The 224,285-nt window shown below is 47.1% G+C and overlaps 1 protein-coding gene across 1 annotated transcript; it reads left to right on the forward strand.

Annotated features, from left to right (window-relative positions):
* The first annotated feature begins 41,828 nt into the window (after window positions 1-41,828).
* LOC138265059 (cytochrome P450 2J5-like) lies at window positions 41,829-223,702 on the forward strand. The gene is made up of 9 exons (XM_069212607.1): window positions 41,829-42,036; window positions 43,043-43,489; window positions 50,292-50,441; window positions 63,445-63,605; window positions 121,876-122,052; window positions 124,041-124,182; window positions 171,900-172,087; window positions 181,706-181,847; window positions 223,524-223,702. The coding sequence occupies exons 1-9, from the start codon at window positions 41,829-41,831 to the stop codon at window positions 223,700-223,702; spliced, it is 1,794 nt and encodes a 597-aa protein (XP_069068708.1).
* Window positions 223,703-224,285: the final 583 nt, after the last annotated feature.

Here is a 224,285-nt window from a genome sequence, read left to right on the forward strand (position 1 = left end):
AGAAACGCAATTCAAAACTTCATGCTGCGCGTATCGGCGTGTACAATTCAAAGACATGCCCAGGAGACCTTCATTGTCTAATTTGGTGGTACCTGATTTACTCGCTGAGGCAACCCCTTATGTAATTGTATTGTGTAATGTTCTCCCGCGTAAAGTTGTGCACTGGCTGTGCCCTTAGACTGCCTTGGGGGACTGTGCCGGAGGCTGTATTACCATGGTTTGATGAGTTGGCTGGTTGGAGAAAGGAGAGAAAACTCTGGAGGGGGACTGTGTGGTTAATTATTTGAATAAACCTCATGTGCAGGTAATGGGTTTAGAATCCTTCAGGGCTGTTCCCTCTTTTGGCTGTGCTCCATTCATCAGGGCGTTTAACCAGGGCTTTTTTAATAATCCTCCTAAGTGTACACCCATACTTAACTCCAGGCAGTTTCCAAGGCGGCAGGTACAGATGAGCATAGTCCGGCCTGCGATTTCATCACAGTTGAACCTCTCTAATCCAGTGGTTCCCAACCTGTGGGCCAGGGACACCTGGGGGTCCGCGAAGCCCCCTCAGGGGGTCCGCGACTGCTTAAAAAATATAATAATATTAGGTCCCAGCTATCAGAAATGACTCAGTGGGGGTCCTCGGGTTCCAATAATGATTCAGTGGGGGTACCCGGGCTCCAGTACTCATAAAATGGGGGTCCACAGAAGTCACTGCTCTAATCGATTCATCCCCTGGTCCATCTTAGATGCATGTGACTGATGGTTGTCGATCTCAGCACCCCGCTGAGCGGCGAGGTGTCCGATTCACTGATGGTTTCTCCTTCACCGCAAACAGTGGGCCCGACTGACTGTCTCCTTGGGAACGCATGCAAATGTATTAGTTGGAATGTGTCAGGCATCGCAGAGAAGTTTGATGATCCAGTTTGCTTGGGATTTATCAGTAGGTTTGAGATAATTTGTCTCCAAGAGACTTGGGCAACAGAGAACAATTATTTTTTACAGGGGTCTAAAACTTTCTTTCTACCGACATCAGAATCAAGGGCTGTGCACACAAAAAGGGGGCTGATTATTTTTGTCTCTCTAGCAATCAAGGGAAGGTGTGAGTTTATATTCACTAGTAGAACCTCCCTGCAGGCCCTGCTGTTTTCCTCTGGCTCCAAAGCTATTATTGATTAATTTCTATAATGCTAAATTATCCCGGCAGGAGAGCTGCAGTGTTCAAACTTTTTGCTGATTTGTAAATAACACCTTTGGAATTAAGTTAGCTTTAGCTTTCATTATAGTGGCAGGGGACTTTAATGCTCACCTGTGTGGGAATCCGAGGGGTAACGGGGCTCCAGGTATTTATCATTGCTGCCCTCTTACGACTGGAGCTCATTTTGAGCATAATCAACAGGGCGCTAGTCTAAATACTTCCTTGAGCCAGTTTAATCTTGTTCTCCTTGTAGAATGTATGTTCCTGATCCCACTTTCACAGAAAGAGGATGTACATCTGCAATTGATTTTATTTTTGTTTCCACCACTTTGCTGCCATATATTTTCAAATCCTGGATCCTGGTAACTCCACTTAGTCACCACAACCCAGTATGTTTCTCCTTTTCTTGGGTTCCCTTACCTACCCGTCCAAGGATGGGAGCCATAGGGGTTAGTAAGGTTATAAGCCAGGGGAGGATGCTTACGTGGACCCAGACTTCACCGGAGGTTCCATTACAAGGTACCCATGCAATATTTTGCAGGCCCTTTCAGAAATTTCTAATGTGGCGTCTGATCTCTTAGAACCACCTGTGACAGGAAACTGCAATAGACTGCGTAGATGGTTTGACTTGGAATGCTCAAAGGCCTTGGGGGAGCTTAAGCATACCACGTTTCAGAAGCCTAGGGACTCCGTTATGGTTAAGAGGTGTTGTTGGGTGTACAAAAGGAAACAGGCCAGAAGCAAGCATAACTTAAAAGAAGAGACCTGGGTAGATTTAATCGATGCTAGTACTTTGAAGAATAGTTCTAAATTTTAGGGACCTTATTAACGGTTCTCTATTTGTTCCAGAGCTGGCTGAATCTCTTGAGGCCCACATTACTGAAGATTCTTGGGTGGCTCATTTTGAAGCATTTTATAGCTTGAATTCACTAGAATCAGGGGAGAGGGACCACAGGCTGTGGTGGAAGTAAAAAGGAAATATGGGATTGTTTTCTAATAAGGCCCCTGGCCCCAATGACTTCCCACCTGACACCTGTGTTAATGATGTGGGTGTTTGGGTACTGATTCTCCCTGGAGTTATTAACGCGGAGATTCCGGTGGGCTCCCGCAAGTAATGGGCTATGTCTATTATTGTGCCAAACTTCAACAAGCATTTGCAATGCAACTGGTCTCGCTTTTGCTCATGTTAGAGCTGATCACGTTGTAAACTCCTAACCCGACTTTTCATCTATCGGCAAAAGTGCTTTTATGTACATAACCCGAAAAAGTGAAATTAACTGTGTAAAGCGCTTGACTTCTGCCAAGCGAAATCGCGCTAGGAAAATAGAGAAAAAGTAGTCCACGATCCGACAGAAAACAGCGAGCTTCGCATGTTTTCTGTACTTGGTCGCGGCGCTCGAGGAGGGCTAACCACCGGAAAAGGCAGGACGTGTGCATGCCTTCCAATAATGAAAGCAAGCAGATTTTACTAGGCAAGCCCACGAACCAATGAAACACACTGACGTGACGTCGACAGGGCTCCGAGCCCTTTTCTAATAACTTAAGTGTCTCACTGCGATACGCATGCGCGAGCGCATGCAATGCAGGCTCGACCCTAAAAAGGGGGAGAGGGATAGCTTTTCATGTTATAGACCCATCTCCCTTCTTGATTCAGCAGTCAAGGTGGTTGGCTGAATACTTCTGGAGAGGCTATTGGTGTGGGTGGAGAACTATAATGTATTATTGGAAACCCAGTACAGGTTTCATGTGGGCAGGTCGACCGTGGACCAGTGTTTGAATCTATACCTGGTACTAGGTAAATACACCATTGCCGACTCTGGCTCCATCCATTTGGGATGTATGGATCTCACTTCTGCTTTTGATCAGATTCACTGATCAAAATTATGGCAGATTATGCTGTCTATGGGTGTAGAATGGGATATTGTTTTGTTTTTAAGAGATCTTCACAGGGACACTAAGGATTCAGTTCACTATTCAAAGACTTACAGTACTCTTGGAGTTTTTGTATTAATAGAGGAGTGCAACAGGGATTTATTTTGGCCCTTTTTTGTTTAATTTGTCATCAATCGTTTAGGTCAGGTCCCGGTGGATATGAAAACTGATTGTCCGTCAATAGGCTCACATAGTTTACCTGTCTTATTATACACAGATGATGCAGTATTAATGGCTAAAAGTGCCAGAGGCTTGCAGGTCCTGCTGCTCTCTTTTGTCAAGTTTATGGAAGATCTGGACCTATTGATTAACAAGAAAAAGTATTTTGTGATCATAATTGGTCCCTGCAATACTAAATCCTCAAGGTTTACTTTAGGTTCCTGTGCCCTCCCCAAGACCAGTGAAGTTTCCTATTTGGGTGTACTGTTTGACTCCGCCTTAAGCAGTGTTCTATAATAAATAGGAGAAAGGAGGATTTTTAGGCACCAATGCTGCAGTTTTTAGTTTTGCTTCCAGGCTGGATGCAGACCAGTGAGGGGACTCCTGCAGATCTACAGTGCAAAATGTTTGGCTAAAGTTGCATACGGGAGTGAAATATGGGGAAATGTTATTCATATAGAGCTGCAAGTGGTAGAAAATACGGTGGTTGTTATGTCTTTCACAAAGCCCTCCCACTTTATCGGTGCATGAGGAGCTAGGTATAGGTTATAACTCAGATCGTGTAGCCTTCTACCCTCTTGCACCTGTGGCTGAATATTTGGACTTGGCTGGGAATTAAATTAAGCAAGGAAATCTTGAAAGATTGTTTTTCCCTTGACCACGCTCTTTATATTCTATGGCGGAGGAGTGTTGTCCCCGTCACCTGCAGCAGCTGCAAAACCTAAAAATAATACAATTATTTTTCTACGGTGAAGGTCCATGGGAGAGGACAGGCATGAGGGGGAGTAGTGTGCACTGTTGTCAGTGTACATGTGAGTTTGTCCAGCCATCCCAGGACGGCCAAATCGACATGCGCACTGAGCTGTCTCTAACCTGAGCTGCATTTCCGGGTTGGAGACAGCAAACACAGGATCCCAGTCTGTCTGGGAGTGCAAATTGAGGGTGCTCAGGCCAATCCTGATACTGCTGTCACGCTCCCAGCAGCATGAAATCAGCATTAGGATTGGTCACAGTGCAGTCTGGGAGGCTGTGCCTGCAGTGGAGCCAGAATGGCAGCGATGCAGCGGTCATTGAGGTATGTGTTTTTTTGTTGTGTTTGTGTTTTTGTTTTGTAAACCCAGTCTACATTCTGTCCATCAAGTGTTCTTTTTGCATTTGTCGCCCCAAGTGGGAAGGGTATGCCCAGACGTGGGTCCCGTGCTCACTATGCCACCAGATTCAAGCTAGCCTGGCTGAAGAGGGGTGATACCCCGAAACTGGTCCCAGGATGCTTGTTTCTGGTCCAGGGAGGACCTGGCCTGACAGTTTGGGCTGAACTGTTCCCATGGGAGCAGGATCAAGACGGATTTGCATATGGCTGGGTGCAAACTGGAAGGGCATGGTGAGCAAACAAACTGATGGATTAAACCCGGATCTGTGACTGGGGGTGAATGTTTGATTTGGTCTACATTCCGTCCATCAAGTGTTCTTTTTGCATTTGTCACCCCAAGTGGGAAGGGTATGCCCAGACGTGGGTCCTGTGCTCACTATGCCACCAGATTCAAGCTAGCCTGGCTGAAGAGGGGTGATACCCTAAAACTGGTCCCATGATGCTTGTTTCTAGTCCAGGGAGGACCTGGTCTGGCAGTCCGGGCTGGACTGTTCCCATGGGGAGCAGGTTCAAGACTTATTTGCATATGGCTTGGTCCAAACTGGAATGGCATGGTGAGCAAAAAAACTGATGGATTAAACCCAGATCTGTGACTTGGGGTGAATGTTTGATTTGGTCTACACTCTGTCCGTCAACTGTTCTTTTTGCAGTTCCCGCAGGGCTGATCAGCGGGAACAGTGCTACTGTAGTGGCCTTGGCTCCCTTAATACGGTAGCACACCAGCACCCTAGGAATGCGCATTGTCTGCAAAGCAGACTGTGCTCATTCCAACGATGCAGGGCAGGGGGGTAAGTGGGTTGTGATCAGCATGGCGGCGCTGAGTTCAGTGCCACCATGGCTGAACACAACCCTGACTGCTGTCAGTCCATCAGGAACCATATTCCCAGTGGTGACGGTGGTCCCCTGGTGGTCCAACTGCCAGGGTCGTAATGTGGCAGTCGGATCGCCTGGAATGTGGTGGTCTGACAGTCACTGCAAGTAGACACATAATAAACCCCAAATTATTAACTACTCACCAAATGCTGATTTCGCCCATGAATTAAAAAAAAAAGTCTAGTCATATGTCCCAGTAACTGAAGTAGCAAAACACTAAAATCTACTAATAGAATCACCCTACTACCAAAAACATGAAGACAAATAAGCCCCCTAGGAGACTACTTTGAAGATACCTGGGTTGGCAGACTAAACTGTTCTGGTCTTTGACGCCAACCCAAGTATCACAGAACCATAGCAAAACATGCAAAAATGAATAACACAGAGTGAGGGTGGCACAGCTCTTTTCCAAGGGACATAAGGACAAAGCAAGCCTACACCAATTTCTACAATTATAAAAATAGGAACAATGCTACCAGTAGCTAAGATTAATGCAATCAATAATGAAACTAAAACCTAAAATATCATAAACAACCAAAGAAATACACAACATAATAAAGTGCAAAGTCCTACTAGTTCCATATAATCCAGACCTAACGTACTCAGGGCCTGATTACGACTTTGGCGGTCTGACCGTCGGCCTGCCAAACATGTGGGTAGGCCGTCAAGCTGGCGGTCTCTCCCCCCATCGTGTTACAATGTTTCCCCTTGGCTGACTGGTGAAAATGTTGTATTACGTTTCCTCCTGGCAGCCGGAGGAAATAGTGTGACGGCATTGGCCTCGGCTCTCTCAGACATAGCAGACAGTGCGCATTATGAGGGTGCTGGCAGGCGGCAGGGAAGACTATTTTATGTGCAGTCCCTTTCCGGACTCCAGCACTACCTTTCTGCCAGCCTTTTCATGGCGGGGACCCCGCAATGAAAAGGCGGACGGAAAGCAAAGTTGCAATCAGCATGGCTGTGCCGTCAGGATCCCTGATCCTGGTGGTGGTGGCGGTATAACCGCTAGGATCGTATTCTGGCAGCCTGTCCCCTGGGAGAGTGATGGTCTGGTCACCACCGCGAGTATGGCAGTCTCAAAACCGCCAATCTAGTAATCAAGCCCTTAGACTCTATAGCCAGGACATTATTCTAAAAACCCAAAGTAAACAAACTAAATACAAAAAATAACCCTGAACAACAAAATTGTGTTATAAAATACACTTATTTATAAATATTACCAAAAAAGAAAATAGCTAAAAAAAGAAAAGGTAAAAAGAAGGACATTAAAAAATAATATTGGTAATTATATAACCAAGCTTGTTTCCCTTAACAAAAAGTACCTAAAAAGAGGGAAAAATCAAGAACCCAAATGTAACACCTGTTTAGAAAAAAACACAAAATCCTGACTCGTAGAACAGAAGTAGCCCACAAACATCACAAATCAAATGATAACTTAAAAACCAAAATCTATAGCGGAGCTCTGAACTCCTTAAGTTTCAGACACTTTTTGGGCTCAAACTACTGAAAATAGATCAACTCAAGATATTAAGTTATCACTGGAGGAGACTGGGGCATTCCAGAAACCTTGCTGGCCCTGTGCTGATGAGAAGGCTGGGAAGCCAGCAAAAGTGCTTTTAGAGCAAGGACTGACAGCGGGAAGCGCACAGGGACACTCCTGGGTGTAGACCAGGCCAAAAGCAGGCCTGTCTTCATCGAAGAGGCTGTGCCACCCCCTTTTGCCTGGACCTACCTACCCATGTTAGCGCATCTGGCCCTATTTGGTTATTAGTTTATAAGGGGACGCTTTAGAGGTTCAGGGGACCTTTTCACTGTGCTTAGAGTAGTTCCCACCATAAACTCAGTTCCGGTACAAATCAATAGCAATATTAATCAATAAAATCAATAATCTTAGGAGTAAGTAATTTCCACTCACCATGACCCCTTGGCCATGAATAACCACACCTTTATGTAAAAGTTAGAATGCTTATTTCCCTATATTAACAATGCTAATATCATGTAATCGTAGTCTCAAATTCAAATGATAAGCATGCAGAAACAAGTTGACCGAATCTTCTAAATAATCTAAATTTAATCAAAGCTTTTATCACTACACATTCTAGAGTTACTTTACAAATTAACAGCAAGAATAACCACACAAAAGAAATGGCATACATTTAGATTCAGCAAAAAAAATACATCAACTGTTGTTAATCTGTAGCAGGCATCAAGCAGTGAGTATCCTTACTAACCTTCAGATTAGAATGGCCTGTTTTGGCTTCATGCAAAACTATTTAGTCAACACAAATTTGAAAAAACATCTAACTAAGGCTCTACCAAAATTAGCAGTTGGTACCTATGGACAAAAGGAAACAGACATGGCAATCAGTAACATCGTCTTATACGTTGCCTCAGTATGGTTCAGCAAGCTGCGACGGTCTTTGTCAACTGGACATCTGTTTGGTCAGCAAAGCATCGGAATTCAGCAATAGAGTTCAAGATAGGAAATGTCTCTTCGTGCAGTTCAGAAAGAATAATACATATCCTCTCAGGATGGTAAGGAAAGTATGGGGAGAATAGCCTAATAGCTGCTCTCTTCTCAGTGCAGTCTGCCGAAGTTAGATTCCCCAAAACTACTTCCCACATTGCTATTGGTCAAAGAAACGTACGTTTCCATTTAGTTCAATAAAAGTAGAACCCCAAATCTAAGAATTTACTAAACCATTGTTCATGTGTCGATGATTGGCTCCTCTTCTCCTGTTCCCATCGTTGGGATCATCAGGTAACAAATTTGTAACAGCTTATACTCCAGTCAGTACATCCTTTGTCTGCTCCTGAGAATGTCACCTTTACACACAATAAATTATACAAAGTATCCTTAGCTAGTACAACATATTCTAGCAAGCAGTTCTCATGGGAAAGAATTCTAGCTACTAACATTCGATCAAAGCAATTGAAAATCACAATTTAAATCTCTAAGAAGCCATTTTATAATTCTTCTAAGCAATGCAATTTGACATGAGGCCGTGCAACTAGACCCAAGACCTAGCTAAATTAAGGCCTATGATTAATAAAGGAAATACATTATACATAAACATTAATATAATATACTACTATATTAATACAAATATAAACTCAACATTTTACATTAATAAGCTGTTAATAAGTACACTTCGTGATTGTTGGAGGTCACTCAAGTAGGCACATTTTCAAATGTGTGTATTATTTTTCTACGTTAACTCATTTTCTATGCAGATTTAATATTCAGTATACATGAATATTCATTAGTAAAATTTCAGCGTTAATACCCACCAGCTACTTATATTTAAGAGAGGTACTGTCAGTACACTTTTTGCCTAGACTGGTAAAATGGGGAAGTGCCTCTTCCATTCAAACAGACACTGAAATGGGCAGCACAACCACTGATATTACTCTGGGAACATGCCCCTTCAGTCCTTTTTCCAGTACTCTTTCTTTAATGCCCATAGGTGCCTTTGAAGCTACATTTTAAATTGACAAGTTTCACAGCCAATGGCCAGTCAGCAAAAAGAAAGTTTATTGAAGTGTTTGCCAAATCCAAGTGTTCATGCTTAACCCTAAATAGCTCTAGTTGGGATTGTGTCGGCCATAATGAAGACAGCTTTGTGGATGCAATGGGGGTTTTGTGCTATAAAGTCATTTATGTAATGGAAGTTAAACTAAAGGCAAACTATCAGCAGTTGATATACTTTAGGCCGATCTATGTAAAATACACTTGGTCTTAAAATGACAACCTCAAAACCTGTATTCACCTGTTACTTATGGCCCTGTGGAAATCATTTTCACCAACCCTTCCATTATCAGGGATTGCAACAGTAACTTCATACATATTTATTTACCGGCAGGGTGGCAAAACAACAATCCCGGGTGGTTAATACAGGATCCTTAGGAAATGAATTGGTCTGTTCAGATGGGGGGAAATAGTGAAGAAGCAACAGGAGCCGAGGGTTCATATATCTACCTACGAATCCAACTCCACCTCAATTAAGCACCCCGAGACTTGTCACTATATGGTGTACTATCAAATGTGCTGTTCTTGACATCCAATAATATTGATTCTCTTGCCCAGCTACAAAACAAGGTCCTCCACTGGTTACATACTAGTACCCACTTCACATACTCACACACACACCCGATATCTTGATGGTTTGAATGGTGGGATGGGAGGGACCCTCTGCAAAATGTTCCTTGGGCAATTGTGTAATTGTTCATTTCAGGTCTCCTGCCAGTGCTCAGATGTTACTGGGCAGTTGCCACTCCCTTAGTAAACCCTACTCTGAAATCTCTTCTTCCATTGTTTTTTTTTTGACCGCCATCTGAAGCAATTGTCTGTGCCCCTGCCCCACTTTATTAGATCACTGATCCCAAGCAGCGACAGAGTTACCCATCACTCAGCCCCTTCAATCCTGAGGTTAAATGACTGCACATAAAACATTGTTTTTTAGCTATCTTGTCCCTTTATGTCCATGGAGCTGGTATTTGGGTACCAGAGCCTCCAAAATCAGCTGCGCCTAATTCTCTTACTCATCCCTTTAGACCTCGACCATTGATAGCTTCTGATCATGTTCTCAAATCCATAGGTGATAATGTATGACTACCAACTGTTGTTGCCCAGCCGTCTGTTGGGGACAAGGCCTAACCTATGATTATTTTCCAGCAGCTACTGGTGTTTACCTGAAATTGTACTTCCTCTTGTAGTTTGGGCCCAATTCCATAGCTGTTGTTAGTTAGAACTTGCTGGGATTAAGCCAAAGCTTGATGAGCCTTCATGGAGCCAATTTATTGACAACTATGTGATCTGTCTCTTCCAGGAAACATGGGCAACTGAGCATGTACAAAGAAGCAGTGTCAAGAGTTTGTGTCCCTACAATTAGGTCCTAAGCAGGGTGCCTATCAGCTGGGTTTGTGGTCTGGGTAAAAATCACGCTTTCCTGTTCTGCAGGAAAAATTCATACAGGAGAGTCAGATATCAAAGAGCTAATTTTCTCCTTCTCTAAAGCCACTTCTCTTTTGTTAATTAACATATATGATAAGTATTTTGGTAATCTGCAAGAATTGGCTTTGCTCTGCCTTTTGGATGAGATTTTGGTCCGCCATTCAGAGTCCCGTTATCTTATTGTGGCAGGTGACTTAAATCTCACACATGAACCCAATGTATAACTCAGAACTTGTGCATAAGGAGGGCTTAGGGCCTGATTTAGAGGGGGGTGGGAGGAGTTACTTCATCACAAACGTGACGGGTATTCTGTATGCCGTATTGCAATTCTATTATAGCTATAGAACATGTAGTATGGCGATATGTGATATCCATCACGTTTGTGACGGACTTAACCGCTCTGCCAAACTCGAAATCAGGCCCTTAATGTGGTGAATCCCTGAACTAACTTCTTCAGTGAAGAAAAACCTTAGAAGGGCTGCTCTCCAAATGGTAGACCTCACTTTACCCCATGGGGTTTGAGTCTGCAATGTTCACTCACCTTCTCATGCTATCCTTGTTCCCACATTTAGAAGAGGGCTATATGTGAGCTTCATTGATTATATTATTTAAGATATTAAAGAATGGAGGATAATGGATGATATGAAAGTGTTTGAGAAAGAGAAGAGCAACCATAATCCCCTAGTATTAACTATGAAGGAGTTGATCTCCCAAGTTTCAACCCTTTTTTTCAGCCGCACAATCAACAATTGGAAGTCATTAAAAATCGTAGTAATGTGAAGTGGAAGGCCGTGAGTTCTTCTCCCAAGGTACATTTGAATTTGTACTCAGCTATTGTTTGGCACATGGCGTTTATGTCAGACAACTAGGTAAACAAAGCGATTGCAGCTGAGCAATCAAACTTTTTTGATGGGCTTAAAGATTTTTTTCTCAAAGAGTTCAGGAGGGCTCCTGTAATGGGTGGTTTTCATAGCGTTACAGAGGGTCTGAGATAAATCTCCTAAAAGAAATTAATAAAGGAGCTAGTCAGAAGATAAAGGCATGTAGAGCACAAAGTAAGGTAAGCCAAAGTGGCAAATAAGTGTTATGAATGGTCTGACTTTTTAGACACCTCTAGTAATAACAACCTAAAGAAATGTTGGCAATTAGTAAGTCTAAGCGGTGGGCCTTTAGGGAAGCCAGCTGAGATGTCCATTTTGCCCTACATGTGGGTCACCTATTTTGAAGAACTTTACTCCTGTCCACATGAAACTGATTTGGCCTCCCCAATACAGATAAAGCTCCTATACTTAAATCACCTCCTACTCCCTCAGTTTTCGCCATAGCGGAGACTGCTCATGCAATAGCATCGCTGGAACGAGGGGAGGCTCCTGGACTATATAAGATCCCAGCTGACATTTTTTGTTTAAAAATCTGACCCTAATAAATATGTCACCTACATTAATACTGTCACAAACATAATTGCAGCAAATGGCAGCAATGTCCACTACTTTGAAAGGGGCAGAGATTGTCCCCCTCTTCAACAAGGGAAGCCCAAACACCCCAACTAACTACAGCCCAATTAGCCTTTTGGATAACTTGAAAAAGATTTTCTGCAAAGAAGGCCTAGAAAGACATTTGGATTGAATCAACAAAAACCATATCCTGTCTGATCTCCTGGCAGGATTTAGATCTAAGACCAGTTCGATTGACCTGGTCTTCCGCTTCCTTTTGGGTAAGTGGAAGACTTTAGATATTGGAGGAGGAGAACCTTTAGTAGCATTTATTGATTTTTGTGCTTCTTTCTACTTGGTACTTAGGAAGAAATTATGGGAGGCCTATCTGGGGTGGGAATTCCCTGTAATTTGCTTATCGTTATTATGTGCATCCACAAGGACGATTTTGCTAGAGCCCGACGTGGCACAAAGAAGAACTAACCCAGCATTCTTTTGTTGACAAGGGTGTGCGTCAGGGCTGTGTTTTGGCTCCTACTCTCTTCCTCGTTTATATCAATAATTATGTCATGCTTCTGACTAATTGTGTTAATGATCACTCCACTGATTACCCTACTGTTGAAGGACAGAGGCCCTCATTCTGACTTTGACGGACGGCGGTCGCCGCCCGCCAAAATCTGGCCGCCGAATGACCGCTCCGCGGTCAAAAGACCGCGGCGGCCATTCCAACTTTCCCGCTGGGCTGGCAGGCGCCCTCCCAAATGAGCGCCCGCCGGCCCAGCGGGAAAGCCCCTGCAACATTGAAGCCGGCTCCGAATGGAGCTGGCGGTGTTGCAGGGGTGCGACGGGTGCAGTTGCACCCGTTGCGATTTTCACTGTCTGCAAAGCAGACAGTGAAAATCCTGCTGGGGCCCTGTTAGGGGGCCGCTGCACTGCCCATGCCAGTGGCATGGGCAGTGCAGGGGCCCCCAGGGGCCCCACGACACCCGTTTCCGCCATCCTGTTCTGGCGGTGAAAACCGCCAGAACAGGCTGGCGGGAAGGGGGTCGGAATCCCCATGGCGGTGCTGCAAGCAGCGCCGCCATGGAGGATTCCCCCAGCCGGGGGAAATCCGGCGGGAAACCGCTGGACCCGGCTGGGCGACCGCGGCTGCAGCCTGTTGGCGGTGCTTCCGTGGTCGTTGACCCTGGCGGTCGATGACCGCCAGGGTCAGAATGACCCCCAGAATGTTTTGACTCTTTTCTGTGTAGATAGTAATCTTTCATTTGCTAAAACTAGGGTGGGTTTACGAAATCTTATGGACAAATTTAATCTGTTTTGTTCTGAGCATGGTCTTGAAATGAATGCTACCAAAACAAAGCAGATAAATTATTCTAGGAAGAAAAGGATAAAGGGCATTGTAACTCTGAAAGGGAAGAACTAGAAAGGGTCAGGGACTTTGACTACTTTGGCATCCGTCTGGTGGATTCTGGCTCTTGGGCCCCACAAATCCTCAAAAGCTCAGCTCATATCTGTTCAATCATATAGCAGACATAGGGGGTTATTACAACTTTGGAGGAGGTGTTAATCTGTCCCAAATGTGACTGATATACCACCAGCCGTATTACGAGTTCCATAGGATATAATGGACTCGTAATATGGCTCGTGGTATATCCGTCACTTTACCGCCACTTTTGGGACGGATTAACACCTCCTCCAAAGTTTTAATAACCCCCATAATCCTCAGGTTTGCTAAAAACGCCTCAAGGTTCCCAATTCTTCCTGCAATGGAGATCTACAAGACTCAAGAAAGGTGTGTGGCACTCTATGGTGCTGAATTATGGGGATATTGCCATATGGATACTTTGGGTACTAGTAAAAACAACTTTATCAGAGCTCTCACTGGGAGGGGGACATCTCTGGTGTCTTCAACACTGGACTTTGATCTTCACCCCATCTCTGAGCTGGTTGCCCTAAGGAAAACAAACAGGGCCGCTCACATCAGTTGTCTTTCAATTCCAACCTCTGAGTGATACACTTGCTTCCCCCCTCATTATAATAATATTTCGGCCACTGAAGAACTACGCCCCTATAGAGAAGGCCTTATTTATATAATTAAAATAAAACTTTCCAAAGCGATCAAGTGGCTGGCTTATGTAAAAAAAACATTTTGTGAGTTGGCCATAGCAAGTTTCTGGGAAGGACCGTCACGGCCGCTGCGGGTACAGTGGTTAAATCTAGATATTGGGAGCGAATTGCTGCTCAGCTTAATTGTCTAGCTACACAGAGAGCCTTACAAGACATTTTTTATAGCACAAGTCCGTGTCTAAGGCAGAAGAATTTTTAAATTACATCCAAACTGTGTACACTCGGTCATTGTTCTTGCAGTTCAAGTATGGGACTCAATTGCTGCTTACACTTCAATGTGGGACTCTGTACAGTCATGGTCCACTTGGTGTCTATTATGTAGGCTTCTGAATGAAATTGAGGAACATTTATTGTGTTTTTGTCCAAAATACACCAAACCAAGAGCCATGTTGATTTTCCCCCATATCGGTTTTTAGGCCTAACTAATCAAATAAAAGCCCTTAGGACCTGCAAAAGAGACTCTTCCACTGTGATTGCGGTGGCTGTATCCAAATTCCTCTATGAAGGGAGGCTTATTAGGCACAAAATGTTCGCTCGACTTTGAACCTTTTATGTGCACTGTGTCCACTTGTTTAGGTCTTTGGGAAACTTTTAGGCCCTCATTACAACTCTGGTGGTCGGTGTTAAAGCGGCAGTAATACCGCCAACAGGCCTGCAGAAAAAATGGGATTACGACCAAGGCGGAAAACGTCAACATAGACAGCCACTTTAACACTCCGACAGCCACGGTGGTACAGACAAACAGCATGGCGGTCACCACCAACAGTCAAGCGGAAGACAATGTACCGCCCACACTATTATGACAGGCCAATCCGCCACCTTTTCTGGGGCAGATTCAACGTGAACAAAAACACGGCGGAAACAGGACTTGGAAGGGGAAACACTCACCTCTACACAACCCACGAGGAACCAGGACGCCATGGAGCCTGAACTCCGAATTCTCCCTGCGATTGTCTTCCTGCTCCTCTACCAGGAGCACGACCGACGGCGGCGACGACAGCGGTGAGTACTGCACCTACAACACAGGGGAGGGGAGAGGGAAAAGACGGTGACACACACACGCAACTCGCAACACCCTCACCCACAACAATACACACACCGATACATGCTGAAAGATTACATTTACACCCCCAACCCCTCCTGGAAGAACGCAATGACAAAAGGAAAAGAGTTGAACGCTTGTAATCATGTAAAATCCATTAGTCAAAATTTTATATACACTATAAACAAATATGTACACCAAGAATTCAAGTCCAGGTACTGCACCAATATAGTCCGTGCACCACTGGGCCCAAAATACATGGGCGAGGCCCACACAAGATACCCAATCGAAACGGAGAGAACACTGCAGGGGCATCAGATCGAAAAAAACAGGTACCTCAGGGGGAAGGGGGGCACCTCAGCCGGATGAGTGCACGACGCCAGCACCAGGAGGGGGCTCCATGCCCATTGATGTATCCTGGGGACTGCAAAGCCACAGTCTCTCACGTCTCTCAAGTGGGTGGTTTGCCCACTGCTTTATCCTGGGGAGTGCAAAGCCACAGTCTCTCACGTCTCTCAAGTGGGTGGTTTGCACACTGCTTTATCCTGGGGAGTGCAAAGCCACAGTCTCTCAAGTCTCTCAAGTGGGTGGTGTGCCCACTGCTTTTTCCTGGGGAGTCAAAGCCACAGTCTCTCAAGTCTCTAAGTAGGTGGTGTGCCCACTGCTGTACCCTGGGGAGTGCAAAGCCACAGTCTCTCAAGTCTCTCAAGTGGGTGGTGTGCCTACTGCTTTATCCTGGGGAGAGCAAAGCCACAGTCTCTCAAGTCTCTCAAGTGGGTGGTTTGCCCACTGCTTTATCATGGGGAGTGCAAAGCCACAGTCTCTCAAGTGGGTGGTTTGGCCAATGCTTTATCATGGGGAGTGCAAAGCCACAGTCTCTCAAGTGGATGCCTTTCTCCACTGGTTTTGGAGGGGGCTTTGTGCCCAGAGTGCTTCATCCTGCCAAGGACTGAGGTAGCGGATGCCTTTCTCCACTGGTTCTGGAGGGGGCTTTGTGCCCAGAGTGCTTCATTCTGCCAAGGACTGAGGTAGTGGATGCCTTTCTCCACTGCTTCTGGAGGGGGCTTTGTGCCCAGAGTGCTTCATCCTGCCAAGGACTGAGGTAGTGGATGTGACAGTCCACTGACAGTGGGGCAACATGGAAGCTGCCCAGGCCCCTTGAACTGACCACCAGCCTCGTACGAAGGACCACTAGGGATGGCAGCCATGTCTGCGGTGGTGCCACTGGCTCAGGATGTGGCGTGGCTGCTGGCGGTGCTGGCGGCAGGCTCAGTAGCGGTGGGGCTTGCGTCGGTCATTGGGCAGCGGTGCTGGTGGGGGGCTCACTGACCTTGGTGCTGGCGGCGGTACTGGTGGGGAGCTCACTGACCTCGGTGCTGACAGTGGTGTCATGTACACCAAAAGAGGGGCAGTCCCTGTAACCCGACTGGATAGGGGACAAAAGTAAAACAAGAAAACAAAGTATCCAGCAAGGATAGATATGTATTAATTATCTAAGCAAAAACCTTAATTTTTTACTGAGAAATAATTTCTTTGTTCCAAATAAATAGATTAGATCCTAAAGTCCAAATATCACCTGTACATAACCATAACACATATAAAAACAAATACAAGAACAAAAACAAGAGCACCGTGATACATAAAAAGAAAAAGAAAAACTGCTAAACCATCTAGTGGTAAGCAGTCATATTTCCAGGTGGTGATTGTTGTGTGAAGGAAATTTCCTATATAGTGAAGACAATTATTGACTGAGATGAAAGATCAATCCATTCCCCAAATTATTCAGTCTTATTCAAAATTCCAAGAGCCACTCCTTCGTTTGATATAGTCGATGCGTTTCGGCCTTATCAAATACGGCCTCCTCAGGACAAAAAGCAACAGTGCCTTAGTTAGAACAGCGAAGTAATAACAGGATGGGATTGTGGTTGAATCACTACATTAAAGCCCGATTTTGGACTCGCCGGCTTCGTCGCGGCTAGAATAGCGTAGAGAGAGATGCAGAAGTGGTGTCATGAGCTGCAGTGCTGGTGGCAGGCTCACTGACCTTGGTGATGGCGGCGGTGTCATGAGCGGCGGTGCTGGTGGTGGGCTCCCTGACTGCGGGGCTGCTGAAGGGCACAGTGTCTGCGGTGCTGGTGAAGGGCTCAGTATCTTGGGTGCTGGCGGCGGTGCCCGTGGCGGCGGTGCATGTGGCGGTGACGGTGGCAGTCTTGTCCGCCGTGCAGGTTGGCGGCGACGTTGACTTGTCTTTCTTTTTCAGGCCCTTCCCCACCTCTGGTGGTGGCGCAGCTGTCTTGCCACTCCCAACTGTTGTCTTGGCTGAGCCCTTGGTGGCAGCTGTTTTGGCCTTCTCCCTCCGGGATGTGGGCAACTTCTTCTGTTTTGGAGGTGGGGGAATGTCCTTGGCCTCACTCCTTGGGACACTGGCAGCCCTGCTGCTTGGCGCACTCCAGAATAAGGTTACTGCTGGCACCAGTGTGCCGATGATGTGGTGGCTGAGGTGCTGGGTTGGGACCTGGAAAGGTTGGCCCTAGGGGATGGAAGGGGTGGGGGAGGTGATGGGAAGAGGTCAAGGTTTGACAGGAAAAGTTTTTTAGACACACTGGGACGGGTAGATGGAGGGGGTTTGGGAGTGGAGGAGGAGGTAGTGGTTGTAGGAGGTGTTTGTTTGCTGACTTTGGGTGAAGGTGAATGGGCTGGAGTCTGTCGTGAGGTGGATGGCTGTTGGGTGGGTGTGTGTGAGCGTTTGTGTACTTTGGGAGGAGGGCTCACAGACACACTGGGAGAGGACACAGGGGATGTGTGAATGGTAGTGGGGGCGGTGATTGCACGTGAGCGGTGTGTGGTGATGGGCATGCTGGTGATGGAGGTAGTGGCTGAGGATGTAGTGCATGCAGGTGTGAGTGGAGATGTGACAGGGAGGGAGGAGGGAGACGTGGCAGAGGGGGACACAGTGGAGGCAGTGGATGCTGGTATGTGTGCATGGGTATGATGCTTGTGTGAGTGCCTGTGGAATGTGTGGTGCTTATGTTTGCCAGAGCTACCCTTGTGTGTTGATGTGTGTGCATGCTGGTCTGATGGTGTGCTTGGGATAGGCTGAGGTACAGGGGATTGGGTCTGGGTGGAGGAAGTTGGAGGGGGGAGGTTGGACACAGGGACAATGGCTGCCATCAGTACTGAGGCCTGAGTCTGAAATGCTCGCTGTTGGGCTGCCTGGCCAGAATGAATGCCCTCCAGGTATGCATTTGTCTGTTGCAACTGCCTCTCTACACCCTGGATGGCATTCAGAATGGTAGACTGCCCAACAGTGAGGGATCTCAGGAGGTCAATGGCCTCCTCACTGAGGGCAGCAGGGCTGACTGGGGCAAGGCTTGGGGTGCCTGGGGCAAAGGAGGTGCCCAGCCTCCTGGGTGAGCGGCCACGGGGCACACGCTGAGGGGCTGCTGGGAGGGCGGTGCTGGTAGGGGAGGTGGCGGCTGTACCTGTAGATACGGGGGGCACACAGGGGCCCGCCACCGCAAGGGAGCTCCCATCAGAGGAGGAGTCAGTGTCCCTGGTCTCTGCTCCAGTTCCCACCATGGAGCTCCCCTCGCCCTCCGTCCCACTGGTGAATTCTGACTCCGTAGTCTCGCCTTCCAGGGCCATGTGGGATGCAGCTCCCTCCTGCTCCGGTGGCACCGCTCCTCCGCCTGATGATGCTAATGCACACAAGAACAGGGAGACCACAAAAATGGGGGAGAAAGAAAGTAGAAAGACATGTTCAGTACATGCAATAACGCTACCGTTGGCGGACACTACAGACACAGCAGCCCTCTGCACTAGCCATGCACTTAGAGTTCCCTAATTCATCACAGGTACATGGGTTACATGGCCTATGCCCGATTGCTGCACACATGGAAGTCACAGGAGCCTGACTAGGTGTAGATGGCTCTTACTACTGGTGGGGTTGGGGTGCCACTTAGCCTGCCTCACAAAGGGTCCTTGCCTACAAGGCTTGCCCTAGCCTAGGGGAACCCACAGCCCACCTCCCCCACCCAGACAACTCCAATGCGCGCAAAGTCAGATGGATGCGACTGTACTCAACCCCTTGTGGCTGCTGTGATGCCCTCAAGCGCCCATCCAACTCCGGATACGCCACCGCCAGGATCTGGAACATCAGGGGGGTCATGGTGCGACGGGCATCCCTCCCACGTTGGGAGGCCATCCCCAGCTGGGCCTCCGCCGTCTTCTTGCTCCAGCTGCGAATGTCCTCCCATCTTTTACAGCAGTGGGTGCGCCGTCTGTGGTGGACCCCCAGTGTCCAGACGTCCTTGGCGATGGCACGCCAAATATCCTTCTTCTGGTGGGTGCTGACCTACAGGAATAGTACAGGGAAAAAGGAAAAACATTAACCGTCCAGACCGTCACAGTCATTGGCCCACGTTCCCACCCTTGCCCTGACGCACATACACTCACCGTCGGATCATGAACGCCTCACCCCCCCCCAATCTCCCATCCACACCACTCCTAACAGGCATTGCCCATACAGCATGCTCACAGTGTACTCACCTGTTTGTCTGGAGGACCGTAGAGTAGCGTGTACTGGGGGAGGACCCCATCCACTAGTTTATCCAACTCCTCCGATGTGAAGGCAGGGGCCCTTTCCCCAGACACATGAGCCATCGTTGCTTCCAGACTGAGGTCACAGCAGCACTTGCAGTGTAGGTCCTCTCCTGTCAAAGATCAAGTATCAAGTGAGTGAACAGAGAGAAAATGGTGGTCACGTCACCACCGGCGTACATCGTCATTGGCTCCTGGGACCCATAGGGTCCAATGTTAACCAATGCAGGATTGCGCTGCGGTCTTCGACCACCTACCGCGACGGTGTACAACGCCAGCGCAGTTACCTCATATCCCCTTGTTCCACATTACAGGTCAGGCAGCTGCCATTTCAGGGGGCCACATGGCATTAATTTTAAATGCGTCACACATATGTAGGCCTTGCATACACACTAAGACAGGCACATAGCGGATTGACAAATGTGTGCAATAAAGTTGTTTTTTTTAGTACCTCAGTGTTGGCTGACCCTCTGATCGCTGTTCTCATCCATAGAGCACGTCCGCTGGGGCAGGTGAGGAGATGGCGGCATCCTCTGGTGTACAGACCGCTGGTGGACCTGTCCACATGTAATTGTCACCTACAGACTTGATTGTGCCACAATCCAGGAACTGTGTGCCCAGTTGGAGCCAGACCTGTTGTCAGCTATCCGCCATCCCACAGGAATCCCCTCTCTAGTGCAGGTCCTGTCAGAACTCCATTTCCTGGCAAGTGGGTCTTTTCAAACAACAGTGGCCATAGCATCAGGGATGTCCCAGCCTATGTTCTCAAACGTGTTGTCTGCCCTGTTGAAACACATGCGCAGCTACATCATTTTCCCTCAGGTGGAGGATTTGCCTACAGTGAAAGGTGACTTCTATGCCCTGGGACATATCCCCAACATCATAGGTGCCATTGATGGGACACATGGGCCTTGGTACCCCCCGCAGGAGTGAACAGGTGTACAGAAACCGGAAGAGCTAGCATTTTATGAATGTGCAGATGGTGTGTGGTGTGACCAGTATATCTCCCATGTGAACACTGAGTTTACTGGCTCAGTGCATGACGCTTACATTCTGAGAAATAGCAGCATCCCTTATGTGATAGGGCAACTCCAGAGGCACCGTGTGTGGCTAATAGGTGAGGACAAGGACGTGTGAATAGTTGTCTGGGGTTGTCCCTAAGGGTTTGTGTGTGTCTAACACTTGTCCCTAGACATTTTTAGGTGACTCTGGGTACCCCAACCTGTATGGCTACTGACCACAGTGAGGAATCCCAGGACAAGGGCAGAGGAATGCTAAAATGAGGCACATGGACGAACTAGGAGGATTATAGAGAGGACCTTCGGCCTCCTGAAGGCCAGGTTCCGGTGCCTCCATATGACAGGTGGTTCCCTATACTACTCACCAAAGAAGGTGTGCCAGATCATTGTGGCCTGCTGTATGCTGCACAACTTGGCTTTGCGACGACAGGTGCCTTTTCTGCAGAAGTATGGCACAGAAGGAGGTCTTGTGGCAGATGTGGAGCCTGTGGACAGTGAAGAAGAGGAGGCAGAAGAAGAGGACATAGACAACAGAAGCACCATGATCCAGCAATACTTCCGGAGGCACAGATAAGAAGACATCGCTGCCTCCTACATCTGATAAAATTGTTCGACCTATCATCTGTCTGTCACTTTCACTCAGTGTATGGACCCTGATTTGTCACTTTGCCTTTCATTTTCACAGATGTGGGTCCCACTGTGTGACCTCTGCTATGTTACCTCATGGACTAGAGCTGTGTGACATAGGTGTGTTGACAATACAATGGACATTGCTATTTTCCTCAGTCATTGCAAATACACATTTGTGAAAGCACAGACTGACTCCAGCTTGTTTTGTGATTCAACGATGTTTATTTAAGTGCTAAATAGTGGAGGGGGTTGTAAAATGGTCAGGGGTGGTGGTGGAGGAATGTGCATGGCAGAGTCCAGTCTATTTGTTTCACAGGTGCATTGTCCAAAGGGGCATAGGAAGTGGAGCTAGGGCAGTTTAAGGATGGGCAGGGTGACAAAGTGGGACAGAAGGATGACATTCAGGGGGGTCTCATTTCCTGGCGGGGGTTTTGGCATTGTTCTCTGTCTTTGTCCTGGATCTCAGGGACCGCTTGCGGGGTGGTTCTCCATCTGCAGGGAGTTGGGTGCTGGTGTTGTGTTCCTGTGGTGGTGCCTCCTGTCCACTAGCGCCGGCGGAGGTTGTGGGCAGTTCATCGTCCAGGCTAGTGTCTGGGACCTCTTGTTGTGCCACAGTGTCCCTCCTGGTGTTCACAAGGTCCTTCAGCACCCCTACAATGGTGCCCATGGTGGTGTTGATGGACTTCAGTTCCTCCCTGAACCCCAAATACTGTTCCTCCTGCGGCCGCTGGGTCTCCTGAAACGTGGCCAGTACCATTGCCATCGTCTCCTGGGAATGATGGTACGCTCCCATGATGCTGGAGAGGGCCTCGTGGAGAGTGGGTTCCCTGGACCTGTCCTCCCCCTGTCGCACAGCAGACCTCCCTGTTCCCCGGTTTTCCTGGGCCTCTGTCCCCTGAACCGTATGTCCACTGCCCCCATGTCCCTGCTGTTCTTGGGGTGGTGGGTTTGCCTGGGTTCCCTGTAGTGGTGGACACACTGTTGCTTGAGGTGTCCTGGAGAAAGAGGTATGGGCCCGCTGGGTGGGTGCTGTGCTAGTGTTTCCTGAGGGGGAGGCTCTATGGTGGCCTGTGACTGTGTCAGGGGAACCGACTTTCACGAGGTCCCAGATGGGACAGGCTGGTCATCTAGATCCAGTTGGACAGAGCTGCTGTTATCACTGTGTGCCTCTTCTGGGGGGGGGGAGTGGACATGTCTGGAACCTCCTGTCTGGTGACGTTGAGCCAGGGTCCTGCAGGGGTGTAAAGGCATTATTATTGCATCTGTGTGTGCCATGGTGTGCTATGGGTGGGTGACCCTGTACCCCAGTGTTTACATTCTTGTGTCGGACCTTGTGTGATCATTGTTTAGGGGTCTGTGTGGGTATCTGTAGTGGACATGCATTGGTGATAGGTATCCATGCTTTGTTGTTGCATGCAGAGCTTGGTGTTGGAATTTGTGGTTTGTGATAGTGGGACATATGAGAGGAGTTGGAGTGATGGGGGTGAGGGCGAGGGTGGGGGTATGTGATAGCATGCAGGTAGGGTGGGGGATGAAGTAGTTAAAGATTTGACTTATCAGAGTCCATTCCTCCAGCTACTCCTGCAAGGCCCTCAGGATTCAGTATAGCCAAGACCTGCTCCTCCCATGTTGTTAGTTGTGGGGGAAGAGGTGGGGGTCCGCCGCCAGTCCTCTGAACCGCAATGTGGTGTCTTGAGACCACGAAACGCACCTTCCCCCGTAGGTCGTACCACCTCTTCCTGATGTCATCCCGTGTTCTTGGGTGCTGTCCTACTGCGTTGACCCTGTCCACGATTCTGCACCATAGCTCCAGCTTCCTAGCTATGGGGGTGTGCTGCACCTGTGATCCGAATAGCTGTGGCTCTACCCGGATGATTTCCTCCACCATGACCCTGAGCTCCTCCTCAGAAATCCTGGGGTGTCTTTGCGGTGCCATGGGGTGGTGTGGGTGATGTGTGAGGTGGTGTGTGTTGTGATGTGTGGGGTGATGTTTAGGGGTGTGTGGTGTTTTGTGCGTGGATGTGTATGTGTGATGGTGTTGTGTGCCTCTGTATGCTGGTGTTGTCTTTGCTTTGCTGTCTCTCTGCTTCTTCCTAATTGTTTGTTGTATGGGTTTGTGGGTAATGTGGGTGTGTGTATTATATTGTATTGGGTGTGTGGGAGTGGTGTGTGTATGTGTATCAGGTGTGTGTATTTGTAATTGTCCAATGTGGTAGTGTTTTGTAAATATGTGTGTATTTTGAGCGCGGCGGTGTGTACCGCCAATGGAATATCGCGGTTGAAAGACTGCTGCGTGGATTCGTTGGTCATGATAGTGTGGGCGTATTCCTGTTGGCGTGACGGTGGAGGTTCTGTTTTCACCAGTTTATCACTGACCTCTGGTGTGGCGGACTTGTGTGAGTGTCTAGATTTTGGCGGATTCCGAGCTGTGGGTCGTAATAGCTGTGGCGGAATTCGGCGGCCGCGGTGGTATGTTGGCGGTCTTCTGCACGGCGGTAAGCGGGATTTACCGCCAATGTTGTAATGAGGGCCTTGGTGTTTTAATCATATGATGTTACAATTATTGGGTTTTATTTTTTTATTTTGATTAATTGTCATTGATTTTAATGATGTATTCTTGCTGCTTGTTGTATTTTTTTATGATGAAATGCATACTTTATTTATTATCTGTCAATAAACTTATGAACTTTAATAGTAACTAAATACACATACTTATAATACATTTAATTCAAACATTATATTAAAACATACAAAATGCAAAGAGGCCCACTGCATTCACCTGCCACTCCTAACACAGCAACCTAATTTAAGTGCTAAACAATCTCCAAACACTAACTTATACCAACTAAACTAAACATAAACACCTCACCCAAATACTAAAGCCCGTAAAATGAACTTAAAATTGCTCTTACCTGACACGGAGAGCAGACACATGAAGCCACAACCACATAGAAGCTGGAACAACCCAAAATGAGGTAGTTAGACTAAAAAATGGAAGAAAGTGTTATAGAAACTACCACTAAACTGACATAAAAGACTCAGTAACACTCTAAAGAAAGCAATAAAAATGATAACTTATTGTTTATATTTACTTTTGTTTCAGCTAAAAAAAGTTGAAAAAATGTATGAAATCATATGCATGGAAAATTGACTTTTCTCATTAAAGAAGACATATATTAAAATACTATAAAAAGTAACCTTAATCATTTGTGGCACCTATTATTAAATGAGAATTAAATATGTATTTGAAAAAACAATAACAAAAATATTTGTTAAAAATATGTGGTTTTGAAAAACAGATGTTGGAAATTGCCTTCTCTTCAGGGTCACCCCCAAACCTTTTGCCTTCCTCCTCCTATTTTTTGCTGGATTTTTGGTTGTTGGCTTTAGAACTCCATACACTGTACCATTGCTAACCAGTGCTAAAGTGCCTGTGCTCTCTCCCTAAAACATGGTTTGAATGGCATAGACCTGATTGGCATATTTAATGTACATGTAAGTCCCTTGTAGAGTGGTATACCATATACCCAGGGCCTGTAAATGAAAAACTGCCAGTGGGCCACACACTTAAGTATCACCTTAAAACTTGCCCCAGGCCTGCCATTGCTGCCTGAAGGCAGTGCCACACTGTCATGTCGACTTGGCATTTAAAACCCGTTGTCAAGCCTTAAACTCCCCTTTTATTACATATGTAGACCCTAGGTAGCCCATAGGGCAGGGTGCGGTGTAATTAAAAGGTAGGACATGTACTTTTTATTTTAGCATGTCCTAGTAATGATAAACTCCCAAATTAATTTTTCAGTACTGTGAGGCCTACTCAACCCTTAGGATAACAGTGGGGATTCCTTATTATATTCAATGAGCTGTAATTCCTAAATCAGAGGTGATGGATATATAATTTTGGTGTCTATAAACCTGTAATGATAAACCTTCTTTAACGGTAAAGTCAAATTTATAATTGCAAGTATGAAAATGGCACTTTTTGAAAGTTGGCATTTTCCTGCTCTTAGCCTTCTGTGCCTGCAGCCTGCGTTAATCATATGACTGGATGTAACTGACAGTTGAGACTTTGTGATTTCACCCCAGACAATCACACAATATTGGGATCAGCAGACCCATAATGAGCCATTACCTGACTTGATGGGGGGTCAAAGCTAAGCACAGCCCCATGTGCACCTGAGTAGGCTCGGCTCTGCCACACATAATAGGCTTAAAGACCTTGTATTTCCAGTGCAGCCAGGTAGGAGCCTGGCAGGGGAGGCAGGAAACTTCTGGAACGTCAAAGAACCCTTCTGGAAATGTCCAACTTCTAGGAGCAGGGCACCAGGGTATATAAACAGGGCTCTCAGACCCACTCTTCATTTGACTACTGGACCTGAAGAATGACTCTCAGGTGACTGCCTGCTACTGTAAACTGCTGTGCACTCTGACAGACTGCTGCTGTACATGGAAGGACTGCTTTGCTGCCTGGAGCCTGCCATGAACCTTCAGAGGCTAGCCCTGCTGTGGAGCCCTTCAGCTTCACCTGCACCCGGGACTTCCAGAAGTGACTCAAGGGCTAGTTTTGCTGGCCTCCTGTTCAGAGCCACAAGGATATAACAGGCTCCCACCATCTTGAACCCACACCTGGACCCAGCCTGAGTGAGTCTTGAACGCTCCTGGGTCCTTGATTTTGGTGCTAAAAGTGCTCAGATAGCCACTTTCCAAAACTGAGGACTTGCTATTTTCAACCTTAAACTTTAAGAATTTATTACTCTGGTTCTACTAATTGGATTTCAATGGTTTTGGTGTCAAATCATTTATTAACATTTTCTCTATTCTTCTAAATTGGTTTGGGATTTTTATTGTGTTGTTTTTTCACTGTATTGGTGTTTGCTGGCTGCATAAATCCGTAACACATTGCCTCTAAGTTTAGGCTGACTGCTTTTTGGCCCATATTTATACTTTTTTAGCGCCGCATTTGCATAATTTTTTGACGCAAAAGCGGCGCAAACTTGCAAAATACAATTGTATTTTGTAAGTTTGCCCAGTTTTTGTATCAAAAAGCAGCACAATTGTGGAGCTAAAAAAGTATAAATATGGGCCTTTGTGCCAAGCTACCCAGAGTTAAGCACAGGTTAAATTAGCAACTTTTTTTTAGTTCACCCTGCAGTTGATTGAGGCTGTTGCTTGACTAGGTTTCACACCCCAGTCGACCAACAACCTGATTTCCCTCAACAATTGTGTTGGAAAGTGGAATATTGGTATGGGCAGGTAAGTACCTACACTTAGCAATAGGCTACTAACCTCCTTTTAGGTCCAGTTAGGTCTCAATAAATTAAACCCAGCTCAACCCTTGGTAGCTTGGCACTGAGCGACAAGGCTTAACTTAGGAGACAAATGTGTAAAGCATTTAAAAATCACAAAACTGTAAATAAGTAAAACACAAAACACAATAAAAATCCAACACCAATTTATAAAAATAGGTTATATTTTTTTCTTTAAAATGACACCAAAATGAATAACATTGGTTAAGGAGAACCAGAGGTATGAATTTTTAAAGAATTAAGCCCTCATTACGACCCTGGCGGTTGGTGACAAAGTCGCGGTAATACCGCCAAAAGGCTGGTGGTAATTACCGCCAAATTATGACCATGGCGGTGTTATCTCCGATAGACAGCCAATATACCACACTGACTGCCAGGGAGGAAACAACAGTCACCACCGCAGTAGCTGCCTACAGTCAGGCGGAAGACGAAGTTCTACCCACCATATTATGACACAACAATGACACAACAATCCTCCACCTTTTCCGGGGCAGTACCAACGCCATCAAAAGCCTTGCGGAAATACTGCACATAAGTGAAAGGACCATTGGAGACACAGGGAAGACCCACGCCACCATGGAACCTGAACTGTAAGTGTTCCTGATGATCTTCTACGTTATGCTTCACCTGGAACACTAGCGCCAGTGAAGATCATGACGGTGAGTACAGCCGCCTAGCACACAAGGGAGGGAGGGAGGAAAAAGAGAGTGACACACACACGTACCACACACACCCGACATACACATGTCATACACACAACCAGCTGATTTACAAAAACAATCTGACCACGAAAATCTGCTGAATAATACAAGGACAACAGGAATTGAGGAAAATGATTGTGATCAGTCCAACAATAAAGTGATAATTCCACTTTGGCCATGATACAGATCTGTACACGTGTATAACAAAGGGATACTGCCCAGTTCATAGTGCAAAGGGCCCACATGGCCACAGGGCACAGTCCAAGGCCCCACTGTGTACCAATCCAGATAGAACACTGCAGGGGCAACAGTTATCAAATAGGCAGGCACCTTAGGGGGAGGGGGAGCACCCCAGCCGGATGTGGGAATAAGCCTACTGGTTCTTGAGGGGGCAACATGCCCTGTGCTTTGTCCTGGGGAGTGCAAGGCCACAGTCTCTCGAGTGGGTGTCTTGGTCACTGGCTCTGGAGGGGGCAACATGCCCTGTGCTTTGTCCTGGGGAGTGCAAGGCAACAGTCTCTCGAGTGGGAGTCTTCACCACTGGTTCTGGAGGGGGCAACATGCCCATTGCTTTGTCCTGGGGAGTGGAAGGCCACTGTCTCTCAAGTGGGTGTCTTGCTCACTGCTTCAGGTGGGGGCAGGCCGCACAGCAGCCCATGGAGGCTGGACTAGATGGCGTTCGCAGGCGGTGACAGCTGCACTGTGGTGGTGGTTGTGGGAGGCTCCTGTTAAGCCTCTGTACCCTCCGATGGCTGCACTGTGGTGGTGGTTGTGGGAGGCTCCTGCTCAGCCCCTGCACCCTCCGATGGCTGCACTGTGGTGGTGGTTGTGGGAGGCTCCTGCTCAGCCCCTGCACATTCTGATCGCTGCACAACTACGGCTGGCGGTGGCGGCCCTGTGATAGCTGGTGGTGGTGGCGATGTTTGGCTGGCAGCTTCCGCTGGCATAGAGTGCCTCCTCTCCTCCTGCTCATGGGTTGGGGATCCCTTACCTTCTTGGCACTGGTGGATTGACTCTTCCCCCCTCTTCTTGCTGGTGCAGGCCCCTTCCCCTTTTTAGCAGCTGCTGCAGGCTTCTTCCCCTTTTCAGCAGCTGCTGCAGACTCCTTCCCCTTCTTAGCAGCTGCTGCAGGCTACTTCCACTTGAGTTTTGTTGGCCTGGAATCCTTTCCACCACGAGTAGGTGGTGCAACCACTATGCCCGTGGACTGTTTGGCTGAGGTGCTTGGCTGGGTCCTTGCTAACCTGCCCCTGTGTGAAGGATGTGGAGGGGTAGGGAAGAGGTCAATCGTGGTAAGGAAAAGCTTTTTAGGGACGGTGGGGCTGGAAGAGGGAGGAGTAATGGGAATGGAGGATGAGGGAGTGCATGCTGTTTTGAGGTGGATGGCTGTTGGGTGTCTGGGTGCTTGCTTTTGTGTACTTTAGGAAGGGGGGACAGACACAGTGGGAGAGGACACAGGGGAAGCGTGCATGGATGTTGTGGAGGTGTCTGCCAGTGAGGTGTGTGTGTTCTGCTTGGTGTGGTGATGATGGTGGTAGTGGATATTGATTTAGTGCATGCAGGTGTGAGTGTAGATGCAACTGGGTGAGAGGTGGAGGAGGAGGGGGAGACAGTGGAGATAGTGGATGTTGTCGTATCTGCAACTGAATGGTGTTTGTGTGAGTGCCTGTGGGATGAAGTGTGGTGTGTGTTTGCCTGTGACACTCTTGGTGCTGTCCTGTGTGCATGCTCGTCTGCCTGTGTACTTGGGATGGGGTTGAGGAGATTGGGACTGAGAAGTGGAGGTTGGGGGGAGACGGTTGAAACAGGTACAATGGCTGCCATCAGAGAGGAGGCCAGAGCCTGGATTGGTCTCTGTTGGGCCGCCAATCCACAGTGAATGTCCTCCAGGAATGCATTAGATTGCTGCATCTGGGCTGCCAACCCCTGGATGGCATTCACAATGGTTGTTTGCCTTACAGAGATGAATCTGAGGAGGTCAATAGCCTCCTCACTCAGGCAGCAGGGCTCACTGGGGCAGGGCCTGAGGTGACTGGGTCGAAGGAGATGCCCACCCTTCTGGGTGAGCAGGCACGGCAACTCTCTGAGGGGCTACTGGGAGGGTGGTGCTGGTACGGGGTGTGGCTGCTGTACTTGCAGCTGGGGTGGTTACAGAGGTGTCCTCCACCACCAGGGAGCTCCCATCGGAGGAGGTATCTGAGTCTATATTGTCCCCTCCAGTCTCCGTCATGGTGCTCCCCTCGCCCTCCATCCCACTGGTGTCCTCAGCGTCAGTGGCCTCCAGGGTCTTGTGGGATGCAGCTCCCTCTGTCGCCGGTACCTCTGCTCCTCCGCCAGATGATGCTAATGCACATAAGGACAGGATGACAAAACAAGAAAGGGAGGGAGAGAGACAAAGAATACACAGGGTCAATGACTGCACCAACACCACCATTGGAGTACACAGCACCCTCACACACAGGGAACAGGCCTACACACTATGCATTGCACTACCAGTGAAATGGCTAGTCACTAAGGAATGAGGAGGGGCCCACAGCGCCAACTGCAGTACACCTGGGACCCACACAGCCCTGCCCAGGAGTGAATTCTAACAAGCTAGGTAAGCAGTATTTCCCAACCAGACTGTTAGCCACTAGAGGACCTATGCTGCTATGTCTGGCCTGGCCAAGGGGCACCCAAGGACACACAACCACCACCCGGATACCACCTCGCCAGCTGTAAATTGTGATGATAGCCACTGTACTCACCCCCTTGTGGCTGCTGTGATGCCCTCAAGCGCCCATCCAGCTCAGAGTAGGCCACCACCAGTATGCGGGCCATCAGGGGGTCCTTGTTGGGAGGCCATCCCCAGCTGGCCCTCTGCGGTCTTCCGTGCCCAGCGTCTCAGGTCCTCCCACCGTTTCCGACAGTGGTTGGTCTGCATGCCAAAGACCCCCAGGGTCCACACCTCCTTGGCAATGGCACGCCATATTCCTTTCTTTTGATGGGCGCTGACCTGCAGAGGCAATACAGACAGGAGAACAACATTGGGCAAACAGTCCAGGCTGTCACACAAATGGCCCGCCATACCCGTTTCCATCACCATTGGCACACACATAGCCCAGCCCACAACAGGTACACCGCCAAGAGGACACCCACCCTCCCCCTCACACGAGGTCTTCACACACAACTCCAAGCATTCATGCCACATGCATTGTGCAGAAGGTGTATTCACCTGTTGGTCCCGAGGCCCATAGAGCAGTCCATACTGGGGTAGGACCCCATCCACCAGTCTCTCCAACTCCTCAGAAATGAAGGCTGAGGCCCTTTCCCCGGTGACACGGGTCACGGTAGGTTCCAGACACAGGTCACAGCAGCACATGCAGTGTAGGTCCTCTCCTATGGAAGGTCAGGAAACAAGTGAGCAATCAGATAGAAAATGGCAGTGACGTCCGCAGTGGTGCATACCATCACCGCTGGCGTAGATCCCCATTGGCCACTGTACCCCATACGGCCCAATATTAACCAATGAGGAATTGCACAGCGGTTCACGACCACCTACCGCCACGGCACAATCACTTCCACCTGTCCCTCCACACAGGACATGCGGTCGCCATTTCAGAGGAGGTGGACAGGCCCATCGATTATTGCTGCGTCACAGGATCAATAGGCACATACTTAATTAATTACACTGTCCCATTACATGTTTCCACATTGTGGAGTGTTGTTGTGGCTCCCTTGTTCAGTTTGTGACAGCCTACTCACTCTTGTGTCCCATAGATACCTACCGCTGCTGATGAATAGGAGATGGAGACATACCCCGTGCACAGACCCCTGGTGGACCTGGCTACACTGGAGGACAGGCACATAATACTCACCTATAGACTGGACAGGGCCACAATCACAGAGCTATGTGCCCAATTGGAGCCTGGCCTGATATCTGCTATCCGTCACCCCACTGGGATCCCCCTTCTTATGCAAGTGCTGTCATTTCCTGGCAACTGGTTCTTTACAAGTAACAGTGGGCTTGGCAGCAGGAATGTCACAGCCAATGTTCTCAAACGTGCTAATCAGAGTGTTGTCTGCCCTAATAAAACACATGTGCAGCTATATTGCATTTCCCCAGGTTGAGGATTTGGCCACTGTGAAGGCCGGACTCTATGCAATGGGACATATCCCCAACATAATTGGTGCGATTTACAGAACACATATTGCATTTGTACCACCCCCCGCCAGAATGAACAGGTGTTCAGGAATCGTAAAAGTGTCCACTCCATGAATGTCTAGATGGTGTGCTTGGCGGACCAGTACATCTCCCAAGTCACTGCTAAGTATCCTGGGTCGGTGCATGATGCCTTTGTCCTGAGGAATGTCCCAACTACAGAGGCACAGGGTGTGGCTGATAGGTGAGCCCTGGTTTCCACCCAGTATATTTTGGTTTATTCCAATGGTGTTGGCCATATAGGATAGTGTGTGGCTAAATGTTGTCCCTCAATTTTTGCAGGTGACTCTGGTTACCCAAACCTATCATGGCTGCTGACCCCTGTGAGGAATGTCAGGACAAGGGCAAATGGATGTTATAATGAGGCACATGGGTGAACCAGAAGGATCATTGAAAGGACCTTTGGCTTCCTGAAGGCCAGGTTTAGGTGCCTCCATCTGACAGGTGGATCCCTGTGCTACTCACACAAGAAGGTCTTCCAGACAATAGTGGCATGCTGCATTTTGCACAACCTGACTCTCAGACGCCATGTACCTTTTCTGCAAGAGGAGGAGACTAGAGATGCCCCTGTGGCAGCATGGGACCCTGAGGACAGTGAGGATGAGGAGGCAGAGGATAAGGATGTGGACAACAGAACATCTGTGATATGTCAGTACTTCCACTGACACACAGGTGAGACAGTGCAACTTTACATTTCTATGACTATTGGTGTATTCTGTGTGGCATTGCCTTGCTGGCATTACCCACTTATTTGCCCTACTTACTGTTATCTCTGGATATTGACTTTGTAGATGTTGGTGATATGACACATTCTCCTTGTGTGATCACAACAGCCAGCTACAGGTCATTATTTCTATGCTCATTCTATGTATAGTTAATTTGCAATGGTTGTAGCTATTTCAATCAATACAAATTTGCAATGCATGAATTGCTAGTAGTCAATGTTTATCCAAGGGTGTTTATTGTAGTGCTAATAGCTAGAGGGGAAAGTGCAATGGGATGAGGTGATGATTGAGGAAAGTCCAGGGTATTGTTCCTGTCTGTTTGTAGCACAGGTGCATTGTCCATGGGGACATAGGAAGGGGAGCAATTGCAGTTCAACGTGGACAAGGTGACTGAGTGGGACACAAGGGGGACAATTAGGAGAGTCTCATTTCCTGGAGGTGGTCTTGGCAAGTGTCTCTGGCTTTTGTCTGGTTCACAGGGAACATTTGCGGGGTGGTTCACCTTCTCCAGGGGCAGGGTGCTGGTAGCCTTTTGGTCCTGTGGCGTGGCCTCCTGGCCACTAGCAGCCGCGGAAGTGGACGGTTGTTCAGATGACTGGCTAGTGATAGGGGCCCACTGGTGTGACACTGCCTTCTTCATAATGTTGGCCATGTCCCCCTGCTATGGAGATCAGGGTGTTGTTGATGGCCTGCAAGCCCTCCCTGATCCCCTGATACTGTCCCTCCTGCAGCTGCTTGTTCTCCTGCACGTTGTCTAGGATCTGGCCCATCGTGTCCTGGGAATGTTGGTAGGCTCCCAGGATCTTGGAGAGTGTCTCCTGGAGAGTCGGTTCCCTGGTCTCGTCCTCCCCCTGGCCCACAGCAGTCCTCCCAGTTTCCCTGTTGGCCTGTGCCTCTGTCCCCTGAACGGTATGCCCACTTCCACTGACCCCAGGTCCCTGATTGTCTTGGGTATGAGGTGTGGCCTGGGGTTCCTATACAGGTGGGCACACTGCTGATTGACGTGTCCTGGGGACAGAGGTGTGGGTACGCTGGGTGGGTGCTGTGGTGTTGGTTCCTGATGGGGAAGGCTCTGGGGTGGTCTGTGACTGGCTTGGGTGACTGACTTTCCAGTAGTCCCTGATGGGCCAGGTAGATCGTCCAGATCCTGAAGTCCAGAGTTACTGTCATCACTGTGGGCCTCTTTTGTTGGGGGATTGGATAGTGGTGGCACGTCCTCTCCAGTGACATTGGCTGGGGTACCTGTGGGAATGTAAATGATGTATCAAGCTTCAGGTGTCTGACATTTGTACTTCTGCAGCTTGTCCTCTATGGTTGTTGTTCCCCTGACAGCTTTTGCTCGTGTATGTTGCTGTATAGTGGTATGTTAGTTTCCCTATGCTGTGATTGCTTTGGTGATGAGTGTCCATGCAGGGCTAGGGGGGGTGTCCATGCATTGGTACAGCATGCAGGGCTTGGCATTGGGATCAGTGTGATGTGATGGTGGAGTGTGTGGGAAGGAGTGGAGTGATGGGAGTGAGGGTGAGGGGGTGTGATGGCATGCAGGTATGGGGGGTGATAATTGTTAAAAGTTGACTTACCAGTGTCCAGTCCTCCTCCAACTCTGGCCAGGCCCTCAGGATGTAGAATTGCTAGCACCTGCTCCTCCCATGCTGTGAGTTGTGGGGGAGGAGGTGGGGGTCCACCACCCGTCCTCTGGATAGCGAGCTGGTGTCTTGCTGCTATGGAACGTACCTTCCCCTGTAGGTCACGTCACCTCTTCCTGATGTGTTCCCTTGTTCTTAGGTGCTGTCCCACAGCGTTGACCCTGTCCACGATTCTCCGCATTAGCTCCATCTTCCTTGCTATTAATATCTGCTGCACCTGTGCTCCAAATGGCTGTGGCTCTACCCTTACAATTTCCTCCCCATGACCCTTAACTCCTCCTCAGTGAAACAGGGTGCCTTTGTGGTGCCATGGGTGTTATGTGATGTGTGTTGGTAAGGGTGTGTTGGGGTGTGTGACGTGGAGTGTGTGAGGGGTGTATGGGTGTGAGTGGTGTGTGTGTGTCTAGTTGTGGCAGTGTTCTTGGTGTCTGTCTGGTGGCAATGATTTGTATTCATAAGGGGTTGTGGGTAATGTGGGTGTGTGTTTTATAGTGGTGTGGGTGTGTGAGTGTGGTCTGTGTATTGGTGTCAGGTGTTTGTTGTTTGAATTGTCCAATGTAGTGTTTTGTATGTGCGGTATGTACCACAAATGGTTTACCGCCTTTGAATGTCCGGCGTGGTGATTTGTGGGTCATAATGTAATGGGAGTTGTTCTGTTGTCATAACGGTGTAGGTTTTGGGACCACCACTTTATCACTGACCTTTGGGCTGGCGGATTTGTGTAGGTGGCCGTATTCTGTTGGATTGGTGTGTGTGTGTCACAGTATGGTGGACGGATATTCGCCAGCGCGGCGGTAAGTTGGCGGCCGGCAGCACGGCGGTAAGCACCAGTTACCACTAATGGCATAATGAGGGCTTCTGTGTTTTTCAGTGCCTAGAAACAAAAATCGCCAATCTGGTCGTGCCTCGACCTGGGCAATGTCAAAGTCTGAGGCCGACGATGATGGAGCCTTGCTTGGCTACAGCAAGCGAGAGGCCTCGGTCAAAGTTTACCTTCGGACTTAGTCATTCTCTGAAGATTTTCTTCACTGGGACGAAGTCACCAGTCTGATCTGACCTTCCTGGAGCCCTTCCACAGGTACGCGTTGTGGGGGACCTCAGTGAAGATTCCTACGTTCAGATGTAAAAAAGAATTTGGGACGAAAATCTTCGTCCGGGCCAAAGCTGAATCTTCATCAGACATACCTGGAGCCCTCCTCAGATACTCTGCACGGGAAGTCATGGTCAACTTTTTACCTTCGGACTTAGTCAATTTTTTGGAGCTTTTTGTCTCCGACATCAGTGGGCTCTGGAGCTTTTCAGCGGGATGAACCAGCAAGTCAGGCCAGGTTGCGGTTGAAGTAAGCCAGCTTGACTTTCGACGGCGGGTTGGTCCCTTTATGAAGCTTTTTTCCAAAAGTTCTCCAATCTTCTCCATTCCGTATCTTCTTCTAGAAGTTCTTTTAAGGTTCTTTTGAGGTCCACAACTCACACAAGGTTCCAGAAGCTCTGAGTTGCTCCTTGAGGGTGTGGACTACAACTCCCAGAATGCCTTGGTTCAAACTCCAAAACATCTAATGGACAAGGGTCAGCAGGTCAGTTTTATCAGGATCTGAGGCAGGGGACTCTGGTTAGCAATTTTTCACATGTAGCAAACAGGGAGACCCTCCTTGAACCAGTTGAAGCCAGACAAAGTCCTTCTTTTGGTGGAGCACAAGTATGCAGCTAGTGCAGTCCTTTAGAGTACAGTGGGCGGGTGCAGATCAGGGGTCCAGCAGGGCAGTCCTTCTTCTTCTGAGGTTCTTCCTTGCAGGAATCTGGTAAGAACTTAGTAGGGAACTGAGGTGTGGGGTCCAGCTCTGCCAGTTTCAACCTTGCTCCTGGGTGAAAAACAAGGGGGTCCTGGTTCTCCAATCAGACGCAGGGTCCTTCCTCCTGTAATGACCACTTCCTGGGAAGTGTGACAAACATCAATCCTAGGGAGCACCATTCTTCGAAAATCCTTCATGGCTGAAACTGATTTTTTGAGGTTACATCTGGCTGAGCCACCTACTGGTGTGGCTAAAAATACTACACATACCCCTCTTCTTCCCTCTCCTAATCTAATCAAGAAGGCACCTAATTGTCTGGGTTTGCAGGATGTGAGTGAGATGCTGGGCTACTCCAAATGTCCTTTCCTGCTTTTGAAGACCAGTTTGGCAGCCCTTCCCCCTTCTTGCTTCCCCATCTGCTGAGGAGAGTTCTCCTCCCCCAGGCTCATCTCTTTGTGTTCAGCCCAGGCCACTTCACAACTCATCAAGGCAGCCTGGCCAGGCTGCCAGAGGCTAGCCAATCAGAGAAGGGAACTACAAGGCTGAAGTTGGCAACTTTTCAGGTAGAGTTTAAAAATATTTATCTGAACTAGTTATATTAAGTCCAGCAATTGTAAGATGGGAGATTTATTATAACAATTACTTTGATACCAAACATGAGGTATCTGACACTTATGGGAACTTTGTTAATTAAAATAACATCTCCCAATGTTAGCCTATGGAGGCCAGGAGGGAAAAATGAATTTGGCTGTTTTTCCTCATCAGGGCTTATAAAACCATTATTATAAGGTCCCTGCTTAGTTACAAGGCACCCAGCCTTGAGGGCACATAGGGCACCTCTTAGGTGTGACATATGTAAACATAAGGTAGTTTAAGACTTTGGAACTACGTTAAATTCCAAAGTCAAATTTGCATGTAACTTTAATTTAAAAGCAGCCAGCAAGGCAGGCCTGCCATTACAATGACACTGGGCACGTCAGCAGTGCACATATGGGTGCACAACCTAGGCTGGGGTCCCTAAACCTACATGCTCTACCATATACTAGCAACTTATGGGTAGGTTGACTTAGCCAACTATAATTAGCCTAATGTGCATACTCATTTTATACGGACCACAGGCCCTGGGAATGGTTAGTAGTACCCAGGGCACTATCAGAGTCAGGAAAACACAAGCAAAAAGTGGAGAATGGGGCAAAAAGTTAGGGTCCTCTGCAATCAGCCCTGTTTTCTCACAAATTGTATACAATTGTTTCCAAAATATTATAATATGTGAAAAATGTAAACATTTTGAAGAATTGACAATTTATATAAAATATGAAACTGTTTCAAACATGCAACATAATATGTAGAAAATGTTTGTCGGCAACAATGCATGATTTTGAAAAATCTGCTACTATTAAAAATAAAACTACTGTTATCAACCCAATGTCTCATTATTTAAAATAGAAATTAGTTACACATTTATTAGTCCCACTTCAACCTAAACTACATTAGAGAAAGTGTTGTACATTTAGGGGACTATATTTATTATTTAGACTCCAAGCTAATCAAAACTGGGAAACTATTGGACTTTGTGGAGGTTAGCTTCACTTCTCCCTCTCCAAGCTTAAGCACATTAGGAAACTGTTGAACTTTGTAGCTCTAGATTTACTAATATCACTCCAATGTAAGCAAATTGGGGAAAGTGTGGGATTTTGAGTAGGGTAAAAAGGCAAAAAAACAAATTACAAACACAAAAGTTAAGGAAATAAAAAATGTAAAAGTATTAATACTGAGATCTATGTTAGTGCTACTCTACCAATAATTGAAAGTGGCAGAGTGTTCCATTTGGAAAACAAAGATTTAATCCTGTCAAATAAAGGTTTGCAATTCAAATCAAATAAATCCCCAACAGCAGCTTTTTTTCAACTTTGTTAATTGTATAACCCCCTAGCTCTTGAAACTCTAAAACAAATTCAAAAACTCTTTGCTTCACACCCAACTCTGGTCTTAAAAAAAAGCATAATCTCATTAATGTAGATTTTGATTTTGGACACTTTGTTAATAGGGGCTTGATTCAGTTATCCTTTTGAATAGCATTTGCTAATTGTTAAATTAAAAAGTGATTTTCCATTAGATAAAGATTTAATATTCCACTTCCACTTCTTATAGTGAAACTGTATTCAGTAAGAACTCCCCAGCTTGTCGACCTAAAGCTAGAATTGAAAGATTTTCTAAAAAGACCTGCAATTTGATGTAATCCAAAGATTGTTGCTGCTGATACATACAGATATAATACTGAAGCACTCTGTCTTTGGTCCTTTAGATGTTTGTGACCCGGATAATGGTCTCTGTGCCCAGGAGTGATTTAATTACATTTTAGATGCTTTTTTGTGCACCTCTCCTGCTAGAAATTGAATACAAATATTCACTGTCTTCATAGACCTTCTGCATGTAGGCTGTGTTGCTTTGATTAACCTCTTTACAGTAGTACTCACTCGTCTCCTTGTTTTCTTTGTCAAGATGATGATGATTGGAGGCGTATTGAAAATGAAAATATTTCTCCTGGGCTTGTTTTAATTGGCTTGCTAAATGTTCCCTCTGTCGTTTGGAGTTTCTCTTCCTTATAATATCTTTAGTAGTTGTGATCACCCTTATAGTTGCCTTAAATTCATTCCACATTACATCTAAGCCAGCTAAATATGTTCCTTTTCAGTTTATACAACCCAGAGCTCTTAACTTAGATATGATCTATTCAAGAGCCATATGTTGAGGGCTGGGGTGTCGGATTGCTGCAGTATTCATTGCTAGCATGGAATGATCTGAGAAACAACTCGGTGCTAAATATATTGTATAAGGACAATATTCACAGAAACTGAGTAAAATTCTACCCTCTCTCAGTCTTAAATCTAGTCTGAGAAGTATGAATATTTGTTTTGGTTGGGAAATGTTGTTATCCAGGGGTCGTCCAGATTCAAAAATGTAAGACATTGTGTCAATACCTTAGCAGTTCTGCCTTTGTTTTGTCTGTAATTGAGTGTGGACAAATCTAGACTAGGATCTGAAGAAAATTTAAATGTCCTTCCAGGAAAAACCAATGGACAACTGAAACTCGACCAGCGGTTTAGAATAATCTTCTATTGGAGCGTAGATTGTAGCAAATGTAAAATGTGAGCCAACTATTAAACCATTAACCCATGCCCATTGATAACGGGTCCCTTACTAGATAATTTAATTAATCTGGGACTCGTTTTAGGCCAATTAATCTTTTGAACCTGATTGAAGACACCTTAGGACGAGACAATTAATCAGCATAGCAATCAACAGATCAATAACATCATCAATATTCACCATAACAAATCGATTCAATTTAGATAATGACATTAATAAGAATCAGAACACACCATGATCTCTCAGTCATGAATAACCACACGAAATTTGAGTAAGATTTATAATATTTATTCCCTATTGAGTACAATCTACTAGCAAGTTTATTAGTCTCAAAACCATAAAACACATCAATACTGTTATAATATGGCAACTCGAATAAGATTTCAGCAAACCAAAGATCATAAACATTAGAACAAAACACGACGTCAATATGGGTTAACTTTGGCAGAATATGATTAGCGCATTATTCAAGAAAGCATCGATTCAGTCATTTGTCTATTTGCATTCGTTTTAATGAACTCCTTAACTAACCTCGAATTAGCATTAGCATGTTGGGCTTCATGAAAAACAATTTAGCAACACAAATTTAGAAAACATCTAACTAAGGTCTCTATCAAAAGAGCAGTTGGTACCTAGAAAGGAAAGGCAAACAGACAATTACAATTCCATTATCATATAGTTATGGGTCAGCATACAGAGTCAGTCTTTGTCCTCAGGACATCAGTTGATTCGCCATCATCCAGGAAACACAGCAAAGTTCAGCCAGACCGGGCAATAAGGAATACCTCCCTCATAAGTAGGAAAAGTATAGAACGGGCAAGGCAAGGGTGAGGATGGTTTGAAGAGTCACACAGCAAAGTCTTTAAGCAGAGTAACAAAGTGGCTGGGTGATAGCAAAAGGCACGTAATGGCCAGGGCAAAAAGGTGGCTTGGAATGGCATATAATGGCTGATTTCTCCTTGTCAAAAGGTTATATCATTCTCGTCGTACAGTCCCCTAAAATTCCAATTGGGCAAGATTGGTGCATCATTATCTCCATCCAATAATCATATAGTCACCTCATTAGGTTTGTCACTTTAGAACAGTTCTCACGTAGTTTATTGGCTCCTGTAATTGACGTCTCCAATGGGTAGAATGTCAGGTACAAGTTTTTACTCTCCCAGGCTCAGTCAGTAGTTCCATTGTCTTTACCAGTTCAGGCGACCTTGTACCTGTTGCAAGTTTACACTGTTGCATTTGGCAAGAATGTCTCCTTGAGCAAGTTGAGTCTCATGAGAAAGAATTTACTACGGCTACACACATCTCCTAGCTTCTGGAAAAGTACGGCTACATGGCCTTTAGCTAGTCATCACCTTGCACGTTAGAGAAATACATTTAATATGAAACCGGGCAGCTAAGCCCCGACTCATGCTAACTAAGGCCTAGTAAATAATTTCAGCAAAACCCTTAACATATAATTGTAAATGCTAATACAAAATCATACATTAGTACATTAATAATTCATTATTAGTCAATTTCATCATCATCGTATACATTGGGGGCCACTCCCTGTGGGCACATTTCACACACACGTTTAGTAAAAACACAGCAACACATTTTCTATGCAGCACATTATACATTAATTTGCGAGCATTTCATTTTAATTTTGATTGTAAAAGCTGCACTCCAACACCATCTATCCTCTTTATCGACCCGGGAGGCTATGACCTCCATCTGCAGATAATTGTTAATATAAATAGCCACACCTCTATAATTTGCAGCCTCTATAATTTGCATCTGGAGATGAAACAATTTCAAACCCTGACCAATTCTGAAACATTTAAAGTGTTACGCCATTTGATTTTTTTACATGGGTTTCTTTAATAAATATTATGTCAGGGTTATGCCCTAGTTTCTATTCTTCTACCGCTTGCCTTTTACGTTTATTATTTACACCGTAAGCATTAAACGAAAACACCTTCAAATCATCCTTCCCTATTCTCATTCAATAATGTCTGTCTTGCGTAGTGAGGTTACAAACCCCATATAACTGAGCATAATGGCTACCTTTCCAGACATATATCCCAGTCGCCCATAGCCAAAACCAAACAGAGCTATTAACATATGAGGAAAGTGCCTGTGCTATAAAGTGAATGCAAGATCATGAAAATAATTCATCTACCTGTGGATGTCTTGTAAATAAAATAATTCTCTATAAACTAAGATTTCTCCTTTTTTTTCAACTGCAATTATCCAACCACCATACCTTTTCGACCCGCCCTGCTATCCCAATCCACCTCCACTTGCTCTATCCTCCAACTCCCCTGAGGGGTGATTCTTGCCTTTTCCCCAGGGAGTAAGGGACAAATCCTTTTACAATGGGTGCATGGTACTGCACCCCAGGCACTCACCAGGGTTGGGGTGTTCCTATCAACCGAAAGCGAGAATCAAACAAATTTAAATACAGTAGTTAAAGGTCGATTAACCCAGTGTTTTTCAACCTTTTTTGGGCAAAGGCACACTTGTTTCATGAAAAAAAATCACGAGGCACACCACCATTAGAAAATGTTACAAAATTTAACTCTGTGCTTATATTGACTATATATAAAGTAATTCTCTTGAATAGGAATCAAATAAACGCAAAGAAAGTATTTTATAATTACTTTATTATGAAATAGTAAGTAAACAGAAATATGAAAAATTATAAAATACTTTATTCAGTGCGCAACCTGGGCCTGTTTGGCTGAACGGGTAATGGTGAGGGGTCTCTAATTTAGTGCATCGTGCTCCCAAGTGGACAGGAAAACAAGACTGTCCTCGGTTGCTGTTATTGTGCCCCTACCCTTTCTCCTCTCCCAGCTCCCCTATTTCCTTCCCCAGTGCCCTTTTCCCTCTAGGTTCCCGCGTCCCCAGGAGGGACCTTACCTTTGCAAGCCACGACCCTCCTGGGTCGTGGCTGGCTCCTCGGCTGTTCTGCTCCGGCTCTTCTCCGTGGTAGACCTCCTTCTCCTTGTCTCTCGTTACTGCCGCTCTCTCGTCCTCCTCGTCCCGCTCCTCGACTCCAGTTCTTCCTGACTTGACCTCCTTCACTCCTTCGTCTCGTCCTGACCTCGTCGCGCTCTCCCTCTCCGCGTCTTTCGGCTCCGGCCCCTTTTCACCGTTGCTGCCCCGGAAGTCCTCAAGCGTTTCCCTGGAAACAGGGAAACGCGTCATCGACGCCCGGAGCGTTCCCATGGAGACATGGGAACGCGGAACTGACTCATCGGGCTTTCCTGGCGAGAAGCTGGTTGGCGCTGGCGTGGACGTGGTCGTAACGACCCGTTCACAATGTCCTACTGTGATAGGTCCAGGCTGGAGTCTGGACCAATCACAGCCCGGACATCAGAAAAGTGGAGGGTGTCCCCCTGAGGAGCGCCAATCGGCGCCCCTGCTGGCCGAGGGTGGGGTCAAAAACCCCACCCCCCCCCCCCATACCCAGGACACAGTCCGGCGCCCACCTAGTGGGCGAAAATGTGACATTTTTTTTTTTTTTTTATCTTTCGAATTTTTCAATTTTTCCCACGGCACACCAGGCAACATCTCGCGGCACACTAGTGTGCCGCGGAACAGTGGTTGAAAAACACTGGATTAACCATATGGGCAAAAATATGCTCTGAGTCAATCTACAGAAAATATAGCATATGAGGTTCTATACTTCTCTTAACCAACTGAGGAGTTCTGTAATGACTTCAAAAAGACCTATGCTTACCCGATAGAGGTAAAGACCCGAAAATGACCCTCATACAAAACTCTAATCTAGGACTACTGAACTAATGATCCCTGTTCGCCTACAGTTCTAAAAGGGCCCAATAAATTCTCAAAGCCTTTCTGTCTCTTACTCACTGTTGAGGGTCATATTTGAGAACACCTTGAAGGAAAACTCTTCTGGAGAACCAAAAGACTTCTTTTGCATTGCCTTGCTCAATATCTTGCTCAGGTGGTTCTTGGTGACCCCAGGCTTGTCACCCCGGGGGGCCTCTAGGTGCTATGGTGGTGTTGCGGGTCATGCCGGGCGGGAGATGGCAGTCGAAAAGCCAGGTCTTGAGCTGCTTTCTGAAGTTTTTCAGCGAGGGGGATGTGCATAGCTGAAGGAGGAGATCATTCCAGGACTTGCCAGTGGGGAAGGAGAAGCATCAACCTCTGTGTTGTTCGCAGCAAATGCGGGGGACATGGCCCAGGGCGAGGGTGGATGATCGGAGTTCTCTGTTAGGTTGGTTGAAGGTAAGGCAGTTGTTGAGATAGGTAGGGTCCGGCATTGTGGAGGGCCTTGTAGGCATGGATCAGGAGCTTGATGAGACATCTGTGCTGTACGAGGAGGGCTACCATGAGTCTTCCCAGGAGGATTGCTTGTTTCTGAATATGAGGATCTCTGTTTTGTCCAACTTGAGTCAGTTGGTCTTTATCCAGGTGGCGATGTTGGTCATGGTATTTTGGAAGTTGGTGCATGTGGAGGTGGTGTCATCAGTGAGAGTGAGGACGAACTGGGTTTCCTCGACATACGAGATGATGTTGAGTCCGAGGGAGGAGCCCTGGGGGATGCCACAGTTGATGTATTTGTGGGCAGAGACGTAGGGAGGGAGGCAGATCTTCTGTGTTCACCCAGCGAAGATGGAGGAGATCCAGTTGAAAACACCTTCTTGGATGCCGATGCTATGGAGTCTGGTGATGAGGGTGTGGTGGGATACAGTGTCGAAGGCCACAGAGAGGTCGAGGAAGATGAAGGCTGCTGTTCCACTGAGGTCTGGGAGGTGCCTGATGTCATCAGTTGCTGCGATCAGGGTGGTCTCAGTGCTGTGGTTTGGTCAGAAGCCAGATTGGGATGGGTCGAGGAGGTAGTTGTGTTCGAGGTAGTCTGTGAGTTGGCGGTTGGTGGCCTTCTCTAGGACTTTGGTGGTAATAAGGAGGAGTGAGATGGGGCGGTAGTTCCTGAGTTCGTTTGGGTCTGCCGAGGGTTTCTTCAGAAGAGGATTGACCACAGCGTGTTTCCAGGCATTGGCGAGGGTGGCTGTGGTGAGGGAGGTTTTCAGGATTTCAGGGAGGGGGCTCCTGTTATTTCCTTTCCTAGGTTGTAACCACGGTATGAACAGGGCTCCATACGGGGTCCAGAGTGGATCGCTGTCATGATGGTGATGGTGTCTTCGGAGAAGAGCTGCTTCTATTAGTGATTCAGTGTGGGAAAGGGGTTGGGGGAGGTGGAGTGCAGTGGGCTGGGGATCAAAGTTGCTGTAGATGCCGTGTGTTTTGTGGTGGAAGTAGTTTGATAGCTTGTCGCAGAGGGCTTGGGTGGGGTGGATCATGTTTTCAGTGGCAGAGGGGCAAGAGAATTCTCTGATTATGCTGCAGAGCTCTCTGGTGTCTCTGGCGCTTTCCTCAATGTGGGTGTAGAGTGCTTCTTTCTTGGTTTCTCTGAGTCAGTGGTGATAAGTCTTTAGGGCAGACCTGAAGGAGTAGAGGTTGGAGGGTGATTTGTTGGCGCATCAATGTCTTTCTAAATTCCTGCAATTACATTTAGGGTCCATAGTTCTGGGGGTGAACCAGGTGGTCTTTTTGAAGAGTTGCTAGTGGTGCTTTTTAAGGGGGCAACTGTTTCCTCTGCGGCTGAGAGTCAGTTGGAGAGGTTTTGGACGTTGCATTCAAGGGTGTTTTCTGGGCTGACTCTGGTGTCATTGAGGGCGGTGATCCAGAGAGTTTTGGGGACCTTGTCCCAGTTGCAGCATAGTAGGCTAGAAGGTCTGGTTGAGGCATTGTGGTGGTTCTCTATGGTGAAGTATAGGTTGTGGTGGACAGTCCATGTCACTTCAGTGGTGTTGGAGACTTTGGTGAAGTCGCTGGTAGATAATAATGGATCCAGGGTGTGTCCTGTGGGTGATGTAGATTGGAGTCAATGGCTACGGGGGCGATGAAGTTCTTGATGCAGTTGCAGATGTTAGGGCAATGTCCAGGGCGTCTGTTGTTGATGGTTCCTCTGGTCGTGGTGTTAGGGTAGGGTTTGATCTGGAAATTGAAGTGTTCCATGATTGTGTTGTGTCATTGTCGAGGAGATGTAATGAGGGAGTCCTTGTGGATAATGGTGATGCCTCCGCTGCGCCTGTTGGGACGGTCTCAGTAGATCATCTTGTATCCTGGGGAGTGGTTGCGGTGGTGATGTGTTGTGAAGATGTCGGGTAAAAATGCAGGGGTGAGCCATGTTTCAGTGATAAACATTATGGTGGTCATTATGACCCTGGCGGTCTTCTGACCGCCAGGTAAAGTGGCGGTAGCACTGCCAACAGGCTGATGGTGCATACCGCCACATAATGACCGTGGCGGGTTTGGCAGTGGCAACCCGCCCCAACACCACTTCATCTCCGAACCGGCAGCCCCCAGAGTACCGCCGGCAGTATTGTGACCCAACCTACCACCACAAAAATCATGGCGGTATGGCTACCGGTAACAGGGAATTCCTTCCCTGTCACTGGTAGGTGGGTCCCTCACCTCCCCCAGCAAGCACCTGACCCTCCCACACCCCCCAATACAAACACGAGCCCCCCCACCCCCAATCCATACACCAACCCTACACCCCCTCATACGCGCACACACCCGCAGGCAAACACACACTCACACGACACCCATTCATGCACCCACATAAAGGCACACACCACACAACTGCCCCGCAACCATACATGCATTCACTCATACATCCCAACATGCATTCATACAAGCATCAATACAGACATCCAAACACGAACTGAGGCACGCACACACAAAACCCTAAACCCCCCTCTCCCCTGTCGGTCGATCACCTTACCTGGTGGTTGCGGTGGTCATCCGGGAGAGAACAGGGTCCATGCGCTTCCTCCACCGCAAGCACCTGTCACCACAATACCGCCATGCCTATTACTAAGTCGTAATAGGTGTGCCAGTGTTGTGTTGACGTAGCGGTGTCAGCGAAGCAGCCTCCATTGCACCACCAACCGCCAATATGGCTGCTGGAGGCTTTCCAACCAATTTATGGAGGAGAGCTGCCAGCAGTCATAATATGGCGGACTGTAGACCGCCATCAGTGGTGGTCTTGTGGCTGGCGGAACTTCGGCGGTCTACGTTGTTTCAACAGTTCCTAAGAATCTACAGTCTGCTAGAGATCAACAGAATCTTTAAATGTAGCAGGCAAAGAGCTTGTTGAAACAGTTTGAGAAGTCGGATGAACTAAATTTGGAAGAGGCAACTCTTCGCTTGGAACATTAACCCCTGAAGACAGAAGAACAGCAGTAATAAAAGAGTCCTGTACTGTTCCAAAACCCTTCTTCTTATCCTTGTTTCGGAGTTACATGCAAGGAAGCTTTTCAAAAAGAGTATATTCTCTTCTTTTCTCTGGCATTTACACTTGAGTATCCTGCAGCCCCTGACCTAGCCCTAGACCACTCTCCTCAGAAGTTTTTGCATTCGGCTGAGAGTTATCCTGGTCTAAGAGTACCTCATGGTCATTAGAATTTAAAGTGGGATTCATGGCCAAGCTTGAACTTGTAAAGCTTTCCTGGATAGCTGACTCTGTGAATTGTGACAGAAAATCTTTGGAGAGGTACTTTGAACTCATAGACTTAGTTATAAAGTCCAAACAGATTTCTAAAGTCCCAGGTAGGACAGATATTTTTTCCTTTCAGTATAACTCACACGCTGCTTCTTTTTTTTTAGGAGAATTGCTCCTGGTATGTGGTTTCATAACTTGCAGCGTTATACCAAAGTCGTGTAAAATGATAATCTGAATGACAAACTTGGAAACCCCTTATATACTTATACTTTAATCCTTATAGTGCAGCTGTGGTACCAATATCACAACGCAATCCTTAACAATAGAGTTTCCTTTCATGTTTTATTATATGTGTGTAGTCAGTATGAAAATAGCATCCCTACCATAGGGATAAATACAAGTCTAAAGTCCCCTAGCATCAATCCCAGACCATGTTGAGGGAAACAAATCCCCATGTATCATTCTCAGTGTCTCCTCCTGAGCCGTTCAGCTGCTCCCCCCAGTCCTCCATACCTCAAACCATTGAGCAAAACTGCAAACAACCTCATTCTGATATCTCATCTCTTCAGCACTGCCTGCAATGGGGATCCCTCATCGGGAAGTCATTGCATTGCTGCCACACCTGACCATTAGCCCTTCCTCTCTGCGGGCCGGCAAGTAGGGAAGCCCAACCCACTGGCTTCAGCTGGCATTAGTCTGACATAGATGCCACCAGATAACTGGTGTCTTGTCGTGAGGGAGAAAATGAGTTGTGCATCATCTCTGTAGGAGAGGATTTTAATGTTCTAAAGTGGATGATGAAGGCTACAGGGATCATGCATGGAAGAGGGTCAGTCTCAGAGAAGATCCTTGTGGAACCCCGTGGATGAGGTTGTGGGCATATGATGTGTATAGTGCCAGGTTGACTGACTGGGTCCTTCCAGTCATGAAGGATCAGTTTCATCGGAGTGTGTCTCCTTGGATCCTGGTGACTTTTAGGCATTCGATGAGACTGGTGTGAGAGACCCTATCAGACAATGTGGAGAGGTATTGGAGGATAAGGGCCACCATGTCTCTTCTGTACAGAATCCGGTGGATATCATCCATGGCAGGGATGAGGGAAGTTTTCATATGGGGTTGGGTCTGAAATCGGGCTGAATGGTGTGGAAGAGTTGGTGGTCATTTAGGTATTCAGTGAGGTGCCTATTGATGGTTTTCTCTAAGACCATTGCCAAGAATGGTCGCATGTGTATCTACATGTAGTTGGCGAGCGTTAAAGGGTTCTCAAAGGGTTTCTTCAGCAGTGGGAGTACAGATGCATGCTTCCAAGTGTTTGGCAAGGTCACAGAAGAGGTGGAGGCATTCAGAATGGGAGCGAGGATGGCTCTGATGGGTTGCAGTCCTGTGGAGTAGGCGTGGTGGGGCAGGTATCGGATGGGGCCCCTGAGTGGATGGACTTCATTGTGGCAGCTGTTTCTTCTGGGGGATGACAAGCCATGTGGTTAACACTGGTTCTTTGGATAAGATCGGGAAGCATTTGGCTAGGTCTGTCACTTCCGGTTGTAAAGTTGCTGTAAATGGCAGTGATTTTGTTGCTGAAGAATTGAGAGATTGTTGAAGAGGTCCTGCAAGGGGGTGATCTAACTGGAGGTAGACTGTGGTGAGGTGGAATCCTTAACAATGGTGCACGTTTTTTTTTTCTTCTGTTGGTGCTGGCATTGATGTTGTCTGCCAGAGAGGAGTGTTTGGTGTTCTTGATCATTTGATGGTAGCATTTCAGGGTTAATTTGAATGTTCTACTGCCTGTACTGTCCTGGCTCATTCTCCATTCCAGTTGTTTGTATACTGGGACAGAAAGTTGTAAAGCCCATTTACTCAGCTACTGTGTTCCATATCTGCAGTGTTGTGTTTATGCAAGCTCACTCATGAATCTGTTGGCCTCTCTTTTAAATGTCAACAAATCAGGTCCTATAATGATCTGCCACAATTGTATGATCTATCAATGCCTGTGTTAGAACTGTCTCTATTTTAGATAATTCTGAAATATACCTTAATTGGCTATCTGTATAGTACAGATCAAGCAAGCCTATGCCTCCTCTCAATTTTGTTTGTTGCAAGAGGCACGCTCAGTCTAGTGAAGCCCTAAGGAAATTCAGACACCAATTTTTGTATCTGTGCGATAAATTGTAATCTACCTTAATCGGGAGACCATATAAATTCAGACTTTGCATGAAATATACAGAATTGCCCACCTAGTTAAAGCTTTCTAAATTCTTCTAGTAAGGGAGGAAAGTTGACCCTGAATAGGCCGCTAGGTGTGCACTACTTGTAATGTCCAGGTATTAATATGTGAAAAGACCCAGCAAAATGGGAACTTGTTGTCCATGTTTTACAACTTGTGTGAAAGCAGATTAAGGTTCAAATCCTCAGATTTTTTTCACATTAATCTTGTAAGCAGATACTTCTTCAAGTGCCTGTAGTTGCTGCATGACTTCAGAGAGTGATGTTTCATGGCTACAAGAGTTAGAAGAATGTGATCTGAATAAAGGGCAGTTTTATATATGCATTTGAATGAAATGTAAGTCCATATGTAGCCCTGGAGTGTTGTATACCTGAGACAAATGATTCTACACAAAGAGCGAAGTTTAACAGGGAAAGTGGACATCTCTGATGGGTGCCTGTGAATAGTACGAAAGTTCATGAATGGCAAACTTTGTTGTTATTCTTATGATGGTCTGATGATAAATTGCCATAACTATCTGACTATATTGTGCATGAGGCCCATCTATATCTATATCATCTATATCAAGACAGAAAGGTCTAGTTCAAACTATCAAAGACTTTTTCAATGTTGAGTGCAACCAGGATCATTAGTATATCTCTTTTTGAACTTCTTCATCCTGGTACACTATACATCTTATCTTACAATGTGTTTGTCCAATGGCAATCCTGTCTGGACACCTCCCATTTTGAGGGCAAATTGCAGAGAGCTCAGTATACCAGTGATCTACATTTTTTGCAAATAAACTCAAGACGTTCCTTCAGCTTCACAGTGGAGATTTACCTGGGTAAATGTTCTGTTGGCACCTTGACCTTCATGTCTGCTTTTTGCTTTTGCCCTTACCTCTGAATTCCAGGCTGCTTGCTCTAATCCACAGGCAAATTAGACACATAAATAAACATTCCTTCCTATGCCAGGAATATTTAATATTTTATGTTCCTGCAAACAGTGCTTCTAGTACAGTTGATAAAATGTCACCCCTACTCTCTTTTGTAGCCTTTACTCTCAGCTGTTTCCTACCAACATCTCAAACTATGTGTAAAAGAGGAGACGATCAGCGTTTGGGATTCTCTTGTTCGTAGACCATGTTCATCTGTGCATTCTTTAGACTTCGAACTGGGAACGCTTAAGGCCATCACCAAGACTTCTTTCAGGGCTGGTATCAGGAATTTAATGTTTTCTGCCTTTCATTCAGCCAAACGTTTGGTGCCGCAATTTCTTCAGAGTGAATTTGTTGTAGGCTTATCACTGGCCACACCCTGGTGAGTGTGCAACTCACCATACCTTCAGACAGCCATGCAGGGGAGTAGTATCCATGAAACCTCGAGACGTAGGTTATTCTGCTATTTTACCTTGCTTCGCCCTATATTTCATTCCATTTTTGTTGCTGGTGGAATTGTCCAATGAGTCCTCCCTTTTTAACAAATGGAGATGGTAGGCGTGCCATTTTTAAATCTTAAAAATGAAAAAGACCAAATTAGGACATTTTTAGAGCTTCCCACATAACATCTGCCCTTGGATGGTGGATACCTTCTCACTGATATAAATACTGAGGTAAGGAAGGGAGATTGAATGTAATGAAGATTAGTGGTAAGTAATCCAAACACTCACAGATCTCATATGCAAGACAGCTCTTCGGTGCCTTGTGCAATAGATTTATTCGTAATTGTATTGATCACACATTATCTTTACATTCTCACTTTTGATTTCATAATGATTGACTATTATGCCAATATAAGTGAGTAGCAGCATATCTTTTGAAATACTATAATGTGTGCTTTCGATAACAAAAGCTTTATATCACTGTACAATGCATTATAGTGTTATGTCAGTAGAATCATATGAAAAAGGCACTTTAAAGAAACATTAACCTGAGTTATTCCTCTCAGGTGTTGTTTTTTCATCTGGAGAGAATTGGAAGCAGCAAAGACGCTTGAGCCTCATGATTTTGCGGAACCTGGGTCTCGGGAAGAAAAGTCTTGAGGGACAGATAGCTGAAGTGGCGCAAAATCTGGTGGAGAGTTTTGCTTCAAATAAAGGTAAATATTTTTGTTAAGAGACTAACTTTTCAATTTTTACTGATTTCTTCATATAAAGGATGTAAACCAACCAGTGTCCCTTTCTGTATTCACTTTAAAAAATGCTAACATACAGAAATGTGATCTTTTAAGTGCCTATCCATGCTATAAGAATTGAAGAGTGTTAGAAATGGGGCCTTTGGTTGGCAGTCAGGTTACCTCCTGTCCAATCAAGGACCCTCACTCTAGTCAGGGCAAAGGAGAAACACACCTAGTTAACCCCCACTCTCCCACTTGGTAGCTTGGCACAAGCTTGCAGGTTTAACTCAGAAGCAATGTGTAAAGTATTTGTACCAACACACACAGTAATACAGTGAAACCACTACAAAATGGACACTACGGCAGTTAAAAAAAAAATAGGCAATATTGGAGTTACAATAGGTATCTCTGGATGAACTCTCAGCATGTCAACCTGCGGCATAGGTGTCTGAACTATAGAAGTGGTAGGAAGATTGTGGCTAACCTGTACTTGCCTTCGTGTAGTTTCAATATGCACTGGAGCTGTAGGATATGCACTAGTACTCTGACCTGTCTAATGTGCTGCATATGGTGGGGGACGACTTCTGAGTAGCTGCAAAATAAACTCATCATCGTATGATTCCTCATCATAGGTCAAAGATTTTCTAGATTATTTTAAATCTGCTCCCTTTCCTCAGAAGGATACAAATCCATCTTTTTGGTACTCATTCTGGCGTGGTTTTCATTATCTTGTGTAATTGCAGGAAATTTCTTCATTCCCTGTAAAGTCTCAGTTCTCCAACATTTTTGCTCACTATCCCTTCTTGCTTCAGCTAAAGATGTCTCAGCTTTTCTCATTCTTCTCTCAAATTTCTGTTGCTGTTGCTGTCTGGCCACTAATTCCCAAATAGCTAAAGCTTCAAATTGTGCAGGTCGCGGAGGAGGTGTTGAATCATAAAGTACTCTGCTCAGATTCTCTAAGATTCTCAAATTAAATGTTCCATGGGCAGGAAATGCTAAACTCCCTTCTTTCTCTGTCTCTTTGCACCATTGTTTTAACCAAAGACATGGCGAGGCACCTTGTTCTTCGAATACAATGCATGTGGGTGTACCTTCTGGGGGTGCAACTTCTCCTACTTTAACTGGAATTAACACATCTCCCCTTAGAGCACTCTTTAAAGCTATGAAGAATTTAATTTCTGTATCTGATGCTACTCTTCAATCGAATCAGGAAGTAAATTTCTATCTCAAAATCCTTTTTGTCTGTCTCCTCATCCAATGATGCTTCGCGGTGGTCCACCAATCCGGTTGCGGCCTTTCTGACCAACCAACCTATCCCAGTGTGTCTCTAGTGACGTCACACTCACACGTATAGTGGCTGGCAAAGCCCTTCAGCTTGTCTTCCTCAATTCAGATCTGTGCAAAAGTAAATGCAAATATTACGAGCACTAAATAAAATCAAGGTAGGTAACACAATCCCTTCAGAAACCTACTGAATTTTCAACTGCGGCATTTAGCTCTAACAGATACTCCTTCTATCTTAGATTCCCTGACTCACAAGCAAAATACGACTAGCAAATTTTACTCTCAACTGATCTTTGGGTCCTCCTGGTGCACTTAGGATTCACCAAATCTCCATCGAAAACTAACACTCCCCTCAACATGCACTCTGAGTTTGTCAACCACGCCCGATTGACTTATTAAACAGACAAATTACAAGATCCACCCAAGTATCATCTATACTTATACGATACCCAATACTCCGGAGTCTTAGAACACGCAGGGTCCGTATATCAACGATTACATGGGCAATTTTTTAGCACAAAGTGCCACACACATGTGAAGTTTGACAACTTCCCTACACACACTCTTTGGAGTACACAAATGCCCTAAAAAACTTCACTGGCGTATGCAAACTCCCTATTCACTCTCTAACATCATAATTTACCTGCGATTTGCTTAAGCCGTGCAAGCGCAAAACCTACTCCATTCACACACTCACTAGTAACATTGAGAACATCTTCAAATGAGCATTGGCCAACATCCAAAGTTCTGGGAAAGTCATGGTACGTTCTTAGGGCGACATAATCTTTTGTTTCCACTACAGAGGTCTGGAATATTATGGCCCTAATTATGACTTTGGAGGTAAGTACCGCCTACCACCGCGGCAATGGTCACCAAAAGACCGTCGCCGTGGCTAACATCCGTCTGCCAAATTTTGACCACAGCCCGATTTCCGCCACAAGAAAGGCGGAAATCCGTCTGTGGCCATGCTGGCGGACGGCGTTAAGGTGGCACTGCTACCACCAGCAGCACCACGCCAGAAGACCACCACCAGCCATATTATGACAAATAATATGGCCTGGCAGTGTTCTGCTGGTGGGCACTGCTGGCGGTAGCAGCGCCTCGTCCCGTTCCCTGCCGGAAGACCCCCTGGATCCAGGTAAGTTGGGTTTCTGACAGGGGAGGAGGGTGTTGGGTGTTGTGTGTGTGTGGGGGGGGGATTCATGAATGTGTGAGTGTGTGCGTGAATGCAAATGCATGCGTAGTGTTGTGGGCGTGCATGTATGCATGTGTGAAAATGCGTCTATGAATGGATATGTGAATGCGTGTCTGCGTGTCAGTGTGAATGTGTGCATGAATGAATCGATGCATGCGTGTATGAATGCGTGTATGCCTGTGTGAGTGGGTGTGTGTATGCGTGGTGTGTGTCTGCGTGTGTGTATGTGTAGGGGGTAGGGGATTGGAAGGGGGAGTGGAATGGGGGTTTGGAGGGCATCTGCAGAGTTGTTAGGGGGAGAGGGCCTCCTATCAGTGAGAGGAAAGGAATTCCCTGTCACTGATAGGGCATACCGCCATGGTTTTCGTGGTGTTATGAATGCCACGAAAACCATGGTGGTAGGCAGGGTCAAAATGCCTGAGCCGTACAATAGCAGCCATCGGGCTGGAGATTCTTATTGCCAGCCCGGCGGCTGCTACCTCCATGGGGGTCGGAGTGGTACATTGGTGGGTTGGCTTCAGCCAACCCGCCAATGTCATTATGTGGTGGTATGTACCGCTAGTCTGTTGGAGGTACCACTTTCCACATTACCACCGACCGCCGGGGTGAAAATGACCCCCTATGGCTGTGATATCTGGGAAATCATAATGATCTCTTAAGAAGACACACCACTCCATTACTGCTACCACTATCTAATAAATTTATGGTAACCTCTTAAGGAGACGTACCATCCGACCCTTTTCTCAACAACTGGAAAGTTATGGTGGCCTCTTAAGGAGACTAACCATCTGACTCTGCTACCAAAATCTGTGAGCGTGTCTGGCCCTATTTGGTCATCAGTAATTTATTTATAGGGGGACCCATTAGGGGTTCAATGGACCTTTTGACTATGCTTAGAGTGATTCCACCATAGATCATAATTTCAATGAGCAATACAGCTAAATTTTCTTTTTAACATCATTATAATTTTGGAGTCAATAAAATTTACGCACCATGACCCATGTGGCCATGAATAACCACATCTTAAAGTAAAATTAGGAGATTTATTTCCCTGTATTAACAATGCTAATATCATGTAGATTAGTCTCAAAACCAAATGATAAGCATGTACAAGCAACACAGGATGACCAAAACATTGAAAAAATCTCAATTTAACTAATGAATTGATGATTAAACTTTCAAGAGTTACAACAAACTAGTAGCATCAATAACTGCAACTCAGAGATAGAATACATCTAGGCACAACAGGTGAACAAAATCAATTCTTAGTTAATGACATTTGTAAGCACCTTGAATGGCATGTTTGTACTCTATAATAATTTGGTCAAAAATTAATTCAGAAAACATCTAACTAGGGCAGTAGCAAAATAGCAGTTGGTACCTAAAAAGAAGAAAAACAATCTTTAACAGAAGCAATAGCATTTTATTATACCCCTCCTGAATAGATCAGCAAGCTGCGATTTCTCATTTTCAGTTGGACATCCTTCTGGTCAGCATCAGCAACGGGACAGTTAGAGGAAATGGCTCAGCCATGGTTGGACTCTAAGTTAGCTGAACCAACTTAAAGGTCATGAAACTAAGAATCAGCATTGACACAATTACTCTAAAAGGGTGGTGTTAGAAATGGTGTCTTTGGTTGGCAGTCAGGTTATCCCCTGTCCCAGCAAGGACCCTCACTCTAGTCAGGGTAAAAGAGAATCACCCTCACCTAACCATTGCTTACCCACTTGGTAGCTTGGCACGAGAAGTAGGCTTAACTTCAGAGTGCTAGGTGTAAAGTATTTATATCAACACACACAGTAACTTAATGAAACCACTACAAAATGACCAACACATGTTTAGAAAAATAGGAAACATTTATCTAAACAAAACAAGACCAAAATGACAAAAATCCACAATACACAAGTTGTCGTAGTTGGACTCTTGCTCTGGGCATGACTGCACGATTAAGGATGACAGTACTTATGTTTGTAGGTGACTATGCCTATCCTTCAACAAGTTGCAACTGTGATCCCAACCCTTCTGGCTCACTAGCAGTGCCTCACCAACAACCCAGACAGTCAAAGGTGATTTGCGGCAGCCTTTACGCATGGACTCAGAAGTATGACATCTCAGGGAATGTCGTGGTTAAACAAAAATTACCCCTTTCTCACAGATACATCATGTCTCAATCAAACACAGGCAATGACGAAGATGCAGTAAGGTTTTAATAGTTTTTATTTAACACAACTGCAATCTGCGATAAGTTATATGGGCTTCAATGATTAGTATAATGAACAGTGCAAGGAACAGAATGGTAAAGACAAGAGTCATTATTATAAAGACCCCCACCATCTTGCAATAATACAAAAAGACATGAAGTGTGTAAAACGTCCTAATACCCTATCATGATATGCCTAACCTTCTACCTAAAGGAGAGCTTGGTATGTTAAACCTAATCTGCCAATGCCATGTCCCGGGAAGGGGTCCCCAACCCTGGTTACCTTGAATGAGGTCTTGAGCTCAAACTTCGGAAGAACACGAAGTCCCGGTCAGCGTCAAGGGGACGTGCGGCATCGATACCAGCGATGGTATCTGGTCGGAATCCCTCTGATTATCTGTCTAAAGTGTGATGTATTTATACAGATCTAATTGGACCCCTGATGTAGGTTGTTCCAAAACAATAGATAACACTGCATGCTTGGGACAGTAATTTCTAATGTGAGCATCTACAGTTTGCTTGTCTTTGTTGTGTAAGTTGACGCCTTAGCGCGGTGACACTGATAACATAACTCTAAACAAAAAGTTCAAGGTATCAATTGAAAAGCAAAAGGAGTCTTCATGTGGTTTTAAACACACACTAACACTGTTAGCGTGAAAATGTACCTTGGGCACGTCAAAAATAACCCTGCACGGGCGAGTGTGCATCAAAAAGGGCTTGCGATGCGTCGATTTCACTTACGATGAAACCTTGCGTCGTTTCTCCTTTCGTCGGGTTGGGGCATGTTGTTTCTTCTCTCTGCAGGAGAGCGATGCGTTGATCCGGTCAGCACTCTTGGGTCCAGGCAGGCCTTTGTATTATTTTTACACGCCCAGCGGTGTTTGCTTCGGAAATCCAGCCGCGCGATGATCCAAAACCATGCAGCGCAGGTTGCGATCTCACCAGCCTCCGCTAGCGATGCTGCATGTCGGTTCTTCACCTCCGTGCGTTGATCTTCAGGTCGCGTTGCAGGCGAGCGTCGATTTTCAGCCGCAAAGCCGGTGGCGCGCTGATTTTTCAGCCGCAGATTGGAGTTGTGTCGATCTTTTCCCCAAACGGCGTTCTTTGCATGGATTTCTTCCTCTTAGGCTGCCAGCTTCTCCTTTCAGTGTCCCAAGAACTGGATGGGCACCACTTGGCAGAGTAGGAGTCTCTCCAGAGATTCCAGGTGCTGGCAGAGAGAAGTCTTTGCTGTCCCTGAGACTTCAAACAACAGGAGGCAAACTCTAACTCAAGCCCTTGGAGATCTTCACAAGAAGGAAGGCAACACAAAGGACGTCTTTGTCCTCTTACTCTGGCAGAAGCATCAACTGCAGGATAGCTCCACAAGGCATAGTCACAGGCAGGGCAGCTTTTCTTCTTCATCTCTTCAGCTTGTCTCCAGGTACAGGTTCCTCTTGGTTTCCAGAAGTATTCTAAAGTCTGTGGTTTTGGGTGACCTTCTTATACCCAATTTCTCCTTTGAAGTAGGCCTACTTCAAAGCAAAGACTCTCTTGATTGTGAAATCCTGCCTTGCCCAGGCCAGGCCCCAGGCACTCACCAGGGGGTTGGAGACTGCATTGTGTGAGGACAGGCACATCCCTTTCAGGTGTGAGTGACCACTCCTCCCCTTCCTTCTAGCACAGATGGCTCATCAGGAAATGCATCCTACACCACAGGTCCCTTTGTGTCACTGTCTAGTGTGAGGTACAACCAGCCCAACTGTCAAACTGACCCAGACAGGGAATCCACAAACAGGCAGAGTCACAGAAATGGTATAAGCAAGAAAATGCTCACTTTCTAAAAGTGGCATTTTCAAACACACAATCTTAAAATTTACTAAAGATCTATGTTTAAATTGTGAGCTCATAGACCCCAAACTCCACATGTCTATCTGCTCCCAAAGGGAATCTACACTTTCATCAGATTTAAAGGTGGCCCCCATGTTAACCTATGAGAGGGGGAGGCCTTGCAAAAGTGAAAAATGACTTTAGCAATATTTCACTGTTAGGACATACAAAACACCTTACTATATGTCCTACCTTCACCATACACTGCACCCTGCCCTTTGAGTTACCTAGGGTCAACCTTAGGGGTGTCTTACATGTAAGGAAAGGGAAGGTTTAGTCTTGGGAAGTGGGTACACTTGCCAAGTCAAATTTACAGTTAAAACTGCACACACAGACACTGCAGTGGCAGGTCTGAGACATGATCACAGAACTACTGATGTGGGTGGCACAACCAGTGCTGCAGGCCCTCTAGCAGCATTTGATTTACAGGCCCTGGGCACCTCTAGTGCACTGTACTAGGGACTTACTAGTAAACCAAATATGCCAATCATGGATAAACCAATTAACCATACAATTTACACAGAGAGCATATGTACTTTAGCAACTGGTTAGCAGTGGTAAAGTGCTCAGAGTTCAAAAGCCAACAGCAACAGGTCAGAAAAAACAGGAGGCAGGAGGCCAAAAGACTGGGGATGACCCTGCATAAACTTTAAAGTCTAACAGGAGGTTATGAGGGAAAGTGACATCAGGAACTGCTCAGCTCCTGAACTGACTGACAAAGGACAGGGACTGAATCTGAACAGGACTAGAATAAAAAAGCAACTCGAAAGGACAAGCAACGGCGGGGGAAAGCGACTGACTCCCTTCTTCCAATTTGTTAGACCTGAAAGCCTTAGGGTGGTCATCCCCCAACTTTTTGCCTGCCTCCCTCCACTTTTGCTACACAGTTTTTGCTGGTTTTATGACTCTGCGCACTTTACCACTGCTAACCAGTGCTAAAGTGCATATGCTCTGTCCTTTAAACATGGTACCAATGGTTCATTCCCAACTGGCATATTTGATTTACTTGTAAGTTCCTAGTAAAATGCACTACATGTGCCCAGGGCCTGTAAATGGAATGCTACTAGTGGGCCTGCAGCACTGGTTGTGCCACCCACATAAGTAGCCCCTTAGTCAGGTCTCAGGCCTGCCTTTGCAAGGCCTGTGTATGCACTTTCACTGCCACTTCGACTTGGCATTTAAAGGTACTTGCCAAGCCTTAAACCCCCATTTTTCTACATATAAGTCACCCCTAAGGTAGACCCTAGGTAACCCATTGGGCAGGGTGCTATGTAGGTAAAAGGCAGAACATGTACGTGTGTGGTTTATATGTCCCGGTAGTGTAAAACTCCTAAATTCGTTTTCCAGTACGGTGAGGCATGCTCCTTTCACAGACTAGCATTAGGGCTCCCCTCATATACTGTTTGAGTGGGTCATTCTGATCAGAAAGGGGTAACCAGGTCATATTTAGTATGGCCAGAATAGTAATAGAAAATCCTGCTTTTTGATGAGTTTGGATTTTATGTTACCATTGTAGAAATGCCACTTTTAAAAAGTGAGCATTTATTTGCACTTAAAATCCATCTGTGCCTTACAGCCTGTGTCCAATCAATGTCTGGTCTGGGCTTGTTGACAGCTCCCTTGTGCATTTCACCCACAAACACAGGATACTCCATCACACCTGCACTCATCTTCATACTGAATGAGTATTCCGCGGCTGGAAGGGTGGAGGGCCTGACACTTACATTTCAAAGGCTAGCGGCCTGCCCTCACACAATGGACTGCCAAACCCCCTACTGGGACCCTGGCAGACAGACCTGTACTGAAAGGGGACCTCATGCACTTCAAAACCACTCTTTGAAGTCTTCCCCACTTCAAAGGCACTTTTGGGGTATATAAACTGGGTCTCTGACCCCACCAACTCAGATAACTTCTGGACCTGAACCTGCAACCTGTCAAGAGGAACTGTCTGGCTGCCCGAAGGACTCACCTGGACTGCTTTGCTGAAAAGGACTGCTGCCCTGCTGTTGCCCTCTGACTTTGCTGAGAAGTGCTCTCCAAGGGCTTGGATTGAGCTTGCCTGCTGTTTTCTGAGGTCTCAGGGTCAAAAATAATTAATCTGTTTAGGAAACTCCTTGTGCACCGAAAATCGATGCACAGCCTGCTGGAGACGACGCACATCCGTTTTGGCTACAGAGAAATCGCCACACAGCTGAGCCGGAATGACGCAGCCTAACTTCCCGAGTGAAGAATCGATGCAGTGCCTGCCTTGTAGCCGGAAATTCGACACACAGCCTACCGTATCGACGCACAGCTGAACCAAAACGATGCAGCCCGACTTCTCTAGTGAAGAATCGACGCAGCGCCTGCTGTGAGACAGAAAATTAAATGCATCACCTACCAGATCGATGCAGATCGATGCAACACATGCCCACGATTTTCCCTGCATCGTCCCTGAGTGTCAAAAAGATCGCCTCATCGCAGCGAGTAACCAAGACTTTGCGCTGGAAATTGATGCAAAGCCCCTTGCAGCGTGAAGAGAAATGATGCATCGTCTGTGCGGTGCCGAAAAATCTGACGTACACCCTATTTTTCCACGCATCTCTTCCTCTGTGGTCTTTATGCGTGTTATTGTTTGACGCAAACCAGATACTTTGTGCAAACAAGAGACAACGGTTGATTTTTAAGATTTAAGACTCTTTTTTTAATCTTGCAAAAGTGATATCTCAACTTGTGCTTATTGACTCTTTATCGTTTTGACCTTAATTTAACCAGATAAATATCATATATTTTTCTAAACCTGTGTGGTGTATTTTTGTGGTGTTTTCACTGTGTTACTGTATGATTTGTTGCACAAATACTTTACACATTGCCTTATAAGTTAAGCCTGACTGATCAGTGCCAAGCTATCAGAAGGTGGGCAAAGGATAATTTGGATTGTGGGTGACTTACCCTGACTAGGATTGTGGTCCCTACTTGGACAAGGTTGTATACCTCTGCCAACGAGTGACCCCATTTCTAACACAAGTGTAGTCTGGATATACTAAAGTCCATAAAGCATTTTCTCGCACTGTTATTGGTCAGGAAATCGTACGTTCACAATAAGACCAATAGTCTCTAATTTCAAAATCTATATTATAGCTAGACAGTCTTTCACACGTTGATGACTGGCTCCTCTTCTCCCGTTCCTGACACCAGTTTCCTCAGGTAACTTTTGTTGCACATCACAGGTGAAGTAGTGTGGCCATTATCAGCTCCTGAGAACCTTTGCTTCTAACATATCAAAATTACAATGTATCAACATCTAGTAACAGAAAATTACAGCAAGCAGTTCTCATGAGAAAGTTTAAGACATTTACAAATCGCTTGGTCAGCGCTGTGTGAACAATGAACAACATTAATTCTCTGCTTTCACAAAACATTTACAACATTTATTTATGCCATGAAACTTAACATGTGGCTTAGTCGACTTAGACCCAAACCTCTATAGGTAATAAATACTCATATATTCTTAGACAAATACATAATATTAATACGTTATTGTGATCCACTAATAAATTTTATTCTACATGTGCACATTATTTAAACCTTAAGTACGAATTCTTTATTAGCTGCCATACGCGTAATAGTGGCTACTCAAGTGTGCACATTATCCAAAACACGCCAGTTTCTATGTTAGCCTAATTCTTGTAACCCTCAAACATTAATCAATCCGAATTTCAGTAGTAATTAATTCAGCTTTCACAGTGTCCGGCCACTGCTTTATCTCACTATAATAAAATGTAGAACCTGCTTAACAAAGATCAAGTGCATGAAGTAAGAGCTCCCCCAAGAAAAAAGAATGTGGCGAAAAACTACGGCCCAGATTTAAGAATCACTAGTGTCACATTAGCATAATTTTTTTACGCTAATGTGGCATTAGGTTTCAAAAATCGCTGTGCCATATTTATGAAGTGCCACAATGCATGCATTGCACCTCTTTGGAAGCCTTTGCACCCCAATATGCATGCACCATGCATAATGTATGCAAAGGGGTGGTCCCCTGTCTAAGAGATTCCACTGTGTCATTTTTTTGTGGCTACTTTTAACGCCTGCTTGGATCAGTCGTTAAAAGGGAGCACACCATTGGTTTCAAGGGGCCCCTATGTACTGTTCATGGTTAGCGCAAAAATGTTGCCCCCTACCCGGCGGCATGATGCGCTGTATTTTAAATACAGCACACACGTGGTGGCAGGGGGCACTAAGTGGCGGAAGAAAAGGGCTGCTGCACTGGGAGCAGCACCACATTTCTTAAATCTGCCCCAGCATTTCAAAGCATAATTGTCACATAATTTTGCTAGAATGGCATAGTCTCTTACAGCGTAGTCACTAAATATTCAAATCTGTTCATTTCATGCAAACCAATGAAACTTGACATTTCCCATGAGTTTTTGCAAAATGTGCTTTGGGTGCCCCCATATGAAATACATTACTTCCATTGTGCCAGGGCCATTGTCATGGGTGATGGCACATGCCATGGGTACCCCTTAAATAAAAATGACATAAAATATGCTAGTGCCAGAACTTTGCTGTGTATGCTGCCCATACACCATACCTGTATGTCAAAAATTACCTCAGCATGTCAGGGCAAGCAATTTGTTATTATTGCCACATTTCCATATGCCAGGTTGACCACCTTTAGGATAAGAATTACTACCTCTTGTGTGATAACAGCAGCATTTTGCCTTGAGTGCCCACATGCATATAATTTCCACAAGCATGTCAATATTTTTACACGGGTGCCCCACAGCCATTACTTAGCTCTTGTATGCCAGTGCCAGCATTTTACAATTGGCACCTTTAAGTCAATAGTACCCTGCAGTGTGCTAGAGGAAGGTGTTTGTCACAGGTGTCTCTCATGCTGAGAATTGCATCAAGTATGCCAGTGACAATATTATACCCTGATTGTCTGTAGAAGACAAAAATTACAATCAAAATGCCAGGATCAACAACAAACTCACATTCATTGAATCACATTCTCACACTCACATTCACTTACACTCATTCTCTCATTCACACTCTCGTACGTTCATTCTCACTCACACCCTCTCAGCCACACTCTTACATTTAAACTAATTCTTATTTATTCTCACCCATTCACTATTAATCTCACTCAGTCATACTTACTGATACTTAATTTCACACAATTTCACTCATTACGTGTCAAGGACTCTCTCTCACTTTCACTCACACACCCGTGCTTACATATACGGACACACATGCTCACATATACACATGCTCTCTTTCACATAAACACACTCTCTCCTAGAAGCACACACAATATACATACATTAAAAACCATTTTTACTTACTATAGCTGCCACCAAAGGCTGTGTACCAACTAAGGGGGTCATTCTGACCCCGGCGGTCTAAGACCGCCGGGGCCAGGGTCGGCGGGAGCACCGCCGACAGGCCGGCGGTGCCCTGCAGGGCATTCTGACCGCGGTGGTTCAGCCGCGGTCAGAAGAGGCAAACCGGCGGTCTCCCGCCGGTTTACCACTGCCCTTAGAAGCTGCGCCGCCATGGGGGATTCTGACACCCCCTACCGCCATCCTGTTCCGGGCGGTTTGCCCGCCAGGAACAGGATGGCGGTAGGGGGTGCCGCGGGGCCCCTGGGGGCCACTGCCGTGCCCATGCCAATGGCATGGGCACGGCAGGGGCCCCCGTAATAGGGCCCCGCAAAGTATTTCAGTGTCTGCTAAGCAGACACTGAAATACGCGACGGGTGCAAACTGCACCCGTCGCACCCCTGCAACTACGCCGGCTCAATTCTGAGCTGGCGTCCTCGTTGCAGGGGCATTTCCTCTGGGCCGGCGGGCGCTCTTTTGGAGAGCGCCCGCCGGCCCAGAGGAAATGTCTAAATGGCCGCCGCGGTCTTTTGACCGCGGTGCGGTCATTCAGTGGCGGTACCTTGGCGGACGGCCTCCGCCGTCCGCCAGGGTCAAAATCAGGCCCTAAATGTGCTCCATATTTTAATATACCAGTGGAAAATAATAACATATTTTTACTATTGGTGCAATGAAAAATCGGAGAACAATGAGGAATGAAGAGCCTCTCCAGTGTTCTTGGCTCAGTTTTTGCCACTTTTGAGGCCATGGGTCTCAAGGGTAGTTCCAAGGGTTAGAAGGGGTTGCGACACTAGGCAAACCCTAAATAATGCAGATGCATGTAAATACTCGAGGAAAATAGTGTCAGTCACAGATTCCAAGCAGTTGTTATTTCTGGAATTCTTTTAGAGTTCCATAAAAGTCATATATTCTCTCACAATGTAGGCATTAGATCACATGAGCGAATTTCTGACCTTAAGCCCAGATCTTTTGTGAATTATGTCCTACTTTATGTCTAAACCTCTATCCCTACTACACATATAATAAGTAGCCTTATTCAGTAAACCCTGACACTTCCTCCTGTGTTCTCAGGGATAGCTTTGGATCCTGAACCCATCCTCGTCCAATCAGTTGCCAATGTGACCTCTGCTGTTGTTTTTGGGCACCACTTCTCTAAAGATGACAAAGGCTTCCACCAGTTCATAGAAGGAAGTAATACCACTGCAAGATTTCTAGGTTCTGTGTGGGCCAGGGTGAGTACCCCTTACGTATAATAAATGTTTTAGACTTCACTGTATTGGCTGCACCTATATCATCTGCTGTAAACTATGACACAAAGGAGTGAAGTAGCAGGTCAACTGGATAACAAAAAAGTGATATCTTTTTTCTCCCTTTGCTGCCCTTTTTTTGTTTTGTGGCAGAGGCTTAGCAAGTGAGTCATGGGCGTTAATGCCTGCAAGGTAAATCACCACCAGTGGGGTGCACTGTACTTCACATACCCTTAGGCCCCGGTGTCACTGAATCTGTTGCACTAACAGCTGCAATGCTTCCCACCCCCTCCAACACCATCTGGAGCTCCTCTGTGAACTTCATCTCCAAGGGAGCGCAAGCTAATTCTGTGTCAGGATTAGAGGCTTGGATTGTGCTTTCTCTTTTCTTTATTTTCTACTCAGCAGCCTTAATCAACAACAAAGACTACAACTCTCAAGAGTCATTGTATGTAAACTCGTACAACCTTAGAGAGTGTCCCATATATAGGCAGTGTCAATGAAAAGCTCAGCAGCCAGATGAGTGCTTTTCCTTGATACTTCTATGAACTTGTTTGCTTGTGTGATGGTATTTTTTCCTTTTATATTTATATGTAGGTGATTGCTGGGTACTGGTGTTTTTTTCCTCACTGTACTTCCTAGATAGTTGATAGCAAGGATTGTTCAGCCCGTGCAGGTAGCGTTCAGTCAGGCTTCTCACGGCCGCATGTTCTGTACCTCAGATTTGCTGAATTCACATCAGAACCACTAGATGGTGGTCTCCCGCTGCAGCGGATTCATTTACACCCCACGCTCACATCTAAGCGATGCCCAGTGTCAGGCCGCGTCCCCTAGAGGCCACGAGAGTCACACTTCTCCTGTCAGTGATGAGCGCATTCCTCTCATTCTTAGCATTCCTCAGCTGCTGGTCAGGGGTCTCAGTGAACGGATTTCCTGTACTCAGAGCGGTCACACTGAGGACTCAGTTTCCCACTTCAGTCATTACAAATTCTTTATTACCTCCATTGAGTTCATTTTTACTGCAGAGCTTGGTTTTATGATATGTATCATAGACGACCTGTAAGATTCCCTGTAGCCAACAAGAATTGGCAACTTCAACCTAATGCTTCACTGTTTTGTGTAGTTATTAAGATTCAGTTACCATTTCCTAGGGATTCATCAACCTTTGGATCATGGCCATTCTTCAGTTTCACTGTTTTCCCTAACCTACCTTCAGGGTAGTGACCTGTGTAGTCATGGGTTGGGCCTCTGATGAGAAATGGGAAGCCATGGAAGAGGATCACGCGCTTCTCTCCATGCCTGGAGATTTGGTAGAGGTCATTAATGCCTCTTTGGAAAGGACAGTCACAGCCACTCTAGCGCCTTCAAGCAACAAATTCATGTAGCGGATGTCACAGCATTCTGCATTGCCCCTAGTGTGGCAGGAGATGAGGACTGCTAATAGGGACTCACAGACAGCCTCAAAAGGCAAAGGTAAAGCCCAGGCGCCAGCTAAGACTGGAACTAGCTCCCTACCTTTTGAACAATTGCTCAAAACCTTTCTGAAATGGCGCCTCGAGGCCCTTGCGGACCATGATGATTCTCAACCTGGGCATAGACCTGAAGAAGATTCCTGTTTCCAACAGGTTTCAGATGATAATGCCTGGGAAGACTCAGATATTCCTGATAGGGATTTGGGTGACGACCCAGGCCCAAGCAGACCGTGACAACAGACGTGCATCGGCAAGAGGAACAGGTTGGAAGATGGGGGTGATCAAGCCGTGATGGGGGTTCTGGTCTGCTTAACCCGGACGACATCTATCACTCTTGTTCGTCAGACTGGGTCCCGGCAGATAGAGTGGTGCAATATATGGCCAGCCACATTTGCAAAACCATGGATCAGTAGGTACAGGAGTGTCTCAGGGCGGAGTGTTCTAGACAGACATGGGCCTGAAAATGTCTACTTTTATTGCAATATTCATCAAAGAACCTAAGAATAGTCTGGACTGGTCATTGCAAGCTTGCCAGGACAAGGTTCTTGACGTTCTGGGTCCTCTGAAAAAAATTCTTGATATGGCCAAAGACGCAAAAGGTTCCAGCCATGTGATTGATCCTACTACACTGGCTGGGTGGGCCCAAAGGTCCTTATGTTTTCTTGGTAATGCCAATTTTGCATTACCTACAGAACAACAGCACTCACTCCAAATGAAAATTGAGCCCAGACTTGGTGAGGTTGCCACCACGGAAGCAGGGGCCATGGCTAAAGGTGGTATTCTCGGCGATTCTTTCATTAAAGAGTTCTCATGCCTTGTTAACACCGTTTCGTCATTAGACAAGGCACAACAATCTATCTGAAAAATGTTTAACCAACAGTTTGTTGGTGGGGCTGAGAAAGGTAGGGGGGCTTCTCCGGCTAATCAAACTCTTCCAACCCCCACAAGCTGCAAACAAAAAGGTCCATCCAGTGGCAGGACCACAAAAGGTTTGAAGGGTTCTATCCCCTCCTATGGCAGAGGCAGAGGTCCAGGAGGCAAAGGCGGCTTTTCTGGAGCCAGTAACACACCAGGTGGCACTTCTGGTAAGGAATACCCTTTCCTCCCTACTCAGGGTGTGTGGGCAGGTTGCAATGGTGCAAACAGACAGAAGTTGGACACTATTAAAAGGGATGCATGGCTCCTTCAGACCGTGACAGGTTTTCACATACAACTTTATGGCATTCCCACAAAAAATACATGTCCACACCTCTTCTTTTCTCTCTAGAACAATCTCAGGTGGTAGCCCAGGAGGTTGGAGAGCTCCTCGCAAAGTAGCCATCGTTCCCTCCAGCCTTCACCCCAAGGGTTTCTTAAGCAACATCTTCCTTGTGGAGAAGAAAGAGAAGGTGTTTCATCCGGTAATCAATCTCATAGATTTCAACCAGTGGGTGATATATCACCACTTCAAAATGGATGGCATTCATCTATTGCAGGACATCCTTTAAATCAAATCAAATCATAAATATTCATAAAGCGCGCTACTCACCCGTGCGGGTCTCAAGGCGCTAGGGGAGGGGGTTACTGCTGCTCGAAGAGCCAGGTCTTGAGTAGTCTCCGGAAGGCGGAGTGGTCCTGGGTGGTCCTGAGGATGGTGGGGAGGGAGTTCCATGTCTTGGCCGCCAGGTAGGAGAAGGACCTCCCACCCGCCGTGGTGCAGTGGATGCGAGGGACGGCGGCGAGAGCGAGGTTGGCGGAGCGAAGAGGACGGGTGGGTGTGTAGAAGCTGAGGCGGCGGTTGAGGTATTCGGGTCCCTTGTTGTGGAGGGCTTTGTGTGCGTGGGTGAGGAGTCGGAAGGTGATCCTTTTGTTGACGGGAAGCCAGTGCAGGTGTCTCAGGTGGGCGGAGATGTGGCTGTTGCGGGGTATGTTGAGGATGAGGCGGGCAGAGGCGTTTTGAATTCGTTGCAGACGTTTCTGGAGTTTAGCGGTGGTTCCTGCGTATAGGGTGTTGCCGTAGTCCAGGCAGCTCGTGACGAGGGCGCGGGTCACGGTCTTTCTGGTGTCGGCGGGGATCCAACGGAAGATCTTTCGGAGCATGCGGAGGGTGAGGAAGCAGGAGGATGATACGGCGTTGACTTGTTTGGTCATGGTGAGAAGTGGGTCCAAGATGAAGCCGAGGTTGCATGCGTGGTCTGAGGGGGTCGGTGCGGTGCCAAGGGCCGTGGGCCACCAGGAGTCGTCCCAGGCGGTCGGGGTGTTTCCGAGGATGAGGACTTCCGTTTTGTCTGAGTTAAGTTTCAGACGGCTGAGTTTCATCCAATCTGCGACGTCTTTCATTCCATCTTGCGGATTGGTCTTGGCGCTGGTGGGGTCCTTGGTGAGGGAAAGTATCAGTTGAGTGTCGTCGGCGTAGGAAGTGATGATGATGCTGTGTTTGCGTACGATGTCGGCGAGGGGGCTCATGTAGACATTGAAGAGTGTCGGGCTGAGCGAGGAGCCTTGTGGGACGCCGCAGATGATCTCGGTGGGGTCTGAGCGAAAAGGTGGGAGGTAGACTCTTTGGGAACGGTTGGAGAGGAAGGAGGTGATCCAGTCCAGGGCCTGTCCTTGGATCCCGGTGGAGCGGAGGCGGGCTATTAGGGTGCGGTGACAGACGGTGTCGAAGGCAGTTGAGAGGTCGAGGAGGATGAGGGTGACTGTTTCTCCGTTGTCCATCAGGGTTCTGATGTCGTCTGTGACTGAGATGAGGGCGGTTTCTGTACTGTGGTTGGCTCGGAATCCGGACTGAGAGGGTTCGAGTAGGCTGTTGTTTTCAAGGAAGTTGGTAAGTTGCTTGTTGACGGTCTTCTCTATGACTTTGGCAGGGAATGGGAGGAGCGAGATGGGGCGGAAGTTCTTCAGGTCGCTTGGGTCCGCCGTAGGTTTTTTCAGTAGGGCGTTGACTTCAGCGGGTTTCCAGCTCTCGGGGAAGGTAGCAGACGAAAACGAGCTGTTGATGATGGCCTGGAGGTGCGGGGCGATGATGTTGTCTGCTTTGTTGAAGATGAAGTGTGGGCAGGGGTTCGAGGGGGCACCGGAGTGGATGGAGTTCATGGTGGCTTTGGTCTCTTCCGTGTTGATGTGAGTCCAGGCGTTGAGGGTGATGGCTGGGGTTGTAGGTTCTGTGGTGGTTGGCTGGGTCTGGTGTCCGAAGCTGTCGTGTAGGTCGGTGATCTTACGATGGAAGAAGGTGGCGAGGGAGTTGCAGAGGTCTTGTGAGGGCGTGATGGCGTTGGCGTTAGGGTTGGAGAGCTCTTTGACGATGTTGAAGAGTTCTCTGCTGCTATGGCTGTTTTTGTCCAGTCTGTCTGTGAAGAAATTTCTTTTGGCGGCGCGGATCAGTTGGTGGTGTTCACGGGTAGCGTTCTTGAGGGCAGTCATGTTATCTGCGGTGTGGTCCTTGCGCCAGGCTTTCTCGAGGGTGCGGCAGGTTTTCTTTGATTCCTTAAGGGTGTTGGTGAACCAGAGAGGTTTTTTGGTGTTGGTCTGTCTTGGGAGGCGTCTGAGGGGAGCGAGGTTGTCTGCGCAGTTGGTGATCCAATTCGTGAGGCTGAGGGCTGCGTCGTTGGGGTCGGAGGAGAAGGTGGGTTGGTTGTCGTTGAGAGTGGAGAGAAGCTGTTCCTCGGGGATTTTGTTCCACTGTCGACGTGGGATGGGTTGTGTGCGGAGGTGGCGAGTCTCGCGTCGGAAGGTGAAGTGGACACATCTGTGGTCGGTCCAGTGTATAGGTGAAGAGTGGCTGAAGGATACGTGGTTGCTGGCGGAGAAGATGGGGTCTAGCGTGTGTCCGGCGACGTGGGTGGGGGTGTTCACCAGTTGCTTGAGGCCGAGGTTGGCGAGGTTGTCAAGCAGGGCGGTGGTGTTGGGGTCGTTGTTCTGTTCCAGGTGGAAGTTGAGGTCACCGAGGAGGATGTAGTCCGGCGAGGCAAGGGCGTGCGAGGAGATGAAGTCAGTGATGGAGTCGCTGAAGAGGGCGCGTGGTCCAGGGGTCGGTAGATGAGACTTCCTCTGAGTGTGGTCCTGGGGTCGGTGTGGACCTGGAAGTGCAGGTGTTCGGCGGCGAGGGGGGTGTCTTCGGTGGAGGTTGTGACATTGATGGAGTCCTTGAAGATGATGGCGATTCCTCCACCTACTTGGCTGGTGCGGTCTCTCCTTGAAATCTTGTAGCCGTCGGGGATGGCTATGGCGATGTTGGGGGCCGAGGAGGCGTTCATCCAGGTCTCAGTGATGAAGGCGACGTCTGGTGCGGTGGAGTCCAGGTGTCCCATAGTTCAACGGCGTGCTTGTGGACGGAGCGTGCTTTGATCAGGATGCATTTGAGGTGGTTGTTGGCGCGTGGGCTGGCGGGCGTGGTGTTTTCGCGGTGGAAGGTGAGTTTGCAGGTGTGACATACGAAGGGTCCGTGGGTGCGTTTCGGGTTGGCTTGGAAGCAGGTGCTGGAGCGCCCCGGGTTGAGGGCGTGGAGGGTGATGGGGTCGTAGCTGTGCTGCGGGGTTTGGGAGTGCTGGTGGCCAGGGGTCGTGGCGCTGGGCGCGGTCCAGGCGCGGACGGGCGCAGACGGGCTTGCCTTTGGCGCGCCTTCGGCGCTGCCGCCATAAGAGGGAGGAGGAGGGAGGAGGGGTCAGCTGGGGGCGGGAGGGGGGCGACGAATGGGAGCAGGGGGGGCGGGGCGAGCAGGTGGTGGCGGCGGGAAAGCGGAGGGTGGGGGGTCAGGTAGAGGGGCGAAAAGATAGGGGAGGGGGGTTATAGGTGGCGGGGAGTTAGGAAGAAAAGATAGAAAGATAGGGGAGGGGGGTTGCAAAGGTGAGGGGAGTGAGGAAGGACAGAGAGAGGAGTCAGGAGCAGAAGAGAGAGGAGAGAAGAGCAGCGAGGAGCAGCAGAACAGAAGAGAGGAGAGCCGAGAAGAAGGTAAAGAAGAAGAGGAGCGAGGACCAGAAGAGAGAAGAGCCAAGGAGAAGGTAAAGAAGAAGAGGAGCGAGGAGCGGAAGAGAGAAGAGCCAAGGAGAAGGTAAAGAAGAAGAGGAGCGAGGAGCAGAAGACTGAAGAGCCAAGGAGAAGGTAAAGAAGAAGAGTAGCGAGGAGTCCAGAACTGAAGAACAGGGGAGAGAAGAAGAGGAGGAGAGAAGAGTCAAGGAAGTACGAAGTACACAGAAGAAGAACACAGATGAAGTACACAGAAGAAGAATACAGATGAAGAACACAGAAGAAGGACCAAGAAGAAGAAAGCACACGCAGGTCGTGGTGCAGAAGAGAAGGAAGAAACACAGATGAAATACACAGAAGAAGAAAACAGAAGAAGAACACAGATGAAGAATACAGATGAAGAACACAGAAGAAGGACAAAGAAGAAGAGAGAACACGCAGGACGGGGTGCAGGGAAGAAAGAAGAGCACAGAAGAAGATCACAGATGAAGACAGAAGAAAGTACACGCAGGACGGGGTGCAGGGAAGAAAGAAGAGAACAGAAGAAGAACACAGATGAAGACAGAAGAAAGAACACGCAGGACGGGTTGCAGGGAAGAAAGAAGAACACAGATGAAGAATACAGATGGAGAGCACAGAGGAAGATCAAAGATGAAGAGAGAAGCAGGAGAAGAGGTGAGTAGCGCGGGGCAGGGCGAGGGGCAGGGGGGGGGAGTACTTACTGTGGTTTCGCAGGGCTTGCTTGGAGGTTTCAGGAGCCTGGGCTGGTGGAGCTGCAGCGGCAGGGGGAGCGACCTACCCTTGGGTCAAGGGTCGCTAACTCTGTCGCGCAGCGGCCGCCATAAGAGGGAGGAGGGGGGAGGAGGGGTCAGCGGGGGGCGGGAGTGGGGCGACGAATGGGAGCGGGGGGCGGGGGCGAGCAGGTGGTGGCGGCGGGAAAGCGGAGGGTGGGGGGGTCAGGTAGAGGGGAGAAAAGATAGGGGAGGGGGGGTTAAAGGTGGCGGGAAGTTAGGAAGAAAAGATAGGAAGATAGGGGAGGGGGGGTTACAGAGGTGGAGGGGAGTGAGGAAGGTCAGAGAGAGGAGTCAGGAGTAGAAGAGCGGAAGAGAGAGGAGAGAAGAGCAGCGAGGAGCAGAAGAACAGAAGAGAGAAGAGCCCAGAAGAAGGTAAAGAAGAAGAGGAGCAGAAGAACAGAAGAGAGAAGAGCCCAGAAGAAGGTAAAGAAGAAGAGGAGCGAGGAGCAGAAGAGAGAAGAGCCAAGGAGAAGGTAAAGAAGAAGGGGAGCGAGGAGCGGAAGAGAGAAGAGCCAAGGAGAAGGTAAAGAAGAAGAGGAGCAGAAGAGAGAAGAGCCAAGGAGAAGGTAAAGAAGAAGAGGAGCGAGGAGTCCAGAACTGAAGAACAGGGGAGAGAAGAAGAGGAGGAGAGAAGAGTCAAGGAAGTACGAAGTACACAGAAGAAGAACACAGATGAAGTACAAAGAAGAAGAATACAGATGAAGAACTTCTGCCTAATGATTTAATGGTGAGATTAGATCTCAAATATGCTTAATTCACAGTTCTGATTTTTCATCCCTACAGCATTTTCTTCAGTTCAATTGGGACAGACAGTTTTTCAAAATCACCTGCCTTCAGTTTGGGCTAGCCTCCGGTACTTGGTGCTTTCCCAAGGTGCTATGGTCGGTTATGGAATGGCTTCGAGCGAGAAGAGTCAAACTGATTATTTATCTAGACGACATCCTCTTAATGCACCAGGACAGAACTACTGTAGTAAACTATTAACACATCATTCTACAGGAATTGGGGCTCAGTGTAAACCATCCGATACAAGAATTTGTTCAGTTGCAACAGATGCCTTTCTTAGGTTTCCAGATCGATTCAGTGAAACAATCACTGAGACTCCCACAGAAGAAGATGCTCGTGATTTCTCGGGCACTACGCAAGACGTTGGAGAAGGAAAAATTCTCCCTTCAGCATCTAGCAAGGTTTGTAGGTCTACTGTCTTCATCCATTCAGGTGATCTTCCCGGGACCACTTCACTTCCGAGCTCTTCAGCAAATGAAGGATCAACATCTCAAGAGGGGCTTGTCATATGCATACGTGATATCGCTTTCACCCGAGGGTGTGACGGAACTTCAATAGTGGCTCAACCACATGCTTCCATAGAACAGCAGAGCCATCTTCGGGACAGCCCCAGATTTGATGGACGAATCTGTTGCCAATTATCATGGATGCGTCACATGCTGTCAGGATATTACCACAGTAGGATAGTAGTCAGAACACGAAGAATCGCTACACATCAACTGCCTGGACCTGGACGTTCATGATTTAGAGTCTTGTAGTGGACAAAGCGTCCTGTTCTGTCCTGCTAAAGATGGACAACATATCTGCAATGCATTACATAAACTGAATAGGTGGCACACGGTCCAAGGTCCTAGTGGATCTAGCCAAAGAATTTTAGAACTATTGTCTGCAGAACAATCTGTCGGTTACAATGGAGTATCTGCCAGGGAAATTCAATCAGACAATGGACTGGCAAATCAGACATTTGAAGGATTGCAGTGCATGGAAGTAGATCATCTCTTCTTCCAGAAGATAGTGGGTCACTGGTGTCTATGCCAGGTGGATCTTTTTATGTCGAGGCTCAACCATCAACTACCTCAGCTCTTCAGTTGGTGCCTGGATCCCCCTAGCGGAAGCGACGAATGCCTTCCTCCAAGACTGGAGTCAGTTCAAGAGTTACCCATTTCCTCCTTTTTTCATGATCACCAGACTTGCTGCGCTAGTCCACGTTCAGAAGGTGGAGTTGATCTTTATGATGCCTCTTTGGAGATTGCAAGTCTGGGTTCCCCCTCTTCTGGAACTTTCTGTGGATTTTCCAATCCCACTTCCCTGGAATCCTCAACTTCTGACGGTTCATTGGGGCTTCCTCCGCCAACTGGTTGAGAATGGGAGGATTATAGGGCACATTAGGAAATCCTTGGTCTTTCTATGATGGCTACCAACTTATTTCGAAGGCGTGGGCTGACTCTAGCTTGGCATTGATAGTCACGCTGGCATCTGAGACGAGATCTGGATCCCGTGGGGGCAGATACAATGCAGGTTGTCAACTTCTTGTCTGAACTGGCAAACAGGGGCTGGCATATTGTACTATTAATGCATGCAAATTTGCCATTTCTCTGGGACATGTACTATTTCACAGCGAACCGTTAGGGGAGCAACCATTGGTTTGTAGGCTGCTGTGAGGCGTTTGCCTCTCCATTGCCCCTGAATTACATTATTCCTCCGTATGGGATGTAAATGTGATTCTGAGGATGTTGGAATCATGGCAAGATAACCAATACTTGTCGCACAAGGAATTGACAGGTAAATGAGCCTTGTGTCTAATTTCTTGCAAGAGCGTCTCGGATGTCCGGGCCTTCGATGTCATTGCACGTATATTTACCCACGATGGAGTGTTGTTTACCATATCCAAAAGGACCAAATCTAATACCAGAATAGAACATTAGCTGGCTTTTCCAGATCACCCTAAGTTATGTGTGGTTTGTTGCCTATGAGCCTGTGAATCAATGACTGAAGAATATCGGCCTCCAGGAACAAGTCAACTCTTCTCAGCTCTTGAAAAACCCTTCTAGCCGGTGTCGGCATCCACCGTTGGCTGATAGGTAGGTTGGGTGCTTCAAAAGACTGGTATTGACATCCCTATTTTTGGAGCCCATTCTGCTAGGGAGTCAATGGCTTCTAATGATTTTTTCCTTAGGTGGCCATGTAGAAGATTTTCCCAGAGGAGCAGATTGATCTTCAGATTCTATGTTTAAGACCTTTTTATTTAAAACCCATCAGGGCATTGGTTCTCTGGTTGTCAACCGGCTATAAACTAGCAAAATCTGAGCCTCCAAACCTGACATAAAATATAAAATTTCCTAGCTACTGTAGGGGAACGTTTCAATTCTATTAAGGACAGAGAGTAAAATGATGGACCTGTAGACACAATGGCTGGTGATTTGGCTACCTCTGCCCCCACAAGGAAAAATAGCAACAAGTAACCATCATAAATTAAAAGCACCTGACTTAACTTGGGAAAGATGGACCACAAGCCAGCAAAACCCTCTTCTGGCCTTAGGAGAGCAGGATGGGCTTTGGACAGAGACAGCAGACCACAAGAAGATAACAAGACAGCTATTAGCAATGAAGCACAGAAAAGGAAGTGAAACACATATTCAAGGAAATGAGTGGTGGCCTGAGGAGCATAGATGACAAAATAGACTCACTGATTAGACTGCTTGTCTGCACATCAAGATAAGAATAGACTTGGCTGAAAGAACAATCTTAGATGAACAAGTTACTTAACTTCGGTTTCTGCTAGAAACTCTATCTAACCACAGATTCCTCACCCAGACTAGGGGCCTGATTACGACCTTGACGGATGGGATACTCTGACACAAACATGGCAGATATCCCATCTGCCGTACTACAAGGTCCATTATTTCCTATAGAACTTGTAAAACGGCAGGCAGGATATCCGTCAAGTTTGTTACAGAGTATCCCATCCGCCAAGCTCGTAATCAGGCCCAAGGTCTGCAAACATTTAATAGCAATTTCCTTGTGCATCGACCGATGACATTATGGGATGTGACGTTGGGTTCACTATATCTGCACCACCACAAAGCAATAACATTAGTTCCTTTCTGATCTCTGGGTACAATATACAACAGAATACCAGTGTGCAGATCGGAAAATTGGAAGGGAGGGAGGGTTGATCTGGCAAACCTAAGGAGGCCGAAAGGGCAGAAAGGTAACCCTCAACTGTTGCCACAACAAGGCCTCGCTGGTACAATGGGAGAAAAAACAAGAGAACATCTGACAACTTTGCATTCAAGGGCTGGATGTTACAGGAGGAACACCAAACCTGAAACATCACCTAGCGCTCTGCATAAGAGGCTTTGATAGAAGGACATTTGGCTGCCAAGATGACACGAATCACTTGGGGAGGAAGACTGGAAGCCAGCATCTGTCGCAGTTCAACCTTCCAACAGTTGCCATGCATGGAGATGTAGGTTCTGCAGCTCATGTGCAGGAAGCAGTCCTGCTGCTGCGATAGGAGGTCCTGCGAAAGGGGTAGCTGATTTGGAGGATCAATGCTCATAGCCAGTAGGATGATTTGGGTCTAGATTACCTTGATCTTTTTCAGTACTCTGGGCAGGAGAGGTGGTGATGAAAAGGCATACTGGCCTCCAGCTCCCCAGGTCAGGGGAAAGGTGGGAGAGAACCTCTTTGGGAACTCAATGTACAAAAGGTTTGACACTGCACATTCTCTGCCAAGTCAAGTGGATCAAACCAAGGCTCTCTATATTGTTGAAAGATGCACTGTGTCACTTCTGAGAGCAACAGCTGTTCATAATACGCTGGGCATCGCCAGTTGAGATTGTCTTCTCTGGTATTTAAAGATCCTGTATTTGGGGTATCAGGGAGATGTATTGACCATTCAGCTATTTCCAGAGACATAGAGCCTCATGGCATAGGACCCACAACCCTACACCGCTTTGGTTGTTGCAGGACCGAATCGCAGTTGTGTTGTCTGTGTACACCTGTACCTGTTACTCTTTGATGGTTGGGAGGTGCTCCTTCATCACCAAATGAATCACTAACAACTCCCACAAGTTGAAATAAAGGTGAGGGCCTGCCGGAGACTAGAGTCCTCTGATCTCCACTTCCCCCAAATGACATCCCCAAACCAGCAATGATGCATCTGTCACAACTGATAGCTCTGGGAGGGGTAGTTAGAGGAAATTGATGCATGCCCTCTTGTGGTCAAGCAGCCACCTGTGAAGATCTTCAATACCTGGATGGATTATAACAGGTCTCCTTGCTACTGAGACCACTGAGACTTCAGATCCCACTGCAGAGCCTGTACATCTCTTCCTGGTGTGGTTTACAAGCAGAATGCAGGAGACTAAGAGGCCCAGAAGGGTCTGAGCCACTCTCTCTGAGACCCAGATCAAGGGTTGAAATATTCCAATCATAGCCCAAATGTTCTGTCCTTGCTGAGGTGATGGAAGCCTCAGAAGAGCACCATATCCTGGTGGCCCTGATATAGGAAAGCTGTTGTGAAGGAGTCAGGTGTGACTTCAGCATATTGATGTAGCATGTTGATGTAGCAACCCAACAATGTCAACAGTGTTTGAGGTGAACCCACCTTCAGTAGCTAGTCGTCAAGGTATGGGAAGACTTGTATTGCCAACCTCTATGGATCGACCAGAACCCCCAACATCACCTTCGTGAACACCCAAGGTGTACTGGTAAGTCCAAAACGGGAGCACAGAGAATTTAAGTGCGCTTGCCCCACCTGAAACTGCAGGTAATGCAGGACAAAATGTGCAAATAGGTGTCCTGCCAATCTAACACCACCATCCAGGCTCCTGAGTCAAGGAGGGACAGGACTTGGGTTCCAAGTAAGCATCTTGAACTCATCCTCCCAGAGGAAGAAGTTCTGAGTACAAAGATTGAGGATGGGCAAAGTCCTGATCCTTGGTAGAGGCACCCTCTCTATTGCTCCCTTGGTCAAAGAGTCTGAAATTCTCAGCGGAGTATGGACAAGTGGTCCTCCGGGAGGTGTTGCAGTGCTGGAGCTATATTCAGAGGAAAGGACAGAAAGGATAGGGAGTAAATGTGTTCCACAATTTGGAGCATCCAGTGGTCGGAAGTGATTCTCCACCACCCGGTGAGATAAAAGGTGATATGTTCTCTCATTTGGTGATCATGATCTGCCGGGGCAAATAAAAGCAGTTTTGTGGCAGTTGTGAGAGGAGGGAACTGGGGTTTGGATACAGGATTGCCCTTGGAGACCTGGATGCTCTTGGCCTGATCGCTGACCTTTTCCCCCAAAAGAACTTAGAGGCCCGTTGTTGCTGAGGCCCATACTAACGCTGCCTTAGCTGGTATCCCCTTCCAAAGCCTCAAAAAGGGCAAAGAAGTTGGGTATCCGGCAAACCTGTGGGGTTAGGCCTAGAGAGTAAGCAATGACTTTGCTCTCACTGAATCTTTCTAAGTCCAAGTCCGACTTCAGTCATAGCAGCCTATAACCCTCAAAGGGCATGTCCATCACAGAGTGAATCCAGGCATGGCACCATAGCACCATGCTGGTTATAACTGCCCTACCCAGACAAGCCATTATATCCAGGGATGAATTAATGGAATACTTCACAGCATCCTGGCCACCCATGATGAGGCACTGTAGAGTTGGTTGGATGTCATCTGGGACAGCTGGCATGATACCAACCACTCTTTCCCACCTTGCATGCAAGTATCTGCCCAGGAGGCAAGATATATTGATGAATCTAAGTGCAAGGCAGCAGAAGAAAAACATCTGTTTGGCGAAGGCCTCTGTTCTCTGTCATTCCTTATAACGTGGTGATGTTGGCAAATCTTTTGGGTTTAGGCGAATTCTGGATGCCTGCACCAGCGAGCTGTCCAGAGTGGGATGTTGGAGAAGAAAATCTGGATCTACAGGTAATAGCCTGGCAGTGCCAAGAATCCATCAGAACATCTGTGAGGACTTCATTAAAGAGCAGACGAAGTTCCTGATTTGTTTGCTCAGGGTTAAACACCTCTATCAAGACATTTGTTTTCACCACTGCAGTAGGCAGCGTGACATCCAGCACTTCTGCCATTCTCCTTCTGATTGTCACGTAGGGCTTGGACTCCTCCATTGCCAAATTTGGGGGAATACACCAATGTCTGGTAAAATGTGTAGCCTACTGGCCTCTTGTAAATCCCGGAAAAAGTTCTTGTTATCATCTGTGTGCCCTTATGACAGTCATCATAATCAACCTGTTAAATTGAGGGTTTGTGGTCAAAGTAGGTTTAAGGTATGACCTCATGGGAAGAGGATTCTGACATTTGAAGTCCGATAAGGCTTTTCACTCTGTGTCTGGCGTGGGGTACATCAGACCCAGTGTTGAGACCCAGAGGTTAGTGTGTCGCTCAAGGCGATGTCCGACATGGTGTTGGAATTGGATTTAGGGGAGCCTGGGTCAGAGGAGAGGCCAGTCTTCGAACTATGTTAAGTGGTTCAGTCAGTATTAGAACAATTCCGCTGGTGGTAACCCACCTAGAGGTCACTTCGGATCAATACGGCCAGAAGGCGCTTCAGAGGGATCTGGTGGTACATCAACAATGGTTTCCAAAGCCTGTGTGAACTTATGGAGCTGTTGAGGGGGCCGACCCAGTGGCCTGGGGGTATCTAGGTATCGCATGACTCTGAAAGGTGGGAATGGTGGGTGAGGAAGGACCATGTTTTCGCCTCCTGAGTTTTTTACTTTTCTTAAACTTAGCCGAACTGCATGGCTTTGTGCAAGGTCAGTCGCAGAAACAAGATTGGGTCTGGTCAATAGACTTCGACTAACACCGGGCCTTCTTCAACTATGAAGTTCTGCCACAGCACATTTGCTTTGGCATTAGCCTTTTTGTTCATCTTCGTCCCACAATACCAAGTTGTGTCTCGAGCCGAGATACCATGAGATAGGCATCATGGTTATCTGTCACCAACATCAGATGGTTGCATTCCCTACATTGATTAAAGCACATCAATATATGGAGGAACATGATGCACACTGAAAAAAAAAATATTTGGAAAGGATTCTCAATCAGCACTGAGAAGATTCGAGAAGCTGGGGATTAACTTCAGAAGGTGTGGAAAATTACTAATGTCAGCTCTCTAAGGTGGCACAGATATGGTGGTGGCCCCAATGTTTCATCCAGAATAGAAGTATTTGATGCAGAGCTGCACAACACCACCTATCCACATGCGAGGGAATTGATATCACAAGTTTCCGGATAAAACCTGGTGCTTAGGTAAATTCACATGGTGATGAATATGAATATCAGATGATTGTAACCTGAAGTTAGAAACCCTTGAGAATGTATAAAATGCTGGAGTCTACTAGAGCCAAAAATAGAGATCCAAAAACATGTTCCTGAAGGAAAAACAATGAACTGTAGGCAGACCAGTTAAAGAACACAGGGAACTTAAAGACATTAATTGAAAACATGCTTATTGACCTTTTTGATAAAGAAACCTATTCACATGTGTTCATTGTTTAAAAAAAGGTCTTAGGTCATTTGCTACAAGGCCAGTACCTGCTACCCCACTGCCCATCGATTAGCAGATGGACCAGAAGCAGGAAAGCAGACACCCCTATTGTGTCCTGAGCCAGATTTCAAAGAGGGCAGATAGAAAACCCCTGCTTGGTCTCAGGGAGTATTGTATAATCATTAAAATCAGTTGCTAAAATCATCACTGAGCTGCAAGAGATATCTCTGTCCTATGCGGTTGAATGCCTTTTTTGTCATTGACGGACAGAGCCAGCGCCTCTTCCAGCATGTCCTTGGCCAGCCACGGGACACGGGACAGGGTTGGTAGGTCATTACGAGAGATTTGTTCTGGGGTGAAGCCTACTTGTGTGGGGGTTACCTTTCTGAGATGGGCTGCCAGTACGTTGCCCAAGAACTTGACGTCCCCATTAAGGAGAGCTATGCATGCTCCTGTAACTACCAAAGGGCAGTGGGTCCTTATAAAACTTGTAAAGCATTGTTGTGAGGGTCCTGTTGGATATTGAGCCCAAGCAGTTCATTTGATCCACATCTTTTTAGGCAGGGTAGAGGGAGTCTACCTCAGCAGGTGTTGCCATTTGTAAAACTCCACGGAAAGCCATCTGCTCCAGGGGCTCTACTGTAATGCATGCCAGAGATGGCTATTGCAATCTCATACTTTGTGATATTGCCTGAGAGTAGTGCCAGCCCATTGTCATTCAGTGGCAGAAGCCAAACAGTGCTGAAGAAGCTGTCAATGCAGGCCTCATCACTAACGATTTCCAGGGCATAGAGGCCCTTATAGTACCCTTGTAAGTGTACGCTAACCCCCAAGGATGTGGACAAGGTGTCCTGGCCAGTCTTTTATGGCTGGGATGACAGATGCACCTCCCATTGTCAGAGTTGTCCTGCAAGAAGTCTGCCAGCCTTTAAACCCTGCTCATAATGATGGTAATTGAGTCTGTTGGGTGAGTACTCCACCTTAGAAGTGAAGAGAGCATTAAGGCCCATTTCTGCCTTCCCTAGTTGTGGTTGAATGGAATAAGTGGGGCAGGATGAGTGTGACCTCGTCAGGTCAAAAGAAGCTGCTTACAGGAAGGCCTGTTGTTCCACTCTCTGCTTGTTTTGGAGGGCTTCGTCACTCATGAGTTGGCCCCTGAGGGTGGCTTTCGCCACAATCGAGAGCATCTATGCAGATGTGACTGATCCTGCATTTTCATCAAAATAGTTTCTGAGGTAGGATTTGAGGAGCTCTTTCCTCTCTGACTTCTTGTAATAAGAAATGTTGAGATGCCTAGGCTTTCTACCAGGCCATGTCAGTCCCAAGTCAAGCAATAATCTGGTCATAGAATGTCAGAGATCGAGCCCTCCAAGATGTATGCATCCACCACCATCGGCATGAGGGATTGTGAGATGGGGAAGTAATCAAGTCTAGACTGGGTGCTGTGGACAGGTGAGTGATACGTATATGACTTTTTGGTTGGGTAGAGGAGGCTCAAGGATTCCATGATCCAATTGGGTGTCCCGTAGAATCGCTCTGTCCATGTTGTTGACTGTAGGAAAATGCCTCTTTTGACATGGTTACTCCCCATTTTTTGCCTGGTTTCTGGTGCAAATTTGACTGATGGTTCACTGGGTACCTGATAAACTGGTCCCCGGTGCCAGATCTCCTCCCAAAACTTCAGTCATTTTTCCTAATGGCAAACCCTTTAGTTGCCATTGTAAGCTCCTAGTAAATGGTACCCGGGGTACTTAGGGCATGGGGCTCTAAAAACGGCCCCTGAGAGCTGCAGCACAGACTGTGTCACCCTGAACGACCCTCGCACCAACTGCACTCAGTGCTGCCATTCCAGACTGTGGCCGCGGCGGTAATCCGCCATGGGTATTATGACCCACACAGAGAATACCGCCACTATATAGACACCCACTCAAGTCCGCCACACCAAAGGTCAGTCATAAACTGGCGATAGCAAAACCCACACAGTCACGCCAACAGGAATACACCCACAGTATCACGACCCACGAATCAACTGCAGTAAACCATTGGCGGTACACACCGCCGCGCTCAAAATACACACACACTTACAACAGTACACCACAGTGGACAATTCAAAATACACACACCTGACAGACATACACGCACCACACCCACACACTCACAGCACTATAAAACCCACACCCACATTACCCACAACCCTTTCAACAACAAAAAAAGAGACCCAGCACAGAGAGACAAGCAAACAGCACACACCCAACAGAGGCACAGAACACCATCAATCATACACCATCCACACACTTTACAGTATACATCCCAACACATCACCACACGCATCACCTCACACATATCACTCAGAGCACATCCATGGCACCTCAAAGACACCCCAGGTTTTCCAAGGAGGAGCTAAGGGTCATGGTGTAGGAAATCATCCGGGTAGAGCCACAGCTATTCTGATCACAGGTCCAGCAGACGTCCATTGCATGGAAGATGGAGCTATGGGGGAGGATCGTGGACAGGGTCAACACCGTGGGACAGCACCCAAGAACCAGGGATGATATCAGGAAGAGGTGGAATGACCTATGGGGGAAGCTGCGTTCCGTGGTATCAAGACACCAGATTGTTGTACAGAGGACTGGCGGTGGACCCCACCTCCTCCCCCACAACTAACAACATGGGAGGAGCAAGTCTTGGCGATCATGCATCCTGAGTGCTTTGCAGGAGTAGCAGGAGGACTGGACTCTGGTAAGTCAAATCTTAACTACATCATCCCCCCACCCTACCTGCATGCCATCACAAACTCCTACCACTACCCTCACCCTCATCACTCCACCACCTCACATATACCCCACCATCACAACCCACCCATCCCAATACCAAGCCCTGCATGCAACAACAATGCATGGACACCCATCACAACCCTGCATGGACACCCATCACCCCAGCATGCCCAGTAGAGAGACTCACCCCGCCCACAAAATCACCACTCACACAAGGCCAAGCTGACAGGGAAATCAAAATCATAGATGGAAACACACCCATGCACAATATGGCCCACGCAGATACATTAACAATGCATTTTCATTCCAACAGGACCCCTACTTAACTTCACCGGACACGAGGTGGCAGCTACCTCAAGTCCCCCCCTGTAGAGACCCACAGTGACACAGCAGCTGTGCACGCCTGGATCACGATGACCAACCTGGCCCATCAGGGACCTCTGGACAGTCGGGTACTCAGGCACAGTCCTAACCCACCACAGAGCCTCCCCCCTCAGGAAACACCAGCACAGCACCCACCCAGCGGGCCCATGCCACTGTCCCCAGGACACGTCAATCAGCAGTGTGTCCACCACTACAGGGACCCCAGGCAACCCCACAAACCCAGGACGATCAGGGACCTGGGGTCAGTGGCAGTGGGCACACAGTTCAGGGAACAGAGGCACAGGACAACAGGGAATCTGGGAGGACTGCTATGCAACAGGGGGAGGACAGGCCCAGGGAACCTACTCTTCACGAAGCATTCTCCAACATCCTGGGAGCATACCACCATTCCCTGGAGACGATGGGCCAGATACTGGCCAAGTTGCAGGAGACCCAGCGGCTGCAGGAGGGACAGTGCCTGGGGATCAGGCATGACCTAACCAAAATGTACACCATCCTGGTCACCATTGCAGGGATGCTGGCTGACATGGGCAAGACCATGAGGGAGGCAGTGGCACAACAAAGGGCGCCTGACACTAGCCAAACCAAGGAACAGCCTTCCACCTCCGCCGGCGCTAGTGGACAGGAGGCCCCGCCACAGGACCAACAGGCCACCATCACCCCACCCCCGCAGAAGGAGAACCACCCTGCAAACAGTCCATGCGATCCAGGCAGAAGACAGAGAACATTACCAAGACCCCCACCAGGAAATATGACTCTCCTGATAGTCACCCTTCTGTCCCACTCTGTTACCTATTCCACCTTGAACTGCCATTGCTCCCCTTCCTATGCCCCCTTGGACAATGCACCTGTGATGCCAAGAGACTGGACTCTACCATGGACTTTCCCCCACCATCACCACAGCCCATTGCACATACCCCTATACTTATTAGCACCTAATTAAACACCCTTGAAACAAATACCAATCTGGAGTCAGTCTAATGATTCACAAATGTATTAGTACAACATTATCAACGCATTGCAACATATATGTACAGTGAAATATACTACAGGATGACCTTTGGTGGGCAGCAGTACATATAGCAGGAGCCAGAATAGGGCACAGAGATCTGAAAATAGAGAATCCAAAGGGAACAGTCAGTGGCCATAGACATAGGGTAAGGGGCTGCCTTGTACAATGTCCAACAGATTACTGAAATGTTAAGTGGAGTTACAGTCTCTTACCTGTGTGTCACTGGAAGTACTGCTGTATTATATTTGTTCTGTTGTGCACATCTTCTTCCTCTGCCTCCTCTTTGTCACTGTCCACAGGCTCCACCACTGCCACAAGACCATCTCCAGACACATTCTCCTGCCGAAAAGGCACCTGGCGTCTCAAGGCCAGGTTGTGCAACATGCATCATGCAACGATGATCTGGCACACCTTCTTGGGTGAGTAGTACAGGGATCCACCTGTCAGATGGAGGCACCGGAACCTGGCCTTCAGGAGGCCAAAGGTTCTTTCTATAATCCTCCTTGTACGCCCATGTGCCTCATTGTAATGTTCCTCTGCCCTTGTCCTGGCATTCCCACTGGGGTCAGTAGCCATGAGAGGTTGCGGTAACCAGAGTCACCTGTAAATATAGGGTGACAACTGTGAGACACACACTAACCCTTAGGGGCAATCCATACCCAAACATCAACATTTACTCGGTGGGTACCTTTGGCTCACCTACTAGCCACACCCGGTGCCTCTGGAGTTGGCAAATCACATATGGGATGCTGCTATTCCTCAATATAAAGGCATCATGCACAGAGCCAGGATATTTGGCATTCACATGGGAGATGTACTGGTCTGCCAAACACACCATCTGCGCATTCATCGAGTGATAGCTTTTTCTATTTCTGTAAACATGTCCATTTCTCCAGGGGGGGCAGGGGGACAAATGCTACATGTGTACCATCAATGGCACCAATGATGTTGGGGATATGTCCCGGGGCATAAAAGTCAGCCTTCACTGTGGCCGAATCCTCCACCTGGGGGAACACGATGTAGCTGCGCATGTGTTTCAGCAGGGCAGACAACACTCTGGTCAACACGTTGGAGAACATTGGCTGAGACATCCCTCATGCCATGGCCACTGTTGTTTGGAAGGAACCACTTGCCAGGAAATGGAGCACTGTCAGGACCTGCACTAGAGGGGGGATTCCTGTGGGCTGGCAGATAGCTGACATCAGGCCTGGCTCCAATTGGGCACACAGTTCTTGGATTGTGGCACGATCAAGTCTGTATGTGATGATAATGTGTCTGTCCTCCATTGTCGCAAGGTCCACCAGGGGTCTGTACACCGGAGGATGCCGCCATCTCATATTCTGCCTCAGCGGTTGAAGCCTATGGAAGAGAACAGTGAGCAGAGGGTCATATTTCCACATCTATTGCACTAATGTTGATTAATCTACTTTACAGAAGCAGTATGTGAACTTGAGAGTCAGTTGCTGTGCCAATGTCTGCTGTGACGCAGTTAGGTGCCATGCCCTGTGCCCCCCTGAACTGGCAGCAGCCTGACCTGTGAGGAGGGACAAGTGGAAATGAGGTCATTACGCTGGCGTTGTGCGCCGTCGCGGTAGGTGGTCGATGACCACCGTGCAACTTCGCATTGGTTATTATTGGGCCCTATGGGTTCCAGGAGCCAAGGGCGATGTACGCTGGCTGTGACGGTACGCACCGCCATGGACATGACCGCCATGGACGTGACCGCCATTTTCTAACTATTCACTCACTTGCTACCTGACCTTCAACAGAAGAGGACCTACACTGCAAGTGCTGCTGTGACCTGTGTCAGGAAGCGACAATGGCTCATGTGTCTGGGGAAAGGGCCCCTGCCTTCACTGCGTAGGAGTTCGAGAAACTGGTGGATGGGGTCCTAACCCAGTACACATTACTCTACGGTCCTCCAGACAAACAGGTGAGTACACTGTGAGCATGATGCATGGGCCATGAATGTTTGGAGTGCTGTGGATGTAAACCACATGTTGGGGGGTGCTGAGGCGTCCTGGGCAGAGTGCAGCATGTAAGGTGGTCAGTGTATGTGCGTCAGGGCATGGGTGGGAACTGGCGGGCAATGAGTATGACGGTACGGACGTGTGAGTAATTTCCTTTTCTGCTGTCTTTTCCCTGCAGGTCAGCGCCCAGCAGAAAAAGGGTATTTGGCGTGCCATCGCCAAGGAGGTGTGGACCCTGGGGGTCTATCACAGGCGGAGCACCCACTGTGGCAAGTGATGGGAGGACCTGCACCGCTGGTCAAAGAAGACAGCGGAGGCCCAACTGGGGCTGGCCTCCCAACGTAGAAGGGGTGCCCGTTGCACCATTTCCCCCCTGATGTTCCGCATCCTGGCGGTGGCCTATCCGGAGTTGGATGGGCGCTTGAGGCCATCACAGCAGCCACAAGGGGGTGAGTACAGATTCTGAAAGCTGACCTTGCGCGCGTTAGGATGTAGCTGGGTTGGGGATGTGGGCTGTGGGTGCCCCTAGGCCAGGGCGGTCATGGCAGGGTAGGTCCCTTGTTGGGCAGGCTCTGGAGCACTCCTACACCAATGGTGTAAGGGGCCATCTACCACTGGGCAGGGTCCTGTGGATTTCTGGGGTGCAGATGCTGGCGTTAGGCATTGTACCCCATAGGCTGGTGACTGTCTCATTAAATGGTTGGGCATGGCCTAGTGCATAGGGCTGATACTTGTGTGTAGTGTACGCCAATTGTGGTGTTGTTGCTGGCATTGACAAAGTGTATCCTCTGTCTCTCCCCCCCCTTTTTGTTTTGTCACCCTGTCCTTGTGTGCATTAGCATCATCTGGCGGAGGAGCAGAGGCACCGGTGACGGAGGGAGCTGTATCCCACGTGGGCCTGGAGGCCGAATCCACCGAGGGGGAAGGCATCAGTGGGACCGAGGGCGAGGGGAGCACCACGACGGGGATAGGAGGGTAGACCACAGACAGCGACTCCTCCGATGGAAGCTCCCTGGCGGTGGCAGACACCTCTGTGCCCACCGCAAAAACAGGTACAGCTGCCACCTCCCCTACCAGCACCGCCCTCCCAGCAGCCCCTCAGCATGTTTCCCATGCCCGCTCACCCAGGAGGTTGGGCATCTCCTTCGCCCCAGGCACCTCAGGCCCTGCCCCAGTCAGCCCTGCTGCCCTCAGTGAGGAAACTATTGACCTCCTGAGATCCCTCACTGTTAGGCAGTCAACCATTCTGAATGCCATCCAGGGTGTAGCGGGGCATTTGCAACAAACAAATGCATACCTGGAGGGCATTCACTCTGGCGTGGCGGCCCAACAGAGAGCATTTCCAGCTCTGGCCTCAGGACTGATGGCAGCCCCTGTCCCTGTGTCTAGCCTTCCCCCTCCAACTTCCTCTACCCACACCCAATACCCTCAACCCCAGCCTATCCCAAGCACACCTTCAGACCAGCATTCACCCAAATCAACACACAAAAGTGGCTCAGGCAAACACAAGCACCACACTTCATCTCACAAGCACTCACACAAGCACCATGCCCATGCAAACACACCAAGCTCCACTGCCTCCACTGTATCCCCCTCCTCCTCATCGTCCAAACCACCCAGTTGAGGGACTTGTGAGACTGTGGTTTTGCACTCCCCAGGACCAAGCAGTGGGCAAACCACCCACTTGAGGGACTGTGGCCTTGCACTCCCCAAGACCTAGCAGTGGGCATGGAGCCCCCTCGAGGAGCAGTGGCATTGTACCATCTTCCGGCTGAGGTGCCCCCCCTTTCCCCATCCCCCTGAGGTGCCTTTGTGTTTATGTCCTGATGCCCCTGCAGTATTCTCTCTGTATTGAGGCAGGAGTCAAGTGTGGCTCGGCCCATGATTTTTGGCCCAGTGGGCCACGGACATTTGCAAGGAACAGTGTAGACCTTCTGTACATATTGTAAATATTTGTATATACTGTTTTTTATATTCGTTCAGTATATCTGCATATTTCAAAATATCACTGATTTAACTCAATTCCTTGGGTCCTTGCGTTCTTCCAGGGGTTAACGGGGTGTAAATGTACTGTTGCTGCATGTGTTCGTGTGTATGGTGTTGTAGGTGAGGGTGAGGGTGGGGGTGTTGCGTGTGTGTGTGTCACTCTCTTATTCCTCCCCCCTCCCCTGTAGGCTAGGTGCAGTACTCACCGTGGTCGTTGCTGACACCTTTGATATTTCTCGTGTATAAGGAGGTAGACCAGCATCGGCAGGACCTGCAGCTCGGGCTCCATGGCGTCCTGGTTCTTCATTGATTGTCGAGAGGTGAGTGGTTTCCCTTCCAAAGACTGTTTCCGCCGTGCTTTTGATGTCGTTGGTACTGCCCCGGAAAAGCTGGCAGATTGGCGGGTTGTAATAGGGTGGGCGGTACATTGTCTTCCGCTTGTCTGTTGGTGGTGACCGCCGCTGTGTTTGTTGCTACCGGCGTGGTGGTCGGAGTGTTAAAGTGGCTGTATGTGTTGGCGGTTTCCGCCGTGGTCGTGATCCCATTTATTTTACCGCCGGCCTGTTGGCGGTATTACCGCCACTTTAACACCGACCGCCAGGATTGTAATGAGGGCCATAGTGTTTTGGGGCATTTCCTTTCATGGGCACCAGGCCTACCCACACAAGTGAGGTGCCATATTTATTGGGAGACTTAGATTAACACTGGGTAGATGGAGGTTTGTGGCTCCCCTCAGATTCCAGAACTTCCTATCACCGAAATTTGAGGTAAAAGTGTTGTTTTCTTTTTACAAATGTTGAGGTTTGCAAAGGATTCTGGGTAACAAAACCTGGTGAGAGTGCCACAAGTCACCTCATCCTGGGTTCCCCTGGGTGTCTAGTGTTTAAAAATGCACAGGTTTGCTACATTTTACTAGGTGCCGGATGAGCTAGAGTCCAAAATCCACAGCTAGGCACTTTCCAAAAAACACCTCAGTTTTCAATGTAAAAATGTGATGTGTCCATGTTGCGTTTCCTGTCACAGGCATTAGGCCTACTCATGCAAGTGAGGTACCATTTTTATCGGGAGATATGGGGGAACGCAGAATAGCAGAACAAGTGTTATTACCCCTTGTCTTTCTCTACATTTTTTCCTTCCAAATGTAAGACAGTGTGTAAAAAAGACGTCTATTTGAGAAATGCCCTGTAATTCACAGTATGGGCACCCCGGAATTCAGAGATGTGAAAATAACCACTACTTCTCAACATCTTATCCTGTGCCCATTTTAGAAATACAAGGGTTTCCTTGATACCTATTTTTCACTCTTTATATTTCACTAAATGAATTGCTGTATACCAAGTATACAAGGAAAACCCATTGCAAGGTCCAGCTCCTTAATTGGCTCTGTAAACCTAAGGTTCTTGATGAACCTACAAGCCCAATATATCCCCACAACCGAAAGAGCCCAGCAGACGTCACGGTATATTACTTTTGAAAATCTGACATCGCAGGAGAAAGTTACAGAGTAAAACATTGAGAAAAATTGCTTTTTGTTTACCTCGATTTCAATTTATTTTTATTTCAGCTGTTATTTTCTGTAGGAAAACCTTGTAGGATCTACACAAATGACCCCTGGGTGAATTGAGAATTTTATCTACTTTTCAGAAATGTTTCGCTTTCCGGGATCCAGCATTAGTTTCATACCCATTTCTGTCACTAACGGGAAGGAGGCTAAAAGCAAAAAAAATTGTAAAAATGGGGTATGTCCCAGTAAAATGCCAAAATTGTGTTGAAAAATGTGGTTTTCTGATTCAAGTCTGCCTGTTCCTGAAAGCTGGGAAGATGGTGATTTTAGCACCACAAACACTTTGTTGATGCTGTTTTCAGGGAAAAAATACAAGCCTTCTTCTGCTGCCCTTTTTTCTCATTTAAAAAAAAAAAAAATGTCACTGTATTTTGGCTAAATTCTTGGTCTCCTCCAGGGGAACCCACAAACTCTGGGTACCACTAGAATCCCTGGGATGTTGGAAAAAAAGGATGCAAATTTGGCATGGGTAGCTTATGTGGACAAAAAGTTATGAGGGCCTAAGCACAAACTGCTTCAAATAGCCAAAAAAAGGCCTGGCACCTACAGGGGAAAAGGCCTGGCAACGAAGGGATTAAGGTGGGTGAGCTGAAGCAGGCAGTACTTTTTAAATTCCTCCATCTTGTTTGGAAGGAATTAGGCCAATAGGGTTAGGGCTTTGCTCACTTCCCAAAGGAAGTGGTCATAATAAGGGTGCAGTCACCAAAAGGTGAGTAGCCTACTGGCTAACATCTGGTACCCCGTGACACCCCTAAATTCAGTATTTATGTGGCACCCCTGAACCTTAGAACTCAGATTCCTGATGACCTAAGAAGAGCCGGACACTACATCGTTGCACCAGCAGAGAAGACTGCAAACACCAACTGACTTGGCCCCAGCCCTGTCTGTAGCCCTCAATGATTCTGCATCAAAAGACAACCTGTCCTGCAGTCTAGTGAACTCCATGGCTCTGGGAGAACTGGGTGCATGACAAAGACCAAGATCTCCCATGAATAGCGAACCTGCCAAGAAGAAACCAACTTTAAAGAAAAAGAACTCTGCTCTGAGGAACAGCAAAACTTCACCCAGACCCACCTCTGCGCCCGACGCCCATGGCCGAAGTCCGAGGGGCCCATTGGTCCCGTGAAGGTTCCCCAGCGATTATGAGCCTACCATGGGATGACTCCTGCTGGACTCTGCTTCGAAGTCTGCAGCCTCAATCAGAATACTCCCCCTGACCCAGTTTGTTATTTTCCAATGTCAAAGGACACCCCTGCGTCTGGAGCCTCTGGACCTTGGGGAGCTGCACCGATGGTGTCCCTAAGTGCCTCAACACCCAAACTTACCTGGGCAGCTGTGGGTTTTCTTCATTCAGCCTCCTGGCAAGAGCCCGTCGCCTCTTTCCAAGACCGACCTCCTTCATTCATATACATTGGGCACCCAATGCTGTGTTGGCACTCTGTACCCGGCCGCCCCTGTGCTGCTGAGAGTGTAAGTCTGGTGCTGCCTTGTGGCCCCCCAGTGCTTGCTTCAACCCCAGGAGGTCAACCCAGCGCATCTTTCGTCTCCCCCAGTCTCCATTGGTTAACCTTGGGTGCCCAATGCTGTGTTTGCACTCTGCACCCAGTCGCCCCTGTGCTGCTGAGGGTGTAGGTTTTGTGCTGCTTTGTGGCCTCCCTTGTACTAACCTCAACCCCAGGAGCTCGACCCCTGACACCACTTTACTCACCTGTTAGCAGCGCATCTTTGTTCACCCCTAGTCCCCATTGGTTAACATTGGGTACCCGATCACAAATTTGACCTCTGCACCCGGCCGCCCCAGTACTGCTGCGGGTGCCCTTTTGGTGCTAATTTGAACCTTGCCTTGCCCGAAGACTGGATTTGTAATTCGAGTACATACCTGCACTGTGTCGATTATTAAAACTGAAAAGTATTTTCAATTTATTTTTTTTGTTGTAATTTTTTATTTGTATTAGGAACACTGTAAATTCCGACATGGTATTGTTGAAGATATCAAGCATATTCAGAAAGAGAAAAAGAAAATCACAGTGGCATTTAATAACATCTAAGAAAATCTGAGCTCTCTCTATAGTGGTCTAAGGCGTGAAACAATAACTGAAGTAAATAGAATAGAATAATCATAACACTATAGAACCAGAGCACAGCCGTGCAATACGGCGATGCAATAAGACAATAATACCATAACACAATAAAACAATAAAACCACACTACAATACAATATAATATTATACAGTATAATGCAATACAATATAATACTCCTCCTCCGTTCTCCTCGGCACCCCATTGTAAAATAAAGTAGACATGCCATTTCTAGTCACCTCTCCTCAACGTGTCTCAAAGCTCCACTACCCAAAGACTAGGTCAAAAACGGTAGGATGGGGAGCACGAAGATGTTTCAAGGGGATGATTAATTACAGATAGGCGACACCCCTGTAGGCCCTCAGAACGTAGTATACGAATCAATGGTGAAAAAAAGCAGTCAGGGCTGTCTGCAGCGATGGATGAAACCCATGCCATAGAAAGGGGAAGGGAGAGCTCAAAAGGGAGCATGGAGGGGGAGGAACAGAGGAGGGAGGACGGGATTATTAAGAAAAGTAGTGAAAACAGAAGTGATAGGGAGAAGAGGGAGTGACAATGAAAGAGAGAGGAAAGGAAAAAGTGGAAATAAGAGGGAGAGTGAGAATTCAGTCAGAAATAGTGTAGATGAAGATGATAATGATAGTGATAGTGATAGTGACCGAGGGGTGGAGTGAGTAGGAGGAATAAAAGATGAGAGAAGGGGAAGACAAAGAATACAGTCAAGGAGGGTTGGCGGGAGTAATACAAATGAGGAGAGTAGAATAGAATGGAGTAAAATAGAATAAAATAAAATAAAATCTCGGGAGAAATAGATATATGAGGGTAGGTGGTCAGTGGATTCTTAAAAGGGCTGAGTGGAGAACAGGCGAAAGTACGTACATATATATAGATACACCATGCACGCTACTGAAGCCAATACGATGCGTAAGGGAGCAAAACCGTGTTGATGTGTGGCATTAGAATGGCCGGACATGTGTGGCCCTGTTTAAAAGTTTACATTATGACCGCCGCAGTTGGAAGTCAGCTCACTGGCTATGAGAGAAAGGGTGAGCACGTTTGTAGGAACACATCTGTTTTATCTTGTAAATCGTATATGAGTCGTTCATGGGAGGCAGCCTGGTACATTGCAGTGATCCATTCCACGTGGGAGGGGGCAGTTGTAGTGCGCCAGTGCCTGAGGATACAAACCTTAGCTGTGGCCAATGCGGTATGCAGTAAACGAAGTTGAGGTCGAGAGATATCGTACAAGTCTCTGGTATCATGAAGCAGTAAAAGGGAAGGGGTGAGGGAAGTCGGTAGGGGTAAGACATCTCTAAGGGTGTCTCCTACTGATCGCCAAAAAGGCTGAATGACTGGGAAATCATGTACAATATGTGGCAGATCACAGCAAGCTTGAGGGCATCTCCAGCAGGAGGCATGAGAAAACAACCTTGCAGAACGCAGTTTCTGGGGGGTCCAGTACCACTCATGTAATGTCTTAAAAAGGCTAAATTTCAATCCTCCAATTGGTATTCGACCTGCAAGCATGCCTGCCACTTACTTTTAAGGGAGATGAGGAGGGGGAGAGAGAAGAGGTATCAATTCATCAATGCCTGCAGTCCTGATACAGCGCCCCTCAAGCAACCCCAGGTCTCCAGATACTGAAGTATCAGGGATTGGGGTAGCCGCCACATGGAGTTCCATATGCGTCTCTCCAAGCAGTGTCTAAGCTGCATATAGCGCCACAAGTGATGTACCAGAAGATTTAATTCCTCACTGAGTTCCGCAAACGACTTCAATCTGTCCTCCGTTATAAGCTGATCCACCCTCAGGAGACCTCTCGAACGCCATTCCTCCCAGAAAATAGTCTTCCCCCCAATCAGAAAACCTTTATTGCCCCATATTGGTGCCCTGTCATGTATTTGAGGATCTACTTTCATCAGGTGGTGTGGATGCCGCCATGAGTTCCGCGCAGCGCTAATCATAGGATTGGTGGTATAATGGGGCATCGTTTCTGCATTATAGAGCACCTGGAGTGCAGATGTGGAACGTGAAAGCGTCCGTTCCTCTTCCACCCAAAGCGGAGGGTTACGCACTCCCGGGAGTAGAAACACCATCTGCGAGAGTTGTAATGCCAGAGTGTAGTGTTCTACCGAGGGGAGACCCAGCCCCCCAAACTCGCGTCTTGAGAGTAAAGCAGCTCTAGGTTGTCGTTGACTCACAGCCCCCCCAGACAAAGGCCTGTACACGACGGTCTATCTCACGGATGAGAGACAGAGGTATTTGCAAAGGAAGCATGCCCAGGATGTATAAAAAAACACGGTAAGGTCACCATTTGTACCGCCTGCACCCTGCCCCACATAGAGAGACACAGGTGTGTCCATTTCTCAAAATCCCGTTTCATACTGCCTAACAGTGGGTGCAGATTGTCAGCCACCATTTTGTCTAGATCTCTGATAATGTCAATGCCCAGATAGTGAAGACGGGACTGTTTCCATTTGACTGATAGTTCCCGGACTGACGTGCTTACTGTTACAGGAGGTAGTGGTAACGCCTCACTCTTATCCCAGTTGATCCGATAGCCCGAAAGAAGTTCAACTCTGATAGAATAGCACTGAGAGCTGGTAGTGAAGTAGATAGGTCGGTGAGGGTGAGCAGAATATCATCGGCATATAAATAAACAGTGGAGTAGCCACCAGGGACCGATATTTCGGAAATAAGATTGGAACCACAAATTGTTGCTGCTAAGGGTTCAACGGCCAGTAGAAATAGTAGCGGAGATAGAGAGCAACCCTGACGTGTCCCTCTGTTGACAGAGAAGGTGTCTGAGAGGAACCCACCGCAGTTGACCTGGGCTGTCGGGGAGTCATACAGCAAACACACTCTATTAATGAAGCTAGTCCCTAGACCGAAACGTTTTAAAGTCTCAAATAGGTACCACCACTCTATCCGGTCAAACGCCTTTTCATCGTCCAGTGAAAGAGCAAGAGATTCCTCCCGCGAGTCCTGAGTCGTCCAGATGGCATGGAGTAGCGTACGAAGGTGGTTCCTCAATGAGCGGCCAGGTACAAAACTGACTTGGGTGTGATGAATCAGGGAGGGAATGACCTTCTTGGGGCGGGATGCCAAGATCCCTGCCAGGATCTTGATATCTCCATTAAGTAGGGATATGGGACGATAACTACCACATAGAAGAGGATCTTTACCTGCTTTGGGAAGAACTGTGATGGAAGCCTTGTTGGAGAGAGGATGTAAAGAGCCCATCTGATCAGCCCCCCGAAAGGCCTCGTATAAGGCATCTACGGTATTTGCCCCCGTCCATTTATAAAATTCCTTCACATACCTGTCCTCGCCAGGCGCCTTATGGTATGGGAGGTTGGCTATTGCCTGCTGTATCTCCTCTTTGCTAATGTCACCCTCCAGGAGCACCCTGCCCTTGTCAGAGAGACAAGGTATATTCGCCCTCTCAAGAAAGGCGTCCAAACGATCAGTGTCAAAAGTTATTTCTGGAGTGTACAAGGTTTGGTTAAAACGAACAAACTCATCTGCAATTGCCTGAGGGTGTGTAATAAGCGTGCCATTGGCACCGTGCAAGGACAGAATAGCTAATGCAGCCTCCCTCTGACGGAGTTGAGCGTCTAACAAGCGTCTGGCCTTCTCCCCATGCTCGTAGTGGCGACCTCTCAATCGCTGCAGGGCATATTCCGCCCGTGACGTGTAGAGGGAGTTGAGCTCCATTTTGGCTAGTTCCAGGCAGCGACAGGTGTGCAGAGAGGGGGTTAGTGTGTATTCACGGGTGGTCTGGGCAATGCAATCTTCCAGTTTTCTCTGTTGTTCGAGTCTTTGGGCATTAGAAATGGCCGCGTCCCGCATGAGCTGGCCTCTAATCGTAGCCTTCGCCGCCACCCAAAGCAGCTGGGGGGAAGAGACTGAGCCTTTATTGTTCTGAAGATAGGTGGCGACGTGGGATTTAAGTTGTTTCTTTCCCTTCGGGGTTCGATATCTGGAGGTCTGGAGACGCCAGGGCTTACGTCCGGGAGAAGTCAGTCCCAGCTCTAGAGCCAATAACACCGGAGAATGGTCAGACAATACGGCCGGTAGAATTTCGGATGAGCGAATCATCTGCAACAACCGGTGTGTAACAAGAAAGTAGTCTAGGCGGGATTGAGTCCCATGAGCCGTGGAAACAAAGGTGTATTCTCGGTCAGATGGATGAGAGAGGCACCAATGGTCCAGCAAACCATGATCCGATAGAACGTCTCCTAGGAGAGCCCTGTCAGCATTATTGCCCGCATCAAGACCACTGGAACGATCTAGGATGGCATCCTGTTCCAGATTCCAGTCCCCACCCAGCAGGTATTGGGAGGCGCCAATCTCTATCAATAATCGATTAATAGAAAGCAAAAAAGATTGTTTGGAGCCCGTGGGAGCATAAATAGTACCAACACAAATTGTGGAAGAGCCCAGGGTAAGCTTGGCAAGGACATAACGCCCCTCTGGATCGCACCACATCTTAAGAAGCCTGAACTGTAAGGATCGACGAATGAGTATCGCCATCCTGCACATCTGTCCCAAACCTAGCGCATCACCATGCACGGATGGTGCTCCGCTGAAAAGCACCTTGCCCACCCAATCTCTATAGAGTTTCTCTGATTCTGATGATGAGAGGTGTGTTTCTTGATTAAGGCAATATCGGCTCTTTTAGTTCGGAGATAAGATAGAACTTTTTGCAGCTTGACATAGTTCGTCATACCGTGTATGTTCCAAGAGAGGACCGTGAGCAGAGTGACCAACCCCAGCATAGAGCGTAGAAGGGTCTGATTTGAAGGGGGGTGGGAGGACGTGTGTGCAGTGATACAATTAATGAAAAGGATAGGTTGGAGTCAGCAGAGCTCAGAGCACTTGAGTTCTAAAGGGGAACAGACGGGTAGAGAGGGGTAGTGTAGTGGAAACCCTCAGTCAGGAAGTAGAAAGGAAACAAAAATGCAAAAGAAAAAGGAAAGGAAAGGAAGAAACACAAAAGAGACAAAGAAAGAGATAGAGGTCACCAAGGGAGATGAAAGAAGTGTGAAGGTGCAAAAGAAGAGGGAGTGTGTGTGAGAGATGAAAGAAGAATAGAATGAAATGAATGGAAGAGAAGGAGAAAGAAACGAAAACACCAGTGAGGGAGGCGATAACTCACCACTGAAAGGCCTGTTAAACTGCGGGTCGGAACCTGTAAGACCCACGCGCTGGTTGCGCACCGGGGGAGGTGCGAGGTGGAAGAGAAACTATGTATTTGGCAGAATTGGACCACTAGGAAGCCCTCTCTAATAGATATCGCTGCACGGTGCGTAGGGGAACAGAGAACAGAAAGCTTGGGAAGGTGAGATGTGACATGGAGCAAAATCAGAAGAGGAGGAGGATAACAGCATGGCCGACAACCAAGACAGGTGATCGAGGGTCAGCGCCCACCAAAGCAAAAAGAGAGGTTAAATACCGTACTATACCACATTCAAGCAGGCATCACCACCAACATATATCTCAGTGGTCGTAACTATCGAGAATACTAAGGGGAGGCGGGTCCGTACCCCAGAACTGTGAATGAAAGAGTACAAAAGATTACAAAAGATTACAAAAACCACCCAGCACATGGTGTGCCCTTGAGGGATAGAATAATCGAAGGATAATGTGAATTGGGTACTAAGCCCTCACGGCTGGTGCCATCCAAGCATTCCTCTTGCATGGCGAGCAAAAGGTGAGTGGCATAGGAGGGGGAGAAACAAAAACCTCACAGAAATCTGAGGTGTATAGTAGGCCAGGGTTCCCCTGAGTCTATGTTTCGTGGAGACATACTGCGGCTACTAACCTACAAAGTAGATGGAAAAGAGGACACAGGGGTATAAATCGCAAAAAAAGAAATTGGTGATGTCTGGAGGTGAAATCATATCCCTCATCTAGAGGCAGGTCACAAGTTATGCAGAGCAGGTACCATACAGTATAAAAAGTGCTAACAATGAGTAAGCTGATCTGCATATACTGTGACGTGTAACAGATAGGAGAATACTCAAATAAATCGCTGGGACCTACTGCTGCTCAGCGTTTCCAACCATAAATCGACCCCCATAGCAATAGAGGGTCTATATTGAAGCTGTCCATGCAACATGCCCAGAGGTAGGGGTGGATAGCATCAGCAATACCACAAACACAAACTCAGGGACATAACACTGGGCTTGACCCCCCTTGCCCCTTCAAACTGAGGAGAAAGACATCGAGAAAGATAGTCTGATATGACGCTTACCTGTCCGATGAGGAAGCGCCTGTTGCCGATTGTAGAGCGAGAGGACCACTGAGCGCAATGAAACCCAACATTACGAGATGTCCTCAAGTACTGGCTTTGGGGGGATCGTGATTTGTCTCTACCTGGTCCTGAGTGTGGTCAATCACTGCTTGAAGAACATGGTCCGGCCCTCCTGTGATTTGAGCGAGCAGTCAGAAACTCTACCCCTCTTCTGTGGGGATGAATGATGAGGCTGTGGCAGGGAGGGAGAAACAGATATAGAGGGGGAATCTCCAGAAGTGAAGACATCGGGCTCTGGGTGTGCTGTGGCGAAATCCATCATGGGGTGTTGAGCGTGGCTGTCCAGGAAAGAGCTGAGATCGGCAGGTTCAGTGAAGTCCCTAGATTTGTCATTATAAGTGATCCACATTTGAGCAGGTTCAAAAAGACCAAACTTAACGTCCAGGTTCCTGAGTTGTGGACAAAGGGCCGAGAACGCCTTCCGCTTTTCATTTGTTATCCTAGAAAAATCCGCTGCTATCCTAATCTCTTGACCATCCAGAGTGTACAGCCCTTGATACTTAACTGTCGAAATGATTTGTCGAGCCTGTTCATGAGGCAGAAAACATGCAATAATGGGACGGGGTTTGCTGGAGGTCGCTTTGTGCAGAGGGCCAATTCTATGGGCCTTTTGGAACTCCAAGGACGGTGAGAAGTCTAGGCCAGTGAGCTCAGGAAGAAGATGCTTGGTAAAGGTTTTGATGTCAGGACCCTCTTTGTGTTCCGGAAAGCCAAAAACGCGAACATTGTCTCTGCGACTCCTGTCTGTGACCTTTGCACATGTAGACCGTAACTCTGCCTCATGGTCGGACAATGTCGCGATCTGGGCCTCCACATTCATGAGGCATTGATCTAGGTTAGTCACTGTCTCCTGAAAGCCAGCGATGTCAGCCGTATGGAGGTAGAGGCCACGGTCAGGTCCGATATCTTCGAGTCCATTGCCTTCAACTGTCGCCCCACTGCGGTGATCTCCTGCAGTATACGGTCTATTGCCTCCATTGTGCGGGGGTCAGCTGGTGGGGTCGCGGGACCAGAAGGGGCCGTCTGCGCTGCCATGGTTTTCGGTTGAGCAATGGCCTTGGAAAACAGTAGTTGGCGAGAGTGTTTGCCTGGAGGCTTCCCGTTTGGCATTGCCCAGTGGAGAGAAGAGGTCCTGGGAAATAATTACCAAGTGTAGACGTGGCCCCGGGCCCTTGTTCCTATTGCGAAAGCAATGATGTCTGTATTGCAGCGGCTGGGTCTTCTGATACTGGAGCCTCCGTGGGGGAGCAAGAAATCGAACTGGACCCAAAGAAAAATGTCACACGTGGCTTTAGAGGCATGCAGCTGCTAGCATGTTCCTGAACAGAAAGTTCAGTTCTCCTCTCTGTCATCAAACGATCTGATAGATGGTGGGCCCCTCGCACCAGTCCTCGGGGGCAGCCTGTGCTAGTCCTGAGCCTGGTTCAAATTACCATGTCTGGACGGGGGTGGAAGGATAGAGGGCTGCCGGTTGGTGCCGTCGCTGTGAAATCCCAGTGGGGTATGACTGCCCTGGGTCCCAATCGCTGCTCCACTGTAGGCAGGTAGGTGGGCCCTACCCTTCCCAACACTCCGCCAGAAGTGCCAATCCCCTCTCAGTAGTGGGCCCCTCCTGTAGGACCCCTGGGATCTGGCACCTGCCTCTGCCCGAAACACTCAGAACAACAGAGTGCTGATTCCTCCTGTGCCGGTACCATGCACTCGACCCTCCTATAGACCAAGGAGGATCTCTGCAGCCAAGTCGCCAAAGGTCCCACAAACTCGGGTGGGTCCGTAGAAAATATGTGCTGTTGGGTACACTCAGTTGTGGCCGTCTGCTCCACCTCAGGGCACTCACGGGGCTCCCATCCGGTCCACGACGCTCTTCCTACAGACCAGGGAGGATCTCTGCAGCCAAGTCGCCAAAGGTCCCACAAACTCGGTTGGGTCCATAGAAAATATGTGCTGTTGGGTACACTCATTCGTGGGCGTCTACTTCAGCTCAGGGCACTCGGGGGGCTCCCATCCGGTCCGCAGCACTCCTCAGCGCGTTATGTTGGTGATTTTCCTGCTGCGCATAAGGGGAGGGCATCCCTTGCCTCCCCCCTCCGATATGTCCAGGTCCTGGCTGAGGAATCCAATCTCAGGCCGTCTCCTTACTTGCACGGAGGAAAGCGCTCCCCGCTGCCCAGTATACTGCCAGGGGACCTCCGCCCCAAGTAAAAATCGAGGCCGTGGCTTAGCACACCACGTTAGGCCTAGTCCAGCCGCTTCATTCCGGCGGCCGTTTCCTCTATTGTGAGCCAGATGGCTCCGAGCGCCCGGAGCCTATCGGGCCTGCAGAGGGCCCCAGGTGATCAACAGGGTTCCTGGTGGGAAACAACACCCCCTTCGAGGTCCCCGATCCGATCCGGCGTGTGGAGCTCTCTGCTCAGGCAGCATTCGGATCGGCGGCCAGACCATGCCCCAGTATTTTCAATTTAAAAACTGCCTACCTTATAACGAAGTTCTTTGGTTCAAAGCATATATAAAAGCAAATGCTATTTTTCTAATTTGGTCTTGGATTTGTTCTTTGAGTGTGTGTCTCATTTATTCCCTCTGTGAGTACAACAAATGCTTAACACGACTCCTTGATAAGCCTAAGTACTCGCCTACACTATCACAAATAGAGCATTAGACATGCTATTTCTGCCTCTGCAATCCTTTGGAGATCCACTGGACTCTCTACATGGTGTATTTCATTTTAGTGCACCACATAGAGAACCAGCTTCCTACATTCACCCTAGGTAGCCTGCAAGTGCTATCCAACACAGCATCTGAAGCTTGTTCCCAGTCCCCACCTAGGAGTTTAATGGTGGGGTCCAGTTCTGTCAGTATGCTTTTGAGACAAAAAAAGAATGTTGCTTTTATCCCTACCGGAGTATAAATCGACCGCACATACAGGACCTTGTTCAGGATCTTAAGATGGGCAAAGGCATATTTACATGTAGGATCTGCCCTCATCTTTTTGTGCAGGAGAGAGTTTTGAGCAGCAGAATAGCCATGTAGGTATGTCACGAGTGGTCGGCTGGGATGATTCGCTACTATGGATGACTCTGCCTACCCAGTCATGTTTGAGCTTATCCACCTCAGGGGCAGTGGGGTGGATTCCCTGCAGAAGGGCTATGTACACGTGTTTGGAGTTGAGATAGTCAGGGGATTTTTTACGTTTGTTGTAATGGTTGAGGCTGTTGATGTTTCAGGATAAAACAGTCATGGGCAGTGATGCCATGGTATATGGACAGTGTGTCAAACCAGGGGGGAGCCGAGTGAAAAGGCAGGAGTAAATGGGAGGTGTATGTGTGGGGTCATGGGTCAAAAGGTCAGCATCAAAGCCATTTGCCTTTCCGCAGGGATGGGTGTGTATATATATATATATATATATATATATATATATATATTACTTAGTGGCGGACGTAGGTAGTTATAGTTTGGACAACGTTTCCATAGAAAAAACGTTTTATGACTTGCCTTTATCTTTGGCACCATTTGACGAATCTTCACGAAATTTTGCAAACATAGGGTGTCATTTTGACCCTGGTGGTCCGAGACCGCCAGGGCTAAAATGACGGAAGCACTGCCAACAGGCTGGCGGTGCTTCCTGCCCTATTACGACCGCGGTGGAAGCGCTGCGGACGCACCGCCGGGACCGGCGGTTTCCCGCCGTTTTAGCCCCGGCGGTGATAATCCGCCAGGGCAGCACTGCAAGCAGCGCTGCCCTGGGGATTATGACACCCCTACCGCCAGCCTGTTTCTGCCGGTTTGCACTGCAAGGAAGAGGCTGGTGGTAAGGGGTGTCCTGGGGCCCCTGGGGGCTCCTGCACTGCCCAACTGCCCATGCCACTGGCATGGGCAGTGCAGGGGCCCCCTAACAGGGCCCGCCCAGCTTTTCACTGTCTGCATAGCAGACAGTGAAAAGCGTGACGGGTGCAACTGCACCCGTCGCACGGCCGCAACACCGCCGGCTCCATTAGGAGCCCGGCTCCTATGTTGCGGCCTCATCCCCGCCGGCCCAGCGGGGATGTCTTAATGGGGGCCAAAGGAGTGCGGCCGTACTGGCGGCCGCATTGGCGGCCGCAAGGCGGTTACCGCTACCACCGCCCGCCAAGGTCGTAATGATCCCCATAGTGTCCCTGTGATTCTTGTTGGGAGTGTACAGTTTCGGAATGATCTGTCAGGGGTGGACCGAGAAAGAAGGGGGATTAAAAAAAAGTTGTGTTTCGTATGCTAATTCCCATAGGACCTTTAGACACAATTACAGACTGAACCACTGCACGGAATTACATCAATTGTGGCAGAAAGCTAATGCTTATTTATTGTAAATCCGTTCAGTAGTTTTTGAGAAATTTAAGGAAATCTTAATTTGTATATCTGTGATCACGAAGACGTCACGTAAAAAGATGAGCTTGTGCAGAGAAATGCACAGCTCTGATTGGCTGCCAACAGTTCAAACCAGGAAGTGTTGGCAGACATCTTGGGACTCGGCTTGAGCCAAGTCCCAGAAAAAAAGTGTAAAAAAAAGACAAGGGGCCAAGGTAGAATCACCCTGACCTCTTAGCTCCGGTGCTGGGGTCCCAGAGAGACCCGGCCAGGGCAAAAAAACTTTTTTACATTTTTGCCGCAAATTTATGACATTTTTGCAGATTTGCAGCAAGAAACTTGTGCTCGAAGATAACTATAACTCGCACCCTCGCCATGCACTGCTTAATACCTCTCAAATTACAGCACTCATGACATCTTTGATAGCATAATTGACAAATTCACTGTAACATCTGCAGTAAAGTTATTGATCACGTACCGGTGCATGGCAGGGGCGTGAGTTATAGTTACGTTAGGTCACAAGCTATAGTTACTTTAGATAACTCTAACTATAACAAGTGAATTTCTATGGTTTTGTATGAGTAAATTCAGAACCTAACTTTAATTTCCCAATAGCCTGTGTTTTGTTCTGTGAATTTCTATGTTTTAAAAACATTCTATTTCCTAACTATAACGTCCCTATAACCTTTGTTTTTTCAGAAAAAAATAAATATATATATATATATATATTCACTAAAAAACAAAGGTTACAGGGACATTATAGTTAGGTTCTGAATTTACTCATACAAAACCATAAGAAATCAGCAGTTATAGGTACCACAGCTAACTATAACTGGTGCTCCTGTAATGCACTGCTTATGACCTCACATATTACATCACTCATGACATGGTCAGTGACATCACTGATGACATTTTATATGACATCACTGATGACATCCTCCAGTGAGTGTAAGTGTTGTATCAATGTGTGAGTGGGTGTGTGAGTGTGTCTATGGGTGAATGAGTGGTTGAATCATTTGCTGTATGGGAGACTGAATGGATGTATAAGTTGCTGTATAGGTGAACAAGTGACTGCGTGAGCAGCTGCATTGCATTCAGTGAGTGGGGCTGTGGGTGGCTGCATTTGGGAGTGAGTGGGTGTCAGAGTGGTTGTCTGGGTATGTCTATGGGTGTCACTATATTGGTGAGTGACTTGGTGAGTCACTTACTTTATGGCTGTAAGTATAACTTAAAAAAAAAATATATATATATATATATATATATATATATATATATATATATATATTCACTAAAAAAACAAAGGTTACAGGGACATTATAGTTAGGTTCTGAATTTACTCGTACAAAACCATAAAAATTCAGCAGTTATAGGTACCTCAGCTAAATATAACTGGTGCTTCTGTAATGCACTGCTTATGACCTCACATATTACATCACTCATGACATGGTCAGTGACATCACTGATGACATCTCATATGACATCACTGATGACATCCTCCAGTGAGTGTAAGTGTTGTATTGATGTGTGAGTGTGTCTATGGGTGAATGAGTGGTTGAATCATTTGCTGTATGGGAGACTGAATGGATGTATAAGTTGCTGTATAGGTGAACAAGTGACTGTGTGAGCAGCTGCATTGCATTCAGTGAATGGGTCTGTGGGTGGCTGCATTTGGGAGTGAGTGGGTGTCAGAGTGGTTGTCTGGGTATGTCTATGGGTGTCACTATATTGGTGAGTGACTTGGTGAGTCACTTACTGTATGGCTGTAAGTATAACTGAGTGGCTGTATCTGTAACTGTATGTAAGTCAGTGGGTGTATGAGTAGCTGTATCATAAACTGAGTGGGTGAGTCAGTTTTTATATAGGATAGTGAGTGGATGTGTGAGAAATTGTGTTGGTCAGTCAGTGGCTATATGAAAGGCTGTATGAGTGACTGAGTGGGTTTGTAAGTGCCTTTTCAAGTGAATGAGTTGGTGTGTGAATAGTTGTACAGTTGAGTGATTGAGTGTGTAAGTGACTGTAATAATGAGTCAGTGACTGTGTCAGTGACTGTATGGGTGCGTGTGTGGGCGAGTCAGAGTTTCTACAGCTGATTAACTGGATGTGTCAATAGAATAGTGATCCATTAATGGGATGCGTGAGTATGAGTCAGTGTGTCAGTGGGTGTATGAGTAGGTGTGTAGGAAACTGTATGAGTCTAGGAATATCGCAGTTAGTAGTGTATGGGTGAGTGAGTGGTTGTGTCAGTGGCTGTTTGACTGAATGAATGTCTGTGTATCACTTCTTAATAAGTATGGGAGTAGATGTGTGTTTGTGGGTATACAAGTTTGTATCAGCAAATGAGTGGGTGTATGACTGTGTAGATGATGTCATCATAGATGTCATATGATATGTCATGAGTGATGTCACTGACCATGTCATGAGTGATTAATATGTGAGATCATAAGCAGTGCATTACGGTAGTGCTAGTTATAGTTAACTGATGTACTTATAACTGTGAATTTCTACGGTTTTGTACGAGTAAATTCAGAACCTAACTATAATGTCCATGTAACCTTTGTTTTTTTCAGTGAATTTCTAAGGTTTTATTAATTCTATTTCCTAACTATAACGTCCCTGCAACCTTTGTTTTTTTCAGTGAATTTCTAAGGTGTTTTTTATTCTATTTCCTAACTATAACGTCCCTGTAGCCTTTGTTTTTTTCTGTGAATTTCCATGGCTTTTTTAAAGTATAGTAATTTCAATTATTATACGTTATTCCAACCATTGCAGTGCACAGCCTTTGGCCGTGCACAGCAGGGGTTGGCCATAGGGCCTGGCCTCTGGCCAGGTCCTGAGGCCAACCCCCTATAAACACCCCACCATGCACATTCTTCCCCCATGCGTAGAGGAAGTTGCCAGCAAGACATGGACTGCAGTCAGACCCTGCGCCAGCACTCTCCAACCACCCAAACCCACAGTGTGCACAGCCCTTTCGCCGTGCGACGCAGGAGTTAGCCTCAGCTTCTCTGGGTGTGGGAATAGATGTGAGAAAGTGTATCTGGGGCCAAGAGTGGCTGTCAGATTGACTGTCTGGGTGTGAGAGTGCGTACATCAGTGTTTTAACTGGTGAGTCAGTCTGTGCGAGGGTCTCTGAGTGACTGCATGAGGGTGTCAGTTGGTTTGTGAGTGGGTGCAGGGGTGTCTGAGCGGGTCTGTGAGTGGGTGCCTAAGTGTCTAAGTGGGTGTGTGAGAAATTGATTGAAAAAGCGAACGAAAGTGAGAGAGAAACAGAGATTTTTTTTTTAGGCTTTAATATCTACTTAGAATGAGATATTTTTGTTAGATTTAACAAATATATTTTAAAAAGTTCATTTTTTTTTAAAAAAGGAAAGGAAAATGAGCCCAGCTGGACTCAAACCCCCATAGCAATGTGTTTAGGCCTGAGACCTTCACACTGAGCTATGGGGGTTTTCTATTCTTTCAATTTTTGTAGCCCTTGGTGGGCTTTGTAGTGAAAAAAATATATAAAAAAGTAGGGACCGCGGGAGAAGCCCTTAAGGGCTCTCCCACAGCCCCTCATTTTTTAATTTTTTTTATAAAGTGTACTTAATTTTATTATAAAGCCCTTTATGGGCTATGTAGGACCACTAGGGAGCCCTCAAGGGCGGCTCCCCCGATGGTCCCTACTTATTATTTTTTTAGAACAATGCCCTTCAGGCTACCTGGCACTGCTGGCAATGCATCCCCAAGTACAGAACTGCTTTGACAGCAGCTCTCTGCTTGCTGAATCATTTCATCTTTGTCCTCTGCACTCGTGCACGCGGGCAGGCGACAGAGATGAAACTTTGGATTTTGACAGTGGAACCTTCTTTAAAGGTCCCGCTGTCCAAACCTGAAGTGTTTGCTGTGGCTTGGCATGGCTGCAGCACTGCAGCCAAGCCACAGCAAAGAGCTATGTCCCATTGGTGGGCACCCCAGGGCATAGCAGGAGCCGACCCTGGAGAGTGGCGGTCCCCAGGGCCATCAGAGGCTCCTTGAAGCCCCCCTCCAACTAGATCCTAGACCCAGGGGGTGGTGGTCCCACTCCAACTACAGTCTTGCTACTACTCCTGCTCTGGGGGGTGGTGGTCGCCAGGGCAGCGGTGGGCCACAGGCCCCCCCCACATTTATTACAAGTTTGCCTGTGGTGGCGGTGGTGCTCAGGGCAGCGGGAGGGGGCCAGGAGGCCCCCTCTTGCATATTACAATAATGCCCTGCGGGACTGGCGGTCCCCAGAGCAGCAGGGGGGCCACAAGCCCCCTGCCTTAAAAGAAATCTGCTCCGGGGAGGTGGTGGTCCCTGGGGCAGCGGGAGGGGGACAGGAGGCCCCCTGCTTTTATTAAAAAAAAGCCCCTGGGACTTGGCCCACCCGGGGTCTTTTGACTAATGAAGCGCGGGAGCCCGGGCTTCTTTTTTTTGTGATATTAAAGAGTGGATTTGCGTCTCCACTCGTGAAATCAGCAAAAAATGCTTTTTTAACCCTGGGTGGTCCCTTTGGGACCCAACCACCAGAGCTAAGGGGTCAGGTCACCATACCCTGACCCCTTTTCTTTTTTTCCACTTTTTTTTCGGGACTCGGCTGAAGCTGAGTCACAAGAAGGCTGACAACACTTTCTGTTAACATTCTGATTCTGTTAACTTTCTGATAACAGTTTCTGTTGTTGAAGTGTTATCAGCCAATCATCAGTTCTCAGCACCAGATCTTTAGGGATCGTGAATCCTTGGCGTCCCTAGATATACACATTTGTTTTCCCCTTAAGTTCTCAAAAATTGCTGAATGAAATTACACCAAAACAAAAAATAGCACTCTTTCTGGACCAGGACATACCTTCCTCTCAAATTTGGTGTAATTCCGTTCAGTATTTTTTGTGCTATTGCTGTTCAAAATCCCTATGGAAAAATGAATGGGGAAAATGTGTTTTGGGACCCCCCCCTTTTTTTCCCGCCCCACTGGATGAATCAGCCCAAAACTTTCCAGGAAGCAGCTGATGGAACTGGCAACTTTTTTTGGAACGTTTCGTGAATATTTGTCAAGCGGTGGCAAAGATATAGGCAAGTAAAACATTGCTTTTTGTATAGAAACGTAATCCTACTTATAACTACCTGGTGGTGACCGCCAATAGGTAACATATAGCTTTAGTCAGTGGAACCTCACAAGAAGCGATGTTCTGGGTACCCAACTGGCACTGAAGAGGAAGGAAAATAAGGTTTGCACCCTTACTTGGTGGGAGAGAGGGTGGCGATAATGTCTGAGAGGTACTGGAGAAGCCTAATGGATGGGAGGGGTGGGGATTTGAACTACGATGCACCCGATTGGGGGCATAGGAGAAGGAGCAACAGGAGTTGTGTGATGATCTCTTGCCAGGATATGCATTGGTCCTTGCACGGGTGGACAGAGGACCAAGAAGGGAGAGCATCCAACCTGGCAGGCTGGGAGAGGGTAAATGAACAACAGAACTAAAACCTTATGCACAATATGGTACAATGTAAAACAACACATAGGATAATGTAACATCATAGAGCAAAGAACATTAGAAACAGATACACACGGAAATGTAAGGATGAATACATAGATCATGAGAAAGACTTGAGAAACTCATCCGTTTGGCCCTGCTGGTTGACGTGGAGGGCTCGATGGAAATTTTCACCATGGTCAGAAGTCCAAGTTCTTTTCAGATGTGAGTGGGACTTATCTTGTCCTGATTCCTGCATGAGTTCCACTCCCGCCCTGATTGCTCTGTCTTTCCTGCTTTGGGATTGGAATTTGGAGCCCTGCTTCTGTAACCTACCCATGTGGCGGAGTTTCCTGTTGTCCCTAAGAGGCGGGAGTGTCTCTGGTGGGAGCAGGAAGCAGTGTTGTGCCCATGGTCGGGTCCTGTAGATTTTTAAAGACAACATGCAAGTCCTCTGGTTCCCAGATGTTTTTGGACCTGCCATCTATGGTGATGCACATATGGGCAGGTTTGAGCAGTCCCATTTGCGCAATGTCTGTCGGAGACACAGGAAGGCCACCACTTTTCATATGTCTCTTTGGAAAAATCTGCCGAAATGCTAATTTCATGGCCTTCATAATAGTAGGGTACATGATTACAGGCAGTAGCTAGGGTTTGTTGGACCGCATGTGCCTCAGGAAGCACACAATGAATGGACAGGTCTTGTCCCTTGTAGCAGGTCTGCGGTTACGAAAAAGATGGGCCCGTTGGATATTCAGGGTGCGATGAAGGTGAAACCATGGAGGTATGAGAAGCCTCCTACATTTTCCAGCTCAACCTTCTCCAGGAAGCCAAAAAAAGTATGTTGTCTATCTGGCATCGGTCCTCCAGGAAGATGATTTTGTGTTGTAGGTGCTAGAGTTCAGATTCCAGGGAATCTGATTGTGTCGTTCGGGATTCCTGCGGTCCTCTCAGAGACTGGCAAAGAGGAGGGGCCCCTGCTTTGGTCCACAATGTGTTCCACTGAAGATGGGGTAGGGACACTTCCCTGCATGCCCCAGCAAGGTGATGAGATGTGGGCCATGCCCAGTGGGCCCTCCTGTGATGAGCTGAAGCTGGCAAGTGATATCTAAGGCCAAGAGGGTTTCTTTTGTGAGCAGAAGATGCAGGCCGAAAGACGATCCAAAGAGGTAGGTTCTCCCCAAGGGCAGCAGCAAGTCACTGAGGGATGCAGGCCATGAAAAATCATAAAACGTTTGCTAGACTTGCAGGGTTAGTGACTTAATCTACTTGCCCTAATTATAATGCTCTTGACCCATAAACTGATTTCAAATTATGTGATCCTGGGCAAATATTTTAATTCACAGAGCCACCACTTCTTCTTTATAACATATGAAAACTCCTTCAAAAAGGCAAGTTCAACATGTCTGCTGTACAACAAACAGCTTTGTTTGATTTAATAGACTAAATATTTGCTCCATATATAATACACATCCAACCACATTTAGGATACATATGACTTCTGACGTGCCTCTTAGTTCATTCATCGCTTTATCATCAGGGCGGGTGCAGGAATGTTTCTCAAATCATGTTCAAAATCTTTCAATTTTAATAAATACAAATCTGAAGGATGAAGTAGTAGCACAAACAGCTACATTTTTGTAAATGGCCACATTTCCCACTGACATGTCGTTTTACTGACAAAACTATCCAGTGAACAATATTTGGAAATCAAGCTTCTACAAATATTTGTCATTTGCACATCACCAAGTAAAGTGTTCTGAGTTGTCTTGCTCCTACTTAAATCTTTGCTTGCATCAAACTTCTGAATAACAAAAAAATATTTATTTCGTAATTCCTGAAATTGCTGATATATTTTTAATTGATTGTACTATTCATTTACAAGGTGTTTTAATGCTGTGCATTAGAAAAAAATGATATCTTACAGCCTTTTGTTTCACAATGAATGTCAGACAACACACTTGACAAAAACCTCTAATTGTAATAAGAGAAAGAAAAAAAAACTAAATTTTCCAGGATATGAAAAGAAACAATTAGTAAAAAGAGAAACTGACACTTGACCTCTGTCCTTGAACACACAGCACATTTGTCAAGATAAAAACAAGATTTAAAGGCATTGTTTTGCACATTCACTTTCTCAATGAAGAGAACACCAGTTTCTTCAAGCTTAAATTCAGTCGCCAGAATGAACAAAATAGGCGCTACAAATAGCTACAAATAGCTCAACCTGATAAAATCTGATTCACAATTACGAGTTGGCAAACAGATTTTTCAAGGCCTGGGGTGGATTCCTCACCCAACCTCACGGTTGCAGTTCCCCTTTCACAGGATAGCGAGTCCCTGCGGCAGTGATTGGAGGGAGCCGGCAGGCTGGGGGAGAGGTAGTCACTCTGGACATTGTGCTCCTCGGTCCCGCTGCACAGGGCACCACTGGAGATATCAAGGAGCTCCCCTATGGTGTTCACACTCCAATGTGGGCATTTTGGTATATGGATGCCACCTGGGCAGGCTAGGATTCCCTCCAGTAGTCTGCAGCAATCAGGAGACTTGGCATTCTGTGGCCATCTTTGTCTGCAGACAAGGTCTGCCCCTGTAGCAGAAACCCTCAATCACTAGGAGTTAACTTCTTGGAGAAGATGGACTGATCTCTTGGATGACTTATGTATTAATACCAATTGGAGTCTTTTTTAACTTAAATATTTAAACATTACAGCAGGTTGTGTGGTTCAAAGATGGGGGAAAATATTAAGTTGCTGATTTCTAAACAGCACTACACATATCAACTGAATTTAGAAAGAAAATTGCCATATACAGATACTTGCATGAAGTGGAAGACAAAAAAAAGTCCCAAACCAAATCTGGAAGGGATACATTTTGAATGAAGATGTGGAAAAATCATGATATGTATCTTAGTCCTGCTACCCTCAAGAGTAAGGAATAGTTTCTTACCTGTAACTCCTGTTCTCTCGAAGGGGAATTTCCATGATAAGGCATGAGCACTGAATAGTCCCAACCAAATGCAGGGACCCCAGGGCATCTCTTCAATATATCTTCTTAAGTGTAGAATCTCAGCTTTCTTCCTGAAGGCCTGTGGAAACACTTAAGATAGAGGCAGATAATGTAGTCTATATACCCAGGCTACAAAGACCCAAATCTTCATCATAAAGTCCAAAAAGGGCTAACACATTATATTTAAGTGCAATCACAAATCTCCTTCACAAACCCCTTTTATGATAGAAATGAGGAAGTATAGGGTAGGGTAACCCCATGGGCAGTCATTATATGGCTAAAATAGAGACTGTTTCTTTAAGAACCCAGAGACCACCAGTAGCCCAACATGCTCAGCAGGGGGCAGTTGCTTCAGTTCTTTTTTCCGGCTCCTGCTGACAGGATCCTGAAGTGTTGAGCTCCAACTTTTTATAGGTTTTTTTGCAAAAAATATCTTGTCAAAAATTATTGACAACACTTTTACTCGAGGTCTTTCAGCTCTTCCTGCTATTTTCTGAGATTTACTGTAAGATTCCGATAGAAAACTGAGGTATTTTGTCATTCCAAATGCCTTCAGTTTTTGACAAGTGTTCTTGCTGTGGTAGGAAAGAGGCCAAAAGAGACCCTCATGGGGTCTGTATTATCTGCCTTCCTTCATCTCATCTTCCTGATGCCTGTGACATCTACAAGAAGATTCCAGGTGCCCTCTGCGTTACACAATGAAGATTCGCCTTCAAGCAAAAGAGGACAGAAGAAGACAAAGGTAACCTGCCAATGGGACCTCAGAGTGAGGGGAAGGTCAGTCTTCCACCAGGGATCTTCCTTCAACCTCCTGTGGATGTGGAAGGTGTGAGAAGAGTGTTTCTGGACAGAAATTACTCCGGTCAACGTTGAGGACATGAGTGTCAGGGCATGTGGCAGCTCCTGCCTTTTTGCCATCAAGGACTAGTTTGATGTTGAGGAAGCGGCAACGCTTGATGTTGTCACACCACCAGTCGACGTCGAGAGATTACACACCGTTGAGACTTGGTAGGCGTATGACATCGAGAAGCTATTCTTTATTGAGGGGTGCGGGTTCGCCATTGACACAACGTGGAAAATCGAGGTTGAGAGACAATCGTCAATGTGAAAGATCAATGTTGAGGGACAAATGGAGATGAGAAAGATCGATGCTGAGGAGTTTGTCGACATCAAGTAGGAATACAAGAAAGTGGAGAAGGATTTATTCTGTAACAGAATCTTCTCCTTTGCTGGTAGTGTTACCACCAACATCTCCTCGGCCATCACCTCCTCCACAGACTACAACTCCTTTGCCACTCCCAACAACTCCACTGGTACTTACTCCTTTAGTCATTCCTGCTGTAGTGCCATGAGTGCCAGCGCCAGCGCCTTCAACTGCCACGTGCACCAGATCAAGACATCACTCGTGCCATCACTCATCAAGGTGTTCTTCTACCGCTTCCAGACATCACCACAGTCATGGTTCTCACCGCAAATCAAGATCTCGCTCCCATCAACGTCATACAGACTATTCCACGTCTTCTACCAGAGACTAATCTCCCACTTTGACGGACCCACCACCACCTCGAATCTCGCCAATCGATGACGTAAACACCTTTCAAGAGGTTCTCGTCCGTGGGGTCGCAAAAGTAAATATACAGATGTCGGTACCTGCACCATTCACATCCATAATGTTTTTAACATTACACCATTGGAGACAGCAGGCAGAGGTTTCAACTCTTCATCGGAGAGCCCTGGCTAGGCGCTCTGTCCAATCCTAACGCTGCTTTCATGCTACTAGCAGCTTGAAGGCAGTACTGAGATTGAACGCAGTACAGACTGGGAGCCCGTGTCTGCAGTCCAGTTAAGGAGCAGATCGAAACGGCAAAGCTCAGCATGGCGAAAATGTAAGTTTAAAAAAAATTATTACTCTATTTACATATGTTTTCATTGTGCACCCCCCGCATGCTGTCCCATCCCGTGAGCTGCCACTGCTAATATGTAATTTGATGTTCACCCCACGTCTTTCCCTAAAAACTTTTAACATTCCCGTTGCCTTCCCTCTGTGATCTCTCTCTCTCTGCTTCCTCCAGTATCCAAATCCCTTAATATCTATTCTTTTTTTGCCTCACGGTGGTCAAACTTGTCAACTTTCGCAATGAGTGGAGATTAGGCATCTCTCTGGCTCTTAACTTGCCCCGAATTTGAGATTATGGCATTTGATGGACACCACCCAAATCTTTAATGGCACAATTATATTAGCTAGTTTCTAAACTATAGTATTTAGTTTCCACAAAACAATATAACATTTACTGTGTATGTTTACATCAATAAAAGCATCATGTGTACTAGATAGAAGCCTGAACCATATAATGTTTAGACTGCTCAGTATATGTTGCAAATAATGAACCAGAATGTTAATAGATCAGTACCTTGCATGAAAACAAGCTCTTACTATTTGTGTAGTTGGTTTTTCAGGGGTTCCGGATGTTCACAACTTGTAAGTGCTTTGTCTGGCTGTACTTTCCTCATTGTTAATGGTCATGGTGTCTATTAGACAACTTGACCCACAACAAAAGTCCCAGTGGAGAACACAAGTCAGCTATCATATAAAATGTTTAGCACAATAGGAGGCATTATTGGTATGTGAAGTGCATCACTTCCTTCGCAAAGGACCACACTCATGCAGGTGAGAATATACACAGCAGAATGCACTTGTGTACATTTTGACATGCCAGGTTTGTTAGCATATACTGATTGGACAGATGTGTAGGTGTGAATTTGCGTAAAACAGTTTTAGTGCTAAATTGGATTGCTTGATTTGTTACTAATTATCTACCTATTGAACACAAAGTTTGTGAAAGGAAGCCTGATCTTTAAATGTGTATCCTCCTCATACCTCATATGTGGACCTTAAACACATGCCCTTTAAGACTTAGGAATGTTAATAAGACAGTTAGATGAAAATAGAAAATCCTACAAAATGTTTGCATTATTTGATTAGACGGAAGAATGGTTCATACAGAAAATGTCCTGCTCAAGAGAATTTTATGCTCTAACCATAGTCCAGCTTGTATCTCCCATGAGTTTGTTACGCAAAGTTTCCCTTGCATGAAATTTTCACTCAACATACTGGCTAATCATGCATTGCTTAATTTAGTTTAATGTTCCTATAGGAAATGGAGTTACTGGTTGAGGAGGATGAAACCCTACTCAAGCAGCAACCCTACTTTTTTGTTAGGGTGAGACACAAGCAAACCCCAAATTAATCTGTGTTTAACCCTCTGGTTGCTTGGCACAAAAACAGTTAGTTTTAACTTAGAGACAATGTGTAAAGTATCTATGCAGCATACCAACAGTAAAAAAGTGAAAACACAACACAAGAAAATCCCACACCAATTTAGAAAAATACATCAAAATGTAAGCATCATGATCATAACAACATTCATTCGGATCAAAGCACCATTAAATCACAGTAAAACAAATACACATTGGATAGAGCAGAATAAATACCGTACTTAGTCTAATGCAATACAAGCAATTAATCTAATAATAATAATAAGCGTGTCCAATCATGCAATCACAACCAATTCATGCATCAAAAAGAGTGCCCCCACAAAGTAGCAGGACACAAGGATAAAAAGTCAGTGAATCAGAGAACCTCAAAGGAAACCTAAATCTGGCTCCAAATATGTGCCATCATGCACAAAAAATGCCACAGGATGGAACTCAGACACTCTATCTCTCACTGAAAGATAAAGTGCATTATGCATGAACCACAAAAATTTAGGATAAAAACAACATATAAAAAATATAATATAATTGGCAAGCAATGCATAAAATAATTCTCAAAATAAAACAATTAAAACACCGGGTAAGTGCATTGGAAAAGATAAAATCCAGGTACTAAGACATTCCTTCCAGAGGAGTAATACGGAATTCTCCAAGTCCCAATAGCACAGATGTACTTGGACTGCCAAGTCGAGGTTGCCTGAATGTATTTTGCAACCCCAACAACCTGGAAATGTCAGTTTTCAGAATCCTTGTGGCAGCCAAATAGCACCTGACACCCAGCAATCTGCATAAGGATAGTAACCATTTTCTCCTCTGGGTATCGTACGCTGGAAAAAAGAACAACTAGTGAAGTAGATCTTCTATAGGTCCCTTACAACCTGGGCACTCAAAACTCTCTTGAAGCATATTTGACCACTTAGCACAGAGTAGTAGAGTCTGATATCTAAATTGTAGGAACATTTTCCTGGCCAGGGTAGAATAATCTTGTCAATTGTGTCCCCGTATCTGGAGGTCAACTTGAACTCTAGAAAGTCCAGGATGAAAGTGTCTCTACTATTACCTATCATCTCCTGATTATCCATCTGCCAATAGGCTAATTTAATCATAGTTCTGCAGCCACATGTACAAGCCTCTGGTGTTACCCACAAGTCTTCCAGCCCCAACTTCCTGAGAAAGAACCTAATATGCATGAGTCAGGATACCCGCTGAATGCCAGAGAGAGCTTATACATCTCTGTGGGATGCGTGAGGACTAAGGGCCAGATGTAGGTAGGTGGCAAATTGCGAGTCCGAGCGACTCGCAAATTGCAACTCGCAATTTGCTATGCAGAAAGGTGTCTCAGACACCTTCTGCGACTCCCAATGTGGTCGCAAACACCCACCTCATTAATATTAATGAGGTGGGTCGCAGTTTGCGACCCCATTGCGAGTCTGGGCACTCACGGGGATGGTGGCCTGCTGGAGACAGCAGACCACCATGTCCGTGACTGCTTTTCAATAAAGCAGTTTTCTTTTTTCCATCTGCAGCCCATTTTCCTTAAAGGTAAACGAGCTGCACTTGGAAAAAAATATCGAAACCTTTTGTTTCATTTTTTTTCAGAGCAGGCAGTGGTCCATAGGACCACTACCTGCTCTGAAAAAATATTTTTGTGATCATTCACAAAGGGGAAGGGGTCCCATGGGGACCCCTTCCCGTTTGCGAATGAGTTACCATCCACTTCAAGTGGATGGTAACTGCGAGTTGATTTGCGACCGCTTTCGCGGTCGCAAATCAACTTACATCGCGTTGTGAGTCGCAAATAGGAAGGGAACACCCCTTCCTATTTGCGAGTCGTAAATGCATTTTGCGAGTCGGTTCCAACTCGCAAAATCCATTTCTGCATCGCGTGAGGGCTTTTGCACCTCGCAAATGGCGTTTTTCGCCGTTTGCGAGGCGCAAAAGCCTTGCTACATCTGGCCCTAGATCCTGTGTCAATACAATAAAAGACGAACCTCAACTTTCTGAGAAATTGTCTTGAATGCCAAGCCTGAATACAACGGGACTGGAGGAGTGCTCTTTGGAAGTGCAAATAGCTGCCTGAGAAACCTATTCTCGGAGAGAGATAGGACATTGCAATTAGTATAGCCCCATATATCCGCTCAATATAGCGCTGCACCCAGAACTTTGGTAGTATAAATTTACACCGCTGGAGCGGCTTTCTTAGAAAAGGTTTTATTAAATAGCGATAGAATTCAGGACGAATAATGCAAAAGTGAGCAGTCAGCTTTGGCGACCTGCATCGACCAGTCTAGGGCAGGTGTTAACCTCAGCCCTAAGTAGTCAAAGTTGGATACTTGCTCGATCATAGCCGTGTCAACAGCAAGTTTACATTTATAGGCTTTAGTTCTGGCTGGATTGAAAACCATAAATTTAGTTTTTGCACTGTTGAGTTCCAAACCCCTGTCCAGGCAAAAAATGTTAAAATTATCCAAGAGCTGCTGCAATCCAGTAGGCAATTTTGAGGTCAGGAGAGCACTCTCCTGGTCCCCACCCTAGGTGCATCACAGCCATCCCTAGCCAACCTTCTCACAACATCATTTATGTACAGGGAAAACAGGGTAGGGGCCAGGACGCATCCCTGCCTAACTCCCTTACGAATGCTTATAGGTGGGGTCAACTGTTCCTTGTCCTCCAATCCTACCCAACCATAAGTCTCCTCATGCAGCCTTACCAGAGTAACCAATAAATTGTGCGGTATACCCATATTATCCAAAATTGTCCAGAGCTTCGCTCGGGGTACCAGATCAAAGGTGGCACGTCGGTCAACAAATGCAACAAAAAGCCATCCCATATTTCCCGTCACTGCCTTCCAGAAGATGCAGTTGAAGAGGAAGATCTGATCTACTGTACTAATACCATTTCTAAACCCTGCCTGAAACTCAGATAGAATATAATTCGCCTCTATCCACTCTAGGATGTGGTTTAGAATTTGTCTACAAAAAATCTTCTGGGAGGCCTCTATGAAGCTAATTGGCTATAATTGCAGGGGGCGCTATATTGGCCCTTCTTATGGATGGGAATAATTGCTGCCAACCACCAAGAAGCAGCGACTGTCATACCCTTCAAGATGGCATTGAAAAGATGGTTCAGGTTTAGCCCCATATACCCACATTGAGTTTGTAAAGCTCATTTGGGATCTGATCGGGACCGGGTGTCTTTCCTCGTAACGTTGAACTAACAGCCTCCTAAGTCTCTCCAAGAGGTACCTCTAGGATATCTTGATCCTTCAGTTTTTCTACCAGCAAGGGGTCCACATCGACCCACCCTTGAATGTTCAAACAAGAATATAAGTTGCTAAAAAGGGAGACCTATTCTTGGGGTTGTACCAAATATTGCACAGGTTTCTTGCCACCATTGGCTCACAAAGCCAGGCTTGCCCAGAATTTTTTGTTATCTTTGGAGGTCAGGGCTTGGGACAGCTCAACCCACAAAGAATCTTCCCAGTCCCTTTTGGCCCTTTCCAGTACTTTCTCGTAATTGGTACTACAAGCCACAATCTGTGACCGGACCTTACTGTTAATTGCTGCAGTAGTTGCGTTTTGGCAATCCTACAGGCCTTGGTATACCAGGGACTTTCTTTCTGCCCTTTACGTGGGCACTTAGACCCATATTTATACTTTTTTAGAGCTGCATTTGCATCATTTTTTTACGCAAAAGCAGCGCAAACTTACAAAATATAATTGTATTTTGTACGTTTGCGCCGCTTTTGCATCAAAAAAGTACCCAAATGCGGCGCAAAAAAAAGTGTAAATATGGGCCTTAGTATCCTGGGCCAACAGCTTTCTTAAATTTAATAAAAAAGCTCAAGGGTTTTTGCCAAAACCAGCCCTCTTTCCTCTGGAGCAAGATTATTCAGTAGATCTACTTGCTCCATCACCATGGAGTTAACTGCCTCCACAAGCTTGGGTTTCCTTTTGATCCATCCACATTTAATAGCCTTACCATTATTGGAAACTTCAGCGTTCCTTACTTGAGCACGGCCCGGATTTTTGGAATGTTAGCGAAGGAGGCGACAGGGTGAAGTTGAGGGCATTTTGATCGCTATCCGCCCTGTCAAGGACCACCATATCGTGGATGTACAGCCAACACTTTAGACTAATCAGAAAATAGTCAATATGACTTATGTTATCAGGCCTGTTAAAGGTGTGCTTACCACCCCTATCAGATAAAGTCCGCCCATTTGTGGCTCTTAAATCAAAAGTTAATGGAAGGGCAAGTAGTTGTACTGCTCTTGGGGACCAATTAACTGGAGGACGATCTAGGGGTGGTGTTCTTCACTCTCTATTTTGCTCTTCCACTAAGTCTGGGCCAAATGAGCAAAGGGGTTCACAAGTAGCATTCAGGTCACCCATTAAAAAGAGCTCCCCAACACTTCTATTCTCAATCAGGAAATTCTCCATGGCAGATAGCACTTGGGTTTTATCTTTCCTCCCCACGACTCAATTATAAACATTTATCAGCAATATGGTGTTTCCATTGCTAAAGCCCATTCTTACGGCCAGTACGTCCGGGGAACTAGTGGGTAGAATCGTAGCTGAACATTGTAAGCCTGTGCAAATCCATGTGGCCAAACCCCCTGAGGGCCTACCTCTGTGTGATTGAACTGCATAGGAATAAAAAAAGGTTTATCTATTCCTAGTAACTGACCGCAGACTCCAGGTTTCCTGAAATAGACAAATATCATAATTGTCTATAAATTTACCCCAGTCAGCAACCACCAATTTAGTACCAATCCCAGCAACATTCCATGACAAGAATTATATTCCAATGACTTGATCAGCTATTGGGCGCTTCATTGTAGACTCCTCCTGAATTCCACAAATACGCTCCTGTCTACAAGAAGGCATGCTGTCCCACCTCCCCCAATACTAATCCCCCAGGTAAGTACCTCACAGTTTATAGATTGATCGCTCACTCGCTCTTTCTCAGATTTCATGTTATCCAGGGGTTCCTCCCCGGTGGCTTTGTGCACATTTTCAGGGCTGCGACATAACTGACCTCGTGGAAAATGATATACAGTCAGCCAATGTCCCCCAGGCCACTATGCCAGTCATGATCGCACTGTTAATCACGGCTGGGAAAATTCTGCAAATTATAGTCGTACCTAAATCTGATCTGAATCTGAGTAGAGGCATGGCATATTCTACATGCATCCATGGCCAGTAAACCATTAACCAGCCCACAGTCCGTCAAAGACACTCTCACTACATCCACAGACTTGTCTGGAATTTCAATGCACTCTAATCTTGTGATATGACTCCTAATAATTGAGTAACCTTAACTAGTGGATGACTTTATTTGCCAAGGAATCATGGTCCTCACTGCTACGGGACGTCACCTTTGGAACATCTACCAGGAAAACTGCACATGCTTGGGATTGTGCTGCTGGGGTCTCATACCCACCAAGCTCCCCTTGTTATAATCAGATTGACCAGATCTTTATGAGCAATAGACATGCTGAGTAAAGCATATGAGCCCTTTGTTATCACACTCATGTAAGACCTCCCCCTTCCCCCCCCCTTGGAAGCCCCAAGTTTTGTGAATTGACCCATCCCCTGCCGTTTCCTTCATTTTTTCTATATCCCCCACCTACATCCCCGGGACATTCAGAATTCAAGAGACCACAAAGAGGAGGGTGACAGGCTGGTTGTTAGAGGAAAGGTTGTTGGGATGGCGGGAGGGCCTGTTCCTGGGGAAAGAGGATGACCTGGGGGGGCGGACAGGGAGCAGATTTGCCTTATGCAGGCTTGCTCGTGAGGGCTTAGGACGGCGAACCTGTTTTCACAGATAGTGTTCGGGTATGCTGTAGACACAGCAGTTCCCTGTATTGGAGGGACTGCGTTATTGGAGGGCTGGAGGGAATCCATGATGAAATCATCAGAAGATTAAATAGAACTCACTTTCCTTGTAAACATCTCTGGGACTTTCTTCTTAGCCCTTCTTTTCTTTGCATAACAGGCCTGAGATTTGGGTGAAGCATCAATAGTGGAACAAACTGGGGTATTTAGCATCTCATCCATTTTCTCCAAAATATTGTCTATCCTGTCCGTAACACAGTTTGCACTTGTTGAGCTCAGACTTTTTTTATTACAGAGGGACCTCTAAAAGCCTCCGTAGCCTTCTGCTTCCCCATGACCAGACTAAAGGGAGTACAAGGAAATTACAACCTCACTGTCACCAAACCGTGGCTCACTTACAGTGCGGAGTTTCAAGGCTTTTGCGGCAAAATTAAAGTCTGACAAATATAAATCGTTGCCAGCAAAAATACGGAGTACCCTGTGCTCGTTGTTCAAGGGGTGGCCCAGCCCAGCCTAGCCTACTTCAGGCTCTGACTGATGCAGGCGGGCCTGCCCTTGGTCTGGGCTTTACCTTGGTCCAGCCTGCATGCATCCCACGCCACGAGAATGCAGGGTGGGCTTTGTAGTGCATCTGGAGAAGCCCCACTCCCTAGCAGCAACTCTACAAAGGGAGCTTCTGGCGCTGGGGCAGCTGGAACTGCGAGTCCCCCGGTGTCCGTGGGATCTCTAGATTGAGGACCTCCCTCCTTGGCATCACAAGATGTAAAATGTAATTAATGATTTTACACCAAAACTACAAAAATTCAATTGGTAAAGCCGGAAATATTCAATTTTAAAGGTTTTGAAGAAACCAAGCGCCAACATGCAAAAAGCGCCAATCACAGTTATCTGGTCATGGTAGACTGGGTCTAAGTCACTAGTTCAGGCAGACTGCGATTGAGCACAGGCCAGATACAGGACTGAGTTCAGTCATGGGCGTTGTGGTCATGGGTGTGAAGTGCAAATTCCTAGTGTTGAGGTGTGCAAGCTGCAGGCATCGAAGAGTCATAGATGAGGAGCTGCAATTAAAGCTCCAGCTTCAAGATGTGTTGCGCAACAGCGGAGTTGATGACAGTTGATGACACTTGCAATGTGAGGTTCATCATCTAGGAAGCCATTGGGATTACGAAGACATGCACAGCAATGTGCCAGTGCGAAGCACAAGATGGTTTGCTCTGGGCCTCTGTCAGTGAGCTTCTTCAAAGGAACTGTTGGGACTTGCGAGGACATGCACTGTGATGACTCAGCACTGAAAACGAGATGTGTATCCCTGGGCAGGTGCCGGTGTCGAGCTGCACAAGCGTCGAAATACATTAGTTGCACCAAAGGCAAAGGAACTTATTATGTCCCTGTGGCTTGAACAGGGGGCAAGCTGCAGGACCCTTCAAACTTCCAGGAGTCAAGGGTCCACACAGGTAACCTGGATTCAGCAGGGCAGCTTACAGCAGGCCTTAGTTAGCAAAGCAGTTCTTGGTTGGCAGAGAAGAGCATGAGTGGCAGAGGAGACTTCACAGCTGGGCATTCCTTCTTCCTGGCACAGTCCATAGGACCTGAAGTGATCTGAAGAGTTGGGTCTGAAACTGGGGCCAACTTTGTAGTGAGAGAAGCTTCTAGAATCCTCCAACTACAGAGGTGTCTGGAATTTCCTGCCACACTGCCTCAGCGCCAGCTTGTCTGGGGGCACAAACTACTAGTGTGAAAACCTTTGTGAGTGAGCTGAGGTGAAGTCTTTGTGATGTGCAAGTGTGGTAGGTGATATCTCTGCTCCCCTATCAAGTCAGAAATGCCCATCCTGCCAACACCTATTTCCCCTTTGTCTTACTGTCTGTGAGTAATACACTAAGACCAACTGCCAGCTACACCTTGTCATGTCACCAAGGATACGGGCTACAGGCACCAATTGGTTAGGACATAAAAATGACAACTTTCTAAATGTGGCATTTTCAGAATTGTGAATTAAAACCCAAGTTTACCATTAAATAAAGAATTACCATTAATAAGAATTACAATTCTTTAGAGACCAAACTGAACTTTCTTACCTGCTCCCAACTGAATGTTTTCACTTATTAAATGTAATAAGGTAACCCAATGTTACACTATGGGAGAGACAGACCTTGCAGTAGTGAAAAACAAAGTTAAGGGTGTTTCAGTACCAGGACATGTAAAACTTAAAAGTAGATGTCTAACTTTTTAAACACATGCACTCTGCCCTCTGGTCTGTTTAGGGCCTATCCTGTGAGAGACTTATAACTATTAAAAAGGAAGGTTTAGTCTTGCCAATTCAAAAAATGTCAGTTTACAACTGCAGACTCAAGCTGAAATGGCAAGTATGAAGTATGTTTAAAGGGCTACTTAAGTGGCTAGCACTATAAGCGCTGTTGGCGTCCCAACTACATTTAATTTACAGACCTTAATTAAATGTAGTACCACATTACTAGGTACCTACAAGTACATTAAATGTGCCAATTGGGAGCAAGGCAATTTCACCATATTTAAAAGAGAGAGAACAAACACTTGTAACACTAGTTAGCGATTGTTAAAGTGTGCAGAGGTCTAAGACCAACAAAAATGAATTCAGCAAAAACAGGCGGAGTAATGCAAAACAGTTCCCAAAATCTTGTGCACCCCTCTAGGCTGTGTCTGAAATCTATATTGAGAGATAGAAATGAGTGTATTTGTTAATATTTTTTCTTCCAGCTCTTTGAGGCTTTCCCCAGGCTTATGGAGCTCCTTCCAGGACCTCATCAGACCGTATTTAGACTTAACGATTTTGCAAGCAGGTTTGTGAAGGAAGAGATTGAAAGCCACTGGGAGAAAATAATTCCAGAGGACCCCCAAGACTTCATTGATTTCTACCTGAACCAGTTGGTCAAAGTAAGTACTAGTGCCTTCAACCAAGTGGGAGCCTCTTCTGGTTCAAACAGGAGGTTTTATCATGGAGATGGAAGAGTGATTTGAACACTCAATAAGTGACAGATTTCTGTCTTTTCTCAGTCCTTGGAAGTGAAGGTGCACTTTTAATATCAAGACACCTTAATAGTTACGATCAGGCCAAGGAACATGGAGCCCAATGCTCAACTTGTCCATGTGTGAGGAGATCTCAGTTATTTTCACAGGAATCTAAATATGGCCAAATTCTCCATCAGCGTGTGATGGATTGATGCTAAATGCCTAAATTCACCAGGTACAGAGGAAACACTTTTCGATGGAATGGTTAGTTGACCTCTAACTGTTCACTTAATTTAGATGGGGGGAATTAGAGATCAGTTTTTACTGCCCGTCACTGCAAAGAAAACATTGGAGGTAAGGGGCAGCGAAAACTACAAACTGCTCCCCTCACCAAAGGCGAGGGAAGAACTGTCTTTTTTATTTTCAAAAAGAAAATCCTGCTTCAAGAAAAACATTTTTAATTTCAAAAAAACAGTTTGATGTATTGCTTCGTCATCCTTGACAGAGCTATGCCTCAACCTGATACACCGTGCATGTGGTTCCTGGCAATGCTATAAGAAATGACTGCCAGCATGGCAGTCACTTTAGGCCAGATGTATGGCCACTTCATTTTGCAAGTCTCTTTTTGCTATTCATTGCGAATCGCAAGGAGAGGTTCACAAAATGAAATGTACAAATGTGTCTCGGACACATTTAGCGATTCCCAAAGCGGTCACAAATCACCTACTTCATTAATATTCATAAGGTAGATCTCAATTTGCGACCGCATTCGGAATGGCCCCACTCACAGGGATACTGGCCTGCTAGGGACAGCAGACTACCATGTATGTGACTGCTTTTTACAGAAAGCATTTTTTTTCAATGCAGTCTGTTTTCCTTAAAGGAAAACAGGATGCATTTCAAACAAAAAAATGAAAAGTTTTCTTTTCATTTTTTCAGAGTAGGCAGTGGTCCGTGGGACCACTACTGCTCAGAAAAAATGTTTTTACATTCATTCAAAAAGGGGAAGGGGCTCCTTAGAGACCCCTTCCCGTTTGCAAATGGGTTACCACCAACTTGAAGTTGGTGGTAACTGTGATTGTTTTGCGACTGCATTCACGGTTGTAAAACAATCTTACATCCCCCTGCGGCTCACTATGAGAAGGGGACTTCCTTGGCACGCCCCATAGAGACTTGCAAACCTATTCTGTAAGTCAATAACAGGTTACCAACTTGCAGAATAGGATTTTTCATGGGAAAAAGCCGGGACTGGGAAAAGGCTTTCCAACATCTGGCCCTTCATCATTTGGCGGGCAGAGGTGCAGTCAAGGAAATGGAGTAAATTACTCTGTTGCCTTGACTGCCAAACCTCCATCAGCCAAAATATAAATTGGCCCCAAAGATTGTCCTCTAAGGTTCTCTTGATGCAATAAGAATATATACCCGAAATTGTGAGTGTGTGAATATTGAAAGTGCTAACTAGGACAATCAACAGTAAAGAGCCAGCTGTTTAGGTTTCTACAAAATTTTAAATGAGTGACTCACTGCCAGAGTGATCTGGTAACAATGATGGGGATGTTTCCTATTTTCTACAGTTTATGAGATTAGCAAAGGATGCATCAAGTTTGCACCACAATTAACAAGGAGGTCATTCGTGATCTATGTAGAGCCCAGAATGCTGCATGATAGATACTACTTTAACAATTTAAAATATATTGTGATCTTAAAGCCAAAGGTTAATATTGTCTATAGTCAGGGTTTATTACAATTGAGTATGTAAAGAGAACTCATGAAAGAAAGAGCAAGTTAAGAGCAGGTTATTAGCTTAAATAATTTATTTGAAGAATGGTTAGGATTTAAGGAATGATATGTAAAGAGAAATGTTTCAAAACTCCTTTTACTATCCTGAACTTGACTCTTACCACCTGACCCAGGGCTCTGATGATGCCACCACTACGTTTGACCAGGACAATTTGATACGCCTTGCAATAGAGCTGTTTGGAGCAGGTATTGAAACCACCACATCTACCCTTTGTTGGGCGCTTCTGTACATGATGACTCAACCAGATATCCAAGGTGAGCAACTGAGAAGGTAAAAAATATCTTTAGACCCTTATGGTGCTTGATATAAAATGAATCATCATTTTAAATATAACTCTACAATGCTGGGAACTCAGCTAAAGACCATGGAGTGATGGACGGCTTACAACAGTTCATTTCAACAATTCTCCACAGCCTCTTCCTATGCCCATTTAATCACTCACATATCCATATCCAAATGCACCACTTGGTGCTATTTTAAGAAACCCAAAACAAAGATGACCCAAATTCACAGTGGCTGCTTTGGAACGGAATTGGTTCAAAGATGACTACCACGGATGTGCATATCCACTGCTGCCATCTTTGAAGCACTTTTGTTATATTTGAATACATTCTGCTCAAAGAACGCCAATAAGGATGCATGTGCATCCATGGCAGCCATATTTGAATGGGATTTGATCAAATAAAAAAACATTGCATTGCAAGATGCCTATTTTGCATGTGTGCATATGTGCAGATGCCCATTTTGTGATGATCAAAAATAATATTTTAAAAAGGCTGCCCGCTGATAGCAGGCAGTAAAAGAAACATATATTATCCATTTGGAAAAACTGTGACATCCAAAAGTTCTAGGACTTGACAAACACAAGAAAGGATGGAATGTCATCAAATCAAGAGCAGGGAAGAAAGATAGACAATGAAGCCATCCAGTAATGAGCAAGGAATGACCAAAGCCCACGGTGCGTATATGTAATGCAATCAAAATGAGTTCTCCAACGGGCAGCTAAGGTAATCTGTAGACAAGACCTAAAAAGGAAACAAGAAGAGGAAAGAGGATCTTCTTATGGGTAAAATGATAAAACGTGCTACTAAAGACACCAGCATTCCCACAAATACTTTATGACAAGAGTCAAATGCATCTGTCTGCAGCAAAATTAAGCCCCCTAAATATTTAACTGGCAGATAATAAAAGAGCTTATGAATACAGAAAATATTTGGACAATGCCTATTCTCTCCCAAAGATTGAGTGATATCACCACCACCCTTTTCAGAAACACCCTCCATCTACCTTGCCATTAAAACTACACTCATAAACATGTTTAGAACCAATCTTCCAGACCAACTACTGATCATGTCTTACCCAGTCCAGGCTCTCCTTCCCAGAACTTTGCACCAGTACTAGCTGCATTACTAAACACCCTTCTCATCTCTTATAAACACTATGGCACTCATTACAAGTTCAGAAGTCTTTTGGCAAGACCCCTGTGGTGGCGAACGCCAAAAGACCACTGGTGTTGGTAGTATTCCACACGCCATATTAAGAGTACACAATGAAGACCATCAAAAAAACAGCCAAAAATCCAACACCACCAGGACACTGGTGGGTGGGAAAGAGGTGGTCCCACGTCCTGCACCACCACACCGACAACTTACCGCCCACCGTCTTACGATCCACAAATCAGCACAGGTGGAAAACCATTGGCAGCCGAACCAATGTGGCAAGACCATGCACTCCTGCCAGAACACAACACCACATTAGACAGTTCGAAGACCGACACCTGACACACATACACACACCAGGCACACCCACTCACAGCACTATATAACAGAACCCAACACAGCCCACAATCCTTTGTGAAAAACCCCACATACACAGACAGCTAGGAGACACAAAATCATAACTTATCACACATACACTATAGGCACGTACACACATCACACTTACCACACACCACACAACTGCTCCACCCACACCATACACACATCATAACTACAAACAAACACCACAACCTACCACCACTCACATCCAAACTCCCCCACCCCACCAAGCCCCCAACACACACAACCCCCACCGCGACCAACAACACAACCACCATGCCATGTCAAAAGTACCCACTTTTCATTGACGAGGAGTTGAGGGTCATGGTCGATGTAATCATCAGGGTAGAACAACACTCTTAAGAGCACAGGTACAGCAAACATCCAAAGCCAGGAAAATGAAGTTATGGCAGAGAATAGTTGACAGTGTCAGCTCAGGGGGCACCCATCCACATATGAGGGAGGACATCAGAAAGAGGTGGAACAACCTACGTGGGAAGGTGCGATCCATGGCATCCAGGCACCAACAGCGTTACTGAAGACTGGCGGTATGCCCCTCCCCCCCCCAGATTTCAAATTGTGGAAGGAAAAGGTCTTGGACATCCTGCATCCAGAGGGCTTGACTCGAATACCTGGAGGACTGGACTTTGATTAGTAACTAACATTCCCTGACACGAATGTGACCTGTCCAGTATGCTTCCTCACCACCCAAACACTCCCCATTTCACTCCATCTCCCACCAGACCTCCCACCCAGTCACCTAATGCCCCTCTTTTGCATGCCACACCATCACCCACCCCAATACCCACACACGCCCTGCCAAGTGCACCTATTGCACTGCCAAGTACAATCACTATGACTCCCACAATGCAATAGCCCATCCACATCAAAACCTGCAATGTGCATGTCACATCACACCTCTTGCATGTATGACTATTTCACTAGCTACAAAAACTGGATGCTACGACTGAGGACCACTACATGGCAATGACAGCAATGCAATGGTACAACACAATGCTAGCCCAAACCCAGACACAGCACTGTCACCAATCCTAAGGACCTCCTACCCCGAAATGGACTAATCCTGGCCTTGAAAAAAAGAAGGTATACTCCAAGCACAACAGGTACAGACAGGACAAACAACCTTGCAGGCACATACACCCCCCTCCCATTTGGACACCATGCTGCAATGTACAGCCATTCCCACTCACATATACCAAACCAGAATCTCCCACCAACTTACAGGGCAAACCCGTCAGGTGAACCATCACACAGGAACAGAACCCACCCATCGAGCTAAAGTGACCAAGCCTGATTCACAACAACCCCAAGGAGCATAGTATACATGTCATCATCCACAAACAGTGTAAACTGTGTTGCACCTGTCAATGTCAATGCCATTGCTGGAACTCAGGTCAAGCCACTGTATGCATCAGACCAACAGACAACGATACACACCTCCAACATTTAACTCTCTCTTACTCCATCAGCAGGTACCCCTGCCACTGGCACCAGGGAGAGGCTACCAGAGACTGCCAGCCCTCCTCAGGATGAAGGTCCCAGTGAGGACAACACCACTGAAGTTCTGGGTATTGATGACCTACCTGGCCCATCTAACTGCGACCCCTGGTCAGTCTACCACTCCCTGCCTCACCCTGCCCACATCAATGCCACCCCCCAGTGGCAACACCATCACAGCCAACCATGCATCCCTAAACCTGTGCCCCAAGGACTGTCCAATCAGTAGTGTGTCCCACAGTACAGGGACATGAGTCGACCACTCACAGTCCAGACAATGAAGGTCCTGGTGAAACTGGGATTGGGCACACCATGCCAGGGGCACAGGCACATGGGGGCAGAGGGTATGGGAAGGCACCTGTGGCCAGAGGACGGGGCAGCCAAGGGCAACCCAGGACAGGATGGGCCAGATCATTACCATCTTGGGGAAAAACCAAAGGCTGCAGATGAAACACCACCAGGAGGCCAGGCAGCAGTGTCAGACCCACAATGCTACCATGGCCTCCATTACACGGGTGGTCAGGGAGCTCACAACTACTCTGCGTCCCACCTCCATCCACCAGCAGGACCCTACCACTACCAACCCCTCACCTGAGCCATCAACATCTGCAGCAAGTAATAGAATGGAGGCTCTTCCAGGGGAACCACAGGCCACTGGTACCCCTCCCTCTGTAGCTGAAGAAACCCCCTCCCAAACATGGACGTCCACCCAAACATCCAGCTGGAGCAGATACCAAGACCAAACCCACTGCCAGGAAGGGACCCTCTCCTGATTACTCTCCCTTGTGTGCCACTGAGACACCCTACTGACTGTTCAATGACATTACTCCATTTTCCTGTGGCCCATGGATACTGGACCTGTGCTTCCTACAGCTGTGCAACCTACTCTGAGGATTTTATCTACCATGACCCCACTCATCACCTGTTTGCCACTCAACTCACAATAAACACCATAGATCACAGCAACTGCATATGTGTCTTTACTTGTATATATACAATTGTATGTTAACCAAAATGTCAATGTGGAATAGGCCGCAATCGAACAGGCAGTGAAATGGACTGCGGAGTGAGGCACCCTCTGCAGCAGACACAGTACTACAGATATGTGCCAGGGCAGATGTAACGGAATCACCAGTCTTACCACACACCAGAGTAAATACAATTAGCCAACCTGAAAAATACCATGACAGAGACCACCATCAGGAAAGTAGGCATGGTGCCACACAAAACACATTTGTAGTCTATACTTGAGGTGCCCAGTGTAGTAGGCAACTATACAGGCCACAACCGATACTCTTCTTCATCACCAATCGCTGGACATACTTCACAAAACACTGTAGATGGCACCTCTAATGTGCAAAACATCACTCAGTGAACAGTAATCAAAGGATACTGAATATGAATGGCTTGAACAATAGTTAGGAGTGACTAAGAGGCACAGTCAGTCGCCGGAATGACATGAGAACAGGAGAAAGCAGGACACATAGCACAATACAGTCCTGTCCATAGGAGATGTGAGTCTTGCAACCTGCATAAAGTATACATGTGAGAGGTAAGAAATTTAAACTCAGCACCTTACATGCTATGACTCACCTCCCACAACACACACAAAGGGATAGGTACAGATTATACCACCACTGATATTCCAAATCAGGTGGACCATTGATATCAATATTTGTTGACATACAACACATGCAAATACACAAACAACATACATGTTTGTTACTGGAAGTACTTATTTATGAGGTGAGCCCTTGGGTCTGCTGCACCTTCCTCATCTGCCTCCTCATCACTTTACACTTCTGCATCACTAGCAACTGGTCTGGCTGCCTCCTCCTCATTAACTAGTAAGGTATTTGACGTCTCAGGGATAGATTGTGGAGCATGCAGCAGGACATTATGATCTGCCATACCTTTAGCAAGGTGTAGAGGAGGGCACCTTCAGTGTCATGCAGGCACCAGAATCTGGCCTTCAGGAGGCAAAATGTCCTTTCTATTACATGCCTCGTCCTGCCATGGGCCTCATTGTAACAGTGTTCCCTTCAGTGGCAGGGTACCTCACTGGTGTCAACAGCCAGGGAAGGTTAGGGTAGCCAAAGTCACCTGTGTGCACAGAGATAGGACCTGTATCAGGGTAGGTACAGCCACAGGGAACATTGTGGTGACAGGTGCCATAACAGGGACACACATCCAAAAGCTTACATACCAATGAGCCAAACCCTCTCCCTCTGTAGACGTGTATTCATATGTGGGACACTGCTGTTCCTCAGAATGTAAAAGTCAAGCACAGATCCAGGAAACTTGGCTATCACTTGGGAGATGTACTGATCTGCCACACACACCACATGAACAATGATGGAGTGATAGTTTTTTGGTTCCTGAACACCTGTTCATTGGCACAGGGAGGAACCAAAGCTATATGGGTGTCATCTTTGGCCCCTAGCACGTGAGGGATGTGTCCCACATCATAGACGTCTGCCTTCACATAGGCCAAATCCCCTCGTTCGGGGAACCTGATGTAACTGTCCAGGTGTTTCAAAAATGCACATAGTATATCCTTCAACACAAGACTGAATATGGGCTGTGACACCCCTGCTGCCAAGCCGACTGCAATCTGAAAGGATCCTGTGGCAAGAAAGTGTAGCATTGACAGAACTTGAACTGTGGGAGGGATGGCATAAGGATTATGTATGGCAGGTAGTAGATCTGGCTCCAACTGGGTACATAGATCCATGATGGTCTGACGATTAAGACGATAGGTCTGTATTATATGCCTCTCCTCCAGGGTTGCAAGGTCCACTGGCAGACAGAACACTGGTGCATGTCTCAATCTCCTCATAACAGGGTATCTAGGATGGAGAGGAGCAACTGTACAATGTGAAATGCATCCCACACATGTTACATGTACATATCAAAATAGCACACACCTAACACTGTAGACATGCCGCACCCTGCTGACACATACTATAATGGGCATGCTGAAGTGACAAGGACTACACCTTTGATGCACGTTGCTGCCCCTGAACAATATTTCATGACTTACATCACATGTATCATGTACCATAATTGGAACACTGACCTGTCCTGCACTGAGCATGTATGTAGTCATACCATATACCAATATATATATATGGGTTTCTGGACATGCTGACCATTAGACAACCAGCCACATAAGGTCATGGTGTCATAGCTTTCACATGTATGTGCCAAACCCTGATAGCACAACTGGGGCCCAATGCGCCTTCTGCCGAAAAAGGTGTATGCCGCACTTATTTAGGTGCCTGATATGTGCATAAAATGGCAGCCACCTGTTCTGCAGCATTGGACACGTGGAAGTGACCTAAGTCTGCCAGCATAGCTCGTCATGGCGGTAGGCGGTTGCAACCGCCATGCAGCTTTTCAATGGGTAACATTACTGTCTATGGGGGACAGGGGCCAATGGCGATCACTGCCAGCAGTGACGATGCAGTACGCGGCGGCCGTGACCGACATTTCTGCCACCTTGCTCACTTGACTCCTGACACTCAAGCAAGCAAGACCTCCACTAGGTGTGCTGCTGTGTACTGTCCCTGGGAGCCAACATGCAACCTCCTGCAGGTGATGGGGCCCCTGCCTTCACCCAAGAAGAACTGGAGAAGTTGGTCGATGGGGGTCCTACCCTCTGTATGGACAGCTTTATGGGGAACCAGAGAAACAGGTGAGACCAATGCCTTAGTCATGTGTGATTGGGGTGTGTGCGATGGTGAATGGCGTACGTGTACTGGTCAGGGAGTACATACATGCAGGGGGCATGGGGTTAGGTCGTGTGAACCGTGAGGTAGCTATGTGTGGGCATTTGCTGGCTGTTCTGTAAATAGTCCACTGCTGTTGGTATGGTGCCAGTCTACATGACTTTCTCCTACTGTCTGTGTCACCTATGCAGGTCAACGCCCATCAGAAGAAGGGGATTTGGCATGCCAACACCAAGCAAGTGCAGACCCTATAGTCCATAGCCAGCAGAGCACCCATTGTTGCAAGTGGTGGAAGGACCTGAGGCGCTGGGCCCGGAAGACCGCAGAGGCCCAGCTGGGGATGTCCTCCCAATGATGAGGGGTGCCCGTCAGACCCTGACCTCCCCCCAATGGCCCGCATTTTGGCAGAGGCCTACCCTGACCTGGATGGGCATTTGAGGGCAGCATAGCAGCCACACGGGGTGAGTACTGACTGCACCCTGGGACTTGGCTGGCCTTAAATGGGAATGGGTGCTTCACTGCACGCAAAGTGTCATTGTAGTTAATGCCACATTTGCCTCATCCTTTGGGATTTGGCAATAGGCACCCTGGCAGAGTATTATATGTAGATGTGTCCCCATGCTTTACTGTCAGTGGATGTACATCTCTCTGTTCCATACCTCTCCATATCTGTGATGTGGAGATGCACTAATGAAATAGGCACATGGGTGACTCCATCCTGGCCATACGATGGATGTGAGTGTCAGTAGCACCCTAGGCATTCTGAATCAGCAGCTCCATCCATCTGCATTGGTGGCTGTGAGGTGTCAGTCCACTGTCATCTGTGTAAGCTACCTGTATATGTGACTGTGTGACTCTCCTTTCATCCCTGCGACTATGTAAATCATGTACTGTTTCTGGTATAGACAGATTGTGGGGCTGGCATCACAGTTCCACCACAGAACTGGCCTTCATGGAACAGGAGTACTGCCTGAGAACTGACTAGGTCTATATAGGTGATCTGCTGACCGTAGGGTATGTGTAGGTAGGCAAACTGGAATACTGATACATGTGGATTTGATGAGGCCTGACAGCACAGATGGTGTAGTTCTAGGAGCAATAATTGTGGGGATGTGGCCTTCCATACCAAATGTTTGTACTGGTGGTGGTATGTACCCTGATGTGTCACCATGTTGTGTATATGGCGTCTATTACACAGCCCCTAGCTTTTCCTCTGTTGCATGGCTGACTGACTGCCCACATCATGTTGACATGGATAGTTGAAGGGACCATCATATGGCCTGTGACTATTGCAGCTTTGCTTGCCTATTCGGCCGTGCCAGATTAGGAGCAGATAGGTTGGCATCATGGGGATGAGTGTAGTAGTGCTGTCCTACTTTGGTTTTGCTGTAGGTACGAGGGTTAGCAGACAGGTGTGGGTAGTATTGACATGTAATGACATGATGTAGGTAATGTGTCTTTGCAAATGAGATTTCCTAGACATGATATGTATTGTGACAGATGTACATGTTTAGCTGTGTCATTGGGAGGTGTATGTTAACTATTTTGCCCCCTGTCTCTCTCTCTCTCTCCCTCCCTCTCTCTCTCTCTCTCTCTCTCTCTCTCTCTCTCATTGTTTGCATCAGCATCATCTGTGAAGGGGCAGGGGCACAGGCGATTGGGAAAGCAGCAGCCCATTGTACCCAGGAAAGTGGCACAACTGAAACCGAGGGGCTCGGGGGACAGAGGGTGAGAGGAGTGCCACGGGGAGAGCGGATCCAACACATTATCTTCAAAATCCTCCTCCAGTGGAGACTCTCTGGCAGTTTCGGACCCATCTGGGACCAACCCAGCACCATCACTGTCTGCCAGCTCCCCCTACTAGCACTTCCCACCCTGTAGCTCCCCACCCAGTTGCCTGTGCCCGTTCACCCAGGAGGGTGGACATCTCCTTCTCCAGGGGCACACGTGCCCCAGCCCCAGTCAGGCCTGCTGCCCCCAGTGAGGAGGCTATTGACTTCCTGAGATCCATCTCTGTTGGTCAGTCTACCATCGTGAATGCCATCCAGGGACTGGCAGCTCAAGACCAACAGAGCAATGCGTTCCTGGAAGGCATTCACGGAGCGCTAGCTGGCCTCCAGAGATCCTTTCAGGCTCCGGCCACCTCACTGATGGCAGCCAGTGTCCCTTTGTCTACCGTCCCCCCTCCACCTACCTCTTCCCAATCCCAAACCCTCTCTCCACACCCATCCAGAGTACACATTCACACAGCCATGCACACATTTGGCACTGACGAACACAAGCACCACAAGCCCCTCCACTGGCATGCACACAGACAACACCCACCTGCAGACAAAACAACATCCACTCCCTGCACAGACTCCCCCACCTCCCCCTCTTTTACAGACACTACACCTGACATTCCTGCAGCCAGCACATCATCATTTGTAGATCCAGCCACCAATCCCATCATACCCACAATCACCACAATATCAGGCCCTCAGACATCCACCCCAGTCACCACATCCGCACTCACCACAACCATCACACCCCCACATGCAGCACATACCTGCAGCCACCACCCCAACAGACAGTCACCCATCCAGTATGGCATCTCCAAGCCCCTCCGACACCCCTCCACCCAAGACATAAAAACGCCCGCACTCATCCACCAACAGACACCCATCACACACAAGCATTCCACGCACGCACCTGCACCCAAGACACCTTCAAAGACACATCTTTCCATCACTCCCTCTCCCTCCACTCTAAAAAGCCTTTTGCCACGACCACCCCTGTGTGCCAAAGAAACATTTCCTTTATGAATTGTTTTTGTTACCTACCCCTCTCCCACCCGGTGAAAATCCTAAGTGCTCTGTGTCACTCCCCAAGTCCAGCCCTTCCACCTCCAAGTCCTTCGCTGCCACCCCTGGTAATGTCCATGCCCCTCCCCCTGCCAAATAGTCAACCCCCCGAAGGCCAAGAAGCCTCCTCCCAAGCCCAACCCCCCATCCCCCACTTGCCATTTAGGTACCTGTCTGCCCCCTTGATGCCCCTACCCTGTGGAGGCCAATTTGCAGCCAATAGTCAAGTTAGGGCACAGTGAGGTACCTAATGTGCCTTTGGCACCTCAGACATTGGACTGGCCTATCGCCCATTTTGTACATAGTTAATATTATTTTCTTATGTACACAATTTAATACATCTGGGCCAACAAAATGTTGGCATCCATCGAACACTACTTGTCCTACCTTTCTTTTTCCATGTTGGTTTTGTGTTTGAGGTCCTCAGTTTGTGTGTGTGTGTGTGTGAGACATGTGTGTGTGTGTGACATGTGTGTGTGTTGGTTGTGTATGCTGTTGTGCATGGCCTGCATGTGTGTTTGAGGCCCTGCCATCAGTCCCGCTGTGATGGGTGTATATTGTGTGTGGGATATGATTGTGTAGTTACATGCATGTGTGTAGCTATATTGTGTTTTGTTTGTGGTGCAATGTGTTGGGCTGGTGTTGTGTGGCACTGTGTGGTTGTTGTGTGTGCACCGTGTGTGTGGTGATCTCCAATGCGTTGTGTGTTGTGTGGGCGTGGTGTGACATATGGTACGTTGTATGAGTTGTGATGGTGTTGATTGGTTGTGAGTTGTCTTTCCGTGTTGTCAGTATGTTGTCATGTGTAGGTGTGCAGTGCATTGGCTTGCCAACACGTTTGTGTTGTTGCAGTTGTGGTGTTGTTGTTGGACTCGGTGGTGTTGTGTTTGTGTGTGTTAGCCAGTATCGGTAATGTGTATGTGCGGTGTGGTTGGCACATGTGTGTTGGCCATGTTGTGTGTATTTTAGGTGTGCGTGTGCGTGGTTCGTGTGTGTGTGTGTATGTAGTTCTGCATGTGTGTTGTTATGGGTGTGTGGTTGCATGTGTGTGTGGCCGTCGCTGGCTGTCTTGGCTATGTGTGTTGTGTGCGCATGTGTTCTAATGGCTTTACCTCCAGTGTGTGCTAGGTGGGTATCCTAACAGTTGTCTTCGTCGTCACTGTGGCTGGTTCTGGAGTCGTAGTGCGAGCAGGAGCAGTGGGAGGACTTTCAGTTCTGGTTCCATGGTGGCTCTGAACGTGTCTGTGTTCCTGAAGGTGAGTGTCTCTTTTTATTGAGTTGGTTTCCGCCAGGGTTTTGGTGGCGGTGCGACAGCAGAGGAAACCCTGTTGGTGCGCAGCCTCATAATGTGTCCAGCAGAAACTTGACCCCTGCCGGTCTGAAGGTGCCTACCGCCGTCCGCAACGGCCTAACCGCACTTGCGGTACTGGCTGTGTATTGGCTGTAAATTGATGGCAAGACCGCCATGGTCATAATTTTGTAGTCTTCACCGCCTGGCCGTCGGCGGTACGACTGCCACCGCCAACATGGCAGTCTGGGTACCGCCATACTCGTAATGAGGGCCTATATTTATATATGTTTATCAAATTTTTTAATGCAAGCAAAACCTGGAGAGTGTCGGAGCACTGTAGAGAAATAAAATTGTTTCAGTACATACTTAGAACACGATTAGGCAGCTGAAAGCTCAGTGGCATTGTAGAAATCACGGAAGACTGTGTCCTAAAGTAGAGGATCACAGGGGCCTCTTTGCAAGCCCCCGTGTGCCACCGGAATGTCACTTTTAATGAAGGTCCAGCGGCACACTTCAGAGCCATATCTACAAGGCCAAGTAAAGCCACCCTGCGTGGCTTTTCATGGCCTTGTAGATATGGAGTAAGGCAATGCAGAGCACTCTGCTGTGTTGCCTCACACTCCAATAGGTAGGTGTGCAATAGCCATTACAGTGGGTGTTCCCACATAACATCCATGGCATTTGACACATTCCCAGATTTATAACATGGTATAAACCTGAGAATGCATCAAAAGTTTACACCTCCCCAGGGGAGGAGTAAGGGAGTTGCAACAAGGGGAAATAACATTATTTCTCCTCCTTTTTTCCTCTTTCTGTGTGTGTGCATTCTAGTAAGGGGAAATTATGTCCATTGATTATTTTTGTATAGGAAGGTGTCCTCTAATTAGTCAAACCAAAATAGCTACACTGGTATTTGCAGAACACTTAGGGCCAGATGTAGCAAGGGTTTAGCGAGTCACAAACGGCGAAAATCGCCATTTGTGAGTCGCTAAAGCCTCATTGCTATGTAGAAATGCATTTTGCGAGTCGGAACCGACTCGCAAAATGCATTTCCGACCCGCAAATAGGAAGGGGTGTTCCCTTCCTATTTGCGACTCGCATTGCTATGTATTTTCATTTGCGACCGCGATTGCGGTCGCAAATGAAAGCGCAGTTACCATCCACTTGAAGTGGATGGTAGCCCAGGCGCAAACGGGAAGGGGTCCCCATGGGACCCCTTCCCCTTTGTGTCTGGCACAAAAAACATTTTTTCAGAGCAGGCAGTGGTCCAAGGGACCACTACCTGCCCTGAAAAATACCGAAATGAAAGGTTTCGTTTTTTTTCAAAGTGCAGCTCGTTTTCCTTTAGGGAAAACGGGCTACACTTTGAAAAAAAAAAAGACTGCTTTATTTAAAAGCAGTCACGGACATGGTGGTCTGCTGTCTCCAGCAGGCCACCATCCCCGTGAGTGCCCTGAATCGCTAGGTGTCTGAGACACCTTTCTGCATTCCAAATTGCGAGTTGCAATTTGCGAGTCGCTGGGACTCGCAAATTGCAACTCGCAATTTGGAAGTTTGCTACATCTGGCCCTTAGTTATGAACATTGACCATATCTCAGAAATGCGAGGACTGTGCCAGTGTCAGATCGACAGCATGATCAAAACCTGTGGACACTACTTTGTAGTCAAGACATTTTTGAATTTCCTGCCATTCATGTCCTGACATTCTTGTCAAGAAATTATTTAGCAATGCATTGAAACAGGAAAACTACCCTCTCAATTATTCAGAGCCTACTCAGCCAGGTTATTGGAAAATTTAGGCATAAAAATTCAACCATTTGTGCAAAGAAATAGCCCAAATGATGAGGCACAGGTAGCTTTTTCTGTATCAGCTACTACCGTCCTGAATGATCTTTAAATGGGATGCAGATCTTAACAATTTTACAGTAATGATTATACTTGACATCAGTGAATGTCAATCATGCCAGAATCACAACACATTTTTATTCTTCCACTTATAAGCAGGTCATTATAGTGCATAACAATTTTTAGAAGTCAGAGTACGAGTAATTTGACAAGAATACCAGTGGGTGCCTTTGTTTTGATTACCGCCCTGCCAAGCAATTATCATATTTAGAAATTTAGATGACAAACTTTATGAAGGTTACATGAAGGTCAGTCCATCGAAATTAAATGATGGTTGGAACTTCGCCAGATATTTAGACGTTAAACTCTGGCCTTCTATGTTGGGCTTGTATCCTGGGCCTGTCCTAATTTTTATGGCTAGGACAATAGCCTTAATTTGGCCAAATCGCTCTAAGGCATAATTAGAAGCTCCTAGCGCCATTGGAACATCACATTTCGTAACACTCCGGTGGCACTAACCACTGCTTCATATTTGCAAGGAGGTGTAACACCACTTTTTGTGGCGTTACTCTTTCTTGTAAATATGGCCCTTTCCACAGTTTTCTACGTCAAAGGGCGCGGGCGTGCAATGGGTGTTGCAGTGGGCGTTCCATCGCAATACCCATTGCTTTTGACGCTGCCCCAGATTTACGAGAAATCATAAATCTGTGGCATCATCAAAAACTAATGCCACCTCAAGGGTGGGTGGCAAAATGAGGAGGAATGCTTTTATGCCTTCTCGTTTTTTGTTTTTTCTATTTGTGCTGCATTCTACAGCCCACATAGAAAAAGCAAAATGCCATGGATGATTGTTTTTGTGCAGGATGGTGTCCCTTTCAAGCATTCCAAAATGACACTTTGGTACTTCTATGTGTGCTGCATTTTGCAGCACATGTAGAAGTGCCAAATCACCATTATAGATTGTTTATGTGCAGGAAGGATTACCTTCCTGCACATAAACAATCTATCCCCTCAACGCAGACACCCTTGCACTATGGTGCAAGGATGCCTGCGTTGGTGCAGGCAGCTTAATTCAGCTCTGGGGCAGGGGGAAACACATGGGTGTGCCGTATTCCTGAAAATACAGCACAGCCCTGAGTTTCAAAAGTGGCGCAGCGGGCTGTTTTTGGTGCAGCATTGCACTTCGCCACTTTGTCAGAAATCTGGGCCTTAGTTGCATAGGACATCAACAACACACACACACACACACAAACACACACACTTTCTATGTATAAGTGTGCATGTGCATGTGTGTGTGTGTGTGTGTGTGTGTGTGTATGTGAAATACTGCACTGGAGGCTGTGCTTTTTTCAACCCAACTTGCCTACTTATGGTACCCACTCACAATAGCTACTAAAATACTACAAGGATACTAATCATTACAACAAACCTTTAAACCTTTACTTTTCACTCAAGAAATTCTGCTGATCTTTGTTGTTGTAATTTGAGCGCAAATGATATGTTCTATCTTGACTCCAATAGGCCACAGAGAGGTAGATACCTCCCACCCAAAAGACCTACTAACATGATGTAATACAGGTTGTCTCATGGGACTGCTTCTTTGCGTATGAGTCCATTTATGAACTTCTTATAGGATGTATAGCTCAGCTGAGACATCATAAATTTCTAGTGATGTCTGTGGATATTCTGTTGATCTAGGGAGTAATGTTTATGCGTCTACCATTCCTAGTGTCAATTTTCTGCCTGCCCATGAATTCTTGATTCATGTGTGTCAGTAAACTCCCTGATTTCAGTGCCAGAAATTATTCACTAGATTACATTGCCTCTCTTAAAGCATCCATTGACTGCTCTAGTAATTGGTATGCCCTATCTTAAAACAACAGTCTCCACACAGACTCTCACTTGTCTACTATGTGGCTTCTGTTTGCTGTTGAATTGTGTCCCTTTCTACCTCCTTTACTCCCAATTCTGCACTGGGTAGTTCTCTAGTGGTTGGTGTGTGCTCCTCCACAACTCACAGCTTACTCCTGTGCTAGTAAGTGATCTATGTGTCTTTCCTCTGCCTGCCACAAACACAAATTGTCACCTGTCCTAGCTTTGGGTGAGTTCCCATAGTATCCTTTGTTCTTACTGAGTGAATTGTGGTTCAGATCTCAAAAACAGCTGCTTTCTGGATGTGTGCCTTTTCACTGGTGCTGTGCTGCAGATTACATCTAGCAGATACTTGTATGCCAAAATATTTAATATCATAATATATTTTTATTGTAGAAAAAACATCAACTACAAAAATATTTTTCATACATATTATTTATTCACCATAACAAAATCTGCTTTTATACTGCCTATGGTGTACAAATATTGGCAGAGCCACATGGGAGATAACGTACAGAAACTTGAATTAGGCAACAGGGATATCTTAGTAGCACATCCCTTAAGGTCCAATATATTGTACTAAAACATTATATAGCAGTGCTCTAATACTGAAAACACCTGTTGCTGAGATGTGTGAAACCAAAACCTAGAGGAGACCCCCCTGTATTTGTACACAGAAAAAATATACTAATGGAGCACTCAGATTAAGTATGTTTGTATTCTGTGTCCAAGTTGTATCCATTGATGCACCTTGGTGTCAATTAAATTTGAATTTACTCTAAAAACGCTACTGCACAGATCCACTTAGGACATTCAAGTTCATAATGTTTTTATCTTTACTCAAGTCCAACAGCAGAAAAATGAAAATTGCTTTCAAATGTATATGTCCTTATTTCAGGCTCCACAAAGATGTTACATTGATATATCAAATTCAAAATACAAGTTTGTAGGAAGTATTATTGTTGGTTCCTCATAAATATTTACAACCACAGCTCTTTCTTCAATTGGAGCAGTGGTGGAGCGGTTCTGGAGGATACAGGATAGTGTTTCAAATCCTGGGTGCATAGATGGAAAGGCCAGCATTTTTGTGTCTCTTTTTTACACTTCTTAACCTGCAGTCTGATGGTGTCCTTGCTGTGGGTGTGAAAGAAACACCAGGGATGGTGAATTCATCTTCAAGATAAGAAGGTTTGCTGGTTGTGATCACTTTGTAAATGATGTAGCTGGTTTTGAAGTTGGTGCTGTCTGGCAAGGGGAGCCAATGGAATTCAATCAGTATGACTATGATGTGATCATATTTCTTCAGGCCCTAAATGATACATGCCACTCTGTGGCCTATAGAATGCCATTAAGGGGTGCTAGATTGGATTCTAAAAAGTCACATAGCACAGCATTATCACCATCCATATGTTAGTGTATAAAGGCTGAAAACCAGTTCTGAAGTTGCTTTGTGGAAGAAATTGAAAAAATTAGTACCAGCCCGCCTTTGTTTTTGACAGTATGTTCCTTGAGGATTATGGTGGTGTCCAGGGTGAATCCAAGGGACTTGGCATTCAGTTAAAGATGAGGTTTGAAACTGTCAAGGTCTATATCACAGTCAGGTTTGTACTGTTATTTTGTTTGTAGTTCTTTGCAGACAACAAGAATTCTGTCTTGCTTGGCCTAAGCAGAAAAGACTTTCAAGTATAGTTATGTATCATGCATGTATTATGCATTTTGCAGCACATGTAGAAGTGCCAAATCACCATTATAGATTGTTTATGTGCAGGAAGGGCTACCTTCCTGCACATAAACAATCAATCACCTCAACAAAGACACCCTTTCACTATGGTGCAAGGATGCCTGCATTGGTGCAGGCAGCTTAATTCAGCTCCAGAGCAGGGGAAAACATAGGGGTGTGCTGTATTCCTGTAAATACGGCACAGACCTGCGTTTCAAAAGTGGTACAGTGCGGCTGTTTTTGGTACAGCACTGCGCTTCGCCACTTTGTCAGAAATCTGGGCCTTAGTATCATAGGACATCAACAACACACACACACACACACACACTTTCTATGTATAAGTGTGCATGTGCATGTGTGTGTGTGTGTGTGTGTATGTGAAATACTGCACTGGAGGCTGTGCTTTTTTCAACCCAACCTGCCTACTTATGGTACCCGCTCACAATAGCTACTAAAATACTACAAGGATACTAATCATTATAACAAACCTTTAAACCTTTACTTTTCACTCAAGAAATTCTGCTGATCTTTGTTGTTGTAATTTGAGCGCAAATTATATGTTCTATCTTGACTCCAATAGGCCACAGAGAGGTAGATACCTCCTACCACAAAATACCTACTAACATGATGTAATACAGGTTGTCTCATGGGGCTGCTTCTTGGCGTATGAGTCCATTTATGAACTTCTTATAGGATGTATAGCCCAGCTGAGTCTTCATGAATTTCTAGTGAAGTCTGTGGATATTCTCTTGATCTAGATGTCCTGAAACTACAGTTACATGTATACTGAGAGTAGTGTTTCTGTGTCTACCGATCCTAGTGTCAATTTTCTGCCTGTCCACGAAGTCTTGTGTCAGTAAAGCTCCCTGATTTCAGTGCCAGAAATTATTCACTAGATTACATCGCCTCTCCTAAAGCATCCATTGACTGCTCTAGTAATTGGTATGCTCTATCTTAAAACAACAGACTCCACACAGACTCTCACTTGTCTATTCTGTGGCTTCTGTTTGCTGTTGAATTGTGTCCCTTTCTACCTCCTTTACTTCCAATTCTGCACTGGGTAGTTCTCTAGTGGTTGGTGTGTGCTCCTCCACAACTCACAGCTTACTCCTGAGCTAGTAAGTGATCTATGGCCCTCATTACAACATTGGCAGTAAATCCCGCTTGCCGCCGTGCAGACACCGCCAACACACCGCTGCGGCCGCGGAATTCCGCTACAGCTATTACAACCCACAGCTCAGAATCCACCAAAATCCAGACACCCACACAAGTCCGCCACACCAAAGGTCAGTGATAAACTGGCGATAACAAAACCAACACCGTCACGCCAACAGGAATACGCCCACACTATCACGACCCACGAATCCACGCAGCGGTCTTTCAACCGCAGTAAACCATTGGCAGTACACACCGCCGCGCTCAAAATACACACACATCTCCAAAACACCGCCACATTGGACAATTCGAAATACACACACCTGATACACATACGCACACCACTCCCACACATCCAATCCAATATAAAACACACATCCACATCACCCACAAACCTCTACGACAAAAATATAGAAAAAAGCCCAGAGAGAGACACCACCATCAACAATACTAGCATCCACAGGCACACAACACCATCACTCACACAACATCCACGCACCTTAGACAACACACACAAACACATCCCCTCACACATCACAACGCACACCACCTCACACATCACCCACACCACACCATGGCACCGCAAAGGCACCCCAGGTTCTCTGAGGAGGAGCTCAGGGTCATGGTGGAGGAAATCGTCCGGGTAGAGCCACAGCTATTAGGATCACAGGTGCAGCACACCTCCATAGCTAGGAAGATGGAGCTATGGAGCAGAATCGTAGACAGGATCAACGCAGTGGGACAGATTCCAAGAACACAGGATGACATCAGGAAGAGGTGGAATGACCTACGGGGGAAGGTGCCTTCAGTGGTCTCAAGACACCAGATTGCAGTTCAGAGGACTGGCCGCGGACCCCCACCTCTTCCCCCACAACTAACAACATGGGAGGAGCAGGTCTTGGCTATACTGCATCCTGAGGGCTTCGCAGGAGTAGCAGGAGGAATGGACTCTGGTAAGTCAAATCTTAACTATTACATCTCCCACCCTACCTGCATGCTATCACATAACCCACCCTCACCCTCACCCCCATGAGTCCAATACCTCACATATGCCCCACTATCACAACCCACACATCCCAATACCAAGCCGTGCATGCAACACCAAAGCATGGACACCCATCACCAAAGCATGTCCACTACAGATACCCACACAGATCCCTAAACCAACTATCACACAAGGCACTAGACAAGAATGCAAGCACTGGAGTACACGGTCACCCACCTATTGCACTCGATGGCACACACAGATGCAATAATCATACCTTTATACCCCTGCAGGACCCCTACCCAACGTCACCGGACAGGAGGTTCCAGACATATCCACTCCCCCCACAGAAGAGGCCCACAGTGATGACAGCAGCTCTGTCCAACTGGATCAAGATGACCAGCCTGGCCCATCTGGGACCTCGGGACAGTCGGTTCCCCTCACACTAGCACATGCCCCCACAGAGCCTCTCCCCTCAGGAAACACCAGCACAGCACCCACCCAGCGGGCCCATATCTCTGTCCCCAGGACACGTCAAGCAGCAGTGTGTCCACCACTACAGGGAACCCAGGAAAACCCACCAACCCAAGAAAATCAGGGACCTGGGGGCAGTGGCAGTGGGCACACGGTTCAGGGGACAGAGGAACAGGAAAACAGGGGAACTGGGAGGACTGCTGTGCGACAGGGGGAGGACAGGCCCAGGGAACCCACTCTCCACGAGGCCCTCTCCAACATCATGGGAGCATACCATCATTCCCAGGAGACAATGGCAACGGTACTGGCCAACTTTCAGGAGACCCAGCGGCTGTAGGATGAACAGTATTTGGGGGTCAGAGAGAAACTCAAGTCCATCAACACCACCCTGGTCACCATTGTAGGGGTCCTGAAGGAACTTGTGAACACCAGGAGGGACACTGTGGCACAACAAGGGGCCCCTGACACTAGCCTGGATGAAGAACAGCCCACCACCTCCGCCGGTGCTAGTGGACAGGAGGCACCGCCACAGGAACACGACACCAGCACCCCACCCCCTGCAGATGGAGAACCACCCCGCAAACGGTCCCTGAGATCCAGGACAAAGACAGACAACAATGCCAAGACCCCCGCCAGGAAATGAGACCACCCTGAATGTCATCCGTCTGTCCCACTTCTTCACCCTGTCCATCCATCAACTGCCCTAGCTCCACTTCCTATGCCCCTTTGGACAATGCACCCGTGAACCAAATAGACTGGACTCTGCCATGGACAATCCTCCACCATCCCCCCAGCCCATTTTACTACCCCCTCAACTTATTTGCACCTAAGTAAACACGCTTATATCACAAAACAATCCGGAGTCAGTCTGTGCCTTCACAAATGTGTTATTGCAATAACCATGGAAAATAGCAATGTCAATTTACTTGTTCACATACCAATGTAACACAGCTGTAGGCCAGGAGGAAACAGAGCAGAGGGCACAAAGTGGGACCCACATCTGTGAATTGCAAAATCAAAGTTACAAGTCAGGGCCCATACACTGAGTGCAAATGACAGACTTATGCTAGCTCCAACAATAGTATGAGATGTGGGAGGCAGTGCCATCTTCTTACCTGTGTCTCACTAGAAGTATTGCTGGATAACGTTGTTTCTGTTGTCGATATCCTCCTCTTCTGCCTCCTCTTCTTCACTGTCCACAGGCTCCACAGCTGCCACAAGACCACCGACTGGCCCATCCTCCTGCAGAAAAGGCACCTGTCGTCGCAAAGCCAGGTTGTGCAGCATACAGCAGGCCACGATGATCTGGCACACCTTCTTTGGTGAGTAGTAGAGAGAACCACCTGTCATATGGAGGCACCAGAACCTGGCCTTCAGGAGGCTGTAGGTCCTTACGATCACTCTCCTAGTTCGCCCATGTGCCTCATTGTAGCGTTCCTCTACCCTTGTCCTGGGATTTCTCACTGGGTCAGTAGCCATGACAGGTTGGGGTACCCAGAGTCACCTGCAAACATCGAGGGACAACTCTTAGACACACACTAACCCTTAGGGACAACCCCAGACCCAGACAACTATTCACATGGTATAGGGTCCTTGTCCTCACCTATTAGCCACACACGGTGCCTCTGGAGTTGCCCCATCACATAAGGGATGCTACTATTCCTCAAAATGTAAGCGTCATGCACTGAGCCTGGAAACTTGGCATTCACATGGGAAATGTACTGGTCCGCCAAACACACCATCTGCATTTTCATTGAATAGTAGCTCTTCCGGTTTCTGTACACCTGTTCATTCCTGCAGGGGGGTTCCAAGACCACATGTGTCCCATCAATGGCACCTATGATGTTGGGGATATGTCCCAGGGCATAGAAGTCACCTTTCACTGTGCGCAAATCCTCCACCTGAGGGAAAACGATGTAGCTGCGCATGTGTTTCAGCATGGCAGACAACACTCTGGACAACACGTTTGAGAACATTGGCTGGTACATCCCTGATGCAATGGCCACTGTTGTTTGAAAAGACCCACTTGCCAGGAAATGGAGTACTGACAGGACCTGCAATAGAGGGGGGATTCTTGTGGGATAGCTGACATCAGGTCAGGCTCCAACTGGGCACACAGTTCCTGGATTGTGGCACGAACAAGTCTGTAAGTGATAATGATGTGTCTGTCTTCCATTGTCGACAGGTCCACCAGCGGTCTGTACACCGGAGGATGCCGCCATCTCCTCACCTGCCCCAGCGGACGTGCCCTATGGATGGGAACATCGAGCAGAGAGTCAGCCAACACTGAGGTATTAACATAAATATTTATTGCACACATTTGTCAATCCGCAATGTGCCTGTTACTGTGTGTATGCAAGGCCTAGATAGGTGTGACGCATTTAAAAATAATGCCATGTGGCGCCCTGAAATGGCGGCTGCCTGACCTGTAAGGTGGGACAAGGGGATATGAGGTAACTGCGCTGGCGTTGAACATCGTCGCGGTAGGCGGTCGAAGACCGCGGCGCAATCCTGCATTGGTTAACATTTGACCCTATGGGTCCCAGGAGCCAATGACGATGTACACCGGCGGTAACGGTACGCACCGCCGCGGACATGACCGCCATTTTCTGTCTGTTCACTCACTTGATACCTGACCTTTGACACGAGAGGACCTACACTGCAAGTGCTGCCGTGACCTGTGTCTGGAAGCGATGATGGCTCATGTGTCTGGGGAAAGGGCCCCTGCCTTCACTTCGGAGGAGTTGGAGAAGTTAGTGGATGGGGTACTCCCCCAGTACACACTACTCTACGGTCCTCCAGACAAACAGGTGAGTACACTGTGAGCATGCTGTATGGGCAATGCCGGTTTGGAGTGGTGTGGATGGAAGATACGGGGGGGGACTGAGGCCTGCATGAGCGGACGGTGAGTGTATGTGCGTCAGGGCAAGGGTGGGACTGTGGGTCAATGACTGTGACGGGCCAGACGGTTAAAGATTATCCTTTTCCCCTGTACTATTCCTCTAGGTCAGCGCCCACCAGAAGAAGGATATTTGGTGTGCCATCGCCAAGGACGTCCGGACCCTGGGGGTCCACCACAGACGGAGCACCCACTGCCGGAAAAGATGGGAGGACATTCACCGCTGGAGCAAGAAGACGGCGGAGGCCCAGCTGGGGATGGCCTCCCAACGTGGGAGGAGTGCCCGTTGCACCATGACCCCCCTGATGTTCCGGATCCTGGCGGTGGCGTATCTGGAGTTGGGTGGGCGCTTGAGGGCATCACAGCAGCCACAAGGGGGTGAGTACACTCTCATTCAGCTGACTCTGTGTGCATTATGAGGTGTCTGGGTGGGGGTGGTGGGCTGTGGGTTCCCCTAGGCCAGGGCGAGTTTTGTAGGCAAGGTCTCTTCGTGAGGCAGGCTATGTGGCACCCCAACCCCACCAGTAGTAAGAGCCAACTACACCTAGTCAGGCTCCTGTGACTTCCATGTGTGCAGCAATCGGGCACAGGCCTTGTACCCCATTTCCCTGTGATTAATTAGGGAACTCTAAGTCCATGGCGTAGTGCAGAGGGCTGCTGTGTCTGTAGTGTCCGCCAACGGTAGCAGTATTGCATGCACAGAACATGTCTTTCTTCTGTCTCCCCCCCCCTTTTTGTAGTCTCCCTGTTCTTGTGTGCAGTAGCATCATCAGACCGGGGAGCAGTGCCACTGGAGCAGGAGGGAGCTGCATCCCACATGGCCCTGGAGGGTGAGACAACGGAGTCTGAGGCCACCAGTGGGACGGAGGGTGAGGGGAGTTCCATGGCGGGGACAGGAGGTGACATCAGCGACAGCAACTCCTCCTATGATGGGAGCTCCCTTGCGGTGGCGGGCCCATCTGTGCCCCCCGCATCAACAGGTACAGCCGCCACCTCCCTACCAGCACCGCCCTCCCAGCAGCCCCTCAGCGTGTGTCCCATGGCCTTTCACCCAGGAGGGTGGGCATCTCCTTCGCTCCAGGCACCTCAGGCCCTGGCCCAGTCAGCCCTGCTGCCCTTAGTGAGGAGGCTATTGACCTCCTGAGATCCCTCACTGTTGGGCAGTCTACCATTCTGAATGCCATCCAGGGTGTGAAGAGGCATTTGCAACAAACAAATGCATATCTGGAGGGCATTCATTCTGGCCAGGCAGCCCAACAGAGAACATTTCTGGCTCTGGCCTCAGCACTGATGGCAGCCATTGTGCCTGTGTCTAGCCTCCCCCCTCCAACTTCCTCCACCCACACCCAATCCCCTGTACCTCCGCCTATCCCAAGCACACCATCAGACCAGCATGCACACACCTCAACACACAAGGGTGGCTCTGGCAAACATAAGCAACACACATCCCACAGGCACTCACACAAGCATCATACCCATGCACACATACCAACATCCACTACCTCCACTGTGTCCCCCTCCTCCACGTCTCCCTCCTCCCTCCCTGTCTCGTCTCCACTCACACTTGCATGCACTACATCTTCAGCCAATACCTCCATCACCAGCACGCCCATCACCACACACCGCTCGCGTGCACTCACCACCCCACTACCATTCACATATCCCCTGTGTCCTCTACCAGTGTGTCTGTGAGCCCTCCTCCCAAAGTACACAAACGCAGCTGCACACCCACCCAACAGCAATCCACCTCACCACAGCCTCCGCCCATGCACCTTCACCCAAAGTCAGCAAACATACACCTCCTACAACCACTACGTCTTCCTCCACTCTCAAACCCCCTCCATCTGCCCGTCCCACTGTGTCTAAAAAGCTTTTTCTATCTAATGTTGACCCCACCCCGTCCATCCCGGAGGGCCCGCCTTTCCATGTCCCAACCCAGCACCTCAGCCACCACATCACCGGGCACAGTGGTGCCAACAACTACGGGCTTTTGGAATGCGCCAAGCAACAGGGCTGCCAGTGTTCCACAGAGAGAGGGCAAGGACATTCCGCCACCTCCAAAATTAAAAAAGTTGCCCACATCCCGGAGGGAGAAGGCGAAAACACCTGCCACCAAGGGCTCAGGCAAAACAAAAGTGGATAGTGGCAAGTCAGCTGCGCCACCATCCAAGGTGGGGAAGGGCCAGGTAATAAAGGGCAGGTCCACATCAACGCCAACCTGCACGGTGGACAAGACCGCCACCAGCACCGCCACCCACAACGCCACCAGCATCGCCACCAGCACCGCAGTCACTGAGCCCGCCACTAGCACCGCAGTCACTGAGCCCGCCACCAGCATCGCAGTTACTGAGCCCACCACCAGCACTGCTGTTACTGAGCCCGCCACCAGCACCGCAGTCACTGAGCCCGCCACCAGCACCGCAGTTACTGAGTCCGCCACCAGCACCACAGTCACTGAGCCCGCCACCAGCACCGCAGTTACTGAGTCCGCCACCAGCTCCACAGTCACTGAGCCCGCCACCAGCACCGCAGTTACTAAGCCCGCCACCAGCACCGCCACCAGCACCGCAGTCACTGAGCCCGCCACCAGCACCGCAGTTACTGAGCCCGCCACCAGCACCGCAGTTACTGAGCCCGCCACCAGCACCGCAGTCACTTGACATGCCACCAGCACTGCCGCCACAAAGGCAGCCGCAAGCACCGATGCCACTGAGTCAGCCGCAAGCACCGCTGCTACTGACACCGCTGCCAGCACTGCCAGCGGCCCCACGACATCCTGAGCCAGTGGCACCACCGCAGACAGGGCTGGCATCCCCAGTGGTCAGTCGTCCGAGGCTGGTGGTCAGTTCCAGGAGCCTGGGCAGCTTGCATATTGCACCACCGTCAGTGGAGTATCACATCCACTAGCTCAGTCCTTGGCAGGATGAAGCACTCTGGGCACAAAGCCCCCTCCAGAACCAGTGGAGAAAAGCATCCACTAACACAGTCCTTGGCAGGATGAAGCACTCTGGGCACAAAGCCCCCTCCAGAACCAGTGGAGAAAGGCATCCACTAACACAGAACCAGTGGAGAAAAGCATCCACTAACACAGTCCTTGGAAGGATGAAGCACTCTGGGCAAAAAGCCCCCTCCAGAACCAGTGGATAAAGGCATCCACTAACAGTCCTTGGCAGGATGAAGCACTCTGGGCACAAAGCCCCCTCCAGAACCAGTGGAGAAAGGCATCCACTAACACAGTCCTTGGCAGGATGAAGCACTCACTCTGGGCACAAGGCCTCCTCCAGAACCAGTGGAGAAAACCATCCACTAACACAGTCCTTGGCAGGATGAAGCACTCTGAGCACAAAGCCCCCTCCAGAACCAGTAGAGAAAAGCATCCACTAACACAGTCCTTGGCAGGATGAAGCACTCTGGGCACAAAGCCTCCTCCAGAACCAGTGGAGAAAAGCATCCACTAACACAGTCCTTGGCAGGATGAAGCACTCTGGACACAAAGCCCCCTCCAGAACCAGTGGAGAAAGGCATCCACTAACACAGTCCTTGGCAGGATGAAGCACTCTGGGCACAAAGCCCCCTCCAGAACCAGTGGAGACTGTTATCCACTTGAGAGACTGTGGCTTTGCACTCCCCAGGATAAAGCAGTGGGCAAACCACCCACTGGAGAGACTTGAGAGACTGTGGCTTTGCACTCCCCAGGATAGAGCAGTGGGCAAACCACCCACTGGAGAGACTTGAGAGACTGTGGCTTTGCACACCCCAGGATAGAGCAGTGGGCAAACCACCCACTGGAGAGAATTGAGAGACTGTGGCTTTGCCCTGCCCAGGATAGAGCAGTGGGCAAACTACCCACTAGAGACTTGAGAGACTGTGGCTTTGCACTCCCCAGGATACATCAATGGCCATGGAGCCCCCTCGTGGAGCTGGCGTCGTGCACTCATCCGGCTGAGGTGCCCCCCCCTGTACTGTCCCTCCTGCAGAGGCTGCAGGAGGGACAGTACCTGGGGATCAGGGAGGGCCTGAGGGACATCCACACCACCCTGGTCACCATTGCAGGGGTGCTGGCTGACATGGTCAACACCATGAGGGAGGCAGTGGCACACCAACGGGCCCCTGACACTAGCCAAACCGAAGAACAGCCCTCCACCTCTGCGGACGCTAGTGGACAGGAGGCCCCACCACAGGACCAACAGGCCACCAACACCCCACCCCCCGCAGAAGGAGAACCACCCCGCAAATGGTCCCTAAGATCCAGGAAGAAGCCAGAGAACATTGCCAAGACCCCTGCCAGCAAATAAGACTCTCCTGATTGTCACCTTTCTGTCCCACTTTGTCACCCTGTCCACCTTGAACTGCCATTGCTCCACTTCCTATGCCCCCCTTGGACAATGCACCTGTGATACAAGTCGAATGGACTCTACCCTGGACATTCCTCCGTCAGCAACTCAGCCCATTGCAATAACCCCTACACTTATTAGCACATAAATAAACACCCTTGGAACAAATTCAAGTATGGAGTCTGTGAATTCCATGACAAATTTATTAGTTTCACAAACTGTAAGCATTACAATTCAAATGTACTGTAATATTTACATAGGTATGACCTGTAGTGGGCAGCAGTAAACACACCAGGAGCAAGAGTGGGGCACAGAGATCTGAAAATAGAGCTACCAAAGGGTACAGTAAGTGGCCGTAGAGATAGGGAAATCAGGCTGCCATGTTCAATGTCAAACACAAAACTGCATTGGAAGGTGAAGTTACAGTGTTTTACCTGTGTGTCACTGGAAGTACTATTGAATGAGTGTTCTGTTGTCCACATCTTTTTCCTCTGCCTCATCTTCGTCACTGTCCACAGGCTCCACTGCTGCCACACAACCATCCCCAGGCTCATCCTCCTGCAGAAAAGGCACCTGGCGTCTCAAGTCCAGGTTGTGCAACAGGCAACATGCAACGATGATCTGGCACACCTTCTAGGGTGAGTAGCACAGGGATCCACCTGTCAGATGGATGCACTGGAATCTGGCCGTCAGGAGGCCAAAGGTTCTCTCAAGATCCTCCTTGTTCGCCCATGTGCCTCATTGTAACGTTCCTCTGCCCTTGTCCTGGCATTCCTCGTTGGGGTCAGTAGCCATGAGAGGTTAGGGTAACCAGAGTCACCTGCAAATATTCAAGAGATGCCTGTTAGCCACACACTCACCCTTAGGGCCAAACCCACACCCATATACCTACGTCAACTGGGTGGGGACCATAGGCTCACCTATTAGCCACACCTTGTGCCTCTGGAGTTGAGACATCACATATGGAATGCTGCTATTCCTCAAGATAAAGGCATCACGCACAGAGCCAGGATACTTGACATTGACATGGGAGATGTACTGGTCCACCAAACACACCATCTGCACATTCAGAGAGTGAAAGCTTTTCATATTTCTGAACACTTGTTAATTTCTCCGGGGGGGAGACAAATGCAATATGTGTACCATCAATCGCACAAATGATGTTGGGGGTATTTCCCAGGGCATAAAATTCAGCCTTCACTGTGGCCAAATCCTCCACCTGGGGGAATACGATGTAGCTGCGCATGTGTTTCAGCAGGGCAGACAACACTCTGGTCAGCGGGTTTGAGAACATTAGATGAGACATCCCTGATGCCATGGGCACTGTTGCTTGGAAGGAACCACTTGCCAGGAAATGGAGCACTGACAGGACCTGCACTACAAGGTGGATACCTGTGGAGTGGCGGATAGCTGAAATCAGTTCTGGCTCCAATTGGGCACACAGTTCTTGGATTGTGGCCCTATCAAATCTGTAGGTCAGGATAATGTGCCTGTCCTCCATTGTTGCCAGGTCCACCAGGGGTCTGTACACGGGGGATGTCTCCATCTCCTATTCATCCTCAGTGGTTGAACTCTATGGTAAAAGACTGTGAGCAGAGGGCCATATTCACACATATGTCAATATTAATATGCATTTCTTCCTTTACAGAAACAGTATGTGAATTTGAGAGTCAGTTGATGTGCCAATGTCTGCTGTGACACAGTTAGATGCCATGGCCTGTGCCCCCCTGAAATGGCAGCTGCATGACCTTGGAGGAGAGACAAGTGGAAATGAGGTAATTCCACTGGGGTTGTGCACCGTTGCTGTCGATGGTCGATGACCGCCCTGCAACATCGCATTGGTTATCATTGGACCCTATGGGTTCCAGGAGCCAATGGCGATGTACGCCAGCGGTGACTGTATGCACCGCCATGGACGTGACCGCCATTTTCTATCTGTGCACCCACTTGCTACCTGACCTTCAACAGGAGAGGACCTACATTGCAAGTGCTGCTGTGACCTGTGTTTGGAAGCGACAATGGCTCGAGTGTCTGGGGAAAGGGCCCCCGCCTTCACTTCAGAGGAGTTGGAGAGACTAGTGGATGGGGTCCTACCCCAGTACACTTTACTCTATGGTCCTCCAGACAAACAGGTGAGTACACTGTGAGCATGATGCGTGGGCCATAAATGTATGGATTGCTGTGTGTGTAAGCCCCATGTAGGGTGGGTCTGAGGGGTCCTGGCCAGAGTGCTGCATGTATGGTGGAGAATATATGTGCGTAAGGGGATGGGAGGGATATGGTGGGCCATGAGTATGACAGTCCGGACATTATGACTAATCCCTTTTCTGCTGTGTTTTTTCTGAAGGTCAGCGCCCATCAGAAAAAGGGTATTTGGCGTGCCATCGCCAAGGAGGTGTGGACCCTGGGGGTCTTTGACAGACGGAGCACCCACTGTTGCAAATGTTTGGAGGACCTGCGCCGCTAGGCAAGGAAGACGGCGGAGGCCCAGCTGGGGCTGGCCTCCCAACGAGGAAGGAGTGTCCGTCGTACCCTTCCCCCCTTGGCGGTGGCCTATCCGGAGTTGGATGGGTGCTTGAAGGCATCACAGCAGCCAAAAGGGTGTGAATACAGATTCTGAATCATGACTTTGCACGTGTTAAGGTTTTACCTGGGTGGGGGATGTGGGCTGTGGGTGCCCCTAGGCCAAGGCGAACATGGCAGGGTATGTTCAATGATGGGCAAGATCAGATGCACTCCAACCCCAATAGTGTTAGTGGGCATCTACTACTGGGCAGGGTCCTGTGGGTATCAGGTGTGCAGCTAATGGTGTTAGGCATTGTACCCCATGGGCTGGTGACTAGCAATGTAACTGGTAGTGCATGGCCTAGTGCCTAGGGGTGTTCCCTGTGTGTTGTGTACGCCAACAGTAGTGTTGTTGCTGGCATTGACCAAGTGTATCCTCTTTCCCCCCACCCCCTTTTTGTTTTGTCACCCTGTCCTTCTGTGCATTAGCATCATCTGGCGGTGAAGCAGAGGCAGCAGCGATGGCGGCAGCTGCATCCCACATGGGCCTGGAGGCCGAATCCACCAACGGTGAGGGCACCAGTGGGATGGAGGGATGGAGGGCTAGGGGAGCACCACGACAGAGACAGGAGGGGACACTACCGTCAGCGACTCCTCCTCTGACGGAAGCTCCCTGGTGGTGGCGCACACCTCTGTGCCCACCCCAACAACAGGTACAGACGCCACTCCCCGTACCAGCACCGCCCTCCCAGCAGCCTCTCAGCGTGTTTCCCGTGCCCGCTTACCCAGGAGGGTGGGCATCTCCTTCGCCCCAGGCACCTCAGGCCCTGCCACAGTCAGCCCTGCTACCGTCAGTGAGGAGGCTATTGACCTCCTGAGATCCCTCTCTGTTGGGCAGTCAATCATACTGAATGCCATCCAGGGTGTAGCAGGGCATTTGCAACAAACAAATGCATACCTGGAGGGCACTCACTCTTGCTTGACGGCCCAACAGAGAGCATTCCAGGCTCTGGCCAATGCACTGATGGGAGCCATTGTGCCAGTCACAAGCCTCCCCCTCCAACTTCCTCTACCCAGTCCCAATCCCCTCAACCCCAGCCTATCCCAAGCACACCTTCAGACCAGCAATCACCCAAATCAACACACGGAAGTGGTTCAGGCAAACATAAGCACCACACTTCATCTCACAGGCACTCACACAAGCACCATCCCCATGCAGACACACCAATATCCACTGCCTCCACTGTGTCCCCCTCCTCCTCCTCGCCCACCCCCTCCCAGTAGCGTCTCCACTCACACTTGCATGTACTACATCCTCATCCCTTACTTCCATCACCAGCACGCCTATAACTACACGCCCCTCACGGGCAGTCACCACCCCCCCATCCATGCGCATGTCCCCTGTGTCCTCTCCCACTGTGTCTGTGACCCCTCCTCCCAAAGTACACAAACACAAGCACACAGACACCCAACAGCCATCCACCTCACAACAGCATCCAGCCCATGCACCTGCACCCTAACATAGCAGACTGACACCTCCTACAACCACTCCCTCTTGCTCCACTCCCAAACCTTCACCCTCTTCCCGCACCAGTGTCCCTAAGAAACTTTTCCTTGCCAACATTGACCTATTCCCTCCCCCTTTCCCCCATCCTTCACCTCGGGCCAGGGTGGCCAGAACCCAGCCCAGCACCTCAGCCACCCAATCCGCAGCCACTGTGGTTTCTGTAGCTGTGAGAGGCTCCAAGGAGGCACCCGTCAGCCCAGCCAGTGTGCCAGCAACACCTGCTAAGGCCAAGAAAGGTCCTCCACCTGGCAAGGGCAGGAAGGGGACAGCAGCCAGCAAGGGGAAGGAGGCAGAACCAGCCAGCAAGGGCAAGTCAAAGACTCCAGCTGGCAGAAGCAAGGAGGCAGCACCAGCTGCCAAGGGCAGGAGGGGGCACAGAACACCAGCCATGGCACTTCAGCCATCTGAGGCTGCAGGTGAAGGCCTGGAGGCTACCACAACTGCCAGCACCGCCACCTGCAACGCGGCCAGCACCGCCACCTGCACCGCGGCCAGCACCACCACCTGCCCCGCCACCAGCAGCACCACTGCCAGCAGCAGCAGCCCCAGTGGGCAGCCGTCTGAGGCTGCAGGTATAGGCCTGGAGGCTACCACCACTACTGCCTGCAGCGCCACCTGCAGCGCAACTGGCATACACTGAGCAGCCGTCACCGCCTGAGAGCAGTTTGTAGTGGTGACTACATGGGCTGCAGTGCATCCTGGACCCTGCAACACCTGTCGGTGTGACACCCCGGTGAGGGACTGTGACCTTGCCTCATCCAGGATGAAGCACACTGGGCACAAGGCCCCCTCCAGAACCAGTGGAAGAAGGCATCCACTAGAGAGACTGTGGCCTTGCACTACCCAGGACCAAGCAGTGGCAAACCACCCACTAGAGAGACTGTGGCTTTGCACTCCCCAGGACCAAGCAGTGGGCAAACCACCCACTTCAGAGACTGTGGCTTTACACTCCCCAGGACCAAGCAGTGGGCAAACCACCCACTAGAGAGACTGTGGCTTTGCACTCCCAAGGACCAAGCAGTGGGCATGGAGCCCCATCTTCTAGCTGAGGTGCCCCCATTCCCCGTCCCCCTGAGGTGCCTGTGTGTTTTTGACCTGATTCCCCTGCAGTGTTCTCTTCGTATTGAGGCAGGAGTCAAGTGTGGCCTTGGCCTATGTGTTTTGGCCCAGTGGGCCACGGACATTTTTGAGTGGGCATTGTCCCTCCTTTTGCATATATTGTATATATTGTACATACTGTTTTTTCTTTATGAACGTATTTCTCAAAATTACTAATATTACACTCATTTTACTCCATTCCTTTTGTCCTTGCGTTATTCCGAGGGTTACGGGGTGTATATGTAATGTTGTTGCATGTGTTTGTGTGTATAGTGTTGGGGTGAGGGTGGGGGTGTTGCGTGTTGCGTGTTGCGTGCGTGTGTCACTCTCTTTTTCCTCCCCTCTCCCCTGTGTGCTAGGTGCAGTACTCACCGTGGTCGTCTTCGCCAGCATTCATGTTCCTGGTGTATGAGAAGGCACACCAGCATGGGGAACACCTGCAGTTCGGGCTCCATGGCGTCCTGGTTCTTCCTGGAGTGTCGAGAGGTGAGTCGTTCCCCTTCTGTGTTCTGTTTCCGCCATGCTTTTGATGGCGTTGGTACCGTCCTGGAAAAGCTGGAGGATGGGCGTGTTGTAATGCAGTGGGCGGTACATTGTCTTCCGCCTGGCTGTTGGCGGTTACCGCCGCAGTGTTTGTTGCTACCGCAGTGTTAAAGTGGCTGTATGTGGTGGCGGTTTCCGCCGTGGTCATGATTTTGTTTTTTATACCGCCAGCCTGTTGGCGGTATTACCGCCGCTTTATTATCGACCGCCAGGGTTGTAATGAGGGTCTATATAGTGGTGCTCTAACACTGGAAACACCTGTTGCTGAGATGTGTGAAACCAAAACCTAGAGGAGACCCCTAGTTATTTGTACACAGAAAAAATATACTAGTGGAGCACTCAGATTAAGCATGCTTGTACTCTGTGTCCAAGCTGCATCCATTGATGCACCTTAGTGTCATTTGAATTTGAATTTACTCTAAAAACGCTACTGCACAGATCCACTTCGGACATTCAAGTTCATAATGTTTTTATCTTTATTCAAGTCCAACAGCAGGAAAATGAAAATTTATTTCAAATGTATATGTCCTTATCTCAGGCTCCACAAAGATGTTACATTGATATATCAAATTCAAAATACAAATTTGTAAGAAGTGTTATTGCTGGTTCCTCACAAATGTTCACAACCACAGCTCTTTCTTCAATTGGAGCAGTGGTGGTGCGGTTCTGGAGGATACAGGATATTGTTTCAAATCCTATGTGCATAGATGGAAAAGGCCAGCTGTTTTTGTGTGTCTTAGTCTGAAGTCTGATGGTGTCCTTGCTGTGGGTGTGAAAGAAACACCAGAGATGGTGAACTCATCTGCAAGATAAGCAGGTTTGCTGGTTGTGATCACTTTGTAAATGATGTAGCTGGTTTTGAAGATGGTGCTGGCTGGCAAGGGGAGCCAATGGAGTTCAATCAGTATGACAATGATGTGATCATATTTCTTTAGGCCCTGAATGATACATGCCGCTCTGTGGACTGTGAAATGCCATTAAGGGGTGCTAGAGTGGATTCTAAAAAGTCACATAGCACAGCATTATCACCATCCAAATGCTAGTGTATAAAGGCTGAAACGTAGTTCTGAAGTCGCTTTGTGGAAGAAATTGCAAAAATGAGTACTAGCCCACCCTTGTTTTTGACAGTATGTTCCTTGAGGATTATGGTGGTGTCAGGGTGAATCCAAGTGACTTGGCATTCAGTTAAAGATGAGGTTTGAAACTGTCAAGGTCTATATCACAGTCAGGTTTGTACTGATATTTTGTTTGTTGTTCTTTGCAGACAACAGGAATTCTGTCTTGCTTGGGCCGAACAGAGAAGACTTTCAAGTACAGTAATGTATTATCAGCATATTTGTGAATATTGAAGCTGTTAAATGTGAGTAGAAAACAAAGTGGCTCTATGTAGCGGCTAAGGATGACAGGGGCCAGTTGGAACCCTGAGGGACTCCACAAGTGCTCATTTAAATAAACTGGTGTTGTGTTGGATGGAAAGGTAGGAAGGGGTCTAAGGAAGGACATTGCCGGTGAATCACGTTTGAGACTCCAGGGTGGTATCAAAGGTAGCTGAGAGATCCAGCAATATCAGGAGGCAGGAGTCATCTTTATCTGTGGAAAGGAGGGCATCATCTATCTTCATATGGTGAAACGGCAGCGGTATCAGACGCTGCAGTGGCAAGCACATACGCCTTTGTTATTTGCTTCCCGAACTCTACGGTTAGAAACAGTCAGGTCTATTTCATCGTGTGGATATCTAACTGAACACCATCAGCCATTCTTTACCTAAAAAGTATACCTAGAGCCTTGAAAAAGTCCGAGAGGACGAAACACGTGTTGGCTGTTTTGTTGCTCATCTATGCCTGTTCATTCTGAGGAGTCAGTTTGTTATTGTAACCTGCTATATACTTTCTCATATGTGGATTCAAACAATTTTGAACTATGATTCAACGACCAATTACTGAGGATTAAACTTTTCCACACTAAGTCACCCGACTTTTGGACTCTCTTTGTTTGGAGTGCCCCGGTTTGCTCTTTTCTTAGATCATCTATGATGTATTAGGTAGTGGTCATCATTTTGCAACATGATCTGAAGCTAGACTAGTCATGCAGGAAATGGTTACCATTTATGTGAATTTTGAGATGAACATAGTTTTTTTTTCAGTTTTAAATCTAAACAACTAGGTAGTAGTGGAAATGAAAACTGAAACTCCCATGAGGATTACACAATAAAGGTGGGGAAGTAAATAACAAAGAAAATAGTAGGTGGACGGTGCTAGTTAGGTAAAAAATGCCCTACTACCCAAGCTTTTTGTAATATTAATCTCAGGGAGATACTTTAATGCCACCCATAAAGGAATGGAAATCTTGGATGTTTAATTCCATGGACTTGACTTGATAAGAAACAATCTGAGGGGTGGTAGTAGACTGGAGGCATTGCGAAAATTGGAAAGCAAGTGGATTAATCGGCTAAGGGCCGTAGAGAAAGGGTTGAATATAGACAAGGAACTACATGTATTTTTACAATAATACTATGTTTACTATTTTTGCCAAATGTTCCTTCCTTATGTTTCGATGTGCTTAGTCCATAAGACACTATGATATATCAACAAACTTTGGTCTGCCCCCCCCCCCATCTAAGAGAGCATTTATGGTTTCATCATTATTCTTATAACATATGACACTGGTATGTGTTTGCTGTTTTTGCCCTTCTTCAATCCTCATGTTTGGGACTAATTATGACCTCACGGATTTGTTTGTAATAAATCACACCAGTAAGATCATGTTATGTTTTGGTCTCTTCGATTCTCTGTGTCTGTTCTTTCTCCAATGCTGATATGGCCGTGACATTATGGGACCCAGGGGAGTACATAGGGATCTGTTCCTGTATACTTACCATCTTTGCACAAATAAACCTCAAGACCAAATGTTGGTCCATTAAAGTTGTTATTTTCCATGTTTTAACACCTGTTTTCACCCTATACTTACCATACGTTTGGTATCTTGCCTACATGGCTAATAATGCGTATGTGTTATTGGATGGACGCTATACATTTTCTCTTCTTTTTGTCTACCATGGCGGTTTTTGCATTGGTTTCCCTTTTCATTTATTTATGTTCGGGGTAATGCCCTACAAGTAGCTGAGTAACTGAGAGTTTTATTTCATGACCGTGTTGAACTTTGGGCCACTGACATAATAATCATGATTTGTGAGTTTATTTTAAATATAACCAATATGACCGATACTTTATGTACTCTGATTAACACTACATAGTTTCTGTCAGCTTTACTATGTCTGGAAACATGTGACACTTCATAGAGTCCTTTTTTCATTTTTATCAGGACATTGCAACACGCTTAAGAAACAGGTGACCAAGTAAGGATACCACTGACAACTGTTTATGTCAAGGGAAACATTGCCCGACGCGCCCAGAGACACTAGACATTTTATCAAGTATATTTTTTTACTGCACCTATTTTATGGGCTAGGATTATTGCTAATATTGAATATAATATATCTTTTTGAAGGCATTCGATAATGATGATTGTCAGGCCAATATGGCCAAAATGTTCTTATGTTTATAGTCTTCAGCAAGTAGTCCTTTCTTCATGCCTTTTAGGGCATTTTGTTTTCGTCATAAAATGGGTGGATACATTTTTTAATTGGTGACACTGCCAGACAAGCCCAGGGAAACCAGGTATGTCACCCAAGACTCCTACTGTGCTTACTCTTATGGGTTACGAGTCCATCAGAACCACAATATATTCTTTAGTTTGTATCAGTTGACTCAATGTCATGGAGATGGAGCCAACGTGGCCGACTTCATGTACTTCTTATCAGCTATGATAACACTTGTTACATGCAGTCAGCGTTTCATTCAAGATTATTTTCCAGTCCGGCTCATTACAGAGATGCAGCCTACGTAGCTGGCTCTTGGTACTTCGTAGTTCTGTTAGGAATGTGTTTTGTATTCATTTAAAATAGGGTTCACCTGCACGTTTTTGCATCTGTATCTAGACTTAATTAAGAATGTGGCTATCATTGTGGTCAGATTGTGACTATCTCATTTCTTATCACTGTCATTATATGAGCAAATAGTGCGACCCATCTACGTAATATTCTTCTTTCTTTTTCCTTATTTCCATTAAGGAGGGCACAGACTTACCAAGGTTTGGATGACTTGCCTTTACATTTATGTACTTCTACGCCTTTGCATCTAACTTAGTGGAAGTACTGTAATTATTACAGGTATACAGTTACCTGTAACATGTTCTTTTATGGCGGTATGAGTCTGAATTTGTGCAACATTTTTTTTCAATCTATATCATTTTCTAGCAAAATGTTTTTTTTACGCATAATATGCTTGCTGGAGTTATCTTTTGACGCGGATATCATTACTTATTAGTACCTGCAACAGGACAGGTCGTTTTTTACTCTAATGGCTCAAAAAGTATTCTTCGCATTGCGACATCTAGGAAACTTTGTGAGCAGGTGGGCTCTCTCTCATTATCCTACCATAATAAACATTTCACCCAAACTGCATGGTCTATATACAACATCTAGGGATCTATTTATTGTGAGGCATCTTGAGTTTGCCACAATACAATATTTTGGCACAAAATAATATTTTTTATTAAATTGCTTTCCCTTGAGTTTCAACACACCAGCATCGGTTTCACTTTGGTAACTTTCACTTTTTGGTTCTTCTCTTTCAAAAAATTCTTGGATTGGGGAATAAATACACAACATATTCTTCACGGACATAGTCTAATGTTCCTTGCTCACTTCATCCTTTTTTTCCTTCTCTTTTTCACTACTAAGTTAACTGCACGATAGGTATATATTTGTTTCATATATCTGTCATATCCTTTTATGTATTACAAGTGGAATGTTTTTATGTACTTTTCACAGCCTTGAAAAAGTCACAGTCAGTGACGAAACACTTGTCGGCTGTTGGATCTTCATACAATAAATGGACTGATTACATCCTTATTCTTGACGCATCCTTACTTTAAATGGATGGGTTAAATACATTGGTGGTCATTTCAACCTTGGCGGTCTTTTTACAATACCGACGAGGGACCGCCATGCTGAAGACCGCCAGTGCTGGCGGTTTTCCGCTCAGCGAATTATGACTGCTGGCAGCCCTCTGTCCTTTTCCGGACGGGGAGCCACCAGCAGCCATACTGGCGGTCGGCTGGGAAGTGGAGGTTGCTCCACCTCCACCGCCCCGTCAACAGAACACCGCCCACCGAATCACGATACGTGATTCGGCATGGCAGTGTTCTGTTGACGAGGTGCTTGCGGCGGAGCAGCCCCCATGGATCCCGTCCCCTCCCGGAGGATCAACGGACCAGATAAGTTGATCGTCCGTTAGGGAACAGGGGTGGGGGGGTGTTGTGTGTTGCGTGCGGTTATGGGGGTGTGCGTGTGAGTATGTAGAGGGGGTGTGTGAGTGGTGTATGTTTTGCGGGGGTGTAGTGTGTTTGGAAATGTGTGCGTGTCTGCCTGTATGTATGTCTGTATGGATGTGTGCGTGTATATCTGAATGTGGGTGTGTGTGTATGACTGTGTGTGTGTCTGTTGGCATGTTTGTTCGTGTGTGTGTGGGTATGTGTGTTGGTGGTGTCTGCATGCGTGTCGGGTGTGTGTCTGTGTAGTGATGTCAGGGGTAGGGGTGGGGAGGGGGGTCCTGGCTCCTTTGGGGGGGTGACAGGGGGTGGGGGGTGTCAGGGAATGACTCGGGTGGGGGTTGGGGGAGACCTCTATCAGTGCCAGGGAAGGGATTCCCTGCCACTGATAGTGCTTACCGCCATGGATTTCATGGCGGTGCCCAACCCCATGAAATCCATGGCGGTCAGCCGGGTCATGATCCCGCCGATGGTCTTGTGATGGCCGCTGGGCTGGAGACCCAAGTCTCCAGCCCAGCGGTCGTCTCCGCCCTGGCGGTCGGTTCAGAGAAGTGGTGGATGACAATGGCGGTAACCGCCATGGTCATAATTCCAATTGTTTACCACCAGCCTGTTGGCGGTAAGACCACCACTTCTCCGCCAACCGCCAGGGTTGTAATGAGGGCCATTGTGTGCTTGTTGTAACATGTGCGGATGGCTTTATGTTGTCTATCCATAGGTTTTTTCAGTGATCTTGCTAATGAATGGTAGATGAGTAATGGGCTGGTAGTTGGAAAGGTTGTCAGGATAAAGTGTAGGTTTCATTAGGGGTGGGAAAATCTACCCTGCCTTAAGAGCATCCAGAAAGATACAATGAGTCAGGGAAGCAGGGGGTGAGAGAGAGTTTAGAGTGAGTGCTTTGATGAAGGACAAGAGTAAGACATCATCTTCTTATGAAGTGGCTTTGAGGGGGTTGATCATTTTGGTGAGATCTGCAGATAGAGGCTTGAAGGATGACCATTGCAAAACTCTACAGGAAAGATCGGGCACAAGATAAGAAGCAGGCTTGATGTTGTTGATGTGCTGTTGGATCTCCTGCATTTTCTCACTGAAGAAGAGGTTGATGGTTTTCCACTTAGGTGTGGCTAGACTCACACTCGCTCAGTGCCAGGATACCCTCCCGGGTGATAGTGTGCTCTACTTATCTAATACCATAACATAACAAAACATAAAACATAACAAAACATAAAGCATAACATAAGACAACATAAAACATAGTATAACATAAAACATAAGATAACATAAAACATAACATAATGTAACATAAAACATAACATAACACAAGGACAAAGGAAATCATGTATATAGATAGAAAGTTTCATTTTAGCTGCAGTCTTTTTTTTAATATGTGTGAAAATTGGGTCTCTGGTTGGAAGTAGGTTAGCACTCTGTCCAAGCAGGGACCCTCACTCTAGTCAGGGCAATGGAGATACACACCTAGGATAACCCCTGCTCACTCCCTTGGTAGCTTGGCACAAATAGTCAGGCTTATCTCAGAAGCTATGTTTAAAGTATTTTTACCACCACACTCAGTAATACAGTGAAAACACTACAAAATAGACACCACACCAGTTTAGAAAAATAGGCAATATTTATCTAAATCAAACAAGACCATAATGACAAAAATCCAACATAGACAAGTCAAGATATGAATTTTCAAAAGTATGAGTCTTACTCCATAGAAAACAATGGAAATATTGATTTCACACAAAGTACTTGGTTTGCGTCTAAAATAAAGTCACACGGGCGAGCATGCATCAGAAAAGTCAGCGATGCTTGAATTTCTTACTTGCAGGTGAGGCCATGCGCCGTTTCTTCTCCGGTTGAGTAGGCAATGCGTCATTTTTCTCCCTCGCAAGAGAGCAATGCGTCGATTTTCGGACAGAGTACCTCGGATCCGTACAGGTTCACAATGACTTTGAAGCCCAGCGACGATACATGAGAAATCCGGTCACATGGTGTTAGAAAACTGCACTGTGTGGGGGTTTGCGTCATTATCAGCAGCCGCAAGCGGGTGTTGCATTGTTTCTCCAGCCGCAATGCATCAATCACCCAGCTGCGATGCAGGTGGATAGTCGATTCTAACCGCAAAGCGGGTGATGGGTCATTTTTCAACCAAGTTGCAGGTGGTGCGTCGAAAAGTTACCCGCACGGTGTTCTGTGTGTGGATTTCAGTCCTTGTTCTGCCATCTTCACCTTTCAAGGGCCCAGGGGCTGGATAAGGACCACTTGGCAGGGCAGGAGTCTCAGCAGAGAGTCCAGGTGCTTGGCAGAGGAAGTCTTTGATGGCCCTGAAACTTCAAAACAGGTGGCAAGCTCAGTCCAAGCCCTTGGAGATTCTTCTCAAGCAGGAATGCACAACAAAGTACAGTCTTTGTCCCTTTTCACAAGCAGAAGCAGCAACTGCAGGATAGCCCAACAAAGCACAGTCACAGGCAGGGACAGTACTTCTCCTCAGCTCTTCAGATCTTCTCCTTGGCAGAGGTTCCTCTTGTATCCAGAAGTGAACTTGAAGAAATCTAAAGTCTGGGGTTTTGAGTCCACTACTTATACCCCTTTCTGCCTTTAAATTAGGCAAACCTCAAAGGAAAGTCTCTGTTGTTTACAGGATTCTGCCTTGCCCAGGCCAGGCCCCAGACATACACCAGGGGGTTGGAGATTGCATCGTGTGAGGGCAGGCACAGCCCATTCAGGTGTAAGTGACCACTCCTCCCTCCACTCAAGCCCAGGTGGCTCATCAGGATATGCATGCTACACCCCAGCTCCCTTTGTGTCACTGCCTAGAGGAGATTCACAAACAGCCCAACTGTCAGTCTGACCCAGACAGGGAATTAACAGTCAGATTCACAGAATGGTTTAGGCAAGAAAATGCCTACTTTCTAAAAGTAAATATTAAATACGACACTGCCCTTTAGGGGAAACCAAAAACCATTTACACAACATAAAGCAGCATAGGTGAAATTACAAAAAACGATTTATTCATAAACATACATGTATTCGAAAACATCTTATTATATGCATCCCATAGGAACACTCCATCTCATGATCATAAAAACCAGAAGGACAAACCAGTGTAAGGAAATAGTGCTCGTGATAAATGATAGAAAAAAGAATAATAAATATCCCAGTGAAAGCCTCCCATCCTAATACACACTGAATGCTAGCCACTTCCAGGAAGGGCATAACTCTCTGATCTTGCTTATTTGGCCCAGAACAAGGAAACCACCTAACCCACTCTAACAAAAGGGGGAAATTATCACTATAGCATTGATCTCCCACTTTAAGGTCCTTAATTCCATGCCAAATTCTAGCATCAATAAGCAGATAATCAATCAGGCTACTATAGGTCCAACTAAGAAAAGGTGGGACGTGCTTGAACATCTGAGGGGAAACGACCATTTCCTGGCAGTAGGCCATATAGCAGCATTAATTCAATAACCTACAACACCCTTGGACTAGATGTAGGCTGGCTTCCCGCCATGGAAAAGGATGGAATTCCCCATGTTGCAGCTTCTTCCTGAGTTAGCTCTGCAAATAGGGAGTTAGGCTCTAGGGAAGCGTTGAAGTCGCCGGCTATGATGACAAAATGCAAGGAAAATAAATCAGCCACAAGTGTACTTAGCAGAGATATTGTTTCTGAGATTTTGCTAGAGGGACCTGGCCTATTGTATAAGTTAACACACAATAATGGTGGGCCCAATTTTGATTTAAATGAGACCGCCAAAATATCAGGTGAATTTACATAGATTTCTTTCACTTCCTCTACCTCGGAAATCTTTACCTACGTAATACGCCCCTCCTGCCCTCCCCGCAGGTGAAGGAATGGCCTATTTGCAGAATGAAATGTACCCTTGTCTGTGTATGTTAGTAGTAGCCCAAGTTTCCTGGAAAAGACAAATACTACAGGAGTCAATAAGAGAACCCCAGTCTGGATCACCAATTTTGTTCCGTAAGCCCACTATACTCCAGGAAATTAAAGAAGAGTGGAGGGGTCTAGGTCTAGGATGGATGGCATTACCACCCTTATAGTGAGGAGCTAAAGGCAGGGTTACTAAATCACCTATTGTCCCTGGGCTCCCATCCTGAGTGACACCCCGCCCCCCCCAGAATGGACTCCTTTTATAGTTGTAATTTTTCCCTGTAAATTGCCCGGCGGCAGTGTTCCATGGCTCTCCTATACAGGAGCTAGACTGCGAAGGATGAATACTACGGCTAGATGCTCTGGGGGCTTTTACAGTTCCCAATGTTAGACCTGTTCTGGTCAATAGTTTTTCAGGCTCCACACCGGATTCCTTGCTCCAATCTTTAGAAGTAGGTAGTGTGTATTTGAAACTTTTTTCAAATGGAATCTCCCCAACCCTCTTCTTAACCTCTGGGCGAGGTAATGTGAGAGCTTCGGACAGCATCTGTTTTAGGTCCTTTACCTCTTGTTTTAGATCCATGATTAGGTTGACCATTTTCATCTGGAGATTCCCACCCATATCATGCTTGCTTAGCGTTTGCAAATTAGGATCTGCACAACCTTTCTCTGAGTTTTGATCGTGGTCTCCTAGTGCAGAAAAGCGATTGGAACAGAGTATGTCATGCACTGTAATATTTCCATCATCCGCACCCACATCTACCGGTTGTGTGAGACTTTGGGCCTCATTACAACTTTGGCGGGCGGCAACCGCCACCCGCCAAGTTGTAACCGCAGTGCGGCCGCCAATGCGGCCGCACTCCCGCGGTGCCCATTTTGACATCCCCGCTGGGCCGCAACATGGGAGCCGGCTCCAAATGGAGCCGGTGGTGTTGCGGCCGTGCGACGGGTGCAGTTGCACCCGTCGCACTTTTCACTGTCTGCATAGCAGACAGTGAAAAGCTGCATGGGGCCCTGTCAGGGGGCCCCTGCACTGCCCATGCCAGTGCCATGGGCGGTGCAGGGGCCCCCAGGGGCCCTGCGACTTCCTGTACCACCAGCCTTTTCCTGGCGGTTAAAACTACCAGGAAAAGGCTGGCGGTCGGGGACTCGTAATCCCCTGGGCAGCGCTGCTAGCAGCGCTGCCCAGGCGGATTATCACCGCCGGGGCAAATGTGGTGGGAAACCGCCGGCGGTGTGACTGTGGCGCAACTGCCGCCGTCGTAATGACATCGGAAGCACCGCCAGCCTGTTGGCGGTGCTTCCGTCATTTCAGCCTTGGCGGTCCTGTACCGCCAGGGTTGAAATGACCCCCTTTGTCTTTTAGCCCCTAGATCAGCTGCGTCATTCGACCCCTCTGCAGTTATCAGGTTTAGGGCAGGATCCATGCAGCTAGCTGGGTTTGCCCTTTTGGATGTTCTAGGCCTGAAAAAGGATGCAAGGGGGGCACTAGTTGGCCCTTTTACGACTCGGGTGTCCTTCCCATTTAACATAGACTCCACCTCTTCAATTCAAGTGTCAATTTCTTTAGTAGCACAGTTGGAGAATCTCTTTAAGTTTTTATGGGATTTAGGAATTTTGGATGATGTAACTGCTGTCACAGGACTCCCTTGTGCTTTGCGCTTCCCTATTTTATACTTGATATCGAAATAGAAAAAAAACGATAGATGTAGCCAGAAACACGTAGAATTTCAAACCAAAAAAAAGAAAAAACAAAATCAACCTCAAAATTAAGAGGTGTGACCCGACCCGGCCTCTTCCGGTCTCGGCGTTGCGGAAGTGCGGGACGCGCTTTGAAGCGCTCTCGTTTTAGGCTCCGCCCCCTCGCCTGGCACTGGATCCTGGGACACAGAGTCCCTAAAAACAACAGGGCAGCACAGCAAAGTTCCTGCATTGCGGGGGTGCGTGACGCGCTTTGAAGCGCTCTTGTTTCAGGCTCCACCCCCTCTCCTGGCGCTGGATCCTGGGACACAGAGTCCCCACAAACAACAGAGCAGCACATCAAAGTTCCCCACACAGTCAAAATATGGGAAACAGAGGCAAAAAAGACAGGGGAGACAATGCCAAGGATGCCAGGTCTAACAATATGTTTATTCTTTTATTTTGTAGCCAACAAAAAAAACACCTTCAGTCATGTGTGAGGAGCGCCAATATCTCCAAGTTAAGTGTTTGTGACATTATATAGGGTGAGGGGTGAGCAATACATCATGTTACACAATCAATAAATAAATCATGGAAGGGTACCAATTTGGGAACATAAAAGCATTCAATTTTGATATGGATTATTGTGTATTGGAGAGAGTGCCATGGAGTGTCTCTTAGGTGCCCATTGTTATGCTTAGCCCATAATATGTCCTCCAGCAACCCCTGATTCTGTAAAACTTGCGTGGGCAGCCTCTACTGTGATAGACCACCTTTTCCGCTGCCATATAAAGGTTCATGCCCTTATGCCATTCATGTATATTGAGCTCTTCATGTGCCCCCAGGATTTGGCAATGTCCCTCCTCGCCAAAACCAAGCTAGTGCACCAAATATAAATTTTGATCGGGGATGTCCACAAAATTTGAGATTCCAGCAAAACAAATCTGGCCTCAAGTGAGAGGGGTACCTCTAGTATGGCTTAAAGTCACTGGACTATGGGCTTCCAAAAGGCCTGTATGTTGGGCATACCCAGAGTATGTGTATAAAGGAGCCCGTCGTTTCTGAGCAACGCAGACTTAGTGGTGTGGGGGCGTCCCCATGTGGTGTAGTCTATGACGGTCATAATATGCCAGGTGGAGAATTTTGAATTTAATCAAGTGTAAGTGTGACTTGATGGCTACTTCTGAAGGATAGATCAGCACCACCTCCAAGTCTACGTTGTCAAGCTTCCTAGTGTCATGCCCCCACCTGTCTCTAAGCCTACTCAGTGTGTTTGACATTTTATTACTAAGCATTTTGTATATGCATGAAATTGTGCCCTTCTCCAATTCATACGTCAATATCCTTCCCTCCAGTGGGGTATATTCTGGGATTTAAATATCTTTCGGCCCCTCCAATTGCCACAAATGGCGTAGCTGTGCACATTTGAGGAACTGGGACTGGTGCAGGCCATATTCCCACTGCGTCACTGAAAAGGGCATAATATTTCCATGGGCAAGTATGTCCCCTACACTAGAGATGTCTATAGTGTCCCACCTTTCAAAGCCCCACAATTTTGCCAGTTCCTTCAACCATGTACCTTCCCATAGAGGTGTCAGTCTAGTAATTTACCTTGCCCATCTGAGAGTCTTTGTTGCCTTGGCCCAGGCCAGAAGTGCCACTTGCGTGGTAGGGGGTAGGGAATGGGAACCTGGACCTCCATACATGCAGTGTAAGTGGGATTTTGAGCCCCAATATTGCATTCAAAATGAAAGGTTGAGTGAACCTGTGGGGCAAAGATTCAAACATTAAGTTTGACTAGGTTTGTCTAGTAGCCTTCAACATCTGAGAGGGCCAAGCCTCTACTGTAGGGATTGCATTTGGAGTTGATATCCATGGGTGGCCTCCATCCCACAATAGCATCCTTAGTTCTCCATTGATCTTATTAAACACCGTTTGAGGCACCAGGTAGTATGTGTCTAAAGTGCATACAGCAGGTTGGGAAGGGTGATCATTTTAAAAAGGACTGCTCACCTTTTTTAATGTAAGTGGGAGGCCCCTCCACCTCACCACCTCCACCTCGGATTGGAAGTTCATTATAACTTTGCCCACTTTGTGTCAGGGGTACAGATCAGTCTGCACTGCTATGAATATCACTAGGTATTTTAACTTCTCCTTGACTATCTTGAGCCCCTGTGGGGTCGGCGGAGGATAGCGCAGTTCTCGAGAGGAGTATAATATGGACTTGTCTCCGTTAATTCGGTATGCCGAGTGGGCCCCATATTCCTGCAGGGTCAGGAAGAGTAACGGGATAGTATTCTCAGGGTCTGTGATGTATAGGAGGACATCGTCTGCATAAAGCAATATATTTTCCTCTTCGCAATTCCGTTTCAGAGACCCAGAATCTGTGTATGTCTGTAAAACCAACTAAAAAGAAGAAAGTTAACTAGCTAAAGGGGAAAAAAGTTAGATGGGACCAGTTGTGTTCCGATCCCATGGTGTTTCAGCACCCGATGTCGGTGCCTGTCCCGCCTTGAGTTTGTTTCCACTTCTCCCCCTGGGAAGCAATGTCCAAATGAACTTGAACCAGGCAGGCAAGCACTACTATTAATGGATGCTCAGTGTCCAAGGCTGGGGGGCGAATCATCTGCCAATCTGCCTTTCTAGGCAACACTAGCAGAAGCTGTCCATCAAGATATTATCCAGAAATCTGTGTACCCATTGGACCCGACCTTGAATCAAGTAGGATACCACCTCTCTGAGCAGACCAGTCTCTGGCCAATTCTCAGCAAGATTCCCCTGGGGTCTGCGGGTCCTCTGTATTTGGTGATCATCAGTAACAGGATGTAGATGCCAAGGGGGGATCCTCCCAGGGAGTAGTGAGCGTGGGCCCAAAGTGGTCACTCCCTTCATTACCCACCAGGTGAGGTCAGGTGTGTGGGTGGTGTGTAGGTTGTGAGGTAGGTTCTCAGGTTGTTGGGTACGTGATATTCAGCAGAATAATGTGAGGTTTACCCTTCCCACCAGGCCAGCCACACCTGAGTCTGCGGTGCTTCTGTTTCCACCCCTAGGGGTTTCTGACAACGGTCCTTCTCACCTGTGTGGCGATAACATCATGATGGTTCCTGACTCACTGTCACAGTGCTTGGATGTTATTGTAAGCATTGGGATGGGCCCAATGTAGTCTCCCCCTTTGCCCCCCGCCTGGCAAAGCCATATGTTTGGGTGGTGTTTAGGGAGTGAAGTGGGCTCTCTGACCGCTTGACGTGTGATGTGCAGTTCCGCCTTCTTGCAGGCAAGCCACTACAGGGAGCCCTTGGCACTTCAGTTTACCCCAGAGGGCTCTGCTGTAAGTCCTTCTCACCTGAGCAGAAGTAGCATCTGAATGTCTGGGTAGCAGAGGTCCCAGCCTCAGAAGTCCCTGGCTTGTGGACCCCATGTTCGAAGGTTACTGCAGGCTGTGGGACTGGCCTATGTTCTGCAGGGTGTTCCACTCGCTCTCTCAGTCACATCCGAAGCCTAGAGGGTAGCTTCCTGTGGTCCTTGTCTCTCTGGGGGCCCTCGAGGATGATCTCACTTTATGTGTCACATCAGTAACTAGTTGTCGGGTCAGTTGTTTTTTTGTGCTGGTCCACAGCTGTAGCAGGCCCCGGGCCCCGTATCCTTCAAGGCTACCCGGGAACAGGGAAGCCAAGGAGGGGGGAAAGGCCGCAGCGGCAGGTGCCAGAAACTCCGGACAGTGGCCTCTCTGTCAGAGGCCTACCTCTCTCTCTGTCAGCTCAGAGCCTCAGCCCGCACCCACCTCAACTATGCAGTGGTCTTTCCATCCTTGGTGCCCTCCGCTAGAATGGGTGCCGCTCTCCCCCCCTGCTTAACAGGTCTTTCTTCTGTAGGCAGCATCACCACTGGAGTGGGCACATTGCCACTCTCAGGCCTCCAGAGGAGCCAGTGAGGTCAAGGCCACCCACTCAGGTGCAGTCGCACTGGTGATCAAGGCAGTTGTGTGGCCAACGCAATTTTATCCCCTGACTCTCTCTGTAGGCCACGGACTGCAGTCATTGCAATATTCTCATCCCTATCCATGAGCTGCAATTATTAGTCATCCCCAACGTGTGAAGAGTTGGGGCAGAAGTTGGGACGGTGTCATTTGTGGGTGGGCGGCAGGATCACAGAAGGATTAGAAATGGGCTACAAGAGCTTCTCACAGATGCATTTAATTGGCGCTCTTGCTGGCCACACCCCTCATTCAGCTGCCTACGTAGTTAGTTATCCATTTTACACTTTATTCAACAGGCATACATAATGTTCTTGTACAACAATATTTTTATCTTGTAATTCATTTGAAAAAAGTTCAGCCTTCTCTAGTACAACTAAATTCATTGGAAATTACTTGTACAAGTCTGGACATTCCTACCTCTCGAAGGCAGTTTAAAGTCATACTGGCATTCAAATTGGCCATTGGTGTCAGGGTACCCATTTAAGTTGAAAGATTGAATGTGGTTTAGAAAGAACACCAGTATGTCCCCACATTGAATTGCACTCTACTGCACTGCATTGGATTTTGGATTTCAAAATCCCCAAAACCTGTGTATTTAAAGTGAGTCTCTAATAGTCATTTACTATGTACCACTTTAGTTCACTACTGTATGAAAGGATGTATGCTGGACAACTAGCTAGCATTTTGCCCCACAACTGAGAGTTATATGTGAAATGTTATTTGTTTATTGTAACAGTTTTATTTGTCATTGAAAATATAAAGGCCTATGTTAATGCTTTCCTTGAAAACCAAGTCAAATTAATTATGTTGTGGAAATATTCCTCCCCAGAAAAAGTGCAGAAGGAGTTGGATGCTGTCCTTGATGAATCCCACGTCATCCAATATGAAGACAGGAAGAGGCTTCCATATACCAATGCTGTGATTCACGAGATCCAGCGCTACTGCAACATTCAGGGAATGGGCATTTTTAGACAGGTGGTAAAAGACGTCTCACTGCTGGGATATACCATTGGAAAGGTAGGATGTTGATTACGGGTTGTGGAGTAGGCATTGTAGAATCTTTATCTATCTATGGATATTAATTCACTTATCCCACCAATATTTGCTTTTAAGATGTGAGGAGAAGTGCACTGGGTGGACACTGCAGAGAAGTTCTTGACCTTCGTGGTCAAATTCACCGCTACCCTGCTGCCTATCATTCCCTGCCTGGTTCCCAGATAAAGTACCTCACCACAGTTCCCCGAGCCCAGGTTCAGTCCTGCTAAGGGAATTACCATGTTTTGCTGTTTGGGGTACTGCCATTGTTCTTGTGCTTCTGCCTGGTTACTGTCTCTGTTTTTGCCCTCTTTTTACTATTTTATTTCTCTGTTGTCTCTGTTGGGTTAGCAACCGCTTGGTAATTAGATTTTGTCTTTGCATCACTGATCCTGATTCTCCTGCCATATCCGCTCCAGCCCTCCCACCTCACTGCCAGCCCCTCCCACGTCCCAGGGATATTTATGGAGGCCACAGCCCAGCCCCTGTGAGAAGTTCTTCACCCTTGTGGTCAAGGTCACCACTCCCCTGCTGCCTATCATTCCCCACCTGGCTCTCTGACAAGCTACTGTGCTGCAGTTCCCCAAGTCCCTGAGCCCCGGTTCGAACCTGCTGGGGGGATTACAGCGTTTTGCTGTTTTGAGCATTGCCATTGTTCTTGTATTTCTGCCGGGTTATTGTCTCTGTTTCTGGCCTCTTTGAACTATGTTATTTCTCTGTTTTCTATGTTGTCATAGCAACCGTTTGGTAATTAGATTTTTTCTTTGAGTTGCTGACATTGATTCTCCCTCTTTTTCCACTCCCGCCCTCCCGCTTCCCTGCCAGCCCCTCCCACCTCTTGGGACTATTTACGGAGGCCACTGCAAAGCTATGTTCAGTGGGTCCGAAGCAGCGCCAAAGGCAAGCCCAACTGTGCCTGTCTGTGCCTGGACCGCACCGAGCATCAGGACCCCTGAGCCTCCCACCACCCGCCACTACACCACCAAGGAGCTCCTGGCCATGGACCACAGAACAACAGCTGCTTCACTGCCTCCCCACGATCCACCAAGGGACCTTTCACCTGCCGCAGTTACAGCTTCTCCTGCAACACAGGACCGCTACCCCACACTGGAGCCCGCACCACCACCACCCAGAAAACCACAAAGAACCCTTACATCCCAATTGCATCTTCCTCAATGCCCGACCACTCTGCAAACATGCCATGGAAATCTGAGATACCATCTCCACCCTCTCCACGGACATTACCTTCATCACCAAAACCTAGCACAACCCTCCTCAAACCCTGACATCACCAAAGCAACACCTGAAGGCTACAAGATGATACATCGAGACTGCATGTGCAAACACGGCTGGAGCATCACCATCCTCTTTAAAGAAACCATCCGATGCATTGCCACCAATGATGACCCCATGTCATTCATGGGACTATTCAACTTCCAACTACAGACCAACACCAAGACCACGCTCAGAGGCATCCTCATATGGGGACCCCCTGGCCCTTGACCAGCCTTCAGTGACACCAACGCCATTACCCCCCCTAGCCATCGACTCCTACCACAACCTCCAACTCGGCAACCTCAATTTCCACATCAATGACCCCAATGATGCCAACTCCACCTTCCTCCTGGAGAATTTGAAAAAAATTTGTCACCGGGCCCACACAGAAAGCCAGACACTCTTGATTCTATCTTCACCTCAGGTGACAGAATCGGATTCAGACACGTCGCAGAACTCACCTTTACCGACCACACCATCATCCACTTCACCATCTGCAATGCTCAGCACAACATCACCAAGCACCCCAGCTATTCCCACCATAACTAGGCCAAGGTAACTGAGACTCAGTGGACACAGGGCCGGAGCACCACCCAACCTGAAACTTCATCAGACCTTGCTGTCCAGAATTTCTCTGATCGGATCACCGAATGCATCAACTGAGTCACCCTGATGAAAGCAGCAAAATCCAACTAAACCTCAAAACAGGCCAGCTGGTACACCTCACAGCTCAGAACCACCAAACACTACTGCTACCAGTTTCAGAAATGATGGCGCACCTCAAAGAATCCCACCGATAGAGCCATTCACAAATCGGCCCACAGCAACCACCACCTGCACATTAAAGAAACCAAGAGAGCGGCCATTACAGCCCACATCAGAACAGCAGCCAACCACATGTAAGAACTCCTCAAAATAGTTCAAGAATTCTCCAACCCTGCAGCCACAGAGAATACCATTCACCCCCCCAGAACTCTGCAACACCCTCTCTGACTAATAACATTTACCCACAACCCACTGTTTGCAACCTCAACACCCCTGACCAACCAACGCACACCAGCCGAATGATCACCACCTGGTATTTGCTCACCACCTAGACACCACCCCCCTCGATCATTATGTCATTACTAACCCCTGCCTCCACCGCCTCTTCAACCACAGAACCAAAACAATCAGCCCAGAATGAACCAGCATCATCAATATCTCCAAAGCAGCCTTTGCAGAGAGTTGGAAACACACAGAGTTCGGACCCCTCTTAAAGAAACCTTCTGCCGGCCCCAGTGAACATAAAAATTACCACCCGATCTCCTTGCTTTCCTACCCAGCCAAATTACTCTAGAAGGCCATCAACCAAAAGCTTACCGAAGACCTGGAACAAAACCACCTACTTGACACCTCCCAATCAGGTGCATGCCAACCACAGCACCTAGACCACCCTGATCAGTGCCAGACCGTCATAAGAACCCTCCTTGTCTGTGGAGATACTTTAGCCATCATCCTCCTTGACCTCTCGGCAGCATTCAACACTGTCTCCCACCACACTCTCACCAACAGACACTACAATATTGACATATGACACAACATCCTCAACTGGATCACCTCTTTTCTTACAGTTTATACACAGAGCATCTGGCTACCTCACTTCACCTGGGAGGCATGACATACAGCCTACCCCAAGTATCATCCCTCAGCTCCACCCTCTTCAGCACCTACATGACACCCCTTGCAGACATCGTCGGATCCCACGGCCTAAACATAATCTCATTATCAGACAACACTCAACTTATGCCTTCACTCTCCATAGACCCCTGCACTGCCAGAACCAACTTCTGCAATGCTATGACCAATGTAGCCAACTGGATGAGAGATAATTGCTCTAATCTCAGAAGTACTGATCTTCGGGTAGGACACTTACATCTTGGACCACAGCTGGTGACCGGGAGAACTCGGACCAACACCCACACCAACAGATCATGCGTACAACCTTCACATCCAGCTTGACAGAAAACTGACCTCAAAACGGCGTCAATGCAGTCACCTCCATCTGCTTCCACATATATTGTGCACTCTGCAGACTCTTCTGATGGATTCCAACCTACACCTGAAAAAAAAAACCTTCACTCAGGCCCTTGTCATCACCCTGCTCGACTATCGCAACGCTCTCTACGTCCTCAAATGACTTCAGACTATACTGAATGCAGCAGCCAGACTCATCTTGGGCCTCCCCAAAAGGACCCACATCACCCCCCACCTCAGACACCTCCACTGGCTCCCCATTCAGAAGAGATGTCAGTTCAAGATTCTCACACATGCCTAAAAAGCTATACACAATCAAGGACCAACCTATCTCAACCATCAATTGAATTCCCATCAACTCGCAAAACACCTGTGCTCCTCCACATCAGCCTGTTCGTACACCCCCAGAATCCATTGCAGCTGCTGCAGGGGACGCTCCACCTCCTGCATCGCTGCCAAGACCTGGAACAACCTGCCCCTCCATCTTTGAACAGCACCCTCCCTGATGGACTTCTGAAAGAATCTCAAAACCTGCCCCTTTGACTAAGCCATCACACCCTCTGCGCCCAGATACCCCTAGTGGTGCAAGTGCTGTACTAAATAAGGGCTGATTGATTGATTGATGGGAATATCAAAGCACAACCTCTGAGTTATTTTTATGGCCTCTGGGTGGCCTTTTCAGATTTTCACCGGTACAAAGCTCAATTGTGGGGCATTGCGATTCTAATGCAACACCATAGTGTAATCTTCAGGTGTCTGGCAGGTATGAAGCTGGACCAGAGGGACTGACCACACAGCACCACCTGGACTGTTCCCACTCATCCAGGGGCATGCTCTCAGCATGTGGATGATCCTCCTGCTCTGACCACGAGAACTGCTGACTCACTGGGTCTTAAAGTATTCTCATGGAATTGTCTGGTTTACAATTGAAATTGCTTAATCTTGACTGGCTGTATTTAACAAATTATTATGATATCATCTGTTGCCCAGAGACATGAGAACTAGACAGCAGCGGCTCCTCCATTAGGGTGGAGAAGCATCGCTCCCACACCAGCAGCAGCAGCAGCCGCAGCTGCAAAGCCTTTTCAAGAAAAGGATAATAAACTGTGTTTATTATCCTTTTCTTGAAAAGCGGGGGGGCATTGGGGGTGACGAGTACTTGAGGGAAATGCACAGAGCACTCCCCTCAGTGCGCCTGTATGTTTGGCTGGCCATCTCGGGCCGGCCAATACACACATGCGCAGGAGACTTTTTCCAGCCCATCAACACAGTTGCTGGGCTACAGAGAGCCTCCACAGGCTCCCAGTCTGCCCTGGGAGTGCCCTAGCTAGGCACTCCCAGCCAATCCTGAGGCTGCTCTGAGCAGCATCAGGATTGGCCTTAGGGCAGACTAGGAGCCTGCGCCTGCAGCCTAGAGCAACGACGAGGGAAAGAGGAGCAGCGGCTGGAGGTAAGCTTTTATTATTATTAATGCCCCCATCACGTGCCACACTCGCCTCCCCCTTAGATGTCAGCGAGCCACAACTGGAACTAGAACCTCGGAACATTAATGGGTACTGCATCTTTTTTAGCCCTGCAACTCACCAAAGGAAACACTTTCTCCTCCCAATTTTACAGAAACTAATATAAGACCCTATAAGGTGGCTTTTGCTTTCCTACAGCAGGTAGGGAGTACTGAGGTATGTTATGCGATGATTCATTTTATTAAATGCTCCTTTTCAATTAGAAAGAGATACTGATTTTTTACGAGGATAGATCATATTGATTCTAGCTTTCTATTGTATTAAATATAGTATTTGATATTTTATTTGTTTTATACTTTTGATGGCTGTGTAAGAAATGTATTGTTGTGTCTATGATATGCACAGTTATGGCTTTAGTCAGCCAAATCAAGTACTACTTGACTTGACTACTACTGTAAATATGTCAGACTTATAGGCATGTAATACAGGATATTCACTATTAATCCTTGCAGGTTTTTAAAAGTATAATTTTCCTCCTTTCCTGAAGATTTTCTAACACCACTTCAAGATATATATTTTTTTTAAGTGCTGTTCTTAACGCACAATTATCCAAAAACTGTGAATTATATTTGCAAAGCCCTAGGAAATATCTTAGCTCATCTTTGCTTTTAAAGGCTGTGCTATCAATTATGTTCTCTTCCAAATCTATTTTTGGTCTCATACCTTCAGCTGAAATGCAATGCCCTAAATATTCCTTATCGTTTAACAAAAATATACATCCCTTTTTTTGTAAAGTGTAATATCATGATCTTGTAAAGTATCTAACACTGTGCAGCAGTTGCAAAGGATTCCTTTGCCTATCAGGAGATATGAGGATATCATCCTGGTAGGCCAACACAATGATTCCCCATAAGATAAAAAACATCATTTTTTGTGAAACTGAGGCTGCTGAGGCCAGGCTAGGTGACTTGCAAAGGAATATATGATCCAAATGAGGTATTGAATACTGTTAGTCAGAAAAAAAAACCTCATTGAGCTGAGCCTTGTGGTAGGCAGCTCTCAGATCTAAGTTTGCAAACACTTCACTGGTTCACCTAACTGAGCTAAGATTACTTGGATATTCGCTAAGGGGAAACAGTCTACCAGGATGTACTTATTTAGGGACCTCAGATCCACACACAAAACCTTACATTACTGTTTTCTTCTTTGCCAAAACAATAGGAGAGATCCACTGAGGGGTGTCAACTGGCTCTATAACCCATTCACTACACAATTTATGCAGATGTTCTTTTTAGTTGACTTCTAAAACTCAAAAGAGCATTCCACACCCTATGAATCACAGGAATATCTCAAAATAATGATGTATAGGTGTCAAAAAGGTACTTCAAAGGTAAAGTTTGTGTAACTCTTGTGTGAACAAGTGAGATTGAGCTAGCCTTCAAATGTCTAGAAACTTTACCAACTGCACCTTGGTCTCTCTAGTGTGATATGTACTTCTCCTTGCTACATAGACCATGCTGTGCATAGTTCTTTCCTTATGTCTAACATATTCTTTAAAATAACCCACCAAATCAATTTCAAACCTTCCAAATGCTTTCTTATGTGTTTCCATTCCTTCTCATACAACGTGTCAGTCACTATAGCGACAGGATATCCTGAGTCTAGAGTGACATCAGTTTCCACATGACCAATTGTTATATTGCAAACTTGATTTCCTTGCTTGTCCAACTGTCCTATGGACTTGGCCATCCTGACACACAACACTACTTTGCTGCATTCATGACATATTTAATTTGACCTTTCTGTGGTGTACATTGTTCATTAACAAATACAATTGTCTGCATGTTTTAACATGCACGAAAAAATATATCTCTTTTTGCACTTTATGCTTCCCTACTACGGGAGAATGATTTTTGACCCACATATGGAGCAAGTTTCCTCCCCACTAGCACCAGTGATTTCGAATTTCTAGTTTTCATTATTTGAACTTGCCAGATGCTTAGTTATGGACAAAATGGCTTTCACATTTTTTACTTTTTGCTCGTCCTTAGTTCTTCGGATGCCCTTATGGATCTTTGAGTTCCTCTTGCAATTTGCAATAACTCTTCCAAACTGGGATTACTGCTCCACGGAGGTCTTTTGTGTGTTCTTCTATTAAAACAGTTAACTACAATCTAATCCATTAGGTAACTATCCAGTGTTCCGTTGAATTGAAAAGTGGAAACAAGGATTCTCAGCTCTGCTAAGAATCCATCAGTGGACTTATTTTGAACTTACTGGTTTGTTTAAAATATTTGTTTCTTCACTATCATATTAGTATCATCCTTGAAGTATATTTACAATCTGTTTACTGCTACCTCAAACTCATCCCAGAAAAGTTGGGCTGGGGTAATTAGCACAGGTAAATTATCAAATGTTATTTGAACCTCTATTCTAAAGCAATTATTTAGCATATAGTTTTCCTTAAAGCGTCAAATTTAGTACCATCAAATACCTGTCCAAAGTCCTACCCATTGTTTCCACTTTAATCTCTGCATGCCTGGTTCACCTAAGAAAGTGGTTTGAAGATTTTCATTTCACTTTATGGATTCTTTAATATAAGATATAGTTTATTTAATAGTGTTGCCTCTGTACAATACTCTGTACAATACTCAAAACAAGTTCAGATTGATGGTAATCACATAACAATGCTTTACACCACCTTGGTAAACATCAAGACCGTGTGTAGGATTTGGTTACTAAAGGAAGTTTGTTAAAACAAAAATTAAGGAAACATTCATGATCAAACACCCACTAGCTTTGTCTACAACAAAGTTGCTCTAGGGGGGATGCTTACTTTTTGCTTTGAACAGACTCAGGAGATTAAGCCAGTCCCAAAGAAGAATTAAATCAAACCAGCCCGTGATGTGCCTGCTTCATTTCTTTCACTTACTTTAGTCACAGCAAGTAGCAGAGCGGGCATAGTGTGAGCTAACACAGTCACTCTCATGGGTCTGTCAGGGCTGGACACAGAAGCCAAAGCAGGAAAATATGCTATCATGCTTCCATACATGCAGAATGCTTAATGGGGAGTGTAAATAATATTAAAACCAGCAGCACAGGAAAAGGCACTGTAACACCCCAACAGAACTCAGCACTCTCAGTGGGGAATGTGAAAATAATCTGGCTCTCACTGTCAAAAGCATATGAAGGGAGCGCACACACAATGTTTGAAGGCCCAGGTAATCCAACAGCCACTACATATACATGGATGTGGTGCAGTGTGACACCTCAGAACAATCACAGTAGGGGAAGGCTGCTACAAAAAAGGGGTGGCTCCCGTTTAACCAGAAATTAAGGAAGGTTAAATGGTTTTCAATACTGCATATAGTGCCAAGTAGTTGCTGCTCTTCAGGTTCATTCCATCCTTGTAGCCAAAATTAGGTTAGGTTGAGATAAAATTAATGCAGTCAGGCAGAAGAAGATATCAGGTTATTGATATATAAAAAGAACAGCACACGTAGTCCCTTTAGCGACTGCTCCAAGCTCCACCAGTCAACTGAAATTGAGCTGGGAACACTCACCAAGGGATGCATGTAAAACATTCTACTCTTGAAGAGACTCTAAGGAAATCTGCCATGACATAGCCCATTACACTAGAGTTTACGGTCTCATGGTTGTGCACACCAGCATTGAGGGATTGGGAGTGAACCCAACAATATATGGCTTATCTGTGTTACAGGAAAAGAAGCAGAGTCCATAGCACAGGTGAGAAGAGATGCTTCCATACTTGAAAAATGTCAAGAGCCACGATTCTGCAGCTTTGGTATTTTCTGTCTAATTTTGTATTTACCACACTTGCCACATAATCCACCATTTGCTGCATAATTTGCAGCTTTTAACAAAAAATATTTTTAGCTCAAATGTTCAAAGGTTACAAAAAAGAATGTCATGCATGGTGTCTAGTAGTGACAGACCCTTTTCCGCAAAAAATTGGATTTACTGCACTTTCCACCTTGTCCACCGTCTACTGCATTATTTGCAGCTTTTAAACATCTTTCTAGCCTAAACCCATGAAAACATATGACAAAGATTGCAGTGAATAGTGCCCAGTAGGGGCAGACTATTTTCAAAGGTCAACTGTTCCCCTTTCAGGTGGTTGCTTCTATTTGAGTATACAATTGGTACTGTGAGTTGTAACATTCCCACAGAGTTAGTGTATGTCAAAATTTAAAATTGCAAAATAATTCTGCACAGAATGTGCACATTATCATGTATAATTAGGAATTTGATGGTCGACCTTACTGCATATTGTACTCTTCCATTTCCCCATAACTTGCGCTGCCCTGTGTATAACCAGATTTGTTACATCTTAGTGTTCTCTGAGTTTCATTATGACCAAAGATTCACCACATAACTTACAGGTGTAGTTATATGTACCTCAAATTGTTTGAGTGCCTAGAGGGGCACCTTTAATGCATTGACTTTTACTCTGTAATGGACGGTTTCTCAGATGTACACTAACAACAAATGATGGGTCTAGGTTTTAGCAAAGGAAGTTATTGCTTGACAGTGTTACTCATTATTACCAAAACCTTCTATGGAAGGCAGTGGACTACTACCCTGCAACCATCTCCGGTCAGGTAGGTGGACCAGATATTTTGGGAACCTGATTGATAAGTTGAGAATCCATTTGTGACCAGTCAGGACGTGACTATGATGGTCATGAGAAAAAAATAGATCACAGTAGTTTCAAGTGGGTACTAGAAAAACAAATCTATCTGCTAACCATCTTGCATGGAAATAACAGTGGAAAATATATGAATGATCAGGATTATGATACCTGGTGTGATGTTATTTCTTGCAGGGTACCATTGTTATACCTAATCTACCTTCTGCCATGTGTGATCCTGAATGCTGGAAGACACCCCATCAGTTCAATCCAGCCAATTTCCTGGATAAGGAGGGGCATTTTGTGACCAATGAAGCCTTCTTGCCCTTTTCTGCAGGTACGCCCAGTTAAAAAACAAAAAAGCTATGTTCAAAATACCCAAAATAAATCAGTAATCTATAAATATTTACAGAGTAAGCAATAGGGGCTATGTAGGTATTGTTAAGGTATATGTTTCAAAAAAATAAGGTTTTTGTTGGTTTGGTAACAACTTTGGCACAGGTTGACAGATTTACACAAAATGTGGAACTTCTTGGTATGACTAGATCAGTTTCTGATTGCTTATTTTGTGCCAATTGGTTAAACGGGGTGAAGTTAAAGTAGATTTTTCCATTATAAATCAAATAGGATTTTTTGCTCTACTTCGCTGAATTACACAAAACTTGACAGAATATTTTTCTAGTATGGTGTAACACCGTTTAGTAGTTCTTGAAATGTTTGTGTTACTAGAAGGTGCCTGTGGGCAATCAATTGTTAATGTTACATATATCTTGACCATTAATCTGCAATTTATGCACAGATCATATTCAAGGAGTAATAGTGGGTATAAAACTGAACAAATGTGATTGGATCTAAAACCTTTCTTGTTTGCTATTTCAAAATGTGCAGATCCAGAGAGCATTCATAGAGGGATTTACACATTCTGGAGATCTGATTGGCTCCAAAGCCTGAACATTTTACTGAGGTATTTTTTGGTGAGAGGGGATGGAAGCTATACGCAAATCCTGTATTGTGGGTAAAAAATCTATACGATAAACCTGCTGATCTTATCACAAAATGCATTTGAAAATCAGAAGTGAGTAAAGTGAAATATGACTGCTCTCTGTAACCATGTGGGAATTTTACTAACCGTGAATGAACACGGAGGGGGACATTTAAAAATCACAAACGTGCTGTGGTAAGAGAGACATCAGAGACACAGAAAGAGAAAGAAAGGCAGAGTGAGAGAGAGCAAGATATTTAAGACAGGGTAACTTGGCAATAAAACTGTAAAAGGGAAAGACAGATCCTTCCAAGAATTTGTCAATGTTTATATATTTTCCGTTTAACCAGCAATTCCCTCCTTCACAAAAACAATCCTTAAAGGCATTTTCCTCTTTCTATGAGTACTGCATAATGGGAGGCAGTGCTGCCTTGTGTTACGTCTGGTAAAAACTCGAAGCAAATACCTGTAAATCACAAATACATTTTTTGTGTTGCGGATCTTCCACTCAAGCACACCCACAACTCAAAATGTTAGTAAATATGCCCCACAATGTTTTAAAGCTATACACAGGATTAAACTACAGGAATAGTCTAGAAGCAATGTTTGTGTAAAGGTCGTCAGTGGAAAAGGAAAGCCACCCGACCGTATCTATAGTTCTCAATGCCTTCATGAAGAAAAGCAGGAATCTAAAATTGGGTTCTGAAGCCTCTACTTAAGACACAGCTCCAAAGTACGAGTGGTTAGTTTGTGCAATGGATGCTGGAAGTTTTTTCTGCTCAGTGGGCTCCTAGGGAGGAGTCTTGATCAGCTGAAGGCGGGCCTCACTGCCTTCTCTATGAAAGAACAGAGCTTTCAAGATCTCTGTTCTTTCATGTACATATTTTTATTTGCACTGATACCATTCGGTCTCAGCACATGTACACATGCATGCATGCTATCCACACAAGCCTCATGCCCTCGCACAGCAATCTACTCAGGATATGGGCTTGCAAACACATTGGCCAAACACAATGTAGCTTCCAATTAGCTACTGTGTAATTGCCCAGTGTTCTGCTTGCAAGCCTTTTCTGTTTCTCCTATGTATGTTTTTCGTTAGGATGACCCCATGTATTTGAGGCATATTCTTAGAAGTGGCTTATTGGCAAAGGTTGAAAGTTTAGGACAAATAATCCATTTTACAGACACATGTGGTTGAGCAATACTTTAAAAGTAAGTAACTAGATGACCAACTAAAGTACATTTAAAAAAAAGTTTATGTTGTTTGGTTTGTATAATACGTAGAAGTATTAAGCAAACATTCATATCCAAATCTAGAAAACTGAGAGCTGCCTAAATAAATGGGGGAGGCCATATTTGTAAGTACCTTTGAAACTTGGGAAGGATCCATACATCTGTTTGTCTTAAAGGCCAAAGACACAGGGTAAAGTCTGAGTATTGTAGTTAAATAGAGTGATCCAGAGCCCTGTCCACATGGACTAGACTGTCTTAATACCAGGCAGGAGAACAGCACTGAACATCAGACGCTTGGCTAGTATTATGGGAGAGACAGAATGCAGTCAGTAAAAAATATCAATAGTGTTGTTGGACACAGAAGAAGCATTTGATACTGGTGCATGGCAGTATCTATTCACTACTAACAAACAGATGAACAATGGGTTATTCTACAATAAAATATCATCCCTAATACATTCTAAACCACTCGCTGCAGCACACATCAACGCCATGGTATCTGCAGGATGGGATTTAGAGAGGGTACAAGACAGGGGTTTTCTTTGTTGCCCCTACTGTTTGGACTGGCAGAGAAATTGGGTTGTTGGTTGAGTGGGATGTTAACCTTGCTCAAGCAACAGCCATAATCGCTTTCAGGGTAACTCACAAAAGTCACTAAATTAAATTGTGCTTAACCCTCTGGCAGCTTGGCACAAAGCTGTCAAGTTTAACTTAGTAATATGTGATGGAACAACTAGGTCCTAAACAACTACTTGCCCAAACCACTACTGCTAAACAACTAAAAAGTCTCTACAACAAAGTACTGAACAACTACTGTCTAAACAACTATTTTGCCTGAATAACACTTGCCTGAACAACGAATTTTAAGGTAAGTTTTTCTTTTTTTTTATGGTTTATTATTTGTTTAGAATTTACATAAATATATATATATATACATATATATATATACATTTTAAAAGTTTATTAGTTGTTTAGAATTGAGATATATATATCTTGTTTAAGCAATCGTTGTTCAGGCAAAATCGTTGTTTAGACAGTAGTTGTTCAGTACTTCGTTGTAGAGACTTTTTAGTTGTTTAGCAGTAGTGGTTCAGGCAAATAGCTCTTTAGGACCCAGTTGTTCAGGATGTTTCCCTTAACTTAGGGGTAATGTGTAAAGTATTCATGCATTACACAAACAGTAATAAAGTAAAAACACAACACAATAAATGTTGCGCACCAATTTAGAAAAATAGACTACATTGTATTGAATTATTTCACACCAAATCCAGTCAGTAGAACCAGAGTGATTAACTTTTTTATGTTTAAAAAATAATGTAAAAACTAGCACTTGAACAATCAAAGTGCCAACCGTGGCCATCTAGTCATGCAAGACCCAGAGTCTGATACAAACAGTGGATTTGGCCCAGTTGGCGTTGACCTTCATACTTAGATGAAATTTCAACATAAATGTTCTGAGAAGTTAGAGGTTCAGCGTGGCAAGGTTGCTGGTGGTCTCCAAGGAGGAGGTATCATTGTCAGGGAGCTGCTGGGCAAAGTCGCACTGAAGATTTCCATGCTTGGACTTGGGTCCAGATGTACGTACATTTTGAATTGCAAGTTCTGAATTGCGATTCTATGTGAATCGCAATTAGAAAATCACAATTCCAATTGTTCGAAACTCGTTTGAGTTTCATTTGTGATTCCCAGTGGGTTGCAATTAGATCTACCTCATTAATATTCATGAGGTAAGTCTCACATTGCGACCCACTGGGAATCGAAAAAAATCACAAGGATGGTGGTCTGCTCGGGTCAGCAAACTACCATGTCTGTGATTGCTCTTAAATAAAGCAATCTTTTTTTAAATTTAAAAAATGCAGCCCGTTTTCCTTAAAAGAAAATGGCCTGGGTTTTAAAAAAAAAATGAAAAGTTTTATTTTTATTTTTTATGAGTAGGCAGGGGTCCATGCGACCACTGCCTACTCTTAAAAATGCTTAAACAGACTTTCACGAAAGAGGAGGAGGGTCCCATGGGGACCCCTCCCCATTTGCGAATGGGTTACCACCAATTTGGAATTGGTGGTAACCTGTGGATGTTTTGCGACTTCATTTCGGTCACAAAACATTCAAATTTACCACTGTGATTCAGATTTAGGAAGGGACACCCTAAACACACCCCTTCCTAATATCGAATTGCAATGTCAAATTGCAATTCGGTAACAAGTTACTGAATCGCAATTTTGCATTGGAACATGCCTAACAGCTTTTTAGCTGTCGCAAACGGCCAGATTTTGCAATTCGGACCATTTTCCACAGCTAAAAAGCTTTAATCATTTGGCCTTTAGTCTTTTTTTTGGAAGTGGAAAATCTCCACAAATGTCCTCAGAACAAGATTTGCTGCTGTGGAGAATAATTTCATGCGAAGTACTGCAAAGTAAGGCTGACTGGCGATGTACCTTGGGTAGATATACAAGCAGATTGATCCTGTTCTGCTCTTGGTTCTCAGAGCAGTTTTCAGTCAAAGGTTTTGGATCTGCCTATCTGGGCTTCCATCATGCCAGAAATGGCCCATCCAGGTACACATAATTCCTCTATTGTGTGGCTGTCTGAGAGGAATAAACAAAGTCCAGCTGCCAACTACACCCAGTCATGTGACCCAGGGACAGGCTATAGGCGCCAAATAGGGTAGGAAAATGCCAACTTTCTAAAAGTGTAATTTTAAAAAAAATAGCTTAAAATCCAACTTTACCATTAAGAGGATTTTAAATTACGATTTCCCAGAAACCAAACATGAAATTTTACCTATTCTCAATCAAAAGTTAGCACTTACTCAATGTAACAAGGCAACCCATGATTATCCTATAGGAGAGGTAGGACTCACAGTAAATACAAATTAATTTATAGGTTTTTCACTACCGGGACATGTACATCTTAAAAGTACATGTAAAACTTTTAATTACAATGCATCCTGCACTTTGGGCTACCTTAGGGGTTTAACTGCTTCTGTGCTGAGGACAGAAGAGTTCCTTCCTCAGCCACGGTGGTTATGTGCAGAGTACGGAACTGTTCTGTCCTCTGCACACGCCCAAGAATTCCCTCTGTTGTTCAAAGCAGATGAATTTCCCTTTTTATAAAAACAGCCTCAGGAGCTGGAAAGAGTTTCCCCAGCTCCCGACACTGTTTTTAGTTTTCACCGAAATGACGATCAGTGCGAATGGCCTCGGTACTCAGGGGGCTCTCTCAGCCCTAGTGATTCCTGCTTGGGGATCGCTACAGGAGGGTGATCCCCAAGCAGGGATCCTCCCATGAGAAATGGGGTGGGGGGGTGGCCCCGTAGGCAAGGGCTTTTGCTTCCCCCTTTATGGGCATACTCAGTCTTCCCCCCCCCCACGAGGCAGTTGTGGCAGCAGCCCCTAATCTGCCCCCCTGGGGCAGAAAGCCAGCTAGGTGCCAGGCATTTTTTATATATAGGAAAGTGTGGGGGGTGTCCAGAATGGGCACGGCAATGCCCCTTCCACTCCCAACAATAGGGACAGTCTTTCTGACCACCCCGAGGGTAGGGGGGCAGAAAGCCCACTAGACACCAGGGACTTTTTTTTTTTTTTTTAAATAAAAGAGGGGTGGGGGCTACGGACTGAAGCATCTCATTCCAGTTGCAAACAAGAGGACATATGACTTCTTTGGGTTTTGATTTTACATATGGTCCAAGAGAGCTTGGCTAACTCCCAATAGTGTCCCACTTGCAATGGTGAGCGGCTGCACATATTGGATTTGGGTACCCTTCCACCTGGAAAAACCTACCTGACCCAGACACTTCTGAAAACTAAACATCTGGGGGAGTCTAGGATGGTGTCAGTGGCGTAATGAAACTTGAGGGGCCCCCTCTTGCAAAGTCCTTTGATGGGGGCCCCCTCACCTCTGGAACCAATCAGGGGACTGATGCCCGTGCACAGTGTACTGTGCTGAGGGGGTCCCTGGAGATCATGGCCCCCCTGCGCTGCAGAGGTGCGGGGGGGGCCTTTGTTACTGCACTGGGTGTTGTACTTCACATGCACCCCACACCATTTTCTTACCCACAATACCATGCAGACCTCCAACTTTGCTTGAAATCACATATTTTCCATACATTCCTGTGCTGGAAACTTCCAGATTCTGGAGGAATCGACAAAACTCCTACCATCTTGCATTGCCTTATCTGCACTGATAAAAACTCTGGCCCACTTGTGTGTTATGATAAATAACTGGCCTTTAGGGCCCAATTTGGTCCCCCCTCAATTTCTACACATTTTTGGCCCTTCCGTGTCTCAGGTACTTGGCCTGCCCACACAAGTGTGGTATCATTTTTATTGGGACATCGAGGGGAATACTGTGTGGGAGAAAAGTTGTGCTGGCATAGTAATCCCACACAGAAATGTGAGGAAAATCTGTTTTTTTAGCTTAATTTGAGGTTTGTAGGGGATTCTGGGTCAGAAAACATTGAGGTAATCCACACAAGCCACACCTCCCTGTACTCCCCCTGGTGTCCAGTTTTCAGAAATGTCTGGGTTTGGTAGGTTTCCATACATGGTCGCTGAGCCTAGGACCAGAAATGCAAGTGCCCTCTTGCAAAAACAGGTTGTTTTGTGATAGATAATTTTGATGTATCCACAATACTTCATGGGCCCTTCCTTGTCACAGGCACTTTGCCCACACACTGAAGTAAGGTAGCATTTTTTTCAGGACCACTGATGACTTACTGGCTGCACTGTGCGACTATCCACATAAAGGGGGCCTTATTTACGAGGCCCTAACGGCACACTGCACCACAAGAGCGTCATTTTATTTTCACGCTCCAATGGCGCAGTGTGCCAGCCCATATTTACAAGGCCATGCAAAGCCACCTTTCATGGCTTTTCATGGCCTTGTAAATATGAACCCCTTTCAGGTATAACAATGCATTTCAAGGGTGCTACTGTGGGTACTCCACACCAATGGAATCCGAAGGAATCTGACGCATTCCCAGATTTACGAGTCTGGGAAGGTGTCTGTTCCTACACATAAACAATCATCCCTGCAAAGCAGACATCCTTGCACCATATAGATAAGGCTCATTCCTGCACTTCTGTTTTGACGCAGGGAAGCGCAGCAAAACGGCTTGCGTCGCTGCCCTGCCCTGCGTGAAAACGTATTAAATGAGACCCTATGTTCCTTATTTCTGATGTGATTCTACATAGTGAATCACTTTTTGAAAAAGTCCAGCTCTCTGTATGACAGATTTTCGACAGACTAGAAATTATTTGCTTAAATCTAGCTGTACCTCTTCCCTTCTGAATTTGTGTGTGTAGGTGGCACATTTTGTTCTAGAGTCTGATTCTATCAAAGTCCTCAGTTCTTAGAGATGCAAGATTCCTACAGAGCTACAGTACAGTGTACCTTTAGGGCACATTATGCTTAATATATCCCTTTCTTTTCTAAATGCATTCAGTTCTAAGAGCTCTCTTTTTCTATATATGACTCTCAAGCACCAAAAGATATCTGAGTAAAAATCTAATACTTGATTAGAGCTATGAACATAATTCGGTCTTTGGTGATCCTATGTGGACACACATCTCTGTCTGCATCTGAATTCAGTGTAAATTAAGGCGATTGAGAGCTTTAAGTACTCAATGCAACACACAGCTGGTTCAAAAGATTAGTCTTTACTTTCACACTTAATAGGTCAAAGAAGTATAAGCAAGGCAAGAACCTCCAACTATATGTTTGTAAGCTGTAGATCTAGATATAAAGTTCTCTACTGTATACTCAAGAGGATGCTTTAGTCAGAGAAGTGGACTACTTCTTTAGAAAACATTGAGGTTAAGGCTGGGGTACGGTAGTCACAGATGAGGGGTTCTTTGAAGGAGCATGTCTACAAATCCATACAGAATGTCCGGATAGGTGGAGCGTGGTTATCTGAATAGAGGGAGATAAAGGAGGAAGTGAGGACGGATACTCTCCATTATATCTAGATATCACACAAAAGTGTACTCCTTTCTCACTGTAACAGAACTCTGAATTGTATACAGTCTGAAGGTTCTTTTGCATTCAGGACAGAAGACCCACTGGCATGCTACATCACTGGGCCCATCCAGGCTGAGTCTGAAAGGTTCCATCTACAAGCCTAGTGTTGGGGAACATCTGCAGTGTAAGGGATGAAGGGGTGCAATGTAGAAGGGAATGGGTATTGTAGTGTTGGTTCCTAGGCCATCATGCTACTAAAATAAGTGACACAGCATTATGATAATTGGAACTGGCCCAGGGCTGGTGCACCTGGCCCCTTTTATTTGCATGGTCAACTGACTGGTGACACTTGTGATGGATGGTTGTGGAATGAGTGTGAAACCAGCCCCCGAGTAGGGGTGGGCAAAGAATTACACTCCGGAGACTGAGTTCGCTGAGTTTTTCCCAATCATCCGTCATTGCAGGGTTCCAAAAAACTCCACGAAGCGACGCAGATATTTTTCTCTCGCTTGCGCTCACCAACGTTAAGTTGGTGAGCGTGACCAAGAAAAATTGTTAAGTTGGTGAGCGAGATTTGTGAATGTGATCGGTTGTGGTAGGCCGCACCCGCTCGCGATAAGAAAGCTGCTGCTCGCGTTGAGGAAGCAGCCACTTGAGTAGAAAATCGGCAAAAAGAAGTTAACACACTCTTGAGATCCGCATGATGCCGTTCACACTGATTTTACAGTGCAGGAGAAACTCCCACACTGAAAATCAGTGCAAACAGCGCCCCTTACCCAAACTCTGTCGCTCGCGGAAATTTGCGTAGCGCGGCAGAGTTTTTTTCAGCACTTTGCGGAGTTCAGCATAGCAGAACTCCATGAACTCCACCCAGGCCCAACCTCAAGGAGTGGCTGGTGGAAACATGTCATCATCAAACACTGGTATGAGTCCAGGCAGACTCTACATCCCTCCCAAACTTTATTTAAAAAAACACAAACAACTCCAACTTGTGGGAGAGAAATAAACACTGAAATAAACACCACTGAGTCTCTTCAGGCAGTCCGCTGGACATGATGAGTGGACAGGTGCAGCTGGGGGCAGCCAGAATCACGGAACGCCTCTGTAGTTTAACTAGACGACTCTGGGCATGAATGGCTGTGTTGACAAAGTCCAGATCCCTCAATCGCCTGTCCAAGAGGTTACCGTTTACTCGGGCACTGTTTGTCCTGTCCCGCCTGGGCTCACTGTGTTGAAGTCTATTTACAAAGTCCACTGGGATGTCGCATCCTGAGCAGTGGTGAAGTCTATTTACAGAGTTCAACGTAGGTGCATCAGGAGCATTGGGGAGTCCACTGCACGGATCCCTGTGAAGGTGTTCAGGCCCCATAGGTAGAAAACCTGAAAGACTAAGGATGACATGGATGAGAGAATTTCTTCCTCGAAGGCCTTGGTGCTCTCCAACATCCACTGGTAGAGAAGCTTTGTGCTTCCCTCTGGTGCCTGGACTCCATCATGCAGGAGTCTCCTTGAGGCCCTTCTACCAGACTGCCACAGGACATTGTGGACTGTGCAGGGCCTATCGCAGGCCAAGCGAAGGCCCCATGGAACAACAGCCAACAGGACCACATCCAAGTTGCTCATGCAGCCATGAATGGTAATTGTCTCAGGGTCTGTGTGCTCTGGCCATCAGGATTCAGGTGCACTGGCCTTTGTCAAGTAGTCTTTGGGTGACCAGTCTCCGTCCGTACCGCGGTGCTTCCCAGTGCCTGTCATGGAGATGCTTCTGACACATTTCTCGACACATCTCTCGTCAGGATTCCCTCTCACTGGAATTCCCTTGAGGCCTTTGCCCCTGGATTGCCACAGGACTGCGTGGGCTGTGCGGCCCTCTCATAGGCCGTGGCAAGGGGGTCACTGCTGAACTCTCAACAGGGCCACGTCCAAGCCTCGTGCAACCCCATGGGTGGATGGGTGGTCAGCCTCCCACAGTGCCAGGGATACCCAGCCAACTTCCGGTCTTTTTTCTGACATAGGGCTCGCTCTGGTGGTGCAATGCTCCTTAGTTGGTTCAGGTGATGCACCTGGTGATGTCATCTTAATGAATGATTGTGTGATCAACAGGTGGGGGTGTCTTGCTTGGAGAAGGGATGACTTGAGGGACTTTGTAGCCACTTGCTGTTCTCGTTCAGCATGTGCAATTACCAGCAGGGATGCCATCTATATCAATCAGCCAGTGACAGGTGTCTAGACGGTGTAGGAAAGTACCCCCCTTTTTCTGCCTGATGTCGGTATGCTTGACTGTGTTCACTGGGATCCTGCTAACCAGGGCCCCAGTGATTATGCTCTCTCTCCCCAAACTCTGTATTTCACCCACAATTGGCATACTGGTGCCCCCTTATAAGTCCCTAATATATGGTACTTGGTACCCAGGGCATTGGGGTTCCAGGGGATCCCTATGGGCTACAGCATATATTTTGCCACCCACAGGGAGCCCATGCAAAGGCTTCTGCAAGACTGCCATTTCAGCCTCTGTGAAAAAGTGCAAGAACCCTTTCACTGCCATTTTCACTGCACCAGGTCACTTATAAGTCACCCCCACAGCAGGCCCTCCAGCCATGAGGGCAGGGTGAAAAGTACTTGTATGTAATGGCACCCATGCACTATCAGAGGTGCCCACACAAACTCCAGGACCATTTTCCCGGACTTCGTGAGTGCGGGGATGCCTTTTCATAAGTGTTCTGGACATAGGTCACTACCTATGTCCGGCTACATAATGGTAACTCCGAACATAGGCATGTTTGGTATCAAAGATGTTGGAATCATACCCCAAGGCATTTGCAAGCATTGGTTGTATGATTCCATGCACTCTGGGGGCTCCTTAGAGGACCCCCAGCATTGCCATTTTAGCCTTCTGAGGTTTTCCAGGCAGCCCCAGCTGCTGCCACCTCACAGACAGGTTTCTGTCCTCCTGTTGTTTGAAAAGCCCAGGTAGGCAGAACAAAGGATTTCCTTTGGGAGAGGGTTGTTACACCTTCTCCCTTTGGAAATAGGTGTTACAGGCTTGGGAGGGGTAGCCTCCCCAGGCCACTGGAAATGCTTTGGAGGGCACATTTGGTGCCGTCTTTGCATAATCCAGTCTACACTGGTTCAAGCAACCCCAGGCCCTGCTCTGGTGCAAAACTGGACAAAGGAAAGGGGGTTGACTACGCCCCTGTCCATCGCCACCCCATGGGTGGTGCTCAGAGCTCCTCCAGAGGGTCCCTGGGTTTTGCCATCTTGAACTCAATGGCAGGGAGCATCTGAGTGGCCAGTGCCAATAGGTGAGATCAGAGCCCTCCCATGATTGGTTCTTACCTGGTTAGGTGACCAATCCCCCTTTCAGGGATATTTTCAGGGCTATTTAGGGTCTCTCCTTTGGGTGGTTCATCAGTTTCAGATTGCAAGACTCCAGCAGGAATCCTCTGCATACTCCACTTCGACTTCTCATCTGGACCCTCCAGGAACCTCCAAGCTGCCACTAAGAGGCCAGACACCTCCTGCAACATTGTAGCTCCGGCTTCTGCCAGCAACTGCAACAGTTTCCCGGTTGTGCATCCTCTGAAGACAACTCATCTTCAGCCTGCATCAGAAGGAAGAAGGAATCTTCGGCCTGCATCAGAAGGAAGAAGGAATCTCCCCTGCTTCTTCAGGCACCAATTGCGACGACGACCGGCTGCGTGGATCCCCTCTCCTGCTGAGCTGCATGGATCCTATATCATGGGTGGTGGACTGAAGTGGTCCCGATGGTCTTCTCTACCAGCTGTCCCACTTTGGTGAAGGTAAGACCTTGCCTTCCACAGAAGACAGTACCCCCATGCACTGCGTCTTTTGCAGCTGCCAAGGCTTGTTGGCTTCCTTCCTCCAAGCCTTTCCTGTATCTTGTAGCTCCAGCCCCCAGCACTCTATCCTGTGATGCACAGTTCCCTGAGTGATTCCCCAGTGGCATGGAAGCCTTTGTCCTAGTGCTGCATGGGCCTCTTCTGCAACTTTCTTGTCCCCATGGTGTGGGACTCCTGTGTGCGCTGCCTGGTCTTCTGTGGGCTCTCTGAGTTGCTGAGGTCCCCCTCTGACTCCACCTCCTGGGTAGAGTCCACCTGGTCCTTCTTGGTCCCGGGCAGTGCCATTTTCCGTTAACCATGAGCTTTGCATGTTCCAAGGCTTGTTGGCGGTCTCCGAGGACACAAACCCAGCTGCAATCCTCCATCCGGTGTGGGACATCATGTGCACCCTCCAGGAACCTCACTTTGTCTTCGTGGGTGCAGTGCTGACTTTTCTTCTTCTCCAGTGGTTCTTCTGTTGCACCTTCATCCGGGTTAGCAGGGGCCTTGCTCTTCCTGGACTCTTCTGTGCTTCTTGGACTTGGTCTCCTTCTTCCACAGGTCTTCTTGTCCAGGAATCCACTGTTGGTATCTTGCATTCTCTTCTGGGTTTTGCATAATTCTTCTTCTCATTTTTGTGTGTGTTCTAGGAAACTTACTGTGATTTACTCCTGCGTTCCTGGTCACTGGGGTGGGTTCTGGTACTTACCTTTGGACTTTCTAAGTACTCCCAGCTCCCCTCTACACACTACACTTGTCTAGGTGGGAGACCGACTTTCGCATTCCACTTTCTTAGTATATGGTTTGTGTTCCCCCTAGGCCCATTTCTAACTATTGTGATTTTCACTAATTCCACTGTTTTCTGTTTTTTATGCCCCTTCCTGCATATTAGTGTATATAATTTGTGTATTACTTACCTCCTAAGGGACTATAGCCTCTATGGTATTTTTGGTATTTGTGTTGCCAAAATAAAGTACCTTTATTTTTGTAACACTGAGTGTTTTCCTTCATGTGTGAGTACTGTGTGACTACAGTGGTATTGCATGAGCTTATCATGTTTCCTACTTAAGCCTTGACTGCTCATCCACAGATACCTCTGGAGCTCCTGGCTTCTAGACACTGCCTACACTACACTAATAAGGGATAACTGGACCTGGTATAAGGTGTAAGTACCATAGGTACCCACCACAAACCAGACCAGCCTCCTACAGATGGTTGCACTGAGAAACGTGCGGCATGGATGTGGTTCGCACGTGCTGGTGACTTACAGTTGGCCCACCCGCAGAGCTGTCTCCAGTGACATCTGTTCACCCCGTAGCTTGCTCGTGTTGATGGATGCCCTCTCCGGTACTAGTATGAGCCCACAGTCCTATTGCTCTTCTCCCTTTCTCTTGCGCACCTGTGGTGTTACTGATCTTCTCTGTGACAGGTCTGTCACACACTTCTCTTCCTCAGACCTTTTTCACAACGCAGCGTTGTGCCACATTCCTCTCTCTTCTCTTCTCCATTTCCTTTCTTGCCATAGGTTGCATGCTACATCACATGGACCTCTCTCCAGCTTAGTCCGGTCTATAGGACTTGCTTCCTCCTCCTCGTGGACCTCACGTAGGTCCTGTCCCTTCCTCAGGGATGTTCTTGGTGGTCAGCTCCCTGACTGGATGGTCACTTCTTCTTTCGTCCTGTCTTCACTCGAGGGCACAGTGCTTGCGCCTTGGGACTGGGTTGTTGCAACGTTTGCTCCCACCTCTGTTCCAGGTTGCCTGGCAGGGTCGTTCACTCCTTGTGACATGCTCCATGTCAGTCCAATGGTGGCCATCTGGTGCTGGGGTGTGGCCGGTTGGAACGGTCTCTTCCCATTGGAATTGTGTCTTGTCCTGTGGGTCTCTCTCTCTCTCTCTTGGGATCCTGCCCATTCTGTCAGATTGGCAGGTGCAGCCATCTGTGCCATCTGTGCACCTCTGATAGTTTTTCTTTCTCTAACGGCGTCCTTTTGCTGGTGCTTGGCATACCCGTTCTTCAGGTCTATGGTGGCTGCTCTTGCAGCGTAATTTCTCCTTGTGCCCTATGTGGGGCTTGCGGCTATCTAATGCTTTGCTGCTTGGCTGGGGCAGCTTTGGGCATATTGTGGGGCTCCTTGTGCAATTATGTGTCTCTCCCTGTAGCACTTAATGTCAGTGAGTGCTGCTGCCACTTCAACTATGGGCACGGCAGCCTTCTTAGCGCTGGGGGACAGTTTGTTTGGCTAATGCTCACTTTATTATTTCAAATGGGTGCAGTAACCACCAGTGACCACTAAGTGACAATGCAGCCTCACTAATCCAGCAAGGCAGTGCTCTTTTCATGGTTCTCCAGCCCTGTCAATAGGTGTCAGGGTTGGCGCGGGAGGGCTCTACCTCTCATCCCAGATCTAGCAGGCACATGACTACCAGCAGGCACATGATGCTCTCCTCACCTCCCTGGATTGCCTCAATCAATCAATCAATCAATCATGGATTTGTAAAGCGTGGCTAATCACTCATAGGGGGTCTGCCTCATACTGCAGGAAGCCGATATGGGTTCTGCAGTTGTCTTCCTCGAGGCCACAGCAGTGTGTCCCTGATGCCACGGGTCTCTTGAAATGGCAGTGCAAGTGCAGCATGGGCTACAAGCTGCTGGTGCAGCCCTTCCTTTTCTGGTGCCCGCTCCCAAAGTAAGTGCATTTCCTCCATGCACACTCCCCGTCCATCGACAGTCCTACATTTTACGGGGGAGAAGGGGTGGAGTCCACACTCATGATCAAGGACATCACAGGCCGATCCACAGTCCTGTCATCTCTCTGCCAGCCTGTCTCTTTGTTGTGTGGGCTGCGAGCATTGTTGAACCTGAAGGGGAGGCCGTTTCTTTCCGGTCCCTGCTGCTGTGGTGGCCTTCATGCTTGCAGGCTGGCCACTGCTCTCGCCTTGCCAGGCTATTTCAGGGAATTCCTTCTCTCCTCTCTGCCATGACAGATGGTTGCATGCGAGGGCAGCTGGCAGCAGGATCATCCGGAGAGATCTTGTTTGCCTGGGCCGCAACACTTCTCCTACTCTCTCTCGCTGGGATACAAGCAGGGAGGGTGCCCTGCACAGGTTGTAGCGTACTGCCCCTTCACAGGTATCTCACTCACAAGGCTTCTCCTCATGGCAGTCTGCGGGACTCACCTCATGCCGGATAGGCAGCAGGCACTTTCCTGGTGTCTTACTGGGGTTGCAGCGGGCAGGACATTCGGCCAGTTCTCGCTCCTTGCATCTGGGGACCTCACACATCAGTGTGTTGGTGCAGGATCACGGCAGGCAACTTCTGCAGGGTCATGCACAGGTGGCTGACAAGCGCAGGCCCGTGGTCATTTTCTCCATGAGGTGCGACCCAGCTGTAGCCGGCTCAACCGTGGGGCAGACCTACTCATCGCCATTGTAGTGTTGGGGGCCCAAGGCCCTCATTCTTTTAAAATAAGTGACACAACATTAAGCTTATTGGAACTGGCCTAGGGCACGTGCGCACACCCCTTATATTTGCCAGGTCACCTGACTAGTGACATCTGTGATGGATGGGTGTGGGTAGAGTGCAAAACCAGACCTTTCTGGTAAACGTTTGCCACTCCCTCCTGCATGGTTCCACCTGCTGCTGCCACCATGACCGATCTCCTCAAGAGCCTGCCAGCTCTGAGATCGAGGCCAGCCTCCACCCGTAGACGCCCGCCTGCACCTCATCCCAGGTGGCCTAGTGGCCATCTGCTTCTGTCTGCTTTCTTTGTTTTCCTGCTTTTTCTCTGTTTTTCAATCTTTCTCTTGTTTACTGTGCCACTTTTGTACATTTTCCTACGCACCTTTCCTCATTGCTACTTTCCTGCGCTCCCCTCCCTGCCGCTGCTGCCACTGTGGCTTCAGGGGGCTGCGGGCACTGTCCTTGCCTGTATGCCTATCTCCAGAAGTAGCCCTGGAATTTCCACAACTGGTGAAGAATTTGTCATCAGGGGTTGAAAGACCCAGAGTGTTTGTTGTGGACTTATACCCCTTAAAGGCATTTACGCAGCCTGTGCCTTTTTACCAGGATGTGTGTGCTCTGTTTTCATGTATTCATTCTATTCTCTTTAGTTCAGCCTGCTTTTCAGGGGAATGTTTTCATTTTTCTAATCAGCTCTTATTCTGTGAAAGTGTTATTATTATTTTCTGTGCACAACATTTCACAGTGTAGCTATACCCAAGGCTGACAAAAACAAGTACATGATAATTTATCTTGTATTGCCGCCACAAGAATGCGCAGACAGCCGACACTTAGGCATGTGCCCATGTCAAACCTGTTTCACAGAACGCAAACATGTTATCTTATAAAATATCATACAGGTTGGACAAGGGCACAGAGGTCGCTCCGGCCAGAATACCCATCCATGCTCTATGCCATTTCATTGCAGATCTCAGCCTTGTCTGTACAACCAGCCACGGAGACGGCAGGCAGGCCCCTGTTCTCAGGTAATGGGTGTGGGTGTGCCATCCATTGACTAAGCATGGGCAGATTGGGTATTGCCTCTATGCTCTTGTTAGATGCTAGTTGTTAGGTAGGAGTCCTGTGCACATGTTATTCCAATATGCATAGGTTGTTTGTTCACTGATCGTAACAATCCTAATCTTGCTATGTCTCATTGCCCTAATAATTGCAGCTTATATAGTTTATCAAAGATTGCAGTCTTTTCAATAAATATATTGAAAATGTGTAGAAGACTTATTGCTAATGAGAGAAAGGGTAAGAGTTGTCAACCACGACTTCCCTGAGAGGTCACCAAGTGTTATGCATCAGGCTACCACAAAGCACCTCTACTTTCTAGGTTTGGGTGAGATGCTGCTAGCCAGCTGAAAGGCCTAAGCTGCCAGCTGCCATCTGGTGTAAGACTGACTCAGTTACACATAAGTGGTGGTACTGCTGCCCAAATCCAGCAGTCTCATTCCAATAACGAGAGTCCTGCGACATCAGCTTTGTTGCATAATATACATGAGCCATCAAAAGGCACATTCATAAGAGGTACCTGTGGGCCTCCTGAGACAGGAAAAGTTTCATACTTGGATTCCTAGTTCTGCATCATAGGTTTCCTCACTGAAGTCATAAATGTAATAAAATGTCTGTGCATTTGTAGGGATCATAGGAACTTTTCTTCAAGTTCTTCATATCCGGGTGCCAAAGGCAAGGTAGGCCTTGGTGAAGCTCTGGGTTGTAGAGTCTCCCTTATCACAGAAGCTGTTAACTGTGGTGGTGATATTTGTTGAATATTTAGTTTATTGGCACCTCTGACTAGGACATTTTGAAATGTAAGAATGTCCTCTACAGGAGATGACCTAAAAGGTGATGCTGCAGAAGGAGTAGGAGTATATGTAGAATAGCAGGTTGTAGATTAAGACCTAGTTGGAGAAAGAGGCAGAGAAGATGATCTTGTTTTCTGTCTTTTTGTGTTCGAATATCTTGGAGAAGATCACTGCAAGGACCTTCAGTGTGTGAGGAAATTGTTGGTCTTGGTCTTGACTCTGGTTCCAGTGGCTGAACTACAGGACTTATTGGAGAAATACAGGACTTAATGGAAAAATAGGTCTATGAGTTAAGTACAAAGAAATAAGATGTTCTTTGGATTATTAAAGTTGGTCTAGTCCGGTATCCATCTTTAGGTTGATGAGTCACAGAAACAGAAAAAAATGAAATTTCTGACTGCCTCAAAATCAATTTACTTGCTGTTGAGTGTCTTGACGGTCATCTCAATGTCAATGAAGCCGATCTCCTTGGCATTGACCGATGCGTCGGTGTTGAGTATTCCGTTGTAGACAATCTCGCTGCTGATGGTGATGTTGAATGTAAACCTAATGGCACCTAAGACGTCGTTGTCGGCGGTGCTGTTATCATACTCTGCAACAGCAAGCAAGTCGGTGGCGACTCCTCTTTGATGTCGACTGGTGTTCTTGAGGGTAGTGAGAGTGGCCAGATTGATGGTGATGAAATTTTTTATGTTTTCTTTCTATAGTTCTTCCTATATTTGAGTCTTGTGCAAGAAATTCTGGATTCCGAAGAATGAGCCCTTTCTCTGTCCTTTTTTCTCAGTGAGAGGCAGGAAGACAGACAACACACACAATGTGGGTCTGATTAGGCCTTTTTTCGCCCACGTGAAGCGCATTTTATGAAAAGTGAAGGCATTTGAGAAAAATATTCACCACTTTTTGAGGGAAATCTGGTGACAAATTTAGAATAGGCTCGGAAATTATGGATAAAGCAAAAAAGAGTTAACGTTTTGTGACAAAAGTTATGAAAAGACTGGGGAGAGAAACCCAGAGTGTGTTCGGATATCCTCTAAGCGTGCAAAAAAGAACTGTGGCTGTGAGGCAAACTGCCAGTACAGTGAATACTTGGAAGAGAAGCTCCTGGTTTCTTAAAGTGACAGTGCATTTTCCTTGCACTTCCTGAACACTTGACCTGACAGGCTCCTTTATTACTACATTTTTGTCCTCTATATGTGCTCATATGTGTTTTTTACAATTAAACTCAAGGTTCTCTCTTGTCAAATGCTGCTATGTGGTTACATTATATTGGTTAGATGCCGTTAATGATCCAGAAAAATTCAGCAAAAAGAAGGCCTGTCTCATTCTGTAATGGACGTAACTCTAATTCTATGTACATTGAAGTGGTTACCTCCAAAAACTGTTCTGAGATCCCAGCAAATGTACAGAAATATTCTATGTTTGCGACAGTGAGGATCCTCAGGTGCAGGACCTGTGAATCACACCCACACATTTCGACAAAGCACCACACTGGTTCCAACCGCCCATCTCAGACTATAATATCAGTAGTATGAAGACCAACATAAATCACATATTTGGCCATATCTTCACTATCCAGAATGGATTAAGTCAGTGATGCCTTCAGTTCTTCTGGGACTGCCAGCAAGAATTTGGTGGCCATGTCCCAAAGGGTGTGTGTATATCATCCCAATAAACAAGCTTTGCTTCATGACATCAAATCTAGGCTGGTCAAGGATAAAAATTAATTTCTTGAATGCCGCCTCAGTTCCACTCAAACCCCTGCCAGGGGACAGGATGGGCCGAGGATTGGTGGTGTGTGATTGAGAACAAATTGTGGTTCACAGTGTAAGTGCAAGCGTGGACTAACAGAATCATTTGAGTAGGAGGCTGTGTGAAGAAAGTAGGGACATGAGGAACTGTGCCATAGAGTCTGGCCACCTGCCTATTCACTGCTGGACACACACAAGGTCTCCTCCAAGGGCCCATTAAGGTATCCGTAAGGCCTTCATTGGACTGAAGCAAGGGCTCATATAAGACTGGCACACAGTGTAAAACCTCTGTAAGCACATTTGTATTGTCTTCAACTGAAGACAGTTGTAGGTCCATTACATTAGGTCTAATTGCAACTGCAAAGGCAGCACCCTTTTCCATTTAGGGCCAAACATGTGAATTCAACCCTCCATTAGTGGAAGTAGAAAGCCCAGTAGCCTCCTGTAAGTCCAGGTAAAAGCTGTCATTATGATGATTGGAGGGTAAATCATCCTCATCCCCACCATCCTCATCTCTGAATGGTGGCAACCTCTGGTTAGGTTTGGAGCCAAATAGACAGTGGAGACTCTGAAGGTGCCTTTCCTGTAGTGTATCATAGGAACATTCAAGCTATATGGCAACTACATGCAATCTAGCAGATTCAGATCACAATCTTGGTTGGGTCAGGCAGCTGCTGGTTCTGGGTCAGACATCAGAGCTGGTACTGAATTCTCCTCCGGTGTCAGTGGCATTAGTACCACCCTTGGTGAAGGAGGGACTGACATGGGTCTTGGAGCTAATGGTGGAAGTGTGTACCGGAGTAAATGCTGAAACAATGATCAGTACATGGCATTCAGATGGATCAGCGAACTGATAGGCAATGATAATCCAAATGGGGGTCTGTACCTTGGGGCTCAAAGGCACACAGATATTTGGACAGAATATAATTTAAAAAATATCGAATTACAAAAATATTGAGTTTTTAATATCATGAACCATAAATATTGCGATGCAGAAATATTGTTGACATTTATATACATTTTAAGGCATGAAATACAGTTTTTAATAATAGCTGTGCTATTAATATGGTTTTCAGTTATATAATGTAGGAATATTGTTTTTTTAATTATCTTTGTGTTTTTGTCATAGTTTAATTGCATATGTTTTGTATTGTTTGTATAATTGTTACTATTTTCAAATACAGTTTGTAATTTTAAGTTATTTATAATTATTAATTTAATTGTTAATAGTAATTTATAGTGTTGCAGTGGGTTGTGAGTTTTGCAGGGGTAAAGGGTGTGGAGTCAATTAATTATAATTAATTAATAATGAAATGTGAAATATTTATTATTTGAGTGGTAATTAATTATGTAAATTGAGTAATTATTTTTTTAAGTTATATTTTAGGTGGGGATTGTTCGGTTTGTAGGGCTATAGGGAGGGAAGTTAATTGAGTAATGATTAATTATCATTTAGTTGTAATTTGTTATTAAAATATTTAATTGCATTTAATTATGCAAACTGTTTAATAATTGTAGTTTTTGTTATATATTAGTTGGGGGTATAGGGTGGGAAGTCAATGGAGTAATAATTGATTATTAATTATTAGTTATTTAATTGGTAATTATATATGTAAATTGTGTAATTATTGAACAAGTTACTTACCTTCACTAATGCATTATCTGGTAGAGACAATATGTAGCTTCAGATTCCTTACCTTTGAATTTCCCAGTCGTCAGACTGGATCCGAAAATCCTTGCGTGACCAGTACCCCTGCGCACAGTGGGGTGGTGTCCTTTTATTTAATGCAGCATCTTTGGCACCGGAGGCGATGTCGCAGTCACCTATATAGGTACCACCCAGGCGTACAGACGTCAGTTACTTTTCAGGACAATTCACGCCAGGAGGGCAGAGCCATGAAGTGCACTGACATTTGTGTGTCCAAACTAGGACCCTGAAAGGGGTAATTTCTAACCCTAGAAATCTGTCTGAGAGCGGGGAGGTATGGGTGGGTGTAAGGAATCTGCAGCTAGATATTTTCTCTACCAGATAATGCTTTACTGAAGGTAAGTAACTTGTTCATCTGATAAACTTCTAACTGCAGATACTTTACCTCTGAATGGATACCCAAGGAATACCATCCCGGCGGTGAACTGCAGACAAATTTACCTAGACTAAAAAGTCCTACAGGACCTACCGGGTGAAATGCCTGCCCCTGCGGACCTGACCGTCCAGGCAGTAGTGTTTGTCAAATGTATGCAAAGACACCCACGTTGCTGCCTGGCAGATATCCAGGACTGGGATTCCACATGCCAACACTGTGGTCACTGCTTCCCTCTGGTGGAATGGGCCCTTAAATTCTCTAGAGGTTGTTTCCTGGGAAGAGCATAGCAAATTTTAATACAGAGAATGACCCAGCGTGAAATGATTTGCTTCTGTACTGCCCAACCCTTCCTTGTTCCAACATAGCCCACAAAGAGTTGGCCATCCACCTGGAACTCTTGTGTGGTCAAGGTAAAATGACAATGCTCTTTTGGTGTCCAGACAGGGGAGTCTCTCCTCTATTTTAGAGGAATGTGGAGAAGCATAAAAAGTGGGTAGGGTGATAGACTGCTCCAAAAAGGATGTGGTCACCACATTCGGAAGGAAAAAGGCCCTAGTGCAAAGCATCACTTTGTCTGGAAGCACAGTCAAATAGGGAGGCTTGGATGACAAAGCCAGCAGCTCACTCACCCTCTGGGCAGATGTTATCAGCACTAGAAAGCTTTTCTTGATGCTAAGCAGCACAATGGGACAATTCTGAGGAGGCTCGAAGGGAGCACACATGAGGTATGTGAGAACTAAATTGAGATCCCACTAAGGTGTGATAAAGGGAATAGGGGGAAACATGTGTACAATCCCTTTGAGAAACCTATTTACAGTAGAGGACTTAAATAAAGATGTTTGGTAATGTAGCCGCAGGAAGAAGGACAGAGCAGAGAGATAACCCTTAGGAGTGCCCAGAGTCCTGCTGGGCAGGACTAAAAGGGAAGAGAAGAATATCAGAAAGAGAGGCAGAAAGAGGGTCGATAGACTTTTCTGTACAATATTTTACACATTTTTACTATCTGCAGGCATATACCGTCCTGGTCGAGGGACGCCTGGCTGCCAGAATAACATTACAGACTTCGGGAGAAAGGTCAGAAGCTATCCGCTGTTGCCACTCAATCTCCGTGCAAGGAGTCATAGAGTTGACAGGTTTGGCTGAAGCACCCTCCCCTGCTTCTGCGACTGAAGATCACCTGAAGGGACTATCAGATCTGAGGATCGATGCTCATTTTCAGAAGCTTGGGATACCAGCCTCCCTCTGCCCGTCCGGAGCACAAAAAATCTCTGAGCGATAGCCGTCTTGGAAACTCCAAATGGCAAAATTGCTGTCATTGCGCATTCTCTTCTGAGGTCAAAAGATCTAACCAAGGCACTCACCACTGCTGAAAGAATCCTTGCGCCACCTCCGAATGGAGACACCACTCATGATCTGCTAGGCATCGACAGCTGAGTTTGTCCGCCCTGGCATTTAGATAACCTGCAAGGTGTTGAACCACCAAGGGAATGCCCAGTTGTTCCAGCCATATTTAGAGATGCAAAGCCTCTTGACAAAGCGTCCACAACCCCACCCCACTCTGCTTGCTGCAATATCACATTGCAGGGGTGCTGTCCATGACACCTCCCTAAATTTCCCTTGAAAGAGAGAATAAATGCTTTCAGCACTAGCCGGATCATATAGAGTTCCAGCAAGTTAATGTGGAGTCAGACTTCCACCAGCCAGAGTCCTCTACTCTCTACCTCTCCCAAATGGCTGCCCCACCCTTGAAGTGATGAATCTGTCACTACTGTCAGATCTTGTTGCCTTTGACCCAGTTGTGGTTCAACAGCTACCACTGAAGCCCTTTTGCATTTCTCTCTGAGATCTGAAACATGTTTGAGAGATTCACCTGATGCTGTGCCCACTGGAACTTCAAGTCCCACTGCAGAGCCCGCATGTGCCATCTGGCATAATTCACCAACAGGATACAGGAGGCCTTGAGGCCCAGCAGCCTTAGAGTCATTCTCACTGAAATCCAGAACAGAGGCTAAAACCTCAGTATCATTGCCTGAAGCCTGAATGTCCTGGACTCGCTGCATGGGAGGATAAGTCCAAAATTGTAATGTGTCCAGAACTGCACAGATGAATGGGAGCATTTGAGAAGGATTCAGGTGTCACTTCACCACATTTACAGTGAACTCCAGCAAATGCAGTAGGTTCACAATAGTCTGAAGGTGGGAGACAACAGCCAGGGTGAGGCCCGCTTTCAACAGCCAGATAAGGATAGGCTGATAACCCTAATCTCCGAAGATGAGCAGCGACTGATGCCATTACCTTGCTGATCACCCGAGAGGTCTGTTAAGGCCATAGGGGAGCACCATGAACTGAAAGTGCTCATGGCCTACCTTTTGCTACAGGTAACACCTGTGGGCAGGCAAGATGGGAATGTGGAAATATGTATCCTTTTTTTTGGGGGGGAATCAAAAAGTATAACAACCACTGCCTACTTTTGATATCGGAACCGTCTTTATGGCTCCCTCGACCAAGAGAACTATAACTTCCTCTCAAAGCAAACATAGATGATCCTCCATCAGCTTCTCCTGAGATGGCAGTATAGGGGGAGGGTGAGGGGAAGACTCGAAGGGGAGGGAGTAGCCCCTTTGAATGATCTGCAGGACCCATTTGTCAGATGTAATGGACTACTAGTGGAGGAGATGATGCTGGATTCTCCCTCTAACTGGTCTTGCAAAACCAAACTGGTGAGCTTGGAAGCTGCAGCTGCCAAGGGTTTGTGGCAGACAGCTTCTAGCTACCTGACCCATGGATTCGGAATGCACCACATCCAGGTCCTCACAGAGCTTAAGGAGCTTGCACAGGACAGTGGCTGGCATAGGGCTAGTGTGGTGGCATGCCCCTTCTGTAGCCATGAAAGGGGTGAATGCAGACTAGGGACAAGAAGTCACAGAGAGGCCTGAGGACTTGGCCATGGCCTGTGAATTCTTGAAGCGCTCAAGTACCGAGTCTGCCTTTTCTCCAAATAGACGAGTCCTGTTGAAGGGCATGTCCATGAGGTTGGCCTGGACATCCCTGAAAAGCGAGATGTTCTCAACTAGGCTTGGTGTGTTAGAGTCACTGTTGAAACCGCACAACCTACTGAGTCAGTCGTGTCTAATCCACACCTGATGCTGAACTTTGCTGCATCGCTCCTGTATTCCACTTCTTGGGAGAGGATAACTCGTGCCTCCTTCGGAACCTATGGCAGCACTTGCTTATCTGTATCCCACACGTGTGGGAATAATGCCCCAAAAGGCATGTAGTTTTCCTGACCGCAATGCTAGGCTGGTGGAAGAAAACATCTTCTTTCCCAAGGTATCCTGCCTTTTGGATTCCTTGTCCGGGGGGCAACATGGAATGCACCATCAGAAGTTAAGGCTTGGACCACCAATCTCTCATGGGTGGGGTGTTGGCTGAGTAAATTTGAGTCACCCGGGGTGGGGCAATGGCGGCAAGCAACTGGCCGGCTCTCAGGAGCCCCTGTGCTGGGCTTGGACCAGGTTCTTAGCAGGACATCAGTCAGTGCTTCATTAAAGAAGAGGAGTGGTTCTGAAGAAAAGCTCCAGGTGAAGCACTTCTGTCAATAGGTTAGTCTTGACCGCCACTGAGGGAAGTTCGGGGTCGAGGACCTCTGCTTCCCTCTTCACCACCATCGGATATAATGCTCCCTAATCCATAGCCACAATAGGGGGAGAAAGCAAACCAATATCTGAAGATGTGTCCATACCACTGGCATTTCCAAGTTCCTCATACCTTTCCAAAGATGTACCTAACTGGTATTCTAAAGGATATAGTCAACACTCTCAATCTTCCCTTACCCCTAGTTGCTCTGAAAAAGGATAATGGAATGACCTAGGACCAATGGGCCCTGCTGGCATAGAGCGACAACGTTCTGATTCCAAGTCGTCAGGGATGAGAATGGGGCTAGTGCCAATGGTGGGCATCGGTACCGGTGGAGGAGAAGGTTGTGTGGGCACAACAAGTGCAAGTCTGGATCTGTGATCAGATCCAAGAGGGTCCATCAGAGCCAACACTGAAGCTGACAGCCCGTAACCTGATGAGGCCCTCTGACCCAACAGGACCCAAAGGGGTGCTGGTGGGGATGGCCCACTCAAAGACGAGGTGGCTGGCCTCAACAAACTCTCTTACCTGAGATGGGGGTCACTTTGGCTCCTGGAAATGGTAGGCGGCTAAAGTCAGACCTGGAAACGTCTCTGCAGAACTTACCTAGAACGCCGATGTTCCATAGACATCACATCAGCCGAGGGATGAGGAGAAGTTGAAGCAAGCTTCAACTTATTGTGCTTTTTGACCCTCTTCCCTGAGTGGCCTGATGACCAGCAGTAGTACGAAGAGCACTTGGGTCTCATGGAGTGGTCCAGCAACCTCATCCTCGTTCTGGATCGTGACGTCCGTGGCCTTCACTGAACCACTTGGAGTTGTGGTCGTGCTCGGGGCACCACAAACAGTACAAATGGGAGTCTGTTACTACAATGGCACAATGACAGGTGCCACACAGCTTAAAATCTGCCTTACTAAAAGACATGCTTGACACACTTTGAAAAACAATCGACAAAAATAAAAAATAAAAGCTGTGAGAAAGAGACAGAGGGGTGGCTCTTCCCGAGATCTGCGCTAATTGGTGCTGAAAGAAAATAACTGAAGTCCGCGCACCTGGGTGACCATGATGTCACTTCCAGCGCTAACGACGCTGACAACACTAAACTGAACCAGACAAAGCCACCCATCGGCATTGAACGGTACTGATCAGGCAAAAATCTTTCAGATCCAGTGTGATACCTGGGAAATTGAAAGGTGAGGAATCTCAGCTAGAAATCTCTATCAGATATATTTTTTAAGTCATATTTTAGCTGTGGCCTGTTAAGTTTCTAGGGGTTTAGGGTGGGAAGTTAAGTAATACTTAATTACCAATTCATTATTCATTTTTAGTAAAATCTTGAATTGAATTATAATGATGTAAATTGTTTAATAATTATTTTTTTATTTTATTTAGAAGTAAGGGGTTGTTTGGTTTATAGGGGTATAGGAGAGGTAGTTAATTAAGTAATACTGGATTATTAATTAATAATTGTTGGAACGTGGACTATTGGTAAGGGCAGGTAAGTACCTGCAGTTATCAACATGCCACTAACTTCCACTTAGGTCTAGTTAGGTCTCAGTAAATGAAACCCAGCTCAACCCTTGGTAGCTTGGCAATGAGCGACAAGGCTTAATTTAGGAAACAAGTGTGTAAATCATTTAAAAATCACAAAGAAGTGAATACGTAAAACACAAAACACAATAAATGTCCAACACCAATTTATAAAAATAGATTATATTTTTATCTTTACAATGACACCAAAATAATTAAAATCAGATAAAGGGAACTGTAGATATGATTCTTTAAAGAATTAATGTTTTCTAGCGCATAGAAGCAAATTGCGCTCAAAGGGTTAAAAATGGTCGCACTGGAAAGGGACAAAGTCCAGAGTTCAGGCCATCTACAAGGTAACACTGTCACACTTACTTTCAGAAGTGTTTCTTGAATCAGGAAAGTTGTCCACAGCACCAGCCAAGGGTTCAGAGGCTCTGGTTTGCTTCTTGAAGTCTGGGACTACAACTCCCACAACACACCTCTTCAACTTTTGGAGTTGCTTCGAACATCTTCAAACTTCTGGATCTTCTTCCAGAGGTCCTTTTTGGGTCCTTGAAGTGTCAACAACTTGATCCAAGGTTCCTGAAGCTCTGAGTTGCTTCTTGGGAGTTGGCACTACAATTCCCTGAATGCACTTGGTCAGAATCCTCAAATAGCCACTGGACGCTGGTCAGCTGGGCTCTGTTTGCCAGACTTGATGCAGGGGACTCTGGGCAGCTCCTTTGTACCTGTATCAAAAAGGGAGTCCCGTCTTGAAGCAGTAGAAGACAGGCAAAGTCCTTTTAGTGGTGAAGCCCAAGCTTGCAGCTGGTGCAGTCAGACAGGGGAGTCTCTCCTCTATTTTAGAGGAATGTGGAGAAGCATAAAAAGTGGGTAGGGTGATAGACTGTCCCAAATAGGATGTGGTCACCACTTTCAGAAGGAAAAAGGCCCAAGGGCAAAGCATCACTTTGTCTGGAAGCACAGTCATATAGGGTGGCTTGGATGACAAGGCCAGCAGCTCACTCACCCTCTGGGCAGATGTTATCAGCACTAGAAAGCTTTTCTTGATGGTAAGCAGCAGGATGGGACAATTCTGTGGAGGCTCGAAGGGAGCACACATGAGGTATGTGAGAACTAAATTGAGATCCCACTAAGGCGTGATAAAGGGAATAGGGGGAAACATGTGTACAATCCCTTTGAGAAACCTATTTACAATGGAGGACTTAAATAAAGATGGTTGGTAATGTAGCCGCAGGAAGGAGGACCGTTCAGAGAGATAACCCTTAGGAGTGCCCAGAGCCCTGCTGGACAGGACTAAAAGGGAAGAGAAGAATATCAGAAAGAGAGGCAGAAAGAGGGTCGATAGACTTTTCTGTAAAATATTTTACACATTTTACCATCTGCAGGCATATACCGTCCTGGTCGAGGGACACCTGTCTGCCAGAATAACATTACAGACTTCGGGAAAAAGGTCAGAAGCTATCAGCTGTTGCCACTCAACCTCTGTGCAAGGAGTCATAGAGTTGACAGGTTCGGCTGAAGGACCCTCCCCTGCTTCTGCGACTGAAGTTCACCTGAAGGGTCTATCAGATCTGAGGATCGATGCTTATTTTCAGAAGCTTGCGATACCAGCTTCCCTGTTCCCAGTCCGGAGCACCAAAAATCTCTGAGCGATAGCCATCTTGGAAACTCCAAATGGCAAAATTGCTGTCATTGCGCATTCTCTTCTGAGGTCAAAAGATCTAATCAAGGCACTCACCACTGCTGAAAGAATCCTTGTGCCACCTCCGAATGGAGACACCACTCATGATCTGCTAGGCATCGACAGCTGAGTTTGTCCGCCCTGGCATTTAGATAACCTGCAAGGTGTTGAACCACCAGGGGAATGCCCAGTTGTTCCAGCCATATTTAGAGATGCAAAGCCTCTTGACAAAGCGTCCACAACCCCACCCCACTCTGCTTGCTGCAATATCACATTGCAGGGGTGTTGTCCATGACACCTCCCTAAATTTCCCTTGAAAGACGGAAGAAATGCTTTCAGCACTAGCCGGATCATATAGAGTTCCAGCAAGTTAATGTGGAGTCAGAATTCCACCAGCCAGAGTCCTCTACTCTCTACCTCTCCCAAATGGCTGCCCCATCCTTGAAGTGATGAATCTGTCACTACTGTCAGATCTTGTTGCCTTTGACCCAGTTGTGGTTCAACAGCTACCACTGAAGCCCTTTTGCATTTCTCTCTGAGATCTGGACCATGTTTGAGAGATTCACCTGATGCGGTGCCCATTGGAACTTCAAGTCCCACTGTAGAGCCCGCATATGCCATCTGGCATAATTCACCAACAGGATACAGGAGGCCTTGAGGCCCAGCAGCCTTAGAGTCATTCTCACTGAAATCCAGAACAGAGGCTGAAACCTCAGTATCATTGCCTGAATGTCCTGGACTTGCTCCATGGGAGGATCAGTCCAAAACTGTATCATGTCTAGAACTGCTCAGATGAATGAGAGCATTTGCAAAGGATTCAGGTGTGACTTCACCACATTTACAGTGAACTCCAGCAAATGCAGTAGGTTCACCATAGTCTGAAGGTGGGAGACAACAGCCAGGGTGAAGCCTACTTTCAACAGCCAAATAAGGATAGGCTGATAACCCTAATCTCCGCAGATGAGCAGCGACTGATGCCATTACCTTGCTGAACACCCGAGAGGTCTGTTAAGGCCATAGGGGAGCTCCATGAACTGAAAGTGCTCATGGCCTACCTTTTACCACAGGTAACACCTGTGGGCAGGCAAGATGGCGATGTGGAAATATGTATCCTTTTTTTTGGGGGGGGAATCAAAAAGTATAACAACCACTGCCTACTTCTGATATCGGAACCCTCTCTATGGCTCCCTCGACCAAGAGAACTATAACTTCCTCTCAAAGCAAACATAGATGATCCTCCATCAGCTTCTCATGAGATGGCAGTATGGGGGGAGAGCGAGGGGGAGACTCGAAGGGGAGGGAGTAGCCCCTTTGAATGATCTGCAGGACCCATTTGTCAGATGTAATGGACTACCAGTGGAGGAGATGATGCTGGATTCTCCTTCTAAATGGTCTTGCAAAACCAAACTGGTGAGCTTGGAAGCTGCAGCTGCCAAGGGTTTGTGGCAGATAGCTTCTAGCTACCTGACCCATGAAGTCGGAATGCACCACATCTAGGTCCTCGCAGAGCTTTAGGAGCTTGCACAGGACGGTGGCTGGCATAGGGCTGGTGTGGTGGCATGCCCCTTCTGTAGCCATGAAAGGGTTGAAAGCAGACTAGGGACGAGAAGTCACAGAGAGGCTCGAGGACTTGGCCATAGCCTGTGAGTTCTTGAAGCGCTCAAGTACCGAGTTTGCCTTTTTCTCCAAATAGACGAGTCCTGTTGAAGGGCATGTTCATGAGGTTGGCCTGGACATCCCTGAAAAGCCAGATGTTCTCAACTAGGCTGGGTGTGTTAGAGCCACTGTTGAAACCGCACAGCCTACTGAGCCAGTCGCGTCTAATCCATACCTGATGGTGAACTTTGCTGCATCACTCCTGTATTCCACTTCTTGGGAGAGGATAACTCGTGCCTCCTTCGAAACCTATGGCAGCACTTGCTTATCTGTATTCCACACGTGTGGGAATAATGGCCCAAAAGGCATGTAGTTTTCCCGACCGCAGTGCTAGGCTGGCGAAGAAAACATCTTCTTTCCCAAGGTATTCTGCCTTTTGGATTCCTTGTCTGGGGGGCAAGAGGGAACGCACCTCCAGAAGTTGAGGCCTGGACCACCAATCTCTCATGGGTGGGGTGTTTGCTGAGGAAATTTGGGTCACCTGGGGTGGGGCAATGGCGGCGAGCAACTGGCCGGCTCCCAGGAGCCCCTGTGCTGGGCTTGGACCAGGTTCTCAGCAGGACATCAGTCAGTGCTTCATTAAAGAAGAGGAGTGGTTCTGAAGGAGAAGCTCCAGGTGAAGCACTTCTGTCAATAGGTTAGACTTGACCGCCACTGAGGGAAGTTCAGGGTCGAGGACCTCTGCTTCCCTCTTCACCACCATCGCATATCATGCTCCCTAATCCGTGGCCACAATCGGGGGAGAAAGCAAACCAGTATCTGAAGATGTGTCCATACAACTGACATTTCAAAGTTCCTAATGCCAGTCCAAAGATGTACCTAACTGGTATTCTAAAGGATATAGTGACCCCTCTCAATCTTCCCCTACCCCTGGTTGCTCTGAAAAATGATCATGGAATGACCTAGGACCAATGGGCCCTGCTGGCATGGAGCGACAACGCTCTGATTCCAAGTCGTCAGGGATGAGAATGGGGCTAGTGCCACTGGTGGGCATCGGTACCGGTGGAGAAGGTTGTGTGGGCATGACCAGTGCAAGTCTGGATCTGTGATCTGATCCAAGAGGTTCCATCAGAGCCAAGCCAGGAGCACCGACTGAATCTGAGCCACAAAACACCATCACCTATACACCATCCAGGTACCTCACAGCACACACCCCAACACATCACCCCACACACCCTCACACATACCACTCACACTACACCCATGACACCACAAAGACACCCCAGGTTTTCAGAGGAGGAGCTAAGGGACATGGTGGAGGAAATCATCCGGGTAGAGCCACAGCTATTCGGATCACAGGTGCAGCAGACATCTATTGCAAGGAAGATGGAGCTATGGCGGAGAGTCGTGGACAGGGTCGATGTCGTTTGGACAGCACCCAAGAACAAGGGATGACATCAGGAAGAGGTGGAATGACCTACGGGGGAAGGTGCGTTCCGTGGTTGCAAGACACCAGATAGCTGTACAGAGAACTGGCGGTGGACCCCCACCTCCTCCCCCACAACTAACAACATGGGAGGAGCATGTCTTGGCGATCATGCATACTGAGGGCCTGGCAGGAGTAGCAGGAGGACTGGATTCTGGTAAGTCAAATCTTCACTACTGTATCCCCCACCCTTACTGCATGCCATCACAAACAACAACCCCTACTCACACCCCCATCACCCCATCACCCCACCACCTCACACATACCCCACCATCACAACCCACCCATCCCAATACCAAGCCCTGCATGTAACAACAATGCATGGACACCACTCACAGACCTGCATGGACACCCATCACCACATCATGTACACTAGTGACAATCACTTAGCCAAACAAATCACAACTCACAAAAACCAAAGCTGCCTTGCTAATAACAGCCATAGAGGAAAACATATCCATGCACAAGATGGCACACACAGAAACAATAACACTGCATTGACATCCCCACAGGACCCCCACTCAACGTCACCGGAGAGGAGGTGCCAGCCACATCCAGTCCCCCCCCAGAAGAGGTCCACAGTGATGACTGCTGCTCTGCACGCCTGGATCACGGTGACCAACCTGGACCATCAGGGACCTCTGGACAGTCGGTGACCCAGGCACAGTCCTAACCCACCACAGAGTCTCCCCACTCATGAAACACCACCACAGCACCCACCCAGTGGGCCCATCCTTCTGTCCCGAGGACACGTCAATCAGCAGTGTGTCCACCACAACAAGGACCCCAGGCAACTCCACAAACACAGGATGATCAGGGACCTGGGGTCAGTGGCAGTGGGCACACGGTTCAGGGGACAGAGGCACAGAACAACAGAGAAGCTGGGAGGACTGCTGTGTAACAGGGGGAAGACAGGCCCAGGGAACCTACTCTCCACGAGGCACTCGCCACCATCTTGGGATCATACCACCATTCCCAGGAGACCATGGGCCAGATACTGGCCAAGTTGCAGGAGACGCATCGGCTGCAGGAGAGACAGTACCTGGGGATCAGGGAGGACCTGAGGGACATCCACACCACCCAGGTCACCATTGCAGGGGTGCTGGCAGACATGGCCAACACCATGAGGGAGGCAGTGGCACACCAATGGGCCCCTGACACTAGCCAAACCAAAGAACAGCACTCCACCTCCGCCGACGCTAGTGGACAGGAGGCTTCGTCACAGGAACAAAAGGCCTCCAGCACCCCACCCCCTGCAGAAGGAGAACCACCCTGCGAATGGTCCCTGCGATCCAGGCTGAAGCCAGAGAACATTGCCAACACCCCGCCAGGAAATAAGACTCTCCTGATTGTCACCCTTGTATCCCACTCTGTCACCCTGTCCACCTTGAACTGCCATTGCTCTCCTTCCTATGCCCCCTTGGACAATGCACCTGTGATACAAACAGACTGGACTCTACCCTGGACTTTTCTCATCAGCAACCCAGCTCATTTCAATACCCCCTCCACTCATTAGCACCTAAGTAAACACCCTTGGCACAAAATCAAATATGGAGTCTGTCAATTGTTTGACAAATGTATTAGTTTCACAAACTGTAAACATTGCAATTCAAATGCACTGTAATCTTTACATAGGTATGACCTGCAATGGGCAGCAGTAAACACACCAGGAGCCAGAGAAGGGCACAGAGATCTGAAAATAGAGATGCCAAAGGGTACAGTAAGTGTCCATAGAAATAGGGAATTCAGGCTTCCATGTTCAATGTCCAACACAAAACTGCAATGGAAGGTGAAGTTACAGTATCTTACCTGTGTGTCACTGGAAGTACTTCTGAATTAGTGTAGTACACATGTTCTTCCTCTGCCTCCCCTTCGTCACTGTCCACAGGCTCCACCACTGCCACACGACCATCTCTAGGATCATCCTCCTGCAGAAAAGGCACCTGGCGTCTCAAGGCCAGGTTGTGCAACATGCAACATGCAACAATGATCTGGCACACCTTCTTGGGTGAGTAGTACAGGGATCCACCTGTCAGACGGAGGCACCGGAATCTGGCCTTCAGGAGGCCAAAGGTTCTCTCAATGATCCTCCTTGTTCGCCGATGTACCTCATTGTAACATTCCTCTGCCCTTGTACTGTCATTCCTCACTGGGGACAGTAGCCATGAGAGGTTGGGGTAACCAGAGTCACCTGCAAATTTCGAGGGATACCTGTTAGCCACACACTCACCCTTAGGGCCAAACCTACACCCATATACCTACATAAACTGGGTGGGGACCATGGGCTCACCTATTAGCCACACCTGGAGCTGAGACATCACATATGGGATGCTGCTATTCCTCAAGATAAAGGCATCATGCACAGAGCCAGGATACTTGGCATTGACATGGGAGATGTACTGGTCCGCCAAACACACCATCTGCACATTCAGAAAGTGAAAGCTTTTTCTATTTCTGAAAACTTGTTCATTTCTCCGCGGTGGGGAGACAAATGCAATATGTGTACCATCAATGGCCCCAATGATGTTGGGGATATGTCCCAGTGCATAGAAGTCAGCATTCACTGTGGCCAAATCCTCCACCTGGGAGAATACGATGTATCTGGGCATGTGTTTCAGCAGGGCATACAACACTCTGGTCAGCACATTTGAGAACATAGGCTGTGACATCCCTGATGCCATGGCCACTGTCGCTTGGAAGGAACCACTTGCAGGAAATGGAGCACTGACAGGACCTGCACTAGAGAGGGGATACCTGTGGGGTGGCGGATAGCTGAGATCAGGTCTGGCTCTAATTGGGCGCACAGTTCTTGGATTGTGGCCCTATCAAGTCTGTAGGTCAGGTTAATGTGCCTGTCCTCCATTGTCGCCAGGTCCACCAGGGGTCTGTACACGGGGGATGTGTCCATCTCCTATTCATCCTCAGCGGTTGAACTCTAGGGTGAAAAACAGTGAGCATAAGGGCATATTCACACATATTTCAACATTAATATGCAATTTTTGCTTTACAGAAACAGTATGTGAACTCATAAGTCAGTTGATGTGCCAATGTCTGCTGTGATGCAGTTAGGTTCCATGGCCTGTGCCCCCCTGAAATGGCAGCTGCCTGACCTGTGAGGAGGGACAAGTGGAAATGAGGTAATTCCTCTGGCGTTGTGCGTTGGTTATCATTGGGCCCTATGGGCTCCAGGAGCCAATAGCGATGTACGCCGGCGGTGACGGTACGCACCGCCGCGGACCTGACCCCCATTTTCTATCTGTGCACTCACTTGCTACCTGACCTTCAACAGGAGAGGACCTACACTGCAAGTGCTGCTGTGACCTGTGTCTCGAAGCGACAATGGCTCAGGTGTCTGGGGAAAGGGCCCCTGCCTTCACTTCGGAGGCGTTGGAGAGAATGGTGGATGGGGTCCTACCCCAGTACAATTTACTCTATGGTCCTCCAGACAAACAGGTGACTACACTGTGAGCATGATGCATGGGCCATGAATGTATGGATTGCCGTGTGTGTAAGCCTTGTGAAGGGGAGGTCTGAGGGATCCTGGGCAGAGGGCTGCATGAATAATGGGCAATGTATGTGCGTAAGGGGATGGGGGGGATATGTTGGGCCATGAGTATAACAGTCCAGATGGTATGACTAATACCTTTTCTACAGTTTTTTTTTACTGCAGGTCAGCGCCCATCAGAAAAAGGGTATTTGGCGTGCCATCGCCAAGTAGATGCCGACCCTGGTGGTCTTTGACAGGCGGAGCACCCACTGCCGCAAACGGTGGGAGTACCTGCGCCGCTGGGCAGCTGGGGCTGCCCTCCCAACGAGGAAGGGGTGCCCATCATATCCTGACCCTCCTGATGTTCTGCATCCTCGCGGTGGCCTATCTGGAGTTGGATGGGCGCTTGAAGGCATCCCAGCAGCCACAAGGGGGTGAGTACAGATTCTGAATCAACCCTTTGCGCGCGTTAAGGTATTACCTCAGTGGGGGATGTGGGCTGTGGGTGCCCCTAGGCCAAGGCGAACATGGCAGGGTATGTTCAATGATGGGCAAGTTCAGATGAACTCCAACCCCAATAATGTTAGGGGCATCTACTACTGGGCAGGGTCCTGTGCGTTTCAGGTGTGCCGCTAATGAAGTAAGGCATAGTGCCCCCAGGGCTGGTGACTAGCATTGTAACTGGTAGTGTATGGCCTAGTGCATAGGGCTGTTCCCTATGAGTTGTGTACGACAACGGTAGTGTTGTTGCTGGCATTGACCAAGTGTATCCTCTGTCTCTCCTCCCCCTTTTTGTTTTGTCACCCTGTCCTTGTGTGCATTAGCATCATCTGGCGGAGGAGCAGAGGCAACGGCGACGGAGGGAGCTGCATCCCACATGGGCCTGGAGGCCGAATCCACTGATGGTGAGGGCACCAGTGGGACGGAGGGCAAGTGAAGCACCACGACGGAGACAGGAGGGGACAGTACCGACAGAGACACCCCCTCCGATGGCAGCTCCCTGGCATTGGCGGACACCTCTGTGGCTACCCCAACTACAGGTACAACCGCCACCCCATACCAGCACCACCCTCCGAGCAGCCCCTCAGCATGTTTCCCGTGCCCGCTCACCCAGAAGGGTAGGCATCTCCTTTGCCCCAGGCACCTCAAGCCCTGCTCCAGTCAGCCTTGCTGCCCTCAGTGAGGATGCTATTGACCTCCTGAGATCCCTCTCTTTTGGGCAGTCAACCATACTGAATGCCTTCCAGGGTGTAGCAGGGCATTTGTAACAAACAAATGCATACCTGGAGGGCATTCACTCTTGTGTGGCGGCCCTAAGGATAGCATTCCAGGCTCTGGCCAACGCACTGATGGCAGCCATTGTCGCTGTCTTCAGCCTCACCCCTCCAACTTCCTCTACCCAGTGCCAATCCTCTCAACCCCAGCCTATCCCAAGCACACCTTCAGACCAGCAATCACCCAAATCAACACACAAAAGTGGCTCAGGCAAACACGAGCACCACACTTCATCTCACAGGCACTCACACAAGCACCATCCAGCTGCAGACACACCAACATCCTCTGCCTCCACTGTTTCCCCCTCCTCCTCTTCGTCCACCTCCATCCCAGTAGCATCTCCACTCACACCTGCGTGCACTACATCCTCATCCACTACCTCCATCACCAGCACACCTATGGCCAGAACCCAGCCCAGCACCTCAGCCACCCAGTCTACGGCCACTGTGGTTTCTGCAGCTACTGCAGGTGTGAGAGGCTCCAAGGAGGCACCTGTCAGCCCAGCCAGTGTGCCAGCACCACCTTCTAAAGCCAAGAAGGGTCCGCCTCCTAGGAAGGGCAAGAAGGGGACACCAGCCAGCAAGGGGAAGGAGGCACCACCAGCCAGAAAGGGCAAAAAAAAGACACCAGCTGGCAGAAGCAAAGAGGCACCACCATCTGCCAGGAGGAGGAAGGGGCACACAACACCAGCCATTGCACTTCAGCCGTCCGCTTTTGCAGGTGAAGGCCTGGAGGCTACCACCACCACTGACAGCGCCGCCACCTGCCCCGCAGCCAGCACCGGCATATGCACCGCGCCAGCAGCACCACTGCCAGCAGCAGCAGCCCCAGTGGGCAGCCGTCCAAGGCTGCAGATGAAGGCCTGGAGGCTACCACCACCACTGCTAGCACCGCCACCTGCACCGCCGCCAGCAGCACCACTGCCAGCAGCCCCAGTGGGCAGCCGTCCAAGGTTGCAGGTGAAAGCCTGGAGGCTACCACCACCCCTGCCACTACCGCCACCTGCAGCGCAATTGGCATCCACTGAGCAGTCGTCACCGCCGGCAAGCAGTGTGTAGTGGTGACTACATGGGCTGCAGTGCATCCTGGCCCCTGCAACACCTGTCGGTGTGACACACAGATGAGAGACTGTGACCTTGCCCCAACCAGGATGAAGCACACTGAGCGCAAGGCCCCCTACAGAACCAATGGAAGAAGACATCCACTCAGCCCCTCCTTGCCAGCATGAAGCACACTGGGAACAAGGCCCCCTCCAGAACCAGTGGAAGAAAACATCCACCCAACCCCTCCTTGCAAGGATGAAGCACACTGGGCACAAGGCCCCCTCCAGAACCAGTGGAAGAAAACATCCACTAAAGAGACTGTGGCCTTGCATTCCCCAGGACCAAGCAGTGGGCAAACCACACACTCGAGAGACTGTGGCCTTGCACGCCCCAGGACCAAGCAGTGGGCAAACCACCCACTTGAGAGACTGTGGCTTTGCACTCCCCAGGACCAAGCAGTGGGCATGGAGCCCCCATAGGCCATTGGAGTTGTACCATCTTCCGGCTGAGGTGACCCCCCCATTCCCTGTCCCCCTGAGGTGCCTGTGTGTTTTCGACCTAATTCCCCTGCAGTGTTCTCTCCGTATTGAGGCAGAAGTCAAGTGTGGCCTTGGCCTATGTGTTTTGGCCCAGTGGGCCACAGACATTTTGGAGTGGGCATTGTCCCTCCTTTTGTATGTATTGTATGTATTGTACATACTGTTTATTGATTTGAGTACGTATTTATCTAAAACTGTACTATTACGCTCATTTTACTCCATTCCTTTTGTCCTTGCATTATTCCTGAGGGTTACGGGGTGTATATGTAATGTTGTTGCATCTGTTTGTGTGTATGGTGTTGGGGGAGGGGGTGGGGGTGTTGTGTGTTGCATGTGTGTGTCATTCTCTTTTTCCTCCCCCCCTCCCTTGTGTGCTAAATGCAGTACTCACCGTGGTCGTCTTCGCCGGCGTTTGTGTTCCTGATGTGTGAGAAGGTACACCCGCATTGGGAAAAAGTGCAGCTCGGGCTCCATGGTGTCGTGGTTCGTCCTTGAGTGTCGAGAGGTGAGTCGTTTCCCTTCAGTGTTCTGTTTCCTCCGTGCTTTTGATGGCATTGGTACCGCCCCGGAAAAGCTGGCGGATAGGTGTGCTGTAATGCAGTGGGCGGTACATTGCCTTCTGCCTGGCTGTTGGCGGTTACCGCCGCGGTGATTGTTGCTACCGCCGTGGCGGTTGGTGTGTTAAAGTGGCTGTTTGTGTTGGCTGTTTCCGCCGTGGTCATGATTCCAATTTTTTTACCGCCGGCCTGTTGGCGGTGTTACCGCCACTTTATCACCGACCCCCAGGGTTGTAATGAGGGCCTATGTTATGTGTTTTAAGTGAACTACTTTCTTTACTGCTGCCCAGACTGGATTGGGAATAGTAAGGTTTACACCTCCAGAATGTAATGCTTTAACTACTGATGCACAGACTGGAGTAAGAGTAGTAAATTTTATCCCTCTGGAGTTCAACGCTTTCCCTACTGTTGCATGGACTGGAGTGGGAATAATAAATCTTACTATTCTGGAGTCCAACGCTTTCCCTACTGTTGCATGGACTGGAATGGATTAGTAAATCTTACTCTTCTGGAGTCCAACGCTTTACCCTACTGTTGCACATACTGGAGTGGGAATACTAAATTTTACCCTTCAGAGTCCACCACTTTCCCTACTGTTCCACAGACTGGAGTGGGAATACTAAATTATACCCCTACAAAGTATAATGTTATTAAAACCAGACCTTATTACATTAATTAATCTTGTTTAAATGTAGGTAATATTATGATTTCATTAAAAATCACACTCCTTCCGACAGGAAAGTACTGTATGCCTGTTTTCAAAGTGTTTAAACACAGGCACTTGTCCTGCCCCTGTGTTTACACCCTTTGAAATCAGGCGTACAACATTTACCTGTGGGAAGGAAAGTGCTTTGGATTCATAGCGGGTGTCCGTTTCCCACACGCTGGGGCCGCACAGTCAGGGTCTTCCTGAATGGAGCTTTGGTGGGATGCATTAATTACAAAAGCATGATCCGCCTGCAGGTGTGTATGCAGAAAAAAAGTACTGAGTTATTTAAAACAAGGATTGCAAAGATGACTATGGGCGCGCTTGGGCCACTCTGTCAGGGCTGAGGGCTTCCTGAGCAGAACTTTGATGATATACATAGATATATATATTAGAAACACAATTAGTAAAAATATTTATATATATATATATATACATATATATATATATATATATATTTTTTTTTTACATGTGTGTTTTTATTTTTATTATTTTGGTAAATTATTTGGGGGCTTATTACGAGTTTGGGGGGTCCCAATGCAGGACTGCCAAACTTGCGTGGAGGACACCACCGCTATGGCGGGGGAATCCCCCCTGCCCTATTACAAGGTTTCCGCCAGCCTGACCTTTTTGACTGGCGGAAACTTTAAAATAGAGCATTCCTGGTGGTCAGACCAGCGGGAACAGTGCTACGAGATAGCACTCGGCTCCCTTAAGGGAGCTGAGTTCTATCTCATAGCACAGAAGGAAAACCCACCATGAAAAGCCTGGCAGACAACAAGGTTGTAATCAGCAGGGCAGTGCTGAGTTTAGCGCCGCCCTGGCTGATTTCAACCAGGACCACTGTCAGCCCATCGGGATCTTTGATCCTGGCTGGGGCGATGGTCTTTAGGTGGATTTGCCCGCCAAACTTGTAATGTGGCGCTAAGACCACCACAGCCACGGTGGTCTGGTCAACACCACAAGGCTGGCGGTCTTGTGACTGCCAGTCTTACAATGAGGCCCTTAATGTTTTGTATTTGATTTTGTTACATGTTTTATACATTTATATATAAAAATACATTGCCTCCAATAACTCTGCTCAACCTCGCAATCACCCTCCGCGTCCTTGCATTAGCACTCTGCTCAACCTTGTAATGGCTTCCCCCGTCCTTGCATATCATAGTGGGAAAGAAACTAGCGGCACAACTCTCAACGCAAGAATCAAATTTCTCTATTTGCAATCCGAAGTGCCAAATGCATTACAAACAAGAATAAATATGTTTCGGTCAGAGTCTTCTATAGGGTCATCGAGTTCCAGTGTGCAGAGCATGGCATTTAAAGGGAAACAAATCCCTATTCCACCACCATTAAAATAAACAACTACACTGCTCAAAGGCTATCTATTTCTTTACATGGCGCCTGGCATGTTGAAATGCTACACATCACTGATTAACAACATTCAGTGGAAAAGTACCACAACATGATCCATGTCATAAGGTATAAAAACAGATGCCACTGTAATTTTATAAGCCTCATACGTAAGCTCGAAAGAACATATTCCATTTTTTGCATCAGTAAATCAAAACATAATTGTTAAACATAAAGCTGAATTCCAATCACACTGTTGTTCCCTACATAAGCATAAGTGCATCTATGGCAGCAACACCAATTCAGGTGCCTGGTCTCATGTAGGGCTCAAAACACATATCTAACTAGTAAAGAACTCAGCATTCCTTATGAGAACATGAAATACAGAAGCAACCACAATAGCTCCCTAAACAAGGTGCAGATCTGCAGGAAGAGCTCTTAAGACACATTAGTCTTTATGGGAATGTATTCTATTCCTCCTCCATAATACGTTTCGATCAAAAATATATGATTGTGCATCAAGATTCCTTGGAGCACATCAGACTGCGTGCAATACATCAACAAATCTATTGATCATAAAGTGCAATAAAAATACATGTATATGCTTTCTATAGCAGTAAATTGGAAAGAAAATACAAAACATATAATGTAAAATATAAGATTTAATACTAGTGGTATATTGTATATAAGTATGTATAAACACACATGCATATGCATTTATGTGTGTATGTTTTTTGTAAGTATATATTGATCTTTAATAGTAAATGTTACATTTATTTAATGTACTTTATATTAATGCTATGTGTTAAAATATTTAATATTTACTATTTCAAACTGCAAATATATGGAAAAACGATATTTTTGTCTTATTGTGTACGATATTAGTGCGAAACAATATTTTTTTTCAATATTTTTTATTTACCAATATTAATATGGGGAAATTATGTTTGTGTCAATGATGTTATCGATACAATATTTGTGTATCACAATATCACAATATTTTTAGACTCAATGTTATGTCACTGATCTGGCATGCCAGAGGGGTCTTGAGGAGTATGAAAGATATATAGTATGGCCTCCAAAACGGCCTGCTGCGGTATCGCCAATGCCCGGGAGACTTGGGGCACACAGGAATAAACTTCAGAATTGTCTCCTCCATGAGAGATCGAGAGCAAGATAGATTGGCACATTTACACCCTGGTGACTTATTTTCCAAAGCCAGAATGAAGCCCACAGAGAGCCACCCGGGGTCACCTTTGTAAAGTGTACAATCCAGTCTGGCAGCTGTGGACTATTGTAAAAGTGAGGAATCAGCAGTTAGAAGTATCGATCAGAAAGGTTAACAGAGAAATGGAATTACAGGCGCAGGGTTAACCGTCAGTGATTATAGAATGTGTTGCTTCACTCAGCTCTAAATTGGCGGGGAACCAATATCTTAAAAATGTCAAGTAAAACTTATGTTTCTTTTGCCACCCTGGAGTACTGGATCTTCATGGGCCCTTATTTCAAAATAGTCCATTTGAGCTCAAACTATTTTGGTTCCTTGGAAATATATGGCTTTCTCTGGGCTGATTGCTTACATCTGGAACTACTCGACAACTTTCCAACACCAGTATATCTTGAACCAATGGTCACAGTCAGAAGTGCCTTTCAGTATTGACTTACTCTTAGCTATGTGAAACCAAAGGAACTTTAAGGCACAACATGTTGCAGAATTCAAAATCCTTATTTTCCCAAATCCTGCATTGAGCAGGGAAGGTGTGGGCTGTTAATTTGCATTATTTAGGTCCCAGATTGGACATTTAAAATTATCCTGCTTTTAGATCTTTAGATTCCAGAAATTTTACATAATAATTTCACCCAGTTCTTACTTGATGTTCTTCATCCCATAATCCTAGGTAGATTGCTTCTTCAATATTACACTGAATAATACATTATTTTACTCATTTGTTGTCTTCTAACAGGACATCGTATGTGTCTGGGGGAACGGCTTGCCAGGACTGAGATTTTCATCTTCTTCACCAGTCTGCTCCGGGCCTTCACCTTCAGGATCCCGGAGGGGGTGATGGATATCAACATGGGCTACATGCCAGGTGCCATACTGAAGCCACACCCATATAAGATTTGCGCCATACCCCACTAAGAAGTGGGGGATCCTGAGGGATTCATGAATTCCCTAAAACAGGAACAGTTTATGAAAACTATTATGTCTCGAATGGGCCAAACGCTCCTGCAAAAATGTATAGCCAAAAAGGTTACTTACCCTTGATAAAAAAAAGTCTGATGTTTACTCCTTTTTCTCACTGATTAGATATGCAAAGGGTCCTTGTTGAGAGAAATATACACAGGTCTAGATATGGAAAATGTTTAATGCTCTCAGTCAAGCACCAGCTCATGTAATACTCAAATGAAATCATAGAGCTGTATGAAGCAGTGAAGCCCTATCCATCCCAAGTCAAGCAAAACCCCCAAAATAACTCCTGCAACTCTGATGTTGTTTCCACCTCAAATCTCTACACACCACATGGGAGAAGTAACTGAAGAAAAGCAAAAAAACAATTGTATCACAAAATATTAGCATCAAGCATAATTCTCAGAGGGGTAATCTCTAATATAATAAAGTATTGATCAATCAAAAACACAATTTCCAAGGACAAGCATCTTGCTCCAATGAAGTCTGTTTCCTGCTTCCTCATCTACAGAAAGATCCCTCAAACATCAATGTA

Source organism: Pleurodeles waltl, chromosome 11 (assembly GCF_031143425.1).
Source record: "Pleurodeles waltl isolate 20211129_DDA chromosome 11, aPleWal1.hap1.20221129, whole genome shotgun sequence".
Lineage (NCBI taxonomy): Eukaryota > Metazoa > Chordata > Amphibia > Caudata > Salamandridae > Pleurodeles > Pleurodeles waltl.

What these genes read in the sequence shown, in the direction of transcription:
- LOC138265059 (XM_069212607.1), top strand. Translation starts at nt 41,829, where the DNA reads ATGGAGACATGGGAACGCGGAACTGACTCATCGGGCTTTCCTGGCGAG. An exon ending in ACCTGAACCAGTTGGTCAAA is followed by an intron (nt 122,053 to 124,040) that starts GTAAGTACTAGT and finishes CACCTGACCCAG; the next exon opens with GGCTCTGATGATGCCACCAC. An exon ending in CTTCTTGCCCTTTTCTGCAG is followed by an intron (nt 181,848 to 223,523) that starts GTACGCCCAGTT and finishes GTCTTCTAACAG; the next exon opens with GACATCGTATGTGTCTGGGG.